A 288358-nucleotide genomic window follows, 5' to 3' on the forward strand; every position below is an offset into this window, starting at 1 on the left:
AGCACTGATGGTGAGAGAGGTGGACATGGAAGAGGAAGAGGAGACCGGACTGGAAACCCTATCTAAGACTGCTACTCCTGTGCTGGCACATCTTGCACCAGAGCAAGCTGCACAGCTCCTCCAGGTTTTCCAGGAGGCTCGTTCCCTCTTTGCTGCCAGCCCAGGACAAACCACCCTCGTTGAGCATGTGGTTCGTCTAAAGGATGGACGACCAATCCGCCAACGTCCCTACCGTATCCCACAACAGCTGGTGGACAAGCTGCGGCAGGAGGTGGAGGAGATGTTGAAGCTCGGAGTGATTGAGCCTTCCAACTCAGAGTGGTGCAGTCCAGTGGTCATCGTCTTCAAGAAAGATGGTTCTCTCCGGATATGCATTGACTTCAGGAAGCTTAATGCCATCTCAGAGTTTGATGCCTACCCCATGCCAAGAATCGATGACTTATTGGAGAAGATCAGAGTACATCACCACCCTTGATCTATGTAAAGGCTACTGGCAGGTGCCACTGGAGAAGTCTTGCCGGCCATACACGGCATTTTGAACACCAGCTGGACTTTTCCAGTTTACTGTGATGCCATTTGGACTGCATGGAGCGCCAGCCACCTTCCAGAGACTGATGGATGGGGTCCTCCAGGGTTGTGACAACTGCAGCGCAGCATACCTTGATGATGTGGTAATCTTCAGCAACACATGGGAGGAGCATGTCCAACACCTATCACTGGTCCTGGGAAGGATCCAGAAGGCTGGGTTGACACTCAACCCCTTCAAGTGTGCAAGTGTGAGTGGGCACAGGAGGAGACACGATACCTGGGTTATCAACTGGGACGAGGAGAGGTGCGTCCTCAAGTGGATAAGGTGGAAGCTATCCAAAACTGCCCTCGACCTCGCACCAAGAAGGAGGTACGGTCCTTCCTGGGATTGGCCGGCTGGTACAGACGGTTTGTACCCCAATTTGCAACGATAGCAGCTCCACTCGCAGCACTGACCTGCAAGGACCAGAGGAACCCGGTGACACCGGATTGCTCCGGTCTCCCCAGTTTATTTGGGGTTGATGTTTTATTAGCCAAACGTGACCTAGTACAATAGGGTACGCCGGAGACTCCACCAAAAAAAAAAAAAGCGCTCCCGGTGCCCCCGAAACGGAATCCGCATCACCACCTGGTCAGTCATCTGACGCACAACCCCGGATCCCAACAGGCGACCGTCCAGCGCCGTGATGGATTGGGGCTGTTGCAAAGACTGAACAAGCAGTCTCTGGTGTTTTGCCCACTGTCGGTTGATAAAATTGTCCACTGCCCCGGAATCAATAAAGGCGTCTGCCCTAGGCCCACCCCCCTTCCACGTCAAGTTGACGGGGAGAAACGTGTGAAAGCTGATACCTCTCACCAGTCCCACTAGTGTCTTTCGCTCCACTAGTGGGACTGCGCTTTTCCCTTCAGGTCGGGGCAGTTTCTAACTAGGTGCCCAGGTCGCCTACAAAAGAAACACAATACCTCTTTCCAGGGACGTTTCTTAGGGCGCACCAGGTTAGCGCTGTCCACCTGCATAGGTTCCTCCCCTGTGTGTGTGTCTTGTCCCCCCATCGTACTGACAGCCTTGCCTGGAGAGGGCGGAATAGGCCAGTTGGACCGGCTTCCCCTGCCCGCTCTCTCCCTCTCCCGTTCTCGAACCCGGTTGTCAATGCGGATAGCCGCGGATATTAGCCTAAACTCCCCGGTGGCTCCATGGTGGCCAGCGCATCCCGGACTGGGTCTGATAACGCACTAGTGAACAAGGTTATGAGTGGGTCGTCCGCCCACCCTGTCTCACCTGCCAGAGCCTGAAACTCAACAGAAAACTCGGCAACACTCCGGGCACCCTGCTTTATCCATGTTAACCGAGACGCCGTGGTCGAATACACGCTTCATCTCCTGCATTAGGAGCTGGGAGTCATTCATGAGGGGAGCCTGACCACGAATCAGCGGGTCTGCCCAGGCTAGAGCCGTCCCCGTCAACAGAGATAAAATGAACGCTACCCGAGCATCCTCCGTGGCGAAACGTGAGGGTTGAGATTTAAAAAAAATTAGGCACTGGGAGAGGAACCCCCTACATTTCCCTGCCTCTCCATCATACCGTAAAGGGAGCTGGAGCTTGGGCTCCCTAACCACCGGTGTGATGGGTTGATAAGTAGGAGTGGTTACTTGGGGGGGAAGGGACGATTGGGAGGTGTCAGAGATGGGTGCAGGTGTTGGAGAAGACCGAAACTCGCTGGCTAATTGCCGGAACGTCTCGGCGAGTCCGAACAGTACCTCCTGCTATTGGTCTAACCTAGTTAATATTTCCTCCTACCGTTGAAATACCCTGGTTTGCTGCTTGGCAGTGGCAGTTTGTTGCGCACGCAACATCAGTAACTCCTGCTCCTGCTTAACTTAGCAGCCTGCTGGGCGGCTACGACCGCCTCCAGAGGAGAATCCCCTCCCACACTAGTCGCTGGCTTTGGTGTTCTGTGAGGTTGAGGAGGTGCGAAGAGCCAGGTGCGACTAAGGGGTAATCCCTTGTAAGCGGACACACAAACGTGCCCGCCACTAAGACCCCGGGGGGTAGAGGAGACAGCTCTGAAACTCGGAGACAACTCCGCACAAATAAAAGGAAGAGCCCCAAATAACGGCTCTGAAAATAAAACTACCCTACAAAACCAGGGCGAAAATCACAAACCAAAAATGAGTGCGTAAAGGCTAGCACTCCTCTCCCGGACCGGGGAAAACCCAAAATAAAAGTACAACCCAGTATAAAAGACAAGCCACAACCCGTACTACCTCCAACCCTGACAGCGCACCTCTCCAGGACAGCATTCACAGCACCATCCCGGCTCCTACAAGGACAGTACATCTTTTGGATCCAGCAATGAATTTGGACTCAGTAAGACAACAAACATTCAGGCATAGCCAGTGTTTAGTCTTAACTGCTATTGTGAATCTGTGTTTCTATATTTGCTTTGTCTTATCATTTGAATATATGCGTATATGTACGTGAATTGATTTGCCGTCTTTCGCGCATATATAGAGAAAACTATGCAAGTATTCTCTTCTCACAGCTAACACTAACAACGCCCACTTTTACACGCGCGTTTGCACCCGCACACACACACACACACATGCCCTACTAACTTCCATATCCTACTAACTTCCCGTTAGTTTATCTGGGAAACAGCGTCAACAGGAAACTGTTTGTTGTCCAACACAAATGTGTCAAACTCTTCTTCTCATTCCCACCATCTGACACATCTTGCCTGAGTGGCACTCAGAGCTGGATGGACAACCACCATCTAAACCTCAACCCAGGTAAGACTGAAATGAACTTCATTCCTGCTCTAACCGCTCCCCATCTGGATCTCTCCATTTCCCTAGGAGATATCTCACTGATGCCATCACCCTGTGCAAGGAACCTCGGTGTGGTGATGGAAAACAGACTGTCCCTCTCCAAGAACATTGCGGCGGTGACCCGGTCATGCAGATTCCTCCTATACTTCCGGAGAATTTGCCCTTTGTCACTTCCTACTCGACCCAGCTCCTGGTCCAAGCAATGGTTCTGATCCGCCTGGACTACTGCAAGTCCTGGCTGGCCTTCCAGCATCCACCATCAGACCCCTCCAACTCATCGAGAATGTAGCAGCTCGTCTGGTCTTCAACCTTCCCAAACACTCTAGTCACTCCTGCTTACTTCCCTCCATTACATTACATTACATTACATTATTGGCATTTGGCAGACGCTCTTATCCAGAGCGACGTACAACAAAGTGCATACCCATAACCAGGGATAAGTTCGCTGAAAGACCCTAGAGGTAAGTACAATTTCAACTGCTACCTGTACAACAAAGATAAGGACAAGGGCCATTTTTTTTTTTTTTTTTTAACAAACAAACACAAACAGAGCAAAAGTCACCAAAGTTAACTATCCAAACACTGCTTACCTAGCCAACTAAAAATACCGATACACAAAGCAAGTCACAGAGACAACAATTAAGGTTCACAGGGAGGTAGGGATGGATGGGGAGAGGTGCTGCTTGAAGAGGTGTGTCTTCAGCTTGCGCTTGAAGGTGGGGAGAGATTCTATAGTTCTGACCTCAACGGGGAGTTCGTTCCACCACCGTGGAGCCAGAACAGACAGTAGTCGTGAGCGTGAGGTGGAGGTTCTGAGAGGGGGAGGTGCCAAGCGGCCTGTGGAGGCTGAACGAAGAGGTCTGGCAGGGGTGTAGGGTCTGATGATTTTTTGCAGATAAGCTGGGGAAGACCCTTTAACTGCTTGGAAGGCTAGCACCAATGTTTTGAATTTGATGCGAGCCATGTAAGCAGGGGGGTGACGTGAGTATTTGGGAAGGTTGAAGACCAGACGAGCTGCTGCATTCTGGATGAGTTGGAGGGGTCTGATGGCGGACGCTGGGAGGCCAGCCAAGAGGGAATTGCAGTAGTCCAGGCGGGACAGAACCATCGCTTGGACCAGGAGCTGGGTCGAGTAGGGGGTGAGAAAGGGGCGGATTCTCCGTATGTTGTATAGGAAGAACCTGCAAGACCGGGTCACCGCCGCAATGTTCTCGGAAAGGGACAGTCTGCTGTCCATCACCACGCCGAGGTTCCTTGCACTGGGTGACGGCGTGAGTGTGGTATCCCCGAGGGAAATGGAGAGATCCAGATGGGGAGAGGTATTAGCAGGGATGAATATCATTTCAGTTTTACCTGGGTTGAGCTTTAGATGGTGGTTGTCCATCCAGCTCTGGATGTCCCTCAGAGATATGGGCAGAAACCTGCGTATCAGACGGCGGGAACGAGACGAAGAGTTGGGTATCGTCCGCATAGCAGTGGTAGGATAGCCCATGTGCAGTGATCACAGGGCCAAGGGAGCGAGTGTAGAGAGAAAAAAGAAGCGGGCCAAGGACTGAGCCCTGGGGAACTCCTGTGGCGAGGGGCCGAGGTGTCGATACCGAACCAGCCCAGGCAACCTGGAAGGAGCGACCAGAGAGGTAGGATTCAATCCAGTCCAGGGCTGTGCCACAAATGCCCGTTGCTGACAGGGCAGACAGGAGGATGGAGTGATCCACAGTGTCGAAGGCAGCAGAGAGATCTAGAAGAATGAGGACAGAGGAGAGGGAGGCTGCTCGTGCGGCATGAAGTGACTCACTGACGGAGAGGAGCGCAGTCTCTGTCGAGTGGCCCGATCTGAAGCCAGACTGATGGGGGTCTAGCAGGTTGTTGTTAGAAAAGAAGGAAGAAAGTTGAGTAGAAGCGGCTCCTTCTATAGTTTTAGAAAGGAAAGGAAGAAGAGATACCGGGCGGTAGTTCTGGATGATGGAGGGATCCAGGGTAGGCTTTTTTAGCAGCGGAGTGATGTGGGCCCTCTTGGAGGATGCCGGAAAACAGCCGGAAGACAGGGAGGAGTTGACAAGGGAGGTGACAAATGGGAGAATGTCAGGTGTGATAGTTTGGAGAAGAGAAGAGGGGATAGGGTCAAGGGCACAGGCTGTAGGGCGGTGGCAGAGCAGGAGTTGAGAAACATCAGAGTCTGTAAGGGGGGAGAAAGTGGAAAAGGAAGGGATGGGCCTAGAGGGGGGGAAGGGCACAGTGAGGGGGGCGGTGGTTGTAAAGGATCTGCGGATGACGGTGACCTTCTCATCGAAGAAATCAGCAAAGTCATCAGCAGCGAAGGAGGACTGAGAAGGAGGAGGCGGTGCATTGAGGAGAGAGGAGAAAATGGAGAAAAGTTTCCGGGGGTTAGAAGCAGAGTTCTGAATTTGTGTTTGATAGTATTTTGCTTTGGCGGCAGTGACATCGGAAGAGAATGCCGCCAGGAGAGACTGGTAAGTCATGAGGTCGGAAGCGTCTCTGGATTTCCCCCACTTCCTCTCCGCTGCGTGGAGGCTGGCCCTGGAGGTACGGAGGGTGTCAGATATCCAAGGACTGGGAGGGGATGTGCGAGGTGGCTTTGAGACAGGGGGACAGAGAGAGTCAAAGGCAGAGAAGAGAGATGAAAGGAGGGTGGCAGATGCAGAGTCAGCGGGGAGTTTGGAGAAGGATTCGAGAGGGGGGAGTGAGGCGGTGACGGTGCTGGCAAAGGAAGAGGGTGAGAGGGAGCGGAGGTTACGGCGGGCTGAGGAAGTGTGGGTGGGAGGAGGGGGAGGAGGATGGGGAGGAAGAGGGAGGGAGAATGAGATGAAGTGGTGATCAGATGTATGCACTGGCTGCCTGTCACAGCTCGCATGAAATTCAAAACATTGGTGCTAGCCTTCCAATCATTAGACCCTACACTTGCCAGACCTCTCCGTTCAGCCATCACAGGACGCCTGACTATTCTGGCTCCACGGTGGTGGAATGATTTCCCCGTGGTCAGAATAGCAGAATCTCTGACCACCTTCAAGCGCAGACTGAAGAATCACCTCTTCAAGCTGCACCTTTCCTGGCCACTCCCTACCTCCCTGTAAACCTTAATTGTTGTCTTTACTTTACTTTATTTGTGTGGTGTGGTATAAAAAATGTCTAAAAATTCAGATGATCAAATAGGTCCTAGTCCTTATCTTTGTTGTACTGGTAGGAGTTGATCAGTACTTCCCTCTCACTTATCCCTGGTTATGGGTATGCACTTTGCACTTTGTTGTACGTCACTCTGGATAAGAGCGTCTGCCAAATACCATTAATGTAATGTAATGTAAAAGTAAATATAGCCTATTTACAAAGATCAACACTGAGTTGAACAGATTCAATCCATTGGTATTGTCTATTGACAATTACAGGCTGTACATTTATTTTATTTTATTTTATTTTATTTCCAACATAGGCCTAGCAAAGACCTCTCTCAGTAGCTCCCTATTTCTTATTTCTGTGAACAAACAAAGATGATTGTTGATTGTTTGAGCTGTCTATTCTGCATTGTGTAGTTATGTGTTTTATATTTTGTCATTGTATGCTAGTATAGCCTATGCTGATGCTTAATAAACAAAGATATTTGGTAAACCATTGAATGCTCAATTATTAGGATTAAACTGCACAAGGTGAATAAATAAAACCATATAAAACGGTTTACAAATACGCAATACGGTCTCATTCCAAAAGTATTGGAACAGCAAGGCCAATTATTTTGTTTTTGCAATACACAGAATACATTTGGGGTTTAGATAAAAGATGAACACGAGACAAGAGACAAGAGATTTTCACAAGACAAGAGATTTTCAGAATTTCAGCTTTTATTCTCTGGTACAAATAAAAGGTCAAACTGTGGAGAAAGAAGATGATCCAAAACATACAAGCTCATCTATGAAGCATGGTAGATGAAGTGTCATGGCTTGGGCTTGCATGGCTGGAGTGGGCTCACTAATCTTTATTAATGATGTAACTCATGATGGTGTGATGAGGATGAATTCAGAAGTCGGCAAAAACAGAGAAATACGTCCAAACTAATTGGGAGGAACTTCATCATGCAGCAAGACAATGACCCAAAACATACTGCCAACACAACAAAGGACTTCATTGGGGAGGAAAGAATGGAAGGTTTTAGACTGCCCAAGTCAATCACCAGACCTTATCCAAATTGAGCATGCATTTCACTCCTGAAGAGCAGGTGGAAGGGAAAACCCCTGAAACAATCACAAATGAAAGAGGCTGCAGTAAAAGCCTGTAAAAGCACCACAAAAGAAGAATGACACACAGGTGTGGTATATATGCGAACAAATTTTATGATAATTGTGAACAAATTGTGTTTGAATCCCGGCCTGGGATTTTCTGTGTGGAGTTTCATGTTCTCCCTGTGTCTGTGCGGGTTTCCTCCGGGTACTCCGGTTTCCTCCCACCATACAAAGACATGCACGTTAGTCTGCTTGGGGGCATTAACAGGGTGATAATGCAAAAGAGCATGAGTGCCCAGTCAACTTACCCTGTATAAATAAAGGTTAAGAAATATTAAGTGTTATTTATTTTAATTTACTTAAATACTCTCTGTTCCAATACTTTTGCTCACCTAAAAATTGGGTGGCCTGATATCAAAGGTTATGTTCTAAGTAGTTTAACAAATCTAGGTGTAAATACATACCAGGAAATAAAAGCTTTGAATTTTATTTTTTCTCAACCCCAAATGTATTCAGTCTATTGCAAAAACACAGGAATTGGCCTTGCTCTTCCAGTACTTTTGTAGCGGACTGCATATCAAAACTGTGCAATGTCTTAGTCACTAAAAGAGACTAAAAGAGTTAGATTTGGCCCCGCTCTCCCCTACTGGCCTGTTGTGAGAAGCCGGTATACGCGCTGTTGACCCATGGTTCTGAAAGAACAGCTCCGGTTTTACTAAATCGTTGTGGAACAGGCTGTAGCCATCTCCGTTTGTTCTCATGTGACTTGTATAGCGCATGCTACAGGTAGCCTAGTCCAGAGCAGTTCTATTTATACGGAAAGAAAATTGTTGCAAATTAGGCTTGTTTTTGTTTTGTTTTTAACTCACTGCATCATGTTTTATCTGTCAGCTTTTCCAAACCCAAATTTTAGATTAAATTCGACTGGAATGCCATAAAGTAGGCTGGTTAGCAATTTATATATATAATTAATAAGTTCCAGCGGGTGCGGACTTAACGCTGACTGTTTCTTTGGTGACATCAGCTTGCAGAAAGTGAAATTATTTTGAAGAATAATGAAGAAATATGACAATTATCAATATTCATGTTTACTATCAAATAAATATAATAAAAATTTCGTCTAGGCTATAATTAATATATAATATATAATTTAATAACATCGCAAGTACCTACACTGAAAAAGGCAAACATACAAGCCAAAAGCTGTGATGAATCACCTCATTTCGTTCTTTAACCGCCCCTTCAGTTTTCTCTTCTTTTCTGTCCGTTTCACGTTCGTGGTCCTAAAGAATATGATCCTTGTTTATTTCAAGAAGACACATAATACGCATTATGAATCATTATGCTATAGAACTCATCTCGCGGCGAGGGAAGGCTGCCTTAATGTCTGCGTCATTAAAACTACTAATACAAACCATTCTAGCCTCTATCCATACGGCACATGCCGAACAACCGAAATCCTGCAACATAAATAGCCTAAATAAATAAATAAATAAATAAATAAATCGTTATCTGCCCACGCAAGACTTCGAGTAGGCTACCGAAAATGAATACATACATAGATATCAGACGGACTTCGTTAGACTTTCCTCCATGTCGTGTCATGGCAAGTTAGCCCACAGACGAACACGGCCACATTGCATTGCCACGTGTTGTTTCGATAACAGCAAATAAATAAATAAATAAATAAATAAATAAATAAATAAAAAGCCAAAAAAAAAATGATCTTGATATTCACTAAATGGGTGACAACCGACACTGGGTGATTGTGTTTCACAGCTACATTAAATTATCGTTTTTGCCGAGTGCACCGAAAGCCAGTTGCTTCTGTATTTACAAGCAACATAGTAGTTTAAACTAGCAGAATAGATGGCATTATAATAGATGCTTCATTCGCTGGATTTGGATTGGTCCTCGTCTCACTACAGTCCGTCGTGATGATTATATTTATATATGATTATTAACTGACTTTTCGTGGTTGCGGCTGATAGAACGGTAGCAAGTGACGGTCTATTGTTTCAAATTACAAATACAAGAGGACAATAGCCTACATTGAGTCCAGATAGGGGAATTCTCAAGTGATTTATGTTGATTGGTGTATACTACTACACTAGCTTTAGGACCCGGTGTAGGTCTTTGCCTTTTTTCTTTGTAGTTTTGTCTCGCTGGCTTGAGCAACGTATAATTCGGAGTGTGAGTGGGAGACATGACCTAAAATCCCGGGGTGTCTGTGGAAAGAGCCGATTGAAAGACACTACAGTGTTCCAAAACTGTCCGTGTGTGATTTCCCGGCGCTTGGAATTTATACAGGCTCGCTCTCGTCTTCGCGCGCTCCCTCGTTCTTATCCAAACCCCACTGAAGACAATCTTATTGCTGCAGCGTGCTTTTGGGAACAACTTTCGCCTCTTATTCATATTTCTCTGGACCAAGATAAGGAAAGAAATTCATCTTTCCAGGTAGGCTTGCTCTTTTGTATACCCGCTACGCACCAAAGGCAGTTTCTTCAAGCACATTTTGATGCGAGATTTCCTTGGGCACTGCCTGTAGTGGGTGCAGTCCGTACAATCCCTGAATTCTTCTACACATTTTACAAATTCCCAAACAAGTGGGAGGCAATACCAAAAGGAGGAACACATGTGCACGTATGCTTCCACAACATCAGTTCGGAATGTGATTTTTCATGAAAAGTTTTCTCATGGAATCATCCGTGATCATGAGGGGCAGGAGAAATGATCGCCAAATACGGACGTGATACGTTTTAATTTATGCTAATTGTGTTTTCTTACTAAGCAGTGCCACACATGTAGAGCTACATCAATATGTTATGATCAGCTATCTTCTGCACAGTAGTGGATTTTTTTTTTTACCTTGTATTCTGGAAGAAAATTTAGAAACAGGTGTCGAATATTAGGAAATTAGTTTGCAGAAAGAACATCTTCTCTGTTCTTTTTAATCGTGCATTGGTTTTATTCTCTCCATGTTTCTTCTCTCTTTTGTGTAGGCGTAAATATCAGCTATGAGGGAAAGGGAGCGCTGTATTCGCTACTCATTTTTCACATTGTCTTTGGTGGTGTTTTGGCAGACAAGGTAAGTGTTATTCTTGTATTATTTTTTAATTAATGGCATATGCAACTGCATGCCACGAGAATACACGCGACCGACAGACGGCCTCTCCTGCCAGATTCAGTTCCTTCCTCCCTGGACTGCATTAAACGGTCACTCAAAGCGATTGAGTTTACATTAAATTAGTTCTGAGCCAGGAAGAACAACAAATAGACAACACAGCAGTCTTTTGTAGAGGAGGATATGCGTAGGATGTGCCCGTTGGTATTACCGAGCGATGCGGAGATTTGGACTGGATTCCTCTAGGTGGAGATCGTATACAATCTCACAGAGTTGGAAAGGGGAAACGGTGTTCATGGTTAAGTATGTGCATGTCAGGATAACCAGTTCATACTAAATGGTTTCCATCGCTAGTCACCCAGCTCCTGTCTGTCACCTGAGACGTAAGTGGGAAATGTAGCATTTTTGTTTGTTTAGTCGTATAGTTACTTTAAATGAATACATAATTTGAGTTGTCATTTATTCATTTATTTGCATTTACAGTCCTCAGCTGAAACAATTAATTTGTTGTGACGTGATTTGATTTTGAAACGCACATAACTCACTTAGGCTCCAGCTATTTAGATAGGCTTCTTAGATGTGACAGTGATAAAGTCATTTTTAAAAAATCATGTCACACAGCCCTATCATGGGAAGGAAAGTTTTAAATTTCCTCTTGTTCTCCATTTTCTGGGAACCGATTTGAGGAAATTTCTGAGAGTGATAAACTGAAATCTATGCTTGATAAGACATTAAAATAGCACATGCACCTATGTGCTCAGTGACCACATCATTAGGTTACACCTTTCTAATACTGGTAGAAACTCCCTTTGACAGCCTAAATTATGTATGGCATAGAATTAACAAGGTGGTGGAAACATTCCTTAGATATTCTGGTCCATCTTGACATGATAGCATCATGCAGTTGCTGCAGATTTGTTGGCTGCACATTCATGCTGCAAATCTGCTGCTCCACCATGTCCCAAATGTGCTCTATTGGATTGAGATCTGGTGACTATGGAGGACATTGGAGTATACTGAACGCATTGTCATGTTCCTAGAACCAGCTTCATATGATGTGTGCTTTGTGAAATGGCGAGTTATCCTGCTGGAACTAGCTATCAGAAGATGGCTGTGGCAGTAAACAGATGCACATGCTCAGCAACAATACTGACACAGGTTGTGGCATTTAAATTATGCAGAATTTGTAGTAAGAGGCCTAATGTCTGCCAGCAAAACATTCCCCATGCCATGACACCACCACCAGCCTGAACGGTTGACACAAAGCAGGATTCGGCATAAATTGAAATTTGTCAGGCCAGGCAACAACTTCCAACTTCAGCTGTCCAGTTTCGGTGAACCATTGCCAACTGTGGCCTCAATTTGCCATTCTTAGCTCACAAGAGTAGAACCAAGTATGGTCTCATGCTACCGCAACCCAAGTACGTCAAGTTTCAATGTGTAGTGTTTTTAGACTGTTGTTACATGTGGTTATTTGAGTACGGTCACCTTCCTATCAGCTTGAACCAGTCTGACTATTCTCCTTTGACTCTCATTAACAAAGTGTTTTCACCCACAGAACTGCCACTCACTAGATGTTTTTGTTTTGCACCATTCTCTGTAAACTCTAGATACTGTTGTGTTCAAAAGATCAGCAGTTTCTGCGATACTCAAACCACCCCCTTCTGGTGCCAACAATCATTCCACGGTCAAAGTCAATTATATCGGCACATTTCTGCCCCATTCTGATGTTTGGTCTGAACAACAACTGAATCTCTTGACAATGTATGCATGCTTTTATCTATTTCTACATGAGTTGTTGCCACAATGGCTGGTTAGATATTTGCATTAATGAGCTGGTGTACAGGTTGAGCTAATAAAGTCGGAACTGACTGTATTTATATTTACATTCACCGAGCACTTTAGTAGGTATTTATTTTTAAGACTTCTACTGCTGTAGCCTATCCACTTAGAGTTATGATGCATTGTGTTTTCAGAGATGCTCTTCTGCATACCACTGTTGTAATGTGTGGTTATTTGCGTTACTGTCAGCTACTGTCAGCTTTGACCAGTCTGGCCATTTTCCTCTGATGTCTCTCATTAACAAGGCATTTCTGTCTGCAAAACTGCTGCTCACTGGATTTTTTTTGTTGTTTTTTTGCATCATTCTTTGCAAACTATAGAGACTAGTGTGCGTGAAAATCCCTGTAGATCAGCAGTTTCTGAGATATTCAAACCACCCTGTCTGCCACCAACAATCATTCCATTCTGATAGTTGATGTGAACATTAACTGAAGCTCCTGACCCATACCTCCATGATTGTATGCATTGCTCTGCTGCGACACAGTTGGCTGATTAGATAATTGCATGCATAAGTAGGTGTGATAAAGTAAAAATGTTCCTAATAAAGTGCTCGGTGAGTGTATATACAGTCTCTCAAAAAGTATTGGAACAGCGAGGCCAATAACTTTGTTTTTGCAATATACTGTATACAGTTGGGGTTCTGATAAGACAAGAGTTCAGCATCTTATTTCCTGGTATTTACACCTAGATGTGTTTAACTACTTAGAATATAGGACCTTTGGTAACAGACCATCCAATTTCTAGGTGAGCAAAATATTGGAAAAGAGAGTATTTAAGTAAATTAAAGTACATTATCAGGCTCTCAGAACAGGGGATCCAAAAGCGAGACCAGAACGTTAGTTCTTTAGTAAACAAAGTCTTTATTTTCTTATTGCAGGTTGAACAAGCGAGGGTCAAAAGCCAGCAAATAGATGCAACCGGGATCAGGCAGTTCGTTAACAAAAGTTCAGGCAGTAAGTCGCAATTCCAGTGAATGGGGGTATCAAAGGCAATCCAGAGAATAGTCGTGGTCACAGGCAGAGGGTCAAAACAAATGGGCTAATCAGACAAATACAGAAACCGAAAACAAAAGTTGAGGTACAGAAAAGGGTTGAAAAGCTATGCATCAATCAGATGAATGGAATAAGCAAAAGTCAGAGGTTGGGGGCGAAACAAGTCATAACAGATATCAAGCCGAAAATGCTGGAAGGTATGGACTAAACACATAGCAATCTGGCGTCGAACAAGCCTAACAAAGGGGTTTCTATACAAAGAGGCAAATAACAATCAGGTGTGGGGAAACAATCAGGAAGTGAAAACATAAATAGCACTTAATATTTGGTAGCATATCCCTTGCTTGCAATGACTGCATCAAGCCTGGCACCCACTGACATCACCAAACTGTTGCATTCTTCTTTTTTGATGCCTTTCCAGGCTTTTTTGCAGCCTTTTTCAGTTCTTGTTTGTTTCGGGATTTCTCAATCTCCTCTTCAGGTGGTGAAATGCATGCTCAATTGGGTTAAGGTCTGGTGATTGACTTGGCCAGTCTAAAACCTTCCACTTTTCCCCCCAAATTAAGTCCTTTGTGTTGGCAGTGCATTTTGGGGCATTGTCTTGGTGCATGATTAAGTTCCTCCCAATTAGTTTGGACTAATTTGTCTGAGTTAGCAAACAATGTTTTTGTAGACTTCAGAATTCATCCTGCTGCTACCATCATGAGTTACATCATCAATAAAGATTAGTGAGCCCACTCCAGAAGCAGCCAGGCAGGCCCAAGCCCATCCACCATGCTTCACTGATAAGCTTGTATGTTTTGGATCATGAGCAGATCCCTTCTTTCTCCACAGTTTGACCTTTCCATCACTTTGGTAGAGGTTGATCTTGGTCTCATCAGTTCATAAAACCTTGTTGCAGAACTTTTGTGGCTCATCTCTGTACTTCTGTACTTCTATATAATCTTGCCATCCCATTCTTACTAATGCTGAGTGGTTTGCATATATATATTGCTATATTGCTGCTCCAAGATTTATTCAAACGGTTGATTGAGATACCTTCACCCCTGCCCTGTGGAGATTGTTTGTCATGAGTGATATATATTTTTTTTTTTCACAGCTCTCACAATGTTTCTGTCATCAACTGCTGTTATTTTCATTGGTCGACGTGTTCAATGTCTGTTGCTCAGTACGCCAGCAGTTTCTTTCTTTTTCAGGACATTCCAAGTTGTTGTACAAGCCATCCCCAATGCTTGTGCAATGGCTCTGGGCAGCGTTTCCCGATAACTGTGTCTCTTACCGTTTTATGAAGACTTGAAAGGTATACCTTACTCAAGTTGTTTATATTTCTAGGCATGTTTCCGGAACTATCCCGTAGGAGGTTGCTTAAGGGATAACTTCTATGTGCAATGATACTTGGCCCTGTCCATAGCAATGGTGCTGAATTGGTTAACATCGATGGCTGCAGGATCGATTATTCAGTCCATGCAGTGACTGCTTGACTGCGTTATGAGAGAAAGTGGTGCTCTTTGTGAACAAAACACTGCAGTAACACTTAAAAATATTGCATTCATCATGACTGGAGGGAACATATTCATAGAATTCAAAACAACCTGAATTATCCAACCATTTCTATAATTTTTGCCAAATGGGTGGAAGACGGCACCTCAGATTGTGGTATCACAATCACAAAACCCGCTATGCACCTGGCAATACGCCGTATTTGGATATTGCATATTTTAATATCTTAGTGCCTTAAATGACTTTGCAAACAGGGTTGATTTACCCCATTACTGGTGTAATTCACTACGCACCAACATGCAAAACGCACCAACATGAAAACAACATAAGTTATGGCAGAATAAAAACAAAGAAGGAAGCGGTCCCCGCTTCACAGCAAACAAAATGGAGATATTGTTAGAGGAGGTGGCGCTGAATAAAGAAACATTATTTTCCTGTTTTAGGACTACAGTGTCCAACAAAACAAAGAAGAACTGTGGTGTAACATCTCCAGGAAGATGGCAGTGTCCTGCTCCAGCCCACAGTGAGAGTGGGAAATCGTCAGGAAGAAGTGGCATGAATTTGGCTGAATGGCTCTGCTGATGGCACCGTCTTTGAGCACAATTATAGTGTATGTTGAATTGCTGCCGTAGTTTGGCCTTATTCATCACCATAATAACTCCTATATATTGACTAGGGATGGGACGATACACTCAGCTCACGATACGATGCACTTCTTGATACAGGGTTCACAATACGATAGTCACGTTACGATATCATAAATAAAACAAGATGAAAAGGTGTGACTGAGTAAACAATAATACTTATTTATTCCTTAAAATAAAATGAAGTGTTCAGGACAATGTTTTTCCAATGGCTTGTTACAGTGCAAGCTAAAAGTTTGGCTGGACAATTCTAAACAGATTAACATGAACAGGGACACTGCTTTCCTTCACTATTTCCATCTCTAGCCTGGCCTAGGATATGGAAATGTTTTTCGGAAGGAAAATCAATATATCAACATTTTCTGGTAGTAGCTGTGATCTTTGAGCACTAACAATGTATCCTGCATTTGAAAAGACACGCTCACTGGGGACTGAGGTTGCTGGAATGCAGAGGTAGGCCTTGACTAGAGAGGCACGCGTGGGATAAGCATATGCATTCTCTTTCCACCAAATGAGTGGACTGCTGCTGGGATAGGGGCCACACTCCTGTCCGAGAGCATCTCTCTTACAACCCTCTGTTGGACTGCAGTGGCTCAACAGCAGTGAACAAGTCTCCAAGGAGATCCTCCAGCGCTGTTTTCTTGGGTGGAGGAGATTTGCCATCATTGCTCTTTGATTATGTCAAGTCCTGCATCAGCCCTGCTCCCTATGCTGTCTCTGCCAGGTCCAGCTCTGCTTCTCCTTGTGTTGAAGCACTTGCTCCCCTTTCATCTCTTTCCTTCTCAGTGGCACTGGTCTGAAAAAATTGAAGTAAAAAAACTATTTCTATTACAATGGTAAATGGTTGGCATTTATATAGCACCTTTATCCAAAGCACTGTACAATTGATGCTTCTCATTCACCTATTCATACACACACTCACACACCAACGGCGATTGGCAAGGAGGCAACCTACACGGGTTACCTGCAAGCCTCGCTGGGTAGCTAGATTTAGAGTGTACGCTAAACACTTGATATGGGGTCGGAGACCGCTTTCACTCACCGCAATGTCCATATTACATTTGTTGTTGGTAACAACAGTAATGGTGTTAATGGTGAAGGAGATGCAGTCGGCATTCTTCAGAGTCTCTGTCACATTTTGCTTTGTTTCTTTGTAGAGATCGGGTATGACATTGCACAAAAAGTGTGCACGGGATGGCATATTATATTTGGGCTCCAGTGTGTTGATCATTTTCTGAAATCCTTTGTTCTCCACAACAGAAAATGGCCTTAGGTCGTGAGCCATGTACTTGCCAATGGATTTAAACATCAAACAAAAAGTTCAGAAATTTGTGTTTGGTAGATTATTTCTCTGTTGTACCAATGCTTCTTGGCAATACATTTTATACCGTTGGAAAGCCTGTTTATTTCCCTTTTAAATGATGCCCCATTTGTAAGGAACATGCATTTGTGTGATGAGCAGCGCAGCTGAGTATGTGGGTTGCGCTCATTAAATTAGCCAAATCTTCTCTTCCAATGCCAAAACTGTAACACCTTTCGGTGGTGGCAGTGTGATGGTGTGGTGCGGCATCGCCATCACTGGAAAAATTAGGCTTGTCATCATTGGAGGCAATCTCAATGCAGAGAGATATCAAGATCAGATTCTGCAACCAGTGGCAATCCCATATCTCCACAGTCTGGGACCAAACTCCATCCTCCAAGATGACAACACTCGCCCCACAGAGCAGGGTTTATCAGAGACTACCTTCAGAATTTGGGAGTAGAGAGAATGGAATGGCCTGCCAACAGTCCTGACTTCAACCCAATTGAACACTTGTGGGATCAGCTGGGGCGTGCTGTTCATGCTAGAGTGACCAACACAACCACATTGGCTGACTAATCCTGGTTGAGGAGTGGAATGCCATCCCACAGCATTGTGTGACCAGGCTGGTGACCAACATGAGGAGGAGGTGCCAGGCTGTTGTGGCTGTGTATGGTTCTTCCACACGCTACTGAGGCCCCTGACTGTTTGTTCAATGAATAAATTGTAAAATTGCCAATATGTCTTGTTTCTTCCTTGATACTGATAGACTTCAATCATCCAATCCACCAAACAACACCAAACAAGAGTCAATAGCAACAGCAGAATAAGCTGTTTGGCATTGGCAGAGAAGATTTGGCAAATTTTACCTGAGCGCTATCCACATACTCAGCTGTGCTGCTCATCCCACAAATGCATGCTCCTTACAAATGGGGCACCATTTAAAAGGGAAATAAACAGGCTTTCCAGTGGTATAAAAAGTATTGCCAAGAAGCAGTATTCAACAGAGAAATAATCTACCAAACACAAATTTCCTAACTTTTTGTTCGATATTTAGTTATCTCTTTTGATCGCACACTTGATGGGGGTAGAGACAATATTTGTGGTGTTGGACATGGTGTATCGGATTATGGCTTTGCATAGCTTACATAACTATTTGCATAACTAGTTGCATTTTTGTATCGCAAAATTTACGATGATATTTCGTCCCATTCCGTAATACTGGCTCCTACCCATTTAGCCCCTAATTGTTTGCCAGCTGATATTATTTTGGGAAATATCATTAAAAAGGCAATTAGGCTACATGTTCAATAAAGTGCAGCATGCATCCATCGTAATGTATTATTTCTTTGTTTACAAGATTTTTCAAATGGAGATTTGGTGAAAAACAATCAATTGGAACAGTCTGCTTTCGGATTGTTTACAGCCTCACAGCAGTACCATAATAAGATGAAGTTTCCAACATCATTAACACAATTATAACTTATCATTGTGGGCTTAAAACCCACTTTATCGGAAAGATTGATGTCTCTTAAGGACATTTAATGAAAATTTTGACGTTTATTATTTTCTCTAGCACAAATGCAGTCTTCACAGGCAAACCCAAGGCTAAAACCAAGAGTAGACATTCAGAACTATTTATTGTTTAACCAATCAATCTAACAGGACACATGTGGGAAACAAGAAACGTCTGTCAGTCAGTTCCAATACTTCTAAACATTGGTGTTCTGATACAAAAGGTGATAAGTTCCAAGTTGTTGAACAAATCTCAATAAAAATACCAGGAAATAAAAGCTGAAATTCGGATTTGTCATCTTTTTAAAGATGACAGATGTCTATGTTAAAAGATGTCTATGTTAAAACATTGTTAAATTACCATTGTAAATCCCTTCCTATCATTGAAAATGGTTCACTGACATCTTGACTCACCCTCTGCCTGTGTTTACTGTGCTTAAATTCAGGTTTCAAAATATACAGTTGACGGACTGACACTCTTTACAAAACATTATACAGCTGTACAATAATTCATGCTCATTGGTTGAAAATTGGTTATAATTGCCACATCCAATGGCGTGGCGGGGAGTGGGCTTATTCTGAAATATGTATGAGCATAAACCTTGCCCATTGCAAATGGTGGAGTCTACCAGCAAGCGATCCTTAGATCCTACATCTTCTGTGGTTAAACCAAAGAAAATAAAACGAATATGTGATGTGAGTAGCGATAAATCTCGGTTGGTGGTTAAACCTATTACTGTAAGTTGCAGTTGCATCGTATGCGGTTGAGTATCATATCTTAGTTATATAACCAGCTGTTCATGTTTTTGACTCTTACATTTCAATGTTTTGTTAATAAATCTTGTTAAATTGGGAAACCACACTTGTTAATGGTGATTTTGGCAAGAGTAATTTCAGGCCTTCTAGTGGACATAGCCAGCACAAGGCCAAATATGTGTGATGAGTGGTCATTTTTGAAGGTTATAATTATCATAAAATAAAATTATATATATATATGGCACGGATGGTGCAGTGGGTAGCACTGCCGCCTCACAGCAAGGAAGTCCTGGGTTGTGTGTATTCCTGCCTTTCGCCCAATGTATGCTGGGATAGGCTCCAGCCCCCCTGCGCCGCTGTTCAGGATAAGCAGGTTAGGATAATGAATGAATGAAGATATACAGTACTGTGCAAACATTTTAGGCAGGTGTGAAAAAAAGCTGTAAAGTAAGAATCCTTTCAAAAATAGAAATGTTAATAGTTTCTTTTTATCAATTAACAAAATGCAAAGTGAGTGAACAGAAGAAAAATCTAAATCAATATTTGGTGTGACCACCCTTTGCCTTCAAACCAGCATCAATTCTTCTAGGTACACAGAATCAGGGATTTTGTAGGCATATAGTCAGGTGTGTGATGAACCAATTATACCAAACAGGAGCTAAGGATCATCAATTTAATATGTAGGTTGAAGCAGAATCATTCACTGAAAGAGAAACAGGGTGGCCTGTAACGTAGTGGTTAAGGTACATGACTGGGACATGCAAGGTCGGTGATTCAATCCATGGTGTAGCCACAATAAGATTCACACAGCCTTTGGGCCCTTGAGCAAGGCCCTTAACGCTGCATTGCTCCAGGGGATGCTTACTTCCCTTTGCAATCGGAAGATGTCCAGGAGTGCAATCAGCTCAGAATTGGCAGAAACCAGTGGGACACAGGTATACCCATCTACTGTGCGGAGAAGTCTGGTCATAAGCGGAGCCATACCTCCGACGTGGAAACAAGGCCAAGCATGAAAACACAGGAACTGGGGTGCAGAAAAATGGCAGCAGGTTCTCTGGACTGATGAGTAAAAATGTGAAATATTTGGCTGTAGCAGAAGGCAGTTTGTTCGCCGAAGGGCTGGAGAATGGTACAAGAATGAGTGTCTGCAGGCAACAGTGAAGCATGGTGGAGGTTCCTTGCAAGTTTGGGGCTGCTTTTCTGCAAAAGGAGTTGGGGATTTGGTCAGAATTAATGGTCTCCTCAATGCTGAGAAGTACAGGCAGATACTTATCCATCATGCAATACCATCAGAGAGGCATCTGATTGGCCCCAAATTTATTCTGCAGCAGGACAACAATCCCAAACATACAGCCAATGTCATTAAAACTTGAAACTTCTTATCGGTTACCCGGTTTCATGATCCCGTGTAGGAATAAGGCTGTATTGAAAACTTGTATGGTGGAATGCATCAGCGTGTTGTTCGCTGTGACTTAAACTTGGCTATTCTGTCAACAGCAAAGTGACATTCCTGGGCTGCAAATAGGCTATTTTTTCTACCGTGGGTATTTCGTGAGCTCATTTGTGTCTAGCTGATAGCCATGCAAGGCTGGCGGGAAGCCTGAGATGGCAGTCGAGACCAGTGGCTGTATAGCCTAGCCTAGTTCCAATTCCATCGATGCACAAAATTTGTCTCTGGACAAGCTCCCTAACCCCATCGAAGTATGACAGATGAGACTGTTAACCCGTCCATTAGGTGTGATTCGAATAGGTTCAGTGTTATTAAATAGCCAACTTTACCATTTGAAATTAGCGCCATAGTGCTGATCTAAATGAGGGGAGGGTTCCTGTACAACATTGCCAAAACATCCTGAATACATTGCACAGTGTTTAGGAAAACTTGATTTTACAATTAGCTACACAGTGTGTCCCTTCAACTTTTTTCAGCATAATAGACTGAAAGTAGACATTTCGGTTGACTAATCTGATTTCTGATGTAGAACATAATTAGTCTTTTAACGCAAGCAACGCTGGCAAGCCATTTGCCATGTCTTTGGCTTGCTGTCTCTCCCTCTTTCGTACTTTCCCTTCTGCATTATAAAAAAAAAGAAAAACACTTCAGCTCCTGATCTCTTTTAATGGATTCTGTCTCCACTGCGGTTTTAGAAACCATCTCTGCAATTCCTGTAAATTTGAAGAAAAGAAAATGGTTGCAATTCACCTGGCAGAAATGACTGTCAACACAGCGGCCCAGACATTTCTTGAAATTAATCACTAGGATCTTAAAACAAGCCTGGCCTGAGGACATTATGGAATTGTAACATCTACACAGGGATAACAGACATCAGGCAAGTATTTGTTTAATCATGGAAGTCAATTGGACCTATCACTTTACTCCAAGTACTACATTGACATGTTTTTCTTTCTTTTGTGGGCGTTTACCAGGCAGGCTATGTCCTGGCATTCTGCAATAGCGAAAGTCGTAGTAGCCTACTGTACTTTAGGTTATAACGTGTTTCAAACAACTCATGTTGTCATGTTGTCATTTCGCTAGCTCCCGATAATACATTAGCCTATATCTATCTTGATAAACCTGATAATATTAGATGAAAGTGAATTAAGATCTCAGAACAAGCCCAATTGATAAAATGGGTGAAAGGGGTATGGTCTTATGATGATGAAAAGGCAGTTGATGTAAGTTGCATTTGTTAGTTAAAAAGAAAAGGAACCAGGCGCATGAGCTCGAAGGCCATTTGCACATTAAAAGAAAAGATTGGAGTCTAATACATTTAATAAAGAAAATTACTGAGCATGCGATTATTAATTGTGTTTACTCTATGCAGCATTTTTTCTTCTTTTTTTATAAAGAGTGCCAGTAATTCTGGAGCTGACTGTTTTGGCCTGACCTTCCTTTCATTTTTTTGCAATTTTTGTCATTTTTATTTTGAATAGCATGGCCCCTGGATGGACTACAGAAATTACAGACAATTCTTTGTAAAGGTGAAACTCGTAAGTGACCATACAAGGCGTTGGGACTCATTAAACAGCTTTAAAACAGGTTAAACCCCACCCACTTCAGGGTCAAGTCATGCCCACTTATGAGTACGGATACAGATTCAGATAATATACATAGTTGGTTTAACAGATACAGATAATGCAGTACTCGCTTACCCCTACTGACCATGATTACGTTTAATCATTATTATATTTTTGCTCAAAATATTTGGTACAATTTAGGCTATTGGTTGTGTACTATCAAGAATGGGTAGCCTGAAGATGCGTTAACACAGTCAAAAAAAAAACAATGAAAGGACAGCACATTTTCTATTACATTTAACAGTCTTTGCTAAAGTCTCCATTTGTAATACTGTACATAAAAGTAGGCTATAACTGGCATAGCTGTCACGCCGGGAGGTGCAGAGGAACCAATAGCACTGGGATTTTGAAAAAATGACAGGTTTAATAAAGGCAGATAAAGGGGCAAAGTTCTAAAACCGGGAGGTCAGTCCAAACAAGGTGTGATCCAAAGAGAAGAGACAAAAGAGCAGGCAGGGGTCATAAGGCGCCGGGCGCCTTGGGATCACGGTTAAGGCCCGGACACACCAAACCGACGGTCGGCCGCGGAGCGCTGACAAAGATCGCCTCGCGTCGATATGCGTTGTTAATGTTGGCTGTGCCGAACACACCGCAACGACGGTCCGCCGACGGCCGAGTTGCACGTACGTTCTGCGCCTGCGTGAGAGGTAATAACTCTCCTCACCAGCAGGTGGCAGTAGTCTGTATTTGTCTTTCAAAAAATGGAAACCGGAAGACCGAGGAATGCGTTTGCATTGCGTTGGACCTAGAAGCAGCCATTGTCTCGCTCACAACAAACAGTTTGCAGCAATTTCCTTGTTCTCTCGCTATTTAGTAATACTAATCGAAAATTATGTCTGGTAGTGATAGTAACTTTGGAACCTTTTTGTCTGTGTCCTCTTGACTTCCTCGTTTGCTTGCTTTCGTCGCTTCCGTTTCTCTTCTCGTGCACTGATTCGCTAGCTGGACAGCCAATCAGAGAGCTCTCTCTCATTGACGGCTCCGGGGGCTTCAACATGTTGAATCGGCGTCGGAGCCCTCCAAAACACGCCGACGGAGTGTCGGCGTGCGGGACACACCGGAAAGACTCGGCCGACAGGGCGCCACCGACGTCCGACGTCCGACGGCCGACCGTCGGTTTGGTGTGTCCGGGCCTATAAACAAGAAATCCAGAAAACAAAGACCAACAAGAAAAACCAGGACAGAATGCCACAAGGGCAAAGCCTCGGGAACCAGGAGGCTAGAACAAAGCGGAAGGAATTCAAGGGCTTGGGACTCAAAAACAGGACAAGACAAACTAGCAAGGTGCAGCTGAGAAGGACAGGTATAAATGAACAGGGGAATGAGACAACCTAGGCGGGGCATGGGGGGGCGGTCTAACAAATAAACATCAGGTGAGAAACACGAATGGGCAATAATACAGTAACGAGGGGGAAACGAAAACGCGGACTGGATTCACAAAGACATACCTAATACAAATGGCTCCAGACTAGGGAGTAGACAATTGCATAGAGTTAGGACCTGTAGTGATAGCGAGAGACAGGTGCAAACACATTGCTGAAACTAAGCAAGTAATCAGTGATAGAATAGGGAGGCGGAGTTACAGAACAGAATTTAAACTAAGTTAGTTACGTGGTTAAATTACAAATACCCAAAACTAGTGAATGTTAGTTTGTTAGTTAGACGAACATATTAGTGTGTTAATATAATTAGTACTGTAAAAATTCTATGTTAGTTGGGATTAGTATATTCCTGCTATCTACAAACATGAAATGGAGAGAAAGCATGAAGTAAGAACAGTGAGACAGAAGGAATCGTGGGAAACCGGAAAATTTTTAAACCACCAGAATAGTGAAGCACGCAGACAGGGGAGTGACTGGGGATCAGTTGGAGTGGCGGATGGTGGTAGCGGAGTGTGCATTTTCCGACTAATGGGATGCACCCAGCCTCTCTCATTCAAAATCATGAGAGAACACAGAATGTTGATTGCCTGGCTACTGCCAATTGCTGTCCACTGCCACCTAGTGACCGGGGTCTGACATTAAATAAAATGAAAGTAGTTGCATTTGCAGTTTCATTAAATTCGACTAGTTGCTGAAATCTTTAGGAACAGAAAGGAAAAATGTCAATCCACCATGTTGACTTTTGGCCACGTTGTACATGGCCAAACAGTATATTAATATTTCCTGTTTTTCAAAGGGAAGTTCAACATTATAACTTTCGTTTTGGGGTAAATGTCATTACATGTAAAACATTCTTGGTTATGTCACATTTGGTATAACATATTGCATGAGAAGGTGTGTCTTCCTTTATGAAGTATGACATTTGCTTACACATGGTTTATGAAGCTGAGGAAGGCTTTACATACATCAGTCATGAAGCTTTTATAAGCAACAAAGTGTGACCAAATTTTTAATTCCATAAACTAAACTACTTTTTACTATTGTCCTTACAGTGCAATAGTTTTCACATGCCATTTATTTTTTAAAAGCAGGCCTGCGGTTTATTTATTAGCTTACTGAATAATAATATTTTGAAAATGTATTTAGATGCTCGCCAATATAAAATATAGGATTCAAGGGAATTTTCACTGTCTTCCTTGGAAATATTCAATCAGACGAGCGATTTCTTCCATGGCATCCAAAGGCAGAGTCTTCTATTTAGACTTAGGTATACATTTTTATGCATAACGTTTCAATGTTTTTGCCATTCTGTAATGGTCCCAGCATGCATACTAAAAAGGTTACAATTTGTTTACACATGTTTGCAAATTTGTGTTACTTTATGTAAACCTAACAAAAACTATACACCATTGCAAACTTCATTAGCTAAAATGCTTTTTTATAAAGTAATTACATTTTTTCTGAAAAAACGTAGAAAATTATTGGCACCCCTAACAATTACTGTAAGACCTCGAATATCTGTGTTTATAGAATGCATTATATTTATTTTCCAGTGTTTTGGCTCTGTATGAAAAAGGCAGAATTCTGCATTAATGCCTGCTCTGCACACACACAAACACACCATTTATATTAAGATGGACAGAAATGGATTGTAGCAAGAAATCTCACAACATGGAATCAGCGTCAGTGCTAAATATGCAACCTGTCCACTGTACAAAACAAAAATGTCTGTAAAACTACTCTTTATCATTGTTAACGATATTTCTTGACGACAATGCTATTATATCATTGATGTACAGCAAAGTAATAAATCCCCCTCCCCCATTGTTCCACAACTTATACAAAGACCCACGCAATCCCAAGTAATTGTAAGAAACATTCCCAAAGGCACCTATTGTATAGTACAAAACAGTGCCACAGTCTGCATAAGTTATGCAGACCTTAAGTGCAGAACAATTTAGCCTCTATATTGCAACTCATTCTACTGTTACTCTCTGGCTTAACTGGTGACACAGCCAGGGACACTTGAGAGTGGAAGATTTATGGCACAGTTGTGCCTGTAACACAAAGTTGGTTGTGTCAGTCCCTGCCTGTGGTACTAGATGTGGCTGATATTCGCTTTATGCCTGACCCATCATAATTGTATGCACAATGTGATTTTATGGATATGATTCATTTTGAGATGTATATTTAGGTCAGGCTTCTCAAATGGCGGAAGAATTAGCATTAATGTGTGTGACTCATATTTACTCTGCACTTAACTAATCTTGTATTTTCCATCCATTTCATTGATTGCGCTTCGTTATTCTGTTCTGGCAAATGCTGGGGTGATGTAAAAGATAAACATTTTTTTTATTAATTTCATCTGTATCACCCCACAGAAAAATATTACACATAAACCAAAAATATATGTTCAAACAAAATGTGTAGATTTATACATTTGATATCTGATATCACTCATTGCCATGTGACTATGTGACATTGCTACATCTGTAATGCTTTGGTAAATATTCTGTTCTCTGAATGCATGTGTGCTGCCCGGTATAAGAAAACCATTTAAGCAATACAAGAATAGTGCTGGAGTGCATTCATGATTTTTTAAATTTACGTGCCTTTTCACTTGTTTACACTCTGTAGAGTTGTCCGCTATTCAACAATTAAGGGTCAAGACAAAAGTGGAACAGACATTTATTTTAATAAATATAAATACATACATAATCGTGGGTGATAGAAATAGTAATGCATGTGCTCACCAAAGTGTGTTTTGCTTTAAGGTCAGGAATAGCTGACTCCACGACAGACGCCTTCAAAAACAACATCACTCTCTTCACCAGAATCCTGGACAGACTGCTGGATGGCTATGATAATCGGCTCAGACCTGGGCTTGGAGGTAAGAAAGCAATCTACCAATGCTAACAAATGCTACGAAAGATGTTTTGTAGCTTATTGCTACACTAGAACTACACTTGGTTTTGGTGGATAAGTCAGTTCTTACTTCAATTTATTAAACCTATATTTTTTTTATGTTAGAATCATTAGAATATTTTTAGGTTCATTTGAAATAACTTGTAACATTTTCTACTGAGAAAACCTGGACAATATAGGTACTGCTGCTCTTACTACCATCACTATGACTACTGCTGCTATGGGTACTGTTGCTACTGCTGTGACCGCTTCGGATACTACTACATTTGCTAAACTCAATCATCTAATTAGCTCATTCATCTAGTAGTTTCATCAACAGGGATGTGATTCTTCCGTCTTAAGATGGAAATCCGTAGACCCAGATCAATGACCCATGGGAATCGTGGAGTAAATTTATTTTGCCATGTATTAACTTCTCACTCAAGTAACAATATTCACGTTGTCACTCAGTGGCATAACATATTATTTCTGAACCAACATTATTTTTCTTTTTTTATCATGCAGCGGAGACTTGCCACTCTGAAATATATTGAAATGAATGACAATAAAAGCACAGTTGCGTTTGAAAATCACACATACATTTTGATCAAGACAGTCAGTTCCTTTGTTTTTGCCATACAGAATACAACTTGGGTTGAGATGAAACGATGAACAAGAGACATTAAGAACTATTTATTGTTTAACCAATCTATCTAACAGGAGAAACACCTGTCAGTCATGTTCCAATACTTTTGCAAACCTAAAATCAAGACCAGAAAATATAAGATGAAATTCAGAACATGTACATCTTTTGAGCTCAGACTCAATTGTCTTTAGTGTATAGCAAAAACAATGGAATTGACCTCGCTGTTCCAATACTTTTTGAAGGGACTCTGATGATGTTTCAGGAAGTAAAAGTGCTCTTTCTGCAGATGAGGATTTCTATTTCCATACTGGACTACGTGAATGCAACAAGAATATCACGATTCAAATAGATTACATTTGTTTTTACTGTTTATGTAATAAAATATGAACGTTACATCTTATTTATATATTATATATCCGCTATATCTGCCATTATAACTATTGGAATATATGCAATGCCACCAATTTCCACCTGTAACTCTGCTGATATCTTTTATTTACAGTGCTATGTTAATGTGCAATTATTTATAACATGTATTGAATGTGCCCATTGTAACATGGCTGCATTAAAAAAATCCAATACCTAGGGATATGGTTTGTGTTAACATTGTAACAATTAGGTACAGTGTGATAATGAGTAATTACAATATTTGTGACATTATGTTTACATTGGAATCAGAGCACTATAATATAAAGTGTTACCTGACTCTTTTACCCTACTTCATACTTTGTGTAATTACACAAAGTTGCAAGGATACTACTAATATACCCATCCGCTTGATATTTTCAGAATATCAAAATTCACCCAATGGCAAAAGTGATTATTACTATGTAACTGTGTTTACCTACATACAAATACAAAGTTATGGATGCCAGTACTAAATTTATTGATCTCAAATTGGAAACAAAATGCAAACAGTGCTCACGTATTTTGGGTTAGTGTAGCATAGTAGTGGTGTGTGAAACTTAGACCAAACAAAACACCCTATCACTTCAACATAGCATTGACTCACACCTTGTATGAATTCAAATGACAATGTAGTGCTCAAAACTCTCTTACAAATATTATATTTTCCATATAGAAATTCCATAGAATTGTGGGAGTGTTAGTTTAAAGTGTCAATAATTTCTGGGAAGGACTCCCAGGCCTCTTGTCTTATTATGACCCCCCCTTCCCCGCCCCCCTATCTGGTGCCCATCTTTCTTTCTTCTATCTTGGATCACATCTCTGCATCAAGTCCACCCTGTTTTCAAAAATACTGTACCTATTAATGTTGTTTTCACCTATACTTTCGCATGTGCATTGTTTTCACCATTTGCTGAACGATTTGCTGAAGCAGTACCTTGTGTGAAGCCGAAAATGTAGAAGCCTGTGGGCTGACTTGGTACATCTGATATTCAGGGCTGCTATCATGCCTCCTACACCGCAGCTCCCTCTCTTCAGACACCAGCAAGATCCCTGCTGGGAAGCTGGGGCCTGCTGTTTGTCGGTGGATCTTTGGGACCACAAACGCGAAGCTCAGTGGGTGGTGACAGCAAAAGCACGCTTTGGGATTTGGATCATAAACCTCATTAACCTGCCCCCAATCCTAAATCCCTAAAAAAATTGCAAAACCTGAACAAAACAAAAAATGTCTGCCAATGTTTATTTTTGTTTTTGTGTGTGTGTGGATTTCTTTCTATTATTCATAAAGCAGTGTCTATGTCCAGAATATTACAAGATTAAGATCTTTCCAGAAGGTTTACATTTATTTCTGCAAACAATATAACAATATGTGGTGATCAAGCCTTTTTTATGCACAATTTTGGGTCCTTCATTAGTCGATGAAATGACTTCAACAGCATGTTTGTTAATCTCCTTTGAAGGAAATAAAACATTTTATTTTCATTTTTTAATTCTTGTTGGCCTTGAGGTGGATTGGTGTGGAGAATGGACCGGTGACCTGGGTTTGTCTGTTTGTCCAGCAAGTGTAGGAAGAGTATGCCTGCTCAAAGTTTCAAACAGCACCCACTCACATCAAGAGCTAGATTTCCTAGAGAAAATGCAGCAAATTGGTGGAATATTGCTACTACTATCACAGGCTTCCATGAGCACACACATAATTTGCATAAATTGTGTGGATTGGCTCAACTGCAGAATGTCTAGAGTGAGACTCAATTAAAATCCTCATGATTTAAGTACCACCCAATAGCTATTAAGATTGTGAGAATCAGTAAAAAAATGCTCAACATTTCAATGTATAAGTATGTAGTCTCAGAATTGAGAGAGTAATGGCAAAATTTAAACTCCAACTCCACCACTCTAGAAACTGAACATTACGCCATTCATTCCTTTTTTTTCCCTGTTTTCCCTGGAAAACCTTAGATATCTCCGAAAGTAATGGGGATATCAAACTATGAACAAGCACACCATTCTGAACCAAGCCAGACATTTTCCAGTTGGTTTGGTGTCTATATCTCGAAAACCATGGGTGGAGTAGGCCATCACAAAACTTGAATTTGAATTTAGAAAAGTAAAGTTCCAGGAGAAACTGCATGTGCTAGCTGAATGCTAGATTAGCAGTAGTAATGATAGCATTCTTAATTTGATAATGGATTACTGAGGTGTTACTAGATGTTTGCTAGGGTGATGCTTGTGGTTGCGAGGGTGTTAGTGGGTGGTTGCTAGGGTATTACTAGGTTGTTGCTATGGCTGTTGAAAAGTGGTTGATAAGGTTGTTGTAGATTGTTACTCTGTGGTTTTAGGGTACTACTAGTCAGTTGATAGGTGGTTGCTAGGTATTCCCAATAGCCAATCAGGAGAGGTGCTATTACATCATAAAAGGCAATTGGCCTAATAGAACTATTTGGAGCATATAATCATTTTATATATATATATATATATATATATATATATATATATATATATATATATATATATGTGTGTGTGTGTGGGTGTGTGTGTGTGTGTGAATTAGAGTAGTTACTATGATAGGTATTCAAAACAGGAAAGATTCTATTGCATCATATAATGCAATTAGTTCATTTAAGTTTGTTCATTCATGTATCATTTAAGGCATTCCTTATTCAGATGATCGATACCAGCAATATATGGTAAAACATTTTGCCCAGCCATTTGACAAAAATGGGCCCTTTGAACCCCTCCTGGTAGTCATGGTGGTAGTAATATACCTTCAAAAGAAAAAAAGTTCAATTTGATGGCAAATTTAAGAGTATATGGTCTCCAAAAATATAATATTATGCTTCATAATACTTTTTATTTAGTGTGGTATATTATATTTCAAATAATTATCTTTGAGTGGACTATAACTTTAAAAAAACAAGTACTTTCAGATAATGTAGTATGAAGTAGGGGACTTGTTACAATAGTGTTAATGATAATCAGAGGTTCATAGCCAAAAACGTAAAGGTATTGTTACTTCAAAAAATCATGATGACTCAAAAGGAAGAATAGTCATCAAAATAACTACTCTTTAAGCTTTGTAAAATGAGACTTAGGGGGATTTGATTGAGACTTAAATTGAGACTTAAATAAAGGGATTAACAAAGTGAAGTACAAGTGATTCTTCAGGGTGTCTGAACAGCAACGAACCTTCCACTTTTCATTTCAATAGCAGGACAATCTGAATAAAAACTTAAATAATTCAAGTATAAAATATATCAACACACCATTCCTAAGGAAGCTGAATAGTTTAAAGGTTGAACAAAGTTTCTAGGCGAAATTATGCAGTGTCAAAAAACTGGGGAGAATAAAGAAACGAGTGAAGATAACATAAGTGGGCTAGCTTACAGCCACTAATAACAGTAGTGTGTTGCTTTGCAATCACACTAATTAGCTCACTGAGATAAAGATCAATGGTTCCGAGTTAAAGGGGAGCACAGGCACTAATGTGGCTAGGCACAATGTATTCCAATTGCTAGATGGCTGACTTAGAATGAGCTCATTGATAAATTGTGAGTAAAGAAACAAAACAAAAAAAACGCAGAAGAGGGTCCTTTTGAATTGCCCCGGGATGCTGAAACTGCCTCTGATGGGGCAGCATGTAGCTTAGTGGCTAATGTGCATCACTGGATCAAGCCCCAGTGTAGCCATGATAAGATACGTGCAGCTGTAACCCTGTTTAGTCTAATCAACTGTAAGTTTTTGGAGAGAGCTAAATAACTGTAATGTAATATAATGATGAGACCACAGCTACTGCGCTGCTTGCCGGCTGCTCTGTTGTGGCAGAGTCCACCTGTGGGGCAGGGAGATGGGTCTACAGTGACAAAAGAAGGTGATTTGTTCTATCGGAGGATCAGACGAGGATACTGCATATGATGGCATGGATGGTGGGTCCCATTAGGAAAGTCTGTATTTCACGTACCCAGCTTCTGACTCAGCTACGGGCTACGAGTGCTAGAATATGAAACAGGTCCATTAAACTTAACGTCAGTGAACAGTATACAGAGCATTTCCTGACACCTCATTAGAACAAATGTGCTTTCATAGCAGCAGGTATGTGAAAGGATAGAAGAGGGGAGTTTTTTCATGGCGTTACCATTCCCCATGGTGACAATGTTCACATGCTCACTTGGACAGCCCACTTTTTTTTTTTGATGGAAGCCTTCCTCTTAATGCAGGTTTATTATTCCTATACTCCTCTTCAATTTTGTCTTAGACTATCAGTCCCAAGAGATCTGGGAACAAACAATTTGTCCAGGGACAAAACAATTTGTAAATGTTGTTGGCACTGCTCTTATTCTAGCTGGATTGAAGTGTCTCGTGAATTTTAGGTGCTGAAGGTTGCAAACTGGTTAAGGTATATAACGGGGACCTGCAAGTTCGGTGGTTCGATCCCCGGTGTAGCCATGATAAAAAAATCTGTACAGCTGTTGGGCCCTTAACCCCACATTGCTCCAGGGATGTCTAATCAACTGTAAGTCGCTTTGGATAAAAGTGTCTGCCACATAATGTAATGTAATGTAACACGTAAATACCATGAAACAAAAGCTGATTGTCTGGACTTTTGTCTCATATTCATCTTTTGATCACAAATCAAAAGGTCTTAAATATGTACAAAAAACTACAAATTTCACTCCATACCACACCATACTTTTGGAGGGTACTGTATTGGCATGTATAGTTGTCAATGTAATTATAATTATTTGTGATGGCTGTATAGGGGAAAATGGCTACTTTTTTGGCCTGAATGTGAGTTACAACCTGTGTGAGAGGTGAAGGTCTGGTCAGCGCTGAAAGACTTACTTGGAACTCCTGATCTAACAGGGTTTTGCTATGAGTACTGACCTCAACTGAACCTGTGGCAGAACATCTTGGAATGCTGGGAAAGATGTGAGGAATCCAGGCCAGCTGTTCTAAGCAACCCAGTGCCGGTAAGAAACTCTAATGGAGTGGAGTGCACCCATCAGGATGTTCACTCTCCATTCTAGCATCTAATGCATCTGTCAAGACGCTGGCCATCTGTATTATAATCAATGACAATGCGGTTTAGTCCAGACAAAAGCCTATTTTACCTTGGAGTGAAGTGTGCCTCATCCTCATCATTTATTCAGAGCCGCTTGTGCTGACTTTGTTTGTGAGAAGCAAGCGTGTCTCTGCTTCTTGTAATGGAAATAATTTGCGAGTTCTTGCAAGCGGGTTGTTGAATGGTTATCTGTGGTTGACAGCTATGTGAAGGCTTTCATAATATACATGGTGTGTTCTTGTCTTCCTCATAAATATTACAATAATGGAAATGCAATTTTGTGTTTGAGCTCAGGCTAGCCATTTCTTTCAGAGGATGTTGTTGTGAACTGAGTAAGCATTGCTGATGTTTTTCCTTGTGACTGAATTGAGCCCATCTAAATATAGTGACAATCACAATGAATATGCATGAATGCATAGATACACTCTTTTTAATAATACAGATGTTTGTGTGTGTGTGTGTGTGTGTGTGTGTGTGTGTGTGTGTGTGTGTGTGTGCATGTGCGTTTGTGTGTGTATACTCACACATGCACACTTGCCAATACAAGGCAGATGTACATTACAATTCAACAATGTGACACTGTTGCATAATAGGTAAGATACTGGGCTTTTAAACGTAAAGGTTGCAGGTTTAGTACACTTGAACAAGATACTTAGCCTAAATTGCTTCAGTATGTATACTGCTGTATAAATGGATGCTATTTAAAAATGCAAGCTGCTGTGGATGAGTGTGCTGCTAAATGGCAGTAATGTAATGTAGTAATGTAATGTAAAAGCTTTCGACAACCAGATATGACACATCAGAGGACAAGGGAGACTTGTTTCCCTTCATTTGGAAGGGTGAGTGAAGATACATGGTGATCTTGTTCATTTTGCTGGTAGGGGAGGGGGAGAGCGGGGAAATAAGTAACAGTTTTCGTAATTGGAAATAATATTCTGAAAATATTCTGAAAATATTACCAGAGCTAGATTAATCATTTTTTAATGCGTACAGCATTCAACCCTTGCCTACATACCATAATGACATTTCTGGGACATACCACTTGCTAGCAGAGGATGTCATTATCTTTGGGTGGACATTTTGATTATTTTGGTGGGAAACAATAAAAATGTAGAGAATTTCGATTTTATCATGAGCATTTGTATGATGAACGAGAGAAGAAAACTGACTTCCAGTTATACAATATAATAGAATGCACTTAGGATAAGTACAAAAAATTGGCTGGGATGGGCTATCCATATTTAAGTCAGGAGCGGACACGGCAGGGCTGGAGGATGGTGTGTCTGGATTTTGTGGAAAACGGAAGTTTGCTGCCGCCGACACCAAGGCAGTAATGCCTTGCTCGGGGTTGGTAGATGTGCTGGGCTCAGTGGAGACAGCATGCACTGGAGTTGAGGGTGCCTGTTTTTTAATGAGCCACCTATCCACGCTGAAAGATTTGTTGGCTAGCTAGCTGGCTAATCATTAAACCCATGGCCACTAAGTAAACTGGTAACTTAAACAAAACACACAGCTTGCAAAATGTCTAAACTCAACTGTGAAACTATACAAGACTACGCATATAACTTATAAGAACCAGAGAGAATGAACAAGAATGAAAGGTATTAATTGGTTTTAATTGGATTGCTTAGAGCAGCTAGCTACAAACAGGTTTTCCAGTTCACTTAATCATGTGTGAAGAAGTGTTGTGGTTTGGTGATAATGCAAAGGTGGAACACTGACTAAGCACACCCACACCTTCAAAATAGGCAATAGAAAGCGGTGCATTTTCTAATTTCATTTTCTAATTCGATACAAGGATATAAACACAGTTTTTTATGTATGTAATGCGTTTGTAATGTATGTAAGTTGTATGTATGTAATGTTTTTATTGCCTACCTATATCAGTGAAAATCTACATTAAGACTACAAGACTGTAGCCTACGTTATTATCCAGTTCTTGGTCAATGTCACCATGTAACGATAGGCTAAGCTATTTTTCATTGATGTTTAATCAAGGTACATATTGGCTATTTGTGAAGATCAGGTCTGAGTTGAACAGATCCAATCCATTGGTATTGTCTATTGACAACTCATAGTATTACGATAACGTCACTTAATAGCTGGGCGCCATATTGTATGGATAGGCTAATCGCTCACTAACACGAAACCACCCGCCAGAGTAGAGTAGAATGAGACATTATTAGAACATGTAAAATAATATTTTTTCCTGTTCACCTTTTTTTGAACGTGTGTAATATATCGTCATAACAAATCTGATGGTGACAAGAGTCGCATTTTTATAGAATCCCAGTGATGGGAGAGAATAAGGGAGAGGATACAGGAGTCTAAGCCAAGCCAGGAGGAACTTTTGGAGTGTGTTATGATCACTTAAATCAAGGTAGAATCAAGCCAGATCAGATTCACATTAGTAAAGCAGGGTAACATTAGCTGGGAAGTTAGCTGGCTGGTTAACGTTAGCTAATCTTAGCTAGCATTCGCCAATTGATGTTAACATTAGCAGAGCAAGATCCTTATCTTAAATGATCACACTGGCCACTCTGCTCGTAATCTTGACACAGGCTAAACAGCTCTGTGGCTGTAATAAATGTGTTGTCAGATTAATCAGCCGTTACTTGAAATATATTTTTCTTTTTATTTCCAACATGGGCCTATGAAAGACCTCTCTGGATAGTTCCTTATTTCCTTATATCTATTCTGCATTGTGTCGTTATGTGTTTAGTTACAAAGATAGAAACCATTGCATTTATTAGGCTTAAACCACACAAGGCTAATACACAAAACTGTACATAACAGTTTAAAAATATGCAATATAAGCTGTTCTACATCATCTGATGCAGGCATCTGACATTCAGTAATTGCTCAGACGGCTATTTATCTGCCTTGTACAGCTTAAGCCTAATAAATCTGGTTCCTATTCTTCAGCATTCAACAGTTTTTCCTGTTCTTTGTTTTATTGATTTTCTGTTCAGGAAATATTGGCTTTACCCCACTTTGGAGTATGGTACATTCTAGCTTACACCTATTGTCAAGTAGCAGCAGATTTCTAATTCTGCATGTTTAAGCTGAAATACGTTTCTCAAGCTCAAATGCAACAATCTGTGTTACATTTTGCCCCATGCCCCATTTAGCCCCGCTCTCCCCTATGCATGTATTACCATACTCTTACTTTTGCAAGTATACTCCCTTCCTCCATTCATCTGTACAATCTTTCAAGATCATTTATATTTTTCAGTCTGACAGCCTTCTTACATTAATACCACACATTTTAGACTAGTAACCATTGTAAAAGAGCAATTATGTGGTCAGTTAATCATTTTGTGGTTGATTTTGAGGCATGCTTAGGGTCATTGTCTTACTGAAAGATTTCCCAAAAGGTCAGGGAAGTTTTGGAAAATATTTTTGTTTCCTTTTTCTTAGCCTGATAATGGCTTCCTTGACTGCCATTAGCACAACTCCGGTCTTCATGTTGACAAAAGCCTAGAATCAGGGCAAAATAGTGGAAACTTTCTTTCTGCACTAAGGAAGTGATTTAATTGCGCTGACTAATCATATTAAGAGCTGAGAAACCAACTGTCTAATTCCTTTTGGTCCCCTAAAATGGAGGGACTTGGCATAAAAATGTAATTCCTACATGAATCACCCAATATGGGTGTAATTAACCTGAAATTAAAGGTTACAGTCTGTGCTTTAACTAGGGTTGGGTGGTATCCAATTTTTGAAACTGTTAAAGAAGTTCCCAAAGTTTACCACGGTACACGGTTTCACTGCTTAAAAATTTAAGTGGCCCTAATGTGGCCCGTGGACATGGCTGTTTTACTAAAATACAGTTTGAGGCTGCTATATAGTCTCCCACCAGAAGGTGGCTGCATTCCTGTGTGATAAAATCAAATGTCATTCATAATATTATATAATAAGAAATATTAGGCCTAGGGTGTTTACTGTTGCCATTATCATTATTATTAGGCCTATTTAAGAAAATCTAAATATACATCTGTATAGGCTATCAAACAAAATGTGTCAATTTGCTATATCTATGTTCATCTATAGTGGGTGATATCATTCGAACGACCCAGAGCAGTGACAATTAAAGGCAATTTAACCTAGCTACACCTTGCTACATTGTAAAACATCATAATCTGTTCCTTTTTTGACCGGTATGGGCCATTAGAACAGAATGATGAAATATGGGAGTTTTGAACGTAACATGCGGCAACTGTGGCATAATTCAGTGACAGTATTGACGTGGAAGCCATCAAGATTTTATAAGAACGCAAGATAACATAACCCTGTGAAACCACCCAACCCTAGCTTTAACCTTATATTAAAGGAACAGTAGGTAAGATTTTTGGCCACCGATGAGTGGTATGGTATTGAAGTAACAACTGAGGAGCATTTTGGCTAACGACACTACATGTTCAATGGTTTAGTTTGTTAGGCTTTCATAAAACAACACAGCATTGTTTTGGCCGCATAATGAATCAGTAGCATTTTCAATACGCACACTGAGACTGTTACACTGTTACAAAAACATTTCTGAAATTTTATGGCCAAAAAGGTTGACATTTTATGAGACATTTGTGATGCCCATGTCTAAATAGAGGACTTCCAAGGAATCTCGTCTCTCCCCTCAAGTATTCTCAAGTGAATATTTCTGAGGAAGACAGACCAAACACTATTGGCTCCACAAATGGGCTCCACAAAACTTTCATCATCGTGACCCCATTTTATATCAGTGATCATAAAAATATTGTATTGTTATTCAGTATGCTGATAAATAAGGAGGAAGCATGCGGAATTGTGGAATGTGTTTGACTTGTTGATGTGGGTTGGGTATTTGAAAAAAATGTCAATCAATGGACAATGGATGTTGTTATTGTGATTATTGTACAAATTGTTTTACAATCTTCTTGACCTGTTGCTATCTAAGGAGAGCACAAGGGGAGTGAGAGGTAGAGGGAGGGTGACAGACAGAGAGAAGTAGAAACACTTTTCTTATGCCTCCATGCCGGTGACAGTCGTTCGTTTTCCATTCATCCCATTCTTGTGAATACGATAACTCAGTAACGCCTTGAGGGAATGTTTTCAAATTTGGCACAAATGTCCAATTGGACCCCAAAAAGGTGAAAGGTCAAGGTCGCTGCGAACTCACAAAAGAAGAATTAATACGCTAATTATGACAAATTCACATAAATGTCTAAAATATTAAGTGATGACATTTTATATCCAAAAGGTCAAAGGTCAACTTAACTGCGACATTGATTGGTGATGTAATCATTAGTTGATATTTTAGAGTTAGTATCAAACACTTTGTTTGAATATTCTAAACTTGGCTGGTTGACACAGGCATACAACTGCAAGGTAGTTATTTCACTCTAGTTTTCAGAATTAAAAAAAAGTGTTGTATACTTCAGTAAGCAAAATACAGTATTTTACATACGACCAATAATATCATTTTGTATCCTTGTGTCTTTTCAGAGTCTCCAAATGGCCATTTAAAAAACTGCCTAAACATACAGTACTGTGCAAAACTTTTAGGCAGGTGTTAAAAAAATGCTGTAAAATAGAAATGTGAATAGTTCATTTTTATCAATTAACAAAATGCATGAACAGAAGAAGTGAATGAACAGAAGGAAAATCTAAATCAAATCAATATTTGGTGTGACCCTTTGCCTTCAAAACAGCATCAATTCTTCTAGGTATACTTGCACACAGTTTTTGAAGGAACTCGGCAGGTAGGTTGTTCCAAACACCTTGGAGAACTAGCCACAGTTCTTCTGAGGATTTAGGCACCCTCAAATGCTTCTGTCTCTTCATGTAATCCCAGACAGACTTGATGATGTTGAGATCAGGGCTCTGTGGGGGCCATAAAATCACTTCTTTATGCTGAAGATAGTTCTTAATGACAATGGGGTTGTTGTCCTGCTGCAGAATACATTTTGGGCCAATCAGATGCCTCCCTGATGGTATTGCATGATGGATAAGTATCTGCTGGTACTTCTTTGATGAGTCCATTAATTCTGACCAAATCCCCAGCTCTATTTGAAGAAATGCAGCCCCAAACTTGCAAGGAACCTCCACCATGCTTCACTGTTACCTGCAGACACTCATTCTTGTACTGCTCTCCAGCCCTTCGGTAAACAAACTGCCTTCTGCTACAGCCAAATATTTAAAAATCAGTCCAGAGAACCTGCTGCCATTTTTCTGCACCCCAGTTCCTGTGTTTTCATGCATATTTGAGTCGCTTGGCCTTGTTTCCAGGTCGGAGGTATGGATTTTTGGCCGCAATTCTTCCATGAACACCACTTATGACCTGACTTCTCCGCACAGTAGATGGTTATACCTGGGTCCCACTGGTTTCTGCCAATTCTGAGCTGATGGCACTGCTGGATGTCTTCCGATTGCGAAGGGAAGTACGTTTCCTTGGCCGACCACTGCATCTACGGTCCTCAACGTTTCTTTGTGCTTCTTCAACAGAGCTTGTGTCGCTGTGCTCAGTCTTGCCATAGTGTATGACTTCTGACATTAAACTGTCTTCCGCAACCTCACCTTGGAAGCAGAGTTTAATTGTTCCTCACACAGTTTAAACCCTCCTACACAGCTGTTTCTGTTTCAGTTAATGATTGTGCTTCAACCTACATATTAAATTGATCATTAGGTCCTGTTTGGTATAATTGGTTAATCACACACCTAACTATATGCCTATAAAATCCCTGACTTTGTGCAAGTGTACCTCAAAGAATTGATGCTGGTTTGAAGGCAAAGGGTGGTCACACCAAATTGATTTGATTTGATTTTATTGATTGATTTGATTTAGATTTTCCTTCTATTCACTCACTTTGCATTTTGTTAATTGATAAAAATAAACTATTAACATTTCTATTTTTGAAAGCACTCTTACTTTACAGCATTTTTTCATACCTGCTTAAAACTTTTGCACAGTAATGTAGATTAGAAAAAACAATGCAGGATCCCAATTTTTGGTGATATTGTCTTCAAATTTGAAATTGAATTTGTCCTGTGTTGTGACTTGGCTCCATTGTGTTCCTAAACGCACCAGCCACAGCAACAGTTATCTGTATCCAGATAAAAACAGAAAGTATTTTCAGTGAGAAAAAAGCTTCCACCTTCGCTGTGTTTGAGCTTCTGTAACTGCTGTAACCAGGTTTGTGCATTTATTTTGGGTTTGCCATTTTTAAGCTGTTAAGAAAGTGATGTTTAAGGGGATAAATGCAGAGCCAAGAGAACAGACTGTCCAAATACTGCTCTTACCAACTGCACTGCACATTACCATCCAATTACTATAGAAAGGAATGCATTCGATTTAGCCTAGTGTATCGCACTACATTAGCACCCTCGTAGTTTAAAGGCATATATGCAGCACTATTTTATTCATTTTGAAGGTATGCATACATTAACATCTCTTTACTCTTTAGAAGGTTATACAGTGCAAAGGCACATTAGTTAAAATAAGAAATTCCTCTTGATAAAGACTTTAGTCTTTCATTATGTTACAGTAAGAAAATGCATATTTGTGGCTTGCAATTTCTGTTCAATTTGCTTTGTACAAAGTATTTTTCAAAATACGGAAATCAAAATGTGATTAATATATCAGCTAAACATGATATGTAAATTAACATATTGTGAACAATAATAGCTTGGTAACATAAATACAGATACATTTCATAAAAATACATTTAAAAAAAGTTGCTTGTGAGGTAATAATATGTACACACAAGCTATGGTTGGCAGAGCTGAAACTGCTACCTTGCAGGCTTCACTGTGGAGAGGAAAGTGTCAAATGTGAAACCATTCTTTTTACCTGTTGCATAGTGCGTGTCACTTGAGAAAGAGTTTACAACAGCTAGGTTATATTGCCCACCTTTAGTTTTCCACAGCTCTGACAATTCACTGCTTACACTCGGAAAATAAAATACACCGATCAGCCAACCACCTGATTAAACCAGTTTTTCATGATAAAAAATGCTTTAACTGTATACACTTGTCTATAAACGCTTAATATTTCATTATATGATATGCATGCTTATATAAGTAGATTAGCAAATTCAGTATTACATTTATACAGTTTAAAGCATTTTTAATCATGAAAAAACTGGTTTAAGAAGGTGGTTTTAATGTTATGGCTGATATGCTTATGCTTTGTATGTTTTTGGCTTGTTGTACTTCCATTAACAAAACTTCAATTTCTGCTTCAGAGAAGCTTTTCTTTTTTAGACTATCTCTTTAAAAAGCTGAAATTCCATATATGGTGTTTTATGGGTGTGAATTTATGCTAATCACAAATTTTGTGCACACGCCTTTCATTTATGATTACTTGGTATTTATGAACATAAATATGATACGAAAAAAGGCTGTGTCTACGCGTCTTTCATGAATCTGGAGAACCTTGTTAGTTCATTTCAGATCACACATACATTTGCACACTGATTTCTGAAAATATTGATAAATGAGACCCAATGTGTAAGAAAACTATAATTCAATATTCACTGAATTATGACTTATTATCTGATGATATGCAAATTACTCAGATCAAAAATCTGTGCTTTTGTACTTGAGATATTTGAGTATTTCACATGGTACTTCCTGTTTCCTATCTGCTGGGGTTGATGGGTCAATCCGTAACTCTGAGCTTCATATTTCGGAGGTTGTATGGCACTCACTATTTTGAACTAATGTACAGAAATGTTATTTTTATTATTCAGTTCAAACTTCCATATGATATATTTTATTGTATGTGTGTTTAACATTGTGTGAAATTGAAAGAAAATAGGGAACCCCCAGGTTTTCAAGAGCTTTCCTGTAATTTTCCAAAAAATGACTAAAGACTATTTCAGTTCACCTGAGGCTGTCAGTCAAAGTAGAGGCTTTCAATGGACTCTACTGTGAAATCAGTCTGCAGATTCATGAGGATGGAAACTCTCAGTAGTAATTAACCGCACGAAAAGTACAAAATGAGTATTCAAAAACATACACACTGTATCTGTATATTTGTTGATTAATTTTCTGTTATGTCCGTTCAAAGACCCAAGTGCAGACCAAGGGATAATCAGGAATCTGAGTTTTATTCAGGCCAAGTGTCAAAACCAGGTAATCCAATAAATACAGTGCCAAATCGAGTTGCAAAAAAGAATGGTAAATAATCAGTCCAAAGTAAAAAAATCCAGGAGGGCAGAAAGGTAAAAGTACCAAGGGGCAAGGCAAGAGAGAACGCTTTCTGAGTTTTTGATTTTGTAAAACTCAGAAAGGCGTCAAATAAAAAGGGCAAAGGCAAACTCGGGGAATCGGGGAAAGGTGTGTCTCAGGAATCTCAATCAATAACAGGCTTACACAAAATCGGCACTGAAATGATGATCAATGTTTCTAGCAGAGACTGCGGTTTAAATATATGTAGTGAAGTGACATACTAGGCGGGGCACAGGAGGAGGGCTTAACAAATAAACAACAGGTGAGGAACATAATTGGGTAGTAATACAATAACAAGAGGGAAATAAAAAACGCAGACTGGATACACATAGACCCACATGTAATACAAACGGCTCAGGATTAGGGAGTGGACAACTGCAGAGAGTTAGGAGACGTAGTGATAGCGGGAGGCAGGTGCAAACACTTTGCTGAAGCAAAGCAAGTAATTAATGATAGAATAGAGAGGCCGAGTTAACGTTAGTATGTTAGTTAAGTGATTAAATCTAATCTACCCAAAACTAGTGACCATTAGTTCATTAGTTAGACAGACACTTAGTGCGTGGATATAATTAGTACAATATCTATGTTAGTTGTTATTAGTAAGTTAGTGCGATCTACAACATGAACTAGCAAAAAAGCAGGAAGTCAGAAAAAGCGAGGTTGAGAAGGAATCGTTGAAACCACCCAAACAGTGCAGCAAGCAGACCGGGGAGTGACTTGGGCTCAGAAACATACAGACAGACATCACAGGGGAGATGGATGCAGTTCTGTGAATGAATAACCTGATATGAAATAATAATAAAAAAGAAATTATAAGAATAACGAAAATAACTAACAGATAGAATAACAGGAACATTACATTTTCTTAGATTCCCATACCCACACCAGCATGCACAGCTTACGTTTTTGGCTCAACCTTTTCCGCAACAAATTTTAAATAATCTGTTAGTAAGAGAGCATTGTAACAGCTGCGATGGTGAAACAGTAGGACAGCTAAACTGGCTTTAAATTAGAGTCCAATTGTTCCTTTTTTCTGGAGAGTGGCATTGTCTTGGAAATTTATTGTAACACTTTGCTATTTCTCCTCTTTTGCAAGAGTAAGCAAGTGTAATAGTCTCCAGATCTGTGCAATAGCAGCCAACATATTCTCTCTGTCTCACCACTAAAGAGTCTGGCCAATTTACAGGGAGTAAAGGGCTGATTTGTCAATGAAGACATGGCTTTGGGTCGGGCAGGAATCTGCTCTTTGGAATGTAATGGTCAATATCCCCCTGAGACAGCAGCCAGCAACATCCCTATCAGCGATCACTTTGAAGATTCTCCAGGTTTTGCAGCTCTCGCTTATCTCCCATTAGCCAATTCTCTGCATTTAACCTGTGCCACTCTCTTACTGTGGGCAGTCCCTTGAGTAGCCTTGCATGTTTTAAAGGGATTCAGTTCATACCATTTAGAGCCATTGTACATGTATCTCAATGCAAGTACTACTGTTTTTGTTTATAACTGTTCTACATGCATGTTTTTAGCTATTACTGGATTTGATGCTCTAATTTATGTTCTTGTAAATCGCTTTGGAATAATGGTGATTTGATATTGATTTTCTGGTTGTGCTGGTACATCAAACATGGGTTGTTTGTGTTCTTAGTGGCTGGTTTGTTGATTTGCATATGTGTATGTGTGTGTGTGTGTGCCTGTCTGTTGGGAGATGGCCTGGGTGGGATCTTGCCTGTGTATTTGTCCAATATGTCTGTCATCATGCTGTGTATGCATGTGTGTTTAGTCTACATTTGCATTTTTTATCCTTCTGGGTAATTTACTTTTGTGTTGTGCAAAGCAAATCCACACCAAAGCCGTTCTGCTATAAAAACAAATCTAGCTCATATAACTACATAGAAAGTGTGAACATGGGATATATATATATATATATATATATATATATATATATATATATATATATATGGTCCCCTAAAATGGGGGACTATGTATAAAAAGGGAAGTGGTTCACTCAATATAGTTGAACGACCCTCAAATTAAAGGTGACAGTCTCCACTTGCTGGAATGCAGAGCCTAGAATGCAAATTGGGGCAGCTGTGTAAGTGAATTTGTTGTTCAATTTCTGTATTTGTGTTGGTGGAACTTAACAAGTAATCAATCTCAATTTGTTAAATTGATTACCATATACATTTGTTCAAAGGGCAAACATGAACAAACATAACCCAGGGGGTACATTTACCTGTACAAGCATGAAACAACACATTTATTTCCCAATTTGCACCCTGTCCGACACCTTTTTGCAGACTATCAGAACAAATAAAGGACGAACTGACCACTTGCAAACTTCCTCTGACTCTGGACGGTATGATAGGTCTGGCTATCTGCATGTGCTCCTGGTTATATGAGCAACGAACAAAAAGACATTCACAGAGGAGAGCTGCCAGCTTCGCTCCAGTCTTCACCCTTCGTCCCGGTGAACAACCCCTGGTCACCCCTTCGACTCCAGAACCGGAATGCAAGTGGATTGCACTTGCCTGTCTATACGGGAGCAACAGTGCCAAATTTCTGAGCAGCTCTGCCTCTACTGCACCGGTGAAAGGAAACACCAGTCAGTAAATGAGAAGGTTCCGACTGGTGCTTCCTTGGATTCTACCTCCTTTCCCTCCTCTAATTTAATAGCAGGCGTGGGTTTTGATTGACTCCGGGGCTAATGCAAAGTTCATGTGCCCTACTCTGGTCAGCAGCTTGAAAGTGCCTACTTCCCATCTGAGGACTGCTCTTTGGACTGGCTCCCCCCAGGCGAAGGTCAACTGCGTCACTGCTCCTGAGAATCTTGGTTTCCGGAAACCATTGTGAGGAAGCTGCTTTCTACATCCTGAAGTCCCCTCCAGTTCCTGTAGTGTTGTTCCTGTAGTATACTCCCTGTCAGCACCTCAATCCACATCCATGGAGAAATACATTGGTCAGTCCCTGGCCACCGGTCTCATCCACCCCTCTTCATCGTCCACTGGAGCAGGGTTTTTCTTCATGGAGAAGAAAGACAAATCACTCCATCCCTGCATAGACTATCGAGGACTAAACAAAATCACTGTTAAGGATCGTTCTCCCCTGCCATTACTTTCCTCAGCATTTTCTATTCTTCGAAAGAGCCAGTTCTTCACCAAACTCGACCTTCGAAATGCCTACCACCTGATCACAATCAGAGAAGAGGATGAGTGGAAGATGGCCTTTAACACCCCCAGTGGCCCTATGAGTACCTCGTCACACCTTTTGGGCTGACCAAAGGACAACATTCTGGACAACATTCTGATCTTCTCCCCTTCCCTTGAGGAACATGTGAATCATGTATGAAAATTTCTCCAACGTCTGCTGGAAAATCAACTTTTCCTGAAGTTTGAATTTCATCTAACTACTGTACAGTTTTCATGGTCTCTATTGGTTAGCTCGAGATAGTGATAGTGGTGGACTGCGCTGAACCTGCCTGTTACAAGGAGCTGCAGTAGTTCCTTGGTTTCGCCAATTTCTACCGGAAGTTCATTTGCAGATACAGCTCTGTCGCCACTCCACTCTCACACAGCTCTCATCTGGTGTCAAATCGGTTCTCTCCCAAAACTGTTCTCTCCCATGTGAGTTCTTTTCTAGTCGCCTTTCTCCAATAGAAAGAAATGAAAACATCGACAACCAGGAGCTTTTAGCAGTGAAGTTACCATTTAAGGAGTGGCATCACTGGCTTGAGGGCTCCTCCATTCCATTCCTAGTGTGGACTGATCATCGAAAGTTGGAGTACCTCCGCTCGGCTAAGAGACTTAATCCTCGCCATGCCCATGGTCCCTGTGTTCAATCGGTTCCACTTCACCCTCACCTACCCACCTGGAACGAAGAATGTCAAATATGACGTGCTCTCCCGGATACAGTCACTTGCCAATCCTGAAGAGTGTCCTGTCTCCATCCATCCCCCCAGTACTCTGGCTGCTGCTACCCTGCTGAAAATTGTCAGAACAGTGAAAGAAGTGTTGAGAATCGATGCTGCTCCTGACGATGTCCCTCCTAATCAACTCTTCATTCCCAACCCAGTTCAACCACAAGTACTCACATGGGCCCATGGTTCTCCTTTTGCGTGTCACAATAGGGTCGTCCATATAATGGCCCTGTCTCATTGATTCTGGTGGAACACCATGCGGCAGGACACTGCCAAATTCGTCACTGCCTGCTCTGCTTGTGCTCAGGGAAAGACAAGTAATCAATGCCCTCATGACCTGCTGCAACCCCTCTCCATCCCGCGCCATCCTTGGTTGCACGTTGCCCTGGATTTTGTCACTGGTCTCCTCATCTCCAGAGCAGCCATTGTGGACCAGTTCTCCAAGTATGTGTACTTTGTTGGCCTACCAAAACTTCCCTCTGCCAATTAAACTGTCAGAATGTTTTTGTCTCCACAGTCTCCATCTGGAAATTATGTCAGACAGGGCCCCCCAGTTTTCTAACTGTTTCTGGATGGCTTTTTGCTCCCGAATTGGAGCCAAGGCCAGCCTGTCCTCCGGGTTTCACTCTCAGTCAAATGGACAAACAGAAATCATGAACCAAGAAGTAGAAAAGGGCCTACACTGCCTGGTTGAGAAGTAACATGCTCCGTTGCTCCTTATTACACTGTGGGTCAAAAGGTCTGGCTATCCTCCCAGGACATTCCTCTTTGTGTGGTCTGCCGCAAGCTCTCTCCACGATTCATTGGTCCCTATGCCATCACCAAGGTCATCAGTCCCTCTGCTGTTCACCTGCACTTCCCTCCTCCCCTTCGCTGCAATCATCCATGTTCCACATGTCATGAGTCAAACCATACATTGTGTCCCGTCTCAACCCTCCGGCCCCACCTCCCCTCGGACAATGCCTCCTGAACATTCGGTCGGAGCCGCCAGTTCCTGGTGGATTGAAAGGGGTATGGACCAGAATGGATTCGTGCGTGTATCATCCTGGACCCCTCCCTCATCCATAATTGCTTCCGCTAGCACTCCGACTAGACGTCTAAGGCACCGATTGTTGCAATTGGGGGGGGGGATATACCTTGCCGCAACTCCAAAGCCGTCTTATTCACACAAGGTATCATGTGTATTTGAAATACACTTGCAGGAAAAAAAATGGAAAAAACGTTATGCTAACATAGAAACTGAGCCAGTGAATGCACAAAAATGAAAATGAAATCGAACATCTCGTCTAAGTCTGGATAAGTGAGAAAAAAGGTATATTTCCCAAAATGTTGGAGTATTCCTGTAAGCCTGAACTATTTAATAAAAACACCTTCTCTGCCAAGAACTGGGTTGCGATTGGTTCCACTGTCCCTGTGCCTGACAGAAAAAAGAGATTGACAGAGAGGAAGAAGAGAATGGGGAGGGCAGAGCTGGGAGAGCCGTTACCGATCCGTTGTTTTCGCCAGCTTTTGCCTCTTCCGCAACAGGAGGGATGTCCATACTTAATGCACTCTACTGAGCACTGCAAAGCCCTCTGGCATCCCGACAAGAAAGAAGCGCCTGCTTGTCCCAGTTCTGTGGCACATTTACACTTCTGTTCTGTCCCTGCAAAAGTAAAAAGTGTGAGTTTCTGACTCGCAAGCTTACGATCTCAAATCTCTGTGCGGGCCCTATTGAGTGCTAGTACCCATGAAACGGTCATACAGCATGTCAAATTTTCAGGCATTCAGGTCCATGTTGAGTCTGTAGTGTAAACTGTTCAGAGGTGATTCACTTGTCTAGCCACATTCTCATGTCTCACATTTAAACAAATCCACACGTTTTGGAGTCTCTGGGCCGAATGAAAAACTTTGCTAAATGTCACGCTTGCTCCAGTTCCTTGCTCAACATATATATTTGTAGTAGTTTCACTCTGGGCCTAGGCGTGAGAAGTAAGATACTGTAAGTATGGTCATTAGAGAACTAGAACTGTGCAATACATTTCTGTGTGAACTGTGTCAGCGGAAGAATTGTGTGGATTATATGAGGTGTCGTTTTCATCACTAGTTGACACCAGGCCTGCTGCCATGGAAACCCATCCTCACCTGCTCCCTCTGCGCCGAGGCCTGTATCAATGTCACAGGGGTCTACCTCTTTCTAATTCGCCCCCCTCACCTCTGTCTCCTTAGCCTTCTCTCAGATTAGGAGCATTAAATGCAGCACTACCCACATCTGTTAGCCCTGGACCCCCATCATGAATATGCAATTGTCGGTTCTGGAAAGAGTGACAATTTATGGTGACACTGGTGTAAACTACAGAGTAGTCCATAAGTATTTGGTGAGTGGTACAATTTCTGTTCTTTTAGCGTTGTACTCCAGCACATTGCATTTGAAATTGAACAATGAATATGAAGTTAAAGCACACTATCACCTTTAATTTGAGGGTATTTACATCCTTATTTGGTGATACATGTAGGAATTGCATCCCATTTTAAACATAGTCCCCCCATTTTAGGGGACCAAATTGGATAGTGAGATTCTAAACTGTTTCTTATTAGTCAGGTATATCCAACCACTTCCTCAGTGCAGGTATAAGAGCTATCAGTATCTAGTCTTGATTCTAGGCTTTGATAGACCTTGGGGTTTATTTGTTAATATATGTGTTAATTATATGATTTGTATTTAACACATAAGAATCTTGCTAGATTTTTGAAGGACTTTTCGATAATAGCCCTTCCACCCCAAGACTTTTGCAGTCTTATAAACTCAACAACTGCATCTGCTCTTTAGCCTGATATTCATTTTTTTATTTCATGTTTCATGTACTGGAGTACAAAGCCAAAAGAACAGAAATTGTACCACTGTCTAAATACTTACAGACTGCAATGCAGTCCCTATGTTATTTAGACAGTGCTTTTTTTTGCTTGTTTTGGCCCTGTATTCCAGTACGTTGGATAAAATGGAGGGACTATGTTGAAAAAAGGAAAAAGGACTGGAATTCCTGCAAAAATATAATATATAAATACGTTGGAATTAAAGTAGAGTGTGTACTTTAACCTCATAGTCATGGTTTCATTTCAAATCCAATGTGCTTGAGTAAAAAAAAGTTTTAAAAAAGTGTGTCACTGTCTAAACATCCATCCAGTTGCTCATGGAACAGTTTATGTAAGTGTGTGTGTGTGTGTGTGTGTGTGTGGGGGGGGGGGGGGGGTAAAGTTTGCGATGAGCTAATTTCATTTAATTGTCTCTCATGTTGTAAATCGTGAGTTTCCATGCCAGCAGCACATTGTTTTTTTTTTTGATGATAGGCAAAATGGTAAATGCATACAGAGCATAAAATCTGAAGTTTCAGCACCTGGGCTGTAGAGTTGCGAGCAATTACATCGATCAGCCTGCTGTTATGACTACCTGACGTATATGATATCAGTTCCAAGGCAGTCTCAACAAAGAGGCTTTGATTCCTTTCTTGTGGGAGCATTCAAAGTCTTCCTTCAGGAAAGTGAGAATTAATTAACAATACTGAAAAGCTATTGCAGAACATACTGGCCTCTCATTAGTTAAACAAGTAAAAAAAAAGTTTACAGTTACAGAATGACTGTCAGAATGCAGTCAGATATAGTCCAGAGATGGAAGAATTTGGACGTCTGGGGAACTTAGCTCTGCAATCCTTTGCAACAGATGCAGAGGGGTGAAAGCGCCAAATTTCTTAATTGACTATTATGAGAAAATAGACATGCTCAAGAGATGTTATGTGGATAGTTTCAATACTGAAGGAAAAATGTTTAATGTGCCTTTTTATATGAAAGCAAGTGAGGCTACAGTATTGGTAACAAGAGGCAATTCACAGAGCATGATGCAGATTGCATCCCAGTGCCATGGTCAAAGCAGTTAAAGGGAAATTCCAAAGGGAAAAAAAAACATTTGGCTCATTTCACAGATCAAGTAACTGATGTACAGAGATATCAGCAGTGAAATTGCACATTTTGGTAGAGGTATACATCATAATGATGTAAACCTCTACCTTTCCAAATTTTTTAATTATAACAGTGGATGGGTAATTTGAATTGGAGACGCTGCCAACATAGACGAAGGGGGGGTTGACCAAACTCAGAGAGAGAGAGAGATTCAGGATAGCTTCTGTTCCAAACTGTAAACATTAGCTTGAAATATAGCTAGTGTAGTGGATTTACCTGTTCTTCTGGGGGATATTTCACCAAGCAGGATTTCTGAGTTAGCTGGGGAACTGTGCTGAGTAAAACCCGGAACAGTTCTTTATACTTCAGTCCATGTTCCAGATTTGGGAGGCTTCCGGTATCCATAATGGGATAGCCTATAGCCGAGTGGTTAAATTGCTTGACTAGGACCCAGAAGGTTTGTGGTTCAAAGCCCAGTGTAACCACAATAAGATATGTGATGCTGTGGGCCATTGAATAAGGCCCTAAACGCCACATTGGCCCCAGCTTAGTTAAATCAACTGTAAGTCACTTTGGACAGTTAAATAACTGTAACTGTCTTGTAATGGGTTTGCAATTTGCCTAACTGATTTTCCTCCTGGGTGGGATTTGAACATTGGAGGAACAACGTAATTTGATTAAAAAGTTGATTGGAGAAGTGCAGCAAATTATAAGATGCTCAGCTAAAATGATCTCAAATGCTTTAAAATGGCAACAAAAAAAAACACTGAATAACCAGATTACCACTCACAGCACAAGCAATAACCCCAGATAAAAAAACAGCCTCATATACCCAGGCAAATACTAAGGATACTTAAACAGAAATGGTAAATGGTAAATGGTAAATGGTTGGAATTTATATAGCGCCTTCATCCAAAGCGCTGTACAATTGATGTGTCTAATTCACTCATTCATACACACACTCACACACTAACTCTGATTGGCTGCCATCCAAGGCAAGAAATTACTAAATAAATCAATACATACACACATACACAAACAAACATACATAACCTCAACAGCCCTGTTCAGTTATGTTGCTCACATAGTACAGCATGTAGTACATACTAAAGTAGCGAAGACCACGCCTACTGGTAATAGGCATGCACCAGGACTACGCTCCAAATTTGTCCAGGCTGTTAAATGTGTGCTCTTTTTCGCTGGCTTCGGTGGCTGAGCTGCAGGAGAGCAGAGTGCCGTACGGAAGCTATATGCAATCAAAGCTGAAAAGCTTGGTTTACTTTGCATTTATTATTTTAGCTCGTTATTTTTACTCTGATCTCATGAGGGTGAGGGGTGAATACTTTTGTTTTGTTGAGAAGCAACGTCCTCTCTAGCTTTCAGTCTCCTCCCTGGTCCTGTGAATATTTTTTTCTAAAAGCCAGTGCAATCCGGAATTTCCAAATCACCCTGTGTTAGCTACTCTATCCTTTCAAGGGTGTGTCACGGCATGTGACACCCTTATTTTCATGAAATGTGGCATGTATGTAAAATAGATAATACAAAAAGCTACTTTTTATTTTATTCATTTGTTTGTTTATTTTTACATAACCAGTCAAGTTTATAGTATCGCTAGGGCAGTTAGTGGAAATATTTCAAGTATTTTACCTGACAGATATGATTCCTAATGCATTTATAATTGGGGCTCCAAATAAACATTCTATTTCTCTGATTAAAAATATGAAGTAAAAGGAGCTTCTTGAGTGATTAATTTTGTGGTTAGTCAAACACAAGCCAAAGGAATAGTGCTTACACGACAGGTTTACAAATTCTTAGTATCCCTGACCAAATACAGGTTCCTGGATTTTAATATTCTTGTAAAGTTGCTGTGACCTTACCCCGAGTACGAAATATTTACTGTTGGAACCTCACATAATAAAGAAAAATACACGTTACTGTCCTGGTATCATGTGTGTGCATTTCACACATTTATATGGGTTTTTTATATAGTTAATATGTCCATTGGACCTTGCCATGTAGTCCTGAACAGAAACATAAAACCGATAAAGATCGAGTTCTGGTCTTATTTGATCTTTCCTGTTTCCTTTGTCTCAAAATGTATTTTTTACAATACTTTGAAATTAATCAGATGGCTCAGTCTAATTAATTTTTTTATCTTCTATAACATTGTATCCATTACACAAAATTGAGAAATATGCCAATGTGTCATATACATGCTTATGTGGATAGTATGATACTTGGAATGACCTTATGGAATAAATATTCTAAGTGAATGCCAACCAAGGTGCAGTCAGAACATCACTTAACAAATCAAGAGGTGTTGTGCCATCCTTTAAAAGTAGAAAGCACCCATTCACAAAGCAAAGGGGAGAGAGGTAATAAGTAGCTAGTTACTGTTTTTTAGTATTAAATGGCCAAAGAATGGGTGAATCGGAAAGATGTGGATTGAACCCCAGAAATCAAACACATATTTGACAACTATGGAAAGTGTCATTTCCGCTCAATGCAGAACCATTCTCAAGCCATTTTGCATCCTGTTAAAAGCTGGTTCTCATTTTCAGTGGCTGCTATAGTGCAGATTTGTAAAATGATGCCAGGCAGATGACTAGAGAACCAATGTATGTATAGTTGCTGGCTGAAAATGTCAGGCTGAATATTTTGTTCTTGCACAACATGGAGTGCTTCTGTGATTATCATCTGAACAAATAGTTCGAGTACATGTGTCCGCTAATGTGTCCTGCATGTGTCCTCTGAAATTACCTGTGATGGTATTCAACTAGAAAAAATGCTGAATGCTTAGGTGTTTTATTGGCTGTTCATTTCAGTATGTGGCTCATGGTGCCCTTGCTTTGGCCCTTAGCCATTTGCAGCAGCTTGAGGTAATATTATTTTCAAAAGGCTTTTGTTTGCTTCCAACGACAATCGATCAATTACAAAAAAGCAATTACGCTTTCAGTAAACAAACTACAATCTGTTTGTATGGAAGTTATAGAACAAAGCTGTTATTTTTGTTGTGCCTGAAGGCATTGAACTGGAGTCAACTGAAGTTGCATAAATCTTTTATTTTTATGTTTTGCTTTGAAAAACATAAACAAATTGGCAAACATTATTGTGTTCTATATCAATTTTTGCTTTCCACGTTTCCTGTTCTTTGACCAAACTGTGTACAAGAACAGAGAAGAATTTAATCTTCAAACCTCCAAACTCATATTTTGTTGAACATCAACGAACATCCCTCAAAATCAGATGCTCTATATAATAATAATGAATAGCCCTTCCCAGACATTTACTGCTTAATACACTCACCGAGCACTTTATTAGAAATATTTTTTACTTTATTACACCTACTTATTCCTGCGATTATCTAATCAGCCAATTGTGTAGCAGCAGTGCAGTGCATACAATCATGTAAATACGGGTCAGAAGCTTCAGTTAATGTTCACATTAACCATCAGAATGTGGAAAAAATGTGATCTAAGTGACTTTGACCATGGAATGATTGTTGGTGGCAGACAGGGTGGTTTGAGTATCTGAGAAACTGCTGATCTCCTGAGGTTTTCACACACACACTAGTCTCTAGAGTTTGCAAATAATGGTGCAAAAAAAATAAAATAAATAAATCCAGTGAGCAGCAGTTCTGCAGACAGAAATGCCTTGTTAATGAGACGTCAGAGGAGAATGGCAAGACTGGTGAAAGCTGACAGGAAAGTGACAGTAAAGCAAATAACCACGCATTACAACAGTGGTATGCAGAAGAGCATCTCTGAACACTTAATAAGTCTAAAAGATAGGTCTAATAAATACCAAAAAAAGGTCTCACTGTATGTATACTATGACAATTCATAAATGAACAGGTAAAAGCCTGTTTCTCTGAGTTCTGATGTTTTATCTTGAGGAGCTCCCAAGCTTGTTTGCTCTCTGCTCAGAAGAGCACCGTGTTCACACCAAACAGACATGCTGCTAAAAAATGTAGGTCAATTTGTAGCGAGTGACTGCGTGTGGGAGGGGAGGGAACAAAGGGAAAACGTTGAGAGCTCACGGGTTTAGCCCAGCTCGCGGGGGTGCAAACCTTCATTTGAGACATTTTCATTAAATAAAAATATGACAAATGAAACCTGTGGATGCCCTGCATGCAGGTGCATTAATGCCACTATCTCTTACAGTTTGTTCCACAAGCAAGAGAGAGTGAGAGAGAAAGAGAGAGCAGGGAGCCAGATGGATGTCCATGACTTAAAAGGCTTTCTTATGAAAATGATATTACCATGGCAGCACAGTGTCATATAGCCTTAATGTTAGGGATAACCATTGCAGGCAGTAGGAGGGCTTATGAAGGCTTAATTTTCCAGCTGGCTGCTCAACCAAAGTTATTACAGTTTTTTTATTTATTTACATACTTTATGGATTTAACAGCTTCGTAGCTGCACATCTCATTCCTTTAACCAATGTGGGTTATTTATTTTAGTGTTCTTACTGCATTGTTGGCATCATCATTAATGCTAATATTGATGTTGTGTGTTTTACAGACCGTGTAACAGAAGTGAAGACGAATATCTATGTTACCAGCTTTGGTCCAGTTTCAGACACAGACATGGTAAGATATGCTTTAAAATATCTTAGCTCTGGAAGGAAAACATGTATCAGTGAAACCCTCATTAAGTCTAAGGAAGAGCTCCATAATGTCCAACTGTCTAAAGGATACCATCCGTATATGGAAATATCCGTCAGTCTAAAAAAAACAACTGTCAGTCTATGGAAAACGTCCGTCATTCCAAAGAAAACATCTGACAGTTTAAGTAATTAATTATCACCCATTTTCTTAACATAAGCTTGAAAATTACTTACCCAAAATAAAGATTTCTATTCTTGAACCCTTTTGACTACAGGCATAATCCTGAGATCCATAAGATGTTTTTCTCACTGAAAAGATTTTCGGTTTCTGAGAGAATACAGATTGTTGTGGCAGTGCCCGGCATGCTTAGAAGCGTAATGGAGCCATAGCTAAAACAGTGGACAAATCCCCTTTCAAATTTGAAGACAATATCACCAAACATGAGCATTCTGCATTGTTATTTCTAAGCTATGTTGAGGCAGTCCTCCAAAAGGATCCTGAAAAAAAGTTTGCACTTCCCCCGCCCACTGGTCACCCTCCCCCTACCCCTCCCTCTCCTTGTGCTCTCCTCAGACAGCCACAGGTCAGGAAGATTGTAAAAAATAAGTACAATAATCACATTAATAACATCATGTATACTCATGTATTCATTGAGGTTCATTGATTGACATTTTTGTGAAATAACAGACATTTTCTGAGACTCATGCAGACCAGGGGCTTGTTTCATGAAAGTTGCGACATTTGAGCTGAGATCTGTGGGATGCGACAGATTTCTTCTGCTCTCCCGGTCTTTTTGGAGCGTTTAATGTAGAAATTGCAATTGCAAGCCTCAAACGCATGTAGCAAGCACATCCATGTAGGCAATCAGGTGTGCTGGCCATGGGTGTTCAAATGATATCCAAAGGGTGAAAAAATGAATCTTGCAGTCAAATTTAAAAAATATTTAGCTACGTTGTAAAATAGTTATTTTAATGGTTTGTTTTATTTGAACTATTATGTCTACCTGGTACACCTAATATGATAGCCTACACTTGTGGTGTTTTGTTATTTGTAAAATGTAAATAAAACATAACACTGTCAGCTAGACGCCATCCATTAACATCACCTGTGACGAAATGGGGGCCAAAATCACAGTTGCTTCAAATGTAACTGTTGTGTGTGCTCCAGGTTAATTTAACCGCAGCATCTAATAGCATACTCTGTAAGTGTTGATGCCAAGTTTTATTGAGTGGTAGCCTACCCATTTCTGCACACAAACATGAGTAGAAAAAAACACATCTGACTTGAAATTTGCTGCAAATGAAAATATAACCATCTATTCTAAATAGATTTTTGCAGTGGCGAATAATAGTGCAATGGAATTCTGTCTTTATATTTCACGGAGCTGGCCTCACAAGCTTGTTAAGCTTCTAACCCAGTTTTGTGGGTTTTTTCAGAAGGGTACTCTGGGTGCTCAGCAGATCTTCCTTTCTCACACCTTCAAGGAGGTCCTTTTATAGAGGCTTGAGCGACTTTGAAACACAGCTTCAGAGCATGTTCCCATTCCTCCCTGGAGACCTAGGGTGCATCCCATTATTTTTCACTCCGCCTTCCTTTACTCCACTCCCCCACAACCACTCCTCAACTCCAGTGAAAGAATGTAGAGCGAAGGAGTTCACCGTCATCAAAGTCCTGTGTTGACAAAATAGCCCTGTCATAATAATTTTTTTTTGCGGAGCCCACACATATTCCCATAGCCAATTACAGATCTTACACATTGTCAGCCCATTTCACGCTACAGAATAACGTGTACATTTTAAGTTGCATAGTAGGATACAGTAGCCTGTAAAAACACGAAACTGACATTGCGGTTCACCTCAAGACACTAATTAATATGTAGCCAGCAACAATAGATCAAAGTAAAAATCCATACAAGAATAACTATTTACTGTAATCCCAGAAGACCAATGCATCCGATGTGAAGACATTGTACTGTAACTGTAACAGTTTATGTTCTTGGCTTTTGTAAGTTGCATATCACATAGGCTAATTTGGAAACATTTCTACTGAAATGTAGCCTCGCCAATATGGCAGTTCATGTGTGAGTTTGTGGTCAGTGAAATAACGGCAGCTGTGGTGCTTATTTAGTCATGCTGGTTTTTGTAAACAGATATATAAAGCCATATTTGTTTGTAGAATATGAGGCACAAAAACAAACTGAAATTTCCCAATCGAGGTAGGATGATATTACATTATATTACATTAATATAATTTGGCAGACGCTCTTATCCAGAGCGACGTACAGTTGATTAGACTAAGCAGGAGACAATCCCCTCCTGGAGCAATGCAGGGTTAAGGGCCTTGCTCAAGGGCCCAACAGCTGTGCGGATCTTATTGTGGCTACACCGGGGATTGAACCACCGACCTTGCGTGTCCCAGTCCTGTACCTTAAACACTATACTACGTGTGATAATAACACTTTCAGATCTGGACAGTGCCAGATTTTTGTGGATTTGGTTTTCATAGGATGTGGGTGTGAGCTTCATGAAGTCACCCAGAAACGTGAAACATATATCGTTGTACACTATGGCAGGAGAGAGGAACAATTTGAAAATGGAGCAGTGGAGGGAGTCCACAAAGATCGGTTTCCAGAGCATGGAGTGGAGGATGGTGGTAGTGGCGTTAAGGAGTATGCACTTTCCAGCTAATGGGACACACCCCTAGATTTGATCTCCCTCCATTTATCTCCCTCCCCCTTTCCTTTCTTCCTCCACACATGAAAGAAGGACGATCCCCACTCCTGCCACGTGCAACACTGACGAAGAGTGAATTGGCTTCAGGTTCCCTCTGTAGTTCTCCTGAGGGATATAATTAAACCTGGGGTTATTGATTGAATACGGCAGCGGCTCCGCTTGAGGGGGGTAATCAGCGGCACCATTTTGCCGTCGGTCACCCTGGTGTGCTGTCCGCCACGTGGCCCTAGTGTGATGTGAAGGTACTTATCTCCCAGTGGAGCAAGGCACATCAAACTCTCGCTGTCGGTTAAAAGCAATAAATTACAGCATGTTTTCCTTCCCGTTCATTTACCATGCCTTGTTGCTCGCAGTTTCTTCTTTTTTGACACTTTCGTAATTTGATTGGCCATCCAGGCGAGAGGAAATGTACAGAAAGACATTATGCGGGAGCATGGGCTGAGAGGGAAGAGACTGAAATGGAACAGACATTTGCATCATACATGGCTATGTTTGAATACATTTCAATTATCACTGAGTGTAACTTCATGAACCTATGATGTGCTTGTTATTGTTGAAAAATCAAATCAACTGCTTTTTTGGTGAAAAACTTTTTTACAAGCTCCAAGAATTATTAATATGTACACAAAGGCTTATAATGGTGTATTTTCATTATTTCTGACTTTATTTCAACATTTTTAATTAAAGCTGATACAGATTAGACAGACAGAGCCTAGGACCGCAATGCAAGCCTGAACCAGCTTTTGTCTTCACAATCACAATTCACAATGTATGTATGAATTAGCGAGTGAATGGAGTCTGTGCCCTGCAATAGAGAGTGTATTCCCGCCTCCTGCCAAATGCATGCTGGGATAAGGTCTGCCTCCCCACAAACCTGACCAGGAATATGCGGATATGATCATGCATTGATGGATAGACTATTGTTCTGCACTGTACTGATCAAATGTGTGTGCACATGCGTGCATGAGTGTGTACATGCGTTTCATCCTTCTACAGTCTTATTTTGTAGTTTTCAAGACAAAAAAGAAGAAAAACTGTTGAGAAAACCGTTGTCTCTCAGCTGTCAGAAATGGAATCTCCTTTACTCAGCCTTTTTAAGCTTGTTGGGAAATCAAACCCGTCCCACTCCACAATGGTGGACATCCAATGCTTCACATCCAACCTTCAAATCACCCTCTCTGCAAAACAAGCAAATTCAGAGACAGCAACCCAAATCCCCAGTGTGTTTCCTTTCTCAGTTCCTGTTCAGAAAAAGCACCTTGGAGGAAGGTGGTAGATTATTTTATTTAATTTATTTAGGTTTTGTGTATCCAACACTTTGAGGAACTGTCTACAGTTTTTTCAGCACAGAAACACACATTTAATATATCGTCCTTCATGTGTCTTATTATTCCTGCCTTTTGGAAGGCTTATCATTTACTGTTCATGTTCCAGTGAGATGCTAAAGACAGGAAATTGCAGGTTGAACTTGGCATAATATGGCCCTAAATTGTGTAGAAAGGCTGCTTTCTTCTTCCTAGACCACTTTAGCGTTCTGGGTTTGTGTGGTGTATTTCAGAAAAAACTCTGTATAACACGATGATGCTGGCATCTTCAGATAACGGCTTGCCAGCCAGTGTTCAAAGGCCCCTGCTTCAGTCCGAAGCAAGGGACCTCTTCTCTCCTGACAATTTCTTTCTTCCATTCTTGGAGACTGTTACCTGCTTGCTTTTTATAGACCTTTTTTCAGGCCTGTGGGACTCCACACTGGCGTAACAAATGCTCCTGGAGTCAATGTGTGTAACCAGTTAGTTTTGCACTTGAATATTCAGAGGGTTGGGGAGGGTGGAGGAGGATAGGAGGGGTAGGGAGAGAGAATGTTCAAATCAGATACAGTATCTTCAGAAGAAAAAGATAGGGCACATGTATAATTTATTCCATTTGTGTGCTTTCTCCATGTATTCGTCCTGGATAATCTCTCTCGTTCTTTCTCGCTCTCACTGTCTTTCTGATAATGTGTTTCACGGCAGAAACTGATACCCTTTGATATATTTTTCATTGCATTTTCAAAGTCAGACTTGTTCCCTTTTTTCCCTCTTCCCAAGTTCCCAGGAGCTGATCTGCCTGCATCTTTTTTGCATTTTCTACATTTATCTCTCTCTCGCTACCTCCTTCTCACTTTATTTTTCTCTCATTCAACAAGTATGACTACCTTCTTTTTAAAGTTACTCTCATGAATTGGAATCTCTTATGCCTTGTGATGTCAGATGGAAGAGTTCTTATTTTAAAACTGTTGGTTTTGGCAACCAAATTATTTAAATGTTGCTTCGGTCACTTGAAGCTTTCCTGATTTATCTTGGACTTGATTACACAGAGGCTATAAACTGGCTTCAGTGACCTGTTTAAAAAAAAATCCAGTTCATCTGGTAGCGGATAGTACCCATCCTTCCTACAAATGCCTATGAACATATGTTATAAATCTAAAAGAAACATTGAAGCTGTCTAAGTAATGGCTTAGGCTTCTGTCTAGTTAATAAAATAGGTAGGCATAAATTAGGCATGATGGTTAATGTTTCATGAGTGCAGCATGTCCTGAGATATATGGCACTTGTCCCAGATTTTAAAGCATGGTGTATTATCATAATATGAGCCACGTGAGAGTGGATGCTAAAATACCCAGTAGTATTTGGACTACTCCCTGTAGCTACAGGAATGATGAAAGCCTTCTGTACATGTCTTTATTGTACACAGTCTTATCCTTTGGTTTCCCAAGCTCCTGCTGCTGAAAGATAAAGTGCAGATCTACCACCACAGAATCTGCACGTCTGTAAAATTCTGATTTGGAACAATGGTGTGTGTGTGCCTGTGTATGTGTGTGCGTTTGCCTGTGCGCATGCGTGTGCATGTGTGTATGTCTATGGGTGTGCCTGTTTGTCTGTATGTGTGAGTGTGTGTGTGTCTGTCACCCCCAGGCATGACAGGATCTGTTCAGCTGACTCTCATGTAGTCCTAGTTGTGTGAAATCCCATTTTTCATTGCGGCAAGATGTTATGTCTGGCAGAGGGTGTGCAGTCAATTTGTTTGGTGACTGGCTGCTAAAAAAACATATGTCGGGCAAAGAGGACACATTTTTGTGACAGTTGTACAATTTTGGTCCTGGACTCTACTGAGACCTCATGGGTTGGGCAGAGAACTGCTCGCTTGACTATGTACCCTGGATTCACTTGTACGCACTTAGCTACCTTAGGGTATATGCATTACATTACATTACATTATTGGCATTTGGCAGACGCTCTTATCCAGAGCGACGTACAACAAAGTGCATACCCATAACCAGGGCTAAGTGCGCTGAAAGACCCTAGAGGGAAGTACAATTTCAATTGCTACCCGTACAACAAAGATAAGGACCAGGGCCTATATATATATATATATATATATATTATTTTTTTAAACAACAAAGCAAAAGTGACCAAACTTAACTATCCAAATACTGCTTACCTAGCCAACTAAAAATACCGAAACACTACGTAAATCACAAAGACAACAATTAAGGATCACAGGGAGGTAGGGAGGGATGGGGAGAGGTGCTGCTTGAAGATTCAATAATAGAAGATGTCTTGCCTTGTGTCTTGCCTTTATCACTCAGTCAATCAACTCGATGTTCATCAGTGTCTGGCTTATGCTCAGCCTAATGGTCAACCTAATTACTTACTAGGACTTAAAATTCCACATACTGTTAAAACAGTAGCTGTATATGGGACTTTGTGAGTGCAAGTGAGCCTTTATCAAAATATTTACTGTCACCAATGCTGAAATGACATTAATAAAATATAGCCTATTCAAAGAAATAGGTAAAAAGTGGAATACCATTATACATGTTTATTCAGTATTAGGGATAAAACAATTAACTAACATTGTATGTAATAATAAATAATCTGGCTATAGGCACTGGTACTGAAATGTTCAGCAATGCAGCACATTTGTTTGCCTCAAGAACCCCAATTTGTTTGTTAGATAAGCACACGTTATGCTATGGCTTGGTCACCATACTAATAAAGAAGTAACATCTTTGTTTTACATAGTATGGTTTGTTAGCCGTTTTTTGTATTGCATGGAAGCAACACAATATAATGAACTTGGACCAGCTTACACTGTATGAAATGAAAATGAAATGATCATCATTTTCTATGCATTTGTGTTCTCCAGCATCGTCTCAAGGATTAGCTAAGTATCGCTTGTTTGTGCTGATTTAGTAGTCTAAAGTGACTGTTTAGTAGTCACTGTAGTGTGATTCTGCTGTTTGTTTGTTTGCTTGTTTGTTAGTGCAACTAGTGTTTATTAAGACTGCAGTAAAACCGGGTCATGTGTTTATTTTTCTCAGGTGAGGTAGGCTATAGAGGTAGGCTATTGTCTGCAATTGGCTGGCAGGCCACAACAATTGTTGCAGGAGGGCCTTAAGTGGACCAAAGTGGACTAAAACTACTCTTGACCCATGATATTCTGCTCTCATCGCTGACTGGGATGGGTGTCACAGGATCTGCACTCGCATGTTTTTCTTCCTACCTCTCTGGTCATTCCTAACAGGTGACTTGGAGGGCCTCAGTCTCTGACCCACACCTCCTACACACTGGAGTCCTGCAGGGCTCAGTTCCTGGTCCTCTCCTTTTCTCTCTATACACCATGTCCCTTGGTTCTGTTATCTCTTCCGACGGCTTTTCTTACCATTCTTATGCCGATGATACTCAACTCTTTCTTTCCTTCCGTCCCAATACCGCGGTCACCACACAGATCTCTACCTGCTTGGCTGATATCTCTGCGTGGATGATTTCCCACCACCTGAAGCTTAACCTTGGCAAGACTGAGCTTCTCTACATCCCTGCTAAGTCCTCTCCGACAATCGATCTCTTACTGATTGTCGAGGACTTTGTAGTATCCTCTTCCCATATGGCCAAGAATCTAGGGGTGACTCTCCCTCCTGGCCCCTCCAGCTGGTCCAGAATGCTGTAGCCTGCCTGATCACCAGTCAGCCCAGGTCGGCTCATGTCACTCCACTCCTAGTGAACTTCAAGGCGCTAGTGTTAGCATTCCAGGCTGCTAAGGGGACTGCCCCACTTTACATGCAATCTTTAATTGCTCCCTACACCTCAGAAAGACCACTCCGGTCTGCCAGCTCTGGTCGCCTTGTGGTTCCCTCACTATGAGCACCAGGTGGTCGAGCTGCATGTCCACGCCTGTTTTCCGTTTTGGTTCCTCAGTGGTGGAATGACTTGCCTACCACTGTCAGGACAGTAGAATCCCTCCCCATATTTCGACGCAGACTATACTTAGTCCTCCCTCTTGACTTCCTCCCCCCCTTCCGATATCCCTCTTGTCTAACGAAAAAAAAAAGATGACTATTGTATTTTTGTTTAGAGCAGCTCTTCCTGGATGTTTTACTAGCTTTTAACCTGTGGAAGAACCTGTGAACTTGTAAGTCGCTTTGTCAGCCAAATGACAAAAAAGTAAATGTTCAAGAAGGGGTACTTTGGAAGATATATAACCTTGACATATATAATCTTGGCCAATTGCATATGGAATTATTGATCAAAATGTCTACTTGCATTACCTATATAGCTACAGTGCAATTTCTATTCGTTTGGCAACTGTACTCTGGCACATTTGATTTGAAATTAAATAATGATTATGAGGTTAATGTGCAGACTCTTACATCCATATCGGGTGATCCATGTAGGAATTACATCCATTTTTATACACAGTCCCCCTATTTCAGGGACCTAAAAGAAATTGGACAATTGGCTGCTCAGCTGTTTCTGATTAGTCACAATTGCTTCCTTGGTGCAGGTATAAGAAAGCTTCCAGTATCTAGTTTTGACTACAGGCTTTTAATTGCCTTTGGTGTCAGTTATTGGTTGTCTTGAAGTAAAAAGAGCTGTTCCGGGTTTTACGCAGTGTCGTTGTACAGATAACTCACGAATCCTGCTTTGTTTCACAAATAAGAACCATTTTATTTTGGGTATGTCATTTTCAGCCTTGTGTTAAAGGGAGCACTATATAATGGGTTAATTAATAATTAAATTTGACAATATGTAGTGGGAGGCATTAAAATGTGAAGATAACATTAACACAGCCAATGGAGGGAAGATGATCAACATAAAATTTAACAGTAGGTACACAATTTAAAAACAGAACCTTAACATAAACCTGCTTAAATAAACTGCAACTTTTAATGAAAATGCAATAAATATTACCTTAATTTACATTTGCTACATGTCTTTGCACTCGCTATACAGTGGGTTTACAATATGCTACACATTATACAATTGTATTTTTCATCAGTCATGACAAACACATAATTTCTGTTTGCAAACTCTAGAAGAAGTCATGTATTCATGATTTACCTTGCTTAAATATCAATATTTTAAGCAATATTGCTTTCATTGTTATTATTATGTACATCACAAAATTAATTCCAAAATTACTTCCTTGTCCTCAGCTTATTATCTGTTCCTTCAACATCTTGCAAGCATTGCTCTTGTTTATTTGGGTGTTACAACTATCCTGAGACATCAGAGAACAGACTTTTTATTCATACATTTTCATTTTAAAAATGAATGTAAAATTTGTCAATCTGTCATGCACACAGATAATACTCATCAGGAAATTTTGGGAAGGAAGTGTGTGCTATATGTAGCATACTTCACATCTGATGTAATTCTGGATTTACACAATAGCACACTGTTTTCAAATGCCATGTAGTAGTTGACATATTGTAGCTGGTAACCATATTCATGAAAATTGTCTGTTTTGGGAATTAAAGATTCCAAAGTGCATTTCATCATGCGGTGCAGCTGCTTCTAATCATAGTCCTGAATTAGTCCCGTCTTGCATTCCATTGATTTAGAAAAAGTTAATAAATAAAACTGCATTGCACACAGTCAAGATTATGTTTCACATTTTCATTTGCGATTTATGCATTCTCTGAACATTTACAGCATTATTGACCCAGATAAAATAATTTTTCAACATGTCTCTTGGACCATTCATATGTAATTATATTTTATGGCTGTCTGCTGTTCTTTAGTGTTTACCATCCATTCAACTTTTATGGAATGTTTTACTGATAGAATAAATTCCCATCTAGGCTATTTAAAACGTTTTTGCCCTTATAGTTCACGTTGAAGATTTCATATGTGACGTGTGGTTCAGATATTAGGGTTACCCAAAATGCTAGTGATTAAACCTGTTGTCCATTGTGGATAAACAAATTCACAAAGCCTCAGGACCTGCATCTGTCACCAGAAAGGGTAACCAAGATGGCCTGTAATACGTTCCTCTCTCAACAGGAGTACACGATAGATGTTTTCTTCCGTCAGAGCTGGAAAGATGAGCGATTAAAGTTCAATGGACCAATGAACATCCTACGTCTGAACAACCTGATGGCCAGCAAGATATGGACACCAGACACCTTCTTCCACAATGGGAAGAAGTCAGTGGCTCACAACATGACTATGCCAAACAAGCTGCTGAGGATTCAGGAGGATGGGACTTTGCTCTACACTATGAGGTAAAACCTGAGATACTACTAACAGGGGTTGAAATAGGGCTTGGCTTCACAGAGTCAAACTCCTCTTGGTCATGGTTATTATACGTTCTTTGTAGAATAGTCTGTGATCATGATAATTTAAGACTGTGTATCTGTTCTACAGAATACATGTTATATTATATAAACTATCAAATGAAATAACTTGTGGCAGGCTAATTAATTTGGTGTTGGTATTATTTTCTAATAGGCAAAGACTGCTGCCAGGAAATATGTTTGCTGTTTCCCAATGTGAAGTGTCTTCAGCATGCGTTGACAGCTATTCTAATGCATAAAATATTGAGCACCATTTAGCAGCCTGGTTTAAAAAATAATCAGGAGGAAAAGGTGGCAAAGCTATCTAAACTGGATGGCTTTAAAAAAAATAATCGCTCACCCATGGACACCCCCCATTCCCAGTAGCAGCTGCCCATCGCAATCGCTGCACCCAGCGGTGGTAAAACCTTGCAGGTAGGATAGCAAGCTAGATATAGCCTACTGTACTTTTGGCTGAAAATGAAAGTTTTCTAGCAACTAGGACATATCCCTACTATATTCAACCCTGAGCTGTATTGGGATTAACCTCGTCCGTCAAAACGTCTCTCAACCACCCCCTCTTTCTAGACATAGATCTAGATTCCAATTTTGCTCATTGGGTTGTTGCCGAAAATGAAAAAAATGTTGCAATGTTAATGTTAGCTAAGTAACTTCATTCTTACATTGCTCAGTCTTGCAATGATGAACATTAGTCAAGTCCGTAATTTAACATTTAACATTAAAGTCTGTGAATGTAGTTCACTGACACTGCATTCAAATTAGCCAAGGAAGGAAGTTGCGTGGTTATGTCAATAAGTTATGTCAATAATAAGAATAAACCTCCCTGCAATAAATAGAAATATACTGTAATATACTTTTTAGATAATAATTATAAAGACAAGTTGAAAGATAAAACTAAAGCTAGAAAATTAACTGATTTTCATCCATTAATGAATCTTTTATTGTAAAAAATGCATTCAGTGAATTAGGCATAAGAACAGTGAACAGTGAATTTAACAGTGAACAGTGAATTTATTGTGTTGTGCTTTTCCTCTGATACTGACACAAGTAGCCTATATGCCTAAGCTTTAGTTATGTAAACATCCCAACTATAGTTAGTTGATTGGTTGACTTGTAGATTTGATATGACCATCTACGTTAGTCCATGGTTCTGACTTGATTTATACTGCTAAAGTATCGCAAATGATGTGCCTGTCCCAATCATCACAGTACCCCATGATCCAAATTAAATCCTATGCATAGTCTGTAAAATATCTGTCTAATGCTGCAGTGTGTGCGTGCGTGTGCGCGTGCCTACGTAGGTTATATGTGTTGGCATGCACATGCCTGCAGATGAGGAAGGGCCCACAAAAAAATTCACCGGGACCCATCCAAACTAGCTGCTGCCACTGAGTATGGCCCAACTGGTTGACAATTGAAAAAGTTACATCACACCATATTCAGCAGTCAAGGTCATAGAGGTTGCTATAGCACAGATGAGAATGAGGACGAAGGTGCACCCGTGACAGCCAGGATTGAGGTAGTTGGTGATTGTAGAATTGTCGACAGATACCATTTAACATACAGTACTGTGCAAACGTTTTAGGCAGGTGTGGAAAAAATGCTGTAAAAAAAATGCTGTAAAATAAGAATGCTTTCAAAAATAGAAATGTTAATAGTTTATTTTCATCAATTACCAAAACGCATGAATAGAAGAAAAATCTAAATCAAATCAATATTTGGTGTAACCACCCTTTGCCTTCAAAATAACATCAGTTCTTCTAGGTATATTTGCACACAGTTTTTGAAGGAACTCGGCAGGTAGGTTGTTCCAAACATCTTGGACAACTAGCCACAGTTCTTCTGTGGATTTAGGCAGCCTCAAATGCTTCTGTCTCTTCATGTAATCCCAGATAGACTCGATGATGTTGAGATCAGGGCTCTGTGGGGGCCATACAATCACTTCCAGAACTCCTTGTTCTTCTTTACGCTGAATGACATAATGACATTGGCTGTATGTTTGGGGTCATTGTCCTGCTGCAGCAATTTGGGGCCAATCAGATGCCTCCCTGATGGTATTGTATGAGGGCTAAGTATCTGCCTGTACTTCTCAGCATTGTACCATTAATTCTGGCCAAATCCTCAACTCCATTTGCAGAAATTCTGCCCCAAACTTGCAAGGAACCTCCACCATGATTCACTGTTGCCTGCTGACACTCATTCTTCTCCCGCTCTCCAGCCCTTCGGCAAACAAACTGCCTTCTGCTACAGCCAAATATTTCACAGTTTGACTCATCAGTCCAGAGAGCCTGCTGCCATTTTTATTCACCCCAGTTCCTGTGTTTTAATGCATAGTCGCTTGGCCTTGTTTCCATGTCCGAGGTATGGCTTTTTGGCCGAATTTCTTCGATGAAGACCACTTCTGACCAGACTTCTCCGCACAGTACATGGGTGTACTTGGGTCCCACTGGTTTCCAATTCTGAGCTGATGGCACTGCTGGACATCTTCCAATTGTGAAGGGAAGTATGCATGATGTGTCTTTCATCTGCTGCAAGTTTAATTGGCCAACCACTGCGTTTACGGTCCTCAACGTTGCTCGTTTCTTTGTGCACCTTCAACAGAGCTGTCTGCCTTGAAATTTCTGCCTGGGAGAGACCTTGCTGATGCAGTGTTACTACCATCTGTCTTGTTGCTGTGCTCAGTCTTGCCATGGTGAATGACTTCTGACATTAAACTGTCTTCGGCAACCTCACCTTTTTGGCAGTTTCACACACCTGACGATATGCCTACAAAATCCTAGAAGATTGATGCTGGCAGGCAAAGGGTGGCCCACCAAATATTGATTTGATTTATATTTCTTCTGTTCACTCACTTTGCATTTTGTTCATTGATACTCATAAACTATTAACATTTCTATTTTTGCATGGATGGTGCAGTGGGTAGCACTGTTGCCTCACAGCTAGGAGGTCCTGGGTTCGAATCCCGGTCGTCCGGGGCCTCTCTGTGTGGAGTTTTCATGTTCTCCCCGTGTTTGCGTGGGTTTCCTCCGGGTACTCCGGTTTCCTCCCACAGTCCAAAGACATGCAGGTTAGGTTGATTGGAGAGAGTGTTTGAGTGAATGGTGTGTGTGCCCTGTGATTGACTGGCGACCTGTCCTGGGCGTACTCCTGCCTTTCGCCCAGTGTATGCTGGGATAGGCTCCAGGCTCCCTGCGACCCTGTTCAGGATAAGCGGGTTTAGATAATGGATGGATTTCTATTTTTGAAAGCATTCTTACTTTACAGAATTTTTTCACACCTGCCTAAGACTTTTGCACAGTACTGTATGTGTGGGACCAAACACACATATTTTCACTATTCAATCCAGTGTGAATATAAATAATCTAAATTATTAATAGACATATAGATGGCTAGGCAGTTAGTCAGACGTATTATTTCTACCGACTTTCACAGGTGTTCAGACCTGACATCCAGTGCACTGGAATGAAATAAAATAAATAAAGGCTTGAGCCTTTTTGCTTGTTTTTGCTTGAGCCTCATGTAACATGAGTAAGAAAGAATTATTTAAAACCAAATCAATTGAGCACTGAATGTAACTAATAGATATCACCATGAGACTTCCCCAGTTGATTACTTATATAAAGAATTATTTTTGTATTGCAAGTTTTCTGAAATGTTATGTTTAAATATGCAAATGAGGCAATATCTAATTAATTATGCTACATTTGCATATAGTTAAAAACCAAAGATCTACATACTGGATAAAGCCAGACTTAAAATATTTATTTCATTTTGACAACAAATTAGAGACAAAAGATTTAACAGAACAGACTTTGGATACATACTTTTTTCATTTTATAAATCTGAAAATACTACGTACAGGTACAAAAAATGTGTTTTGGCCATGTTCTTAAGAACAAAATGAATAAAAAATCAGACAATTAGCAACATATAAACAAATCCTTATGTAATAATTTTCAAAATAGTCCTAATAATGAATATGTAATGTTTAGGTCATGTAAGTGCTTTACAAGTTGAGATTTTTGGTTCAGAGTATTGAAAACAACTCATTTTGAGAAAATGGCCGTTAATAAATTTTGTGAATTCTTATAGTAATCACTGTTTATAGCAACAATAACCCATACATTCCCCAATGCCATATTACACTGCTGAACATATCTATACTGTATACATGTTTGAGCACACACTCATTTAAACGTGATACATGCATTATAAGCCACTGGTGTGTGGCTGATCTGTCATATTGATCCACTGGCGCTTTCCCCCGTGGATAAAATCTCCCATGTTTTGTGCTCTGAGGCACTGACAGCTGGTGACTCTCTGGCATGATCGTAAACTGTAGGATCACTGTCACGCTTATTTTTCCCATTAGATCTTCTCCTTCTGGCAGTAGCTAATTGGTCACATCTCTTGAGAGTAGCTTTTACACAGAATTTTTGGCGTTTTGACCATTTTATTTCTAGGTTTCGAACTACCCGCGGCATGCTAACGAGAAAGTGCTGAACACATCACGTGATGCGCTTTAGTGAATCACATCATCAGAAAACTTCATTAGACAATGAGATTTCGTTCTTGGCATAAAACCCCCTTTGTACTTTCACGATTGGTTGCTGATACAAAGGAAATGACCATATTTGGATCCGATAACATTGTGCAGAAGAAAGAGAGCTTTCCAAGGATACCAGTGACAACATGATGCAGACAACGGTTGCGGTACTGTATGTTGCTTAAGTATGCTAACTTTTGTATAGCAAATTTCAAAAAGCTTTGTGTGCAAGCTTCTGCTGCCCCAAAGGATTGAGGAGCTGGCACAGACAGATTGCAGGCGCCCAATCCTCAAGAGGGGCGATATTGCGGAGATGGTGGTACTCTGTTGATTGAAGCCCTTCGTCCCTGAGCAATGCCATCTTTCAATATACAGCAACCCACAGGAGCCCCTGACATGGTCTAGAGTCTATCCAGGCTGTAGGCTGCATCATCACATAAATTCAGTTGGCAACAGGAGGCACAGTGGCAAATATGTTAGGAAATTTTGCCATCAGGAAATCAATGAAGTGGAAATTTATACAATAGGACTTAAATCTAGTAATATATTAAAATCATTGCAAATTTCAAAAAGCTGTTCTGTTGCTTAATGCACAGATTAAAAAACCCTGATTTGCACCTTTATGTATTACCAAGAATCCCATAGGTAGCAACAGTTAATGAATGGCTCTCACCCACAAAATGGCATTGTTAACATTGCTTCTGCAATTGAATGTTCAAACAGTTCAGTTATGGTCAGCTAGTTAATATTGATCTACTTACTGTTCATGGTCATGGATCATAATTTAGTTGATGTGGTTCCTTACTGGGGAATTCAATAAGATAAAATATGTCCGATAATAGCTGAGGCAAACTCTGTGAGTTTGATCATTTGTACACTCTGTGACTGTATAAGGACAGCACTCAAGTCCTATTCAGTTTATTTTGCGCTTTACCAAATTGATCTATGGGTGTTTTAGCTGAGTACTCAACCCAGGAGACTACATTTAAACTATTGCTTCCAGAGAAAAAATGCATATATCTTGCTAAACATACTGCAGTGAAACATTAACGTGTCTGCCCTGGCACACATTAGCTTGCATCATTACGCTTCCTCTTTTTGACAAATTAAACAGCTGTTGTGAAAAGAAGAGAGATTGTGCAAGGTTGTGGAAACTTGTTTTGTCTGCTTCTTGTGAATAATTCTGCCCAGTGCTCCACAGACCACTTGATCATTGTTAGCAGACCACTGTTAACCAGGGCAGGACACTGAATCTAGGAACCCAGTATTGCACTTTGTGTATCTTCCTTTTGTTTACCAATTCCCATCAATTTTTTTTTGTCATGCCCCTCAATAATGATATGATTTACTGCACATGTTGGCCCAGAACCCTTTGCGTCAGTTCACTGATGAGATCGTTATAATGACAAGCGAGTGCCCGCTGACTGATAGAAGCGTCATGCAAGATGAAGTGGTTTAGGAGAAGAAAAAGGGCTTTGTAAATACTGCTGCTGTCGTGTTTGAAGAGTCTACCTGCTCTGCTTGTTCGTCATCTCAGATCATGCTCTCACAGAGCGCAGCTTATGACAGATGTGTGTCATATATAGGGTCCAGAGAAATACTGCAATTGGGTTGCTATTTTGAATGTTTCTGGTCTCCACCACCAAAGGGTCGAAAGAAGATTCTTATTTCAAGATTAACATTTCTGTTAATTGCAGCTACTGTACCATATCATCTCAATTAATCACAAGATTTGTACTTTACCAGGCGTGTGAGAAGAATGACGGCACAATATTTACGCCTGCTGACTCTCACAAATCAGCTATGAAAATATAAGTTTATCAAATTGGTCCCCTGTCAGTCAAAGCCCTTGGGACCACCCCACCCCATTACAGTATCCCTGACTATGAGCAATGCGCTGATGTCAAAATATTGTGGTGCATAAACAAAACAAGCTAATCAAAGCAGGAGCAAATGAAAACTAGGGCAGCTGTGAATGTCATATATTTACTTAAAGAGAAATGGACATCGCTCAAAATTCTGAAGTTAAATGTAATCCTTGTCAGTTGGTTTACGGTCGCTTTTTCTTCACTTTGACATGTGAAAACCTGCACAAAAGCAAATATAGGCTTACTTCTCTCATCAGCTTTGGAATTAGTAGCAACTGACAAGTACAGTTTGGCTGCCTGCATTAATTTGCCTGCATTAATCCGTGTTCTAGAACTGACATAAAGGCATTTGTACGTTTTCTTCAATGTGCTTTTTCATTTTGAAGTTAAGTCTGATCATATTGGATAGAATCAACTAGAAGTTTTACTGCATTACAGTCAAAAACCCTGACAGCCTTCAGAAATTTGTGAAAGAGTTATCTTTTCTTTATCAATTGTTCAGGCTGGTGCATTATTTAATGTTTAATACAGTTGGAGGTTATTGTTGTGCTGCCAGTAGTCTATTCATTAGCTGCTCAATTTGATGTTTTCTGAACTCTGATATTCCGGCAATTGCAATGTTGCACAAGAGGTGAATAGCTACCTGTGTAAAATTAATGAAATACTCCTTTTTCTGATGTACCATTTTCTCCACACCTTTCCATAACATTGTCAGTTTATTGTTTTGAACAGATGAACACCAATAAATAGTCCAAATTGCACAATTAGTTATGTGCTGCCAAATTCCTTCTGAAATCGAAGTGCATTCAGCTACAAATTTAGAATAATGGCTGAAATTCAGGGTGACCTGAATGTCACATGCTCCATTATTTATCTTGAGCGTGGGCATATACACTCAGTGAGCACTTTATTAGGTATTTATTAGACATATTTTGCTGCTGCTGTATCGACTATCGACTTGGAGGTTTGATGCATTGTGTGTTCAGATATGCTCTTCTGTATACTGTTGTAATGCATGGTTATTTGCGTTACTCCCACCTTCCTGTAAATTTCGAACAGCCAGGCTTTTCTCCTCTGACCACTCTCATTAACAACGTGTTTCTTCCTGCTGCTCACTGGATGTTTTTTTGTTTTTCACACCATTCTCTGCAGACTCTAGAGACTGTTGTGTGTGAAAATCCCAGGATATCCTGTCTGAGATACTGTATGATCTCTCTATGTTGAATGTGCAAAATGAATCACTATTGGCTCTGTACTACTATGGAACCCTTGTTTTGGGGTATAGCGCTGCTTATAGGTTTTCATTCCAGGCACGTACTTTGCTTGATTGAACCAACTGCGGACTTAATTGAACCAATTCAGCTTCCCTCCCAGTTTCTCGCTGTTTTACCTGCTACATTGCAGCACTCTAGTTTTGTTGCTGGCACTTTACAGCTGAGGCAGTTTCTTCCCTTGATTGTCCACCATCTTTCAGCCTTAGAATTGCCCTCAGAAATGTCTCACATGGCAGGCACACAACCACACTTTTAACAATGGTAAAAAAATTTGAAATTACAACATGAACAAAATAATAGGCTGGATGTACAATAGAAGTTTAATATGGAATATATAATATGGAAGTATAATAATGTATTTTATATTCCCAGTGATAACAATGACAGTAATCATAAGTTAAATTAAGGTTATGACTAAGTAGCAGGCTACAATGAATACAATGGAACCTGCTTATTCTTATTGCCCATCAACATCTTTCTTACTGTTGATTGCCTCTTCATGATTTATGCTGTCTAGGGATAAAAGCTGTAAAATGCATTCATCTGGCATAGATTTTTGTTAAACTTTCAAAAATAGGAATGTTAATAGTTTATTTTTTATCAATGAACAAAATACATGAACAGAAGAATTGAATGAAAAATCTAAATCAAATCAATATTTGGTGTGACCACCCTTTGCCTTCAAAACAGCATCAATTCTTCTACGTATACTTGCACGCAGTTTTTGAAGGAACTCGGCAGGTAGGTTGTTCCAAACAACTTGGAGAACTGGCCACAGTTCTTCTGTGGATTTAGGCAGCCTCAAATGCTTCAATCTCTTCATGTAATCCCAGACAGACTTGATGATGTTGAGATCAGTATCTGCCTGTGCTTCTCAGCATTGAGGAGACCATTCATTCTGACCAAATCCCCTACTCCATTTGCAGAAATTCAGCCCCAAACTCGCAAGGAACCTCCACCATATGCTTCACTGGTGCTTGCAGACACTCATTCTTGTACCACTCTCCAGCCCTTCAGCAAACAAACTGCCTTCTGCTACAGCCAGCTAAACAGTCCAACCTGCTGCCATTTCTCTGCACCCCAGTTCCTGTGTTTTTGTGCATAGTTGAGTCGCTTGGCCTTGTTCCCACGTCGGAGGTATGGCTTTTTGGCCGCAATTCTTCCATGAAGACCACTTCTGACCAGACACACAGCAGACTGGTGTACCTGGGTCCCACTGGTTTCTGGTAATTCAGAGCTGATGGCACTGCTGGACATCTTCCGATTGCGAAGGGAAGTAAGCATGATGTGTCTTTCAAGTTTCCTTGGCCGATCACGGTGTCTACGGTCCTCAACGTTGCTTGTTTCTTTGTGCTTCTTCAACAGAGCTTGGACAGCACATCTGGAAATCCCCGTCTGCCTTGAAATTTCTGCCTGTGAGAGAAATTTCTGCCTATACTTACTGATAAAGTATAACTACCTTGTGTCTTGTTGCTGTGCTCAGTCTTGCCATGGTCCATGACTCCCGACATTAAACTGTCTTCAGCAACCTCACCTTGGAAACAGTTTGGCTGTTCCAGTTTTAACCCTCCTACACAGCTGTTTCTGTTTCAGTTAATGATTGTGTTTCAATCTACATATTAAATTGATGATCATTAGCTTCTGTTTGGTATAATTAGTTAATCACACACCTGACTAAAATCTCTGAATTTGTGCAAGTGTACCTAGAAGAATTGATGCTGGTTTGAATGCTGGTTTGAGGGTGGTCACACCAAATATTGATTTGATTTAGATTTTTCTTCTGTTCACTCGCTTTGCATTTTGTTAATTGATGAAAATAAACAATTAACAGTTCTATTTTTGAATGCATTCTTACTTTACAGCATTTTTTCCACACCTGCCTAAAACTTTTGCACAGTACTGTACCTGTAGATGTTTTGCAGCACTGGTGGAGTTTATCATTCATCATGTCCATTTTCCAAGATGGGATTGCAGTTGCTATGCAACATATGACAATTAGTGCTCACTATGTTTTTGCATTTTATGGATACTGACAGAGTGAGTAGGTTATTATTTAGCTCTGAAACACAGGTTTATTTAGAGGAGAAACTATTGTTGCAAGAAGGGCTTACATGTATTTTACCTCCATTGAATTTCTTCAGAAAGTGCCAACTAATATTTTATGGTGTGCACAGTGCATGAAGGTACAGTATGTGGTACACAAATAACCATGAGCAGCATTAGCTGAGTAATTTTAACATTTCTGTTTTTTTTTGTGACTGTCAATGCTTGTGTGTGTGTGTGTGTGTGTGTGTGTGTGTGCACTGTGTGTCTGCGGTTGCTTGCATGCATGTGCGCATGTGTGTGCTTGTCCTTAGGTTGACAGTCCAGGCAGAGTGTCCCATGCATCTGGAGGACTTCCCTATGGACTCTCACTCCTGCCCCCTGAAGTTTGGCAGCTGTAAGTACCACAGCACACAGTGATAGCACAGCACACATGCTGATCAAAACTGAGGCTCCGCACTTTTACACTTTTTACCAAAATCAAGGTTCCAGAATTATTGGCACCCCTGGTTTAGTACTTGGTGCAACCAACCCTGCCAAGGATAATAACATGGAGCATTTTCCTGTAATGCTTCCATTCCTCTATGCAGATCCTTGCAAGAGCCTTCACATTATTGTGTTTGTGCATAACAACTGCCCTCTTCAGTTCAGCCCACAGGGTTTCATTTGGATTGAGATCTGGTGCCTGAGATAGTAATTGCAGCAGTGGTGGCTGGTGGCCATTTACCTGGGTGGGGTACCATACACACGCACACACAAGCAGACACACACTAGTACTCACCTCCAACTTCTATACTTACAAAGGAAAGACAAAGCAATGGCAATATTAAAATAAATGTCTTTTTTTAACAACAATCTTAACCTTTGAGGCTTATTACACTATATAGGGTTAATAGAACAATACAAAACAAGAAAATAGTAAACATGTTGTCCCAATTAGCCTACTTCACGGCTGATGTTGGTCTTGGGAGTATTCATTTTTTTCTTCGACAAAGTAAAAAGATCAATTCATTAAAATTAATGGGGGAGAGGCAGGGGCGTCACCAAGGTTTGAATACATTTGGGGCTCAGCCAAAGTAATTTGGGGCATTCCATGCATTTTACTATTACCGGTTAAATTGCTGTTTATCAGTGTGTATGTATAAACATAATAAACAATGAGCCTGTAGACGGTAGATTGGATTTAATGACTTATTTATATACCAATTTAAGCAGTAGGTCTTTTGTTCATCTCACTTTTCTCCAAATTATGTTACCAACTCAAAAAGATAGGAAATTCACAGAAGCACCAAGAACATTATCTTGACTTATGCACTGACAAGGCTTCCAAGACACAATGCATTACTACCTGCTATGGGTATACTGTAACTATGGTGGTCTACTTCAGATAACATGTACCACTGGGCAGGCTGCTGAGGATTCAATCAAATATTCCAAATATTTGATATGCAAGTAGATTATTTTCAGAGGAACAATTAGGTAAGTATTTTGTTGCTAAAATGTACCAATTATGTGTCTTGTTATTTTCTAGTCATTAATGCTCTGAAGAAAAAATATATAAGTCACATTTTAGGTATGACGATGAAAATAATGGTCATAGAGGAATATTAACATCAATTTTTTTCAGTCAGTATATATCTCAATATCTTCATTTGAAATATACAAATGTATTTGTAAATGTTAAACTGTTCAATTTTGTCTCGTCTTGAATAGCACATATGTAGGCTTTATTGATAAAGTGAAGTCGTTTCTCTATCATTACGGGTACTCATTAAATAAAGTAAATTCATATTTCACCCCAAAATGAAAATGTCTTATTTTGACAATTGCCTAATGGCTAAATTAATCCATATTGCCTAGTAGATTCTGTACTGGTCTAAATATCAAAATCAACAAGCTAATTTCAGCCCAAACGCTTTCCTATCTTTACCATTCATTTGTGATTAAGCAAAGTAATGTACGAATGGAAAATCCTTTTGAATGTCAATTCATTTTGCCATTAGACTATTTTTGAGATAGGAAATCAGCTGATAATTGTTTGGTGAACTATTGCTTAAAGGCTCCATCTTCAAAATATACATGTAGGTGCAGGTCTGGGTGAATTTATTTAATAACTGATTTAGAATTGATGTGTAATGTCTATGTGAGCTCACACAAAATATTAATGTGGGTTGCACTGCTAAATAATATCCTTGTATAATAATCTTAATGATGATAGACTCAATTCTGATTATTTTTATTTATTCTTTATTTACACAGAGAGGACTGATTGAGATGTGCGTCTCATTTCCATTTCCAAGAGGTCCCTGTTAACAAAAATGTAAGCAGTACAATACAACAGGAAATACTTTTAAAATAGAACTATACATTTTAAAATAGAAACTAATACAATTTAAAAGTAAAATCAATCTAATTAAAGAGAAATTATGTTCTCTGTTGTGATCTGAACATCGATTTTCATGGCTGTTACCATTAGTTAATTCATACACTATGTACTTATGTAATTTGGCAGTGATGACCTCTTTTAGTTTCTTTTACAGAGCATTAATCACTAGAAAGTAACAAGACACATAATTGGTACATTTTAAGTACATATAGCAACAAAATACTTACCTAATTGAGTCCTGTGTTCCTCAGAAAATAATCTATTTAGTTCATTAAAAACGAGAATATTTCATTGAATCCTCAGCAGTCTGCCCAGTGGTACATTGTTTGAAGTAGACCACCATAGTTACAATACCTGTAGCAGGTACTAATGCATTGTGTGTTGAAAGCCTTGTCAGTGCATAGGTCAAGATAACGTTCTCGGTACTTCTGTGAATATCCTGTCTTTTTCAGCTTTTGCCCATCATTATCTCTTCTTTAAAACATAGTTTTTGGGTTGATTTTCCTGTCTCTTTCTGCTTCTGCCTAGCATTATGACATTATCTCTCACTTTAAACATAGTTTTTGTGTTGACTTTTTTTACTGGAAGGTATTGTAATCATATCTATAGATACAGTGGTTGCCCTGACCGATGATATCTTGTGTCTTCAGATAATAAACCATTTAAAAATCTGCGTTTTACAATATTCCACTTGTGTTCTGAATAAACTCTGCTAATTGTATTTAACCTTTTTTTTTTAAAGAGAACCATGAGTAGTTTAAGATAGTTACCTATCAAATACATAATGGCCCTTACACATGAACGTCACAGCAGCAAGTGGTTCAATGAAGTAACCAGCAAGCCTTGAACCCCTTGAACCACATTCTTTTCCACCTTTTCCGGACCGAGTCAAAAATGAAATTGAGTTAAGGTAATTGTCCAGAAGCATTGTGATAGCTGATTTTGCGAAAGTTTTAGCTACCATTTGGCTTCTGCCATTGCAAGTGGATTTTTTTACGTTTGTTTTAAACTAACTAGTTAGCTAGGTCACTAAGCTAGCGCAAAAAGAGAAGAGATGAAAGGGATGCATGCGCTTTACTTTCTTTAACTTGCTATACAGGACCATGTAAATATTATGATACTAATTACAACACCTGCTAGATGCCGAAAGCTGATCGGCTTAGAAAGATTTCAGTTATTTCCACAGGGTCAGTCTTTGTGTGTGCTTGTGTGTGTGGCAGCAATTATTTCCACAGGTTCAGTCGCAGTTGCTGTAGCTTCTCAAATCAATCAAATTTAATACAACAAAGTTAACCTCCAAATATCTGCTTGTTTGGAACGCAAGAGAAATTTTAATCTGCATGTTTTTTTCTGCGTATATAATAATAAGAATACTGCATTAGTGTGACCACTGATATAAAGATGTCTGTAATCAGTAAATATAGTGTGTTACATACACCAATCAGCCACAACATTAAACCCACCTGCTTAAACGAGATTTTTCATGATTAAAAATGCTTTAAACTGTATAAACTCTATAATATTCTTAATAAAAGTTAATATTTTATTATATGATATGTGTACTTATATAAGTAGATAATCGTAAGTGAATTGCATTCAAAAGTGTAATTTTTAAAGGAAAACAGAAATCTTGTAAGCTCTTTGGGCCGGGGGTACATTGTTTTGTTATTTAAATATCTTGGCACGTACTGGTGTTCATAATCACGTCCTAATAGGTGCTTCAGGACATGTAGAATTAAAAAAAATAAAGACCACTGCCATATTTAAAAATGCATCCATTTAATCCTACATCAGTTTCACTCTCTTTCCCTCCATTGGATCCCTTACATGGCACTGCATGTGGTGAAACCTCTGTAGGGTTGTGTGAGCATATTACGTTTTTTTTCTTTCCAGCTTGCTGTAGAAACATAGCCCGAAGTAAAAAAAAAAAACAAGGATGAAAAGAAAGTCAGACTTATTTTCATTGTGATCGAGGGTCTGTTTGTTTTTTTCATTTACTTAGCCTCAGGTTAGGATTTGGGAAGGGAAATCTGGTCTGAGATCCTATGGGGAAATTCACCGGAGAGCGCAACAACAGAAAAAAAACATGACAGCTCCATCACAAGATCATTTAAATAGCTGCTGACTACACAGGTTAGCTAAATATATGTTTGCTAGCTAGCTACGTGACCAACCAACCATAGGAGATGAAGTGTGGCCAACTTTACTGTTTAAATTAGCTAACATTACAGCATGATCAAAGCCAGTTACAAGCTAGCTCTGCCCATTTTGATAGCTATGATAGCTAGCCATGTAATTAATGTTGCGGTGGGCAATGAGAATGAACAGAGAAGATGTCATATCAGGATGTGCTAGCTGTTGATATCTGTAGGAAATGTTAAGGCAATGTTGTTTTCTAAGCTTGGCGGTGACAACTAGTCTACTGCTGTTGTTGGTTTAATGTATATGCTTTACAGAACTTACAATAGGTATTAGGATAACATAGCTAATTAGCTAGAAGTTGCTAGCTAGCTAGCTATTGCAATTAGCTTGTAATGTTAACGTTACTTTACCACCAAGCCGATATAGACTAGCTAGCTAAGCATCGAACTAGCTAGCTATCCCAACAAGACACGCCGGTAGAAATTTGATGGCTAGAATAGCAACAGACTAACCAGAGATGTTAAAGTATGGGTATGTAAAGACATTGTGTTACTTAGTTATTTTGGGAAATCATATCCTAGAGCAGCAGGGCAACTTAAGCCTGAAGTATAGATAGATAACGAGCTAGGTAAGTAACACATTAGTTGGGGTAACACATACATATTTATTTAAGTTGAATAGCTTCATTATAGCTTTGTACTGTTGTATTTCTAGCTACTAGAAACTAACAAGCTAGCTATCTATCAGTAGCTAATGTTAGCTAAGCTAACTGCCATCTTGAAAGAGGTTAGATATAGCCTGTCATGACAACGGATGCATCCCATTAGCCGGAAAGTGCATACTCCTTAAATCACTACCACCCTCCTCCATGCTGTGCCCCGGAAACCGATCTTTGTGGACTCCCTCCCTCCACTATCTAATTTCTCGAAGTGAAGGAACAAAACGGCTAAAACCAGGGGAGCCAATAATTATGGAGCTTGACTTTGGTAAAAAACGATCTTCTACAAAATGAATGTTTGATTTTCGTTGGTTCAATTGAAACATTCATATAGTACATAATTTTTCACATGTTGACATTTTTGAGTTTCTCAATAATTATATTGTTTATATTTTGTGCATTGCCAGTGAGGGCTGCCAATAATTCTGTAGCCCACTATGTGCCCATGAAGTTGGGTAAACACCATATTAAGTGGGACAAGAATCCTAAAGAATTTGCAGAAGCCTGGGGTTGGGGGAGGTGGTTATACCCACGTGTGGTGGTGGTGCTAATTTGTTTTCCACGTTAATTAATCTTTATCTTCTTTCTAGCTGATTACACTACCAGTAGAACTATTCATTCTTTTTTTTCTTTCTTTTTTTTTGACTGAGGTACATTGGTGTAGCCTTTCTGCCTCTTAGATCTCTGTACATGACCCCACAAAAGGGGGAAGGGGAATAATTTGTTCAATGCAAATATATTATTCTACCCATTTATTCCCCTGAAATGCCCAGAGACCCCACATGGTCAGACCTCCTCAGTAAACAAACTTGCTAATGCAAATGTATTAGTCTCCAAGCTCTCAAGATTAATTGGTTTCTCATGTATTAGCCTGCAGACATCTCACTAAAACCTATAAAGGACAGACACGGCATTAGGAATAAGACCAAAATGTGTCACATTATTAATGAGCGCTTAGTTTATTATGAATTTTAACGTGCCAATTAAATTTTTCTCAAAAAGAGAGTTTAGCTGGTGTGGAGTTTCCCTGTAAATTGTGCTGGTTCCGCCACTTTTATTTGACCACTGTGAACCATGAAAGGCTCATTGTACAGAGTAATGAAATCATAGATGAATATCAATTGTTAAGACCAATTGATAATTTATACAAATGTATTTTTGTTCGAGCCTAGTCTGTTGTAGTATCAATATCAATATCAATATCATGTTAAAAAAAATTTCAGCACCTGAAGCACAACTACTACAGTTTTGCACTCAGAGATTTAATCGAGATTCGCCTGCATAACTGATTTATCTGGTGAATTTGAACATGAATTAAAAACTGATACCGTCTATATAAAACGATGTGTGTACATGCATGAACAATTTTACAAGGAACACTTTTGGCTGAGCTGTATTAGCCTGCCCGGTTCATAGTCTCTCGTTAGCAACAGTGTCCTCACCACACAGTCACAGGGGAGCACCATTACCACTGAAATGGAAGGAATTAGACTTCACACATACAAAAGCCAAAGCTGATCTGGAAGTAATTTCTTATTTATTTGTCATGAAAGTTGCACTGTTCAGAACATTGTGAGCTAACCATTGAGTTAAACCATTAAATATGTTACATTTACTATAAGTTAACACGACGATGCATTGTATTGGACAATGCTCACTTCAGACACAAATACCTTCTGTTCTAATGTTAGCTACAAGCCAACTAGTTCAAAGCCATTGCCAGCTAAGTCTTAGTAGCAACATTTCTGCTAACCGGAAAATGTAGAAATATAACATTACCTTTCCAATGGTCAGAAATATCTTGTCATCCTTTCATTTTACCCTGCCCGCACAAAAAAAACAGTCATTAGAAATGGTGCCAGAATGAGTGGTGCTGCTGGTGATATAGCACCACCTGGCAACAAGTTAGTGGTGCTATCACCGCCCAAAGCACCTCCTAGAATTTCTTACAAAATCACAAACTCTACTAGTCCTGAAATAAGGCTTATCACTACTCTTACTTAGACAACTGCAAGTTCAACACAATCACTAAACACAAAAACAACGTAATGTAACTGGCCAGAGACTGATAGATGCAACAAACCTTGGTGGTTTCCCCATTTTGCCCCTTGTTCAGAATATGAGCGACTTGGTTTACAGGTCGCCCAAGTGTACTAGGCTGTGGGAGGGGCAAGAGCTTCCCATTGTTTCCACTTTGTAATCTCGCGCAGCTACACACGTTCTGTTGAAGTGAAGAACAGTAATACACAATATAACATTTACAATATAAATTATTGTTTAGGTTCCTGTGGTTGTCCAGTGAGACTGATAATTATTAATTGCTTTCGCTAGTCAGCAATATCTTTCTCCATTGCTATCTTTCCAGCTACTGATCATCTCTCAATTAATAGATCACTGGCAATAGCCACCCAGTGCTGTATAAAATACAGCAGTATAGTATTGGGGTCGATGTGGCAAAGTTTGGCAGAGCAAAATGCATATATTTGCTATAACCGACCCTTGTGTTATGAGACTGATAAGTATCGAATGGCAATATGTAATTATCATGTAACATTTGTGCTGCTAAGCCTGGTAATGCTGTTATTTTTTCAACCTATGGGCAATTAATAACAAGATATTAAACTTGGCCATGGTCAATGCATTACAACAGACCTGGGGACTTGAGACTTGGACTCGAGTTGGACTCGAGTCACAAACATTGGACTAACTGCTTTGAGACTTGACTCGATTTGAGACTTTCCCTGAATGACTTTAGACTTGACCCTCGATTTGAGACTTTGCCTGAATGACTTTAGACTTGACTTGGACTTAAGTCAAAAGACTTAAAAACAGAAGACAAGACTCTCAAACAATATTAATAATTTAACACAAATGTTTACCCACAACAGTTACATGAGTTAACGACTTAGCGCACGGCCTTCTGCGGCTCTTCATTAATGGCATTTGGCAGACGCTCTTTTCCAGAGCAAGGTCCAGTCATTTAGACTACGCAGGAGACAATCCTCCCCTGGAGCATTACACGTACAACATGCCTAGAATTTCTTAATCACAATGATTAGTGTTCAGGTGTGCTTCCACAAGGTACAGGTGATGATGTTGTTACAAAATAAACTGATGAGTAGATGTAAGCTCATGGGGGGGGGGGGTGCATTGTTTTGTTATTTAAATATCTTGGTACGTACTGGTGTTCATGATCACGTCTATCTTAAAAGGTGCTCCATGACCTGTAGAATATTTTTTGAAAAATAAAGACCGGCCGGCGTATTTCAAAATGCATATATTGGTACAGCCTGCCGTATCCATAGCCACTTAAATAAATAAATAAACATATGGGTGTGTGCATGTGTGTGCATGTGTCTACCTAAGAGTTGAAAGACTGTGCATAGACTGGACCACCTACACCACAAAATAATTCTTGATACTTCATTTGTGCCTTGATCTGAAAGACTTGAGACGACCTGTTGAACTCAATGCTTTTGTCCTAAAACGATTGTAAATGACGTAATCAACGTAATGACATCACTCCATGGTGACGTATATTAAGGCGTGGTCACGCAACCACACAGTCACCAGTAAGATTTGGGTTGTTTCAGCACCTATAGTCATGGGCTATTGCAATGGCGAGCGTGCATCTTTTCGGACATTTAAAAGTCCAGGCTGATGGCGGTGGTGAATGGTGTGGGGAATCTTTTCTTGGTGCACTTTGAGCCCGTTAATACTAATCAATCATTGCTTGAATGCTACATATGTTATAATACTTGATAGTATGATAATGCACCATGTCACAAAGCAAAGGTCATCTCAATCTGGTTTCATGAACATGAAAACTAGTTCAATGTTCATCAGTGGCCTTCCCAGTCACCGGATCCAATAGAAGACCTTTGGGATATGGTTGAACGGGAGATTCACAGGATGAATGTGCAGCAGAGAAATCTGCATAAATTGTGATATCAACATGGAACGGAATCTCAAAAGAATGTTTTCAACATCTTGTGGAATCCATGCCACAAAGAATTGAGTGAAAGTGGAAGTTTTTTTTCACACTGAAAATATTTTCTTTTTGAGTGGATGCAGATCATTGTGGCTTTGGCTGGTGTGCTGAGAGTGCAAATCCCCTTTCATATTTGATGACAATATCACAAAAAATAATGATTCTGCATTGTTTTTCCTAAGCTATGTCTCGGAGGTTTTCCAAAAAGAACATTTGGACATTCCAAAAGTACCCATGGAAACTAAATTATATTACGGGTCATATGACTGCATTTTGCTTATGAAAGTATTGCTTGTATAATACTCCCCCCCAACCTGTCACCCTCCCCCTACCTTTCTGTCTCAACCTCCCTCTCCTTGCATTCTTTCCTCAGACAGCAACAGGTTGAGAAGATCATGAAAATACAATAATCACATTAATGAAATCTTGTATACCAATACACTCAGTGAGCACTTTATTAGGTATTTATTAAATTAATTGGCCTTATTGGCCTCCTGCTGCTGCAGGCTATCCACTTAGAGGGTTGACAGGTTGTGTATTCAGAAATGCTCTTCTGCATACCACTATTGTGTAATGCATGTATATTTGCTTTACTGTCACCAGCTTCGACCGGTCTGGCCCTTCTCCTCTGACCTGTCTTTTTAACACCATGTTTTTGCAGCAGAACTGCTGCTCACTGGATGTTTTTTGTTTTTCGCACAATTCTCTGCAAACTCTAGAGAGTGCATGAAAATCCCAGGAGATCCTTTGTCTGATGTACTGTATGCTCTCTCTATGTTGAATGTGCAAAATGTCAAAGTCACTTAGATAAGATTTCTTCCTCATTCTGACATTTGGTCTGAAAAACAGCTGAACCTCTTGACCATGTCTGTATGATTTTATGCATTTAGTTGCTGCCATATGATTGGCTGATTAAATATTTGGATTAACCAAGTTGGTGTGCTGGTGCACAGGTCTACCTACTAGAGTAGTCACTGAGTGTATATTCATTGAGGTCCATGGATTGAGGTTTTTAAACAACAAGTCAAACACATTTCACAATTTCACATGCTATTTATTATTAAAAAGCAGACTGGCTCCTTATTTATACGCATAGTGACTGTATTATGGGCGGCCTGTAGCGTAGTGGTTAAGGTACATGACTGGGACACGCAAGGTCAGTGGTTCGATCCGTGGTGTAGCTGCAATAAGATACGCACAGCTGTTGGGCCCTTAACCCTGCATTGGAGGATTATCTCCTGCTTAGTCGAATCAACTGTACGTCGCTCTGGGTAAGAGCGCCTGCCAATTGCCATTAATGTAATGTGGATTTAGATGTGGGTAACGGCAAATATATTTTTAGCTGTAAAATGTCAACCTTTTGGGCATACAATCGCTAGAACTGTTTTTGCCGCATCGCAACGGTATCAGTGTGCATATTGAAAATGCTACGGTTTTCTTACGCAGGCAAAAAATGCTGTGTTATTTTATCCAAGTCTAACAAAAAATGCACTATTGGAAATTTAATGTAATTTGCTAGAATGCTTCTAAGTCATCACTTCAATAACATGCCTGTGGTTGGTTCTTTGCTGAGCAGAAGTGGACCTCTGAAATCACACATTTATATCTTTATATATAAGGCCATCCTTGAGGAGATCCCCTATACCTTTGTAACCTACTTTGCTTTACCTCTAGTAGCTACCATACTAGGTCCACTACTGTAGACAGCTACTTCTAAAAATTCCCGGAGTACTCACTGAATTAGGAAAGACAGCTTTCTCTCACTTTGCACCTCTGGCATGGAATGGATTAACAGACCTTACCGACTGGTACCCTGGTTTCGCTTGCCAAATTTACATTTTTGTCACAGAACCCCTTGCAGGAACAGTGTTGTTTTCTGTAAATTGGGTCCCCACTGAAAAACAGTCAGGCATGCACTTTTATTATCATGTAGTCTATGTTTTTTGTATTTTTGTGTTATATACTGTATATTTTATTGCTGCTGTTGTCTTGGCCAGGTCTCCATTGTAAAAGAGATCTTGAATCTCAATGGGACTTCCTTAATAAAAAATAAATAAAAAGTTATGCTGTATTTTCTTACACACGGATGGGGTAACGCATATAGTATGCAACTGCATTACCAATACTGGTCAGAAAAGCTCATACATGGCCTTATCGTGTTCCAGAGAGCCTATACAAAATGTAGATAATAGCATTCTTATGTACAATTGCTTTTGTAGATGTATGCATTGCCAAGAGGGACAGCAATTATAATTCCTCCAGAGAAATTCTAAGTAAACAATGGGCATTCTATCGACATTTCTTCGAGTTAGTTTTGAATTAAAAAACGTGCTATTATGCATTTGGTTCTGCTGGACCCTTGCCATGAAAAGGACACTGGCATTATCTTATTTTCTATAGTATATGGATTTCCAAAATACAGAGAAGGCGAGGTCCTAGCACCCACATGTTACAAAATAAAGAACTGTTGTCGGAATAAATGAAAAAAAAAACCTCACCGTCCCAGCCCTTAAGGGGTTAATTAAGTTAATTCCCTGTTTGTTATGTTTTGTTGTTACATTTAAATTGTCAAATCTTTCTCACTGTCTTCTGGCGGCTGTATAACAGAGCTGCTATCGATGATCACTAGAGTATGAGTCTGTTGTTCTCACAGCTACTGTGGGAGCAATGCAGTGTAGTTAATCTGCAGTCACGGTTTATCTCTACATAAAACATTTCATTCCTATTACACCTTCTACTCACTGTCCCCTTACAAACCCCCTCACTGGCCCCTACCGCATTTAATTCCCCTTACACCCCCTATCCATCTTTTTACTGTGCCCTCACAACCCCCCTTACTAGGCCACCAAGCCATGGTTGAGCTGCAAAAAACACCCCTGTAAATAACCTTGCCAAAAAGCTTCAACTCAGATTATTTAGACCCCTTCACCTCTGACAACACCCTGCCACTTTCAACACTGCACCGGGACCAAGAGATGGGGAAAATGTATGCCATCCGAAAGCTCTGATTGCCACCTTTAAGCCAACTTACAGGCTTTCAGTGAAGTATAGATTCAGCGCACTGAACCAGCTACATGATATCCCCTGTTTTATCCAGGGTTGCATTCACGATACAGCTTTCATAGCTGCAGCCTCTTCTTTTAGTGGTAATTTTTCTTAAGATTTATACTGTATATGCCACATTAAAGTCTTGGAGCAAGGATACAGGATCCAGGGTCAGCTTGTCTGCTTTTTTCCAGTCTGCTGGTAAACCAAATAATCCATCTCATCTTTGTCTCTATTTGACCATTTTAACTATCCTCGCCAGTCCTTGGGTTTGAAGAGTGCTAGAAAATTTCTAAGGTCAGAATTTAGTGGCCCTGACTTGTAGGTCCAATCTTCGAAATGGTTCAGTACACCTTCTGCATGAGTGCAATCATGGTCCTTTTGAATTAGTACAGGTTGGGGGAGGGGGGTGACATTTTTTTTTATAAAGAAAAGAAAGGATTCTGACAGCCAAGCTCTACCACTAACAGAAACAGCATATGGCAGCTACATAGTTCTACAAATTCAGGCTATTTCAAGTGGCATACAGTCCCGTCCAAAACTATTGGAACAGTAAGGTTAATTCCTTTGTTTTTGCTATACACTGAAGACAATTGAGTTTGAAGTCAAAATAAGAGATGACAGATCTGAATTTCAGCTTTTTTTTTTTCTGGCATTTTTATCTCAATTTGTTAAACAACATATCACCTTTCATATCAGACCACTCAATTTTTAGGTGAGGTTTTAGCCTTGGCTTTTGCCTGTAAAGACTGCATATATGTTAGAAAAGATAAACCAACATGAAGACCAGAGAGCTGTCTTTTGGAGAAAAGCAATCCTTTTTGAAGCTCATCCATTGTCCAAACTTTGGGTATAGCTTGTACAAGAACTTGGAATGTACTGAAAAAGAAAGTTTTTTGTTGTCTTGTCTTCCCCACAAAGGAAGTAGAGAATTCCTCCATCAATTATTCGTTGATTTCCTATCAGGATACTTTATTCTGTATTTTTTTGTTTTCCGATATAGGAAGAAGAAGAAAAAATAATGTGTTGTTTACTACCCAATTTTTGCCCAGGGAGAAAATGTCACCCTTTTCGCCCAAGTGGAACAAACATCTCGCCCTCGGCCTATTTCAATCCCACTGTCTCCATCGTGAGGCAGATGGACAGACTGGGCTCATTCCAATATTTTTGGAGATCAGTCAATCAACATCAATCATCATTAATCATTCCAACCCATTCAATATTCCTTCTTAGGAAGTGGAAGTTAGGAACTAACAATCTTGCATTTGAGCAAGGAAACATGAGTGAATCCTTTGCGGAAGTATTTTTTGGAAACTGTGACATATAAATGATGGACCTGTAAATCCACCTCTCCCCATCAGCCACGCATCTGCCAACTGACGTGGCTTCGAGCTGACTTTTACAGTTCACGTTCCCTCAATTTCCCTATCTTCACTTCCTTTTCTAACCTCTTTTTCTAGCCTCTCCTGATGGAGCAAGGAAAATAAAAAAGAGGACAAAAATAAACGACTGAACCCACGAGAAATGTAGGACGAGAAATGTGAAGCTGAATCCGTTATACGTATCTGGGTGCAGCACTGAGAAACGGCACAGTGATGCTGCCGGCTGTCTTGGTTAGACGCCATCCCTCGGGGTACCCCTAGCCATCCGGTCCAAAAACAGAGGGAAAGCAAAAAGGCTGGGGTGAATGAGAGGCTGGGGGGTGGAGCTATATCCGATCGTTAGCTCCCCCTCCTCCTCCTCCTCCCATCCCCGTGAGGCCTGTTTGGGAATACACTCACAGATTTGATCAGCCTTCCCAGACAGAACTGAAAGAGCGGGGGGGTGGTTCCTTAACAACATATAGCCACCACAGGCTTCAGCTGGGAAGCTGAGAAGCTATCTAAGCGCTGCCATTAGTGTTCTTTTTTCTGTCATCACACATTTTGGAGATTGAATTATAGCCTATTTTTGTAGCCGACAGTATCCTTCAACTTAATTATAAGTACATTACATTATCTTAAATGCCATAGTGCACATTTTATGTAATGTGAAACTCTTCCATGTTTGAGAGGGAATTGCATTCTGTTACATCGGGTAACACAGATGTGATTCTAGTCCTTTGTTGACCGGGAGTTCCCTTCACTTGAAGAGCATGATGAAGCTGTATTAGCCTCATAAATCTTTGTTGTGTGCAGGTCATATTTCCAGCTCACAGGATATTGTGAAATGTATTTTAATTTATATTTGAGGCAGTGCAGTGTTTTTTTTTTAAACATTGCCTGTGTGGGCGTTGGTAGGTTTGGGATGTCAAATAAGATTTTTTTTTTTTTTACATAAAAATGTGCTTGTTCACATTTGAATCCAATTTTCACCATATCAGAAGAAAGTGGATCCCAGATGAAATCAGGACTTCAAATAACGTTCAGTCCATAGCCAAAGACAGAATATGAATCTGTTTTTCAATCACCCTGCTAATACAGACTTTATGCAAAATGCACATTCTGTTCAACCCCCTCTGCCAATATCTTATTGTAAAAATACGATTAAATCCCTCAAAAAAAGCTGCACAATGATAATCCTGCCCAGTCACAAGTGTTAAAAGGTACAAGGCACAAGTGCACCTGGTACAAAGGAGCACATAGTATATCCCAATATAGAGAACACATTCGGTAGTTTCTTTACACCAGCTTCTTTTTTTTAATTATTATTATTTTTTTAATATATTCCTATATTCCAGTGGTAAATTTCAGAGAGAGAGAGAGAGAGGGGGAGGGAGAGGGAGAGAGCGAAGGAAGAAAACTTGTTGGAGCTTGAATGGATAGTATGGAAAAAGGGAGAGAAGAGGAGAAAAAGTAATAGTAATAAAAGTAAAGATGAGGAAAAAATAAAATAAAATAAAAATGGATGGATTAGGATATGGCATTGCACCATTTACACCAGCTTCTTAATGTAAATATTTTATCAGCCAATAGTCTTTTGGCAGCAACTAAATGCACAAAAGCATGCAGACAAGAGATCAAGTGGTTCAGCTGTTTTTCAGACCAAATGTCAGAATGGGGAAGAAATGTGATCTAAGTGACTTTGACCTTGGAATGATTGTTGGTGCCAGACAGAGTGGTTTGATCTCAGAAACTGCTGATCTTCTGGTATTTCCACACACAACAGTCTCTAGAGTTTGCAGAGATGGTGAAAAAAAAAAACATCCCGTGAGCAGCAGTTCTGCGGGCAGAAACACCTTGTTAAAGAGAGAGGTCAGTGGAGAAGGGTCAAAGCTGACAGGGAGGTGACAGTAACACAAATAACCACACATTACAACAGTGGTTGTTATATACGGTTCCGAAGACCCAAACACAGACATGGGGATATTCCAAAAATGTATTTATTAGTCCAAATCCAAAGCCAAGAGATCACAAGACAACAATGCCAAAATGAGATGCAAAAGAAAAGTCGAAAAAACAAGCAGGGGTTAAAATCCAGAAGATCAGAAGGCAGAGGTACAGAAGGGCTAAATATCATTGACATATCTCTATTAGTAGTTGTTAGTAAGTATACAACATTAACTTGTGAGAGAAGCAGGAAGTAAGGAACGCGAGACTGGGAAGGAATGTTGAAACCCAGAAATCTCCGAAACCAAATAGTGCAGCACACAGACAGGGGAGTGACTCGGGCATCAGACATCACAGGGGATGACGAATTCAATGGACTGTAATGGCAAACAATAAATCAGATATGAATGATAATAAATAACAAGAATAACACTAAACAAACAGACAAAACTCAAGAACATTACAGTGGTATGCAGAACAGCATCTCTGAACACACAACGCGTCAAACCTCTTAAATTGATAGGTTACAGCAACCAAAGAAAATATAAGTCTAATAAAGTGCTCAATGAGTGTATATGTATGTAAATAAATAAATGTACCCTTCAATCATGGCCATGGTTTATTAACATAATGGCTGTGAGCAAATTCATGATTCTTTCTAAGATATGTTTAATTAAATTTCATACTTGCATGTGCAGTAAACAAACTTTAATGTAAATTTTTTTGGAAGAATTTCTATTGCAGAAACCAAAATATGATGCTGCCTCTGGCCTGTGGTGAATGCATCATCCACATCATCAGCACTGTGTAGCATGAATGTGGTGTATCTTATTTCAGCTTCAGTTGTTATTGTGTTATTGTGCCAGAATTCCTATTCATTCCATATACATGTCAACAAAATCATTTTATAAATGTGTAAGAGAGGTTGTGTTTAGATTATGGCCTTTGAGGGAGGATCAGTGCAAGGCCCCTATGTCATTATTTTGTTTACAGTAATGCTGCTGCCCTCAAACATCAAAGTCACAGATACTCTAATCCAAGCTTGCAATCTTTGGGCCTGACCTCCTGCAGTTTGTCACTGAAGAGACACCAGAATACATCGTTATTTATGGAGTTTATGGAGTTATTTAAGTTTGAATGTAATTATTAATCTTTTCAACTGTCTGCTTCTTAATTAATTCATACTGATCTGATGGAGATAGTTTGTTTTGACTTATTGGTTGATTCCACCAGTTTAATGTAGACTGGCATATCAAAGAATTTAGTGATTGAATTGATAATTGTCATTCGCAATAATTCTTATTAATTTAAATCACGTAAAATATATTTTATATGTAGGTTAAGTGAGGGGTTCTACCACTTATGTTCAGTATTCAGAGTGCTTAACATCTTAACTAGGGCATTGATTATTTGAATCTCTTTACATATTTATTTTAATATGTTTCCCCAACATATGGCAGGTTATAAGCATTTAAACCCCAAGCCAGTGGGTTATGTGGCATCTAATTTTCAGATGCTATGAAGCATTTCATCAGATATTTATTGCGCAAAAGATATTTGGACTTTAAAACACTTTTAGTTTCCCCTGCTTTCTAACCTGTCCGGTTTTATTCCCTGCTGCTGTAGATGCCTACACAATGGCAGAGGTGACGTATTCGTGGACCCACAACGCCTCAAAGTCAGTCGTGGTTGCAGAGGACGGGTCACGGTTAAACCAGTACGATCTGCTCGGACAGACGGTTGGGAAGGAAACCATTAAATCAAGCACAGGTAAGCAGGGTGCATACACATCTAAAGCAGGAAAGTGTAGAACTCCCACAGGTCAATCACGTTATAAGGTCCGTAGAACAAGCGACCCAGATGCGAGACTAAGGTGTAGAGTTTATAATAAAAGTCTTTATTATTAAGATGCAGGTCAGACAGGCAAGGGTCAATAGCCAGCAAACAGCAAACTGAGGGGTATAAATAAGACAGGTAACAAGAAGGAATGGCAATCAGGTGTGGGAAGTGCAGGAAGTGAACCACAGGTCAAATGAATAAATGAAGTGAACAAACTGACAGGGTGGCTACAGTGTGCACAGAGGTAACAAAAACACGGAAACAACTTAGAATACAATAAAGTGAAAACACGAAACCTAACACACGTCTGTGTTACCAACTGTAAAAAAACCCAAAGCCAGACTACAGGTCTGACACAGATTAAAATTTATCAAGCCAACGTCACCAACTGTGAGAGTGGTAGCCTACCCATTTCTACACACAACCATGTGTGCGTTCTCAGTCAGTGCATTGATGGGACTTTGTAAACTACCAATTGCACGAAGGTGATGGGCTCGGATAACTGAATAAAGTTTTTACACGTTGACGCTTTATGGACGTATCTGGGCAGATGTGCTTACTCCATTGCCTGAAAACCCCAAGAAAGTGGTTGCTCGGAGCCGTCAACCCATACAAAAAAGATGTTTAGAAAAATATGCCTAAAGTACTTTTTCTGAACAAAGTCCCAGGGAGTAGAGGTTACTTAAAATACACTTGCATTGTACTTTCCAGAAGTAAATCGTTTAAAATAATTAAAGTGTAACCTACCACTTTAGGATGCTGATCTAAGAATACATTGTATTCTTTCTGGAGCTTGTCTATGCAGCCTATCTGCATTATCAGAGGAAAATGCTTACTTGCGAGGGAGAAAATTGGTTTTGTGAGAGGTATGTAGTCGTCACAAGTTTATGTGCGATTTGCTAGTGATTGATTTTCGTGAAACGTGTTTGGATAAGATATTGCGATCTACGAGTGAAAATCCTTGCATCGCTTTCGGGCTCCATCTAATTTCCAAGTTGTGTTTTCCTCTCAAGCCCAAGTTCTTGAGCAGCACCCTGCTCGTAATCTCCAAGCACTGAAATCCAACTCTCTGGTCATAATCCTTCTTGTTTATCTGGTGCCTTTTGTCTGCAGCCTCAGAGGCAAGCTTGTAGGCCTACATAGCGGGAATAACAACCATCCTCTATGCTATCTGGAGAGGTTCCGAAACACAAGTCAGCTGGGAAGCAGGCTTCTCAATACTATTGTATTACACATTACGCATCTAGTGGCATTTTTCGCTTGGCCCAGACTCCCAAGCATAGAGAGTAAGGTTTGGTTGAACCTCTCTGACTGAGGGGCTCCCTGCGGATGATTTGCAAATCCCCATCAAGGACAGGAGTTTTCAGATTAACCGGCACTCAAAATCTCTTCCTTGATCCAAATCCAAAATGTACAAAATACTTCTCAACCAGGACCTTCGCAACAACTTGAGCTTTCTAGCTTATTGTTGGAAAGGACTGAGCATAGCATGTAAAATGGTTGGTGACCACTAACTACTTCCTTATGGATTCCATGGGACCTTGGCTCAAAATATGGTGCAATGGAGCAGCTCGGTGAGGAAGAGATTTATGAGTGACGTACTCTCCACAGTTTTTGATGTACTGTTCTACCTGTACTGACATCTTTGGCCAGAAGAATCTACTCCTCAGCTAGTCAATTGTTCTTTCTACCCCAAGGTGTCCTAGGTTGTTGTGCATGGACACCAGCACCATCTCTCGGAACTCCCTTGGTAGGACAAGCTGCCAATTTCCATATTTAACTGCCGAGATAGCAGCTCCTATAGCTACATCATCTTCCTGAGCTCTTTTTAGTTCCTGCTTGGACATCTGTCTCAAGCAATTCTAAGTGGGTTGGACAAGCATAGATGTCTGGGACACACTGAGGAGCGACTCCGAACTGATCTCCATACCTCAGCGGACAGTTAGAAGACTCAGGGCTGCATACTCACTGGCAGTTGGCCTTCCCACGAGACTGGGGTAAAGGGGAATGTGAAGCACAGGTTATCACCAGACTCCGCAGTCACAAAAGCATGTTCAAGCACTTCCAAACACCTTTCAGGACTAATATCTGTATAAGAACAGGATACGATCTCTATACAGATCTATCTTGGTAGACCCGGATGTGCCTTTGTTGTGTATCTTGTGACAACACTAGTGTACAAGCGATTGACTATGTGATGCACATATCCTGAGTTCTATGTCAATGTTAGTGAGTCAAAGAGGATGCATGTTAAAACAAATGCAATTTGTTGTCCAAAATGTTCAATAATAGCAATATGCAATGGTGCACTGCAAAATGTGTGTAAAGAAGGGCTATAAACAAATGGCACACAGGAGGTTGTATTAGCCAGTCTCCCAGAATCAGTCCACAATTTCTCTTATATACCAAAGGATCAAAGGAAAACAATACATCATCATGACATCAAATGACAACAAATGACAGACAATGATCCTGCTTGCTTTATCTCTGTATTACCTATTGTTCCTTTTTAAATGGTATTCCAAGATCTTTATTCAGTGCCCACTGTACCACACCACAAAGGTCACCAACCTGTTCCACATTACATCAGCTTTCCAGTGACACTGAACATGATTATATTGTTGGCGATATGGAAAATCTAAGGTATCTAACTAACTAGTTCTAGGAGCATTCCGCTTAGGTGGCAGAATTACTACAAAGGTAATTGTAACAAGCATGATTTGATAACAAGAGACTGTGTGTAAATTAGTGGAGCAGATTTTTTGGGATGTCAACGTACCTGTATTGATGTGACTACAGTGGGCGAAAAAGAATGGACACCCACCTCCAGTATACCATGTACATTCAGATGTGGAAGAGTCACTGTTCTTGGATGTCTGGGTCTTCAGCAGGAGACAAAATGTACTTGGAAATACAGTCCCTTCCAAAAGTATTGGAACAGCAAGGTCAATTCCTTTGTTTTTGCGATACACTGAAGACAATCGAGTTTGAGGTCAAAAGAGCTACGCAAGATGACAGATCGGAATATCAGCTTTTATTACCTGTTTTTTTTTTTTTTTCAGTTCAAACAACTTAGAACATATCACGTGTATCAGACCACCCAATTTTAGGTGAGAGAATGTACTGGAACATGGGACTGTTAGACTGATTGGTTAAATAATAAATAGTTCTGAATGTCTACTCTTGGGCTTTGCCTGTGGAGACTGCATTTGTGTTAGGAAAGATAAACCAACATGAAGATCAGAGAGCAGTTTTTTGGAGAAAAGCAAGCTATTTTGAAGTTTAGAAAAGGGAAATTGATCAGAGCCATTGCACAAGCATTGGGGATAGCTTGTACAACAACTTGGAATGTCCTGAAAAAGAAAGAAACCGCTGGCATACTGAGCAACAGATATCGAACAGGTCGACCAAGTAAAACAACAGCAGTTGATAATAGAACCATTGTGAGAACTGTGAAGAAAAACCCCAAAACAGCAGTCAGTGACATCACAAACAATCTCCACAGAACAGGGGTGAAGTTATCTCAATCAGCCGTTCAAAGAAGACTTAGAGAGCGGCAATTTAGAGGGTATACCACAAGATGCAAAACACTCATCAGTAGTAAGAATCGAAAGGCAAGATTTGCAAAGAAGTACATAGATGAGCCATGGACTGATGAGACCAAGATTAACTTCTACCAAAGTGATGGAAAGGCCAAAGTGTGGAGAAAGAAGGGATCTGCTCATGACCAAAACATATGTAGTCAGTGTATTGCAAAAACAAAGGAAATTGGCCCTGCTGTTCCAACACTTTTGGAAGGGACTGTATATAAGGAGGAGCGAAGAACCCCTGAAGAGACAGTTTTCCAAACTTTGACTCATTTCATATAAATATGTGGTATAAAATGAACCCACTGCAGCATGTTGGTGGAAGTGTGACCCTTACAAGATTTTCCGCCAATGTGGGATTGCTCAGATGAACCAGTGCAGACAGACACTTAAATACAAAGGCCCTGTAGAGAGGGTTGCGGTGAAGCGTCTCGGTGGATTCTGCTGGAAAATTCCACCACTCTGGCTGAGGCTGGCTTAGGGGAACGGCTATGGGCCCGTGCTACACTTGGGAGGGTCTGTATTCTGGGCTTGAATGATTTTGTTTTGTCTGAGAGCATTGTTGTTTTCGGCCGGCTGCATTCGGCCGGCTGCATTCTAATTGAGCATTACTGTATTTACATTGTTGTTCCGCTGTCTAGAGAGGATATTAATATATTAATTTTCTTTTATTGTTTTCACCTGTCTATCAAGCAATAACAGAACTTGACAGTAAATGTTTTGTGTTGAATTGGACATTACACAGAAAGTACGTTTGTTTCTTTAAGAAGCTCTCTTTTTCTAGTTTTATTTATTTACAGATCACAGTGTCTATGCAACTTCGTTGAACTCAGAAGACCAGGTCAATAGTCAATTTACCAGACTTGATTATTCTGTAGTCGCATATCAGAGATATCTGGTACAACAGCATGTATTTAGCAGGAACAGCCAGGTTGCATGCTGCTCACAGTTCAAGACCTTGTCAGCTCAGGTATTGGATTTCTTGAGACACTACAGGGACAGGGTTTGAAAAAACTGGGGTTGCCGACTGCTCTGGCCTAAACCGTAGTCGTGCGTGTGATACACATGTAACATAATTAAACTGCCATGCCCACAGTATTTTAAACACAACAGACAGGAGTTCAAGCATTTTGCCAGAGCTTGTGAACAACATGAGTCTAACCCTCAGGGAGTCTCACAGTCCAATGGGCAATCACTGAATCAGAAAAGCCTACTTCCTTAATGTATTCTCCCCTCTCTCATTGATGGAGACAGGGAATCTGTAGCAGCCAGATCGAGTAGTACCTTAGAAATATTACCACTGCATGTATGGGGGTTGGTCGGTGAGGTCAAAATACATTGATTTAAATATCTGAAGCCTTTACAAGAATGGTTACTAAAAATAATCTAGCATTATATAACTAGCTACTCTAATTTTAATATGAAGTTTAAATAATACAAACATGTTAGGGTAAGGAAAACATATTATGATACGATTATATGAAAATCGTAAAAAGGCCACGGAGACTTTCATTGCATTGGTGTATTTACACATTATGAATACAATGACGACCTGTATGTGTGCATGTAAAATTCTAATATTCAAATCAGTATGCTCAAAAGACAGGTTAATCTACTTATGTCATATAGCCTGGTACCATTTAAACATGGGCCATTAAGAGAAAATATGAATATGAAAAGTCCATTACAACATCTTCTGATTCCAAAAGAACAACTGATGTACCACAACGCTCAATTCTAACCTCACCTGATGGTAAAATCCTGTTCTAGTGAACTTTGATGGAACTTTGACTGGAGTCACATTATAGCACTTTATATCACGATATACCATGAAGTCCACGATAAATTAATATTGTTGTTTTGTGGGACTGGCTTAAAGAAAAAGACATGCCAGCTGATTCTATGCTTCAGTCTAAAATGGGAAGGGCTCCATTCAGTTGTATGGCAAGTCTGGAATACAGTGTCAAATTTCAATTAATTGCTTACTATTATTTTGCGAGCTAATATTAGTTAATATGGTATGCTAGTGAACCTTTCTTTGGGGATGATGCAGTCGGCTTTTAGTTGCAGCAGGAAATGTAAGGCTGCATGAAGATTTATTTTCTCAGCAACAGGGACGATTCTCCTGTTCGCATAGCATTTCATTTTACAAATTTGTTTCAAAGCTAAAAAATAAATTGTCCATCCCTACATTACGTTGGCATGGTAGCCATATGGCTTGAGCAAAAAGAGTGCTACTCCATCAGACAAAAATCTATTACTGTACATGCAAATGGTAACCAGAAAGGTTGTCATGTTTGTTGCAGAAACTTAAGCAGCTAACACTGAAAGAGAGAACTCTGTCTCACCTGTTATGTTCCATGTACTCCTTATTACCTTTATGTAGCATGTAGCTTGTTAAATTGGAAATCAGACAGAAGCACAATTTCAGAAAGTGTTAGAAAATAGTCATTACACCCCCTTCCTGCATACACACACTCACCCACACACACAAATTAGAGAACCCAGAGACTTTCTGTGCTGTGTGAGGGAGCTACAGTAGTCTTGTCTAATTGGATCGTGTGTGCTTTGCTTTGGGCTTAATCAAAGGAACAGAGTATGTGGGAAAAGAATGTGGTGCTTTGATGTAGAGTGTATCACTAATATCAGGCTTGGATTCATGTAACATTTACATCTCAAGTGAGGTTGAGACAGGGTCACCTACACAGCACAGGAGTTGTTAATGAGGGCACATCTCCCATGTCTTCATTAGCAATAAGACCAAATTTGTCAGGGTGCTCCCAAGTGGCAAGAACATTTCTTAATTAGTCAACCAAGTCAGAGCTATTGTTCCTCTGCAATGTGTAACAATAGGACAGTATGTATTATTATTAGTTCGAGATTATGTATGTTGTGTGAACTTTGAATTAATAAATGCAATTTAAAATATTATTTCATTCCATGATTTTTTAAGGCCAAAGCCAAAAATGTAATTTCCACAGGTTACTATTAATGCATTAGGTATATGCTAATGTATTCACTACACCTAATGCTACAGACCCATGAAGAACATGCTGATCATTTGTTTTTGTCTTTTTATGGGTTGATCATAAAACATTTTGAGTTTTTTGGGTTGTGTATCCTCATTTTGGAGAGCAGTGGGACTGAACTAATTTCCTAAAACTGGCTAATTGCGTATAATTTCAACTTGTTTGCGAGCTAAGAAATAATAAGAAATAATGTAACTAACACCCCACCCCCCAGGTAACAACTTTCTTCTTCTTTCATGTAAAGTGGTAATTTAGAAGATAAATTACCCTTGCTAGATAAATCACATAAAACTAAAAAAGCTGTTATGTCGCAGGCTCCTGTCCCAAGGGTCTTCAAAGAGTTTGATGAGATAATCTATAAACCACTGACTTACATGTTTAGAAAGTTTACAGAAACTGGAGAAATCCCGGGTAAACTGGAAGCAAGTTAATACAATACCAAAGTATAAGAAAGGGGACCATACTAATCCAGGAAAAACAACAGGCTTGTCAGTTTAACTTGCATCATATGTAAAATACTGGAATCTATAGTTAGAAGCAAAGACATCAATTATAAATTAAATTGCCAAATTATCTGACAGGCAGAGCAACCTGTTGGATAAACTCACATGCAAATTAAAATGAATAAATGTTACATTACATTATTGGCATTTGGCAGACGCTCTTATCCAGAGCGACGTACAGTTGATTAGACTAAGCAGGAGACAATCCTCCCCAGGAGCAATGCAGGATTAAGGGCCTTGCTCAAGGGCCCAACGGCTGTGTGAATCTTATTGTGGCTACACTGACCGGGATTAGAACCACTGACCTTGCGTGTCCCAGTCATTTACCTTAACCACTATGCTACAGGCCGCCCCTATGTATTAAGTTTATTGTATTAACACAGATTCACGTCAAATCTATATACGGGTTCAACTACCTTAAACAAAGAAGTAACAAAGGCGAGTACCAGTCACAAAAGAAAATAAATGAAAGAAAGTGCCAAACCCCAGTGTGTGTCTCCCAAAACAGTCCCACCACATTGAGACGAAAGTTCCAAAGACCAGAAAAAATTTGAAAAAACTGCCACAGCAGCTGGAAGGCAGAATCCAAGACTCAGCAGCAGCATCAACCCTCCAAACTCCACTAGCTCGACTCCCTGTAAGTGTTGATGTGAAAAGCCATCCAAGTCAAGCGTTTTATCTGCTTAAAACAAAAGGAGGGGAGAACCTTGCCCTCAGCGGGGAACAGCTGGAAACTGGAACCTGGGAGAGGCAGAACTGACTAAGCTTAATTTAAAGTTCCCTTGTATTGCTAGAAGCAGGACTAAGCAGTATGACATTGTCATCAAAAGATTCATGATTGTAGTCTCTTTCTAAGGAGACCAAACATGAATATTATAAGAGGTGCACAAGCTCAGTTTTTTGTATACCACTGTAATGTGTGGTTATTTGCGTTACTGTCACCTTCCTGTGAGATATGGCCAATCTGGCCATTCTCCTCTGACATCTCTCATTAACAAGGCATTTCTGTCAGAACTGCTGCTCACTGGATTATTATTTTTTTTGCACCATTCTTTGCAAATATTAGAGACTAGTGTGTGTGAAAATCCCAGGAGATCAGCAGTTTCTGAGATGCTCAAACCACCAGCAATCATTGATCCAAGTCACTTAGATCACATTTGTTCGCCATTCTGATGGTTGATGGGAACTTTAACTGAAACTCCAGACCTGTATCTAAATGATTGTATGCATTGCACTGCTGCCACACAATTGGCTGATTATATTTGTCACGCCGGGGAGGACAGAGGAACCAGAAGCAGACACAGGGGTGTGGAAAAAATGGAAGGTTTAATGCAAGAGCAGGGGCAGACAGAGCGGAGTCAAAAAAACAAGTCAAGGTCAAAATCCAGGGGGTCAGTCCAAAAAGGCAGAGGTACAAATATCCAAAAAGCAAAGAAGAGTCCAGGGAAGCAGGCAGGGGTCAAAACCAGAAAACCAGATAAACAAGGGCAAGGACTCAGGAACAACGGCAAGGGCAAGGGCAAGGACAAGGAAACAAGGAGGCTAGAACTGGGGGAAGGAATCAAGGGCTCAGGACAAGAAAACAGGACAAGACGAACTAGCAGCGTGCAACTGAAAAGGACAGGTATAAATACACTGGGGAATGAGACAAACTAGGGGCATGGGAGTGAGGGCGGTCTAACAAATAAACATCAGGTGAGACACATGAAAGGGTAATCGGACATTACATTACATTATTGGCATTTGGCAGACGCTCTTATCCAGAGCGACGTACAACAAAGTGCATACCGTTAACCAGGGGTAAGTGCGCTGAAAGACCCTCAAGGGAAGTACAATTTCAATTGCTACCCGTACAACAAAGATAAGGATCAGGGCCTATTTATTTATTTTTATTTTTATTTTTTTCAACAAATAAACAAACAAACAACAAAGCCAAAGTGACCAAACTTAACTATCCATATACTGCTTACCTAGCCAACTAAAAATACCGAAACACTACGTAAATCACAAAGACAACAATTAAGGTTCACAGGGAGGTAGGGAGGGATGGGGAGAGGTGCTGCTTGAAGAGGTGCGTCTTCAGTTCGCGCTTGAAGGTGGGGAGAGATTCTACAGTTCTGACCTCAACGGGGAGTACGTTCCACCACCGTGGGGCCAGAACAGACAGTAGCCGTGAGTGTGAGGTGGAGGTTCGGAGAGGGGGAGGTGCCAAGCGGCCTGTGGAGGCTGAACGAATAGGTCTGGCAGGGGTGTAGGGTCTGATGATTTTTTGTAGGTAAGCTGGTAAGCTTAACTGCTTGGAAGGCTAGCACCAATGTTTTGAATTTGATGCGAGCTATGACAGGCAGCCAGTGGAGGGAAGTAAGCAGGGGGGTGACGTGTGAGTATTTGGGAAGGTTGAAGACCAGACGAGCTGCTGCATTCTGGATAAGTTTGAGGGGTCTGATGGCGGACGCTGGGAGGCCAGCCAAGAGGGAATTGCAGTAGTCCAGGCGGGACAGAACCATCGCTTGGACCAGGAGCTGGGTCGAGTAAGGGTTGAGAAAGGGGCGGATTCTCTGTATGTTGTATAGGAAGAACCTGCATGACCGGGTCACCGCCGCAATGTTCTCGGAAAGGGACAGTCTGCTGTCCATCACCACACCGAGGTTCCTTGCACTGGGTGATGGCGTGAGTGTGGTATCCCTGAGGGAAATGGAGAGATCCAGGTGGGGAGAGGTATTAGCAGGGATGAATATCATTTCAGTCTTGCCTGGGTTGAGCTTTAGATAGTGGTTGTCCATCCAGCTCTGGATGTCACTCAGGCAAGCAGAGATACGGGCAGAAACCTGTGTATCAGATGGTGGGAACGAGATGAAGAGTTGGGTATCATCCGCATAGCAGTGGTAGGATAGCCCATGTGCAGTGATCACAGGGCCAAGGGAACGAGTGTAAAGAGAAAAAAGAAGCGGGCCTAGGACTGAGCCCTGGGGAACTCCTATGGCAAGGGGCCGAGGTGTCGATACCGTACCAGCCCAGGCAACCTGGAAGGAGCGACCAAAGAGGTAGGACTCAATCCAGTCCAGGGCTGTGCCACAGATGCCCGTTGCTGACCGGGCAGACAGGAGGATGGAGTGATCCAGAGTGTCAAAGGCAGCAGAGAGATCTAGAAGAATGAGGACAGAGGACAGAGGACAGAGGACAGGGAGGCTGCTCGTGCGGCATGGAGCGACTCACTGACGGAGAGGAGCGCGGTCTCAGTCGAGTTGCCCGATCTGAAGCCAGGCTGATGGGGGTCTAGCAGGTTGTTGTTAGAAAAGAAAGAAGAAAGTTGAGTAGAAGCAGCTCGTTCTATGGTTTTAGAAAGAAAAGGAAGAAGACATACCGGGCGGTAGTTCTGGATGATGGGTAGGCTTTTTTAGCAACGGAGTGATATAGGCCCCCTTGAAGGATGCTGGAAAACAGCCGGAAGACAGGGAGGAGTTGACAAGGGAGGTGACACACCAGAGAATGTCTGGTGTGATAGTCTGGAGAAGAGAAGAGGGGATAGGGTCAAGGGCACAGGTTGTAGGCCGGTGGGAGAGCAGGATTTGAGAAATATCCGAGTCTGTAAGGGGGGTGAAAGTGGAAAAGGAAGGGATGGGCCTAGAGGGGGGGAAGGGCACAGTAAGGGGGGGGGGGGGGGGGAGGAGGATGGGGAGGAAGAGGGAGGGAGAATGAGATGAAGTAACCGTGAAATCGGAGCATGAGCAGTTCCTCACAAAGACAAGGTCTAGGACATTGCCCGCCTTGTGGGTTGGAGGAGAGTGTTGCAGGGAGAGGCCGAAGGAATGGATTAGCGGTAGGAGGGCAGCAGCCTGGGAGGCTTCAAGGTGGATGTTGAAGTCTCCAACGAGAATCAGTGGGGTGCCATCCTCAGGGAAGGAGCTGAGAAGGGTGTCTAGCTCATCAAGGAAGTTTCCCAGGGGCCCTGGAGGACGGTAGATAACTGCAATGAAAAGGTTAGTTGGGTAGGATACTGCAACAGAATGGAATTCAAAAGTGGATATGGACAGGTCAGAGAGGGGGAGAACAGAGAGAGGACAATAACGAGGGGGGAAACGAAAACGTGGACTGGAGTCACAATGACACACGTCATACAAACGGCTCCGGACTAGAGAGTAGACAATTGCAGAGAATCAGGAGATGCAGAGATAGAGAGAGACAGGTGCGAATACTTCGCTGAAACTAAGCAAGTAATCAGTGATAGAATAGGGAGGTGGAGTTACAGAACAGAATTGAAACTGGAGATGCGTTAGTAAGTTAGTTAAGTTTTTAAAATTACAAATTCCCAAAACTAGTGAATGTTAGTTTGTTAGTTTGACAAACATATTAGTGTGTTAGTGTAATTAGTACTGTACAAATTCTATGTTAGTTGGGATTAGTATATTAGTGCTTTGTACAAACATGAAATGGAGAGAAAGCAGGAAGTAAGGAATGCAAGATTGGAAGGAAGATTGAACCCTGGAACTAGGGAGTGACTGGACTAGTAAACATTCAGACTCAGACATCACAGGGGAAGACGAGTGCAAAGACTAATGAATGTAAGCAGAACACCAGACATGAATATGAAAAATAATAAATTCCAAGACTAAAGACAATAAACAATGATAAACTAACACACAGAACACAGGAACATAACAATATTATCGCATGAATATGTAGGTGTAATGAAGTACAAAAGGTTCTTAATAAATTGCTTGGTGAGTGTATATGGACTCATTATCCGACAGAGACTATCTCTCCAGCTGCAGGCCACTCGGAGACAGGGCGATCAAATGTTCAGTGATACCACGCCAACTCCGGTGCTTTATATAGCACTAATCATGGCATGGCCAGCACAGCTGGTGTGTTTTCAAGATTATCCACAATGTCTGCAATAGATTCTTCAGGTTGAGTTCTGTCAGTAGAACCAGGAGGCATGAATGGAAATGGTGAGCACTAGGTACTGCTATGAAAATGGCAAGCATTGTTGGGCTGAATGGCCTTGTAGGAACTACAACTCCCACAATTTCGCGACGTCCACCCCGCATGACATCTAGCTTGGTTCAGCCAATCCCGTAATGGCGGGAGCAATAAACTTTCCCGTTTAAGAGCAAGACATGTTCTCGGGATCTTTCTCTTTTTCTCTTTCTCCTCTTCTGCTCTTTTTTGACGCACTCTTTTTGGCCATTCGCTTCAGCTCATCTGCTCCGAGACTCGGAGACTGAATGCAGCACAGCACACTACCAGGCCTACGGACACACCTAGTTACCTCGCGGTAACTTTGTGGTCTATAGCGAGTGGAAACTGGTGTACGCGGAACGCTACATCAGTTTACCCCTGCAAAGCTCACCAACAGCAACAAACTTTTCCACCCGGAAAAAGGACCAGCGAACATCCTTCCAGCAACCAAGCGGACCAGACGACAACGCGCGGCTAAGACGGGAACACCCCAGCCTGCGCATCTCTCCAGTACACACACACACACACACGCTCACGTACCCAACTAACTTCCCTTACTAACCTCCCGTTAGTTTATCTGTTCTGTGTTTGTACGTTTGTTTAATAAATATATTTTATTAAACCCGGTGTCTGTTTTGGCGTCACATAGACATGAGAGCCGAGTTAAAGCAGTCTTTCGAAGAACTTCCAACCTTCAGGTTATCGGTATGTTTAATCATTGATAATGGTTATTTTAATTATTAATTATTAAGTCTCTGTTTTAATTATTAATTAAAATACTAAATTTGTGGTTAGATATTTCTGATAATAGTAATTTTATGAGACTGATTACTTTTTACAGTTATACTGCTACATAACATTAATTGGCGCCCCGGTTTCATAGAGAGTAAAATCCCTACGTTATTTGGCGGCCCGTGAAAGGATCCTACATTAATTTGGTGCCCTGTGCGAAGGACCCTACAGCCTGTTTTCTTACTGTTCTTTTCTTACTTCTGTCATTTCTTACATTTAGATTTCTGGCATATACTGTAAATCCACAAGATTTTTTTTCTTCATATTATTAAACAAGAAAGTTTACAGCATGTGACACAAAATTAAAGAATACCTTTGCCTTTACCCTACCACAGAGGCAACTGTGGAAATCAGAGCATTATGGTATTGAGGAAGAATCTGCCAATCTTAACCTGGCAGATCACAACAAGGGTTAAGCAGTTAAAATTCAATTTCAAAGAGTGGACTTTTAGTTACAATTTTAGTTTAGTGACTCACAGAAACACCTAAAGAGTTTTGAGTGTTAATTATTCCCTGGTTAAACTGGTGAAGAATGGAATAAGAAAAGCTATCCATGAGCTAAACATATAGATTAGTGAATAAAATTAATCTGAAAGACAGTACAAATATAAAATATTTTCTCTGAAATCTAGTTCTACATGGATAGCTATGCATACGGTGAAAGCCACTTCCAAGGTTTCAACAGAATAATCCATTTGGCAATATCTTCCCACCATGTTGCCGTTTCATTCAGGTATATGTGCATCCATCCAAATCGAAATATGAGTTTTGATTCTGGTTTTGGCCTTTCCATACTGTTACCCGCTTAAAGCTCTCTGATGATCTTGGAAGCGAGTCGGCAATTGTCCACATAGATAACAGTGCGTCATTTGAGGTTCGGCAGCTGCAATGCTTCAGGGTAAACTCTGGAACAGCTAAACCGTGGAATGTGAAACAGGATTGTTCAAGTGACACTTAAGAGTCCCCCTTTCTGTTTGAAGAAATGAAGAGTTTGCTGTGGCTTTCACGGATGCTGTAGTGTAGCCCAGTGTCAGGCTTCTTTCTATAGGATGCCATTCTGCAAACATCGCTGATAGAATCAGGATTGTCTTATGATATTCGTTCCAGCTGTTGTAAGATAGAGAACCCCCCCCCCCACACATACACACACACACACTCGCACTCAAAACAAAAGGGACAGAAAGTGTGTGTGTGCATGTGCTAAGGCGGGTAGGGGTAGTGGGGGCAGGTCTGGTCAGGGGTGACAGGCAAGAAAATTCAATTACAGGGAGATAAGGGCTCTTTAGGGTATACAAAGTGCACAAGATTTCCAAGAGTCAGGCGGCATATAAGGGTTAATGGAAAGAGAGAAGAGAACACAGGGAAAGAGGGAGATTGCAACCCACAAACAAGGAGAGACATTTCTAAATCAGGTGGGATGAGGCAGAAAATTGTTCAGCTCAATCTACAGAGGGGGTGCTTCCTCTGCTAGCCGAATGAGTGATGGCACCCAGTGCCAAAAATAAATAAGCCATGAATCTCCAGCATGTTAGCAGGGGAAGTCCACTATTTGTGTTGTGTTTCCACCAGGGAGAGAGTAAAGCATGCTGCATATGAATGATCTGCCTCAATTTTCTCAGCATGATTAAGTCAAATTGCATAAAATGTAATTCTATTTTTAATTTATTATAAAAAATGTATTTATTATTATTATTATTTTTGCATGACATGAGTTATATTTGGACTACAAGCAATGATGGCATGAGCCTTGATTATAGAGGATACCATCTGGCTGATTAATATTCAGGATTTCAGATGGTCATATGGGAACATTTCCCTGCAATACCCACCCCCCAGCTTTTCACTGAGAGGACCCTAATGTCCCAAAAACAAACATATGCTCAGAATCTTTACTGTAATTCCAGGGGTGGAAAAATCATTTACATATGAATAAATGGTGTGCATGCTACATCACTATTAAGCCTCAAGAGTCATTATTGAGCATCTTCTATTAACAATACAAAATCTTCATTGCGATAAATCTGACTAGTACAATCATACCGCTAACTTGTATCATTGATATATTAGGTACTGTACAGTGTGTGTGTAATGTGCAGTGTACATTCATTTTGGTATTTTTGTTCAAATCCAGTGTGCTGGAGTACGGAGCCAAAAGAACAGAAATTAAATTGTACCACTCTACAAATACTTATGTTCTGCACTATATATTGGCTTTTCCCTGTTTCTTACACTGGTGCACAAAGGCCCTCATTCCCCTTGTTTTCCCTGGAGTACCTTCCACTAAATCCTAATTTCATTCTAAAAATCCTAAAGTCATTTTAAACCTGTAATGTAGCAGTTCAGCAGAGCTCAGCTGGGTCACTGCTTCATATTCCAGATACAGTGGCTTCAGAAAGTATTCAGACCCCCTTTTGCATACTTTATTGTGTTGTAGATTTAATTTTAAGTGGATGAAATTGCTGCCAATCAACCTACACTGAATAACCCATAATGACAAAGTGAAAACATGTTTTTAGAAATGTATAAACAATCTGAAATCTCTCAAGTATTCTGACCATTAACTCAGTAAGTAAGTAAGTCTAAAATTAAATCTACGACACAATAAAGTGTGCAATAGGTGAAGGAATCTGAATACCTTCTGAAACCACTGTATATAATAAGTTGACATCATTATCAATCTGGCACACTGATGAAGTAGTTCTTTCGAATGAAAGATCCAGATCCTGGATGAATTTCTATTCAAAAATAATAGCGGGGAGACCATCCTGTATTAATCAAGCAGAGTTATGGAGAATGAAATAACTTTTTATTCACTTATGAAGGCAATGCACACTGGATAAAGGTGCACACCGAGTAAACATGATGCCCTGTGCTGCCTGGCTTTTCATGCAGCTTCTGCCTTCTCTCTCCAGGGGAATACACGGTCATGACAGCCCAGTTCCACTTGAAGCGCAAGATTGGCTATTTTGTGATCCAAACATACCTGCCTTGCATCATGACAGTCATCTTGTCCCAGGTGTCCTTCTGGCTGAATAGGGAGTCTGTCCCAGCCAGGACTGTCTTTGGTGAGTAAAGAGTACCCCTCACACTAGTCCATGTCAATACATGTTCTGTCACATATCAATAAAAAATATTCTTGTTAACAGAAAAGTAGTTAATATTAGTTTGGATTGAAATCTTATTGATGTTGCAAATGTTACTCACCTTGCCAGAGATTTCGTTTGCAAGAGAGGATGGCCTATGGCTGCTGCAGTAGTTGATTGTGACATCAGATAACATCTGACACATGTGTTAGAATATTGATAAAACCTTCATAATCAGAATCTATCTAATCAATGGGCAATTTTATGTAAAATCTGAACTATCAGAAACACATTTTTTGGAGCTATTGGCAGAAAGAACAAGGAACACGATACCATTCTAGCTGTAGCTACTGGCCAAATTTGGTTGGTGGAGAAGGAGGATTTGGCAGAGAAGCATACAGAAAATTGATGGGGTAAGAAACAAGACCAGTAAGTGCTTTTTCAAGTGAATATAATCGTAGTTTGAACTAAATCTGAACCATGGTTAAAGCCTTCAGTTGGCTGTACAAAGCATGGACTAAAATAAATGATCTCCATATAATGCAGGGGGAGAACCACCACCTTCCATGTTTGACTATCTGCTTTTTATACACTGAACACTGTATATAAAGTGAATATATCTCAGAACACTGGTCAAATTCCATTCAACATAAACATAAACATGACAAACAAAGCAATGACGTGAACAGGTAAGGTGGTTGAAATAGCCCCTCCCATTAAGACATAAGCAGGGTTGTCTCCCAAACTACTGTAGCTCCGCAGGCTTCGCAACATTTGCTGAATGCAACAGATAATATATTATAGTAAACAAATACAGAAAATATAAGACAGCAACAATTCTGGCTCTTAGACAGTACTTAACACCTTTTTTGGCAATAATCACAGTTTCAAATCGTTTGTTGTACCCAGCATTCTTTATTTTTATATCTTTCTTGCAGAACCCTTCTACTTGCAAAATATGCTTGGGTCTAGCATGCACTGAATGTTTGAGATCTCCACACAGATTTTCAGTAAGATTCAAGTCTGGGGATTTTGAGGGCCATTCCAAAACCTTAATCTTTCATTACTTTAAGTACAGTGAGTTCCAGACTTATTGGCATAAATATGCACAAAAAGCATAATAAAGCATAATAGTTACAGTGGCTTCAGAAAGTATTCAGATGTTCACGTTTTGCACTCATTATTCTGTCAATAACCCATGTTGACAAACTGAAACCATTTAAATCTCTCATTGGCATAAGTATTCAGGCTCTTTGCTATGGCTACACCACAATAAATTGTGAAAAACTGTGAAGGGGTTCTGAACCACTGTATTGGCATAAGCTTTATTTTCCAACAAAATAATAATTTCTTGTTTTTATACACCGGTTTTCTCACCAGCCAGTGATTCAAATGCTTTACAGTGATGAGGGGGAAACTCAACACCAACAACCACAACCAATGTGTTGCACTTACCTGGGTGATTCAACAGCAGCCATTTTGCAGCAGAATGGTCACAACACATCAACTGAGGTGGAGAAAACAGGTTTCACAACAGGTTTTCACAACCCCTGGCCAAGATCAAAGCCATGAGTCCTTTCCTGTAATTTGTGAGGTTAGAGAACATATTTGGAGGGATTATTGAGCATTCATCTACCTATGACCAAGTCTTCCTAGCAGTGACAACCATATTTTCTACCAAAATGTCCTGGTTCTTTGTCATCATGCTATTGATCTTAAATAGTGCCTCTGGAACACTGGCAGCAAAATATCGCCAAAACATCAATGACCCACTTCCATATTTAGGGTATGAGGTGCTTCTCCTTGTATGTATTCCTCTTTTGCTGCTGAAAGCTTTCAATTTTAGTCTCATCTGACCATACCACTTTCTTCCAGTCATAATTCCAATCCAATACGTTTGTTTGGTCAGATGCTTGGGTGGACGACGCACGCATCTTGAGTTGTCTCTGTGAACTCGGTTGGAGTGAAAACCTAGGAAGGTAGATCTCCAGGAACAGGGTTGGTGACCACTGCTCAAGTGAAATGGGAAGCGATTGAATGACAAATATAGTTCATTTAAATGGTAAATGATCTGCATTTATATAAATGTGCCTATATCCAAAGCGCTGTACAATTAATGCTTCTCATTTACCCATTCACACACCAATGGTGATTGGCTGCCATGCAAGGTACCAACCAGCTTGTTGGCAGCAATTGGGGGTTAGGTTTCTTGCTCAGGGACACTTCGACACACCCAGGACTGAATCAACCAGCAACCCTCCAACTGCCAGACAGCCGCTCTTATCGCCTGAGTTAATGTCGCCCCAATGCTCCATTTAGACTAACAAAATTAGGTACACTTTAATTGAAAATTTCACTTGGTCTGATTTTATTTAGGGGTGGCAATAACTTTGACAGCTATACTTTTGAGAAAAAAATATATTACTTAATGAAAAAAACATGACTGGAAGTGTATTTAAATACATGAATATAGTTTTCCAAAATGTTTAAACATTGTTTATTATATGCAGCCTTCTTTCTCCCAATTATAGAGTAGAAGGCCCACAATTATTCATCCCCACTTACACTCTTCATCTTAATCAAATTAATAATTAGTATTGTTTCATTTTATGTGCAAAATGAGTTTTAAAGTCACTGGCCTTTCTACTGTTAAACCAACAGTCAGGCCTCTCCAGTATTCCTCATGGTCTGTGCTGCTCTTTGTATATTTCACTTTCTGCTCAAAGAATTGCACTCACCCTCCACTACCCCAGCCTGCAGCTATTGTTTGGAACTGCTTTTCGTTACTGGGGGTTTTTTGATATTGCTCCCATTTATTTGGGGAAATGTATCATCCCCCTGTTTGATAGGTTAGACATGCTGGTGCATGCACAGCATTACCAAAAGCAGGATCCATTCTGTGCTAGAGTACAATAATGACATTGCATATTCATTAATATATTGAATCTAAATACATGAGTTCTCATGACTGAAATATCAAGTGTGCCATGACATTTGCAGAAATATGTCATGTTTAAGTTTGTACCCTGCAGAAGTTTTGTTAACTTATTTTCACTTAGAGATTAAAACACACACACACACGCACACGCAAACATATTATCATTCAAATTCATTACCGTCAGATTGTTAATGATGTTGATACTTCCATACTTATCACTGCTACCAATCAAGATGGCAATCTCTGACAGCTCATCATCTTCTAACTTTCTGACCTATTTTCATGATTCACTTGGCAGTTGACAACATCATGAGTAATTCATGAGAAGTTAACCACTTCACCCAGTGAAAAAAAAGTCTTTTTGTGAGAATGATGAAATTCTTATGATGAAAATCTACCATTCATTTTATTCAAAAAATATATGGAAAATTATATTCATTTAAAAATATATGGAGGAATTCAATGAAATGATGCTGTCAATGTGAAGTCTTGATCTGCTGATGCATGCTACTACAGGGATAGCAAACTTCTGCAGCCTTTGAGGGCTGCAGCATCTGCTGGTTTCCGGTTTCTGGTGTGCTTCAGCACGTGTGATTAATGTACGTCAATGACTGGCTAGAGTTTCTACACACGCCTTGTTCTCAAGGCATTAACTGGCTGCTGATTTAAAGAATTACCTACCGGCTTTGTGACCATCCAACCAGACCTTGGTCAAATACATATTTATTTTGCATTTAAATACTTTTCTGTACTTTTCAATACTCTCAGAATGTGTAAACCCCACCTTCTAGTCCTCTTGGCAAGCTTTAATGCACCAGGCAAGGCACAAAAATATATGTGAATTCAAAATATTTTATAAGTTTGACCCAGGTCTGCCTTCAACATTGGAGTTTGACATCCATGTCCAATTGTGTTGTTTTTGGTGAGAGATGGCACACTTTCTACTTTTTTTCCTACTTCTCAATGTAACTGTCCAGCCTGGCATAACTTGGTTGGCAGGAATAGTTCTCATGACCCGTATGTCCACCAAACCTCTTCCCTTGTGTGTAGACACACCAAATGGAGATAAGGGGGTAGCCTGTAGTGTAGTAGCTAAGGTACATGACTGGGAGCCGCAAGGTCGGTGTTTCGAATCCTGGTCTAGCCACAATAAATGATCCGCACAGCCGTTGGACCCTTGAGCAAGGCCCTTAACCCCACATTGCTCCCTGGGCCCTCCTAATGACTAGGATGGGTCAAATGCATCATGGACAAATTACCCCACGGGGGTCAATAAAGGTATATTATTATTATTATTATTAAGCAGAGCATGTGGCCTCTTTCTGTCTTCCAAGGATTATTTATGGCATCAACCATAGCCTCAGCTACATCCATGTACAGCAAAGGTTGATTGATAATCAGGCAGGTGGTTGCTAGCTGTCCTCATCGATAAAACCACTGTGGACCTATACACTGCTCAACAACCATAAATTTCCTTTACTCAGACATGATGGCTGCCTTGACATATATGGGAATTGTATTCTCTGAGAAAGAACTCAGTTACCCTCCAATGAAGATCGAAAAAGGTTGGATTGCTCCAGGAGCGAATAGCCACATAGCACCCAGCTGAGTTGGCATGTTATTGCTGGGATTTGTGGAAAGCAATAGTGCTAGGCAGCTGCGCCTGTGAATCATGGTAGAGCTGTGCTCAAAGGTGCGCATACTGTCCTGAAGGGACCCTTGTATCACACATTCAATATGGCACCCCATGTTCTGCAGGACTCATTTTTGGAGAGCTATCCTCGGCACAGCTCACCATCTACTCCACTCATAGGTAGTGAGTGCGTGCGTGTGTGTGCATGCATGCATGCATGCATATGTGTGTGTGAATATTATGTCACAGACAAAATGACAGTGTGTGTAAAACTGTGTAAAACGTAATATTCCTCTGCGTAGATCAAGCATTTAGGAATTGCGTGACTCTGCCCCATGTAATTTTTCATCTGGTTTATAATTCATTTTCCTAATACTGGAACTGCAGTCAAGGCCAATTACTCTTGAGAAACAAATGCATCAGGTCCGCACTGAGTCTGTTTACTCTGCAAGGGAGGGTGGGTGGTGGGGGGGGGGGGGGTGAAATGAGCTAAATGGTGTGTTGCTCTGGGAGTTATTATGTGCAATGCATTTCCTGATGCTGAGAGACAAAGATGAGGTTCTAGCCTGAAGTGGCCTGTTGTCTCAGAGCTGTCACCACAGCACAACATTCCTTCAGTGACATGGATGAAAACAGGCTATGGCTTGCATCAGGAAGTCAATCAAAAACAGAGAAAACAAAAGCCATTATCCATTATGTGTGGTGATACTGATGATTGTTTGCACCTGGTTCTGATTGAGTATGTGAGTTACCATTTAGCCTAGCAGCTGCAAACCTGCTTGCGTACCTTAATTAAGCAGAACCACTTTGCTAAGCCATATTATTTTTTAATACATTTCTGTCATTAAGATTTAATCTCGGGTTGGCAGCCCCGGCATGTCAAGTGGACAAACTCAATGTGCAAACTCATCAGTGCACTGTTACATTGTATGTAAATGCCTATACTACATGAGTTTAGAAAGAAATGACTATGGAAAATGCAGTAAAAACAGACATTGATGAGAGCAAAATATTTGCAGGGATGATGAGACAGTGAGGTGACAAGAGACAGAGGAAGACAAACAGAGAATGAGCAAGAAACTAGAGAGTGATAAAGAATGGGGAAGATAGGAATGGGGAGAAAAGGAGTGAACAGGAAGCAATGGAGAAAAAGAGTCAGCTCGATTCTGTAGATGGTGGCGAGAGTGAGGAGGACAGGAAAGGAGGACAGGAAAGAATGAGAGCGGTAACAGGGCCAAAAGAGAGAGAAACCCCTTTTTAAGGAATAAAAAGACAACCAAAGTTCCGTCTGTCACTGCCAGCCCTGCCAGAAATCCCCACAAAGATGCCAAGGAACAGCGGGACATTCTTTAGGCTTATTTTGTGTCACCAGCAGGGTCAGTGTCTTGGCATGAAAATATGTTGTAAATACCGCAGTTGTAGACCATGAAATGACGTAGGAAACACTACGTGTACAGGAAGTAATCTTATTCAATCAACATTGAATAATTGAATAATTGTTTGACAATGTGTACTGTATTGGCAGTTACCTAGATATATTGTAAATATGGGCAGTATATAAATTTACTACATGCTTTTTTATTTCAATGTGTTCATCATTATCAGTCATTATTGGTCTTTAACAAGCTCTGTCCATGTACATATGTAACATAGGCCAATCGGTAAGTCTCTTAATGTTTATCTATAAATCTTTAAACTTTCACTTATGACACAATATCCAGTATTACGGTTTGTCCATGTCTTCTTTTTTTGACAAAATAAATACAAGGAAATTAGAAAATGTCTGATTTTTTAAAATTAAACAGGATACATATTACAGGTAAATTCATAGAATACAATGAAATAAATATAAAAAAACTGATCTGGCCTGCTACAAGGAACATGAGGGCACAACATGTAAAAACACTCTCAAAATGCCTTGAACTTTAAAGATAAGCAACACTGGGTGCACTTATATTGCTCACTTGTCATGACTATCCACTTCTCTCTGGATATCATATGGTCCGGTGAGCATTTGTGTGAAGCTTGAGAGAGGGAAGCAATGGGGTAGGGTGAGGGTAAGGTGCTGGCTGAAAGAAAGGGTGTGGTGCGGCACGCTCTCCAAAGGGGCTATGCATGGGCTGTGTGGATGGAGCTGCAGGATAAAGCATTTTCTTTGAGTGTTTTAACATGGATCTGTCTTGGGCTTGTAGAATAGAATCTTAGTAATAGTTCTCCTCACGTGTATTTTCTCTGTAGGATTTGTAATAAGACGCATCTCGGTGGCTACTACTTTGCCAAAAATGTTCTTCATTGCTCATGAAGGCTTCTGCTGGCTACTTTTTGGCGACTTATGTGCAGCTTCACCTGTTTTCGTGGTGTAGCTTCTGATTGTAATTGAGGCATTGCTGCATAGGAGGTCAGAAGTGTCTGGTCATTTGGTCAGAATCCAGGTGATTCAAGATCCTCTAGGTCCTCATTCTCCAGTTCCACATCATTGGTACTGTCAGTGGCAACATTTACTGATTTCTAAATGCAGGAATAATAGAAAACATTTCAAGTCAAAGATTTACTATCCAACATAATGGTGTGTACAAACTGTTAATATGTACACTACAGTTCATTCAAATGATTGAGCTGATATAACACGTGAACAGTTTTTTAAGAAACTGTGCTGCAGGGACTTTTAACCGTGTAGGGGGGTCCAAGGGCATGCCCCACCTGACATACTGCCTATCACAGTCAGGAGGTTTGACAACTGGATGCTGGAAATAGTAGAGTAACTAGAGTAGCCTATACAATGGCAGACCATTGCAACCCCTTTGTTCATATCAACAGGAATGTAGCGAGTAGATGTAGCCTGTAGCCACTACTGTATCAAACTTGGTCAGCCGCTAATAATTCACAACACGGAGCCAATATCGACAGCATCATTCACATAATCGACTTAACAAAAGGCTTCACAATCAGGATACAGACAGGTTTACAAACTTGATGCTGGAAATAATGTTTAAACCATTGTAACCACATTCAAGACGATGTAGCCAGAGTCAGTGTTGACAGCCCACTCATCTTGTGCCCGTAAAGCAAAGGATGAGCACACATTGAAAGGATGAGCACACATTGCACATGACAGCCACTGCACACCGGTTGGAAAACACTGTTCTATATAATTACCCCCCCCTCCCTTGAGTGGTTTGCTCGACTAAAATTACCTTGGTTTCTAAAAGATAGACTATCAAATTGTGTGTATGTGTGTGTACGTTAGCTTATTAACAACATTATGCTTAGTAATATTACTTATTAATTCTGCAGTTTATCAGCTATTTCTCGCCAAGCCGCCTCCTTTTTGACCTTGTCATGATAAGAGAGGAGACATTATACAGGCATTCCTTTGTCTGCCACAACTCCCATATGCCCATTCTTTTAAGCATTTTGACCAGCCTAGCTGGAAACGTAAATGCAGCAGCTATGACCCACATTGCAGTTTTAAGAGCGCAGCAGCCTTTTCTCACAGGATTTATATCACAGGGCCTGTGTAGAGTATTTAACCCAAAATAGTAGTACTTTTATTGAAATAATCGGGGAAGTTTTACCGAAAACAAATGTTAGTGGGCCAATGACATTTTGGGTATTTTAAAATGGGGGTTGTCCCTCATTGTTATGATGAATCTGTACGAGAGTAGACGGTGGGGGATTTGGGAATTTTACGGGGGAATTCATTTAAACATTTGGCGACATTTCACATAGCTGGCCAAGATGGAGAGAAATCTGAAGTGGGAGTCCTGCTTAGATTTGTGTCCAGATGTAAATTTTATTCCCTCGCTTTGCTTAATAATATTATGTTATATTATGTTACTGACAACAATGTACGGCTATTTATACAGGATGCAAGAGTACATGCAAGTAACGTTTTAGTATCGGTGACACTTAAATAGTGACTGAATGTATGGTAAACCAATGTGTTCACAGTTCTTGTTGCTGTGATTGAATTAAATAGAGTGCTATATGTGTCATTTATGTCATGTATTTATACGTCCATTGTCTGTGGTCGTAGCAGATGTCACATTGCGCGATTTTGGGCTGAAATATCTGACACTGTCAGTCTTTTGTCGGAGGCTAAGATTCACTAAATCGGCCATCTGTGAGTATCTCACATTGAGAGATCCAGGACAGATTCTTCTGCAAATTTTGTCTGCAGAATCGTGACAAAATCGTACAGTGTTTACCAAGCATTAGCCTATGTTATGAAATGGTTTGTTAATCAATTTTTACAACTTTAATTTTATCAGTTAAATAATTGCTTTACCTCTTTTTATGTATTTGTTTGCAATGTAGCATCGCAAGCATAAGATGAAGATCCAGCATATCGAGGTTGGAAACCACTGGTCTGTATGGCACTCTGCATGATCTGACTAACTTCACTTTGTCCCTCCCACAAGTTTACAAGACTATAAACCCACTGCCAAAAATGGTAAATGTAAATTTGCATTGAAGAATGCATTTTTTTTAACCTGTATTCTTAAGAGCTAGATTATGTTGCACTGAAGATGAATCTTTGGTCTTCCCAATCATTTCAGAGGTAAATACTTGAATTATCATGAGGTTTGGACTTGAAAAGATAAATTCAGACAAAATATGTAAATTCACTGATTTGCATACTTTATTGAAGATGGTGGAAATTACCAATTTTTTGTAGCACTTTATAAACTGAATCAAGTTAGATATTAAGAATTAAGATATTGAAGCCTTTTTAAAAAAAATCACCAGTACCCAATAGTCATTTTTCTAGACATTTTCGATTTTTCAAAAAATTATGAAAGTTCAGGATCTAACAATGCGATGTGTGAAAAGCTTATAACAAGAAAACAGTTGGCTCAAAACACTCTCCTGGATATGGAGTAAAGGTTTGCAAAGTTTAATGATGATAGTGTAATATCATGTCCTGCAATATCATCCAATGTCAGGTTTTGCCATAGAAATGGTAAATAATTATACAAATTTCACCATTCACATGGCATAATCATTCAAAAGGTGGTATTATCCTGCAACTTGAATAGTTCAGCGATAATTTGCGGCAGTAAATAGCAAAAAAGGTTAATTTGACTGAAAATATTACTTTTTCAGTGGAAAAGAACATTAGCAAGATGTTACTGGTATATTTCCGTAATTGGGTCAGTGCAGAATGCAGAGAGTTGAAGTGATCATACACTCTCCACATTGTTTGCTTCTTGTGTCATGGACCTGGAATGCTTGGTTGTAGACCTACGACTCCAAATGTTTGATGATTTTGTAAATCTGTGCGCAAAACACATAGTTAACAATCTAGTCCCATTATAGGTTAGCTTCTGTGCTACTGTGTATAAATTGGCAATAATTTCACTGAAAACAAGATATTTCAAGAACAGAAATGGTAGGCCTGGGCAAATTTCATCCCTCACACTGACAAGGGTGGGCTCACAACAGCTGTGAAGTAGAGCGCTGACATTTTCCACCTGGTGGAAACCAACTACTATGGATTATGGGCAATCTTGCTAATGACTGCTCCTCCTGTTACAGGCCGAAATCCAAAGCGACAGCCTCCTGTTGGAACCTTGCAAGTATTTTTTCTCAACCGGCAGCATTCTTGCCGCAGAAGCAAACCTAATGAAACATGAAACCACTGTATGTTCTAGCAAGTTCCCGATAGGAGCTTGTGTGACTTGTGAGTAAAAACCTTGGCTGCCCACTGGCCTTGCAGTATGGTAATTATATGTGTGCTTGTGATAAACAAGTGGCTGAGCAATGCAGTTGGTGCTAACGGGCACTGGGTATGTCAGAAATGTTGCACCAATGGGTCTTGGATTTATTGCATTGCGAGCAGATCTGGCTCCAGGCCCCACAAACTTGTTAAAGGACCATGGGCCCCCAACAGTCTAATTATAGCCTTTGATAAAATGTGCATTTCTATATGTAAATATGAAAAGTTTTTTAAAATCTGACATATCAGGCAAAGCTCATTTTTTTAGATGCAAGAAGAACATTTTTTACTGGAAACTCCCTGGGGTCTGTTTTTCTTGTCACCTTGTGCCTTTTAAATTGTTGGAAAATTTTAGTGAAAAAATCAGTCTGAAAGGGACCAACCTGCAACATGTATCTACCTAACATTACACTGCAAATTACACTACAGAGCAGAGGGGAATTATGATTCTCATCCATCTGTCTCGGCGGCACAGATGGTGCAGTGGGTAGCACTGCCGCCTCACAGCAAGGAGGTCCTGGGTTCGAATCCCCGTCGGCCAGGGCCTCTCTGTGCGGAGTTTGCATGTTCTCCCCGTGTCTGCATGGGTTTCCTCCGGGTCCTCCGGGTCCTCCAGTTTCCTCCCACAGTCCAAAGACATGCAGGTTAGGCTGATTGGAGAGTCTAAATTGCCCGTAGGTATGAGTGTGTGAGTGTGTGAGTGTGTAAGTGAATGGTGTGTGTGCCCTGTGATGGACTGGCGACCTGTCCAGGGTGTATTCCTGCCTTTTGCCCATTGTACACTGGGATAGGCTCCAGCCCCCCCTGCGACCCTGTTCAGGATAAGCGGGTTAAGATAATGGATGGATGGGATCCATCCATCACAGCAGAACCTCTGGAGGATCTTCTGCAGGTGGATCATATCATTAGAGCCTCTGCCCTGGTTACAGGATACACAGGCAGGGGAGGGATATGGCCTCCAGGCTGATTCATACAAAATGGCAGACTCTGATCCAGCTCTGCACCGACAGCCTTTATTGTTGTCGGGCCTGAATTTTTTATCTTTATAATGATAATAATAATTAGTTATTTAGCTGATGCTTTTATCCCAAGGTACTTACAGTCAATAATGCCCCTGGAGCATTGTGGGGTTAAGGGCCTTGCTCAAGGGTTCAACAGCTGTGCAGATTATATAGTGGCTACATTGGGTGTTGAACCACAAACCTTCTGGGTCCCAGTCACATACCCATACATACATGCTACAGGCTGCCCTGTTGGTAGAAAAAGGTAAGCACACAATACAGGATCAGACTCAAATCCAAAGCTTGTTTGAATTGAATAAATAAAAACATTGAATAAAATCATATAGATATTTTGGATGAAATTGCATCCCCTTCCTATCATTCTGATTATTGTCTTTGTACAAGTATGTTATACAGAGTATGTGTGCTTCATACATGCATCACACATGCGTCTCCTTTCTTTCTTTCTTTCTTTCTTTCTTTCTTTCTTTCTTTCTTTCTACACATGTAATGCAATATGTATTGCATTATAATATCAAGTGTTGCCATGTTTTAAAACTCCATCATGGAGACTCAGGAGTAGAGATGTGGAAACCTTTATATGCATTCTTTTTTTAAATTTATTCTGATATGGCAGCTCAGTACTTTTTAGTGATGATGCACAACATAATTAGCCAATCCTCTGTTAAGCTTAGGTCTTTTGGGAGCCAGGTTGTGGCTGCTAAGCTTGGGAATCTCATTGGAAGGGCTATTTACCCATAAGGAAAATCTAGCAAGATTCTTATATGGCAGCAAACATACACAGGATGGTCTGACAAATATGTCATAGCAAATATATACGCCACAGATAAGGACTAACGTATACAGTATGTGGTGAGAAATGTGTGAGACCACTGTATATGTGGTCATACAAAATTCAGCATGTGTAAGTCTTTACCAAAATAGTTTGTACAGTGATGTCCATGAGATTATTATTTTTTTCAATGGGTGAAAATCAGTTTGTAATAATGTAAATTTCAAAATCATAAACATTATCCTTTCTTTCAAACATAGGCTTTGTTAATGGAACTGCACATTTAATAACGTTTGCATAGTGACATACAAGAAATAGGCCTAACACTGCCATAAAAAGGATGAAGTCATTTTAATACAAAATACTTAGGAATCTTGTTTAATCCCTTAACTACATGGCCAGAGTGTGTTTATTTCCATTCTATAATTTTTAACAGTGAAAGCAATAAAAATTAAGCGGTTCTACTTATATAAACTATTTTAGCAACAATAGTTCCTTATTTCATAACAAAACAAGCATGGGAGAACCTCAACTTCTATGCATTTTAGAACTTCCAAAAACATTTAAAAAGCGGAAAAAACATCAATAAGAAAATAAAAAATCGGTTTAATCCAACAATGATGAGCCTTGTGTACCTGTATGCAGCATTTTCCTTTATGGATTTAATATATGCCATAAACATGACATGAATAACATAAAAATTATTTCCATATGGGAAGAGTAATTGGACAGTTGGCTTCTCAGCTGTTTCTGATTAGTAAGGTGTATTCAATTGCTTCCTTATTGCACATATAAGAAATCTTTCTGTAAATAGTCTCGATTCTAGACCAGTGGTCTCCAACCCTGGTCCTGGAGAGCTACTGGGTCTGCTAGTTTTTATTTTCACCTTAAAATTAGCACCCTGTTCAGACCCAGGTAGCCAGGTGAGGAAAGGTAACTGTGTAATTGACTGCTCTAATTTATTAATTAAGTGCAGAGTTACAACAAAAACCAGCAGACCCAGTAGCTCTCCAGGACCAAGGTTGGAGACCACTGTTCCAGACTATTCATTGTCTTTCAAGTCTGTTAGTAGCATTTGTCAATAAAACTCTAGGAAGCCATTACAAGGCTGAGAAACAATAAATAAAAAAACAGTCAGTCATATAATATTATAATAATAATATAGCACTTCATTACTTTATTACACCTACTTATTCATATGATTATATCAGCCAATTGTGTGGCAACAGTGCAATGCATACAATCATGTAGATACGGGTCAGGAGCTTCAGTTAATGTTCACATCAAGCATCAGAATGGAGAAACAAATGTATCTAAGTGGCTTTGACCGTGGAATGATTGTTGGTGGCAGGCATGGTGGTTTCAATATCTCAGAAAATGTTGATCTCCTGGGATTTTCACACGCATTATTGTCTAGAGTTTGCCAAGAATGGTGCCAAAAACTTTTCAAAATCCTGTTAATGAGAGATGTCAGAGGAGAATGGCCAGACTGGTCAAAGCTGACAGGAAGGTGACAGTAACGCAAGTAACAACACATTACAACAGTGGTAAGCAGAAGAGCATCTCTGAACACACAACGCATCATAACTTTTAAGTGGATAAGCTACAGCAATAAGTGCCCACTGAGTGTACATCACATAATAAAATATAATAATATAAATAATATAAATGTGACTAAGCAATACAATACAGAACGGAATGAAAGAACCAATGAAAAGGCAAATTAAGTTTTATCATTAGCATTAGTATTAATTATTAGTATTAATTAGTAATTAGTATTAGTTTGAGCAGTTTGTCCGTTGTTCTAATGTTTTTATGGGAGAGTGTTCCAGAGTTTTGGTGCGTAGTAACAGAAGGTACTCTCACCACTTTTTTATGTTTAACCACAGGTACCTTTATTAAGCTGCTGTGTGCCCAAATTAGCACATAAAATGACAGACATCTTGGATATATAAGGTGCCAAACTATTTAAAGCTTCATAGAAAGTAAAAAGACTTTAAATCAATTCTAAAAGAAAGGGGGAGCCAATGTAAAGCAGCAAGGATGGGTGTTATAGTTATGCTCTCTTTTCTTGGTTTTCTTTAAAATTCTAGCAGCAGCGTTCTGAATTATATGGATTTCATCAATATCCTTCTTCAGCTAGAAGATCTGCCCAACGCTTAAAAATGTTGGATAGTGGTTGCACTCAACAAGTAGACTCAAAAAATAAATAGCTAAAAAGCTGCATTCATATGTTGCTTACTGAATTAGCTATTTATCTATGCTAGTTTAGTTAGCAAGCTATTGGCTAGTAATGTCTGGTCGACAGGGACAGTTCTAGAATGCATTGATGGGATTTTTAAATATGAGTTTGGCTTCTTTTCCAAATGTAATGAGCACACTTGCTTTTGATTTCAGCATTGAGTCTTTAACAATGTCCTAGAATGGCTAAGCTAGGGACAGGTTGTGACATCCAGGTAGTAATCACAGAATGGTGGGAAGTTTGGCTATTGGGAACAATCTCCTAAAATGTATTCTTTCCATGAAAAATCCCTGACTTGTTTACATTCTGGACAGATGTGACTGGAAAGCAAATATATTGGTGTTTCCATCACAGCATCACATCACAAGCAATGCTGGAAGCACTGTCCATAAATTGCTCTTTAACGTGAAGAGTGCCTGACCCACCACATGCATTACATCACCATCGTGGCTCAATTCTATTGAGATATCAACTTTGGAAAAAGGCTACTTACCATCTTGAAAAGTGCTTGTGTCCAAAGTGCTTGCCCAATTACCAGTGGATCTATAGCAAGTTCAAATCTGTATATTCTGTTATGCGAACACAGCAATATTTCTAAACTCTCTGTCACCTGAATATGACACATTATAGCTTGTTGGAAAGGGTAGGAAGCCCTGTACAAGGATATTGCTATGTTATACATTATTTCATTACTGAAATGAAGTGGCAATGCATTTACACAACAATAAGTAGTTCAAGACAGCATTTGCTTAGTTATTGTCTCTGCAAAAATATAGTTCTCGAAAATGGCTGAATGGATTACGAAATAAACCTCAACTTTAGTCAGAAAACAGTTGTAACTTCATAACCAGGTGGTATATTTGGTTCCATAAATACTGTATCAAATAATCTGCTGAACAAACTTCCCCCTCGATATCTTTACCATAGTTAGTACACAAGTTCACATCAAGTTTGTGCACAATTATAAAGTAGTTGTGGGTTGGTCCTTGAGATATTCAGTGTTAAACTATAAAAACAAGGTGTTTTTTTACGTGTAACTTTTGTGTACACTGTATGTACACGCTCTGACATAAATGTGTTCTGTCTCAAACTTCGGTATAGTACAAGAGCAGTAAATACTTTTGTGGATACTTTTATAGGGCTAGGACAAAATAGGAAATTGCCCTGGTAATTAATTTAATTCAGCCCTTCATATACAGGTATACTTTGCCAGATATATAAACACTTGTTAGTGACCTAGCTAGCTAACAATATTCCTCTCAGGAATATTGTTAACCATCATTAGCCTACTAACATTAGCTAGTTTGTTAATTGGAACAAATAAAATTATAGCTAGATAGCTAACTTTAGCTATTGAAATGGAAAGCTAGTGTAAAGTTACATTATGTCAACACTGTTAGCTAGCTACGTCACTAACAAGTGTTTATATTTCTAGTTAAATATACCAAAATCATAATTTATATTTCTGTGAATTTTCACACAAAGAAATATTACTATCACTTCTATCATTGAGCTAGCTTGAGTAGTTTAAGATTTATTTAGCTAATTAACATTGCTTACTGCACTTTCAGGCTATTCTGTAATACTTAAGCTGCGCCAAATGAAATGGCTCTCGTAGCTTGCATGATAGCGCTCTCTAGAGTAACTGAACAGTAAGACTAGTTAGTCAACGTCAACTTTATTTTTTTTTTATACAAGCATTGGTACTTCATCTAAAACTAATGTTTTAATTAAATATGAAATAACATGTCATGTTACAGCTACTGAACGTGACCTGTTTTATGCAAATAAAAGAACTGCAAGTAAAACATTGTTTTACGTTATCTCTGTGCTACAATAATGTTTTCAGCAGTTTGATTCAAGATGAAATTGTTTTACTTAATTTGTGTAAATAAATATTGCATTGTCAGAGTAAAATAATGTTGTGACAAACAAATTAGACATCCAGCTTTCAGCCAAGGTTGTGCCGCACCTGAGCCAGACCCACTAAACATGAGAATTGATTGTTATCTGTTGAAAATAATAACAAGATGTTGTTATTGGGGTTGGAACAAAAACCAGCATACATAGGCATCAAAATAAGTCTTATTTTGATGCCTATGTATGCTGGTTTTTGTTCCAACCCCAATTGCAATCATCAAACTTTAAGAAGCTGCTAATTTTTCTTATTTGCCTTCCATGTTCAGAGGGATTATTTACCCTCTTAGGCCATATTTTCTCAGGTATAGCTATGCATGCCATGACGAATAAAACTCCCATGTTTTTATTGGGCTATATTGCAAACAATTACATAAAGAGGTCACATTTTTGATCAAATGTTAGACTGAGGTTAATCAATAGGCTCCTAATTAGGTTGTTTAATTTCTTTCAGAAATGTATCAACACAATGCAGTTTGGCTCATTATCATTTGCTTTATTTTTGAAATCATGGTTAGTTTTAGTGGCCAGGTGTCCACAATTTCAACAATTAGGACCCTATTTATTCACTGTCTTTAGTTTGATTAGTTAAAAATAAAATTTAAAAATTTTACTTTTCAATGCATTTCACTTATGATTATCTGCTTATATAAGTACACATTTCATATAGTGAAAAGTGTTTATAGACAAGTTTGTACAGTTTAAAGCATTTTTTTAATCATAAAAAAATGCTTTAAACATGTGGTTTTAATGTTGTGGCTGATCGGTGTATGTCTGCATTGTCATTACACTTTAGGATAATACCCAACTTAACCCATAATCGCTGCATAAGATAAAGGTATTTTTAAGCCAGAACCTGATGTCATACTCTGATTTGTCAATGTTGTTTATTGGATGGAGCAAAGCAAATTTTCAACATAATCCTAGATTTTGACACTTTTTGGGGCTAGGAATCAAACACTGTCATCCATAAAACCTTGGTACATTCGTGGATATTTCCTTGTTTCATCCATTTCAAATTCTGCTTTCATCGTTTATAATGTTTCCAGTTGTGTCCATGGTGATTTGGCAACAGTTTCCTATCTCTTGTCCAAACAGGTGGACTTCGAGGTTTCTGCAAAAAACACAGATACATAGAGGGTTTTGCAGCAAAACCTAATTGCAATTAAAGTGAAATTAGTGAAACCTAATAAAAACATTTAAAAAATGCTAATCAAACCCAGGGACAAAAGATGTCAGGTGAACTTAGAGGTTTTTGCATCTGAAGTCTTCAGTTCTAAAACTGTTGGAGAAGCAAATCAAGAAATAAATGTCTCTGTCTGAAACATTATAGGGTACTGTATATCATATAAGAATTCACAAAACACAACTTATAATGTTTGGATAGATTGCGAGGTGTGTCCATCTGCTGAATTCAGTAGACAATGATAATTTACTTTAACTGGTTACATAGCTGTTTAATTACAAAAATATGCACACCTAAAACTCAATATAGGCTAGCAATTACTAAATTAAGAATACGGATTTCCACATTGAGATTTTACATTGAGCCCAAGACTGCAAATAGTAGGTCAGCCAGCGGGTTCAGCTCAGCCAATCGCGGATTATGTGTGCATACCTCTTAACAGGCTTCTTGTATTTTTATCAAATCTATCTGTATCTATGTTAATAGTTTGCGGTAGCTAGTTTGCTAATCTGCCGCTGTTAGTGCTCTAGTGCCACTGCCTTCCAGGCATCACAGACCTTGGGCTACAAACTCAATTAAACACTATTGTTTTGAGATGAAAGTCTGATATTTAAATTTTTTGAACTGCAAGATACCTGAAGTTGTGTCGGCTGGGGAAAAATAAACTTCAAATTCAGAAGAAGGATTATGTTACACAACAAATTCACTGGTGTAAAAATCCTGATGCTGAGAGTTTTAGAGACAAAATGCATGATTTGGGTGTAAAATTTCGAACCTGGTCACATGCGTAGCTATGGTACAAAATTTGCATGCCCTCAAAATTCAGTACGGAAGACCGGAAAACATCACGTGACTTTTTAAGACTCCACAAGCGGTGTTGAAATAATACAAGACGGCTGCCATTTTTCTATCACCAGTGAATCAATACAGTTAAGTCATAGTGGATATTGAATTTCAAATGTATTCAAATTTGTATAAAAGCTTTCTTATTTCAGAATTAGATTTGAATATAATATGATGAATTATTCTCTAGCTTTATCATCGCATTTATTATGACATATATCCCAATTTGTTTGTATTAGCTTAAACCAGGCATTACTGGACAATTAATGCGAACGTATATGCTACAGAACTACAATTCCCTGTAATACGTCCAATGGGGCTCAATACGAAAATGACGCTAAATTGTGGTTCGCTGTGATACAACCGCAACTATGCATTCATATGGAAAAAAACGAATTGTGAAAATATTTAAAAACTATTATTTAGTTTTCTAGGGGGTGTGTTTTATCATACTGTCTACTGTTACGCAAACTGTATGACTGATATGACAGTGTTGGATTAATGTTCACATCATCCATCATAGGAACTGGCTAGAGTGTGGCGTCACCAATGCTACTCCATGTATTCCAAATGGCTACTCAAATAACCCTGTTTCTAATAATTGGATAATTAGCTTAGATACTTGTGGACGTTAATACTTTCCAAATCCAGCATGTTGATGCTTACTGTAGTTTGTAGTGATATGTGAACAGCATGCAGGAACCTGTAAATATTTTGAAAAAAAAAATGAAATGGGTGTCAGCTTACTGTAAAAAATTGTTTTACTTTGTTGGCTAAGCTAAGATCTGATATTGTATTGGTAATCATGTTTAAACTATTTTCTATATTGATATTATTCTCATTGTAATGAATACTCATTATGACATCATATGTACAATTTCTAAAACTTGATGACAATTGTATCCATATATAAAAAAACATTATTACTATATAGATACCATAAGGTTTTAAAAGACAAAATAGCCAATATATGTATATATACTGCACACAATGTACTGCAGTATTTGTATGAAAATTGACAGATCACACCAGTCAGATTATTCACAATTAAAATATGTTTTTTATTAAATCACTCAAGAGATATATTGAAATTCAGTGCTTTCTCAAAAAGCTTTTATTTGCTGGACATTTATGTTATCCACTCAAAAGAGGGCCAATCAAGTTACAGAAGTGTATAAGTCAAGACACTTATTTGACAGATGCTTTCATCTACAGGAAATTTCAAAGCAAAAGTACATACATACAGTCAGACACAGAAAACATTGAAAACATTAGACATTATAATCTGAACAAGTCATGAGAACATACCGCAAGAGTGCATACCACAGTGTTACAATGAATAATCAAATCAAAATGTATTTGTATAGCACATTTCTCAAACAATTGTCATGCATGCTTCACAAAAAACACAAAATGGACAAGGAAAACTCCCTGATGAGAGATAGGAAGAAGACTCAAGGGGAGAGCCCATCCTCCTCTGGCCAGCTCATTATGAAATTAATGAAATTAGCTTCAATTATGTGACGGTCCTGAGGTGAGTCAGACGGTGGGTAGGGCCAGGAGGCAATGGTGAGGAGGACCATTACATTACATTACATTACATTACATTAAAGGAATTTAGCAGACGCTCTTGTCCAGAGTGACGTACAATGAAGTGCAAATCAAACCCAGGGACAAGTATGTTTAGGACCCTAGAGGAAAGTATAGTTCTGAGTCCTAGCATGATCACATAGATACAAATTGAACCCTTGAAGAATACATCAACTTACCAGCGAGCATAGCACGGTTGGCAGCTAGAATACCCCAAGCACTACAATAACTATACATAGGTGGTATTATTGGTTTATTGGTTTATTGGGATCCCCATTAGCTGTTACCGAGGTAACAGCTACTCTACCTGGGGTCCACCTTAAAAACATAAAAGTATACTCATGCTTTCACTTATAAGCATACATTAATACATTACAGTAATCATCTTACCCCCCCCCCCACACCCCCAAAAACAAACACAAAACACCTTTACAGTATAACAGAACATTTCAAACACATTTAAATAAAACCATTTATCAATTTATTTTGCAGGCCTGTACCCAAGAATAACCTCTTTAGTTTCTTTTTAAAACTTACTTTACTTGTTGCTTGAGTAATCGAGCATGGCAACCTATTCCAAAGGGAGATAGCTGTATACATACCTGTTTTTTTCATTGCATTGGTTCTAGGTTGAGGCATTGTAAGATGACCCATTCTCGCTTGTCTTGTTTCATGATCATGTCTGTCCTTAGAAAATGTTATTTTTGAGTACAGGCAATAGGGTTGTTTTAAAACACAAATATTTCTGAACAAGACCAGGAGACTGCATGTCAATCTGTGTTCCACCTTCAGCCAGGAAAGATCTGAATGCATTTTATTGACACTTTCTCTCATTGAACAGCTGAGGGCGAGACGTGCTGCTCTATTCTGCACTAACTGGAGCTTGTGCAGCTCTTTGTTGCTGCATTGGACCAGATTGCAGGACAGTAGTCAAGATGAGACAATACCAAGGCCTGTATGACCTGCAGAGTGGTGCTTGGAGTCAGGAAAGAGGAGCATCTTCTTAACATAGATATTCCTCTCCCCATTTTACCAACTATCTTATCTATGTGTTTATGCCACGATAGATGCCCATCAAGAATAACCCCCAGAAGTTTAGCCTCAGTGACCTGTTCTGTAGTAGTGCCCTTGATGTTAATACATAATTTTGTCTTAATGCATGGCTTGAGCCAAAAACAATGGATTTAGTCTTAGGTATATTCAGAACTAGCTTGTTATTGGTTATCCAGTCAAAAATCTAATTCATTTCATTTTCTAAAAGAGCATTTAACTCATCCACACTGTTTGATGACATATGTACTGTGGAGTCATCGGCAAACATAACTAAATTGGCTTTACTCAGAACAAGTGGCATATCATTGGTAAATATAGTGTAGAGCAATGGACCCAAGCAACTTCCTTGGGGAACACCACACTGTACCATCTTTTTGTCAGAAAAACTTCCATTAAAGAAAACCATTTGTGTTCTATGACACAAGTAGCTCCTCATCCAGTTAAGCGTCGTAGTATTAAAACCATAAATAGCCAGTTTCATCAAGAGCATCTCATGATCTATTAAATCAAAAGCAGCACTAAAATCAAGTAGAACAGCACCCACAATCATTTTCTTGTCTATATCACCCAACCACTGATCGGTCAACTGCATCAAAGCTGTGCTCGTGGAGTGACCCTTCTTGTAGGCATGCTGGAATTCAGAATTAAGATTATTACAAGAGAAATAATTTGAAACCTGATCGAAAACAACTCTTTCCATGAGCTTACTTAGCACAGGAAGAATGCTGATAGGGAGACTATTAGCACCTGTAAAAGTGTCCTTCTTGTTTTTGGGTAAAGGAATCACTTTAGCAGCTTTCCAGTTCTGGGGGAAAACACCGTCCGGTAAACTCAGATTAAAAATATGACAAATGGGTAGAGCAATAGGGCCAGAAACCATTCTTAAGAGTTTCCCATCAAGGTGATCTAAACCTGAGGGTTTTTCACCATCCAAGCTACACAGAAGTTAATTTACCTTATTCACTTGGATTGGCTGAAAATCAAATTTACAATCTCTATCTTTCATAAGAAAGTCATTGATTAGTTGTTTTGAGAGTTTGCTATTGGAAACTGTCTTCAGCTTTATTGCCAGACTTAATTGACACTATTTTCACTGTATCCCTCTGAGCCATTAAGGCTTTCAGTTCCTCATCAATCCAAGGTGCTTGTCTTGTTTTAACGGTGAATTTCCTAATGGGGGCATGTTTATCAGCCACCTCAGTAAACATTTTTGTAAATAGATCAAGTGCTGTGTCCTCATTGTTTATTGCACACACTTTTTCCCATTGTACCTTGTTTATGTCTCCAATGAAGTCGTTCTCACAAAAATGTTTTAAAGATCTCTTGAGAATGACTTTAGGTCCAGCTTTTGGAACTTTAGCTTTTCTGACCATTGCCACCAAATTATGATCACTAAAACCAATTGGAATTGATACAGCCTTTGAACACTTTTCTTTAGCATTAGTGAATATGTGGTCAATACAGGTTGCTGAATTCTGTCCCATACAGTTAGTAGTAGGTACATTTATCATCTGAGATAAATCACACACAGTTGCCATATCACTCAGTTTTCTTTTCAAAGCACATGTTTCCGAGAGCCAATCAATATTAAAATCACCTAAAAAATTAATCTCTCTATCAATGTCAGTAGCCTTTTGCAACAATAAACATATTTAATCTAAGTATTGAATGTTTGCACTCGGTGGTCTATAGCAACACCCCAAGAGAAATGGTTTGGTGTGAGGCAAATGTATTTGAACCCATAGGGCCTCAATGGCTGAGGTGAGGTATATGATTTTGTATATATATTGCCACACCACCACCATAACAGTTTCTGTCCTTTCTGAAAACATTATATCCTGACACAGCAATTTCATTTACATCTATTAAAGAATCTAAATGAGTTTCTGAAATGGCAAGTATGTGTAAATTCTCATTTACGAGTAAGGAAGACACCTCATGAACTTTATATTTAAGACTGCATATATTAAGATGTGCAATTTTTAAACCCTTCTTTGGTAAGTTAAAACACATGGTGAACTATTCCTCTAAATCGATCTTCGTTTGATTTAAAAAAAAGAGAATACAATGAAAAATAAAAACATTGAACCCATTAAACAAATTAATGGGCCTCACTCCTTCCATCCCTTCTTGGTTTCACAATGAGGCGATCATAGCTAATAATTGCATAGTCCCCTCGAGCTCTTGCCTCCTTCATTGCTGGTAGCAGTTCAGCACGCTTCTTGCGCAGTTGATCTGAAAAGTCATCATTTATATACACAGAAGTGTTCTTGAGGTTAGCTCTTGCCCTGGCCATGATAAGTTGTTTGTCTTTAAAGCGTAAAAGCTTAACCACTACCGGCCTTGGCTTCCCAGCATCACCCCTGAATTTGCCATTCCTGTGTGCACGCTCAATCTCAATAGTGCCCACATCCAGTTTCAGCTTTGAGGTGAACAGCTCTCTAACCTTGGTTTCAGTCTCAGTCCAATTCTCATCAGCTTTGTCAGCCATGATGCCTTCAATGACTAGATTGTTCCTCCGGGTTTGGTTCTCCAGATAATCCACCCTCTCAGAGTTGTCATTTGAAGGTGATGGCTTAGATTTGATTTCTAGGACCTGTTTTACAAGATCCTTAGCCTCAGCAGAATGCTTGGTCAGATCCTTTTTTATATCATCAATATCTTTTTGAGAGTATTTCAGACTGATCTTAAGGTCTTGAATCTCAGTCAGCATGGAGTCAACTCTCTTATTTGTCGAATCCAGGATCATTTGAGTAAAAGTACTAAAAGACACTTCTTGTCTTTTTAGAAGTTCTTCATAAAAGATTTTCTGTTGTTCCGACATGTCCTTGAGCATATCCATAGTTACAAAATCAGGCTCATCTCCTTGGGTCTTGTTAGAGTTATTAGTGTGCCTCTTCATCTTCAAATCTGTCAGTATTTTCACTCCAAATCAGCAATTACTTTCAGATATAGTTGGAATGAGGTCTTACCTGGATGTACCGTAAACAGGAGTTACTCCAAGATATACAGGATCCAATATCCAATCCGGGGCGGCACGGATGGTGCAGTGGGTAGCACTGCCGCCTCACAGCAAGGAGGTCCTGGGTTCGAATCCCCGTCGGCCGGGGCCTCTCTGTGCGGAGTTTGCATGTTCTCCCCGTGTCTGCGTGGGTTTCATCCAGGTACTCCGGTTTCCTCCCACAGTCCAAAGACATGCATGTTAGGCTGATTAGAGAGTCTAAATTGGCCGTAGGTATGAGTGTATGTGAGTGAATGGTGTATGTGCCCTGTGATGGACTGGCGACCTGTCCAGGGTGTATTCCAGCCTTTCGCCCAATGTTGGACGGACGGACGGACGGACGGACGGACGGACGGACGGACGGACGGACGGACGGACGGACGGACGGACGGACGGACGGACGGACGGACGGACGGACGGACGGACGGACGGACGGACGGACGGACGGACGGACGGACGGACGGACGGACGGACGGACGGACGGACGGACGGACGGACGGACGGACGGACGGACGGACGGACGGACGGACGGACGGACGGACGGACGGACGGACGGACGGACGGACGGACGGACGGACGGACGGACGGACGGACGGACGGACGGACGGACGGACGGACGGACGGACGGACGGACGGACGGACGGACGGACGGACGGACGGACGGACGGACGGACGGACGGACGGACGGACGGACGGACGGACGGACGGACGGACGGACGGACGGACGGACGGACGGACGGACGGACGGACGGACGGACGGACGGACGGACGGACGGACGGACGGACGGACGGACGGACGGACGGACGGACGGACGGACGGACGGACGGACGGACGGACGGACGGACGGACGGACGGACGGACGGACGGACGGACGGACGGACGGACGGACGGACGGACGGACGGACGGACGGACGGACGGACGGACGGACGGACGGACGGACGGACGGACGGACGGACGGACGGACGGACGGACGGACGGACGGACGGACGGACGGACGGACGGACGGACGGACGGACGGACGGACGGACGGACGGACGGACACTGTTGGAGCCTGGGCCTGGAGTAGCTGGAGGCTGGCCTGGTGTAGCTTGAGCCTGGGCCTGGAGTAGCTGGAGGCTGGGCCTGGTGTAGCTGAAGCCTGGGCCTGGAGTAGCTGGAGGCTGGGCCTGGTGTAGCTTGAACCTGGGCCTGGTGTAGCTGAAGCCTGGGCCTGGAGTAGCTGGAGCCTGGGCCTGTTATAGTTGGGCCTGCTGGAGCCTGGGCTGTTGCTAAAGCCAGGGCCTTGCCTAGTGGCTGCAAGAGCAGCTACTTCCTGCTGCTGTACACTGCCTCCACGTTCTCTGAATGAGCCCAGACACCACTCTGCGGTCCCCTAGTGGTAGGTAGTTGCCGTATGCCGTATCACCGAATAGTGGTAATTATAATTATAATTATTATGATTATAATCTATGGCATACACAAGTCTAATAATGGTAGTGAGGTTGGGAGGGAAAGTTGCAGCCTGAAGAGATTAGTCTTCAGTCTCCACTTGAAAATGGTCAAAGACTCTGCTGTTCTGACATCCAGAGGAAGGTCATTCCACCACCGTGGGGCCAGAACAGACAGCAGTCGTGACCAAGAAGTGCAGGTGTAATGAGGGAGAGGTGCCAGGTGTCTCGAAGTAGTGGAACAGAGGGGTCTGGCTGGTGTAAAGGTTCTGATTAGCGATTGAATGTATGCAGGGGCTGATCCCTTAACTGCCTGGTATGCCAGCACCAAGTTTTAAATGTGATGCTTGTGGAGGTCGCTGAGCAGGGGGTTAATGTCTGGGGATATTGAATACCAGACGAGCTGCAGCGTTCTGGATCAATTGTAGGGGTCCGACAGCTGATGCTGGAAGGCCAACCAGAAGAGAATTGCAGAAGTCCAGGCGGGACAGGACCATTGCTTGAACGAGGAGTTGAGTGGAGTAGGTGGTGAGGATGGAGACGGATTCTCTGGATGTTTACAGGAAGAACCTGCATGCCTAGATCACCGCTGCGATGTTCTCGGAGAAGGACAGCCTGTTGTCCATCACCACTCTGAGGTTTCTTGTCCTGGGGGATGAGGTCACTGTGGTATCCCCAAGTGAGATGGAAAATCAGAGAAGGGAGAGGTTAGAGCAGGGATAAAGATTACTTCCCTCTTAGCTGGGTTGAGCTTTAGGTGGTTGTCTATCCAGCTCTGGATTTCTCTCAGTCAGGCAGAGATATGGGTAGAGACCTGTGTGTTGGATGGGGTGAAGGAAAGAAAGAGTTGGGTGTCATCGGCATAACAATGATATGACATGCCATGAGCAGAGATAACAGGGCCAAGAGATCTGGTGTAAATGGAGAGGGGACCGAGGACTGAGCCCTGGGGGACTCTGTAACAAGGGGGTGAGGGGTTCACACTTCTAGCCCAGGTCACCTGGGAGGACCAGTCAGAGAGATAGGATTTAATCCAGTCTAAGTCTGTGCCACAAATCCCTGTTGATGCCAGGGAGGATAGGAGGATGGAGTGCCTGACCACGTGGAAGGCTGCAGAGAGGTGAAGCAGGAAAAAAAAATCCTTTAATAGACAATTATTGTTTTTCTTCTGAAGAGCAGGATATGACTTATCGTGTGGGTCTGTAATTCTGTATCTCTTCTTCTTTAACTTATTGTTAAAATAATTAATGGAATGATTTATTGCTTATTGAAACATTTAACACCAATGTAGTGTTCATCTTGCCACCCATAGTGTTGCTTATGAAAAGCATAAGCATAATTATCGTCCTGCAACACTAGATCAGTGTAAATGTTTAACTCCCAGAGCATTGCAGGCTAATGCAGAACCCAACACCAATATAACATGCAGCAACAATATACCAGTATTGTACATCTAACTTGTAAAATGTTGGACAGGAGATTATTTATCTCTGGTGTAGTGTTTACACCAGGGCAGTGTTCGATTGTAACACTACTTGTGTTTCTTCTGGAGCAACAGCAAACTCTGTATTAGTGTTCCTTATTTATGTTGGTGTTACAAACTTAAACCCTCTGTGTTTAAAAAGAAAAGTTGAAAAGTAGATCTAACAACTGGTGGTTTCCATATACAGCAAATACTGGGAAAGTGTTAAAATTAAGTTTGAGGGTGTTGATTTCTGAATTTCAAATTTGTTGTGTACCACCCTCAACAGTAGTGTTTTTGTATCCATTTTGTTTGCACGATGGTTTATTTGTTTGGACATTTCTGACTATGTCCTCCAATACCGTTATATGTAATGAACATATATATTTTCACAAAATACATTTTATGATAATTTTTTTATATACATATTTAAATATACATATTTAGATACAGTATATCTGTCCTCTCCAGAATGCAGAATTAAAGACCATTAAGATTTTAAATATATATTTTAACACTCTTATAGTTGGGGTCTACACATCTTGGTATGGATGAAATATTAAAATTATTTTTAGTCCTTGCAGCCCAAGACAATCGAGAGGTTTGTCTCTGTCTCCTCTCATATTCTCACCCCAGAATAAACACAGATATTTTAGGAAGGCATGTGCTGGGCATAGAGGAAGTGACATGAGCCATCTTGATTAACCCCTTTGCACATATTCCCAATCTGGCAACTCTAGCCCAATTTTGCAGTGTTGTACTTTGAGGAGAACTCTGCAACTCCAGATCAGTAACTTACAGCCTTAAAATGTACTTTACAAACATTGTGAGTGTCTGTTACAATGTCTGCTAGAATCAGAATATGTAAGGGCGGCCTGTAGTGCAGTGGTTAAGGTAAATGGGACTGGGGCAGGCAAGGTTGGTGGTTCGAATCCCGGTGTAGCCACAATAAGATCTGCACAGCTGTTGGGCCCTTGAGCAAGGACCTTAACCCTGCTTTGCTCCTGGGGAGGATTGTCTCCTGCCAAATGCCAGTAATGTAATTTGAAACATGTATTTGAAAACATACCAATAATATCACAAAGAGGTTTTCAACACGCAAACGGCATTCGCTGACATTGCAGCTGGCTTAGTTATATCATGCAGTTGATCCCCTCGTGCCTGCCACACACCTTAATGTTCTTGTATATTTAGCTATATTGAACTAAATGAATGTCAGATATCCAATGCTGGGGAAATTGAAGATAAAGTGATGTAACAGTATAATTTTTCTGCACGCAGAAAAAAAACGCTGTGTGGCCACTGAAAATATTTCCGAACTTACCCGCAAAAAGGGTTAGTCGCCCAAATTAGTAGCAGCCTTTCAAAGCATTTTTCCGTCAGCCTGTTTCTTTTTGGAATGAGAATAAGATTCTCGAGGCTGAAGAGCCTCTCCACTGGTGAGCTGGATGGAGCTAGGGTGTCTCCTCTGAGTCACTCCATGCCAGTCACAGTTTTCAGATCGTCCATAACCTCCCTGTCCACTGAAGATGTGTCATCATCAGAATCATTTTTATCCAGGAAGGCAAATAAGTCACTCATCATCGGTGGTTGGTGTTGACCTTGGCTGACAGGGTTCATCTTCGCCGCGGAGAGAACGACATTCAGCATTGAGCATGTGTTTGAGTTGATCTCTCGATTCTTGCTCTTTTAGCTTAGCTTGAATATGGGTAGAGTGATGGCCTCTGCTCAATTAAAGGTAGATGCAAAGTGTTTCTTGATCATGTGGATGATAGCATCAGGCATTCCAGCTGTCATTGGGGACAAGTTATCCTTCAATGCCATGGTTTTTGCCATGAGAATTGGAGCATCCCAAAGAAACAGTTGTCTTCTCCTTGCAATATATTCAGAGCAACGGTGACCAGCTTTAAAAGACAATACTCCTTCAGGAACAGATATTCCCGACCATGTAATATCCTGTATTCTGTCTGTTAGTTTTTTTGCTATTTTTTTACAACTTTATTATTATTCATATTCATGCCTGGTTTCCATTTACATTCATTGTTCATTGCACTCGTCTTCCACTGTGATGTCTGTGTCTGTATGTAGTTCTGAGCCCAAGTCACTACCCTGTCTGCGTGATTCACTATTCAGATGTTTTCTGAATTTTCTGGTTTCCCGCAATTCCTTCTCCGTCTCGCTATACTTGCTTCCTGCTTTTTCTCCATTCATGTTTGCACTAATCTACTAATCCTGACTAACATAGAATTTGTGCAGTAGTAATTATATTAACACACTAATACGTTTGTCTTACTAACTAACATTCACTAGTTTTGGGCATTTATATTTTAGTCATGAAACTAACATATTAACATTCACACCTATTTCTGCACTGCTTTGTAGCTCCACCTCCCTGTTCTATCTCTGCTTGCCTGCCTTAATTCTGTGTGTTCACATCTGTTCTCAAACTATCCTTACATCTGTGCAATTGTCTACTCCATAATCCGGAGCCGTTTGTATTACATGTGAGTCTATGTGAATCCAGTCCCGCTTCTTCGTTCCTCCGTAATTATTGTATGATTGCCCTTTCATATGTCTCACCCGATGTCTATTTGTTAGACTGCCTTCACTCTCAGGTTGTCTCATTCCTCTGTGTATTTAAGCCCCTGTCTGATTCTTCACGGTTGTCAGAACTTTGATCATAATTTCAGTGCCAATTGTTTGTAAGCCTGTTATTTTTGAGATTCCTGAGACTCCCTTTGCCTGACTTCGAGTTTGCTTATTCCCTTCTGTCTTGGTTGCCTGTGCTTTTTGGTTTTGATCCTCGCTTTGTTTACGACTCTCCCTGTGCCTACTTCTCTGTACCTCTGCCTTTCTGATCTCCTTGTTTTTGACCTGTGGACTGTTTTTGTGACGTCCCTCTTGCTTCTTTATTTGGCACTGTGTCTATTGGATTACCTGGTTTTGACCCTTGGACTGAATAAAGACAACGTTGTTGGAATACTGTGGTCTGCGTTTAGGTTTCTGGCTGTGAGTGTAACAGACCAGATGTTGGCAGTTGTCAAAATGAATTTCAATTCTTTCTCCATCGCTGCATATTCCTGATCAAGGTACTCTGTGAATGAATTCCTATCGGGTAAGCCTGCTTTGCCAACGGGCACTGGTATCTTGCTTGTTCATTTTTGAAACGCCGGTGATTCCACTGTTGACAGCAGCTGCATGTCCTCAACAACGTGAGCTGCGACAAGCTTCTTCAACTCTTGTGGAGTCACACTCACAGGGACAGGCGAATGAAAATAGACCTTGTAGGCTGACCTTGATTCCATGGAAGCATTCCAAATCTGGTGCCTCTTGGCCCACAGGTCGTGCTATAACAGTCAAACATGTCTAAATGCCAATATCTCTTGAACCATTTGACCAATCATTTACTCCATCTGTTCCAAAGTCCCTAAGGTTCTTTCCATGGAAGAAAATATATCTCAAAAAACATGGCCACCATCACCCAATCAGCAATCAGCTACAATTTCACAGGCTTAGAAATGGCCTATGATGAAAGTTTGTGGGTATATTGTCCTCTAGGACTTTCTATAATTTGGAATCAGTCAGTCACTAGGGGGCGCTTTAGCGAATATGGAGGTTTCAAAGAGTCTATCATTGGCTGTGATAAATGTAAAATGATATGCCATGCAGCATTAGATGTACAGTTGTGTTCGAATAAATAGCAGTGTGTTTAAAAAAAGTGAATAAAGTGCAAATATTTTTTAATAGCTTTTAGTTCAATATTTCAAATGTAGTAGAAACATTACACATTCAATCTGTTAAATTTTTCTCTTCAAACACTCTTCAAATTGTATAAACTGAATACATTTTTCAAGATTTAACTTCACTTTAAATTACTGAACTAATATTTAGTTGCATAACCATTGTTTTTGATAACTGCTGCGAACAATTTTACTCTCAACAGTCCACAGAATGTTACGCCATTTCTCTTTGGGCCAATCGATGTGTTCCATGGCAAATTTTAACCGATTCTGCACATGCCCTTTTTTCAACAATGGTGCTTTACGGGGGCTTCTTGCTGATAGCTGAGTTTCGATTAAACCTCTTCTGACTGTAACAGCATTTACAGGTAATTGTAGATCATCTTTGATCTTTGATCTTTCTGGGGCTGATGAATGGCTGAATCTTTGCCATTCTGATTATTCTTTGATCGGCTTTAACAGTAGTTGCTCGTTTTCTTCCGCTTGTTTTGGGTTTTCCTTGCCATTTTAAAGCAATTGAGATCATTTTACCTGAGCATCCTATAATTTTCTGCCATTTTCCCCTCTCCAATGAACTTTTTAATCAAATTACATTGTTCCTCTGAACAATGTTTGGAACAGCCCATTTTACTTAGCAATTCAGAAGGAAATATATTTTATAACAATGTGTGAAACATTTGCTTCCCTTCTTCCTTAATAAATGACAATTAATGACATCAGTTTTTTCACAGAATGAATTAATTCTCTAATTAGACTCCACATTGCTATTATTTTGAACACGCCCCTTTCAATGAATGAGTCAATTACTCAAACAAGCAGCGTCATGACAGTTGGATCTATTGTTTTTCTATTACACTACTACATCTACAAGTAAAATATTTGCCATGCAGAAATATCAGTACTACTAATTAGTGGTTCATCAGGTTACTGATGATGTACTGCTATTTTCTTGAACACAACTGTACGTCTTCCGGCTTTGAATGAAGAACATTTAGATTTTCCACAATTTTGACTTATTTGCTAAATCTACTTTCATTAACTACTCTCCTGACACTTTCTGTGACCCCCTTGATGATTTTGCCTTTAACTTATTTCTGGGCCATAAGATGGGAAAAGAAGCACAGGTTTGCTCTGGGCCCAGTAGAAAATTGTTGCACCTAAGAACTGACTGATTTATGCCCTAAGAGCACAGCCTCTATAACTGAGAGACAGACAAGCTGGCTGAGGGATGAGAACAGCAGGGAGAAATCATTTTAATCTCTTACCTCACCACAGGTTCTGACACAGAAAGTGTCAGGAAGGCTGTGGGTATGCAGGTTCTCCTTCTAACCACTTAATCTGGGTTATTTATCTGATCGGTTCATTTGGCATGCACACCTACCTGCTAACCTTTGTGTTTCCCAAACGGCACTGCAGTACAAATGACACTGCAGTTTCTGTGAGTAAGGATATTGGAATAGAGTGGAAATTGTACAGAGCAGAAATTGCCTCATGCTAGCAGTTTGTGGGTGGATTGGACGGTTTTACATGGAGTATTGCCTCCTTACACTGGCACTGAGGATTCTTGTACCCTGAGGGCCAGTGAATTGCATTACATATATACTGCTAGTCCCATAATGTTTGGGACAAAGACATTTTTCTTGATTTGGACCTGTACCTCACAATTTTTTGATTTGTGATCACACATGGTCACAAGTCTCAGCTCTTATTTAACCCTTTAAGTATTGCCCCTTTCCTTGAAACAAACTTGAAAATTAAATACCCAATATAAAATGGTTACTATGATCCCTTTTGACTAGAGGCATAATTACCTTCTGAGCCGCAACCCTTTGCAGTTTGTTTTCCAAGAGTCAGAATTACTACAAATATTACTAAAACAAAGTTACAGAAGCTCACACATTGAAAGTGAAAGTGTTTTTTTCTCACTGATTTTTTTTTCTGTTTTTGAGTGGATTACAGATTACTGTGGCTTTGGCTGGTGCACTTAGAGACTAAATTTAGCTACAGCTACAACACTAGACCAATTCATTTTCAAATGTGATGAAAATATATCACCAAATATTTGCATTCTACATTGTATTTTCTAAGCTATGTCAAGGCAGTTTTCCAAAAGACTCCAAAAGGACACATGGAAACTACTTTATATTATCGGTCTTATGATGTGTAAGATACTGCATTTTGCTTTCTAAATTATATAACAATTTGTATCCTGAAAAAAAGTGTTTGCACCCCCCCCCCCCACCTGTCACCCTCCACCAACCTCTCCTTATGCTCTCCTCAGACATCAACAGTCGAGAAGTTCATAAAACATAAGTACAATGGTTATACCATCTTTCATACAAATACACTATGAGCACTTTATTAGGTATTTATTAGGCTTATTTTTTAGACTTCTACTGTAGCCTATCCACTTGTGTTCAGAGATGCTCTTCTGCATACCACTGTTGTAATCTGTGGTTATTTGCATTAATGTCACCTTCCTATCAGCATTGACCAGTCTGGCCTGGTCTCCTCTGACCTCTATCACAAGGTGTTTTTTCCGGCACAACTGCTGCTCACTGGAATTTTTTTCTGCACCATTCTGAGTAAACTGTAATGACTGTTGTGCGTGAAAAAAGTTTTGGAGATACGCAAACCACCCTGTCTGGCACCAACAATCATTCCACGGTCAGTCAGTTGACATACATTTACATTTTACATTTTAGTCATTTGGCAGACGCTTTTAATCCAAAGCGACATAGGTGCATAGGTTCTTCCACAAGTCAAAGCATCACATCCATAACTAGGAAAATACATAGGAAGTGCTGTTTTAAACATATAGTCATCATAAGTGGACAGTTGGGAGCAGTCTTTTTTTTGGGGGGGGGGTTAGACAAGAGGGATAGGGATATCAGAAAGGGGGGCGGGGGAAATCAGGAGGGAGGACTAAGGTAGAGTTTGAAGAGGTGTGTTTTTAGTCTGCGTCGAAATAGGGGGAGGGATTCTGCTGTCCAGCCAGTGGAGGCCAATGAGAAGCGGAGTGACATGAACCTACCTGGGCTGACTGGTGATCAGGTTGGCTGCAGCATTCTGGACCAGCTGGAGGGGCTTGATGGCACACGCTGGGAGACCGGCTAGGAGGGAGTTGCAGTAATCCAGGCAGGAAATGACGAGCGCCTGGACTAGGAGCTGGGTGGCTTTCTCCGTCAGGAGATGACGGATACGGCGTATATTGTACAGAAAGAACCTGCAGGTTCTGGCAGTGGAGGATACTTGTGGAGCCAGGATGAGGCAGTTATCAAGAGTTACCCCAAGATTCTTTGCCGTACGGGAGGAGGAAACTACAAAGTCCTCAACAGTCAGTGAGAGGTCGATTGATGGAGAGGACTTAGCCGGGATGTAGAGAAGCTCAGTTTTGGCAAGGTTAAGCTTCAGGTGGTGGGAAGTCATCCACAAAGAGATATCAGCCAAGCAGGCAGAGATCTGTGTGGTGACCTGGGTATCGGGGGGGAAGGAAATAAAGTGTTGGGTATCATCGGCGTAAGAGTGATAAGAAAAGCCATGGGAAGAGATAACAGAACCAAGAGACATGGTGGATAGCAAGAAGAGGAGAGGACCAAGAACTGAGGGGTGAGGGTCAGAGACTGAGCCCCTCCAAGTCACCTGGTAGGAGCAACCAGAGAGGTAGGAGGAAAACCAAGCGAGTGCAGATCCTGTAACACCCATCCCAGTCAGTGATGAGAGAAGAATTCCATGGTTGACTGTATCGAAGGCAGCCGACAGGTTGAGGAAGATGAGGACAGAGGAGAGGGATTTGGCTTTAGCAGAGTGGAGTGCCTCAGTGACCGCAAGCAGGGCGGTCTCAGTGGAGTGGCCACTCTTGAAGCCAGACTGGTTGGGGTCATGGAGATTGTTGTGAAGAAGATAAGTGGACAGTTGGGAGCAGACCGCCCATTCCAGAGTCTTGGCAAGAAAGGGAAGAAGAGAGACAGGCCAGTAGTTGCTCAGAGCAGAGGGGTCAAGAGTAGGTTTTTTGAGCAGGGGAGTGACTCTGGCCCTCTTCAGGGAAGAGGGCATGGTGCCGGAAGAGAGGGAGGTGTTGATTAGAGAGGAGAGAAAAGGGAGAATGTCATTAGATATAGATTGTAGAAGGGGAGAGGGGATGGGGTCAAGAGGACAGGTGGTCGGGCGGTGGGATGTAAGGAGTTTCAATGTGTAGGAGTCAGAGAGAAAGCCAAGGATTGGGGGGGCTGAACTAATTTGGTGGTGAGGGGACACAGAGAGTCAAAGGAAGATGAGAGGGAGGACATGAGGGTTGTAGCAGCATCAACTGGAGACATTCGAGAGAAAGACTTTGCGGATGGTAGGGAGGAGAGGATTGTAGATGAGAGGGTGGAGGTAGACATAGGTGGCATAGGTTCCGCCGACAGGTGACAGTGGATGGTGGGAGAGATGGAGGGGTGTTAGAGGAGAGTGGAAGAGAAAAGGAGAGGTGTTACAGAGAGGTTGGTTGTTGTGCAGCTCCTTGTGAAGATGAGGTCAACAAGGTTGCCTGCTTTGTGGGTGGGAGGGGAAAATGTGAGGGTAAGGTCAAAAGAAGAAAGGAGGGAGAGAAAGGTAGACTGGGTGGACTCTGAGTTGAGATTGAAGTCACTCAGGAGGATGAGGGGAGTGTCATTAACTGGTGAGGAGCTAAGGAGGATGTCCATCTCATCCAAGAAGCTCCCCAGATGACCCGGGGGGCGATAAACAACAATAATAAACAGTTTGCAAGGCAAAGTAACAGAAACCGCATGAAATTCAAAAGAGGAGAAGGCGAAGGATGAGGAGAAGACACTAGATCTCCATGAGGATGAGATTAGGAGACCTGTGCCACCTCCTCTGCCAGAGGTTCTGGGTGTGTGGGAAAAAGAGAAGGCGGAGGAAAGGGCAGCTGGGGTGGCTGTGTTCTCTGGTGAGAGCCACGTTTCAGTTAAAGCAAGAAAGTCAAGGTTGAGGTGGGAGGCATAGGCTGATATGAAGCCTGCTTTCTGGACGGCGGACTGGCAGTTCCAGAGGCCACCAGCCACACAGAGATCAATACCAGCGGATCTGGGAGGGAAGATGAGGTTTGAGATATTCTGCCCATGTTGGCGGGAAGTGAACCTCCTACCTGACTGGGATCTGGGGAGAGGAGAGAGGACAGGGATGGGAAGGAAACACATGGAGGGAACTAGGGAGTACACAGTGAAAAGAGGGAAGGCAGCAAAAACTAAATCAAACATCAGGCTCTCAGATAGCCTGGATGGACACCTGTAGATAGACACCCTCGACTTTGTACACCTGCGACTTCGTACGCCGAGGCAAGTAGCCGAGGCTGCCGCACCCAGCTGCCGCTGGTGCGCTACACAACTGCTTAAATAACTGACACTGAATACAGAAAATGCTACCAACCCACTGCAGAAGAGTAATGCACACTGAAGTGACTTCAGTGCCAGTGCCAGTAATTATACCCTGAGCAGGGTGCAAACTATTGTGCAAAGTACAAAGTGTATTTGAAATAGCTTCTACTCTCTAGGACTTCGTTCAGAAAAAGTACTTTTGGCATTTTTTTTTGTAAGGGTTGACAGCCCTATTTTCCTGGGGTTTTTGGGCAAAAATCGCGTCTGTAAATCGCCAACGTGTAAAAACTGAACTCATTTATCCAAGCCCAACACAGTAGTCAAGTGAAATTCCTCCCTACTTGCTCTCCCAAAGGGTAGTTTTCAAATTCCCATCAATGCACTGACTGAGAACGCACACGTTTGTGTGTAGAAATGGGTAGGCTACCACTTGGTAAAAATTGCTATCACAAAAGTTGTAGCCTATGTGATGCCACGTACAGAGTATGCTATCACCAGGTAGACGTAATCGTCAACCCCTCAATGTTATTTACAATAGTCTCTGTCGATTTATTCTAAGGTGTCCCTATCAAACTCATCATTGCTCTATGTATGAAACTCTGAACTGGTTACCCCTCAATGCTCGAAGACATTACCATTGGCTTCAATGCATTTTCAAATGCATCCACTTTAACTATCCCTCTTACCTAAAGCATTATCTAGTACCACACATATCCTCATACTCTCTTAGACATATACAGCAACCTTTCTTCTCTGTTCCCAAAACCAAGAAAGAAATTGGCAGACGCGCCTTCAAATTCAAAGCTCCCTCCGACTGGAACAATCTACCCGTCAACATCAGAACAATTATCTCACTAAGTATATTTAAGAACTCATTATTACCCTTTCTTAAAACGTGATGTTGCTGCTTCTAATGCTACTGTCTTCCTGCTCCTTTACCATTGCATCACTGTATTTGCTTGTTGGTTATTTTGTTACTATTATTATTATCATCATTATTACCATTATTATTATTATTACTACTACTATCATTGTCATCGATACATTCTGTTGTACCTACCTCCTACTTATTTTGTGTGGTATTGCGGGTTTATGGGAACGATGTGCGGGCTGGATCGGTAAATGAGAGCCTCTGTGTATGTATGGTGTACGTGACTGTGTTTGTTGTACTGTACTATTGGATTGCATTGTATTGTATGTTCTGTGTTGGACCCCCTCGAAAACGAGATGGCTCATCTCTAGGGGTTATCCATTAATAAATTTGAAATTTTACAACTTGGCTAAATATTTGCAAGATTATTTAGCTACGTTGCAAGATTCATTTTCCACCCTTTGGATACCCTTTATCGGCGTCTGGCACCCATGGCCAGCCCACTTTGCTGAGGAGCGCTAATGCTGTGCGCAAATGACTTTGATAGAAAAGGAAACAGGCAGATGAGAATGATAGCTGATTTACTGATTGCCTACATGTACGCACTTGCAACATGCATTTGAGGCTTGCAATTGCGATTTCCTTGTGGAAATGCTCCAAAAAGTGCAGGAGAAATCTGTTGCATCTAGCAGATCTTAGCTTGCTCATTGCAACTTTCATGAAACAAGCCCCAGTTTCATAGACACAGATTGAAGGGTAATGAAACCCCAGCTTTTTACCAGTCTCCGCCCACTGCACAATTTAAAAAGGTGCAATTTCATACAAGGCAGCGGTGTCAGTCAGGGGGGTTGGCATTTGGTGAATGGAAAAATAAGATTAATTAATCTTATTAAATCCCACGTCAACTACATTATGATCCGTTACCATGAAAAGTACACTGACTAGCTAGACTAACTAACCAGCCTACCTACTTGATCATAATCGTTCAGTTTGACTTTTAACATCACATAGCAGAATCGGTGTTAACGGTAGCGGTTTTATAGGCGATTGCCGTTATCTGTTAGCCACGGGCTTCTTGGCAATAAAATAAAAGTGCAAAACTGGGTTTTAAACCTGTTTTCTGTGCGGTAAGCCACGCAGCAGCTTTCAAGTGTTTTGAATATTGCAATGATTTTAATATACGTATGACTACATTTTGTGCTCGTAACCGACTGCCTGGTTTATTTCCTACGGAAACACTACCAGACATTCCCCCTCAGGGTGTAAGCCTGGTGAGATTATGATGTTGATGATGATGATGATGATGATGTTTTTGTGGGCCAAATGGATCAACAAAAGAGGGGCGGATTTGGGGAGTTAATTTGCTTACGTTTATGCAGGTTTTCTATCGGATTGGGGCACGGCTGAAAAAAAACTTTTCAGTCAGGGTTGCTATTTTTTTTTCACAACATGGAGTAAATTTTTAGTTTAGATTTTTTTTTTAACAATAGGATGAATGTTATCTATGAAACATAAGCAAGACACTCAGGCTTACAACTCAAGAAAAGTGATTTTGGGTTTATTACCCATTATCTTAGGCCTGCACTACATTGAGCTTTGTATGGAGAATCTCCATTCAAAATAGAATTTAATCGAGGACAATGCTTAATCTGTGTCTGAAACTGGGCTAAAATGTATTCTGAGATCTATATTTAAGATTTCTCTTGTTGGGTCCCTGAATGGTTACTTGCATCTATTCATCCCACTTGAGAGAGGCACAGGGCAAAGGCTCCAAAGTGTTTGTCATATTTGTTTGTTGTGTGGATGTACTGTATTTCTTTATTATTTTATCTTCATGTGTTGTCTTTATCATTCTTTGTAATTGGCTTAATTATTATTATTATTATTAATGGGCTAACATTTTTGGAAATATACCTTTTTCTGACTTACCCAGACTTCAGACAATTTTTGTGCATTCACTGTCTCAGTTTCCATGTTAGCATAATGTGTTACCTTATCATAAAGACTTGAAGCATATAGAGGTCAGTAGCTCCTTCAAAGTGAAAAAATACACCTTACAGCAACTCTGAAGCTTTCTTATTTACACAAGGTATCATGCAGTGAAGAAGGTAGTTGCTCTACCTTCAGAAGGTGTGAGGATCACTTTGCTCAAAAAATATGAATCGAATTGGCTTTTTAAATAGTTTGTTGTGTTATCTTTTTCTGTTGTAGCCTGCCCTAAGATTCAATGTTCCCTCTAAACAATAACAACAGCCGCCATGTGCTTAAATTAATTGTCCATCTGCTTTCATCAGATATTAAATGTTGGGCCCAATGAAGTAAACCACAATTTTTAGCATCTCTTAGCTCAAATGCATGTTTTGCATTCTCCTTCAGGCCTATATTAGAAATGCAATCACATATGCATACACATATGTAAAATGAACAAAAAAACAAGCTTGACCACATTTCACCCATTTAACAACATTGAAAGATACTTGCACTATCTTAGTACACAACATACTGTATTTTGCAATTCTACAAGCAGTAAGATCTCTGCCAAGTAAACCTCTAAAAATGTGCCCCATTTGCCAAGATTTGCTTTTGTTTCATTAACTGACATAGACACTCATAGTGAATTAACAAATGTCTGTAATAAATCATGTTTTCCATGAAAACAGAGACAATGTTTGCCTCTGTTCACTCAATATTTGGCAAGTTCTAGAATCACCACAATGGCAAGCTGTGTTTGGGGAAATAAATAAATAAGCCCTAAGAGTCAGTGAATCATAACGGTTACTTGAATGCAGGCCAGCATTTCAGTATTTCATAACAATCATATTTAATGTTTGAAACCGCATATGTAAGGAGGTTGAACCTGATATTTTGGCGGCTGGTGAATAGGGGCGCATAGGGCGTCGCCCCAACAAAAAACATTTTTTTAATTTTTTTAATTAAAATATTTGTAACATCTAACATGGGCTTTTCTCTCCACTAAATCGCCGATGTACCAGACATAAAATTGTGTACATATATAAATACATGATATTAAAGTCTTTTGATAGAAATAGGAATGATAGAAAGAATCCTGTAAGGACTGGATTTGCAAATCCTTCCATCAGCTCACTATTTTAATATTTAGCATTGTAACGTTCCCTAACATAACCTTTATTATGTTGAAAGTGAGTGATTGGGTGAATGTTCTAAATTTGAGTTGCATTTTTTTGGTTTGGAATTGGCAGACTGCCAGTCATTGGTTTAGAGTTGGGGGTGTTCAATTCTAAAGCGTTTATCTCCATCATGGATGTAGCAAGCAAGTATAGTAAGTATTTATTGAATGTTTAAATATTTATTTTGTTCCAAAACTTTGGATTTAATTTGTTGGTACTAAGAGGGTTTTTAACAGCATTTGCAACAGTCAGCAAGTGCAGTAAAATGAGATGATTCCTAAAATGGTAAAGCTCCTAACCAGTTTATGGAAGCTATGGAAGCTTGTCGATACAACCCAGAAAATGTGTAATGCTACTACATTTATTTTGAATCAAAACAAATTATTTCGATGTAAATGAAACTGTCCTGAGCCAGTAAATGTTTGTACACATGCTAAAAAATGTGTAGTTGATAATGAGTATTTTTTCAACACTGTATTATTATTATTATTATTATTTGTATTAATTCAATAGTAATGAATTATTATTATTATTATTATTATTATTATTATTATTATTATTATTATCATTATCATTATCATTATCATTATTATTATTATTGTGATTAGTATCATTATCATTACTAACATGACCAATAATTATTATTATTATTATGATTACTACTACAAATCAAGATGACGGACTTGATATGGAACATGGACTGAAGCAAAAAGAGCAACCCAGTGCAGTTATTCAGTTATATCCTGATCCTGCTTTGTGGTGCTGGCCCCTGTGAATTGCATGTCGTCTCCTGATTGATATTAATGGTCATGTCTCTGTTAGATAATATCTGAACCACACTTGCATTCAAAACGCCAGCCTCATCGTTTTGCTGTTCTGGGACCAATATACATGAAAAATAACAAACACTATTCAAATTAATAGTAGTTTTTATAAAAAAAGATGAGTGAAAATATTAGCATTTTCGTAAGAGTTTTTTTGTGCTCTTCTACAAACTTTTTAAAGTGTTTCTCACCCAATTAGAACACATCCTACTTTTAAACGGACTAGTGGCTACTGATTTTCATGTGCTACAGTTGTTATTAAAATTGATATTCTTCAGAACGAGGTCCCAGTGAAATGAATGGTGATAAGTTTGCTCGTCTGTTAGCCAGTGATATAAGGCATGGTGCAATCCCAGAATTCCAATATGTCCAATCTGAACACCGTGTACTGGAACAGTTTTATGTTCTTGGCTATTGTTAGTTGCATCTCACAAATGTAGCATGTGCAATATGGCACTTCATGTGTCAGTTATCGTGACTGATCGCATTGATAAACAATTATTTCCCACTGTAGCATCTGTAACAAATGTATTGGTAATAAATATGCCATTTGGAAATGGTTGGTTGAATAAATTCATCCATTTTTACATAGCCCACTTAAATAACTGTAGCTGCCCTGCTTGTTAACAGTCATGCTGTTTTACTGGATTACTGAGATTACTGATCATTAATGCTGGGTGCTATATTTCAAATTTCAAATTTATTAATGGATAACCCCTAGAGATGAGCCATCTCGTTTTCGAGGGGGTCCAACACAGAACATACAATACAATACAATACAATAGTACAGTACAACAAACACAGTCACGTACACCATACATACACAGAGGCTCTCATTTACCGATCCAGCCCGCATATCGTTCCCATAAACCCGCAATACCACACAAAATAAGTAGGAGGTAGGTACAACAGAATGTGTCGATGACAATGATAGTAGTAGTAATAATAATAATAATGGTAATAATGATGATAATAATAATAGTAACAAAATAACCAACAAGCAAATACAGTGATGCAATGGTAAAGGAGCAGGAAGACAGTAGCATTAAAAGCAGCAACATGACGTTTTAAGAAAGGGTAATAATGAGTTTTTAAATATACTTAGTGAGATAATTGTTCTGATGTTGACGGGTAGATTGTTCCAGTCGGAGGGAGCTTTGAATTTGAAGGCGCGTCTGCCAATTTCTTTCTTGGTTTTGGGAACAGATAAGAAAGGTTGCTGTATATGTCTAAGAGAGTATGAGGATATGTGTGGTACTAGATAATGCTTTAGGTAAGAGGGATAGTTAAAGTGGATGCATTTGAAAATGCATTGAAGCCAATGGTAATGTCTTCGAGATTGAGGGGTAACCAGTTCAGAGTTTCATACATAGAGCAATGATGAGTTTGATAGGGACACCTTAGAATAAATCGACAGAGACTATTGTAAATAACATTGAGGGATTGAAGATGTGTTTCGAAGGTGTTCTGATAAACAATGTCAGCATAATCCAATATTGGCAATAACAACTGTGTAACGATTCTGTTTCTCATCTGAAAAGTAAAGCAATTTATGGAGCGATACAGTATGCGACTTAGTTTGTTAGTGATAGTCTCAAGATGTTGTTTAAAGAAAGCACTGGGTCGATCCAAAGTCCAAGGTATTTATAAGAAGTCACATGTTCAAGAGGTGATCCATCATTAAAAGAAATAGTCAGGTCTGGGGCATCACTCAGACCGTGTCTGGTGCCAAGCAACATACTACATGACTTCCTTTTGTTGAGCAGTAGTTTGTTGAGTGAGAACCACTTCTGAACAGAGGCAAACTCACGTTGCAAGGATCTCTCAATTGCAGATCTGTTAGTGCTAGATGTGTAAATTGCAGTGTCGTCGGCATATAGTTGTACTTGACAGTCAGAGCAAATTTTAGGAAGGTCATTAATAAAAATGGAGAAAAGGAGTGGACCTAATGATGAGCCTTGTGGTACTCCCTTCTCGACAATTAAGTAATCGGATTGACTTCCATTGAAACTGACGCACTGGCGTCTATTGTGAAGATATGAGTTAAACCATAGTAGAGCAGTCTGAGAGACACCAATGGAATACAGTTTATCAAGAAGTAAATAGTGATCAACAATGTCGAATGCCTTGGTTAAGTCAAGAAAAATTACACCAGTGAGTTTTCCATTCTCAGAAGCAGTAAACACGTCGTTGGTAAATTTTAAGAGAGCTGTTGTTGTTGAGAAGTTAGGCCTGAAACCAGACTGGCATGGGGACAAGATGTTCAGATCAGTAACATAGCGTGATAATTGATTGAAGATAGTTTCTCAAAGATTTTGGCTATAGAATTTATGATAGAAATAGGACGGTAGTTATTAATGTCATGGGGGTCACCTCCCTTATGAAGTGGAGTAACTATGGCACATTTCCAGGTGGAAGGGAGGGCACAGGTTGATAATGAGAGGTTAAATAAGTCACAGAGTGGATACATCAAGATATGAGCCGCTAACTTGATAAATTTAGTCTCAATGCCATCTGGTCCAGTTCCACAGTCATCTTTTAGTGCATTGATTGCACATTGGACTTCGACAGGTAGAATCTTTCGAAAGGAAAATTAACTTGTACAGGTAGAGCTTCTAGAAGAATCACATGCCATGGGTGGGTCAAATACACAAGAGCTACCTATAGAGGAAAAATGCTGATTAAAAACATTTGAGATAGTGGAGGGATCGTGGATAATGTTGTTGTTGAATCGAATCAGGGTGCTGGTATTTTTGTTTGATTTATTGAGAATATTGTTCATAGTTTTCCAGAACCGTTTAGGATTATGCATATCATCAGATAGTTGTTTTTTGTAGAAGTCTGATTTAGCATTGCGTGTTTTTGTTGTACATATGTTCCTTAGAGATCTATATTTGTCCCAGTCAGCAGGATCCTTGGTTTCTCTGGAGATCCTCCAAGCTTTATCCCGTTGTTTAAAGAGACTAATCAGGTCAGAGCTGATCCAGGGTAAGTGTTTACCCTTGACCCTGATTTCCCTCCAGGGGGCATGTTTATCAATGACTCTAGCGAGTTCAGAATGTAAATATATATAGCAGAAAATACTTGCTGAAGTGGCGGAGTAGTCACACAAAGGAATCTATTATTTATTTATTTTTTAGATGCTTAATACAACTGTACAAAGCTATAATTAGGCTTGTCAGCTTAAATAAATATATATGTTACGCCAACTAATGTGTTACTTACCTAGCAAGCTATCTATCTATCTATACTTCAGGCTTAAGTTGCCTTGCTGCTCTAAGATCTGATTTCTCAAAATAACAAAGGAATATTATGTCTGACCCTGGATCAATGGGTAACTTACTTTACACCACAAAAAACAGCATCTCTGGTTAGTCTGTTGCTATTCTAGCCATCAAATGTCTGTCGGTGTGTCTTGTTGGGATAGCTAGCTAGTCCAATGCTTCTATGCTTAGCTAGCTAGTCTACATTGGCTTGGTGGTGAAGTAACATTAATATTACTAGCTATTTGCGTCAGCTAGCTGGCTATGTAATGTTGCTACGATGGTTACTTCTAGCTAGCTAGCTATGTTATCAAGTCCTGCAAAGCACATTAAACCAACAACAGCAGACTAGTTGTCACCACCAAGCTTACAAAACGACATTGCCTTAATGTAACGTTATCTCCAGATCAACAGCTAGCATGAGGCATGACATCTTCTCTGCTCATTCTCTTTCACTGCCTGCCACTACATTAGTTACATGGATAGTTATCATAGCTAGCAATATAGGCAGAGCTAGCTTGTAACCGGCTTTGATCATGCTGTAACGTTAGCTTGTTTGAACAGTAAAGTTAGCCAAACTTTGTCACCTATGGTTGGGTGGTCACGTAGCTAGCTAGCAAACATATATTTAGCTAACCTGTGTAGTCAGCAGCTATTGAAATGATCTTGTGATGGAGTGCCCCAAATCTGTAGCGTAGTGGTTAAGGTACATGACTGGCACCCGCAAGATCGGTGGTTCGATCCCCGGTGTAACCACAATATGATCTGCACAGCCGTTGGGCCCTTCAGCAAGGCCCTTAACCCTGCATTGCTCCAGGGGAGGATTAGTCTAATCAACTGTATGTCGCTCTGGATAAGTGCATCTGCCAAATGCCATTAATGTAATGTAATGTAATAAAAAAAAACAACAGACCCTCGATCACAATGAAAATATATATTTTTTTACAAATATATATAGCGATGTTGCTACGGCAAGCTGGAAAGAAAAAGTTTCCAATGTAATTCCAATGGAGGGAAGACGGGTGAAACGTATGTAGGATTAGATGGATGCATTTTTAAATATTTGTTATTTATGTCCTGGAGGACTTGTTAAGACGTGATCATGAACACCACTACTTACCAAGATATTAAAATTACAAAACGATGTACCTCCGGCCCAATGAGCTTACAAGATTTCCATTTTCATTTTAAAATTTTACTTTTGAATGCAATATGAAGTGTCAATAGACAGTTTAAAGCATTTGTTTCAGCAGGTGGATTTAATGCTGTGGCTGATTGGTGTATGTAACACACTATATTTACTGATTACAGACATCTTTATATCAGTGGTCACACTAGTGCAGTATTCTGCATTATATACACAGGGAAATAATAAAAAATGCAGATTCAAATTAATCTTGCATTCCAAAGAAGCAGATATTTTGAGGATAACTTTGTCATATTAAATGGTGCTGATTTGAGAAGTTACACCAACTGCGACTGACCCTGTGGAAAGAATTGCAGCCACACACACAGCATGTATTATAGTTAGTATCATAATAGTTACATGGTCCTGGGTAGCAAGTTATAGTTTTGCACTTGCTTAGTGACCCAGCTTACTAGTTAGTTTAAAACAACCTACCAAATCAGCCATCGCAGTGCTTCCAGACAATTACCGTAACTTCAACTATTACCTCTTTTAGTTTATAGAGCATTAATTACTAGAAAATAACAAGACACATAATTGGTACATTTTACGTACACAGCAACAAAATACTTATCTAATTGATTTCTAGAAATTAATCAACTCCTTCATTCCTCTGAAAATAATCTATTTGGTTGTTGATTCAAAGAGAATATTTGATTGAATCCTCAGCAGTCTGCCCAGTGGTACATGTTGTTTGAAGTAGACCACCATAGTTACAGTACCCATAGCAGGTATTAATGCATTGTGTGTTGGAAGCCTTGTCAGTGCATAGGTCAAGATAATGTTCTCAGTGCTTCTGTGAATTTATTGGCTTTTTTGGCTTTTGCCAACCATTATTATTATTATCTTTCACTTTAAACATTTTTGGGTTGAATTGATATGTTCTCACATTGTATTAGCATGAAAACACTACTTATTTCCATGGCTATGTTTAGGCCTATATCTGAGACAAAAAACAGCCATATGCTTGCAACACTTCACTTGCCGCAACAAAGCTGAGATCTGGTTGTTGGAAATGGTCTGAACCTTGAAAGTAGGTATAATAAGCTCCATAAATTACTCCCACTGCCGAATCTGAGCCTGGATTTTTATTGTTTCCTAAAAAGGCGATTAACCACAGAGTAATTATGTGTGACTAATGATAATTATAGGCCAGAGTAAAAATAGGACCAAAATATCCTGAATTTCTGAATTTGAGGCCAATGCCTGAATTGTCCTTGGCTTTAACATGCATTAACTATTAGTCCTATTTGAGTGAAAATAAGCAATAAATAAGTAAACTTGTCAACCCTCTTTTCTTTGTTCAACAATGAATTGAACAGCTAATATTACATTTCAGGGAAATATCTGTATTACTATTTTTTATGGGAACAGAGGAGACAGCATTTTCAATGACTAAACAACATACTATCTCACAAATAATAATAACGTGTGTGTGTTCCACAAATGAGTTATCAGTGAGCCAATCAAAATAAGTTTCTTATTTCGCCTGAAATAAGAAACTTCTCATATTAGATAGTCTGGCCTTGATGCATCTACATATTGAACTTGGGAGCATTCTGATACAACAGTTTTTTTTCCTTAATCAAAAATTGTGAAAGTAAAGCCTGAATTGAGCTGCTCTACCGTAATCTGAAGAGAATCCATTAAGCAATGGCATTGATGAATTATTCTTTCTGTCGGTGTATGGACAAAGCATTAATGGGTGCTAATAAAGCCTTGTCAAGCTGTTCAGCAAATGACCAAATGATTCATGTCGTTTCTGAACAAAAGGCATCTAGTTCCTGTTTGAAAAATGTATTATGCATTGCGAGTACTGAGTATATGTCATTTCATTTAAAACCACTGAGCATAATTTTGAAAATGCTGGGATCTACTTCCAGAACAGACTATCGCATATGGCAGGCTATATCTGCCAGTCATAATGAATGTCAATGTGAATTTATATCTGCAGTATACATGCTTTAATTAGCTTCATCTGCTCCGTTTTATATATCTAATCAACGGAGGCTCTCAATTGTAGTTGTAATCCAGAATTGGAACAATATCTGACAGGGACTCCTAGGAGGGACAGAAGAACTGGACCAAGGGAGATATGGGAATGCCAGCTTTGGCTGGCGTTTATTTACCAAGAATAGCACCAGAGCGACAGCTCATAAAATTTTTTAAGAAATAACTAAACAAAAAGGCTTTACCCACCTGGGTGAAAATAACAAACTAAAATTACTGACAAATTAACCCAAAACTTCTAGCCGGTCACTTAGTGCTCTCTTTCAAGCTGTTTTCCCCAGTCTCGGACGTCTACTGTGGAAAAAGGCACACTGAATCCTGGACTGAGTCATAATGCCATCCAGGTGTGTGCCTAGTTAACCGATGAAAACCGAGCCCAAATGCCACACTTGTTGACTTACTCACTTACTTCCATACTGTACTTACATACTTACTTACTTTTGAAGCATGTAGCTTACTGAAAATCTGTTTAGAACCAAAATAAAAAAGGATGTTTAAAACCATGTGCTATCACCGATTGTGTTGAAGGTATTCCTGTCAATATGGGATGCCACCAAAGATTTTGGGCCCCATGATAAGATCTCACACTGGGCCCCAACACCACTTACGTACAATTACAGCACCATTTGATAGGCCCTATCAGTCAGGGAATCGTCTCATTTTCCCCTGCACCCCCCACCCCCCATAAGGTGCCCCTGGCTGTCGTGACCACCGACATTCTACAAGCCATTGATATGATCAATATGAACACAGCATGTTCAGGATCCCAGACACTTAATCATTGGTTTATGCATTCCTTTAACCACACTTCTTAAACATCAAACATATGTTTATTTCAACAGTGATTATTGCCATTGGGAAACAATGGACTGTAGGGACTGCTTGATAGAGTAATTTCAGTAATCCTGCAAGACTGGGGTTGAGCCGTATCAAGATCATTTTGTCTTTCATTTTGCTGACGAAATCAGTTTTTTATGGTGCTCCCAATCAGTCATGCTATGCCATCACTGTCATTCCCCTGCCTTTTTTATTCAGTGATAGCATGGGGGCACACACTTAAACATGTGAAAATGTAATAGGTCCATGGTGATTTATTCATCTCCAAGTATGAATAGCCTTTTTTATTCTTATGAACAAACAATGTAATGATGTAATAAATTGAGTGGGAATTAGATATGCCTGGTGTATTCTGAATACTGGGTTCGAATCCCCGTCGGCCGGGCCTCTCTGTGTGGAGTTTGCATGTTCTCCCCGTGTCTGCGTGGGTTTCCTCCGGGTACTCCAGTTTCCTCCCACAGTCCAAAGACATGCAGGTTAGGCTGATTGGAGAGTCTTAATTGCCCATGTGTGTGTGTACCCTGCGATGGACTGGCAACCTGTCCAGGGTGTATTTCTGCCTTTCACCCAATGTATGCCTGTTCAGGATAAGCAGGTTAGGATAATGAATGAATGTATGTGAGGCTGCTGGGAATGTTGACAGTTAGTGGATTTTTGTGTCCGTTGTGTGTGTTTTGAAAGAGAGCATGCTCCTGGTGAAAAGGCTGTCGTACAAGGGAGTTAATGCAATAAAAGAAGCAAACACCGAAGGACTCCTCGTTTCTGCAGTAGAAACTAGCTGTTTCTGGAGCACCTGTTAAAATAAATGGGATCATGAACACTAGTACATACCAAGATATTTAAATAACAAATAACAATGCACTATTAAGTTTTTATAGACAAGCTTATACAGTTTAAAGCATTTTTAATCGTGAAAAACTGATTTAAGTGGGTAGTTTTAATGTTGTGGCTGATCAGTGTATGTTTTTGGCTTGTTGTACTGAGAGCATCAATTGAGCTGCAGTGGCGCAACAGGCTAAGATGCAGCAGACTTGCGGTTGCAGTTGCACACTGGGGACCGACCGGGGTTTGATTCTCGGTCCTGCCAAAAGCCAAGTTTGGCCGGCTCACGTGGAGCAGCAATAATTGGCTCACTGCTCCAGAGGGAGGGACTTGGCAGGGTCAGTAGATCGCCGCACAAACAAGCACCTCGAGCCTCAGAATCACGGTCATGACTTGTGAGATGAGACGGCTTGAAGAAGGTGTGTCGCTCTCCTGTCGGCCGCCGAGGGACGGGGTGTGGCGGTGTATCTAATACTAGCTCTAATTGAATCAGACGGGGTCCAATTGGCTACCAAATTGGGAGAAAAAGGGAAAAAATCGAGAAAAAAAAGAGAGCATCGATCTCCGCTTCAGAGAAGCTTTTTTCTTTTTTTGACTATCTCTTTAAAAAGCCAAAATTCCATATATGGTGTTTTAGGGGCGTCAATTCATGCCAATCACAAATTTTGTGGACGCACCTTTGATGTATGATTACTTAGTATTCATCAATGCGTGTATTTATGTCGACATGTGTTTCATAAATCTGGCGGAAGTTGGTAGTTTGTTTCCAATCACAGAGACATTTGCACACGGATTTCTGAATATATTGATAAATGAGGCCCAATGTATGCAATTCAATCCACATGCCTCTATCAATACATTTTAGCCTACTGGTAAATACTTGTTCCAAGCATAGGCACAAGGAATATTTTCATCACGGACCGGGTGGTTATGCTATTGGGAGAGTAGAAAAGAAAAATATCTCAAAGTGGAAATCCATATTCTCGGTTTTGTAATTGCCAGCCTCCATTGAGTTTTGTAATGGACATGAAATTAAATGGCTAACATAGTTTGTACAGTACAGTATGTAGCCAGTTAAAGTAGTCCAAGCAAGAAATTATCGTGCTTTCATAGGCGTCATTTACACGATGTCCTCTGCAATATTTGACCCCTATATTGAAACTGGGCCAGATGAGTCCCCCTTGTGGTAACATGTAGGCTAGTTTTCTACTTCTCTCTTTTCGCAATAAAGCACTTTAAGAACAATGCACAAGAAAATGGAATATCAGTGCATTATTTACATGTCATGGTGGGAGGTAGTACCCGGTGAGTCCACCAGAGGGCCGAGGATCATCAGTTCCACCTGTTCCTCATTAACTCCTGGGGAATTGCCTTCCCCACGAGTATTTAAAGCCAGTGCTGACTCCCTTCAGTGCTTTTGTGTTCAACGTTTGCACTTGCACAAAGCCGGTAACACACCAGGTAGACGCTGTTCTGGTAGAGTCAGGTACTGTCATGGTGGGAGGTAATTCTCACTGGTGCCACTAGATGGCCGAGGATAATTGTTTCCACCTGTTCCTCGTTTACTCCAGGGGAATTACCTCCCGGGAGAGTATTTAAGACCAGCATGGACCAGTTTTCAGTGCTTTTGTGTTCAACCGTTCGCCCTTGGCACAAAGCCGGTAAAGCGCCCGGTAGACTCTAAACCTATACGAGTCAGGTACGGTGCTGGTGGATAATTCTCTCATTGCTAAAGAAAGAGAAATATCTAAAAGGTAAGGAAGGCGTACAGCTGGAAGTGTTGTGTGTGCTGGCACCTTCCTCAAGGGTTTTGTTTTTTCTTTTGGACTCGTGTGAGTCGATGGTAGAGGGACGTTGTCCCCGGTGTTGTATTTTGGTTTGCATTTTTGTCCCGAGCTGCGCCTCGAGGTTTTTATTTTCGTGCCTAGCTTTTCTCGCTAGGTTGTATTTCTTTTGGTTTTCACTCAGTGCCCAGCTATTTGGCACGGTACCAAAGTTATTGGTTCGCCCTGGTTATTTAAGGGTTGTTTTACGTTCTCTAGCCGTTTTTGAGCTACTTTTCTGTTTGCGATTTCGAAATTTGGTTTGTTTAATTTCTATTCCTCCCATTGTTCCGGGAGAAGTCCTGTTCCTAGCTGGGTATCCCTATTTCGGTTCTCCCTGGGATTTAGTGACTAACACGTTCGCGTGTTGGTTAAAAAAGGTTCTACCTTTGGTCGCCCCTGGCTCTCCGCTTAGCTTCCCACGCTACAGGTACGGTGTTGGTTCATTCATTAGTACTCTCTGAGACTGCCAAAAAATAGGTAAGGAAGACGCTCGGTTGTGGTGTTTGTTCACCGACGCCTTCCTTGAAGGGTTTTCATTTATTCCTTTTTGTTTGGGGCTCGTGTGAGCCGGTGGTAGAGGGACGTTGTCCCCGGTATTGTATATTATTTTGTGTTTTTCTTCCTGAGCTGTGCCTCATGGGTTTTTGTTTTGTGCCTAGCAGTTTTTGCTAGGTTGTACTTTTATTTGGGAAATTCACTATTATTACTCAGTGCTCACTTCCTAGCACTATTTTTGGTCTGTGTATTCGCCCTGTTTTCGGAGGGTTGTTTTTATTTTCTACAGCCGTTTTTTGGGCTTAATTTCTGTTCGTTCCTATTACCGCCTACGGGTTAGTTTCTGTTCCTCTCTGTGTCCCGAGAGGAGGTCTTATTGTTGTATACCACCTGTATTGTGAGTTCACCTTCAAGGGTCTAACCTCAGTCGCTACTGGCCCTCCACCCTGCCCCTACCCTACATTACAGTGCTTTGTCTATTATATACCATCAATTCCACCAACATATCAACTTCATTTTTGCTCACTTAAATGACATTAGCTTCTAACCATGTCAAATGTGCTGAGAATATAGGTTAGATATTGCAAACACTATTAATTTACGTTATCTTTGGTAGTCTCTTTTAAAACCCTATTGTCTAATTTTCTGATAATATACAAGGATTGCCTGGAAATATGCTGGTGTATTTTTTGTGATGATGCGAGTGAGCTAGGTACAGCAAAGAGAAAATAGAGACAGAGACAAAGGTTGATATATAGATAAAATGGACATGTAGAAAAGCAAGCTAAGTTCTCAGTTTTTAAAGCAATCGCAACCCACGTCTCGCAACCACCATGTGCATGGCAAAAATTAATTGAAGTCTCCCATGATAAGAGTCTCTCACCTCCCTGACAAGCTTGTTTTACATTTGAGAGCTTTCTATTCACAGTATTGTCTGAGGCTGGCGGTTGGTAACACACGCCACTGTTAAGACTCTTCTTCCCCTGTTATTGTTCCCCAATGAGCTTAATCCAGATCTCCTCACTTGGCATGAGTTGGTCAATTTCTGGAATCTCCTGGACATTAACATTTTCTCTTACATAAACACACCTGTCTTACTGGATTGTCCTTCCTAATAAGTTTATACCCCTCTATATTATATTCATCCCCATCATCATCCCCAAGCCATGTCTCTGTAATCCCTGCATTGTCATAGCCCCCATTAATATTAACAGCCTCAAATTCCAATAACTTATTTTTTATACTTCTAGCATTCAAACAAAGACATTTCAGTCTGTTGCTTCTACATATCCTCTCCCGTTCCCTCACTCCCTCCTGTTCCAAGCCACCATTACTCAAATTTTGCCTGAGTGCTCTCATCATTACATGTTGCCCTTACCATTTCTGTCTGGGCAGTGTGTGCCTCCCTGCCCATTTCACTCTCTATCCTCACTGCCCCCCAAGTCCCTAGTTTAAAAAATCCTGTGTTACCCTAAGCATACGCTGACCCTGTGCAAAAGTTCCTCAAATATGGCATTGGTCCCTACATGGACCATGACCACTGGATCCCTTCCTGCTCTGCCCAGGAGCTTGACTGCACACTCCAGGATATTAAATAACAAATTAATTAATTATACAGGGACCTATCATATGTTATGCATGTAAATGGATGTCAAACCATATCACCAGTTGTTCATGGAAATTACTACTACATACTAATACCTACTAAGTAGCTCAATGAGATCTGAAGCTGTTAAATGAGGTGTGGCTTTGAAGTGAAAACCTACAGGACGGTAGATCTCCAGGAACAGGTTTGGGCAGCCCTGGTGTAGGCATTCTTTAAATCACCATCAGTGTAACCTGAAAAAAGTGTGACAGTGCTCCTTTAAGAGCTAGACATGAGCACAGTTACAAGTAATGTTACTGGTATATTTCCATTTTTAGGTCAGTGCAGAATACGGACAGTTCAAATGGTTAAACACTTGCAAAATTATTTGCTTTTTGTTTAGTGCACCTGGAATGCTTGCATAGTCAAACAAAGAGATGTAATGTATATAATATGCGCTTGCAGTAAAACAATAAAACGTTTTCTGTTGTTCTGATCTTTGTTAAGTCATTAAATCATTTACTAAAAATTACCGTTAGCCTATTAAACAGACTGAACTTTTAAAACAGCTGACATGGACGACTGCGCCTCCTGGTTTTCTTGTCAATGATCGCAGGTCATTGCTGGAATACATTTTTTCAGTATCACCCACAGACCTGCAGAATCCTGCACTCATTTTAATTGACTGCATCTGTAGGGTTAATTTATCTTGTTGGTTAGATATCTGTTTCTTCCCCATGGCTGAGCACTGTATGTTTTTGTCTTTCCTTCTCCAGGTGTGACAACTGTGCTGACTATGACCACCCTGAGCATTAGCGCCCGCAATTCCTTGCCCAAGGTGGCCTATGCCACTGCCATGGACTGGTTCATCGCTGTCTGCTACGCCTTCGTCTTTTCAGCCCTCATTGAGTTTGCCACTGTCAACTACTTCACCAAGCGTGGGTGGGCGTGGGATGGAAAAAGCATCGTGAATGATAAGGTAAGGCTGCCCTTTCATGACTTCCTGGAGGTAGTGAGGTGGAGTGAGCATTGGCTCTGGAGGTTCCCATATAAGTGCCATTTCATGTCTTGGTATTTGTTGCTGTAATGCTGATGGTTTTTGAAAAGAGCGTACAGGATATAGTGCAGACTACATATGTGGATTATTGCACTATGTATAGCCGTTTATTGGTTGGCGCTTTGATTCTTTATTAAAATGAGTGAGCAGCATTATGTTGTCAGGAATTGTAGCAAAGGGTGGTAGTCAACTGTCACCATAGGACCCCTTTGACCAGGCTGTTGGATAGATGCCAAAAGTGTATTCCAATGCTGCACAACAAAACCATAAGTCAGTCTCAAGTATTTTTTCATATAATTTGTGTGATTGCGAAGCAAAAAAAGTCCCATATTGAGAATTCCATTGTGACATCACAATGCCCTCTTGTCTGGCACTTCCACACACTTACATGGCCTCAACTGACCTATCCTAACCCCCGCCCCTTTGTCATAGAAGGTCCCATCACATTAGAATAAATTGAATGATAGAGATATACAAATAGATTTGTATCGTTCAAAATGGTAGAAAGATGTGCTTTCAACACCTTAGCAACCACCTAGCAACAACCTCGTAATCACCTAGCAACACTTAAGCAGCCACCTAGCAAGACCCTAGTACCCACATTCTGTATTATCAGTCTAGGTTTTCAGTCTCAACACAAACCTAACACACTTGTTAATACAGGCTTTTTTGTAGTGTTTTCTCTGTAAATCCAGGCAGGCCATGTGGTGGCAAAAGAATCGGCATTCAGACATAAGCCTGAAATGGGTTGATGTGACGAAAATATGTACAACCACACAAAACAGATCCCCATCTATTTGCAGAGGTGGAAAATACAGGTTCATTAAATGAGTATTGTGCTCAATAAACTGGATTTGCGAATTACCACAATGAATCAGTCAGGAGGTAAAAATCAGCTGGTTTATGAGTTCATGAGTGGGAGAAAGACAAGGCAGGACTTTCGACCTCTGTCTATTGGCCTACACCAACAAAGAGAAAAAAGCCATACACTGAATCTCCACTGCCAGATTCCAGAGACGGCCATGAAACCGTTATGGGAATCTCTTGATTTATTTTCCCTCCCACTATGGCTGGAGTCAAAATGAGTATCTTACAAAAAACATGTTGGGTATTTAACAGGAGGAAGATAAAAGAGAGTGGTGGCAGGGAAAGAGAACTGACTACAGATTCCTCTTCCAAGATAAATCAGACACATTTTTTTTCTTTCTTTAGCTTGTCAAGTGTATTCCCACCAAAATATGAAATAACCGACTGCTTTTTCATAATCCTATATAATTTATAATATGTAATTTGGTTTGAGATAATGGAACCCTATTAATGTCAGGAGGCTCACTATACTACTAAAAATGGACTGAACCAGAGCTGTGTAGAAACTGTTAACTAGCCAAAATTGTGTTGTGTTTGGGACTGTAATGCCAAATATAATCTGGCACACAGTGGATTTAGTTTTTTCCAATTCTTAAAAGGGAGGATAAACCAGATGCTACAGTCTGTTTATAGGGCGGCCGCAGGTGCTTGGCAGCTAACGTTAGCTAATAAACGCCAGACACTCATCGGTGTTTATTAGCTTAGGGGGGCTAAGCTAATCAAGATGACATCTAACATTAACGTTACATTAGCAAGCATCATATAAATCATATAAATAAAAAATCTTCGGCACTTGTATAACATTCTGTTAAGATTTTTTTTTTAATAATTCAATGAAAGGTCCTAAATAAACATGATACATTTTACATTACATTTGAGTAATTTGGCAGAATAGTTAAAAACTGAATCAAATCAATATTTTGTGACCACCCCCTTCAGCATTAAAACTGCATCACTTCTCTGAGATAGCCAACGCTGTCCTGCAGTTCTATAAGACAATCAGCAGGGAGGTTGTTCCAAGCATGTTGGAGAACTTGCAACAGTTCTTCTGCAGACATTGGTTGGCTCCTTTCTTCTGAACTCAGACAGCCTTGATCAAGTTTTTATGTAAAAAGTAGTCAACTGCTTACAGTAATATGTTACTTTTTAAAATTAAATCCAAAAATGTCTCTGTAAAAAAATATATTTTGGAAAATGAATATTTGGAAATCTCAAATGTGTTCTTTTATACTAACACATGAAAAAATAAACATGCAATAAAGTCTAGGGTGCCTAAGACTTCTGCACTGTACTGTATATTCCAACATTGACTTTACTTGTTCAGCCCTTGGTTATATGACACAGAAACACTGCCTTATTCCTTATTCCTCAACCTTATCCACCCGAAACGAAATTCTGCTGTTGCCACGTCATGGTGACTTCATAGAAACTCAGTTCAGTTTATTATGTTGCACTGAAATTGCAACACCTGGATACTGATATAAAACCTGCCATCAGCCACAAATGATGAAACCGAGTTAAATAAATTGAACAGTCACCCATAAAAGTGCACTGACCCTCAGATGAATCAAGGTAAGGAATTTATTTTCTTTCTTTTTTTTAAGTGTTGTTCTCTTTCAGGTTTTATTTCAGGTCTATTATGGTTTATGAATTTAGGTGACATTAGAAAATTTTAGGACAAGCATGTTACCACAGTTAGGCAGCACGGATGGTGCAGTGGGTAGCACTGCCGCCTCACAGCAAGGAGGTCCTGGGTTCGAATCACTGTCGGCCAGGGCCTCTCTGTGCGGAGTTTGCATGTTCTCCCCGTGTCTGCGTGGGTTTCCTCCGGGTACTCCGGTTTCCTCCCACAGTCCAAAGACATGCAGGTTAGGCTGATTGGAGAGTCTAAATTGCCCATAGGTATGAGTGTGTGAGTGAATGTTGTGTGTGCCCTGCGATGGACTGGCGACCTGTCCAGGGTGTATTCCTGCCTTTCGCCCAATGTATGCTGGGATAGGCTCCAGCCCCCCTGCGACCCTGTTCAGGATAAGCGGGTTAAGATAATGGATGGATGGATGGATGGATGGATGTTACCACAGTTGATGATGTCAGAATATGTCAGCAATGCTGTTAAAATTGCTATCAGAACAAAAAGAAAAAAATGCAGCAATGAGTGTAGTTCAATGACATGAGATCTGGCACATTCAGTCCGTGTGCTAAACTAATGCTGCCCATACAAATTTCTATAGGGTATACTAAAAATCTAAATTATGTTTCAAGTTTTGAGCCCTCAAAGTTTTTTTGTTTTTTTTAGTCTCACATCAGACTCCTCAAACAAATACCAGAGGCACATTACTTGAGACGAGTGTGTGGGGGGTTGGACCCAAAATGCACAACTCAGAAACAGGGGTGTAAAAGTCCCATCAGGGCTTTATTCAGGGAATGTCCAGTGAGCGTAGTCAAAAAACAAGCAATGTTCATAGACGTAAAATCCAGCCAAAACCAAAGTACAGTACCGAGGGAGAAGGCAGTCTCATAATCAGTACACCATGCAAAAAGTCCAGTAGCCAGGAAAGCTGTCAGTGGGGCAGAAGTACAGGTGGACGGAAGGCAGGCTCAGGGTCAATGACGGCGCAAGAGTCAAGACCGAAGTCTGCTCCGCGGGGCAAAAGCACAAAGACCGCAGGCAAAGTCGTGGTACAGGCAGGCAATGGCCAACGAAACAGAAGTCAATGATCTTTGGTCAATAAACAGGCTTGGATCATAACGGGTAGCCAATGGCTTGACAAAACCGCTCAAAAGGTGCACTGACGAACAGGAGGCAACAATTTTGCAAAGACATGACATGAAACTGAGCTATATATGCAGGTGTAGACAGGTGCAGACGATTAGCTTGAGGGCAGCATGCGAATAGAAATCAGGTGTGGAGGATTGACAAGTTAACGAGATAATTAGTAATCATTAGTAATAAACCTATCCTGCCCTAGCGTTAGTAAATTAGTAAATGACATGCACAAGAAACGTAAGGTAACACAAACACATGGTTAGAATGTTAGTATTACCCAATCCTGATCTAGCGTTAGTTGTGGACAAGGGAAATTGAAACAATTAGGGAAGCGTGAGTGACAGAAAGGGAGAGAGAGAAAAAGCATGAATGCAAGGTTTGCAGAAAGACATGAAAAGTGTACGCTAATCAATGAACAGAACATAACATGAAACAAACTTAAATCATGATAGAACAAGTTAGCAAAACTATGACAATAAACTATATTACGTGACATGACAAGACTAACAATTAAATGTAACAAGAAATAAAGCATAACAACATGGCGAAACAAGACTAACACAATACGTGACATGACAATAACGTAACTAAGACAATGACTAAACATGAAACATGACGTGACAAACATGAAACGTGACATTAGTGTCATTTTAGTGAATAATGAGAGAAATTGCCCATTTGTTGCATTCCATTCCAAATCTTTTGATGCGGACTGAAAACACAAATGCATAGGGCACCCCCCCACACATGATCGGTTAATGCAGAAAATAATATATATTTTTTACATTATAAAAATAGAACATCTAACATTGGCTTTTCTGTCTGAAAAATTGCCGATTTACCAGACATGAAATCGTGTACATACGTAAATACAAATTGAAGTCAGTTTTCTTCTTTTCTCTCATTTGTGTCAGTCTTGGCACGCCTCTTGCTTCCAGCTGTGGGGTGCAGTGCAGTATGGGTGTTCAATTGGAGTGTTTTCTCGTTTGGGTGACGTATTTGTGCCACACTGATTGGCTGCTGCCAGAAACCAGGCAGGGTGCACATTGTAGCGCCCCTGGCCAATAGACATTCTATTCACACCCATTGGCGTTGCTGGAGCAGTGACCATTGGCAGCGACTCCTAGCACTCATCTTTAACCTCTTTTCCTGTCCCGTCTTCCATATACTTCCTGCCAGGTAGGAGATGAAGAAAGAACAAAATAATAATGTAAGGTCTGGATTCCCAAGTCTTTCCAAGAGCACACTATTTTCATATTTAGCATTGTAACGTTCCCTTATGTAACCTTTACTATTAGGGAGGACAAAGTGGAGCTTTAGAGCTGCAAGTGAGCTCGCCAATTCATTTCTCACAGAAAACTAAATTTTTCCACTTGTTTACCTCACAGTAGTGGTGATAAAACTTATAAGAAGTAAGTGTGAGTGAGTATGTTCTAAGCTGTTACTGGTCCCTGTATGAGGTAAGTATGATGTAGTTAGCATAAGCGAATAGCACAAACCCATACAATTTGCTTTTTAACAGCACATGGTCATTCAAACTATGTAAATGAAAGCATTTGATTACGGTCAACCGCACTGAACATTTTTGTTACACCATCCATAAATGGCAAAAGTCCCACCATAGGGACATTCAAATCTTTAAATGTTATACATTTTCTGAATCGTCATTAATTTCTCTTGGCCGCTATCAGTGATCAGAGAGTTCCGTTGCTATGTAAATTATGTTACAAGGATACAACAGTTATTTGCTACCTAAACTTGGCCGCATGCTCGAAAGCATTAACATAATTGACATGACATGTCTATTATCAAAATCCATTTAAACAATTCAAAAGTGACCAGGGACTTTGGATTTATAAAGCGGAACAGACCAAGTGTCCAGCAAAAATATTGACCTGGGAATCTTTCAGAATTTTGACAGGTCAAACTGCCACCAACTGTCATATGAGTGCATGAAGTCATGAAGTTACGTTGCCATTGTCATGTCTCCATTTTCAAACCCAAAAAATGTAAACAATTGAATTTTCAGTTGCCTGTTTTTCGGTGCCGTAGAGGTCCACCATTTAATATTGACAGAATGCTGGTAAAATGAGTGCTTAAAAGGCACAAAAACTGTCATTTTATCACATAAAAATTCCACATAAGCATAATTACCAGGGTTAGGGTTATTTTAAATGTTTTTCTGATTATAATCTAATTAGATGTTAGCAGGGGGATACACCGGCCACACCCAGTCCCTCGGCAGCCTGAAGGAGAGCAACACGCCTTCTTTAAGCCGTCTCGTCTCACCCTCGTGACCGTGATTGGGGTGCTGGTGTGTGTGCCGATCCGCTCACCCTGCCAAGTCCCTCCCTCTGTAGCAGCGAGCTAATTATGCTGCTCCACAAGAGCTGGCCAAACTTGGATTTTGGCAGGACTGGGAATTGAACCCCGGTCCGCAGCGTGCAACTGCAACAAACTGCAACCGCTACATCTTAGCCTGTTGCGCCACCGCGGCTCAAAGTTAACCTATTCTTTTGGTTTTGAATCAGCAGATATTTTGATGTTGTGCAGAAACCCAGAGAGCCTTTGTTACAGCGAGACTGCCTGTTGTTGGTTTACAGTTGCAGGTGTTCGATTCTAAAGCTAAATCACAGATGTAGCGAGCAAGTCCGGTAAGACCTTTATTTATTTTGTTTAGCCATTCTGAAATGGCTGGAATTTGTCTGTTTTCAACTTTGGCCTATAGAGCATAATGTACGTAGCTACAGCAACTTAACTGGCTAACTGGTTTATAAAAGTAAGATGCCAGCTACTGTGCACTGCTGATATTGCGATGCTGCATGCTAAATTAAATTAGCTAGCATATCCTTTAACCTTAAACCTATACTCTCTGTTCCGAACGCCAAATTAGCTCACAATGTTCCGAGCAGTGCAACTTTCATGATGAATAAATAAGAAATTACTTAAAGATTAGCTTTGGCTTTTATGTGTGTGTAAAGTATAATTTCAATTAATGTTAATATTAACCAAATAAACATTTTATAGAGATGTGCCTGCATAACAGAGTCCAAACTGTTGTTATGTACGCCGCTGAGGACTCAGACGCAGACCAACGGATAATCCAAAATAGTTTTAGTCCGTAATCGTAGCCAGGAGATCCAATACAAAGACAAAAACAGAAGGCAAAAGAATAGTCGAAAAAACAGGCAAGAAGGTCAAAAATCCAGAAAACCTAAAGGCGAAAGTACAAAAGGGCGTGGGCAAAAATCGTAGTCAGTAAACAAAGCAGAATATCAAAAACCAGAAAATCAGAATGGCAAACAAAACAAGAGGGTAAGGCAGGTACGGAAGTCAAAGGCGAAGGGGTGTCTTTCTGGAATCTCAAGAATTAGGCTTAAGAGGAATTTGGCACTAAAACTGATCAACGTTCTGACACTGGTTCAAACAGAGACCGAGGTTTAAATACATGAGGGAAGGTGACAATCTAGGCGGGGCTGGGAAAAAGGTGGGCTAAACAAATAGACAACAGGTGGGGAAACATAATAGGGTAATAACATAATAACTGGAGGGAGACGAAAACGCGGACTGGATGCACATAACAAAACATGTAAAACATGCGGCTCCGGATTAGGGAGTAGACATTTGCATAGATTGAAGACGTAGTGATAGTCAGAGACAGGTGCGAACACTTCGCTGAAACTAAGCGAGTAATTATGGATAGCATGGGGAGGCGGAGTTATAGAATAGTGCAGAAAAACTAAGAGATTGCGTTCGTGAATTAGTTACGGGAATATTTCTAACTACTAATAAAAGTGATTGTTAGTTAGTTAGTTAGACAGACAGTAAGTGTATTAATCGGATTAGTACTGTACAATACCTAGATTAGTAGTAGTTAGTAAGAATCGTGCTTTACAACATTTAACTACCAAGAAAAAGCAGGAAGTAAGAATCGCGAATTTGGAAGGAATTTTTGAAAACCCGAAACTACCGTAAACACCCGAATAGTGGAACACGCAGACAGGGGATAGAGTAGGCTGGTAGACATTCAGACGCAGACATAACAGGGGATGACAAATGAGAACTGTAATGGAAAACAAAAACCAACGATGTAGGAAAAATGGATAAATAACAAGAATAAACATAAATACGCACAGGACGAATACAGAAACATTACAACTGTCGTAGGCAAGCTGTGCTTCAGGTGCTGTTCGGAAAATTGTGAATGGGTGTTCAGTAGGTGCTCAAATGCTAATTTCCTCATTTAAGGAAATGGGTCTTGCTGTGTCTCGTCTTTGTAATCACAATTTGCGATGTTTTGTGATTCCTTGGTCAGTTTATTTACATGCATCTATTTTTGTTGTATAATATATTACATCTGCTGATCAGAGTTATGCTTTTATTTAAGACCATTGTTTGCTCTGTGAAGGAAATCCATTTGGTTTAAAGGGAGTTGCAGGTTTTTTGTTAGTCTTTTTTGTTGCTACATTATAAAGGGGAGCTAAATGTATTCATCCCTTTGTGTATGTTACAACCCTTCATATCTGCTCTCTCAAGCCTCTCCCCATCTTGGGTAATTTTAATTAATTGATCTTTTTACTTTGCCCAAGACACAAATTCATGCTCCCAAGACCAACGTCAGTTGTCAAGTAGACTACTATTTTCTTGTTTTGTCTTGTTCTGTTAATGTAGTGTATTAAGCCTACAAGGTTAAGGGGATTGTTGAACTCATGTCGGAAACAATAAATAAACAAACAACAATGATTCAACAACATTCATACATACATAGCCCCGCTTTTTTTTCTCAGACACCAAAGTGTTTTTTTTTTTTCAGGCACATCGTCCCAGCATTTACCCGTGCTCTGCCAGCGCTTTTCTGCCAGAAAAGAAGCGTAGTAGACACAAGACCCTTAATTGAAATGCACTATAATGTTGAGGGAGCAGACAGGCATATTGTTGTTACTAAGCATTATAGGATCCCAGTGATGGAGCCACAGTGTGTGGGTGGAGCAGACCAGTGGCGCCGGCAGGATTCTATTTCATAGTATGCACAAGAATCTGCTTGTAGGCTACCTTTAACTTCTAGGTTCTCATGCGTGCAGTCTACTCAGTGAGCGAGAGAGCAAGCGAGAGAGAGAGAGAGAGAGAAAGATTCATGTTTCAACAGTTCACATAGGGAAAACTTGGCATCCTTGCATTCGCAGAGAATTTTGTCTTGAATCGGTTTTCCACATGTCTCAAAGTGCTACACTCATCCATGTGGCCCCGAATGGGTATGTTTTGCTGTGTGCAAACAGCAATTAGATCGATGACTGCTTTGACTCCATATGTATTGCGCTCTATTGCTTTTTGGTGTGAGCAATCTAACTTGGAATAGATAGACTTGCTCTTTCCCAAGGCAACATTAAGAAATTCAGCTGCGCACAGCTGTGCACTCGTGTGAGCTGGTGGCCCTTGTAGTTAGGTATGTGGACTGTTCTGGCAACTACTCAGTGCGAGATGATTTTTTTCTACAGCTGACACTACAGGCAAGACCTTAACCCAACGTTTCGTTTGCTCATTTCTAGGCTACTTATTTGCTTGCTAACACACAAGATACCGGTAAGCTAAATCCAACATTGCCAACATCATGATTAAGCGCCAGAAATGTAGATCCTGCAATAGCCTATGACGTTAACACCAATCATCGGCCTTCAAATGTATTTGCATCGAACGGCTTGAGTGTTTGTTGGCTCAGGGTAACGTTAGAGAGTGGATGCAGCCAAAAATGCATCTCAAGCACATTATTCAATAAAAAAGAATCCAAAGACAGGATCTGCTGCTGTACGCACAGTGCGTACAGGATTACGGCTGCCGTAGACCATCTGCTGTCTGCATTTTTCAGTTATATTGCCTTGGTAGCTTTTTCCTCAGTGCTATTAAATATTATTGGTTACTGGACTATGATGCATATTTGAGGTTTGGAGGTTTACTACCACATGAAGTAGGATTGAAAGCAGAGTTGATGTGCAACATGGCAGCAATTCATATTTTTGTTATTACAACCAAAAAATTGCTAACTATTGTCAAGGTTTATCACCCAGTCCTACTCTCAGTCACATTTGTCAATAGCAACTCCAATGAATGACGACAAAACTTGTTGTTTCATGATAAAATGTACTTTTCCTCCCCACAGAAAAAGGAGAAGGCCTCGGTGATGAAGAAGAATAATGCGTATGCTGTGGCAGTGGCCAACTACGCACCCAATATCACCAAGGACTCAGTCCTGCCTACCATCTCCAAGGGTGGTGTCGCCACTGACCCAAACAAGGCCAAACCTGAAGCTAAACCTGTGGAGAACAAGAAGACCTTCAACAGTGTGAGCAAAATCGACCGCATGTCCCGGATTATGTTCCCCGTTCTCTTTGGAAGCTTCAACCTGGTTTACTGGGCCACATACCTAAACAGAGAACCCGTTATCAAGGATATGGTGCCCTCAAAGTAAAGCGGGGAGAGGGGGTCCGTCATGGTGCAGTGTATCTTCTATACAGGACTGAAGACATGCCAAATACAACCAGTAACTGTTGATCTGTGTGCTTTTGGTATAGGATGGGGCCAAACACTGCAACTTTTTTTACTTTTTTTTTTGGTTGTTTTTATTTTATTCCACAAGTTACATTTGAGCAGTGATATTCGGATGACATGTGGCTGACTGTAAATATGTATGTAATTATTTTCATATGTACTGTTATTTATTTATTGGGAGGGTTGACATGGTAATATACAGTGAACTCGGACAAAGACATTTATTTCTTGATTTCGTGCTGTACTCCACAATGTTAGATTTTTTATCATTTCACATGTGAATAAAGTGCAGTCTTTTTTACATTTTGTTTCACCATTTTGAAATGACAGGACTTTTTATACATAGTCCCCCCATTTCAGAGTGCCATCATATTTACGACAAATGGCATCACATGTGTTTCTGATTAGTCAGGTGTGCTCAGCCACTTCCTTGCAGGTATCTAGTCTTGATTCTATGCTTTTGATTACATTAATTCTGCTGCTGCAATCAGCAGTTACATTACTGTATCAATGATGACAAGTGAGCCAGCACCTGTGGTAGCCATGCATGTCCAAACTATAACACCCACTCACAGATGAGTAGGAATGTTTTCGATCTTGGGTGGTTCCTTTTGGCCTCCATACTTTGCTCTTGCCAGAAGTCTGAAGGGACTTCTTAGCAAATTGTAACCTGGCCATCCTGCAGCCTACTAAATGTAGCACAAGTCTTCTGCAGACAGTTGCCACTGACACATCCAAGCCAGCCCCCTTGAGAGTGATTCTGATCTCTCAGACTGGTGTTTGGGTTTTTTTCTTCATTAATTCTTCGATCATGAACTGTAGAGGTCTTCGTTGGCCTACCAGGCCCTCTTTCTCCTTCATGATGTTCCACTTTATTTTGGTAAGCCTCTTGTTTGGCTATGTGTCAAGACATCTGGTCTTGACAGATGACAATTGCCAATTACAGACTCCAAGAATAGATACAAAAAGCTGTTTTATACTTGCGATTGGAAACACTAAACAGAAACAACTATGAATTATGAATTACAATTTGTCCAAAATCACGGATGGTGCAGTGGCTAGCACTGCCCCCTCACAGCAAGGAGGTCCTGGGTTTGAATCCCGGTCGGCCAGGGCCTCTCTGTGTGGAGTTTGCATGTTCCTGTGAGTTTCTTCCGGGTTCTCTGGTTTCCCCCCACAGTCCAAAGACATGCAGGTTAGGCTGATTGGAGAGTCTAAATTGAGTAAATAGAGTGTGTGTGTGTGAATGGTGTGTGTGTCCTGCGATGGACTGGCGACCTGCCCAGGGTGTATTCCTGCCTTTCGCCAAATTTATGCTGGGATAGGCTCCAGCCCCCCTGCGACCCGGTTCAGGATAAGCCGGATAAGAGAATGGATGGATGGATGGAGTTTGTCCAAAATATTGACAAGTAAAAAAGAATTCTACATGGTGAAACCAAATTAATCTATAAAAATATTCTTTCATAAAAACTGAAAATACTTTTACCACATGTAAATTGTACAGACTTGTGGAGTACACAGTGAAATCATATGTCTTTGTCCCAAGACTTATAGAGCTCACCGAATATACACTCTGAGCACTTTATTAGGTATGTATTAGACTTATTTTTTTGATTTATTGGTATTCTGCTGCTGTAGTGTCAGCTTCAGAGGTTTGACACCTTGTGTGTTCAGATATGCTCTTCTGCATACCACTGTTTGTGTTACTGTCACCTTCCTGCCAGCTTTGACTAGTCTGGCCCTTCTCCACTGCCTTTTCTTAATATAGCGTTTCTGCCCGCATAATTGCTGCTGTGCGTGAAAATCCCAGGAGATCAGCAGTTTCTGAGATTTTGAAACCACACCAACAATCATTCCATGATCAAATTTACTTAGATCACATTCCTTCCCTATTCTTTTTTCAGACATTTTGACCATATCTGCATGCTTTTATGCATTTAGTTGCTGCTATATGATTGGCTGATTAAATATTTGCATTAACAAGCTGGTGTTCAGGTTTGCATAATAAAGTGCTCAGTGAGTGTATATGTTTTGTAATTTTTTTATGTAGTTTATTGTCATTGATTATTCCCAACTTTTGAAAAGCTAGAAATGGTAGACGTGCTAGAAAAGCTAGAAATGGAAGACCAAAATATTTTTGTTCAATATTTTGGAATGTAAGATATTGATGTAGGTCAAGGAAAAATCCCTGTACTGTATGCAGTTATGCTTCTCAATTGATTGATTGATTGATTGATTTCCAATTTTGCTCCACTTACCAATGTTTGTTCTTCTTAGAAGACATCTACAGTGTTTCTAAATGAACATAAAAATTAGGGAAATATTCTGTTGGACACAGCAAGCATTTGAAAGTCAGTCAGTCAGGCTATTTACTTGGTGCGTGCTGGGAATGCCCAAATAAATTGTGCCCCAGCAATTTATTTTTGGATACATACTCAAATTGTCCATTTACGAATCCCAAATGAGTTGTGCATCATATGCGTAATGATTACTGCAAAGTAAATATCTTTAATAATTTGATTGAAAAACAAATGCCTGTAGGTGCCCTAACTCTTGGAGGCCATACTTTTAAGGCTTAGACTTGGGTTCTGTTAGTGAACTCTTAAAGGACCAAAACACCTATAAGTGCTTCACATAAAGATAATTCACACTAATATCTTAAGCAGTATTTATATTTATATTTTCATTTTTAGTAATGTAAATGGATGTTTTTGAATGTGCAAACATATATTTTTTGATGTATGTGTATTTATTTTCAATATTTTACAGTTTAATGTAGATGACGTTAAAATATTTGTTTTTCTCCAATTATACATGCAGTTCAGTATATTGGGAATATGTGTTTCTTAAATATTTTATTAAGATACATTTGTTACCTTGAATTTGTATCGAATTTACTATTTACATTGCTAACTTACACAAATAGACAATTTGTGTATTAATTCAGTATTTCTCATACTTTGCTGTAATACCAACTCATTATACAACTATTGTCTAAAATATGATGGTTCCAAAAAGTGTATACATTCTTGTTGCATCTACAGAGCCAAACTAACATTGCAGGGAACATTTTTGTGTATTTTTATTTGTACAGTTTGCCAGGTGACTATTTTACTAGGATAATGATGGATCTCTGAGAATAAGCCCTGTCATGCTTATTTTGTAATTATATATCTATAAGGTAAGCTCTCATGAAGTATCTATAATGATATGTGTTTTCAAACAGAAGGTTAATGTTAGCATTCATTTTTATTGGTTGAACTGAACATGAAAGAAAATCTTTGTTATGAACATTTCTATTGTAAGTAAATATGTAGTTTAGTGGGAATTGTTACAGTTGTGTACAGTAATTTAATACATTTAAAGGTGTGGCACACAACATGGCAACTCAGTACACCGTTTACATAACTAAAACAAAACAAGTCATCTGATTTTTAAATCAGCGAAACCAAATTTGATATGCGAACCAGAAAGATTTGTTCAGTGTTTTGGAAGTCAATGGATTTTGTGAATTAATCTAGTGCTTTGCATGATGATATTGGTGTCAAAATCACAGCAATGATATTTTTAATAAGAAATGATAAAACCTGAACACCACACATTTCTTTATTCAGGCCCCCAGTTCAAACTGAAATTGAAATTTAAAATAGTGTGTGTTGGAGTAGAATATTACTGGCGGTACCAATTAGCTGTTTAAATGGGGGGTGGGGGGAGGGTGGGTTGACGGGGAAAACATTTCTCTGCTTGCTGTACATATTCTTTTTCTTCCAGTTATCTGAAAGGATTGCACAGTTTGTGGGGATTATGCAGTGTTTGTTTAAGCAATAAAAACACATTTGGTTAGAATTGTATATGTTGCTTGTTGGAATGGTACATGCGAGGAATGTAACGACGCTTTGTGAAATAAGAATTTCCAGGAAAATTATTCTCGTATAGAAGTAAAATAACAAAACATCCTGTAATATTCTCTGCTGTGAAATGCCATTATTATTATTATTATTATTATTATTATTATTATTATTATTATATTTTTTTCCCTATTCTTTTCTATTTAAATCATGGTCTTTGGAATAATTAGTGAAACTCAGCACATATTTGTTTCTTTTTTCCTTGTTTTTTTCCTTTTTCATATTTTTTATAATTTTCTGTATTTATTATTTCTATAAAAGAATAATTGCAAACCCCTCCTTCCTGCAGAATTATCCATTAACTGCCTGCCAATTTTGGTCTGAAAACCACAGCTGAGTCCGCCTACACAGATTTATTTGTTTATTCTTTTATTTTTTTAGCAACCCAGATAATTGTTTACTAACTGGAATGCGGGTGTCTAAAATGAATCCACCTGATGTCTTATCCCTGCTTGGTCAGGTTCAATTTTATAAGCATTGTTACTTGCTCTCTTTTTTTTTGTTTGAAAAGCTTCAGGCCGAATGGCTAGACAACTGATCTTAATAAAGTATTAAACTGAATCAAGATTCTTCTCTTTTGTTAGTCCACCTCAAGACCAACCCAACCCTTGCAGCCACTGAAACTTGAAAATGTACATCAGCATTCATATAATTTGCATATATGTGCAATGGTGTTGGACAATAAATAAAATGTATTCACTTCAGTGGCAGATCAAGGGTCTCCTATCAAAGGCCACCAACTTATTTCACCTTCTTAAGCCTTATGACATCAATTTGTTTTACTCTATATGAAAGAGTTGAAGACTATCTTGGGAGTTCAGCTGGTCTCAATATTATTGACAAATGTGTGTAACATGATCCACAAATAAGACTGGCTTTACAAATGTGTTTTACTAAATACACATCTCTCAACTTCTGTCTTACATATACAAAGTATATGTATTCATATACAAAGTATGCGATTTTAGGTTACAAAACTACAATACTTTTACCTCATTACCTCATTGTCTTGATGTTGAGTGAAATGGCTCTGCAGTACTTCAGCAAGTGGCCTGCTTTTCTGCTGTTGATCATGTCCTAAAGTATACTGTAAAATACACCTGAATGTTCAATTTCTTGAAAAAATGGTTGGATAGATAGATAAGTGAGCTCCATAATGTTTGGGACAAATATTTTTTTAATTTGCACTGTACTCCACAATTTTAGATTTGTAATCAAACAATTCACAGGTGATTAAATTCCTCATTCTCAGCTTTTAAGTATATCTTTATACATTTGTTTTCACAAATTACAGCACTGTTTATACATAATTCCCCATTTCAGTGTAATGTTGGGGACAAATGGCCTCACGTGTTTCTGATTAGTCAGGTGCGTTCAATTGCTTGTAAAAGAGAATTTTCAGTATCGAGTTTTGTTTCTAGGCTTTTTATTGCCTTTTGAGTCTGTTATTGGCGTATGTCTACAAGAGGAACAGAGTAGAGCCAATGAAAATCAAGAAAAGCAGTCCAAGACTTAAGCCAAATATTAATGCTTAGCAAAATCAGCTGTTTAGAACATCATTGCGCAAGTCACCTAGTGGTACGGAGGTAAAGTCTTCACTTTCTCCTCATTAGGTTCAATTTAAGGTGGGAGTTGGCTGGATGTAGATGACGGAAATAGTCTTGTAGAGTCTTGAATACCGGGTAACCATTTATTAACCACAGGAAGCTCACAGGAAGTACGTTCACCTACACAGAGGATTCAGGAGTTCCCCAAACAAAGACAGATGAACATCTATATAGTTTCATATCTTCTCCTCCTCCTTACTAACAAGCCAATAAACCATGGTGACACCCTTCTGCTTATGCCGTCTTATGGTCATGAAACAGTTCCAGCAAAATTACACAGTTCCTATCACATATGCTAGAGGGCACACGTAGACTGCTTATAATAAATTTACACCGTTTTTTCCCCCATTGTCTGCTAACCACTGAATGACTATATCCTGTTGTTCACCTTCCTAGCTCCTTTCTGGGTTGTTATGACCTGTTCCCATCCTATGTGATGGGAACGTCCTTCAACTTGGCCTGGGAAGCAGTCCTCATTTCCCTGTTCACATATTTGTAGGCTTTCAGTATCACACAGCTGCAGTTTTCTGCATATGGGGTTGTAGGCCTCAAACCTAATCCTGTCCTTACTTCCACAGTGGCTATGGCACTGGCGTTCTGAGACTGCTCGACTCAGACATTCATTGCTCCTGCAAACAAACTATGAGCGGAAGCAACAAAGCTTTTGTTTCAGATTCATTTCTAAGCGAAACCAAATAACAAAAGGACAAATTGAACAATACTGTATATCTGGGAGCATCAACTGAAGCATACATATGAACTTTTCACCACCAAAGATTTGTAGCAACAGGATAAAGCCAAAAATATAGCCTGAAGGCTATTATACAGTGGTGAAAAACACTGCTTACTGGATAGCGAAATAAAGAAGAGGAATTATTGTGTAATTACACCATGTTAGGGGGCACTGTTGCACACAGACAATTTGTTTGTGCTCTGTGAGAGGGTGACAAATTCACAAATGTTTTATGTTTTTATAAGTTGTGAATAAGCAACCGCCTATAACCTAAGTCTAGGTCTGCAGGGTCAGGGTCGGGGCTATGTATGCGTTATCTTAATTGGGGAGATGCTTTACACTCGAGATGGGAGTTTGAGATTATACTGTATGTCTGTTGTTATGTTTAGGTGTTGTTATGGAGCCTTGTTTACTTTATAATCTTTTTCTCTTTTTTCCCTTTTGTGTACAGCTTGCATATGATCTATTCTCTGTCACAGGGGAGATATCCTTTACCTCAGTATCAATAGCATTATTTTTAAGCATACAGTTCCCTCAAAAAGTATTGGATCGGCAAGGTCAACTCCTTTCTTTTTTGCTATAGACTGAAGACAATTGAGTTTAGGTCCAAAGATGTACATGGGATGACATCCGAATTTCAGCTTTTATTTTGTGGTATTTTTGCCTAGATTTGTTAAACTTACAAAAGGTGATGTTATATCAGACCACCCAATTTGTAGGTGAGAAAAAGTATTGGAACATGTGACTGACAGGTGTTTCTTGTTGCCCAGCTGTGTCCTGTTAGAACTATTTATTGTTTAAACAATCAATCTGTCTACTCTTGGTTTTAGCCTTGGGTTTTGCCTTTGGAGACTACATTTATGTTAGAAACGATAAACCAACATGAAGACCAGACAGCTGTCTTTGGAAGAAAAGCCTGCCATTTTGAAGCTTAAAAAAGAGATCAGAGCTATTGCACAAGCATAGGGGATAGCTTGTACAACAACTTTGAATGTCCTGAAAAAGAAAGAAACTGCTGGCATACTGAGCAACAGACATCGAACAGGTTGACCAAGGAAAATGACAGCAGAAGTTGTGAAGAAAAACCCCAAAACATCAGTCAGTAACATCAGAAACAATCTCCACAGGGCAGGGGTGAAGGTATCGCAATCAATCGTTTAGAGAGCAGCAATATATTGACTATTCCACAAGTAGGGAGGGCATAGAATGTAGACTGCTGTGTGTGCATGTGAGCTCGCCAATACACTTCTCACAGAAAACGTAATTTGTCCACTTTTGTAATTCACAGTAGTGGTGCTCAAACTTACCAGAACAAAGTGCTAGTGTGTTCTACACCTTTATTGGTCCCTGTATGAGGTTAGTATGATGTAGCTAGCATAAACGAATAGCACAAACCCATACAATTAGCTTTTTAACAGCACTTGGTCGTTCAAACGATATTAATTAAAGCATTTTATTATGGTCAACGGCACCGAAAGTTCCCTTGGCACTGTCCATATATGACAAAAGTCCCACTATAGGATCGATTTAAATATTTAAAAGTTATATATTTTCTCTTGGGATCTGGATGTGCAGTTGTTATGTAAATAACGTCAGAAGGATACAGTATGGTTATTTGTTACCTAAATTTAGCACTATCACTCAAAATTCACACAACTGTAGCCTGACATGTCTATAATCAAAATTCATTTAAACTATTCACCAATCAGCAAGTTTTAAGGCGGGATATGAGGAGTATCCAGTGAAAATATTGACCTGGCTACAGTCAGAATTCTCAGTGTTCAAACTGCCACCAACTGCCATGTATGAGCGTGTGAAGTCAACCAGCTATTGTCATGTCACCATTTTCGAGCTCCGTAAATGTAAACAATGGAATATTCAGTGAAATCTGCCTGTTTTTCGGTTCCGTTGAGGGCCAGCATTTAAAATTGATGAAATGCTGGTAAAAGCCACAAAAATAGTCATTTTATCACATTAAAATTCCACATTATCAGAATTATTGTCCACAACACGTTAATTTATGGCTAAACTTATCTTAATCATAATATTCATGTTAATTTCAGGAAATACATTTTTCGGTTGTCCTCCCTACCACATGATGCAAACCACTCATCCGTAGTGAGAATCGGTAGAGAGGTGGTCTGGTACTCATCTTTTCATCTCAACACCAAATGTATTCAGTGTATTGCAAAAACTGAAGCAAGAATTGGCCTTGCTGTTCCAATACTTTGGAGGGGACTGTACGTCTCAGCCTACAGAGCTGGAACTGCAAAGGAATTAATAAAAGGGTCAAGCAAAGTAAGGTGATGCATCATCTCCATTGCTTGGACATAGATATTATCTATCTCCAAGAGACCCATTTAAAAGTATCAGACCACACCAAGCTTCAGAAAAAATGGATCAGCCAGATGTATCACTCACAGTTCCAGGCTAGAGCAAGATGGGCAGCAATACTAATTCATAAATCGGTCCCCTTTGTCTCCTCAGGAGTCATATCTGACCCCAATGGGAGGTATGTTATTGTTGTAGGGAGCTTCTATAATACCCCCATAATTCTTGCCAATGTTTATGGTCCCAGTTGGGACAACAAGGTTTTTTTCCGATTGTTCTTCAAAATTCCTGACATGACCATTCATTTTTTTTCAACAAGACAGCGTTTATTAATATCCCTGTTGCTGGCTGTGATGTAAATCAAAATAAATCAATGGGCTCCAGAATAAAAAAACTGAGAGAAAAGGCTGCATATAATAACCTATTTGGATTGTGATTTATATTTTATGTTCAAACATACAAGAAAACTGTATCATTCTTGTTTCAATGTTTTTTATTTCGTAATCACATTTTTTCTGAAAACTACAGGTGCCAAAATCATTGGCACCTCCAACGATTATTGTAAATAAAATCAAACAAAGTTAAATTGGCAATACAATTTTATGTTAATTTTGTAAACCTGTCTAAAGGAACTATATTATGTCATTCCATCCTGTTCCTATAAAATGTAGGAAACAAGCATGCAAAATCATCAGCATGGGAAAAGCCATGTATATATTAGATTTTATATACATATATGTATATAAAAGGTTAAACATACCACTTAGTACTGAAAGTGCAATAACAAGAAGGCATAAAACCTGGAATGGTTGCAAACTTGCCAGAAAGAGGAAGCAAGTGCATTATCCCCACGGATGGTAAGGAAAATGGTGAGGAGGCGATCAGTAACCCAAAGATCACAGTTGGTTGTGTCTTGGGGTCACCAAGTCTAAAAAACACCTCTGTACCAGAAAACGCTTTGGAAGAGAGTGCTATGGTCATGGTGGTTAGATGTTTTGCTGCCATTGGTCTAGGGGCACCATTTAAGATCAATGTTCCAATGAATAAAACATAGTCTATATTGTAAGTGGCTGATTATGTATGCCGTTGAATTGTGCCTGGAATTTCTCCGCCGCTATAGAACAGGCGTAAACTGAGACACAAGATAGACACAGATTTAGGCTTCGAAGATGCACTGAAATAATATTTGCAACAAGAATCCCAAAAGTTAAAAGTGGTCCTGTTCACACATGTACGTACATCATTTTATAGTTTCAGTTTTTCTGTTTTTAATTAATGTTAAGATTAACCAGATAAAGATTTAATAGAGATTTACCCGTATAACAGAGTGCAAAACTAGTAGTTGTGCTTCAGGTGAAAGTCTTGTTTTCAATGTACTGCAAATCACAATGTAGTATGGAGGACTGTTTAAACACACCACTTCGTGTACGAGTAGCCTACAGATACGGATAATTTAATTGGTTATGGATACAGATACGAATACTCACACACACCTAATCAGTAGAGCTTCAATATAAGCACATGACTGTATATTCACTCAATGCTATCCATGTATCCAGTAAAGGGGAGTAATTTATTTGCATTGTAATATTGTACACATTCTATCAACATTATGTAATAATTTTTGCTCTCTTGCTGTCAGCAACAACAACATGGAAATAACATTAATAGAGCTGTGTATATGTAGTAGCATCAGAAAGCATTAACTTTTTGCAAAATCAATATACACTCTACACTCTACAATATACTCTGTAATATAGGATCTATCAATTAATCACACAAGTTGATTGTATTGTAATTGTATGTTACGTACCAACACAGTTTGTGGCCAAGCTATGTAAAAAGAGTGATACAAGATTTTCTGTCTTTCAGCTAATGCAAACATTTCACTAAACACATGTGATTGTGATTGTGATTATTTTCTGTATTGTTAAGCAATTCGAGACCTCAGAATTATAAGGTTCTAATTGACATTTTCTACAAAAATGAGTTAGTGGAGTACACAGGCAATGTTTTCCATGGCCAAGCAGTGGGGAAAGTATCTCCTGGCATGATACATCCAACTCTGGAATGCTTCTATCGGAATATCACCACATGGCTCCTTGTGTGTGGATTCCATCACCATGTAGAGAACATTTTTTCAGTTGGATTCAGAGATGGTGAACTGGAGTCCCGTAGGGCTCAGTTCTTGGTCCTCTCCTTTTCTCTCTATACACCATGTCTCTTGGTTCTGTTATCTCTTCCCAGGGCTATTCTTACCATTCTTACACCGATGACACCCAACTATTTCTTTCCTTCCCCCCCCAATACCCAGGTCACCACACAGATCTCTGCCTGCTTGGCTGATATCTCTGTGCGGATGACTTCCCACCACCTGAAGCTTAACCTTGCCAAGACTGAGCTTCTCTACATCCCTGCTAAGTCCTCTCCGACAATCGACCTCTCACTGATTGTTGAAGACTTTGTAGTACCCTCCACCCATACGGCCAAGAATCTTGGGGTGACATTTGATAACCACCTCACCCTGGCTCCACATGTATCCTCCACTGCCAGAACCTGCAGGTTCTTCCTCGACAATATACGCCATATCAGTCATCTCCTGACGGAGAAAGCCACCCAGCTCCGAGTTCCTGTCTGGATTACTGCAACTCCCTCCAAGCCGGTCTCCCAGCTTGTACCATCAAGCCCCTCCAGCTGCAGCCCGCCTGATCACCAGTCAGCCCAGGTCAGCTCATGTCACCCCACTCCTCATTGGCCTCCACTGGCTTCCTATTGCCGCACGTATCCGCTTCAAGGCCGTACTTGTCACGTTTCATGTTTGTCATGTCATGTTTTATGTTTAGTCATTGTCTTAGGTACGTTATTGTCATGTCACATATTATGTTAGTCTATCCTCGCCACGTTTTTATGTTTTATTTCTTGTTACGTTTCATTGTCATGTCATGTTATGTTTCATGTTTAGTTCTTGTTACCATTTATTTCTTAGTCTTGCCATGTCATGTTATATACATACATGGGCTGTTGGGGTTTGGAACACAATTGGTGATTGTGCTTCAAGTCCCTGGGTCTCATTCATGAAACGTGAGCTCCGATCTTTTCGTAGCTACTAACAAAATCTACACCTGCTGCTGACCACGCATAGTGCTTGTGTAAATTCAAGAATGCACATAAATAATGCTTGTCACTATTGGAAATTGACATTTTACTTCATATTGCGCTCTGTTATGTAAACAATACGCAGATGCCTTTGAAACACGTGATATGAACATGACAAACAATTAAAAATATAACACATTTAGTTAAATTAGTTGGAAATTAGCAGGTTTAAGATCCAGATTAGGTTCATGATTGTGAATTATCTATGTAAATCGACTCAATAGATTACACATTCTTTCTACATGTTGAATGATAATAAATAAAATAAAAAATAAATATATATATATATATATATTATATAAAGAATATAGGCCAATAATAGGCTAAAATCACAAAAAGGATGTAAACAATTACCATATCTGGGTCACTCAGGTGGTGTCAATTCTAATTAAACTTCCCACAATGAAGGCCTTTTATAGTCTTCGTTAATGGTAACAATGGCTGACCTTGCGCTCTTGCATGATTTGGTGCAATTAAGACGCTGGAGAGAGAGGTATTTCAGGGATCGAGCAGATATGTTGGCTGAGAGTGATGAATGGTTGATTAGTCGTTTCCGACTACCAAGACCAATTCTGTTGCATTTATGCAACATTTTGGAGCCTAATCTGACAAGGCCAACAAGACGCAGCCATGCCATCCCTGCACATCTACAGGTACTATCTGTGCTTGGCTTTCTAGCCACAGGGACCTTCCAGCGTGAGATAGGTGACACGTCCGGCATTTCGCAACCAACTATGAGCCGCATCCTCCCTGCTGTGCTCAATGGTATTTTAAAACTAGTGGCAGAGTACATCAAATTTCCCTATGACGCACAACGGCAGGTAGAAGTGATGCAGGGATTCAGTGCAATTGCAAACATGCCAGGTATCATCGGTGCCATAGACTGCACACACGTACGCATCAAGGCTCCATCTGGTGATGCATTTGCTTACATAAACCGGAAAAACTTTCATTCCGTTAATGTGCAACTGATCTGTGATGCAAAGTGTGTGCTGTTAAACGTTGCGGCACGGTGGCCTGGTGGGACGCATGATGCATTTATCCTGCGTAACAGCGCAGTTGGCATGTGTTTGGAGGATGGAGCTGTCAGGAATGGCTGGCTCATTGGTAAGAATATAGCCTGCCTATACAATTGCACTCGCCAGCTAGAAATATGAGACGTTTGTTTTTTTTCCGTTTTAAGTGTGGCTCTTTTTCTTTTGAAAGAAACCTTTAATAAATCTTATTCGAAAAATGTTTAATTTACGTTGGCTGCAGACTGACTTATTTGGAGCTCTACAGTATAAAACAGAGCTTTAGGCTATTAAGATTCAAATAATTTGAAGACGATGCATACAAAACTGCAGTGGGCTATATGTTATCCATATCCTTTCTTGAAATGAATGTTAAATAGCTCTACATTCCGACACTGATATCCATTACGCACCATTACGCACAATATAACATTACTGGTTTCCCGTTTCCACTTCATTCAATCCGAAGAGAAACCCCCACAAATGTTCTGTTTGTTTGGTGGGACTGTACGACCTAGGTTAAACTATACTAACCACTAAGCTATCAGTGATGGTTTTCAGAATGTATTATGATACAACAATTATCACCTTACCATCTGGGTTTGATGTTGTCTCCAGTGGAGGCATGTCGGTGTCTCCATCATGTATAATTCCTGACAGAGAGGTCTTCCCAATAATGCCAGTGATGCGCTCGTCAGCAGGTGATATTTGTGCCTGTGAGCCTCCTCCTCCTGTGGCTGATGCATGTTTTTTGTGTGCGCTTATACGTTTCTTTGCCTCCAGTTTCATGTCAAACCATTTACGTTTCACCTCGGATATGGTTCTATTGTCTACAGAGGCAACATTAACAGCATCTGTCACCTCCTTCCAGGCCTTTGCTTTCCCTGTCCCTGTCACAACATCATTACTGATAGACGAAAAGAAAATATTTTTTCTTGACTCCACTTTCTTTCTCTCTCTTTGTTTGCGCCATGATGACTGACTGGATGCGTCTACACCTCCTTATATGGTAATCATTGTCTATTCATGGGCGGGGATTTATGCTAATTGCTGATTACCGGGAGCGCGCTTTCACTTTACGATGGATTGGCATTCATGATCATACACACGAGTTTACGATCAGATCTGAGTTTCCCGCGGTGTTCATGAATCCGGAGTAGGTTTTTAGTAGCGTGGACGTTTATGTGCAAATCTGAAAATAGTTTTACTAACGTTTCATGAATGAGACCCCCTGTGTATGAAAAAAACCAACCATGCCTACCATTTTCTTTTTCCCACTACCCTGTTCCTCTTAGCTTCCCTAACATGACTTGAAACTGCTTCTATAAACATACAGAGCTTCGTAAAGGCTCTCAATATAGTTCCTCGCCCTGTTATTATTGTGCTTGTCCCAACAACCAGCAATCGTGGTTTGTCCATGTCTTTATGGAAAACAAACTTAAATTCTCTATCTTTCACTTTGATGTGGGTGAGAACTTCAAGGCCTCATCATATTAGAATTCAGCCGACCAACATAAATTGGAAATTTATTCATAAAGCATATATTACTCCACTTTGTTGATTCCAGATTAAGCTCTCTGATGACAAATATAGCAAGCTATGTCTCCTTGGTGCTGCAAGGACATGTTTGCATATATTTTCAGATGGGCCAACAATCCAGGATTCATGGAAATGTCAGCTTATTCTTTATTGATCGATTAATAAATTTGGAAAATGCCTCTTTCCTGCTCCACTGCTTTTAGGAGATGACTCACTACTACAATTTTCAGGTAAACTATGAGGCAGGTTTAAATGAAAGTAAAAAAAACAAAAAACATATCCTTAGGGGGTGGTTTGAATCTGGAATACATTTAAAAGCAACATGGCTGATGTTGACGTTTTTGAATGTGTTGATTCTGCAGTAATCCATAGCAAAGACCCATGGGGGTCAGATCACTAACTATAATTAACTGGTGTAGGTCCAGCTACGATGTGAAATTATTAATTACTATGTTTTACACATACAGGGGGGCAAAAAAGTATTTAGTCAGCCACCAATTGTGCAAGTTCTCCCACTTAAAAAGATGAGAGAGGACTGTCTTTTTCATCATAGGTACACTTCAACTATGAGAGACAGAATGGGGGGAAAGAATCCAGGAAATCACATTGTAGGATTTTTAATGAATTAATTGGTAAATTCCTCGGTAAAATAAGTATTTGGTCACCTACAAACAAGCAAGATTTCTGGCTCTCACAGACCTGTAACTTCTTCTTGAAAAGGCTCCCCTGTCCTCCACTCGTTACCTGTATTAATGCCACCTGTTTGAACTCGTTATCAGAATAAAAGACACCTGTCCACAACCTCAGTCACACTCCAAACTCCACTATGGCCAAGACCAAAGAGCTGTCAAAGGACACCAGAAACAAAATTGTAGACCTGCACCAGGCTGGGAAGCCTGAATCTGCAATAGGTAAGCAGCTTGGTGTGAAGAAATCAACTGTGGGAGCAATTATTAGAAAATGGAAGACATACAAGACCACTGATAATCTCCCTCGATCTGGGGCTCCACGCAAGATCTCACCCCGTGGGGTCAAAATGATCACAAGAACGGTGAGCAAAAATCCCAGAACCACACGGGGGGACCTAGTGAATGACCTGCAGAGAGCTGGGACCAAAGTAACAAAGGCTACCATCAGTAACACACTACGCCGCAAGGGACTCAAATCCTGCAGTGCCAGACGTGTCCCTCTGCTAAAGCCAGTACATGTCCAGGCCCGTCTGAAGTTTGCTAGAGAGCATTTGGATGATCCAGAAGAGGATTGGGAGAATGTCATATGGTCAGATGAAACCAAAATAGAACTTTTTGGTAAAAACTCAACTTGTTGTGTTTGGAGGAGAAAGAATGCTGAGTTGCATCCAAAGAACACCATACCTACTGTGAAGCATGGGGGTGGAAACATCATGCTTTGGGGCTGTTTTTCTGCAAAGGGACCAGGACGACTGATCCGTGTAAAGGAAAGAATGAATGGGGCCATGTATCGTGAGATTTTGAGTGAAAACCTCCTTCCATCAGCAAGGGCATTGAAGATGAAACGTGGCTGGGTCTTTCAGAATGACAATGATCCCAAACACACCACCCGGGCAACGAAGGAGTGGCTTCGTAAGAAGCATTTCAAGGTCCTGGAGTGGCCTAGCCAGTCTCCAGATCTCAACCCCATAGAAAATCTTTGGAGGGAGTTGAAAGTCTGTGTTGCCCAGCGACAGCCCCAAAACATCACTGCTCTAGAGGAGATCTGCATGGAGGAATGGGCCAAAATACCAGCAACAGTGTGTGAAAACCTTGTGAAGACTTACAGAAAACGTTTGACCTCTGTCATTGCCAACAAAGGGTATATAACAAAGTATTGAGATGAACTTCTGTTATTGACCAAATACTTATTTTCCACCATAATTTGCAAATAAATTCTTTAAAAATCAGACAATGTGATTTTCTGGATTTTTTTTTCTCATTTTGTCTCTCATAGTTGACCTATGATGAAAATTACAGGCCTCTCATCTTTTTAAGTGGGAGAACTTGCACAATTGGTGGCTGACTAAATACTTTTTTGCCCCACTGTACATTACACTGTCAATATATGAACATAATAAGAGACATGACTGGATCTGCTGCATTCAGGCTGAGCTGACTGAAAACAAGAAATTGGTAATAGTAAACAGTAAATGGACAATGGTATCAGAAGCCAATGGTATCATCCTGGTATACCCTGGTAATTAGCATCTCTCTGAATTTTATTTAGTATGAAAGGAGTCAACAACCACTATTCAGCTAGCATCAGTCTGCTTGTGAGGTGGCGCGGATGGTGCAGTGGGTAGCACTGCCGCCTCACAGCAAAGAGGTCCTGGGTTTGAATCGCAGTTGGCCGGGGCCTCTCTCTGTGGAGTTTGTATGGTCTCCCCGTGTCTTGTGGGTTTTCATGCAGGTTAGGCTGAGTCTAAATTGCCTGTGGGTATGAGTGTGTGTGTGAATGGTGTTTGTGCCCTGTGATGGACTGACAACCTGTCCAGGGTGTATTCCTGCCTTTCGCCCAATGTGTGCTTGGTTAGGCTCCAGCCCCCCAGCGACCCTGTTCAGGATAAGCGGGTTAAGCTAATGGATGGATGGATAAGTGAATTTGACTGTGGAATGAGTATTGCCGCCAGATGGGGTGGTTTGGGTATCTCAGAACCTGCTGATCTTGTGATTTTCATGCACAACAGTCTTTTAAAGGGAATGGTGAAAAAAACTAAAAACATCCAGAGGAGAGGAGAATGAGCAGAGGAGAATGAGCAGACTTGTTCAAGCTAACAGAAAGGCCACAGATGCTCAGATAACAGCTGCTTATAACAGTAGAGCATGCCCAGTTCCACTCCTGTCAGCTAAGAACAGGAAGATGAGGCTACAAAGGCCACATGATTAGCAAACCTGCTAATCCTGAAGTTGTGATAAAATGTTGCCTGGTCTGACAATCTTGATTTCTGATGTGAAATGCAGATGGTAGGGTCATAATTTGGCATAAACAGAATTAATCTATGGACTGCCTTGTGCCAATGGTGCAGGATGGAGGTAGTAGTGTAATGGTGTGGGGAACATTTTTTTCTTGGCACACATTCCAATTGAGCACCATGTTAATGCCACAGCATACTTAAGCATTATTGCTGATGACTGTATCTGCATCCCTTTTTTGGACATAGTTCCCCTTTTCAAATGGATACTTCCAGTAGGGGAAATTTGAAGCAGGTTCCACAAACATGACAGGGAATTCAGTTTACTCTCAATCCAATAAAGTACTTTTGGGCGTCCGCCATCAGACCCCTCCAACTTATCCAGAATGCAGCAGCTCGTCTGGTCTTCAACCTTCCCAAATACTCACACGTCACCCCCCTGCTTACTTCCCTCCACTGGCTGCCTGTCATGGCTTGCATCAAATTCAAAACATTGGTGCTAGCCTTCCAAGCAGTTAAGGGGTCTTCCCCAGCTTACCTACAAAAAATCATCAGACCCTACACCCCTGCCAGACCTCTTCGTTCAGCCTCCACAGGTTGCTTGGCACCTCCCCCTCTCCGAACCTCCACCTCACGCTCACGACTACTGTCTGTTCTGGCTCCACGGTGGTGGAATGAACTCCCCGTTGAGGTCAGAACTGTAGAATCTCTCCCCTCCTTCAAGCGCAAACTGAAGACTCATCTCTTCAAGCAGCACCTCTCCCCATCCCTCCCTACCTCCCTGTGAACCTTAATTGTTGTCTTTGTGATTTACGTAGTGTTTCGGTATTTTTATTTGGCTAGGTAAGCAGTATTTGGATAGTTAAGTTTGGTCACTTTGGCTTTGTTGTTTGTTTGTTTATTTGTTGATTAAAAAAAAAAATAGGCCCTGGTCCTTATCTTTGTTGTACGGGTAGCAATTGAAATTGTACTTCCCTCTAGGGTCTTTCAGCGCACTTACCCCTGGTTATGGGTATGCACTTTGTTGTACGTCGCTCTGGATAAGAGCGTCTGCCAAATGCCAATAATGTAATGTAATGTAATGAAATCAGTCTTCTGAGCTTTCTATACAGGAAAACAACGCACAAGCAGGTTTCATGCACCAGCTTTGTGCAGTTTGCTTCTTATGCTGTACCACGTAATGGGCAGGGCAGCTGTGCTGATTCATCAAACAAGACAGGTGGAAAGGGAGGGGAGCTGAGCTGCAGGGGACATTCTTCCCTTTGTCCTCAAGACAGGGTAAATGGGATCATCGCTGTCCATGGTGCCAATGGTGCCAATGGTTTTTCCTGTGCAATTAGGAGGAATTATTCAAATTATTAGTTTAATCTGGGCTAGGAAATAATAATTCTCATAGTCATAAGAAATTCTAGTCTATGGCAAATGTCTCTTTGTCCATGTTCACATTTTTTCTTTTCAGTCAGTTAACAGTAGATTTTACATGATTATATTAGTTCCATAATAAATTTTCTCTCTTATGAATCCATTTGACTTGTATTATTTGATTCATATTCTTGACCGCCTGCCACCAATGAATCATCAATCCAGTCAAATCACTGTTATACCAAAGATACACACCCCTATTTTATGAATGGCATTTCCAAACCTTTTGTATCAGATCACCCAATTTTTACTCGAGAAAAAGTATTGGAGCATGTGACTTAAACAATAAATAGTTCTGAATGTCTGCTCTTGGTTTTAGCCTTGGGTTTTGCCTGTGAAGATTGCATTTGTGTTAGAAAAGATAAACCAACATGAAGGCCAGAGACCTTTCTTTGGGAGAAAAGCAAGCCATTTTGAAGCTTAGAAAAGGAGAAATTGACTAGAGCCATTACATAAGCATTTGGGATAGCTTGTACAACAAGTCGGAATTTCCTGAAAAAGAAAGAAACCACTGGCATACAGGTCAACCAAGGAAAACAACAGCAGTTGATGACAGAAACAGTGTGAGAAGAAAACAGTCAGTGAAGTATCTCAATCAACCGTTTGAAGAAGACTTAGAGAACAGAAATATAGAGGTTAAACCACTAGACCACTCATCAGTAGTAAGAATCAGAGGGACAAGATTACATATACAAGAAGTACAGATGAGCCACGTTCTGGTACAAAGTTTTATGGACTGATGAGACCAAAATTAACCTCTACTAAAGTGATGGAAAGGCCAAAGTGTGGAGAATAAGGGATCGGCTCGTGATCCAAAACATATAAGCTCATCCGTGAAACATGGTAGAGGAAGTATCATGGCTTGGGCTTGCATGGCTGCTTCTGGAGTGGGCTCACTAATCTTTATTGATGATGTAACTCATGATGGTAGCAGCAGGATGAATTCAGAAGTCAAGAAAAACATTGTGTGTCCTAACTTACGGAGAAATGTGTCCAAACTAATTGGGAAGAACTTCGTCATGCAGCAAGACAATGGCCGAAAACACACTGGCAACACAACAAAGGACTACATTGGGAGAAAAAATGGAAGGTTTCAACTGGCCAAGTCAATAAACAGATCTTAACCCTTTGCCGTCGCCTGGGTTGGCGTCGGGGAAAAAAGCACTCCTCCAAATCAAACGTTAATAAAAACAGACATTTCTTAACGCATTTTCAATCTGAAAAATGTGTGTGAAAACTAAGATTCTCACCAAGCCAACAATAGCATTTCCGCATGACTCCTCCTCTTCTTCTAAAAGATGCACTCCATTCTTTGGTCAGTAACTTTCGTAACTCACAACACAGCATAAAAGTTTGGAGAGTTTCATAGAAAAACTGAGTTTTCTCTGAGAAATGTGGTGACGGCGCCGGGCAATAACACACCAGTAAAACGTTCTGTTCTAATTTGGTATTATAATGTTTTAGCTTGACGACTGCTTTAAGCAAGATCTTTATTTTTATTTTATTAGTCAGGGTACAGCTGAGCCCTTTGGCCAGGGTTAACGGCCAGCCCCACCCCTAGCTGTTCAACGAGGCCCATAGTCGAAGCAAAAGGGTAGGAGTAATTTAATAAGCCGCCTTGGCCTGCGTATTGTGTGAGTATCAAGTGGCATCTCTTATAATAATATTTTTTTTTTGTATCTTCACTTAACTGATTGCCTGGACCTTGTACTGTTGTTTGCATCTCTCTATTGTTATAAAAGAAGCGGTGCGTTACAGTACTATTGCGCGTCTATACGTAGTTACGCTAGTTGTAGTTTAATACTTGGCCCAGTTTCATTTTACAATTTCTGCTTATAATTATACGAATGTAAATTATAAATATAAGACTGTTTCATGGTTTGCTCGGCAGACTAAAGTTATGAATTAAAAACTAAGTGGGGGATCAGCTGAAATATCCGTAGACCCCTGACGGTTAACCCAACTGAGCATGGGGACTTTTTCTATAGACCGAGGGATGTTTTCCTTCAACTTCGGGCCGTGAGCAGCAGTTAACGTTGTTAATGAGAGGTCAGAGGATAAGAGCCAGACTGACTGAAACTGTCAGGAAGGTGACGCAATAACTATGCATTACAACAGTGGTATGTGGAAGAGCATCTCTGAGCACACAACGCATCAAACCTCTAAGTGGATAGGCTACAGCAGCAGGGGACTTAATAAATATAAAAAATAAGTCTAATAAATACCGAATGAAGTGCTCACTGAGTGTAATTGATCAAGTAGGGGGGTAACTGGAAAATAAAAAATAAACCAAAAGAATTGAGATTGCATGTCAGACATAAGAATATGTATACGAAATGTTTATACAAGGAAGTTTAGGCTACATTTATGGAAATGGAAAACAAAGTTGATTCAGTCAATGGCAAGTGCTGAAGTCCCTTTGTGAAAGGTTCCACTAGCTGACTCTAGCCGACCAGTCTGGAATGCAAATGGCGATCTCCATGGTTACATCTTATTCAAGTATTCCGTTTATTTCCCCCCTGGCCTCAATCCTATGTGCCTCTGAATAACAATTACCTCTTATTATTATTCTGCCTTTTCTGATATTCCGGAGGTCTGAATTACCCTTAACGCATTAGATTTTCCCATGTGTAACAAGGAGCATTTTTTTCTTATACGTCAATATATAGGATAAATGTCGGAATCATTGACCCTTGTGATGTATGGTTTTGTTTCTTTCTGGAATTTTAGGGACAGCGCTCGACGTGTTGCGTCCGGTCGCGTCTGCAAGCAACAGGAACCTTTGGAGTAGCAAGACTGTCCCGACACCGATACACGCTTTTTCGCAATATTGGAGCGTGATACTGGAAAGAATAGTATATGCAACGGTCAAGTGCACTGATTGGTACACTGCTCGATCAATTTCCAGTTCTTCACAGACCGTCTGTGCTTTGCACACAATAACGCCGAAACACTTAACGAAGTAGAAAAGGAATTGGATTTCATCCAATCTTTGTCTTTTTATCGCCTCATATTTCCAGTAATTAGGTTGAACATGGACATAAGTCGCTCATCTGTGTCCAAGCCGCTTCATGTCGGAGGGAGGGTGATGTTTATTTGGATAGTAATAACGTGCCACGGAGTCTGGTAAGTTTGTGCTGGGTTCATTGAAAATTAATGAATAAGATACATAATTTGATAGCCTATTGCAGCAACTGAATACGATTGCAGGGACTTTGTCATCGACAACGATTATATTCATTATAATAAGATGTCAATGTATGTAATGTATGTACCATATATTTGTATGTGAGGATTTAAGGGATAGGCTCGAACGCACGATACATGATGCAAGGAGTTTCCTGGTTAACCCCGTATTGACGCGACTTGTAAAACAATGTATTTCAGCATCTACAAGGACAGTTACAGATGCAAGATCAAGTTGAAATCGTGTACGTGTGTGAGTCATTTTATCAATACACTGTTTGCTTTCTGCATCACTGTACTGTAATGTCCCCGGAAGAACACGTTTGGAAATTGCAGTGTATTTAAAGTCCTGTAAATTGCTGTGTCATTATTCATGTTGGCTACTAATTTAGGTGAGTTTGGGTACAATAGAAACGTTTGTAAATGAATGGACACAGTTTCTCCAAATGAATCGTTCTCATTATTGTGACATTCATACGTATGTTTATGCTAACCACAGCATAAACAAAAGCACCGCCTGCACACACGTGCGCACTGAAACAGTAACCGGTGCGGCTTTTGAGTCGCTGCAGAGTTCGAGTCTTAACATGTCTTTGTTTCCGTTTTGTTTCTGTCCCACTCTTGATTGTTGAAGCTCCTAGTATCTGTATGGCACTGCCCAAAATGAACGAATGAATGAATGGAAAATACAACATATGAGCAAGTAAAATTTCCTTTTTAAGGTGCTGCACTATTTAAAATACTGTTTTATCAGACTATTTCCCAGGTGTTGCACAAGTGGGAGGACCCTTGCTCCCACACAGAAAATAAATAAAATGCGCTTGTCCTATACGTTGCTCAGACATTTATTTGAGGCAGTTTTATTTGGAGAATCCTAGTCTCCTTGTCCCATTGGGGGCAACTGGTTGGCTTCCATGTTCCCAAATCAATTTGTCTTCCAAAAGCAACTTTTTTTCTAAGGTTGTCTCCAATCCTATTCTTACGCAAGCACATATCCACTTAATCTTAGTAGGAGCAGGGTGCACGGTGAGTGTAATCTCAGTATGAGCAGGGTGCATGGTATATTAACAGCCTCTAAGGGCAGTGCAACAGTTCTACTGTATATATATCCTCTTTATGACCAGAGACCTACCAATTCAGTATCTGGTCCTAATCTCAAGAAATTTACAAAACATTCAATAAATATAACATAATATTATGTTAGTGTTACTAGGTTTGAGACGGGTGCGTGGGGGTTGGACCCAAAATGCACGACTCAGAAACAATAGTAATATAAAGACCCCTCAGGGCTTTATTCGGGACGAATCCCAGGAGAGTAGTCAACACAAGCAAAGTCCATACACGTAGATCCAGCCAAACAAAAGGTAAACAAACAAAAAGCACGGTGCCGAGGGAAGAGGCAAACTCGTAGTCGGTAGACGTGCAGGGAGGTCCGGTAGCAGGAGAGCTGTCAGCGGGGCAGATGAACAGACGGACGGCAGGCAGAGGCGTAGTCGTGGATGAAGCGGGAGTCGAAACCATGAAACAATCAGCGGAGCAAAAGTACAAAAACGGTAGGCAAGGACGAAGTCAAAAAACAAACGATGGTCACAAAACAGAAATCAATAAACAATGGTCGGTAAACAGGCGTGGATCGTAACGTGTAATCAAACAGTAAATAATGCTCAAGAGTTGCGTGGTAAACAGAGGCAGGCAATTTCGCAGTGAACAGTTGCGCGACTGGGCTATAAATGCAGGTGTAGACAGGTGTAGACAATTAGTTAGAGCGTAGCAAGGAAATGGAAAACAGGTGCGATGGATGACAAGTTTAACAAGGAGATTAGTAATCGTTAGTAATAAACCTATCCTGCCCTAGCATTAGTAAATTAGTAAATGACATGCACGAGAAACGTAAGGTAACATGAACACATGATTAGTCTTGTTAGTTTCTACCCAATCCTGATCTAGCGTTAGTAGTTTTAGTAAATAGACAAATAGAAACATTAGGGGAGTGAAGGACAGAACGAGAGAGAGAGAGAGAGAGAAAAGGCGGAACGCAAGGTTTGCGGAAAAACATGTAAAAGTGTATGCATAACAACGACCAGTTAACGTAACAATAGACATAAATCGAAACATAACACAAAGCGAAACTAAGACGATAATCACTCAACATAACCAGGTAATATAATCGTAACGAAACATAACTAGACATGACGAGAAAATAAATCGTAACAAGAAATAACCTAAACAACATGACGAACCTAGACTAACATAATACATGATAAGACACTACGTGACTAAGACAACATGAAAAAACATAAATCAACATAAAACATGGTGAGACAGACCTGAAACGTGACAAGGTTGTCATCTTCAGGTGGTCATTTAGATTATTTGGCCAGGCAACAACGAAAATGTTGTAAAATGTTCGTAAACAAGGGTGTAGTTTAATTTTGAGAACGGGAGGGAGGGTTGGAATACAATTACAGCATCCAATTCTTGTAGGGTGGACCAGGGCCATTACCCTGTGAAAAAAAACAATAACTTAAAAATTTAGATTTAGATTTTATTATGAGAATTTGTATGATGAACTAGAGAGAATCTTCAGTAGGCTACAGTAGAATAGAATGCACAGGGTCAGGCAGCAGTGCCAGTTATGCCTAGGATAGAACTGTCTAGGCCCAATATGATTAGCAGGTGCAATGAAACATCCCATACATTTTTCATTTTTATATATTTTTTGTTACTATTGTTCTTTAGTACATTTCCTGTTCGTTGACTTTCTTTATTTGTGTGCAGAATATGATATGATTTTACCTCTTAATACTGCTTTTCCCGTTTCCCAAAGTAGTGATGGTGCTATTTCCGGTGAATCATTTATTTCAAGGAAGGATGCCCACTGTCTTTTAATATAATTATCAAAGTCGGCGTCATCAAGTAAGGATGTATTAAATCGGCATCTGTAAGATGGTTTGCGAGAATGGTTAATATTTCAAGTGAGGGAGACGGGAGCATGATCACTAATGGTAATGGGGCGTATTAGTATGTCTGAGATTTGGGAAATAATTGAGTTACTGGTTAAAAAGAAGTCAATACGAGAGAAAGAGTAATGAAGCAATAAAAATTCTCTAGCGGTCGGGTGTTTTAATCGCCAACCATCGCCAGGACCAAAATCTATTCTATTATTTCTGTGGATTGGCAGTTACATGTCCTGTTTGAATTGTTAGACCTGTCTAATGATTGGTTCATGACTGGATTGAAATCTCAATATTTTATTAAACTGTGGTGTATATATCGTAGTCAGATTCTGATATATTATTATATTCTATATCTGCTTGCAACTTGTTTATGTGATTAAAGGTACAGTAGGTAAGATTTTTGTGTTCAAACATTGTTACAAGACCATTGGTACATTTCGAGTTTTCACTGTATTGTATTCTGTCTAAATTGTTAGTGTTTCTGTGTGTTTGTTACCTCTGTGCATTACTTGATTGATTTCTATTATGACCTGTTTCATCCCCAACTTCCACGTTTAGATTCTCCTGTCTGTTTTATTTTGACCCGCAGTGTATCGACCTGTTTTTGTATATCGACTTTCGTTTCTGGATACTGGTTTTTATCTGTTTAGCCCGCCTGTTATCGACCCTTCGCCTGTGACCATGATTACGTTTTGGATTATCCCTGATATACCTGTTAGCTGGAGTTTTGACCCATACCTGGACTTTGTACTATGAACTGCCTTATCCCTGCTGATTCTGTTTGCTGGCTATTGATACTCACCTGTCTGACCTGCATCTTTATAATAAAGACTTTTATTAAAAACTCTACACCTTGGTCTCGCATCTGGGTCACTTGTTCTACGGACCTGATAACCATTGTAAATCCCTTCCTATTGTTGAAAAAGGCTCACTGACATGTTGACTCACCCTCTGCCTGTGTTTATAGTCCTTCAATTCTGGTTTCAAAATATACAGTTGACGGGCCGTCACTCTGTGCCAAAACATTGTACAGCTGTACAATAAGTCAAGCTCATTGGTTGAAAATTGGCTCTAATTGCCACAGCCAATGGCATGGGGGCTTATTCTGACTGTTTGCTTGTAGCTGCCCAAATTGCACTCCAGACAAGCTATCACTGAAGCTTATTATCCAAGCGAAGTCTTTTGCCTGTCCATCATTCCATGAATGTCCCAAGTTATGAACTTAAGTGAATTCATGGTAGATATGGGAGTCTTTAGTTTGAATGGTTTTTGTTTTTTGTACGCGTGTGTGTGTATGTATGGGCATATGCACATATGTGTCTGGCTATTTTTGTGTGTAGATGGGTCGGCACCATCGGTGTGGACCATGAGTGGAATGTTTGTGTATATTTGTGTGTGTGTGTGTGTGTGTGTGTGTGTATAGAGAAGTGTGAGAACAGTAGCAGCAGTGTGTGTGTATGTGTGTGTGTTTGTGCATGTACATGTGCTTGTGCATAAGAGAATTGGTGGATATGTTGTCGAGGACCCAGCCCTAGGCCCCCCTGATGAGAGATTGACAGGGATGGGTTAGGCAGGAATGCATTGTTAACCCCTCGCACACGCCATTGAGGTGGTAGCAAGAACGCCCATAAGAGGAAAAATATGCGGTTCAGAGCTAATGAGCAGCCCTAATTGTCAGCAGAGGAGTCTGAAGTCAGGGGACTTAGATTTAGAGTACTAAGGAGCAAGGTTAAAGGTCTGACTGAGGCCATGCATAGAATGAGTTCCAGCATGACCTTGGAGGAGATTCAACATGCTGAGCGAGCAGTCGGGGGAATACCCCAACCCTACAGTGGAGGAGCATAAGGCCTGGTTAAAGCAAAAAATGAGGAAAACAATATCGCAATTTATACAATTTATTGGATAGATTCAAAGGACTGACTGTAGAGGAGTTGGGTGATGAATTACACTCGGCTATTAATTGGATGTCCTTTGTAGATTTCTTAAGGCGCCACAAGAAAGTGCACCTGAAGAATGTATTGAGATGGTGGAAACTCCCTATTGGAGGGGTATATGACGTCAAAGTTTGGAGAGAGTCCAAGGAGAGATTATGACAGGGAGACAAATAACAGTGATGAATAGGCTCATTAAAAAAGTTGCATAAGAGCTAGTGTGTTCCCATTCGTACTTCTGTACAAGTTTCAGGATATATAAGGAGTGAGCTTTTAGACGTTAGAAAGCAGAAAGAAGAAAAAGAAGCAAAGAAGCCTCTTAGAATTTCGCTTCACAAGATATCTATGGGCTGTTGAAGAAAGAGCAACACAGGACAGCTATAATCAAGCTGCAGTGGCGCACTCCCTCTGCGCGCCACTCCAGGATCTGGATATTTACATTTTACATTTACATTATTGGCATTTGGCAGACGCTCTTATCCAGAGCGACGTACAACAAAGTGCATACCCATAACCAGGGATAAGTTCGCTGAAAGACCCTAGAGGTAAGTACAATTTCAACTGCTACCTGTACAACAAAGATAAGGACAAGGGCCATTTTTTTTTGAACAAACAAACAAACAGAGCAAAAGTCACCAAAGTTAACTATCCAAACACTGCTTACCTAGCCAACTAAAATACTGATACACAAGTCACAGAGACAACAATTAAGGTTCACAGGGAGGTAGGGAGGGATGGGGAGAGGTGCTGTTTGAAGAGGTGTGTCTTCAGCTTGCGCTTGAAGGTGGGGAGGGATTCTATAGTTCTGACCTCAACGGGGAGTTCGTTCCACCACCGTGGAGCCAGAACAGACAGTAGTCGTGAGCGTGAGGTGGAGGTTCTGAGAGGGGGAGGTGCCAAGCGGCCTGTGGAGGCTGAACGAAGAGGTCTGGCAGGGGTGTAGGGTCTGATGATTTTTTGCAGATAAGCTGGGGAAGACCCTTTAACTGCTTGGAAGGCTAGCACCAATGTTTTGAATTTGATGCGAGCCATGACAGGCAGCCAGTGGAGGGAAGTAAGCAGGGGGGTGACGTGTGAGTATTTGGGAAGGTTGAAGACCAGACGAGCTGCTGCATTCTGGATGAGTTGGAGGGGTCTGATGGCAGACGCTGGGAGGCCAGCCAAGAGGGAATTGCAGTAGTCCAGGCGGGACAGAACCATCGCTTGGACCAGGAGCTGGGTCGAGTAGGGGGTGAGAAAGGGGCGGATTCTCCGTATGTTGTATAGGAAGAACCTGCAAGACCGGGTCACCGCCGCAATGTTCTCGGAAAGGGACAGTCTGCTGTCCATCACCACGCCGAGGTTCCTTGCACTGGGTGACGGCGTGAGTGTGGTATCCCCGAGGGAAATGGAGAGATCCAGATGGGGAGAGGTATTAGCAGGGATGAATATCATTTCAGTTTTACCTGGGTTGAGCTTTAGATGGTGGTTGTCCATCCAGCTCTGGATGTCCCTCAGGCAAGCAGAGATACGGGCTGAAACCTGCGTATCAGACGGCGGGAACGAGACGAAGAGTTGGGTATCGTCCGCATAGCAGTGGTAGGATAGCCCATGTGCAGTGATCACAGGGCCAAGGGAGCGAGTGTAGAGAGAAAAAAGAAGCGGGCCAAGGACTGAGCCCTGGGGAACTCCTGTGGCGAGGGGCCGAGGTGTCGATACCGAACCAGCCCAGGCAACCTGGAAGGAGCGACCAGAGAGGTAGGACTCAATCCAGTCCAGGGCTGTGCCACAGATGCCCGTTGCTGACAGGGCAGACAGGAGGATGGAGTGATCCACAGTGTCGAAGGCAGGAAAGAGATCTAGAAGAATGAGGACAGAGGAGAGGGAGGCTGCTCGTGCGGCATGAAGTGACTCACTGACGGAGAGGAGCGCAGTCTCTGTCGAGTGGCCCGATCTGAAGCCAGACTGATGGGGGTCTAGCAGGTTGTTGTTAGAAAAGAAGGAAGAAAGTTGAGTAGAAGCGGCTCGTTCTATAGTTTTAGAAAGGAAAGGAAGAAGAGATACCGGGCGGTAGTTCTGGATGATGGAGGGGTCCAGGGTAGGCTTTTTTAGCAGCGGAGTGATGTGGGCCCTCTTGGAGGATGCCGGAAAACAGCCGGAAGACAGGGAGGAGTTGACAAGGGAGGTGACAAATGGGAGAATGTCAGGTGTGATAGTTTGGAGAAGAGAAGAGGGGATAGGGTCAAGGGCACAGGTTGTAGGGCGGTGGCAGAGCAGGAGTTGAGAAACATCAGAGTCTGTAAGGGGGGAGAAAGTGGAAAAGGAAGGGATGGGCCTAGAGGGGGGGAAGGGCACAGTGAGGGGGGCGGCGGTTGTAAAGGATCTGCGGATGACTGCGACCTTCTCATCGAAGAAATCAGCAAAGTCATCAGCAGCGAAGGAGGACTGAGGAGGAGGAGGCGGTGCGTTGAGGAGAGAGGAGAAAATGGAGAACAGTTTCCGGGGGTTAGAAGCAGAGTTCTGAATTTGCGTTTGATAGTATTTTGCTTTGGGGAACGGAGTGATGTACAAGGTGCGGACTCAGCCCAAGAGTTGTGGCGGCGGGACTGATGGCGAAGAGGTGTTCATGCGCATCCCTCATCGTACAGAAAACATGGTGAAAGAGTTAAAGTGCTTTTATGACATGCTTGGAGCCGTGAACTGCACCTGGCGGCCAACAGACGGGACACGGGGTCCCTCCACGCTACAGAACACCTTCCTGCTGGACCCACGCAGGAACCTGAAGCCTCCCCCCCCCTAACCTCAGTGTCAGTGAGGAGAGACGCATGCTGCGGCTGCACTGCAAACCCCCCGACGTGTTCGAAGACATATCAGTGAACATCCCATACAGCAGGCAGTCGCGGTACGAAGTGCAGGTGAAGGCTGTCACCAAGGACATCTACGGCATTGGAGCCAGTGACTGGAGCAAAGTCACGTCTTTCGAAAGTCTGGGTCCTGATCCTGCCCCTGATTCCCAAACCAATGCAGCTGTTCAAAGAGCTCATCAACAGCAAGGAGGAGTGATCAAATCCCGTGGAAAACGAGATGGCTATATTTAGGGCATGGGTGGTAATTATAATCTATATTACTTGTAAAAGTAGGAAAAGTAGTACATAGAAATTTAAAAGTTATAAGTTTCCTTTCATTTTTATGTCTTTTATTTTTCAGTAAGATACTATATAAGGTAGAAATAAAGTAGAAAAGTTTAGTGGTGTTAGTACCCATTGTATTAATGGAAGTTCAGTAGCTTTTATCTCCGTGAAGGGGGAGCCATAGGATAAGGTAAAGGCCAAAGAGGATGGATATTTGAGGGGTGTACCTTGAATTTAACATCTGGTGGAAAAGTGAATTAGAAAGAGCAAAAGGGGTTATATGAACCTTCAATGTATGTGATTAGCAAACTGAAAGATGATATTTAACCTGTCAGCTGTATAACTCTATTCTTTTGATTCTTTTGATTATAATAAAGTATATCTGACTATAATCGTATGTGAGAAAGGTTATTTTAGAGGAATACAGTGAATACAGGAAATCATATACCAGATTTGCATCACACCCCTTCACTTCGAGACTGGGCTGGAAATTCAGTAGAACTTACCAGGGCTCCAGGACGTTCAGAGTACTTAAAAGAAAAGAGAATTCGTCCCCGAGACACCTCCTCGTGGGGTACTGCTCGTGGGAACGTGAGGTCTGAGCTCGGCAAGGGGTCCGTAGCTCACGACAATGTGTCCTGGATATGTGATGGGGGTTTTGGAGGAGGGGGGCTGGTATGAAAAAACAAACAAACATACAAAAACAGAGTTGACATAAAACAGAAAAGACATAAAATATAACAGTATAAACTTGAATTAAAGTCCTCGGGAAACCAAAATGCATTTTTATTAGCCCACTCCAGAAGCAGCGATGCAAAGAGGGTGGTCAAGGGGTTGAGAGAGAAAGAGATTATCTTGGGAGGATGGGAAGAGAGGGGGACTAGAATAGGCAGGGGGTTATTTTTTTTGTCACGGCTTTTCTTCCTTCTTGGATGTTTTGTTTTCTGATTGGGAGTAGTATTTTGCGTCTTAACATGTATGTTCAAATTTTGCCACAATGGCTCATGGCCGTTTGTTTGTGGGGTTTTAGGTCCAATGCGGTGTACTCGGTGGAATGTAATGTCCTTTACGGTGTTTTTGAGGTGAGTGGACATAAAGTCCTTTATCAACAGTCCTGGGTTGTCGTCCTGAGATCGCTCTGGGATGCCGAAGAAAACGTGATTGTAGATCGAATATGGTTCCTTTCATGTCCTTTAGCAACGGAGGAGAGTTGGGTTATTAGGAGGTTAACATTGTGTTGGAGGGATTTGTTTTCTTTAGATATTGTGGCTAACTGTTCCTGGCTGAACTCTAGGCTTTCATGTAGCTGCTGGAATTCCCAGTGAAGCACTTCGACAAGAGCTATTCTTGCATCTAGTCTAGAGAGTTTATTGTCAATGGAAAGTAAAATGTCACTGACCTCAGTACAGCATGATTTGTCTGAAGAGTTGTGAATGGAGTCGGATTGTCGGCATCTCTTGCTGGTTGGTGTAGAAGTAAAGTCGTCCTTGTTGCCTTTTTTCGTGTCACTCATGGTGCAGAGTCAGTCAAAGCACGTTGTTTATGAGTACGTTCGTTCATGAGCACTCCAAGTGCTCTCTGGTCGTCAGGAAATTCAGAGCGCTGGACACTCACAATAATAATGATAATTATTAATAATGAAACCCAGTCAAAATCTTTGAGGATGATGCAGTTTGTATTAGTTTTAATTGACCAAGAGGGCTGTCGTAAAAATATGTGACCGACAGGATTGGAAGTAAAATAGGTGGCTTATACGATTGAGAAATCAACATCACATTGTATTGAACGGCAAGATACCGCTCATTTTGCTCCCACAAAAGTAGTCAGCCTTTACCAGTGCAGTAGTCGGATATATATAGCCGGCGCCCGGCTCTTGTGGAACTGCACGTGTGTACCACGTGTGTGAAGCAGTGTCTATGAACGCCCCAAAAAAAGCTATAACGGTTATTTTTTTCAAAGTTTTCATTGGATGGGCAGATGATTCCTCTGGGTGGGCAAGGCTTATCTCTGGGTGGGCAATGCCTACCCCAGCCCACCCGTAGACTCACCCCTTATTTGACATGAGACATTTACTTACTTCGAAATACTTTCATTTATTTTCTGCTGGGTCTCAAGGGGACATAGGCAAAGCAGCTTCTCATTGTATGGCCATTGATCTACGTTTGGGGTTCAGATAAAAAGATCAGATAAGATAATCGAATACGGGACAAGAGTTAAGCATTTCACCTTTTCATTCCTGTTATTTACACCTAGATGTGTTAGAACTACTTAGAACATAGCACCTTTGGACCACCCAATTTTTAGATGAGCAAACGTATTGGAACAGAGAGTATTTAAGTAAATTAAGTAAATAACACTTAATATTTTTTAGCATATCCCTTGCTTGCAATAACTGTATCAAGCCAGCAACCCGTTGACATCACCAAACTGTAGCATTCTTATTTTGTGATGCTTTCCAGGATTTTACTGCAGCCTTTTTGAGTTGTTATTTGTTTTGGGGGGTTTTTCCCTTCAATCTTCTCGTCAGGAGGTAAAATGCATGCTCAATTGGGTTAAGGTGATTGACCTGGCCAGACCTGGCCAGTCTAAAACCTTCCACATTTTCTCCCTAATGAAGTCCTTTATTGTGTTGCTCCCAAATAGTTTGGACGCATTTCTCCGTAAATTGGTGACAGAATGTTTTTGTAGACTTCTGAATTCATCCTGCTGCTACCATCATGAGTTACATGATCAATAAAGATTTGTGAGCCCACTCCAGAAGCAGCCATGCAAGCTCAAGCCATGACACTTCCTCCACGGGCTTTACAGATGAGCTCATATGTTTTGGATCATGAGCAGATCCCTTCTTTCTCCATATTTTGGCCTTTCCATCACTTTTTGGCCTTTGTAATCTCACCTTCCGATTCTTACGACTGATGAGTGGTTTGCATCTTGCGGTATAGCCTCTATATTGCTGCTCTCTAAATGTTCTTTGAATGGTTGATTGAGATACCTTCACCTCTGCCGTGTGGAGATTGTTTGTGATGTCACTGACTGATGTTTTGGGGGTTTTCTTCACAGCTCTCACAATGATTCTGTCATCAACTGCTGTTGTTTTCCTCGGTCAACCTGTTTAACCCTCTGGGGTCGGCGGTGTTGCTAGGGACAAGATCAGATCAATTTTTCTTTCTATTTGGATGATTCACTGTGTGAGATTTTACCATACAGATGCAACAAAGATATTGACAGAAATCTATTGACACATAATATTACTCGTTTTAAATTTGATGAATAAGACCACTGCAATTTCTTAAATCTTTACTTAATTATTAAATATTATTAAATATTATTAATATGTGAATTTCCTGCAATAATTATTCTCTGGCAGGGGAGGGGCGATGCCATGCGCTAGAACGCCAACTGTAAAGTTGTTACGGCGGGGAGGACAGAGGAACCAGAAGCAGACACAGGGGTGTGGAAAATGGCAAGTTTACTCACAGGTGATGGGGCAGACAGAGCATAGTCACAAAAACAAGCCAAGGTCAAAATCCAGGGGGTCAGTCCAAACAGGCAGAGGTACAGAATTCTACAAAACACAAAGAATAGTCCAGGGAAGCAGGCAGGGGTCAAAACAGGAAAACCAGATAAGCAGATAACCAAGGGCAAGGACTCAAGGGCAAGGGCAAGGGCAACGGCAAGGGCAGTGATAGTTAAGAGACAGGTGCGAACACTTCGCTGAAACTAAACGAGTAATCAGGGATAGCATAGGAAGGCGGAGTTATAGAACAGCGCAGAAATGCTAAGAGATGCGTTAGTGAGTTAGTAACATGAATATTTCTAAACTACCCAATAAAAGTGATTGTTAGTTAGTTAGACAGACAGTAAGTGTATTAATCGGATTAATACTGTACAAAACCTAGATTAGTAGTAGTTAGTAAGAATCGTGCTTTACAACATTTAACTATCAAGAAAAAGCAGGAAGTAAGAATCGCGAGTTTGGAAAAAATGTTGAACCCCGAAAACTACCGTAACCACCCGAATAGTGGGGCACGCAGACAGGGGAGTGACTAGACTGATAAACATTCAGACGTAGACATAACAGGGGAGGACGAGTGCAAAGACTAATGAAAATAAACAGAACCAGACATGAAATATGAAAAATAATAAATTACAAGAATAAATAATACTAAACAATGATACACTAACACACAGAACACAGGAACATAACAAAAGTACAATACAATGACATACAGAAACATAGGCTATCATTTATTTAAAAAAGATTTCATCACGGAACACGTTTCATTACAGAAAATGGCGCGGATGATTGGACGTCATGAGTAAGTGCATTTCTTCTGTGTTTACTGTAACTTCTCCAGCTTCATTTCAATATTCAGCAATATGCGCGTTTGTGAATTCCCACACTCTAACCATTGCATCTCAAAATAATACATCCGTGATATGTCGTGGCGTAGCCAGGATTCTAAAACTGGGTGTCCTCGCACAATCAATATTAGCACACTGTATCTACGTAAGAGGAACAGACCAACTCCAAGAGCACTTTATTACAATCATATAGGTAAATACGTGTGCTGTATTGCAACTTCTCTCTTTGTTCGTCTGAATATTCAGTAATGCGCGTTTGTAAAAACAGAACACTCTGTGGGGCAAAAGAGTTTGATGCTGCCCCCTGTGCTTGCAGAGCACAGAAATGTAACTATGCATCGCGGCAACGTGGACCGTAAGAACTGTGATTGGTCTGCTTGGTAGCATTGCCTTGTGCATTGCCTAAAGTGGTTACGTGATGCATAATTACAAGCAATTTAGCTGGCTAGCTCACGGAGGCTTAAACATTACATACATTATTTCAGTGTGTTAAGCAATTAAAATGTTGTTTATAAAGTATAACTAAAACAAAATGTCGACTTGTTGTGTACTTGCACTTGTGGACAAGCTCTTTTACAGTTCTTTGTGAACTCCGCCGCTGTTTTCAACTGCCATTAATTTAACGGAAGTAAGGTCTATACAATTAATCGCAAATGATTATGGGATATAATAACGAAGAAATCTAGCGTTTTGGCGGTGTAATTGCAGGGCAACACACCCCAACACACAATTATAAATGCTCTTAACGGCATAGTATAAATTAGGCTTTACCTGGCAGGACTGCATACCACATAAATATTCATTGAAGAAAGGCCATTAGCCCTCCCATTGTCAACTGATGCTGAAAAATAGTAGTGAAAACACTATAATTAATTTATTTTATATTTCTAATTGCTACAATATTTTGTCATCTTTTGATACCCAAGACCTAGATTAACAAATTTCAGTGATCCAAAAATCTAGTTACAATAGGTTAGTATTTGTTTTTACATCATTCTTGTACGTGTTCAAAACTACTATTTACAATTTGTGTGATTCTAGAGCAATTTACAACCAACATATGATTCTGACCTACTTACTGTTGCCATATTATTGTAGCTGAGTTTGCACTGAAAACAAAGAAATGAAACACTTTGGAATCACTGTACAAAAAGTTGATTAAAATGACACAAATGTCAGAGCATGGCACAGTCACCAGTTTTCCTCATTTTGCCCCAGAGGGTTATTGTCTGTTGCTCAGTACGCCAGTGGTTTATTTCTTTTTCATGACATTCCAAGTTGTTGTACAAGCTATTTTCTAAGATTTAAAAAGGGTTGCTTTTATCCCAAAGACAGCTCTCTGGTCTTCATGTTGGTTTATCATTTCTAACACAAATGCAGTCTTCACAGGCAAAACCCAAGGCTAAAACCAAGAGTAGAAATTCAGAACTATTTATTGTTTAACCAATCAATCAACCAGGACACATCTGGGCAACAAGAAACACCTGTCAGTCACATGTTCCAATACTTTTTCTCACCTAACAATTGGGTGGTCTGATACAAATGTCACATATTCAAAGTTGTTTCAAAAATCTAGACAAAAATACCAAGAAATAAAAGCTAAAAAATGTGGATCTGTCATCTCATGTTTTGACCTCAAACTCAATTGTCTTCAGTGTATAGGAATTGACCTTGCTGTTCCAATATTTTTGGAGGGGACAGTGCAGTTAATCTGAGGGTCCAGTTTATCTACAGTATGTAAGAGTAGTGCAATACATCTCACTGGAATACAGAAGACCAATGTAAGGACAATGCATGCGTCTGTTGTAGTAGAGTAGATCTATGTAAGGGCAATGCCTTTCTTTGCAGTGTTGTGCTGTAGATCCACTGTAAACAAGAGCAAAGCAATTCAGTCTGAGTTTTATCCCAAAGGGACTGATTGATGTTCCTTGCATGACTTGGGATCGTGCCAAAATATGTCTGCTTCAGAGCATGACACAAAACCAATTCCCCTGAGGAATAATGTGACCTTTGCGTGTGCTGTCTGAGTGCTGGCCTTTCACTGCGTCTTCTCCCAAGTCACACAAGATGGAGGTGCCAGTCTACGACAGTCACTAACTGCCTCTGTGATGGTGACCCTGTGGCACCCTCAGAGACCTACCGGGTCAGCGCCGGGCAATAATGCACTCATAATACTCCACAAATATTTATAAAACTTTTGTCTCTTAACATATTTTTAATCTGTAACATGCATGTAAAAGCAAAAATTATTGTGGACCCGATGGCCAATCGTGTTTTTTAATTCTAAAGCAAGCTACGCATGTAAATGGGGGGTGGTGTTTAACCAATTCAAAGTAGAGCTGCATCAATCTATAACTTCGATGGACAACACTGTAGAGTCATACAGAGCGTTCAGTTGAAAATGTAATCCTCATAGCTTTCCGTAGACACTAAGCACGGTTCTAAACCAACCATTATTTTACACGTATGTGTGAATAGTTGTAAGTAGTTTAATGCTTGCCACAGTTTTGTTTTCCCATTTTTACTTATAATTATATTAATATTTTATGCGTTCTGTGATGTGTGATATTGTTTTATTATGTTATTATGTTTTATAGTATTATGCTTATCCCTCCTGTAAACCATGTAGTTTCATTGTGTGCAGCCATTTTTACCTATATGAAGTTTGAATCCACATACTAATATCTAAAAAGACTGCCATGGGGAAGTGAGACAATTCTTCAAGTGCATGAAGATAAATTAAGAAACATAATTTAGATGTCATTTCCGTTTCTTTTAAATAAGTTCATTCACATTCAAGTAAAAATGAACAGTCAAGAAAGAAAGGAAATAAAATGTTTCTTATGAACATTAATTAAAATGGAAATCTCTTTGTCTCTTGTGTTGCAATTTTTGGATCACTCCTCCTCAATATCCTTATTCAGGTTTGGGCATTGATATGCTAGCGGCAGAGTGTTGGGCCCCGTACATTGATTCTGTTTTCTATTTGTTCTCTTCTGTCTCCTGAACCAAATCCAATCATGTCCTTAAAATGTATTAAAGGCATACTATGCAGGATTTCAACCTTGTTTCACTCATATTTCTACAATCAAAAACATCTCCTCCTCCATTCTCAACCCTGCCTACACCCCCACCCCCAACATTGCATTGCATAAAAACAGGTTACACCAAGAAACATGCATAAGAATAACAAATTACAGGCATAATAACAAATAATAACAAATACAGAATAATAATAATAATAATAATAATAATAATAATAATAATAATAATAATAATAATAATATTTTTTGAATAATAAATGCAGGCAGATGAGCAAGGACTGGGCAGAACTGAACACAGACACAGATTGCCAGTGCATCATAATAATGACGGAGCATGGTTGTTTTTTAATATTTTGAAGGTGAAAATCCTGTATAGTAAGCCTTCAATGCTTCTGTTACATTGTTTTCTTGCAATAAATGCTCTCTGTGCCTTGGTGTTACCCATATCCCATCACTTGTCAAATTATCTGAGTGTGTTTTCCTCTTTTTTTTATTGCTCTGAAGTTTGGCGTTTGGCCCCAACAAACTAGAAGATGAGGACTATGAGGATGTCGCCATCAATAAGACATGGGTTCTATCACCAAAGGTCTATGAGGGCGATGTCACCTTCATCCTAAACAAATTGCTACTGGGCTATGACAACAAACTCCGCCCTGACATTGGAGGTAAGTGACTTTGTGCATGTCATTGTGCTGTCTTGTAGAATTTTCATGTGTTTATGCAAGGGCTTGGGACTAAAGAACTGTACTGTACGTGATGTGGGCTATGCAGGCATTGAAAGTGTGAAAAACTAGATATGTAAAGTCAGTACTTGCTATAGGGTGTTTGTATCAGATTTTTCTATTACTGCTTATGTCAACTGTTGCCAGAGCCAAGTGGTTTTATGCAATTGATCACTTAATTGAAACACAGCCAGATGGTTATTGAATAAGTTATTGTGCTGTAAGTGTGAAGGCTTATGTTCATTACCTTCTTACAATCAGTGCAGGCCATGAATAAATATATTAAATACAGTTATAACTTGGTTGCTAATCCATTGTTTTGAATAGTTTAGAATGCAGGAGAGAACTGATACAAATGCTAGTTTTCCTGCCAATAGTTTGAAATTAAACACAAGCTTTGTGATCCATTGTATCAGCTGATTTTTCATCCAGGTGGTAATCTCTTACAGTTAGACCAACAGTCATTGAGACTGCAGTGTATGTGAACAGCATTGGACCGGTTGATCCCATCCACATGGTGAGTGCATGTTTTCTCTTGTAGAGGAAACATAATAGAAATGGAGAGTGAAGACAGATGGTATGTGGTATACTGTAAGACTGTTGGCATGTTGTAAAGCAGAGCAAATCATCACATCTGATTTCTGGTGGCAGTGTACTGTACAGAATGTTAAAGATTAGATCTTTAGCCTAACAACCTACATTATACGCCATTAGAAATATAATTGCATTTGCTAAAATGCTTCCCAATCTTCACTATAATAGCTTGCCATTGCCTGGCTAAATACAGAGCAAAACTGGAAGGTCACCATTTTTTTTTAAAGTGCTGGGTCATTGCAGCAGCACTGCATCAAGATTCTCCAATTTCCAGCTGCAATATACTGTTCATCCCAAACCTAGCCAGACCCATTTGGTACAAGATCACTTGTAAGTAGATATAATATCCTGTATAAAATCCTATACTGGGCATTGTCATTGAGCAAAGCACTACAGTAGGTGAATGATTTAATTATGAATGTCCTGTTGTATAAAAACAAATGCATGTATTTTAAATGTATATATTGCAATTTATAATAACATTTTCCAATGGCATTTAGTGAATACAAATAAATAAATAAATAAATAAATAAAGATTTCTGTTGCTGACAAGGGAAAAACATTTTTTGAACCACTAACTTGTTTATACGAGATACAAAGTTGTTTTATGAGTTATCTTGTTTATACAAAATAGTTTTGCTTTCGAGAAAAAAAAAAAAAACTATTCCTAGATTTTGTACTTCCTGTGTGACGACCATGGGGGGAGACACTTCATTGTTAACTATGCGTTCTGTATTGAATGATTGATGCATGGATTATGGAGCTACTATTAATTGGTAATCGGTGGTTGTATTTATTGTACATATTCATAATCTGAAAATTCACATATTATACAATATTGTACAAGGTGTGCTTATTCTGGTATACATAGCACCTTTGGTATCAAATCACACAATTTTTAGGTGAGCAAAAGTATTGGAACAGAGAGCATTTAAGTAAATGAAAATAAATAACACTTGATATTTAGTAGCATATCCCTTGCTTGCAATAACTGCATCAAGCCAGCAACCCTTTGACATCACCAAACTGTAGCAGTCTTCTTTTGTGATGCTTTTCCAGGCTTTTACTGCAGCCTTTTTGAGTTTTTGTTTGATCTCATCTGCAGCAAAAACAAAGAAATTGCCGTTCCAAAACTTTTGGTGGGGACTGTATAACTAAATAAGATATTAATTAATTGGAATTGCTTCATGATCGGATGATAAAGAGATGGGGATGCTGTAATTGTGGGTGTAGTTATAGAAATGATATAGTTGATGCAGGGCTATAGTAACACCTCCGACATATGTTCAGTTTTTCTGTCAAACTGAGGCTGATTTCTGGGAGACATCAGCCCACTCCTGGGTCTCTCCAGGGTGGACAGACAACCCTTTGTTTAAAAAAAGCGATCTTCAGTTACACATTAGCTCCACAATTCATGCCTCAATCATCCAATACAGAACAATACAGACAAATTCATAGCCTACAAAGCACTTAACATTTATGTTGTTCATACAATATAATAGGCTATCATGACCTATGCTAACGAGCATTTCCTCAAACATTGTCATTTATCATTTCTCATCTGATTTTCTTCTTTCGTAAGATCAAAATCTATTTTATTTGGAAGCACTCATGAAGGCATGATGTTTCAAGCAAAGGCATTGTATGTAGTTCCAGACCTCATATTAACAACAAATGTTTATCAGTACAATTATTCTATTAATAATATATAAATATTAAATAAGCTATGTATTTTAAATACATTTAACTTATCTGAATAAACTCACAAGCTTTTGATTTCAGTCTCAGCTTAATTTTGTTTTGTTATAAGTTTTATTTTCAGTTTACAATATATTTTAATTCGATGAGAACTTTTTTGGCTATGCAATTCATGTACATAACGTTAATCCCACATTTTTCTAATATTTTTTATTAAGAACAAAAGTAAGAATTTTAGAAAGGTTTTGTGGATGAGACTAACTGTTTTGTTATTCCACCTTTTTCCAATGTGTATACAATTTACAGTATGCATTACATACAATCAATATTACATTTATTTATCTTATCTGATGAATTATATTTCCCTCTGCGATACAAATTGCAACAATAAAATATCACACCATGCCGGGGGCCAAACAGATACAAATTCCTGTCCCAGTAAACAGGAAATAAGCATCTGTAGTGTCTGCACAGCATGACAAAGACCAGTCAGTTTCAAAAGCAGCCAATTTGCAGCACATGTCAGATACATATGGTTTGATAATCAGTACTCTGACATGAGTTCCAAAAAAGCCAAATAGTCAGTGGCCAAATTGCAGCAGTCACAAAAATTGCTAACTGATTTAACATGGTAAGGAGAAGTGTCATGAATTATGACAAGATATGCCAAGCATGAACGAACTACACTGACAAAGAGGAGCATTGGTTCCATGTCAAAGGCACTCAGAACGGGGAATCCACAAGCGAGACCACAACGTAAGTTCTTTAGTTAGCAAAGTCTTTATTATCTCAATGCAGGTTGAACAAGTGAAGGTCAGAAGCCGGTAAACAGATACAGCAGGGATAAGGAGGTTCGTAATGGATAGTCCAGGCAATGGGTCAGATTTCCAGCAAACAGAAATATCAATAGTAATCCAAAGAGTACTAGTGGTCACAGGCGATGGGTCGAGAACAAATGGGCTAATCTGACAAAGACACAATCTGGATACAAAAGTCGAAAAACAGAAACGGGTCGAAAAACTACGGGTCAGAATCAGACAGGTGGAATAAGCTAAACAGGTGAAACAAATTAATGAAGTGACAGGGATACTACAGTGTGCACGAAGGTAACAAAAATATAGAAATGCTAATGACATGAACAGAATACAATGCATACAAAAAACACGAAACCTAACAATTCCTGGGCAAGACACCTAACCCCCAATTGCTCCTGACAAGCTGGTTGGTGCCTTGCAGGCAGCCAATTGCCATTAGTGTGTGTGTGAGAGTGTGTGTATGAATGGGTGAATGAGATGCATCAATTGTACAGCATTAAGGGATAAGGGCTCTATATAAATTCCAACCATTTACCATTTACTTCAATCAAGTGAAGTGTGATGTAATGTCGAATTCTGGAACAGACAGAAAAAAAACTCACATTGTGCAGCCGTTGGAGTTATTTTAGAACTTACATGTGAGGGTTAATGGAGATTTACCTGCATAACAGAGTGTAGCAGTTGTGCTTCACGTGAAAGTCTTGGCTTTACAATGTACTTCACTGCAAATCGCAATGTGGTACAGGGGACTGTTTAACTGACACCACTTCTGAGTTATGTCATGCCCACGTCCGGGTTATGTCACACCCACTTCTGAGTATGAGTACAGATATGGATACGGATAATTTAGTTGGTTGAATGGATACGGATAATGCCATACTTGCTCACCTCTAACCACAAGTTATTAAGGGGCAAGTTATCAAAAATAGACAAAGGACATTTATAGTGCTATTGCTATTGAAATTATGGCAATTTTAGGAGAAAACTGTGGGAACTGAGAAGAAAACCAACAAAACCAACATGGGACCCCTTGCGTCTCTAACACCATCTCAGAGAGACTGGTATTAGCACTCAAGTTATTCCCATGTGATGAGATGATTCAGGGTGTTCTGATCTACTTGCAGGAGTACACCATTGACATATTCTTCGCCCAGACTTGGTACGACAGCAGGTTGAAATTCAACAGCTCCATGAAAGTCTTGATGCTCAACAGCAATATGGTGGGAAAGATCTGGATCCCAGACACCTTCTTCCGCAACTCCAGGAAGTCCGATGCCCACTGGATCACCACACCGAATCGACTACTGAGGCTGTGGAACAATGGGCGGGTGATGTACACACTGAGGTAAGGGCTGTTTAACTACTTATGATTGTTGCCAAAACAGCTTCTTCATTAGGGGCCCAAGCATGAAGTGCTGGATCTCTATTGTTTTTAGTTCTGTTTATTATTATTATTATATTTGATACTTTTTTCAAATATTGAAACTTGGAAGGCATGTAAGGGATGTGAGAAATCTATTAGAATATGGCACCAATTGGCCTAGTGGTGGTGCGATAGAGAACATCTGAAAATTTCTACTTTGACAAGCCATAACTTTTGAACCATTTGTCCTGGATATATGGGAGTAATACTGTTAGATTCCCCTGCGATAAAATGCTTCTGTCCGATTTTGCGCAATTTAGAATTTTCGGAAAACACAAAAAAATCTTCTCATGTAGCTTCATAAGTGGTTGAGCCTTCTTTGGCCTTCTCCAGCATTGCACAGCATGCTTGTATGCTGTGAATCGCTGCTGTGCAACTATATTTTGTATTATTTCTTTTCAAAAGAGAAAAAAAAAAACATTTGAATGTGGCACAAAATTCCTCAAAGCTTAATAAAAAACAATCAAGGCAAAAGAAACTTACCGAACATTAATAATGAAATCAGATTTCCTGGGCTCTTGTTGTTTACATTTTACATTTTAGTCATTTGGCAGACGCTTTTAATCCAAAGCGACTTACAAGTGCATAGGTTCTACCACAAGTCAAAGCATCACATCCAGAACTAGAAAAATACACCTGGACTGCTGTTCTAAACATATAGTCGTCATCATAAGTGCAATTTTTTTTTTTTTTTGGGGGGGGGGGGGGGGGGGTTAGACAGGGATAGGGGTATCAGAAGGGGGGGGCGGGGTAAATCAGGAGGGGGGACTAAGGTAGAGTTTGAACAGGTGTGTTTTGAGTCTGCGTCGAAATAGGGGGAGGGATTCTGCTGTCCTGACAGTGGTAGGCAAGTCATTCCACCACTGAGGAACCAGAACGGAAAACAGGCGTGAACGTGCAGCTCGACCGCCAGGTGCCCGTAGAGAGGGAATCGTAAGGCGACCAGAGCTGGCAGACCGGAGTGGTCTAGCTGGGGAGTAGGGAGTGATCAGGGATTGTATGTAATGTGGGGCAGTCCCCTTAGCAGCCTGAAATGCCAACACTAGGGCCTTGAATCGGATGCGTGCGGCAATAGGAAGCCAGTGGAGGCCAATGAGAAGCGGGGTGACATGAGCTGACCTGGGCTGACTGGTGATCAAGCGGGCTGCAGCATTCTGGACCAGCTGGAGGGGCTTGATGGCGCACGCTGGGAGACCGGCTAGGAGGGAGTTGCAGTAATCCAGGTGGGAAATGACGAGCGCCTGGACTAGGAGCTGGGTGGCTTTCTCCGTCAGGAGATGACGGATGCGGCGTATATTAAACAGAAAGAACCTGCAGGTTCTGGCAGTGGAGGATACTTGTGGAGCCAGGGAGAGGCAGTTATCAAGAGTCACCCCAAGATTCTTTGCCGTACGGGAGGAGGAAACTACAAAGTCCTCCACAGTCAGTGAGAGGTCGATTGACGGAGAGGACTTAGCAGGGATGTAGAGAAGCTCAGTTTTGGCAAGGTTGAGCTTCAGGTGATGGGAAGTCATCCATGCAGAGATATCAGCCAAGCAGGCAGAGATCTGTGTGGTGATTTGGGTGTCAGGGGGGAAGGAAATTAAGAGTTGGGTGTCATCAGCGTAGGAGTGATAAGAGAAGCCGTGGGAAGAGATAACAGAACCAAGAGACATGGTGTATAGCGAGAAGAGGAGAGGCCCAAGAACCGAGCCCTGCGGGACTCCAGTTCGTAGGGGTTGAGGGTCGGAGAGTGCGCCCCTCCAAGTCACCTGGTAGGAGCGACCAGAGAGGTAGGAGGAAAACCAAGCGAGTGCAGAACCTGTGACACCCATCCCAGCCAGCGATGAGAGCAGAATCTCATGGTTGACTGTATCGAAGGCGGCCGACAGGTCGAGGAAGATGAGGACAGAGGAGAGGGATTTTGCTTTAGCAGAGTGGAGTGCCTCAGTGACCGCGAGCAGGGCGGTTTCAGTGGAGTGGCCACTCTTGAAGCCAGACTGGTTGGGGTCATGGAGATTGTTGTGGAGAAGATGGGTGGACAGTTGGGAGCAGACCGCCCGTTCCAGGGTTTTAGCGAGAAAGGGAAGAAGAGAGACAGGCCGGTAGTTGTTCAGGGCAGAGGGATCGAGAGTAGGTTTTTTGAGGAGGGGAGTGACTCTGGCCCTCTTCAGGGAAGAGGGCATGGTGCCGGAAGAGAGGGAGGTGTTGATTAGAGAGGAGAGAAAAGGGAGAATGTCCTCAGATATAGATTGTAGGAGGGGAGAGGGGATGGGGTCAAGAGGACAGGTGGTTGGGCGGTGGGAAGTAAGGAGTTTCAGCGTGTCGGCGTCAGAGAGGGGAGAAAAGGAGGTTAGGGAGTTGGGGAGGGTAGGAGGGTCAGCAGGGGTGGAGGGTTGGGAGAAGGAATTGCGAATAGCATCGACCTTCTTTTCAAAGAAGGAGACAAAGTCATCAGGTGTGAGTGATGAGGGGGGTGGGGGGGGAGGGGGGGCCAGAAGAGAGGAGAAAGTTGAAAACAGTTTGCGGGGATTAGAGGCGGCTGCGTTAATTTTCGAGTGAAAGAAGGAAGATTTAGCTAGAGAGACAGAGGAATGGAAAGATGATAAGAGGGCATGGAAGGAAGCCATATCACTGGGGAGACAGGACCTTTTCCATTTTCTCTCCGCCGCCCGCAGTTCGGTTCGGACAGCTCGTAGAGCATCAGAAAGCCAGGGACTGGGGGGGGAGGCCCGAGCTAGTTTGGTGGTGAGGGGACACAGAGAGTCAAAGGAAGATGAGAGGGAGGACATGAGAGTTGTAGCCGCATCATCGGTAGACAGTCGAGAGAAAGACTCCGCAGATGGTAGGGAGGAGAGGATTGTAGATGAGAGGGTGGAGGAAGACAGGTGGCGTAGGTTCCGTCGACAGGTGACAGTGGATGGTGGGAGAGATGGATGGGTGTTAGAGGAGAGTGGAAGAGAGAAAAAGATGAAGGAGTGGTCAGATATATGGAGTGGTGTTACAGAGAGGTTGGTTGTTGTGCAGCTCCTTGTGAAGATGAGGTCAAGAAGGTTGCCTGCTTTGTGGGTGGGAGGGGAAAGAGTGAGGGTAAGGTCAAAAGAAGAGAGGAGGGAGAGAAAGGTAGACTGGGTGGACTGAGTTGAGGTTGAAGTCACCCAGGAGGATCAGGGGGGTGTCATTGACAGGTGAGGAGCTGAGGAGGATGTCCATCTCATCCAAAAAGTTCCCCAGAGGACCCGGGGGGCGATAAACAACAATGATAAACAGTTTGCACGGCAGAGTAACAGAAACCGCATGAAATTCAAAAGAGGAGAAGGAGAGGGATGAGGAGAAGACACTAGATCTCCATGAGGATGAGATTAGGAGACCTGTGCCACCTCCTCTGCCAGAGGATCTGGGTGTGTGGGAAAAAGAGAAGGCAGAGGAAAGGGCAGCCGGGGTGGCCGTGTTCTCTGGTGAGAGCCACGTTTCAGTTAAAGCAAGAAAGTCAAGGTTGAGGTGGGAGGCATAGGCAGATATGAAGTCTGCTTTCTGGACGGCGGACTGGCAGTTCCAGAGGCCACCAGCCACACAGAGATCAATACCAGGGGATCTGGGAGGGAAGATGAGGTTAGAGATATTCTGCCCATGTTGGCGGGAGGCGAACCTCCTACCTGACTGGGACCTGGGGAGAGGAGAGAGGACAGGGATGGGAAGGAAACACATGGAGGGAACTAGGGAGGACAAGGGGAATACTACACAGTGGAATGAGGGCAGGCAGCAAAAACAAAATCAAACATCAGGCTCTCGGACAGCCTGGATGGACACCCGTAGATAGACACCCCCGACTTTGTACACCTGCGACTTCGTACGCCGAGGCTGCCGCACACAGCTGCCGCTGGTGCGCTACACAACAGCTTAAATAACACTGACGCTGAATACAGAAAATGCAACCAACCCACTGCAGAACACTAATGCACACTGAAGTGAGTTCAGGTGTGCCAGTAATTATACCCTGAGCAGGGTGCAAAGTATTGGCTCCTCCTACAACAAAAGCTGTGGCCTGCCAGCCAGTAAAACAATAGCCTAACTTAATAGCCTAGCTTACCTGAGAGAAACAAACACCTAACCCAGTTTCACTGAATCTAAATAAACACCACTTGTAATAGCTAACAAACAAACAAGTACACAACAGAACACTATAATGACAACTAAACTGAATTTAGAATCAGCAAGCAAACAAATAATACTTAACTAATCCAGGAGAAAATGCAACCAACCCACTGCAGAACACTAATGCACACTGAAGTGAGTTCAGGTGTGCCAGTAATTATACCCTGAGCAGGGTGCAAAGTATTGGCTCCTCCTACAACAAAAGCTGTGGCCTGCCAGCCAGTAAAACAATAGCCTAACTTAATAGCCTAGCTTACCTGAGAGAAACAAACACCTAACCCAGTTTCACTGAATCTAAATAAACACCACTTGTAATAGCTAACAAACAAACAAGTACACAACAGAACACTATAATGACAACTAAACTGAATTTAGAATCAGCAAGCAAACAAATAATACTTAACTAATCCAGGAGAAAATGCAACCAACCCACTGTAGAACACTAATGCACACTGTTGTCAGTTGTTTTTGTCAATGGAAATACTGGATCTTGTCAATAATTTAATATGAATATCATACCATATTGTAAATATACATAGTCTTACGCTTGGGGTATGATTTCTCTTTCCCATGAATTTTTTTTTTATCTTTTGAGGAATATTGTGTACTCTGATACTGAGTATTGTGCTGTTTTCTCATTGTCAGGTTGACCATAAATGCTGAGTGCTACCTTAAGCTGCATAACTTTCCTATGGACGAGCACTCCTGTCCCCTCGAATTCTCGAGCTGTAGGTGTTACTCTGTTACTTGTACTTCTGCTTTCCCTTCACGACTGCCATGTCAACACCCCATTGAAAAACCCTTTAGCAAATATCTGGAAAGGCGCATCATCGGTGCATCATCTCAGATTCTGTATTTTGTAAAGCAGAAATCCCAGACTTTGGGATTTCTGTTTTACAAAATGATTCTGGGCCATATGTGGTTTTCATATGACAAACTCATCAAGGAGTGGGGCGAATGGTCCATAAACACAGCAAAAGATGAAGTCTGTGTCACAAACCCATCATTCAGCAAGAGTCATGCTATGTCCGTGTCATATTTCACTGGCATGAACCTCAGCATCCAGCTTAACCATGTTCTCCATCATCTTGCCAGGCTATTATGGAGGCACAGGCTGTGATATGGCCTGCCTGGCTATGCATTGTGCATTTGCTTCATAAATGCTCTGTTTTAGCACTCAGAGACATGCATCATCAGTGTGCCGCCATTGCTCCATGTCTGAGGATCATGTGCAGTCTGTGTGTCATGAAATGAAACAGGTTAAAAAGGCTTCCTTTAACCATGCTCCTCTAGATGGCTATCCTAAAAATGAAATTCTCTACCGCTGGCAGAGGAGGTCAGTGGAGGTGGCCGACCAGCGGTACTGGAGGCTTTACCAGTTTGCGTTTGTGGGGTTGCGCAACTCCTCCGAAGTGGCACGCACACAGTCAGGTACAAGAGATTGTTTTTAGCATGTGTATTTGCCTTGCTAGGAAAATAATGAAAGCTGTGGCCACTTTTGCAGTGGCTAATATGTGGTACCAAATGCATTTGCTAATAGTGATGGGAAAATCAGAGTTGTGAGAGGCAGCATGGCCATAACAAAATCATTGTTTTTTGTTCAATTTATCTCTCACATTTTAGCACCTCTGCGTTAGAGCACATGACATCTATAATAGGTTTGAATCATGCCCTCACAAAAGAGAGTGCATTTGAATTTCTATTAGAATTTTTTTTTTTTTTTCAAATAGGGAAGTCAGATATCACATGTGCAATGAAACTATCCCAGGTCAGAATTTTATTTAACTGGAACATTTTATTCTTCACTGGTTGCTTTTCCCCCACCCTTAGACATGGGTATGGAATATTCCGGTACAGTATCTAGACGTGGGTTCAGCCATGCTTTTTCTCTTTCCAGGAGAATACGTGGTCATGTCAGTGTTTTTTGACCTGAGCCGGCGAATGGGTTATTTTACCATTCAGACATACATTCCCTGCAGTATGATTGTTGTGCTCTCCTGGGTTTCCTTCTGGATCAACAAAGACGCTGTGCCAGCGAGGACATCCCTGGGTAAGCCTTCGCCTGTCACAGAACATCAAAACCATTCCAATCAAATTCTTATCTTATCTGGGCATGGCAAAACTAGAGTATGATGCCTTTTTAATTTCAAATCCCCTGTTCACAAATGTCAAGAACAAGGAAGTACTTAATTTGTCATGCTTTGCTTCAAGATAATGGCTACTGGGGAACCAAAGTTACTGCAGCAAAAATAATTGAAAAGGGGATTACCTCAATTACATGTGGATTTCTTGATGAATGTGGATTTCATTCATTCAGAATTATTATTTTTCTTGTTTTCTTATTAATTAGTGAATTAATAACTGGTATGTGTCAGGTTCTGTGTTTTTGTGACTTTAGTATTTTTCATATTCATGTCTGGTATCCGTTTTCATTCATTGATCATTGCACTCGTCTTCCCCTGTAATGTCTGTGTCTTTATGTAGTTCTGAGCCCGAGTCACTTCCCTGTCTGCGTGAACCATTATTTTGGTGTTTTCGGAATTTTCCGGTTTCCTACGATTCCTTCTCAGTATCGCTTTTCTTACTTCCTGCTTTTTCTCCATTGCCCGTCCTAGGTGGTATCATTCCTCTGTGTATTTATACCTGTCCTTTTCAGTTTCTCTTTGCTAGTTTGTCTCTCTGTGTTCCTGAGTTCTGCCCTTGTGTTCCCTACCCCAGTTCTAGCCTCCTTATCCCCATGCCATCATCCCTGGATATTCTGTTCTATCCTGGTCTGTTACACTCTGTTTTGGATTTCTGGATTTCTGTTTTATGACTCCTGCCTGGCTCTTTGGACGTTTCTGTACCTCCTCTCCATTTGGACTGACTACCCGGTTTTTTAACTTTGCATGATCATTGGATTATGCTCTGTCTGCCCCATCTGCCTACTTCATTAAACCTGCCTTTTTCCTCATAACCCCTGAGTCTGCGCTTGGTTCCTCTGTCCCCCAAACCTGACAGTGTGATGATCAGTTGAGCACATGTTTCAGCAATAATTAATTCATAAAGGAACAAATACTAACACAGCAAATCACATTATGGAATAACACTGATTTCTGTTGCTCAGGAAGCAAGTTGTCACACTACTCTTATTTGAAATTAAATGCTTTTCAACTTGCAATGCAGAAAGTAGACTTAATTTATCCCTGCTGTATTGCCTTCTGCATCTTAACCAAAATTTAAGACATGAAGATTGTACTCCATTGATCCTTACACAAATTGGCTGCTATCTACCATACCAATGCATATGTCACCCAATTATTTATTTCCCAATATGATCACTGGACTAGGGGGCAGCCTGTATCTAAGACCCAGAATGCTGGTGGTTCAAGCCCAGGAGTAGACGTGATAAGATAAACACAGCTAATTATTATTATTATTACTAGCTGACTAGCAAGCATTGTTATAGCCAAAAACTTATGAGCAGGCTAAATTAATAATCATCTTAGAATTCATATAGGATTGGTTGTAAGGGCATGAACATACAGTCAGGTCCAGAATTATTGGCACCTTTGATGAAAATGAACAAAAAGGCTGTATAAAATAAACACAGATAATGAGCTATATGTTATGTCCAAACATGGGAAAACTATACACTTTTATCCTAATACAATTATTCAAAATTTTCTTTTCTTTTTATTGAGTAATACTATTTTTATTAAAAATATATAAAGATAATTTGAAATAAAACCAAACAAAGTTAAATCTGCAGTAAAATTCTACTTTAAGTTAATCTCAGTCTTAAGGAACTGTATTGTGGCCTTCCATCACTTCCCTAGGGTATAAAAATGAGAAATCCCTTTGTCATCCATCACCATGGGGAAAGTCAAAGAACTGTCAAATCAAAAGAGACAGATGGTTGTTGACCTACACAAGTCAGGTAATGGGTACAAAAAAATACGTAAACGGTGAAACATACCACTAACCACTGTTAGGGCAATAATCAAAAAGTTTCAAACATCTGGAACGGTTGCAAACTTGCCAGGAAGAGGACGCAAGTGCATGTTGCCCCCATGCACAGTGAGGAAGATGGTGAGGGAGGCAAAGAAGAACCCAAGGACCACAGTTCTTGAACAGCAGACTTTAGTTACGTCTTGGGGTCACAAAGTCTCAAAATCAACCATAAGACTCTATACCAACAGGCTCTTTGGAAGGGTTGCATGAAGGAAGCCCTTACCAACCAACAAATTCAAGCATCTGGAGTTTGCGAAACGTCATTGGGACTATGACTGGAACAGGGCCTATGGTCAGATTACTTTTTCGCCATGTACACCGTCGGCATGTTTGGCGTCAAAAAATGGATACATACAACAAAAAGCCGTCAAATATGGTGGTGGATCATTGATGCTTTGGGGCTGTTTTGCTGCCAGTGGTCCAGGGGCTCTTGTTAAGATCAATGGCATAATTAATTCCACCAAGTACCAGGACATTTTAGTCAAAAACCTGGTCGCCTCTGCCAGGAAGCTGAGACTTAGCTGTAGATGGACCTTCCAGAAAATGACCCCAAACATACTTCAAAATCAAGAAATGGTTCCGTGAAAACAAAATCAATGTTTTGCAATGGCCATCTCAGTCTCTGGACTTAAACCCTATCGAAAACATGTGGTCTGAATTGAAGAGGGCAGTCCATAAGCCTAAGGATATGAAGGTTCTACAAGGAAGAATGGTCCAGGATCCCTCGAAATGTGTTCTTCAACCTTATTAAACATTATGGAAATAGGCTCAGTGCTGTTATCCTTGCCAGGGGAGGCTGCACCAAGGACTAAAAACAGGGGTGCCAGTAATTGTGAAACATTTATTTTTGGAAAGAAATGTATCATTTGAAAAATTTGTCATTTTGGTCAAGTCCATTGAATCATTAATAAAGTAAAATATTTTCCACATGTTGGAAAATTACAATATATCTGAGTAATGGTATTATTTGTTTTCTACAGTCTTTTTTTGCTCATTTTCATCAAGGGTGGCAATAATTCTGGACCTGACTGTATGTCCAGTGCCCAAGTTTTCCATAGTCAGTCATTTTCCAAATTTCCAAATTTCTGGTGGTTTAACTTTTTGAAACAGTGCATCTATCTTTACATTATCCTTAATAAAGGTTGATTGGACAGGGTTTATTGTTAGCATGTAAAACACAATTGTTCACACCCGCAGCAGCAGATCCTCCCCAGAAAATCCCTGCTACTCGAATGACATCCTTGCGCAATGCACTACCAATTCATATTCGCTTTTGTGTTTCATTGATATGTTTCACTGTATCTCACTCCTTTGGCCTCTTTCTTTGGTCATAAGTTATGGATCCCAACCATATAGACTGTAGAAATCCCAGCTAGCAGACATTCACATTTCACAGCCAAAACCGTTAGTTACAGCATTCTGCATCATCATATTATTAAAAAAGAAACACGACATGCCCAAGTTTCACAGCAGTCTTTGCATATCAGGAAAAAATAAATAAAAAATGGGCTACTGCTTTCAAAGAAAGTATAAATCAGAATTTAATTAATAGTGTTTGGAATACATACTCTGCACTGTTTGTGATGTTCGGAGGCTGCTGTAATTTTCTTTTCTAAGTGAGCAACCCATCCATCCATCCATTACCTTAACCCGCTTATCCTGAACAGGGTTGCAGGGGGGCTGGAGCCTATCCCAGCATACATTTGGCGAAAGGCAGGAATACACCCTGGACAGGTCGCCAGTCCATTGCAGGGCACAGACATCATTCACTCACACACTCATACCCATGGGCAATTTAGACTTAAGTGAGTTACCATGAAGCTGATGTTTGTTGAATTGGCAGGTAATGGTTTGATGCTGGATAATGTGTTCACGTTTAGCTGTTGGAATTAGTTTGCCTTTGACTTCTATGGCCTATATTGGGGAGAAGGAACACGAGACACTGCGCATCTGACTGAGTTTGAATATGGGCGGAATATTGCGGGGGACAGATAAGGCTTTTTCAGATGTTGGGGGGGACGCGCCTCCCGTTTTCTCTCTGTAAATGATGCCTATGGTCAGTAGTACATTAAAAGTCAGTGGTTGAGTAGGTTTGAACTGCCACTTTAACATAGCTCAACCTACATGATATCATTATTCAAGAGGAAGAGTAACTTACCATTAGTTTATTAGCAGGGCTCATTCCCTAAATTATATTACCTATTATCGAGTAGAGCACCAAATTGGTCAGGTTCATAGACCCATAATGTTGTTAGCCTTACAAGTGAGCCTAATCTATATTCATATTATGCATTTTAATGTGTGCAAAAGCATGATTAATTATGTTCAGAAAAGTATCTAAAAATAATACAAAACTTGACAATGTTTGAAGTGTTGACATGTTCGGATGTTCTGACAGACAGATGATGGTGTGTCATCCCACAGGGATCACCACAGTGCTCACCATGACAACTCTCAGCACCATATCCCGGAAGTCCCTCCCCAAGGTGTCCTATGTAACAGCCATGGATCTTTTTGTGTCTGTCTGCTTCATCTTCACCTTTGCTGCACTGATAGAGTACGGAACCCTGCACTATTTCACCAGCAACAAGTCCAAGGATCCCAAAGCCAGCAAGACTGAGGTGAGGGCTTCAGTAGTCTTCCCTCTACTCTTTACTATCAGCCTACTTGACACATACTGTGGCTAAACTGCATATAACTTTATATTTAAACCTGCAAGCAGGGTTGAGGGGACCAAGCAGTCCAGCAGAGCATGGTCGTGATGGCAACTTGATTGGATCATGTTAGAAGTAAGGCTGTAAGCACTGATAGCAAGTTTTATGTCAATTGAACAAAGATTGGGTGTAACTGAGATATGAGCTCACGTCCTGTTTATGTAATTCACCTTTGATTTGGCTGTAATGGATAAATGCATGCATGAGGGTTGGTCTGAAGATGATGTGTGCCATGTTTGGTGAAGATTGGACAAAATATGTTGAAATGTTTATAAATATTTTGATCTAGTCCAATATGGCAACCACATCAATTAAGTTGAGATAACAGGTTGTCATGTCTCAGGGATTTACCAAGGTATCAGCATATATACGTTTTCTTAAGCGAAATGCATCAACAGTTATTAGCAGAGACTATTTTTTTTGCCACTGTCACAACAAATTATATCCCCCTTACAAAACGTATCCCCTCCGGGGTCAGGTTTCCGGTTAAGTTCCCCTCATGCGTAAGTTAGCTTCATGAGTTAGTATCAAGTCAACAGCGTGGTTGCCAAGCTTTATCTGTTGGTTGCTATGATGCGATCTATAAGATACATTCTCCTGATGCATACAGTAGCGTCAACTGGCTAGTGTGTCTTTTTGTGAACGGCATACACTTAGTCATTACTCTGTCAATAAGCATTTATTTAGTCCGGTGTATGTAAGTTAGCAAAACATATAAAATGCCAATTTCCCTACAGTTTAAGATAGCGATAGAGATAGCTAGTGCTCATCTCTCGGTGGACTAATATCAGTACCGCTTGCTAGTTAGTGAAATGGACAGCAAACCATTCAGCAATAAATATATGTAGAGAAGTAGATAAGCATGACATAGGTAGATATATTTAAGTTAACTCAAATGTAAGAAATATCTAGCTAGCGAGACAGCCAGACAGATAGATCGCTCGCTAACTAGGAAGATAAGCCATAGTTATTTTTTATTCCTAGCTGGCTAGGGATGTAGCCTATAACGTGGTTTAATGTATATAAATAATCGAGATATTACATATGAAGCACTACATATTCCCAAAAGTATCGCTGTCTTGCCGATGCAGAGCCTATTACACACAGCAGTAAACAAATATTATTGACGTCATTGCAGAGGCGGAACCGGAAACGTGCCCCCGGAGGGGATAAGTTTTGTAAGGGGGATAGAATTTGTTGTGACACCTCCTATATTTTCCACATCCTCAAGAAGTAGTCCTGAGTCCGTAGACCAAGTTGGCATCAACAGATCAAAGTGTTGCTGAGATATACCCTCACTTCCCATTTGCCCGCTGATTTTGATTGGCTATATTGAAAAAATGTTGTGAAAATCATGTGAGGCTTGTGCCCGAAGATCATCAGTGCGGTGAAGATGGGGTAAACTTTGTGACCTGTGAAAAATGTTTAAACCTTTTGATAAAATCCAATATGGCGGCCGCATCAATTAGGTTGCCATGTCTCGGGGTCCCGAGCCCATGTACCAAGTTTGGTTTTGATACATCAAAGCATTGCTGAGTTATGACCTCATTTCTTGTTTGGCGACTTTGCCACCATTTTTGATTGACTGTAATGGATTATTTATTTTGTCTTTGGCTTGGGATCTCCCAAGATACAACCACACACAGTAATTACTTTTTTTAAGGCAAACACATCAACATTTATTACTCATTGTGACATCCTCCAGTGGTCAAATGACTATTGGCGTTCGATTGGCTGTGACGGACAAATACTTTTGAAAATTACAAATCCTTTGGTCTGAATATAACCTGTGCCGAATTTGGTGAATATTGAACAAAATTTGTGTAAATTGTGTAAACCTTTTCAGGAAAAAATCCAATATGTCAATGCGTTGAACTTGGCTTGAACCAAGGAATCCAATGGTACCTAATTTTTCTAAATCGGGCATACGGGTCAAAGCATCAACGCACCTCCAACTTTGACCCATTGGTAGCGCTAGAGCACTCGGGGTGGAGACATGAATCTTGGTGATAATAATCATGGAACTTTCCCCAATCAGTGTGCCAAATTTCAAAACCTTTTACTATACGGTTCTAGGGACTACCATCGACACCCTAGCCAGAGGAAAAAGATGAATAATAATAATAAGAAGAAGAGGAAAAGGTTGAAACATACTGTGTGTCTACGCAGGTTTGCTGCTTGGCACCCAAATAAATGTGGAGCTCCTCCTAACTGATTCTCATCACAATTTAGACAGTCAGCAGCTTGAAGGGCTACTCTCTGATTGAAAATGTGACGTTTTGACTTTTGTGTTTTGTTCCATTGTTGTAAAAAAGTATGGTAATGCAAATTTGTCACACTGAATGGTTTCAGATCTTTAAGCAAAATGTAATACTAGATAAAGAGAACCTGAATAAACACAAAACACATTACCATACTGTTTATTTAATGAAAAGAGTTGCCAAATGCCCAAAAATGTTGTGAAAATCATGTGAGGCTTGTGCCCGAAGATCATCAGTGCGGTGAAGATGGGGTAAACTTTGTGACCTGTGAAAAATGTTTAAACCTTTTGATAAAATCCAATATGGCGGCCGCATCAATTAGGTTGCCATGTCTCGGGGTCCCGAGCCCATGTACCAAGTTTGGTTTTGATACATCAAAGCATTGCTGAGTTATGACCTCATTTCTTGTTTGGCGACTTTGCCACCATTTTTGATTGACTGTAATGGATTATTTATTTTGTCTTTGGCTTGGGATCTCCCAAGATACAACCACACACAGTAATTACTTTTTTTAAGGCAAACACATCAACATTTATTACTCATTGTGACATCCTCCAGTGGTCAAATGACTATTGGCGTTCGATTGGCTGTGACGGACAAATACTTTTGAAAATTACAAATCCTTTGGTCTGAATATAACCTGTGCCGAATTTGGTGAATATTGAACAAAATTTGTGTAAATTGTGTAAACCTTTTCAGGAAAAAATCCAATATGTCAATGCGTTGAACTTGGCTTGAACCAAGGAATCCAATGGTACCTCATTTTTCTAAATCGGGCATACGGGTCAAAGCATCAACGCACCTCCAACTTTGACCCATTGGTAGCGCTAGAGCACTCGGGGTGGAGACATGAATCTTGGTGATAATAATCATGGAACTTTCCCCAATCAGTGTGCCAAATTTCAAAACCTTTTACTATACGGTTCTAGGGACTACCATCGACACCCTAGCCAGAGGAAAAAGATGAATAATAATAATAAGAAGAAGAGGAAAAGGTTGAAACATACTGTGTGTCTACGCAGGTTTGCTGCTTGGCACCCAAATAAATGTGGAGCTCCTCCTAACTGATTCTCATCACAATTTAGACAGTCAGCAGCTTGAAGGGCTACTCTCTGATTGAAAATGTGACGTTTTGACTTTTGTGTTTTGTTCCATTGTTGTAAAAAAGTATGGTAATGCAAATTTGTCACACTGAATGGTTTCAGATCTTTAAGCAAAATGTAATACTAGATAAAGAGAACCTGAATAAACACAAAACACATTACCATACTGTTTATTTAATGAAAAGAGTTGCCAAATGCCCAAAATCACCCCTGCAAAATGAATTGTCCCCTTAAACATGATAACTGCCCACGCCACTTCTAGCATCAATAACCAAACCTTTCATATAATTTGATATCAGTCTTCACATTGCTGTGGAAGAATTTTAGGCCACTCTTTTTTGTGTAACTGCTTTAATTCAGAAGCTCTTCGAGCATGAACTGCTTGTTTCAGGTCCTGCCACTGCATCTATTGTGTGTGTGTGTGTGTGTGTGTGTGTGTGTGTGTGCGCACATGCGTGTTTTTCCAAATAGTTAATTGTAGGGCTGACAATCTGGATAATGGAAACTTTTCTTTCGGGGTGCACTGATCGATCGGCCATAGATTGGAACCAGCCGGTTTTCATTCATAATATGCCATGGGGAAGCGAGGATTAAGTAAAATGTGTATAAAACAGCAATTCATGAATCCAGCAGTTTTAACTGTCAACACCCTTGTTTCACAGTTCGGCACTCTGAATTCCGAACACAAGTGTGTCAACAGTTAAAACACCTCACTTAACCAACATATATATGAACCAAAATATATTGATGAGATTTTATTTGGCGGCCTGTAGTGGTTAAGGTACATGACTGGGACCCGCAAGGTCGGCGGTTCAATCCCCGGTGAAGCCACAATCCTGCTGTTGGGCCCTTGAGCAAGGCCTTTAACCCTGCATTTCTCCAGGGGAGGATTGTCTCCTGCTTAGTCTAATCAACTGTATGTCTCTGGATAAGAGCATCTGCCAAATGCCATTAATGTAATGTAATGTAATTGGTGTTTTTTGATAGGCAGAGCAAACCGTTGGATCAAAATGCATAACTTGCAACCAGGTGAAAATCAAGAGATGTGTTTAGGTACAAAAGATATGCACGTCTAATCTTCAGATGTGGTTAATCTACCTTAAATCAATGAATGTTACAGACAGACAACGGTCACAAAGGAAATTGATGGAATACAATAACAAACCCCAGCTTGTTTCCTCCCAAAATCTTCAAGAAACCTGAAGCTTTATTAGGTATTTAATAGTCCTATTTTTTAGAATTATTGGTCTTCTGCTGCTGTAGCCTATCCAGAGGTTTGACGCATTGTGTGTTCAGAGATACTGTTCCACTGTGTGTTCAGCATACCACTGTTGTAAAGTGTGGTTAATTGTGTTATTGTTACCTTCCTGTCAGCTTTGACCAGTCTGGCCCTTCTCCTCCGACTTCTGTCATTAACAAGGCATTTTTGTCCGCAGAACTGCTGCTCACTGGATGTTTTTTGTTTTTCACACCATTCTCTGCAAACAAGACTGTTGTGAGTGAGAATCATTCCATGGTCTGTTGCAAGGTTTCGGGTGATAATGCAAGATGTCAGCATGAGGTCTGCTACGCCACCCCCATTGAGACAGACACACAAATGCACACAGGCACACACCCCCAAGTTCCTGCTCTTTATCTATCTGCGGACCACTGTGAGCTGGCCCTGTTGAATTTCCTAATTAGTTCCCTTACAACGGTGGGCAGGTTTATTTATTTCTTTTGGCTGATCCTGAAAATGCTAGTTAATGCCCGCCAACTGCACTGATTTAGATGATTACGCTGTCTGGAAATATTACAAAGTGTGTGCAGAGGACATTCAGATTGCAATTTGTAATGTCTACGAAGACAAAGTTATAGTAGTGTGCAGAAATGTGGGCATCACTGGCCAAAAATCCTTTCATAATTAATATCTAAGTGAACCTGCAAGCAAACCTGACCTCTAAACGGTGCAACGTTACACTAATTTCAAAGCAAGATTACTTTTTATTTACATTTTTTTACAGTTTTTTGTTTTTACAGTACATTGTAACTCCTCCTCGGGCAACTATAACAGCTTGTAAAGGAGCCAGCTAAGAGTCTTTCAGTTCTCGCTTTTGGAATTTTTCCCCCTTTTTCCCTGCCAGAACACCTCTAGCTCAGAAATATTCTTCTGCCTCCTTGCCTGTACAGCATGTTTGAAACCTCTCCACATATTATCAATACTATTCATTATGGGGACTGTGGTGGCCATTCCAAAAAAAAATCTTTCCTGAGGTACTTCATGGCTGATTTCGAGGTATGCTTTGGATCATTGTCTTGCTGGAATACCCAAACTCTCTTCAACTTCAATGTTTAGACTGACCTTTGAACATTAGCTTCTAGAATTTCTTGATATTTGGTGGAATCCATTCTTCCTTCCACTCGTACAATATTTCCTGTGCCCCCAGCTGCCACACAACCCCAAAGCATAATAGATCCACCTCCATGCTTCACAGTTGGCAAGGTGTTCTTCTCTACAAAGGCTTCACCCTTTTTTCTCCAAACATACCTTCTTTGGTGGTGGCCAAAAAGTTCATAAAGAGAAGTTCATAAAGTGGTTTTGTCAGCCCAAAGCTGTTCCAAAAGGCTTCAGGCTTCTCAATGTTTTCTTTTGCATTCTTCAGACTCTTAATTTTGTATTGAGGCCATTCTTTCTGGCAACTCTACCATGTAGGTCTTTTTTGATTAAAGTATGTTGTATTGTTGTCCTGTGAAGAGCTAGACCTGTGTTTGCTACTCTTTTTTGCCGCTCTTTTGCAGTGATTTGTGGGTTTTTCTGAGCATTTCTCACCAGGTCTTGGGCCATTCTATCTCAAATCTTTCTTGGTCTCCCAGACCTTGCCTTGACTTCAACTGTTTTCTAATAATGTTTCTGACAGTGGAAATAGGTAGTTTGAAACATTGAGAGAGTTTTTGTAGCCTTCTCCTTCTAGGTAGAAATGAATCATCTTAATTCTGAAATCCCTGGACAGCAGTTTATAGAAACCCATGGTTGTTAACACCAGACAGAACAGCACTGCAGTTAGATACTTCAGAAGGCATGGAGTTACTTCAGAATAAAAAGTTGGAATTATGCCCATCTGCTTCATTGAATCATCTGGCTCTGGGCCTTTGTAACCATATTTTTAAAAAGCAACAAAGAATAATCCAAAAGGGCTCACAAACTTTTACACAGGGTGCTTTTCCTTTTTGTTAAAAAAAATTATAAACTGTAAAAAATATTGCTTTAAAATGAGCAGAAAGGTCTCATGTTTAAGTCTCTACTATTTAGAGTTCAGGTTTGCTTTCGATCACATACAGATTCATTGTAACATAAATTTAAACCTGGGTTGGCCACATTTTTGCACCCCACAGAAATCGAGGGGGAATGACACCAAAGACGTTCGGCACAGCAAATCAGATTCAACACTTAAAGGTGCATCACCCAAAAGAACATGATGAATATCTGAAATACACAGAACATGGTAAAAAGACAAAAACCTCACTGCACACTCAACCATTGGTTCAGGCAATATTTCAGAAAACACAGAGCTACAGTTGTGATAGTCAAAAAATAAATGCATTTCAAAGAAAGTTATGGAACCCATTGTGTTCTGTGTTTTTGCAGTCTAATGGTGCACATTGATCCTCCCTACATATTGCAAAACAGAGGCTTCCTTTCAGATGTGGATCTCCCCGAAATATACCATACTGTGTCATCACAAATCCAAAATCTCCTTAAAAATAAGTGAGCCCAATATCGATGCTGAGTCTCCCTGCCCAGTGGATTTGAATTCCACAATTAATTTTAAGATTAACCAGATAAAGATTTAATAGAGATTTTGTTGCATAACAGAGTGCAAATGTGCTTCAGGTGCTGTTCGGAACATTACATTGCAGGCATTTAGCAGACGCTCTTATCCAGAGTGACATACAATGAAGTGCAGATTGAACACAGAGACAAGTGTGATGAGGACCCTAGAGGATAGTACAGTGTCCTAGCGTGACCATATAGATAGTGAGGTAGGGAGATGAGTCTTCAGTCTGCGCTTGAATGTGGTCAGGGACTCTGCTGTTCTGACATCCACACCACCGTGGGGCCAGAACAGACACCAGTCGTGACTGGGAAGTGCAGGTGCGACGAGAGGGAGGTGCTAGGCGTCCTGAAATAGCGGAAAAGAGGGTTCTTCCTGGTGTATATGTTCTGATAAGTGATTGAATATATGCTGGGGCTGATCTCTGCCTGGTATGCAAGCACCAAATATTTTAATTTAAACAGGCAGCTAGCGGAGGTCGCTGAGAATGGGGGTGACATGTCAATGTCTGGGGACATTAAATACCTGACGGGCTGAGGCATTCTGGATCAGATCAGTTATAGGGGTCTGATGGCGGATACTGGAAGGCCAGCCAGCAGAGAATTGCAGTAGTCCAGGCAGGACAGGACCATTGCTTGTACAAGGAGCTGAGTGGAGAAGGTGGTGAGGAAGGGACGGATTCTCCAGATGTTGTACAGGAAGAACCTGCATTCCCGGGTCACCCTAGCGATGTTCTCGGAGAAGGGGTGGTGCATATGACCACATGATTGTATCTAATTTCACAAGGCTACAGGTCACTTTTTAAAATATTAAATCATACTTACAATTTAATTAAAAATAGAAACAACTACTGTAGCATCTTTATGTTTAACTCATGTGTTAAATATCCTCAAATAAAAAAATTTGTGTTGAAGAGCAAATGATTTACCTTTTTTTTGTTTGACTGTTGCTTTAAAAAAAACTTTTAAAAACCGGAATCGGCCTTAGAAATTAATGATCCGTGCACCCCTACTTTTCTTTCATGTGGTGTTAACTGCACCTGTATGTTTTATATCCACTGATATAGTCAACAACACCCTGTCAGTTATGTTTCATCAGTCTCTGATTATTTTTTGGTTGTGATATTCTAATTCTGGTGTTGATACACCACCCCATCCTCTTTGCCCACATTTGCACAGCGTAAAGAAATGAAAAGCTAGAATAGGAAACAATTTCCTTTCCCTTCATCACCAAAGTGGAGAAAGTCTTAATGAAGTCTTTTTTATTTTTATTATAGGGGGATGTTCACTAGAAAAATGATAAAATCTTGCATCACTGTAAAATTGTTTAATTGGCTTTCATTGATTGGCTGCGGTTTGTGCAGTGATTGCCAAAACCAGTGTCTATAGCAAGAAGGACCTGGTTGCAGAAAGTACAGATGCAGGTCTCTGTTTTTCTGAGCCACCTGCTGAGATTTGTTGGAATAGACTAATTAAGAACAATTTGCATGTAAATAGCATGATTCCTGCAGTGCATAATCTTATTTGCACAACTGCTGCAGAAGTTAAATTTGTTTCATTTCAAAAAGCACATTAAGCATTGCAGATAAGTTACTTATCCAGCATCACAAAACTGATGTACCGTATTAATCTCATATACATACACATGAAACATGAAGGCAAACCCCACCTTCTGGTCCTCTTGGTTGGCTCAATTGCAAGATCAATTGAGCACAGAAAAGTATTTGAATCCGAACAATTGCGTATTTGACCCATGTATTTCGGAAGACGTCTTTAGGACATCTTTAGATGGAGTATCCTTAATGACTATTTTACAAATTCTACAAATTTGTGTTCCACAGGTTAAAGCCTTTATATATGCTCCACATCCTCTTTCCCTATTCATCCCTATTCCTCCCCCCCAACCATCTTAATCCTGAAATTTAACATCCCTCTCTGATGACAGAAATGCAGAGAAGTCAGAACATCACTGCTTCAGATAAACAACATCGACCCCTATCATGTAGAAGATCACAGTGACGAGTGTCTGGACGGTAAGGACTGCACTGACTTCTTCTGCTGCTTCAAGGACTGTCGATCAGGGACATGGCGTGACAACAGGATGCACGTCCACGTCTCCAAGATTGATTCCTATTCCAGAATATTCTTCCCCACTGCATTTGGCCTATTCAACCTTGTCTACTGGGTGGGTTACCTTTATTTGTGAAAAAAATAAAATAATAAATGAAACAAATAATTATCAGAAGAGGGGAATGGTGAAATGACCTGGAACATTTTTTTTACAGTGTGTGTCCTTACATGTACATGTAATCAATGCTCCCTTCACTTGTTCATATGACTGAGTAAGAAAAAGAGTTTGTACATTGGTTAGACAACATAATTGTAATGCAATAGTTTTGCGGAGACTCATTTGTCTTTGTTTTTGTAAGCGTCGCCTTTTTTAATATGCTATACTAATGCATTTCTTGAAAGAAAAATGAGCAAATGTATTCTTCAAGGTTTGATTTGACTTGACCAGTTGCAACCCTCTTTTGCCTCACATTTCAGTTTGTAGAAGATATTTAACTTTCAAAAAGATTAAACTATCAAAAAGTTGAACATGTTGCAGTTTGCTGCAGTTGCACACCGGGGACCGGGGTTCGATTCTCGGTCCTGCCAAAAAGCCAAGTTTGGCCGGCTCACGTGGGGCAGCAATAATTGGCTCGCTGCTCCAGAGGGAGGGACTTGGCAGGGTTATTAGATCGCCGCACAATAAGCACCTCGGGCGCCTCGGAATCACGGCAACGGGCACGAGACGAGACGGCTTGAAGAAGGCGTGTCACTCTCATTCGGGCCGCCGAGGGACGGGGTACGGGCGGTACATCTAATACGACTACCTCCAATTGAATCAGACGAGGTACAATTGGCTACCAAATTGGGAGAAAAAGGGAAAAATCTGGAAAAAAAAAAAAAGAAAAAAAGTTGAACATGTTTAGGCATACACGTACCTAAAACAGCAACAACATTAAAGCAGCCAAGCAGTTAATGAAGCATTTAAATTAATTTACTAAACAGGAAGAAAGCTTTCATAGTCATTAACACACTGATATGTTCCAAGGGTGATTTTATTGTCAAAAGCTCAATTGGTCAACAAGACACACAAAGACTCTCTTCAGAACTGAGTGATAGCCTCAGTTTTGCAAAATGTGCACTCAGTTTGCCAATCCATACCCTCAATTTTGCAATCCGTGCGTTCAGTTCACCTTTGCAAAACTGGATGGATTGGCAGACAGAATGCACAAATTACAAAACTAAGAGTATGGATTTCCGCATTTGCTTGTAATGATTTTTTTTTACCTAGGGTGTCTAGGTTGGCCCCATTCCCATCTATTTGTATTCCATGATAATAAATACATTTAAAGTGGAGTACGACAAACAAATTACTACATTATGTTAATCTGGAAAACATTAAAATAATGTGTAAACTAGTAACTAAACCACCTTATGAAAATACAGTACGACATATATAATTGTGCATTTCAAAAAAAAAATTCTCATCTATATTGGCAATGTAATATAATAATATATTTATTTGAAAGTAAATATTAGGGGTGAGCTTGAAACGGGTGCATGGGGGGTTGGACCCAAAATGCACGACTCAGACAACAGGGATGTAATAAAGGTCCGACAGGGCTTTATTCAGGTAACGTCCAGTGAGCGTAGTCAAAAAAAAACAAGCAAAGTTCATACACGTGAAATCCAGCCAAAACCAAAGTACAGTACCGAGGGAGAAGGCAGTCTCGAAATTGGTAAACCATGCAAAAAGTCCAGTAACCAGGAAAGCCGTCAGCGGGGCAGTAGTACAGACGGACGGTAGGCTGGCTCGGGGTCGATGACGGTGCAAGAGTCAAGACCGAAGTCCGCTCCACGGGGTAAAAGCACAAAGACTGCAGGCAAAGTTGTGGTACAGGCAAGCAATGGTCAACAAAACAGAAGTCAATAATCTTTGGTCAATAAACAGGCTTGGATCGTAACAGGTAGACAATGGCTTGACAAAACCGCCCAAAAGTGCACTGACAAACTGACAAAAATTTCACAAAGACATGACATGGAACTAAGCTTTTATGCAGGTGTAGACAGGTGCAGACAATTAGCTTGAGAGCAGCATGTGAATGGAAATCAGGTGTGGAGGATTGACAAGTTAACAAGATAATTAGTAATCATTAGTAATAAACCCATCCTGCCCTAGCGTAAGAAAATTAGTAAATGACATGTACAAGAAATGGTAAACATGAACACATGGTTAGAATGTTAGTATTACCCAATCCTGATCTAAAGTAAGTAGATTAGTAAGAAGACAAGGGAAATTGAAACAATTAGGGAAGTGTGAGTGACAGAAAGGGAGAGAGAGAAAAAGCATGAATGCAAGGTTTGCAGAAAGACACAAAAAAGTGTATGCTAATCAATGAACAGAACAACATAACATGAAACAAACATAAATCGTGACATAACAAGTTTCCAAAACAGTGACATGAATAAACTATATAATGTGACATAAGACTAGAAAATACATTGTAAGAACTAAACATGAAACGTAACATGACAATGAAACGAAACAAGAAATAAAACATAAAAACGTGGTGAGACTAGACTAACATAATACGTGACATGACAATAATGCAACTAAGACAATAACTAAACATAAAACATGACGTGACAAACATGAAACGTGACAGAGCTGAGTATTCATTTCAGATGAGTACTCATAACGAGTATTGACTTTTGGCAGTAGGCTACACAAACCTGTTAGCCTACCACAGCTTGAGCCTTGCATAGTATTCGCAAAACTCGGAAGTAGTTAACATGAAAAATGTGTACTGACTTAGCCACAGTCATTGAATGGCAATTGCACAGTCAAGAAAATTAAAAGCAAATATAACTGGGACATTAAAGAAAATACTAACTTACTGGTGGTGTTGACCCCTATGCTGTGGATAAATCAATATTTAGCAAAGATGAACACCTACATTAAACACTGCAAAATTAGAATGGCTTCAGTGAACTTATCTTGGTGGACCCTGTTGGCTTATTGCTATTGTTGCAACATGCATGTATAATATTTTAGCTACAGTATCTGCTGTAGCTAGCTAGCAATCTGAACTGGTGGTATTTCACGAAGCAGGATTACTGCTCTGAATGAACCCATAATGCCCCAAACATGCTGCATTCTCAGGTCGGGGTTGTTAAAGAAGTAGCTGAATTGAAATAAGCCTGTTTATTGTAACCTTAGTGGTTGGTAGCCTCACTGGCTACTTTAGGCTGACTATACTGTAGTGTGGGTGATGGATAGACGGTATGGGTAGGGGTGCCCGGGATTGTTCTCTTTTTTGAGTGACTGCCCCGGAAAATGACTATTCTTTCCTGGGACACAAATTGTCCCAGTTTTTTGTACCTATAAATGTCAGAGCCAAAATAAAACCTGATTCTTCTGCTGCCATTCTGTTTTTTCCTCTTCACGTTTATACATCAAATCCTGTGTCTGTAAACAGGTAAAAATCTGTAAAACACAGCGACGATTGGCCATATGCCTAGACTTCTTTTTAATTGGTTGCAGAAATACGAAAGTTTACCTTATCACCTAGCAACTGCTGCACGGGCTGGGCTGTCAGTCTGGCGCGTGCATTCACTTCAATGACCCCACCGTGGGAAAGTTCAGCTAGCTACTAGCCTAGAGGTAATCGCCTAATACTTCTGATTTTTTATTTTTTTATTTTGTCGGTTTTATAAAATGGGGGGAGACACGGACGAGGAGGATGAGAGAACAAAATCAGACAAGCATCCAGCAGCAAAAAAAAAACAAAAAACGATATATAACGTACAACTCAGACTGGCCAAAAGGAGAGCACTTTTCTGAATGGATAAGGCCGACCCAAGGAGACCCATTCAGGGTCAGGGTCAGATAAGGAACCCGGTGGGGCTGGTGACTGCGCATAGGCGCCTTAATACCCTCACAAGAGGGGATTTGAGCCTTACTTTTGGTTTGAGCCTCCTTTTTGTGAATAAACGCACCCTTGAGTGCTTAAAACTGCAACGGTCTTGTGTCTCACTCTAAATTATATGCACATCTCCCTGATTCCCCCTCTGGTTGCCACAGAGTGCATCTACGTCAGGACAAATAGAGGTAAGGGAGGCAATAGGGAGTCCTACAACTGTCAACATAGTATATTTGCAAATATGGTTTAACGCCAATCAAATATGGCAACCCTAGGTATGGTGCAGTTGTGTTCCGACGTTACTTATTTTGAAACGTACCAATAATCCATGTGAGCCCAGTGTATTGAATGAGGTGTATTGCCTCCATTGCCTCTGCCATGAGAGTAAGCGGTCCGGGGATCTGGAGTGTGGTCGCTGGTCACATAAGTGTTTGTGATTTATGGTATTTTATTTGAGTGATTTTTATCTGCATTACTGTTTATGTAACAAACATTTAAGTGATGCATGTGTTGCTTAAGAGTATAGTGCTTTATGAAAACGTGGGTGTGTGTTTAAAGAGGCAAATGTGATGGCATTGCGGAAAGTGGTTCTGATATGAACAGGCAAAAAAACAGGTGGCTCAGCCAAAAGTGTTCTTTGTAAAATTGTTCACGCATATACACACATCGTTTTATATAGATGGTTTCGGTTTTTTAATGTTAAGATTAACCCAATAAAGATTTAATAGATATTTACCTGCATAACAGAGTGAAAAACTGTAGTAGTTGTGCTTCTTTGTTTCAATGTACTGCAAATCGCGATGTAGTACAGGGGACTGTTTAAACGACACCATTTCCAGATTATGTCACACCCACTTCCAAGTACGAGTAACAAGTAACGGACAGTTGATTTGCTTTAGTGGGTACCCCTACTAAACAAGTTGTGTATAATAGATACAAATGATATACAGTACTTAGTCTTTGGCACCCTAGACTTTTTTTTAATGTGTGTTAGTATAAAAGAACACATTTGAGATTTCTAAATATTCATTTTCCAAAAGATTTAATTTTACAGAGACATTTTTGTATTTCATTTTTAAAAGTAACATATTACTGGAAGCAACTGACTACTTTTTACATAAAAACTTGATCAAGGCTGTCTGAGATCAGAAGCAAGGAGCCAAGTCTGCAGAAGAACTGTGGCGAGTTCTCCAACATGCTTGGAACAACCTGCCTGCTGATTGTCTTATAGAACTGCAGGACAGCGTTGGCTATCTCAGAGAAGTTATGCAGTTTTAACGCCGAAGGGTGGTCACAAAAAATATTGATTTGATTCAGTTTTTAACTATTCTGCCAAATGACTAAAATGTAATGTAAAATGTATAGTCCGTTTATTTTTTTTGAAAGAATCTTATCAGTACAGAATGTTATACAGGAGCCTAAAACTTTTGCACAGTACTGTATGTATTCAAATTTTCTTGGCAATAACACTTGAGGATCTTTTTCAAAAATCAGTGGCTGCATTCTACCTGCAACAAATAAATACCAAAAAGAACTGCAAATTATAGTGCCATTAAAGTGCCATTTGCACAACCAATTAAATACACCAGGTCTGAAATTTCAAATAACAATAATCGTCAGAAATTAGGCAACCAAACTAAATATCTCAGCCAGAGAAAAATTACAACCTAAAAATGAATTCTACCCCTGGAGGCAGTCACTGAGACAGACTGTTTGTTTAGATTTTCTGGAGATACAGTAAAGCAGCCCTCTTTTTGGACAATATGGCCTTACAGTGAGAACCAATCACAGGGAAGGGTGGATGCAGGTGATGACAGGTACTTGTGAGCAATGGGTGCTGGTCTGGCATATGCTCCTTTCCTTTGCAGTGGACATGTTGGTTTTGGCTTCTGATTTCCAATGGTCCACACACATTTTAATGTACTCCTTCTCTTCTGTATCTGATTCTTTATCAGCGGATCCAAGCAAAAGGGGAGCCTCCTTTTATTTGGTGCATCTGCTTGTTGTTGTTGTTGTTGTGTTGGCCTCTTCTTTGGTTGCTGTCGCTGGAATATCTTTTAGTGAAGCCCACACATCTTTCTTTTCATTTCTGGGGATGGATTTCCAGTCCTTAAACCTGGGATGAAGAGCAGTAGAGATCTTCAGCCATTTTAGGTTGCTGCTGGTAATTTTGTTTGTCTGTTTAGTCTGTTGTAAAGGCTGTATTGAATTTGAGAACATAGACGGAGACGGGTGGCACAGTGCAGGGAACACCACTGGACAGTAGACATACAGTACGTCTCTCCCCCCAGTAATGTACCTGCAGTGGAAGGAGAAATAAATGAAGTGAGGGACGCTTATCTACACCTTTTTGTCACACACACAGACAAAGAGAGACACAGAGAACACAAACACAAAGTCACACCCACAGATAAAAGAGGCAAGAGAGCGGCTATGATGAGAAATAGCTTAGCTCAAGCAGCTCTTCCAACTGTTTTACTCAACATAGCAACTCGCTATTTTTCTGAGCAAGGGTGGAGGCCAGTGGCGTTTTATTTTGTTGGATGTGCTGAATCATCTCTAGGGTGGAATTCTATCAGGTTGAACAAGTTTTTCTTCCTTCAGTGCTTTTTCCTGTGCATTTGAAGGGCTGCACTTGAAATGCCCCATAGGCTTGCAACATTTGTGCACCAGGCATGGCAGGTGTTCAAATGGAACATATCATGGCTGCAACCATCTTTCATGCACTATTGGTGCAAAATGTTGTTAGTTTGTCAACAATGTTCCACTCTCAGGCAACATCCGAAAAGTGTTCAACATATGCCTTGGCACAACGTCATTCTGTAGTTGTAACCACAGTGAGGGCAAAATAGTTCAGAATCCATGCATGATCAGTTAGACTGGGCATTTGTCAACATGAGTTGTGTCGATGAAATCAAAGAAGCCATTATGAGGAGAAATAAAAAAATTTAAACGTGGGCCAAATAGTACATTTTGTGTTCACAAAGAAAATATTTGTTGCTGATACCATATTTCTTGTTTATTTTTATTCAATCTTATCACATTCAGTAAATACACTCAGTGATCACTTTATTAGGTAGTGCTGTATATCGTATTGTTAATGCAAATAATTAATCAGCCAATTATGTGGCAGCAACTTAATGCATAAAAAAAAGAAAGAAATGCTAAAAATAAATTCATCTATTCTGGCAGGAAAAAAATCTCCAGCCTTATGGAGTTGACCCTCACCCAGTGAGAAGTATTTAAATAGCAGACATGTAAATAACTGCATGGTGGGGTGAAAGGGGAAAGGGCAGCTGATGCCACTTGACAGGGCCAATAAGAGTCATAGAGTCAGAACAGGGGTGTCATACTTTAGTATGATTGGTTATCTGTGTTAGAAATGTTCTTAATTTATGTGTGCCATACAATGTTCATTAAATTATCCAAAATAATAACAGTGCTACTGATGTCATCTGAAGTGGGCTTTCATTTGTTTTCTTTGAACCCAAGTGGAAAGTCCTTTGCTTTCATTAAGCTGTGTCTAACCATGGTGTATGGAAGTTACCACTTTGTTAATTCATGGTTTTCTTTTGTATCTCTGTAATGGTCTTTCCCCTACATTATATGTCTGTGTTTTTGTAAAGGTGTGCAAATTATAATACACTGTGAAACAAATAAAACTGTCTCTGTAAGTGTCTGCATGTCTCCTCAGTTGTCTTCATTAGTTTGAGGGAAAAAAGGAAACGTTTTTAAATCCTTAATCAAAAGTGTATGAACAAGCATTTGCAATTGCAATTACATGGCTATATAAAGTACTAATAAAGCCACTACTCAGCCTTTCTCATCGTGGGCCAGTAGGGGATGACTAAATGGACAAACTAATATATATTAAGAGAAAATGGCCCAGTGAGAAATTAAACTTAAACTGTGACTGTGGTCATTAAAGATCATAAGCTACTATAAGGACTTTCCTGATGCAAAGAATCCCAACATGTCTCTCTCAAATTGGTTTTCTAATCATACCTCAGTTTAATTGTCTCGACTATGGCGATTGCATGATGAGTGTTCTGATATAAAATGGCTGACATGCAGTAGTCAAATGGGACTCAGCAAAACTGCTGTTGTAAATACTGAACCTGGCTGATGGGTAGGAGTGTCTGACCATGCTCTACTATGCTTCAAATCATGTATTTCATATGTGCTATGAAACAGTGTTGCATACTGAATTCAAATTGATCAGCTGACTGGGAAGCCACTGGGGAATTTGGGCCAGTAAAACATTGTTTTGACAGACATATGTCATCATACTGTCATTTAAGGAGATGCCACAGGCACACATTGACGCATATAAATATGAGCAATCAATACGCAAATACGGGATTAAATTCACAAGCCCAGTGAGCTAGTGCTCTCTTTTCGGAACTCTATACCACTAAACCACTGTCTAAACCACTCGCTTCAGGTGAGCGGGTGAGCTTAATTTCCAGCCTTGGGTCTATGTAAAAAGTAATGTTGTGGTTCCCCAGAGACGACAACAGTCAGTCCAAATTGGTCTGTCTAACATTCAGGAGTCTTGCAGCAAAGTGGAGGATAATAGGCTTTTATTCCATTTGATATAATCCAGTCACAAAAGCCGTGGTGTCCACGGAACAACCCAACGATCCACCAGGCACACTCTCTTTATATATGCTTGTGATGGCCCTCCACTCCTTCCTTCTGGGCATGGTCTCATCCTATCCAGGTGCACCACAGTTGTTTACTTGCTTCTGATTGGTCTCTGGTCTCCTACCCTTCTGCTGTGATTGGCTTATACGTTCTTATATGTTCACCACTCCCCCTAATGCTTTAACCTTAAGGAAATATTGGTGGTTACGGTGCTCAGTGATGATATAAAAAATATTACAATACAGTGCAAATGTAGTACTTCAGTATAGTACATACATTGCCGTAATGTAATGTTACCTACAGATATCAATAGCTAGCACATCCTGGCATGAGGCATGACATCTCTGTTTTCTTTCACTGCCTGGCACTACATTAATTACATGGATAGCTATCATAGCTAGCAATATAGGCAGTGCTAGCTAGTAACTAGCTTTGATCATGCTGTAATGTTAGCTAGTTTGAACATTAAAGTTAGCCAAACTTTGTCTCCTATGGTTGGTTGGTCACGTAGCTAGCTTGTAAACATATATTTAGTGAACCTGTGTAGTCAGCAGCTATTGAAATGATCTTGTGATGTAGCTGTCATGTTTAGTTTTTTTCTGTTTGCTCTGGGGTGAAGTTGCCCCATAGGATCTTTCACCACATGCAGTGCCATGTAATTCCATAATGAGGGAAGAAGATGGATGCATTTTTAAATATGGCGGGTGGTCTTTATTTATTTATTTATTCTACATGTCATGGAGCACCTGTTAAGAAAAATTAAACTTTTCAAAGCAAGTCATTTATGATTATCTGCTTATATAAGTAAACATGTCATATAATTAAATATTAAGTGTTAATAGACAAGTTTATACAGTTTAAAGCATTTTTATACTATGTTTATAAATGAAAAAAATGGTTGGCTGGTGGGTTTAACGTTGTGGCTGACTGGAGTATCACACTATATTTACTGATTACAGACATCTTTATATCAGTGGTCATACTAATGCAGTATTCTGCAATATATACACAGGAAAAAATAAAAAATGCAGATTAAAAATTCTCTTGCATACAAAACAATGTTTGAGGTTAACTTAGGTCGTATGAAAAGGTGCTGATTTGAGAAGCTACGGCAACTGCGACTGATCCTGTGGAAAACATTGTTGCCACAAACGAATACATACACACACACACACACACACACACACACACACACACACACACACACAGACTGAACCTGTGGAAATAACTGAATGTGTTTCAAGCTGATCAGCTTGCGGCATCTAGAATATGTTGTAGTTAGTAATATTTACATGGTCCTCAGTAGCAAGTTATAGAAAGTAAAGTGCATGAATCTCTTTCATCTCTTCTCTTTTTGTGCTAGCTCAGTGACCTAGCTAACTAGTTAGTTTTAAATAAATCTTGCAAAACGGTACACTTACAATGGTACAAGCCAAACGGTAGCTGAAAGTATAGCACAATCAGTTATCGCAATGCTTCCGGACAATTACATTACTTCAACTATTTCTTTTTTGACTCAGTCTGGAAATGGTGGAAAAGAATGTGGTTCAAGGGGTTCAAGGCACTTACACAGACTTAGATGAGACGTTCGATTTCATTTCAGTTTTTGTGCATTCACGGGCTCAATTTCCATGTTAGCATAACGTGTTAGCTTAGCATGAAGACTTTAAGCCTATCAGAGTCAGTAGCCCACCTCCTTCAAAGTGAAGAAATGCACCTGACAGGAACTCCAAATCTGTCTTATTTACAAGATGTATATTTGAAATACATGTGCGGGAGAATTTTTTTATACGATAGACATTATTTTCTGAGAAGTTAGACGGTTGGAACTATAACCGCTGAACGCACATGTATCCTCTTCTGTCTTCTGTTGGTTGAGCGCAATGATCTGTGCACCTTCGGAAGGTAGTTTTGAAAGGTGACAATGACTCTTGGTTTTACAATTTTCTTCCCGCACATATATTTCAAATATACAATACCTCATGTAAATAACACAACTTCAGAGTTGTTGTAAGGTGTATTTATTCACTTTGAATTAGGTATGTCATGGTATGGGACAGAAAAACCAAGCGCAACCCAGAAGTAGAAGAAACAGGAGTTTTATTTCGTTGTCCAGACAGGCAGAGTTCAATCACTGGCAGACAGTTACAACGAGGGTTAGCAAAGGGATGGTCATGGTCACAAGCAAAGTTCGTAATCGCCGGCAGACATTTGCAACGAGGGTAAGCAAAGGGATGGTCATGGTCACAAGCAAAGTTCGTAAGCCAGAAGTAATCGAATGGAGCAGAAGTACAAAAACGGAGTTCAGAAATCAATAGCCATAATAAACAGAAACAGGTCGATACATGGAGCAGATGAGGAAGATAACACTGGAAGGTAAGTCAAAAAAACATTACAATCTAGCAAACTAAAAGACATAGACATACCGGTATATATACACAAGACAAATGAGATAAACAGATAATGCGGAAATAGAACACAGGCGAAAACAATGAATTCATGTGAGGCAGCTATGGAGCGGGAGTGCAGACAAAAACATTAACATGAAAAAACAGAATAACAAACACCAAAGACAGAGAGCAAACACAGGATGGCTACTGACTCCTATCAGCTTCAAGTCTTTATGCTAAGCTAACATTATGGTAACATGGAAATTGAGCCAGTGAATGGACAAAAATGAAATCGAAATCTCGTCTAAGTCTGGGTAAGTCAGACAAATTGGATATTATATGGTTTTCCTTTAATAATGAATCAGACATTACACATGATTCTGAAAGACACATTAAGTTGAACAGATGTGGGAAATACACAGGATGAAAGTATATCAAGTGCCATGTGTGCATATTGGGAAGAAAGGGGTCTGACCAAATAACTCATTTCCTGAAAAATATACTCAGGTAGCCTGGGAGCTATGAAGTCGATTATGTGGCAGACTGTATTGCAATCCTCCATTTCTTGTGCTTGTTTATTTCGCATGGGACCATAAAACTCAGTAAGGAGCAAGACAACTCTACACTACACAGAGAGTTGCAGGATAAAAAGTGTTTCAGAAGGATCTAAAACTGCTAAAGTGCTTGCTCATCACAAGCTGAACAATCCTAGGGCATGTGTGCACTTTAATGTGCTCTGTGCAAACCCCAGATTATATTAGTGCTCGGTGGAGGGACACAAATCAGGTACAGGACTGATTGCATGCATATTCCATTTCACCCAATCCATTTATTTATTTATGCTTTATTTTTGCTCCTTGAAGCATTTTATCAAAATGATTTATCTGTCTGCTGCTAGGCTTGGCATTGAGAAAGTGGAACTAAAAAATAAAATGAAAATTACTAGAAGAAACAATCAGAATTTCCAGGTTAGTGCCACTTACACATTATTGATGCTGTCCATACAAACTGTTTTTTGGATCCAAGCAGAACTTCATCAAGGCAGTCTGGTTGACTGAGAATGAGTGAGCATTAATTAGCTTGTGTGAATGACAGTCCTGGTGCAGGTGAGGCTTAAGTAGCAAAATGTGTGGATGAAATCTAAACTAAACTAAAAATGCTTTTATGTGTACTTAGGTAGGCAACTGAATTATATTCAACAGTTATTGATATTCTAACAGCATTATGAGTTCAGTAGTGAACTGTTGTATCCAGGTAAAAATGAATTCCTCAGTTCCTCATTTTTGTTGATCTTCACCATGGTAGGATTACGTTATGTTCAAACAAATGAAAGACAATCACAACCACAATCAAATCCAATAACAGACAAGACAAACACACTTTTGGCCCTTTCCCCTGTGCATCCCCCGAGTGGGACGACACTATGATTGTGGGAATATGTATAACCAAACTCTGTTAATTCCAAGCAACAACCACAATCAAATCAAATAACAGACTAGACAAAAACTTTGGGGCCTTCGCCGTTGCATCCCCCAAGTGGGACGACACTATGGTTGTGAGAATATATATAACCAAACACTGTGAATTCCAAAAAAACAACAACCACAATCAACAAACAACAAAAACACAAAGCAAGTTCATAAAAAGCCTGCATCAGGAAAGTCATAGCTAGTTAAAGGCCAATTTTATTTTGGCTGTTGCTGGGAACCTCCAATAAACCAGCAGTGATGATTGCAGTGTTCTTGAGGGCAAATAGTTTACAAGGGAGTTAGCAATGTAGCTTGGTCCTAGCCCATTAAGGGCTTTGTATATAAGGAGAAGGACCTTAAAGTAAATTCTAAATGTTACAGGTAGCAGCTGATTTATAAATTGTCATACTTTAGCTGTTTCTGAGGTGGAAAAATTATGTTTTCGTTTAATGTAAGACCTGAAGCTTAGATCTGAAAGACTTGTAACCTCAGATCTTATCCACGGAGTTAATTTACCCAGGTTATTAAACAGCATTTCTCTCTTTGTTTCAGGGCCGACTAATAGGATTTCAGTTTTGTCCTCGTTTAACTTTAGGAAATTATTGCTCATCCATTTATGTATTGCCAAGAGACAGGTAGTAATGGAGTTTATAGCTGTAGCATCATTGGGTAGAGCAGAGATGTCCAGTTGCCTAACTTGTGCTCTGTAATGATGTCACCAAGTGGGAATAATAAAGGACCGATGCAGCTCCTTTGTGCAACCCCAAAGCAGTTGTCATGTTTCTCAGACACCTGATCTCCAAGTCTAAAAAGATAAGAATTGAGACCTTATTTTTTTTCATCAGAGTTTAGTCTGTGAGGTCGCTGATTATTTTGGTAAGAGCAGTTTCAATGCTGTGGTATGTTCTAAAGCCTGACTAAAATTCCTCCAGGATATTGATTTTGCACTGAAACTATATTTTCAAGTATTTTACTAATGAATGGAAGGTTGGATATCAGCCTATAATAAATCAGTTCATTACCATCTAGGTTGGGTTTCTTTAGTAAGGGTTTAACAACAGTTGTTCTTAATGCATCTGGGAAGATGCCTGTTTGAAGACATGTATTTATAATGCTCAGGACATGACTTGAAAAACTGTTGAATACCTGCTTAAAAATGCTGGGTCAATACACTTAATTTAAAGGGCAATCATAACTGTACGGCAGAGACATAGGTAAGGTAAGAGACATGACAGAATGATAGGAAGGAAATACATCAAGGAGTGGGCGGCGGAGACACTTAATAGGGAGAGAACAGGTGAAAGGAACGAATAGCAGAACAGACTAACAAGACCACAGAGAGTGAAAGGGAACAAAACACGAAACGCAAAGAAAATAGAAAAAACGCAGAAACTGGGGAGCACAGAGTAAAAAAAAAAAAAAAATGGACTTAATCTTGTTTAAAAAAATTAAAACAAACTGTCAGGAGTTGTCAACACTTTCATTTTTCTTGTGCGACAAAGTATATATCAGGCTTTAGCCTGGAAGTTAAAGACTGCACCAGATGATCCTAGAGTCCCAATCACATGACTAAAGGACAGGGTGCCTGCAAAGAGCTGTGCGGGGGTGGGTGCATGGCTGCTAATTGTCTCCATCTCCCCTATCCCCCAGCCCACATTCCTTTGCCGTCCTATCTTTCTATTTTAGAATTGTGTGCTACTAACTTTGAATTAAAAAAAAAATTGCTAGATACAAATTGTACAAAGTACAAATTACTAGATTTCAAACGGACTACTGCATGTGCTGCACTCTTCATCTACATAATTTATTATTATTCTTTATTATTAGTCTTTATTATTATCTTATTTTTCGTGATGGTTTAATATTTTGTGGAGGTTAGATTTAAAAATTTAGCTTTTTTAATTTAAATGGGCACATGACCTTTTAAGTGTGACACAGGTGCAGATGATCACTGCATCCTTTTTATGAACATTCTGTTTTTACAGCTTTTACTCAGCAAAGGGACACTGACAGCAAAGCAAGGGGTATCTGGACATGCACTACCCCAACACAAATACAGCTGCTATCCACTGGAATATGAACAATTCAATACAAGGTGTTCACGTGTGAAACAATGTGCTGGGACTGACAGAGAGAAACCGCTTTTTGTATGTTGCAATTAGTCCACATGGCTGCACAAGATAATTGGATGGATTAATTCAATGGCAAACAGAATGGAGACACTTTTAATAGCCAAACATGTCTCGGCTGAATATTAATGGCCATTGTTGGTATGTTGCTTGTGTTTTGGTTTTATCTTGCACTTAATTAACATTTTGCCATTTGTACAGGCAGCTAATTTATGGTGTGACAGTCCTCTATTCGAAGTGTGAGTGGCAGTGCTTTATAGGGTCAAACGATGTGGTGGTGTTGTAATTTAGTAATAACATTATTTGTACAAACCCTTTGTATTATTCAGCACTAAAACTGCTGTAAATCCAGGTATTCAAAGTCTCTCGTTTATGAACTGTGGTGATATTCAATTTGTATTTCCAATTATTATTTCAAATAAAAGGCTGTAGTACATTACAAAACAAACTGACTTCATGTAAGATTGGATTGTAAACATTCAAGAACCCCTTTGAGTATTTTCCACATTTATTTTCTTGATATGCCAGTTAAAGTGGCAATCTACATTTAATTCACAGAATCACAAGAAATCACTTTGCGTTTGTTGATTTAAGAGAGTTGCTGCTTTGTTTTAAGCAGCATCCTCCAGCTCCTGTGTTACACACCTGTGCCCTCTCTTGCCCACTTTATCTGTATTCCCCCTTATCTCTACTAGGCATGGATGTAATTTAAGGGCGGTATTTGTTCACCTCCACCTCCTCTACCCCTATTCAGAAACACAGATGCTTTATGAAAACACCAAGCACTGCAGCTCAGAGCCTCTCCCGTCGAAAGACCAAGCATCACGTGTCCTCCTGGTCCATGGCGTAAATGCAGCAGTGCCTGGAGGCTGGAACATTATGTGGGTAGGACTCTTCTTGTTTGCTGGGGTACATTGGACTGAAGCGGTACTGCCATTGCAGCTCTACATCATGCAGCATGGGGGGCCTTGCATTCCCAGTCATCAGCATGGCCTACAGTGGTAATGGGTAACCTTTAAGCAACAATGGGATCTCCAGAGGAGGAAAGCAACTATCCCATATGACACTGGCATGAAAACTCTATCCAGCCATTTAGGGCTACAACCGTCCCTGTGCCATGCAATTCTAGTTTGAAGGGTACCTATACCCAAAATTAGCATACGACTAGATCTGTTCAATATATGATTAAAAAAACAAAATAAATAAATAAATCTTGTCAGCTAAATAAGTTACACATAACATATTTATATTTATATAAGCATCACTTGACAGGAGATTCAAAATGGTGTAGGCACTGTGATGTCAACTTGTTGCTCAAACAGGAAGCTGCTAAATCCAATGTAAACACAGTGGAGTATATAAGCAAAATCATGCAGATAATTTGCAGTTTTTTTCTATCTAGGCATCATTATGAGAGGTAAAAATTATTCAGAAACTTCAACTGGTTACTTGTACGAACCACTGCAGAGGGATTGTCCCCATTTATTATGCTCAGGTGGAGAAAGCGATGACGATGACATTTTGGGACCTCCAGCACAATCGCTAGCTCGCAAGGATCACATAAAACAGGGGGTTCAATTGAAGTAAGTAAGTTTTGACATTGATTGTTACCTTTTTCTTATCCCGTCTGGCAGCACATTCATCGTGGCTTGTATCAACCGTCTTCTTTTTTTTGTGTACAAATATCGTTGGTACAGCGTCAGACTTTAGGTTTGTTCTCTCATCCTGTAAGTTCAGCTTTTAGGTTTTGTTCTAAGCATTTCTAAGTCTGCTCACTGACGTGTTACATGACCAATGTAGTCCAATAAATTAAATTAACTATGTTGTTATGCGTAACTTGTTTAGCTTACTCGAATAGGAAAAGTTATTTTTATGATATATTGAACAGGGCTGCATTTCTCGAAGCCTTCTTAAAGCTACGTCGTTCGTACATTGTACCTTAAGCTCTACCTTAACGTTTCAGCGTGTTTCCCAAGATGTTCTTAGCTAAGTATACCTTCTGTACATCGTACTTTTGTAAGGTTGGTCTGGACCACTCTTACCTATACCTTATCTATGTTGTCAGCTCACTCCGCTAGTGGCCACCACTGTTACGACCGCAAGCCTCTGAAATCAGCTGTTGCTCTTAGTTACATCTGTTGAGCAATATTTACACTAATAATTCTACAGTTGTAGTTAGCTAATAATATTGCTAAAATACTGCACTGTTTTCATGCCAATAATAAAATTGCAAATTATGAAGGATGCATGTTGCACTTTATTGAACATGTTGCCTAATTGCCTTTTAAATGATATTCATAAACGGACAATTTCCCACTCTCTCTGTGTGCTGGAGGGATGTTTAACCAGAGTTATTTTGTTGGACACCGTAGTCACACCTTTATTCAGTGCCATGTCTAACAATATCTCCATTTCGTTTGCTGTGAAGCTGTGGGCCGCTTATTTCTTTGTTTTTTTCCGCCTTATGAAAAAAAAAATATATATATATATGTTTTCATGTTGGTGCGTTTTGCTTGTTGGTGCACTTTTGAAAACGTCAGTTAATCAGAGAAAATAGGGAATTACAACAGTAATGTGATGGTGCTTCTGTGTTACGACCTAAGGCTCGATTTGGCCGTAACATAAAATGGACAGCAACAACAAGGTGAAGGAATTTACAAATATTTATTAAAGACCTTCTTTTAGGAAGACTTATGCAAGCCTTTTAAACAAGTGTCAAAGCACACAACCAAATACAGGCCTTTTGGACAAGTGTAAAAGCCAACAACCAAACACAGGCCAACTTAACAAGTGTCCAAGCCAACAACCAAACACAAAACACAATGCCAGCACGAGGAAGGCGCATTCGCCGTGCAGCCATGCGCTAACGTGAGCTGCCTCCATAATGGTGAAGCTGTGCTTTTAAACCCCCAGCTTCCAGGTGCATCAAATCCAACAATCAGCGCTGGCTCAGTTCTCCTAGCTCCGCCCACCTTTCCGTTCCTGCAATCAGAGAATACGGGCAGAGAGAAAAACCCAGAGCGGATCGCGAACCTGGGTCGTAACACCTCCCCCACAAAGACGGAGCCTCCGTGGTCCGTCAAAACCATTTAACACCAGATTTATATATACACAATATTTACACACAAAAACCAATAACAAAGATACTTCCCTTTTAATTCCCGCTTACTTAACCCACGCCACTTTTGTCCCAAAGTTTCTCCAACCGCCAGCTCAAACTCCATCCTTCTCCCGGTATTTGGATTTCAGCCTCACTCATCACAGGAGAAAATGGAGATTTCACAACACTGCAGACTGGAGACACCAGAACAACTGTGGACTCAGACTTGGCACACACAGGAATATCGGGGGGTACAGCAGGTTCAGGACTTCGGGCACAGTACGGTTTTAAAAGATTTATATGGCACAACTGAACTTTCTTTCGGCAATCCGGGGTACAGATAAGATAATTGACCTCAGGAAGTTGTTTGTCGAGGACATATGGACCCATAAATTCGGCTTGCAGCGGGCTATGGTCGAGCGGCAACAAAGCCAAAACTTGATCCCCTAGTTTAAAGCTTCGGTGTTTAGTTCTGCGGTTAAACAATTTTTTCATTTTCGACTATGCCTTTTCAAGCGCTCGCTGTGCGGCAGCACAAGCCCGATACAATCGGACCCGGAAACCATCCGTTCCGTTCCTCGCCACTCCTCTGCAACCACGGCCACCGGACCCCGAACTTCATGTTCAAACACCAGTTCGTTTGGTGAAAAACCAGTGCTTTCCTGAGCCACTTCACGAATGGCCAACAATAGCCACGGGAGACCCTCCTCCCAGTCACGACCCAACTCAACACAATAAGAGCGTAAAAGAGATTTCAGAGTTTGATGAAACCTTTCTAATACTCCCTGACTCTGTGGATGGTAGGCGCCAGAAACGCTGTGACGCACTTTGAGTTGCTTTATGACAGTCGCGAACTGCCGTGACATGAAATTCGAACCTTGGTCCGACTGAATGACTTTGGGGATCCCAAACCGACATAAAAGCAGTTAACGCTTTTAATATAGATTTGGTGGTAATTGAACGCAAGGGGTAAGCTTCCGGATAACGCGTGAATTGGCACATAACCGTCAACAAATAACAACGCCCGCTGGACGAGCGTGGTAAAGGACCAACACAATCCACAACCAGGTACTCAAATGGTTTTGAAACAGCCGGTATGGGGTAGAGTGGGGCTACGGGAATAGTCTGATTAGGTTTACCAGCGATTTGACAGGTGTGACACGTTTTAATATATTCCACTACTTCCCTTTTTATTTTTGGCCAGAAAAAGTTTCGGAGTAGACGGTCACAGGTTTTCCTAACTCCAGAGTGGCCAGCTGTGCCATCGTGAGAGAGCTACAACAATGCCTCCCTATATACGGAAGGAACCACCACCTGGGTGACTTGTTTTTCCCCAACAGACCCCACCTGAGGCACCCACCTCCTACACAACACACTGTCCCTCAGGAAATAACCTGATTGGGTCTCACACTTACCCTTTGTAACTTCCTGATCACGCAGGCTTTGGAGGGAATCATCAGCCAACTGCTGTTTTATTAAAGTTTCTTTTGAAACACCAAACAGAGCAACGTCGTTTTTCCCCCTTTCGGGAACATTACCAGGGACATTTTCTCGTTTTACAACGAAGTCAGCACAATCAACTGACGTATTTTCCCTACCCACATTTCCCGTTTCCTGCACCACTGCCTCCTTTGTTTCCTCAACACCTTCGGCGTTAAACCTGGGTGAAGCGAGGCACCTTCGTCTACACCAGGGCTCTCCAACCCTGGTCCTGGAGAGCTACTGGGTCTGCGGTTTTTTGTTTTCACCTTAAAATCAGCACCCTGCTGAGACCCAGGTAACCAGGTGAGGTGAGTTAATTAATCAATTAGAGCAGTTGATTACAGTTAAGTGCAGAGTAACAATGAAAACCAGCAGACCCTGTAGCTCTCCAGGACCAGGGTTGGAGACCCCTGGTCTACACTGTGATCACATTTGGCTTTGTCTTTATTAGACCGAGTCATTGACCGGGTAAAAACACACGAGGGAAATACTTCGGGGAACTGACGACCAAGCTCGTCCTCCTCCCCACAGGCGACAGGATTCTCCACCACCAGGAGGGGCCCCGATACCTGATCACCCGCCAAATAATTTCCCAAAATAAGGGAAACACCGTCTACTGGGAATTCGTCACAGACCCACAGGACAACATCCCCAGACACCAACCCTGAGGAAAGGGAAACATAATGCAGAGGCACGGTTGAATGGCCAGTAACACTCCGAATAATCACACTGTGTCCAGTGTACGAATCGGGAGTGAACGGTAAAACATTAGATAAAACCAGGGACTGCGAAGCCCCAGTGTCACGCAATATTTTTACACACCGCTTGGGCCCTATTCCCAGAGACACAAACCCCTCCGAAACAAACAGAGAATAATCGGCGCTTTTACTACACCTCGGATTAACTGATTTGTTTTCTGCAGTATCCACCGTGGGCACACGGAAAGGACGAGGAAAACGATTGATAGAGACCACACCTACTGGTTTTGACGTGAAGCCCGACCTATAAGCCTTGGGGCTTTTGGGACCAGGGCACTCATTCCGCCAGTGCCCCCGGTTATGACACACGTGACATATTCTAGTGGGAACGAACTTTCCATCAGTCCCTGTAACATCTTTGACTTTGTACACTGTTCTTGGTTGCCAGATTGACCAGGGAACAGTTTAGAAGGGCGAGAGCCATCACGCTGAGAAAGACCTCGTCGGTAGTTCCCCCCTCCATCCTTACGGATCAGCATGAACTCAGCAGCTAACATAGCAGCTTCGGAAGCGGTTTGGGCTTTCCGCTCCGTTACGTACGTGGCGACCGAGTCAGACACAGAACTTCTAAACTGCTCGAGGGCAATTCAATCCCAGAGTTTGGCGTACGTATCTGCACCAGCTGCTGCACACCACCGTGTCAGCTGTAGTAGCATCTCCCGAACGAACTCAACATGCGATTGCTTTTCCCGGCGTTTCCAGGTCCGAAACCTTTGTTGATACGCTTCGGGAACAAGCTCATAGGCTTTCAACACTGCTTCCTTGATCGTACTAAAAGAACGAGCTTGTTCAAGCGTTAATGCCGCATACGCTTCCTGCGCTTTCCTGACCAGCACTGACTGCAACATAATAACCTGTTCCTCCTCAGGCCAGTTCTGCGAGTCTGCAATTCGCTCCAACAACACGAAGAACGTGTCAGGATCTTTTTCTGAGAATTTTGGGATTAGCCGCAAGTTATGCACCAATGAGTTAATGCCCGGCACTCGGGAAACCTCAGCATCCGACAACACTGAAGAATCCAGCTTACCGTCCGCAACCATGCTCAAACGTTGTTCCCGGTACGATTCTTCACTTTTAAATTTCTCCTCGGCTAACGCTAGTTCTTTTTCTTTGATAGCCTCATTTGATTTGATTTTAGCGAGTTCAATTTTTTCCTTGCTTTCTAACTCAGCAAGCTTGAATTTAAACTCCAATTCGCTTAATTGAGACATTTGATCAGTTTTAAAAAGGCCGCGTTCTATTGCCAATGTAGTTAAATAAGCGCGGAGTTCGCCAACCCTTTTATCTGCGACCTCGCTGACTTCACCCCAATAACAGGCCAACAGCAGCAACTCGTCTTTAACGAAATTCCCCAACAAAGACTCAGACGGCCTAATTAAGAATTCGTTAACTCGTGGATTCTAGTGTAATTGTACGAGACCCTTTTTACGAGTTGTACACATTCAAAATTCCAGTTATGACAAAACACTACCGCGCATCACCGTAAGTAAAATACTTTGAACACAGGACTGACGACGGAAAACGAATGGAGCAAGCGATTGAAGGCCAGACAACCAGACCTATCTCACCCTGCACCATTTAAACTAGCGCCCAGCAGTAGGTAGATTATGCGCGAGCCCTTACACCAGGGTGAAGGTAATTCGTTCACCAGTAGGTAGCGCCCCCTGGCCGCCTCCTCTGGCCACCCTATCCTACTTCCTAATATACGCCAAACAACCTTTGATCGCCTGACTCCTACCGCTGCCAGCCAAACGCCCAGAACATCAACTTACACGAAACTGACGCAACGGATCCCGGACAAGCCCCCATATGTTACGACCTAAGGCTCGATTTGGCCGTAACATAAAATGGACGGCAACAACAAGGTGAAGGAATTTACAAATATTTATTAAAGACCTTCTTTTATGAACTCACAAGTGTAAAAGCCAACAACCAAACACAGGCCAACTTAACAAGTGTCCAAGTGTCCAAGCCAACAACCAAACACAAAACACAAAACACAAAACACAAAACACAAAACACAAAACACAAAACACAAAACACAAAACACAATGCCAGCACGAGGCAGGCGCATTCGCCGTGCAGCCATGAGCTAACATGAGCTGCCTCCACAATGGTGAAGCTGTGATTTTAAACCCCCAGCTTCCAGGTGCGTCAAATCCAACAATCAGCGCTGGCTCAGTTCTCCAAGCTCCGCCCACCTTTCCTTTCCTGCAATCAGAGAATACGGGCAGAGAGAAAAACCCAGAGCGGATCGCGAACCTGGGTCGTAACATCTGCCAAATCAACCCTGATTGCAAAGTCATTTAAGGCACTATGACAAAGATATTAAAATAATATAAATAAAACATGACGAAAGAAACACAGCTTCACATCAAACGAAATGGAGGACATGGCATGGAAATTATTTTCCAGTTTTAGGACTATGGTGTCCAACAAAGCAAAGAAATAACTATGGTTATACATCGCTCCAGCCCACAGAGAGAGTGGGAAATTGTAAGTTTATGAATATAATTTCAAAGTGCAACATGCATCCTTCATGATGTGCACTTCTATTCACTTTTATAAACTTTTAGCAATATGTACATATTGCTTAACAGACTGAGATGTAACTAAGAGCAACAGCTGATTTCAGATGCAACAGTGGTGGCCACTAGCGATTGAGGTCTCCATACAAAGGAAATAACAGCCTGACAAGTTATTTCCTCATAACTGACTTGAACTGACTGTTCATAGGGTATTATCCTGCTTATACCACAGCTAACTTGTCAAAGCAATGTAGCTATGGATAATTTATTTTTAGTTCAGAAAGTACAATTAGACCCTGTGGATATCCTCTTATGAAAATATGCATGTGGAAATCACGTGTGAACACTCAACGTTAAAAGTATGCATGCAAATTCATGAATTGTTTCAAAATAGTCTCTGTTGCTGAGTAAAAGCCTAAAATTGCCTGCTGTGACTAAAAGCTAACTGCATCATTGCCGAAGAAAAGTTCACTAGCTCACCATCTGCGAAAGCAAATAGAACGTTAGGCTATTAACTAATATTAGCTCATGAAATAATGGCAAGCAATTTATAGAAATTTTACACTGTAGAAATTCAGACTTCAGTGCCCTGCAACTGAACTGAATATGGCTGGCCCTGGTCCCATTTTGAGCATAGATATACCTCAGTATTCTGTTGAGCTGTACAGCGTACATTTTACTGTGTAGTCTTTACTATCCAATGTTTACAAAATTGCAAGCAATGTAAATATCAGTGATATTGCAGTAATCATCACATGTGGGTGTTTGCATGATAAATAATTACATGTAGAAAATACATGTGAAAATCAACACAAAAAGTACTGTATGCATTTCACATGTATTGTCACGTGTTCACGTGTCCAAAAACAACATGTATTTGCATGTGTACGCTCAACGTCGAGTGTTCATACATGATTTTCACATGCATTTTTTCATAAGAGGATATCCACAGGGTCTAATCTGAGGCATTTGCTGTTGCTTAGAAAAGATTTAAGCCCTCTAAATGCATTATTCCATAAACACAGTGTTGACAAATGAAAAGTGATTACAACATGGCTTTAATCAATAGCACTGTCTAGTGTCTACAGAGTTTTCAGGGCAAAATGTCAATACAATTATTCTCCATCTGAGAGGTGAATAGACAGAATGCTTGGTGGCTAAGTGTTTTATTTGCAGGGTATAAATACACTACACAGATGTGTATTCTTTTTGGAGATGGATTCATGATTCTTAGGAATTTGTATGTCACCTCTCCCTTTCTCTCACCCAATCGCTTTCTCTCCTCTCTTATTCATTGGCATACAATGTAGAGCTATTCAAGCTGTGCTTTCAATAGAGGACCACTGTGGTGGGAATTTTAATTTATTCCTGTAAGAAAACACTCAGAGACAGAGACAGTAAATAAAATCCAATCTTTACTATGCGCATAGGGTCCAAATTACATGAAAAAACAAGGACAAAGGTTCCAGGACCTTTGTCTGGATATATGTAGGCACAGAGCGCAACAAATGTACGCCCTTCATTAGTATTCATTCATATTTCTGATAATCAATATTCAAAGACAATCCACCGCTCTTCTCCTTACTGTAGATTGTTTATTCATATCTCCCCCTTCAAGGTACGTCATGCAGATGCATGTTCTCAAAACATTCCAGCATGACGTATATGCAGGGGCCTGTGCATTTAACTTGCGCGTCTGAGAATAATCTCTTATCTTGTTTTAACTCCCTGTTTCTAGGAAGATAATCCCCATGGTAGCTTCCGTCATGAGGTATTATGTTTTTGGTTCTGCAGGCTCTTAGGCACCAAGACAAGATAATCCAGAACACACAGTTAATGGCCGTGGCCTTGGAGGCCCATGGTACAGACAGGGAGAGACATCTCCACTCACACAGTTACAGAATATAATATTGAGTAGCACAAGGCAAGTTATGATACTTTAATAAGTGTGTATACTCTGGATCATTCCAGCATAAGCAACCAATAATAGTATAAGAAATTAGTAAAGGATAAGCAATTAATAATATGATAAGTAATTAATAATGAAATAATCACATGAATATATAATTTCAACAACAACCACCACACAAGCACGCTTTAATTCTCAAAAATGCAAACTGGCACTGCTCCGTCCACTGGACCGGATCTGAGTGCGATCAGTCAAGGGACTAGCAAGACTTGAAGAATCTGTAATGAACTGGCGATAGTAATTTGCTAGCCCCAGGAATGACGTCGCTTTTTTTTTGGACTTCGGTTGGGGACATGGCTGTGGTTTTATTGGCTGCTCAGCTGTTCCATGGCTAGGTGTGTGTTATTATCTCATTTACAAGGAGCAGATAAAAGGTCTAGAGTTAATTTCAAGTGTGCTATTTGCATTTGGAATCTGTTGCTGTCAACTCTCAATATGAGATCCAAAGAGCTGTCACTATCAGTGAAGCAAGCCATCATTAGGCTGAAAAATCTAAACAAACCCATCAGAGAGATAGCAAAAACATTAGGTGTGGCCAAATCAACTGTTTGGAACATTCTTAAAAAGAAAGAACGCACCGGTGAGCTCAGCAACACCAAAAGACCCGGAAGACCACGGAAAACAACTGTGGTGGATGACAGAAGAATTATTTCCCTGGTAAAGAAAAACCCCTTCACAACAGTTGGCCAGATCAAGAATACTCTCCAGGAGGTAGGTGTATGTGTGTCAAAGTCAACAATCAAGAGAAGACTTCACCAGAGTGAATATAGAGGGTTCACCACAAGATGTAAACCATTGGTGAGCCTCAAAAACAGGAAGACCAGATTAGAGTTTGCCAAACAACATCTAAAAAAGCCTTTACAGTTCTGGGACAACATCTTATGGACAGATAAGATCAACTTGTACAAGAATGATGGGAAGAGAAGAGTATGGAGAAGGAAAGGAACTGCTCATGATCCAAAACATACCACCTCATCAGTGAAGCATGGTGGTGGTAGTGTCATGGCGTGGGCATGTATGGCTGCCAATGGAACTGGTTCCCTTGTATTTATTGATGATGTGATGAATTCTGAAGTGTTTTGGGCAATATTATCTGCTCATATTCAGCCAAATGCTTCAGAACTCATTGGACGGCGCTTCACAGTGCAGATGGACAATGACCGGAAGCATTCTGCGAAAGCAACCAAAGAGATTTTTAAGGCAAAGAAGTGGAATGTTATGCAATGGCCAAGTCAATCACCTGACCTGAATCCGATTGAACATGCATTTCACTTGCTGAAGACAAAACTGAAGGGAAAATGCCCCAAGAACAAGCAGGAACTGAAGACAGTTGCAGTAGAGGCCTGGCAGAGCATCACCAGGGATGAAACCCAGCGTCTGGTGATGTCTATGCGTTCCAGACTTCAGGCTGCAATTGACTGCATAGGATTTGCAACCAAATATTAAAAAGTGAAAGTTTGATTTATGATTGTTAGTTTGTCCCATTACTTTTGGTCCCTTAAAAAGTGGGAGGCACATATACAAACTGTTGTAATTACTACACCGTTCACCTGATTTGGATGTACATACCCTCAAATTAAAGCTGAAAGTCTGCAGTTAAAGCACATCTTCTTCGTTTCATTTCAAATCCATTGTGGTGGTGTACAGAGCCAAAAAGAGGAGAATTGTGTTGGTGTCCCAATATTTATGGACCTGACTGTATATATATAATGTATATATAATTAATTCTGATTGTTATCCTAAAAACAATCTCCATCTCTTCCCCATCTGAATATTGCCATGTAAAATGAATATTTCCATTTTAAACTATGCATTCCATTTAAACTTCATTCACAAACAGCCGAGACTTAAGTGGACTAGTTCGAGACACACTGTTGCATCTTCTTCATTACCTGAAATATTTCTGAAAGGCGCAGGGTCTCTGTCGGAATCGGACACTGATTTGTCAAAATAGCATTATTATGCCCATGCAGGTAGAGAGAGGAATGCAGTAGAAAAACAAAAGGCGTTATTGATGTTGACAGAGTGCATGGAACAAACATTAACCGTGGCTTTAGCAATGTTTGTGTGCTTTCATTTGGAACAAGCATTGTCCAAATCCACAATTGACAATCGCAATGCATCATTGGTCATGCACTAACACATTGACATCCCATATTGCTGAGATAGCCAACAGGGCCCCGTTTTTGTTTGTTTGACAGATAGTACTCCATACTAATGGAGCGCTAGGTTCATCTCAGTGACCATTCATTTTTGGGTCGCAGTGTAACACAGACTCATATTTCAGTTTCATTTCTTATCCAGTTTTTCTAGTTTTTGTTTCTCTTGAATACAGAGGAGGGATTACTCCAATAGATGTCTGTGGAGCCTCAAAGGAGTTGATCAATATTTTAGAAGTTTGAGGGGTTTTAAATATGCATCACAGGCAGACATGAGGAGTGGAGTGGAGTGGGATTGGGGGGGGGGGTGCAAAGTAGAACAGGCACTAATTTCTAGTTCATTCGTTAAGTCTCTCTGTTTTCATTAACAATGAGTCACGCCATGCTTGATGAGATTAGAGACTGGGAACGACAGCCGATTTCCATTCAAATGTAACAAATCGCTGCGTCATATCTGTGTCATGAGTGGGGGAAAAAGTGTTTGGGGAGTTAGTGGTCTGGCACTTCAGACTCATGCATGGACACCAAAATCCTAGAGTATGTACTTCCATCATATTTTGGTGGCTATCCTTTCCCTGATGTGTGTAATTATGATTATGTCACAGGCCCTTTTCACACATGCCACCCGCAACATTGCTAGGTTCAATTACTCGGGTCAAGCAGTTGTTTTCCAGGTTTTCCCCTTTACAGAAAAATTCACACATGACATGACCATTCTGCCTAGATTAGAGGTAATGGGCCTTGTTTATCAATATTTTCCTCACTCAAAAATATTTTTGAGGTGCCTTAAGACCTTGTCTGAGGTGATTAGTTGTTTAGCGGTCTGAAATGCTCGTTCACAGTCCTTAGACCACTTCCATTTCTTCCCGGACTGCAGCAAACAGTGTAAAGGGTGTAAAACCGTGGACAGGTTCAGAAGAAATTTGTGGTAATAATTGACCAGGCCTAAAAACGAGCGTAGCTGGCTCACATTCTCTGGCTTTGGTGCTCTCAGAACAGATCCATTTTGTCCTGAGACTTATGGAGGCCATGTCTGTCAATGGTGTGACCACAAAACTCAATGGAGTCTTTGAAGAACTCACATTTTTCCTTGTTGGCTCTCAGTCCGTACTCCTCCAATCTGGACAGCACTGCTCTCACGTTCGCCAGATGTGTCTCATCATCCACTCCAGTGACGATGATGTCGTCTAGATAGCATTGGGAGCCTGGTATCCCTTGGAGTACTTGGTCCATGGCACGTTGCCATTTTGCCGGGGCACTCGATATACAGACCCAGTATCTAACTCCATCCTCAATTTCACTCCCTCCACCTCAGGTGTCACCCATATTATTTTGCGCTCTGTCTCTTTAAGAGAGTGCAGTTCGAGACACGCCAATTCTGTATTTGAGTCACTTTCACTTGAATCAGTCTCACTTACTTGATGCACATTTTGATCTCTCTTCCCTGTTTTCCTGTCTGATTTCTTATCAGTTGACTTTGATTTGCACATTTTCTGTATATGTCCTCTTTTATTACATTGTCTACAGTCCTTATCTTTGAACCAGCAATCTGATGGGTCATGCAACGTTTTCCTGCATCTATAGCACGTCGGTGTCTTTCCCTTTCTTTTTGTGTACACCTTATTCAAAGAGCATTCCCCCACATTTTTCTTTTGCAGTTCGACTGTATCTTTTGCGATCTTTCGCACGCGACCTCTAGCGTAAGATCTTTCTTTGTCAAGAGCCGTTTCTGTGTGTTCTCGTTGTGCAGCCGGCAGACGAGTCTATCCCTGAGCGCATCCGATAACCCCGCTCCGAATTCACAATGTTCAGCCAGCCTGCGTAGCTCTGCAATATACTCCGCAATAGACTCATTCTTGTGCTGATCTCTTTTATGAAATCGGAAACGATCGGCAATCACAAGCGGTTTCGGATTCAAATGCCCCTTTAGTAACTCTACATTCTGCGTGAAAGTCATTTCTGATGGCTTTGCCGGAGCTGTAAGGCTACGGAGCAAATTATACGTTTTAGCCCCCTTACACTTAAAAGCACAGCGACTTTCTTTTCAGCCGTTACATCATCGGCTACACAGTATTGCTCAAGTCTCTCAATGTAAGTAGACCAATCCTCTACAGTACTGTCAAAACAGTCCATTTGTCCTAGACGTCCAGCCATTTCCACACTTTTAATGTTATCACTTTATTCAGTTTCCAACTTAACTCACATGCTCCTTCCTCCAGCCGTAGCTAGCTTTTCCAATCCGTGGCGTAACGTTAGGCTAGCTAACTAGTCTCCTGCTGTAGCTAGCTAGCACCGATGCGGGGTGGACAACAACGTGATTTTCAGGAGATAACACTATACGTTTCTCCTATCATAAGTGATATTGCACTGTCGGGGCACGTTACTAATCTCGTCGGCAGTTCTGTTGTGTTCTGCCAACACTACAACAGTTATATGTTAAAATAAAAACACACAGGAACCATGGACATCACTTTAACCATTTACTAGGCACTGTGGCAGACTTGTTCAAGGGCAACAGCACACATACATATCAATGCGCATGTACAGCATATCTTGCATGGCGGATCATGCTACTAACATAAAATAGTGCCGTGTATCATTATACACATACATAACAATACCATTGCTTATTATCCAAGCAAAGACTACATATCTAGTTATAAAACAATACCAGTTTGCTTTCGGTAGCAATGGATAGCCTATTTGTAAATTTGTTAAGCTAACTAATAGCTAGCTAATTTGCTTGTTGCTCCCGATAACAGTCTTAGCATTTTACGAAGACTCGAAAGGTATACCTTACTAAAGTTGTTTACTGCTTGACTACGTTATGAGAGAAAGTTGTGAATAAAACAATGCAGGAATACTTTCTAATATTGCATATATCACGACTGGTGGAAACTTGTTAATAGAATTTAAAACTTACAAACTAAATTATCCAACCGTAGGCCTATACAGGATTTTCGCCAAATTATATATTTTGTGGTACGGTGTGTGCCTACGCCACCTAACAATACGCTTTATTTAGCATGTCATGTTTTTTTTACATTATTTTTATATCTTTGTCACGGTACCTTAAATGACTTTGCAATCAGGGTCGATTTGCCAGAAGCACTGTCACATTACTGGTGTAATTCACTATTTTCTCTGATTAGCTGATGTTTTTGTAAACACCAAAACAACATAAGCTATGGCTTATAAAAATAACAAAGAAAGAAGCGGTTCCACAGCTTCACAGCAAACAAAATGGAGATATTGCTAGAGGACGTGGCGCTGAGTAAAGAAACATTGTTTCCAGGTTTAGGACAACAAAACAAAGAAAGAACTATGGTTAAACATCGCTCTGGCCCACAGAGAAAGTAGGAAATCATCAGTTTATAAATATAATTTAAAAGGCAATTAGGCAAGGTGTTCAATAAAGTGCAACATGCATCCCTCGTAATGTACAATTTTATTCTTTGCATGAAAACAGTCCTATTAATGTGGTATTTTAGTAATGTTATTAGGCAACTACAACTGTAGAATTATTAATGTACATATTGCTTTACAGATTGAAATGTAACTACGTTCAACAGCTGATTTCAGAGGCTTGTGGTCGGAACAGTGGTGGCCACCAGCGGAGTGAGCTGACAACATCGATAAGTGTGGTCCAGACCAACCTTACGAAAGTACGACGTAAGGAAGGTATAGTTCGCTAAGAATGTTTCGGGAAACATGCTGAAATGTTAAGGTACAGCGTAACGTACAATTTACGAACAAAGTAGTGTTACGTAGGCTTCGGGAAACGCAGCCCTGGTATCATTCCTTTTTATCTCTTTGCATCTTCAATCATGTGTGTTTAGCTAAACCTTCATTTGTCTCAAACTGTAAGTTACAGTGGCATCGTTCGTGGGAGACTGTCATATTCTTAGTTATATAGCCAGCTAGTTACATTGCCAAGTTGTTTGCTCATAATGTAATTGGTTAGCTAAAGTTAGAGCCAAAACTCTTTTTGTCCAGTAAGTGGCACTATTTGTAAGTTAAAGCTAAAACGGTCTCTCCTTATAGTTGGCATTAACATTATTTGTTATGAAGGATTCACAGTCCGTCCAGTCTTATCGACTAAAGACTTGTTGCTACTGATAGCGAACTGGAATTGTTTTATAACTAGATATGTCTTCACTTGGATAATAAGCAATAGTATACAGAGTTTCAGTGATAGCTTGTCTGGAGTGCAATTTGGGCAGCTACACTACACATCAGAATAAGCCCCCATGCCATTGGCTGTGGCAATTTGAACCATTTTTCAATCAATGAGCTTGAATTACTGTACAGCTGTGCAATGTTTTGGTACAGAGTGACCGCCCGTCAACTGTATATTTTGAAACCAGAATTTAAGGACTATAAACACACGCAGAGGGTAAGTCAACATGTCAGTGAGTCTTTTTCAACAATAAGAAGGTATTTACAATGGTCTTGTAACAATTTTAACACAAAAATCTTACCTATTGTCCCTTAAATCATGTAGGCTAGGAAAATCTGTTTTGTGTATGAATGGATGTTAGATGTCATCCATGTAATTAATTAGCTGGCCATGACAAGTTATCTCTAAAAGTTATCTTCACTGCACAAAAATTATTTTCGAAAATACCAAAAAACATTCAGTGGTCTACCACAAATATTGAATTTTGCAGATTTAGCGAGACATATTATACTCAAAGAGCTAGGCGGGAGCACTGTTAAAAGTAATGTTACTGGTCTCTTTCTGTGGTTGTGTCAGTACAGAATGTGGACAGATCAAGTGGTTATAGCTCCGCTTGCCAAATTGTTTGCTTTTTGTGTCATGCATCTTGAATGCTTGAAGCTCAGAAGTTGGCATTTTCAACAGGGAAATTCCAACCTCTGACTTTGAATGGAACGCAGCTCTCTTGTGTAGTTTTTTTAAAAACTATTTTGTAAATCTGTACGTAAAACATCCCTCGTCACATTGTAGGTTAGCTACTGTACTACTGTGTATAAATTCACTATAATTTCACTGAAACCAAGACACACATTTGCCAACTGGTAGTAGTTGTGTGACAACATACCCTAAACCACAATGGATTATGGGTAATCTTGCTACAAATCACTGCTCCGCCTGTTACAGGCTGAAATGCAACGTGGCTGCGGCTGCCCCCTACTGTCGGAACCTCACAAGTATTATTTCCTTGCTGGCAGCATTCTTGCCGCGGAGGCAAACCACCAAATGAAACCACTGTATAGTACAAAACAAGGACATTCATGATTTGCCTTGTAATGCTCAGTGAATTTATATGATCTTGGTTCATCCAAAAAACAGACTGGGTTTATTTTCAAACGCGAAGCAAATGGCCAGATTTCAGCGAAGCACCAGTAGATACAAAATGAAAACCGGAATATTATACAACCAATTCAAAAAAATATTTAACAGATTAGTCTAAAACTTCATGTCACAATTCCGTCATTGTAACCTGGATCATGCAAAAGTCACAGTCACTGACAGACCTGAAATATTGTAGCAATAGTGTCTCATGACTACTCAGAATGCTGGAATTTGATCCCTCTTGCTTCATGACATTTACCTCCAAACACAACATGTCACCTTTCGAGCTTTGGATTTTGTTGAGTGCCAGTCAGAGGGGAAATCTATGCAATGGACAGGAACAATAAAGCCACTGCTAGAATAAGGAAACTTCCAGTAGCATAAGTGAATTAATGCCCGTCTCTGATCTCTGGAGGGCATGAGGATTATTACATCTTCTTTATGGGTACGATTAAGAGAGAGGAAAACAGACTGGCCATTTGACAGGCAGACTCCCGCCTCTTCATTTCAGAAATACAGTGAGTGTTCATATTTTTATTTATTAACCTTTATTTAACCAGGCAAGATCCTTGAGGTTAAAGACCTCTTTTGTGAGAGAATAGTGAAGCAAAGTGGAATCTGCAATTAACAGTTAACAATGAGTACAGTAAAGTAAACATGAAAATAATCACAACCAACGTGCTTTTTTTCCCCATACTTCATTGCATAAAAGATCCCAACACCTTCTCTTTTCTTTCAGCAGAAACCAGTCATAGTGTGCTGCTATTAAAAAAACAAAAAACAGAAACTTCAAAGCAGGGGAACCGAGTTAAAAATGATCCAATTGTTAACTACTTCTAAAAGAGGTCAATGTAGTGTCTAACCAAGGCTGCCATGAAAATTGCATCTAGTAGCGACGTCCTCACAATGAATGTGGGCCTTCATTATGAATGCTGCATTCCTACATGTTCAGAATATGATAAAATGTAGTATGTCTCGTCTCCAGGGGCATGCTGATATTAAGCTTCTTCCACTTTGGTTGGTTTACATCAAACATCAAAGCCCCTGCCACATCTTATTTCTGCCCCGTTTCCTTGGCAACGGGAAACAGTCCTTGTTGCAGAGGTGTCGTCAAGCGGATGAGATCCACATCTCTGGCAATCCAGCGTGTACAAAATGCAATAAATGTGTGTCAGCCATTCCTGGACCAGGATAATATTGAGCCCCCTCCTTTGGCTCCCCCAGAGCATGCAACAGTAAAACCTAGGTGGATTCATTTAATTTTGCATGCACATACTGTTATGGTCTTTGTATGTGTGACAGCATTTTCTGAGCCTAACTTCATTGAGTACAATTCTATGGATCCACGCTGAATCAGCCAGAACTTGTTTGTAAATAATTGGGAAGTCTTAGGGTTGCTCCCTGCTGCCAGATGCAATTAAAACATATTGAGGGTCCCACTTCACTCAGACCGGAAGGCATTTTTTAATTAAATACAGAGGGGAGACATTAAATTCTGTTCTGCACACAGAAAGGGAATTGATTCTTGATAAGGCACAGAGAGCTAGGCAATGTCAACTGAGCATTAGAGAAGGGAAATGGAAAGAGGGAAAAAGAAAATGGCAAAAACAGGAAGAAAAGGTGGCAGAGAAATAAACGAAAGAGAGATAGGGAAACACTGAGCAATACGTTTTTCAAAATGAGGGAAGTAGGGAGATATTGGGGAAAGAGGTGGCATGGGAAAAGGGAAATTAAATGTATTCATTTGGCTAACCCCATTATCCAGATTTAACTTGTGCATAAATCTGGCAAGATGAACAGCAGCATTTTATAAACACTGTATAAATAACACAAACAATAAATAGTCATCGAAAACCATGCTATAATAAAAATACTGCCATGTATAAGTGACTTAATTGAGGGGCTAATGCATTTGCACAAGCCAAGAGTAAACATGCTATTATATCAATTGCAAAGGGCAGCTACAAATTGGCTGGAGTTCTATGAATATCTGAAAGGCAAGACATTCACTGGACTCGAAACGAAAGATGTAAGTCTTTGTTGATGGAACTTTGAAGAGAGCCTGTGAGTTTCAGTGTAAGAAGATGAAGGGCTTGCCATTTTTCATTCAGTTCATCATCTTAATGAGAAGCTGGGACTGAAAAAGGCACGTGCAGGTGAAACTCTGCACAAATCACAAAATGTGTGTGTGTGGGGGGGGGGATTATTTTCTAAATAGATGATGAAATACAGTGACAATTTTGCATTTATAGAATTGCCATTTTGCACATCAATCTGCCCATAATGACAAGGTGAAAACATGTTTTAAGAAATGTATTAAAAATGAAAAAATGAAATAAGTATTCAAAAACCCTTTGCCATGGCACTCCAAATTGTGGTCAGGTGCATCCTGTTTGCTTTAATTATCCTTGAGATGTGTCTAGAACCTGACTGGAGAATTGATTGGACATAGTCTAGAAAGGCACACACTCTCTGTGTGACCTCCGTGATAAAATTGTGGCAAGGCATAGATCAAGGCATGGGTAGAAAATAATTTCTGAAGCTTTGAGTGTTCCCAGGAGCACAGTGGCCTCAATAATTGTGAAATGGAAGAAGTTTTAAGGACTATTCCTAGAGTTGGCCACCCGGCCAAACTGAGTAACTGGACAAGAAGGGCGGTGAGGTGACCAAGAACCCAATGGTCACTTTCACAGAGATGGGAGAACCTGTCAGCAGCACTCCATCAATCAGACGTTTATGGTAGAGTGGCAAGACAGAAGCCAATATTGAGTAAAAGGCATATGACAGCCCGTTTGGAGTTTGCCTTGTGCAAAATATTCTCTGGTCTGATGAGACTGGTCGGGCACCAGGCAATGCTCAACACCTGACTAATACCATCCCTATGGTGAAGCATGGTAGTGGCAGCATCATGCTATGGGGGGTGTGCTTCTCTGCAGCAGGGACATGGAGAGTTGTGACAATTGAGGGAAAAATGAATGCAGCCAAATAGAGAGAGGTCCTTGAAGAAAACCTGATCCAGAGTGCACTCGCAACCTCAGAGGGGGGTGACGGTTCACCTTTTAGCATGACAATGACCCGAAGCATACAGCCAAGACAGTGCTGCAGTGTCCTTGAGTGGCCCAGCCAAAGCCCAGACTTAAAACCAATCGAACATCTGTGGAGAGAACTGAAGATGGCTGTTCACAGATGCTTCCCATCTAATCTGAAGCAGCTTCAGAGGATCTGCCAGGAAGAATGGGATAAACTGGTCAAATGAGATGTACAAATGCTACTTGGACTCTTGGTAGTGTTGTACAAGATGCAAATGTGTACCCACATTTGTGAATGTATGTAATTGAGAATGTCAGTAGTGTTTTTACAACTGTGTATCCTAGCGATGCATATAGTGCAAATTAAAATAGGAGATGAACGGCACTGTATTGTGATAAAATCTGCATTACAAGTACAACAACAGATGACTTGAAGGCATCGTACTGGAATCATATTTGCACTTTTACATTAAGATCCAATTGTTAGATCTGAGTCAGGAATCACTAAGTGGCTTAGCTAGCGCAGTAGTACGATCTCAAAACAATTGCCATTTATCAGCCATTTCAACTTCTGAAATCACAAGTTGATATTGATTTCTTCTACTATAATGAATATGCTGGCAGGGTTTAGTACACACCTCTGTGATGTTGTTCAGTAGCCCTGTTAAACACCAGAAACCCATTGTGACAACATCTAGTGAGCTTTCCAATGAGATTTCCACTTATTTTGATCTCCAGGATTAGTTAAGTATCATTTGTTTGTGCTGTTTCTAATTAAGTTTAGTTGTCACTATAGTGTGATTCTGCTGTTTATTGGTTTGTTTGTTAGTTAGTACAAGTGGTGTTTATTTAGATTGAAGTGAAACTGGGTTGTGCGTTTATTTCTCTCAGGTGAGCTAGGCTATTGAGTTAGGCTATTGTTTTCACTGGCTGGCAGGCCACAGCTTCAGTATCAGCTAGTTATTTAAGCAGTTGTGTAGCGCACCAGCGGCAGCTGGGTGCGGCAGCCTCGGCTACTTGCCTCGGCGTACAAAGTCGCAGACGTACAAAGTCGAGGGTGTCCATCGAGGCTATCTGAGAGCCTGATGATTGATTTTGTTTTTGCTGCCTGCCCTCACTTCACTGCATAGGATTCCTTTTGTCTACCCTAGTTCCCTCCATGTGTTTCCTTCCCATTCCTATCCTCTCTCCTCTCCCCAGGTCCCAGTCAGGTAAGAGGTTTGCTTCCCGGCAACATGGCCGGAATATCTCTAACCTCATCTTCCCTCCCAGATCCGCTGGTGTTGATCTCTTTGTGGCTGGTGGCCTCTGGAACTGCCAGTCCGCCGTCCAGAAAGCCGACTTCATATCAGCCTATGCCTCCCACCTCAACCATGATTTTCTTGCCTTAACTGAAACGTGGCTCTCACCAGAGAACACACCCAGAACCTCTGGCAGAGGAGGTGGCACAGGTCTCCTAATCTCATCCTCATGGAGATCTAGTGTCTTCTCCTCATCCTTCTCCTTATCCTCTTTTGAATTTCATGCGGTTTCTGTTACTTTCCCATACAAACTCTTTATTATTGTTGTTTATCGCCCGGGTCCTCTGGGGAGCTTCTTGGATGAGATGGATATCCTCCTTAGCTCCTCACCAGTCAATGGCACTCCCCTGATCCTCCTGGGTGACTTCAACCTGAACTCAGAGTCCACCCAGTCTACCTTTCGCTCCCTCCTTTCTTCTTTTGACCATACCCTCACACTTTCCCCTCCCACCCACAAAGCAGGCAACCTTCTTGACCTGATCTTCACAAGGAGCTGCACAACAAACAACCTCTCTGTAACACCACTCCATATATCTGACAACTCCTTCATCTCCTTTTCTCTTCCACTCTCCTCTAACACCCATCCATCTCTCCCACCATCCGCTGTCACCTGTCAGCAGAACCTACGCCACCTGTCTACCTCCACCCTCTCGTCTACAGTCCTCTCCTCCCTACCATCTGGGGAATCTTTCTCTCGACTGTCTCCCGACGATGCTGCTACAACCGTCATGTCCTCCCTCTCATCTTCCTTTGACTCTCTGTGTCCCCTCACCACCAAATTAGCCTGGGCCTCCCTCCCCCAGTCCTTGGCTTTCTGATGCTCTACGAGCTGTCCGAACCAGACTGCGGGCAGCGGAGAGAAAATAGAAAAGGTCTTGTCTCCCCAGTGATATAGCTTCCTTCCATGCCGTCCTACTATCTTTCTATTCCTCTGTCTCTCGAGCTAAATCTTCCTTCTTTCACTCTAAAATTAACACAGCTGCATCTAATCCCCGCAAACTGTTTTCAACCTTCTCTTCTGGCCCCGCCTCCCCCCCACCTCCCTCATCACTCACACCTGATGACTTTGGCATCGACCTTCGTTTCAAAGACATTCGCAATTCCTTCTCCCCACCCTCTCCCCCTGCTGACCCTCCTACCTTCCCCAACTCCCTATCCTCCTTTTCTCCCCTTTCTGACTCTGACACTTATACGGCAAAGAATCTTGGGGTGACTCTTGATAACCGCCTCACCCTGGCTCCACATGTATCCTCCACTGCCAGAACCTGCAGGTTCTTCCTCTACAATATACGCTGTATCCGTCATCTCCTGACGGAGAAAGCCACCCAGCTCCTAGTCCAGGCGCTCGTCATTTCCCGCCTGGATTACTGCAACTCCCTCCTAGCCGGTCTCCCAGTTTGTGCCATCAAGCCCCTCCAACTGGTCCAGAATGCTGCAGCCCACCTGATCACCAGTCAGCCCAGGTCGGCTCATGTCACCCCACTCCTCATTGGCCTCCACTGGCTTCCTATTGCCGCACGCATCCGATTCAAGGGCCTAGTGTTGGCATTTCAGGCTGCTAAGGGGACTGTCCCACCTTACATCCAATCCTTAATCACTCCCAGCTCCCCAGCTAGACCACTCCGGTCTGCCAGCTCTGGTCGCCTTATGGTTCCCTCACTACGAGCACCTGGCGGTCAAGCTGCATGTTCACGCCTGTTTTCCATTCTGGTTCCTCAGTGGTGGAATGACTTGCCTACCACTGTCAGGACAGCAGAATCCATCCCCCTATTTCAACGCAGACTAAAAACACACCTTTTCCAACTGTAGCTTAGTCCTACCTCCTGATTTCCCCCCCCCCCCCTTTCCAATATCGCTATCCCTCGTCTAACCCAAAAAAAAAAAGAAAATTGAATTGAATTGCACTGATGACTGCATGTTTAGAACAGCACTTCATGTGTATTTTACTAGTTATGGATGTGTTGCTTTAACTTGTGGAAGAACCTATGCACTTGTAAATCGCTTTGGATTAAGCGTCTGCCAAATGACTAAAATGTAAATGTAAATGTACGTCGGGCCAGTTCTGAGGTGATCACGTGATGGTTGGTGCAAAAGGGCAGAAAGTGAAGGGGTCTGAATACTTTCTGAAACCACTGTACATTAGAAATGATGCATTACTGTTTTAGGTTTCTCTAAAATATTGCAAAAGCTGTAGCATGACCAAGTATCAGTCGTGTAATCCAAAAGACTTGGGGTGGGGAAATGAGAAGAACAATGGTGATAATTTATTGATATTGTGATGTTTCCAAGGGTAAAACTGTCATAAAACAGGAAACTAAGAACTGTCAACAAATGATTCGGCAATGCATCCCTTTCTCATTTCATGTAGCAATATTACATGCAGAAAAAAAAAAAATGTTGCATTTAGAATTAGACAGGAGACAAAGCTGTCATAGCAACAATCTAGCTGTAATAATAATGGTCACATCATTTATGACTCAATGAAATAGACTCTAGCAAAATAAATTGGCCATCCACATAAATGTCACATTGTTAATGAAGTTTATGAGAAAGAAACATACAGCAGCAGGATAGCAATTTCACAGTCACAGTGGTCCCATCGAGGAGAGCGTTAAATGAAGACAGAAACTTCCTTGAAATATGTCAAGTGAAACATAGCATTTGAGGATCAAAGTTGAGGTCAAAATGTTCGCAAAAGTACGTATAAGTTGCAGTTAGAAATAAGTTATTCTTTCACTAAAGCAGGCACCTCTATCAACTGTGTCACAAATAACAAATAGGTTCTCAAATGCTAAATTACTGCACAATATTTATGTCACAATAATACTTTTGTAAGTATATTATGACTTTTGTCACACCCCATGCTCCTGTCTCCTAGCGTTTCCTTTACATTACCTTTGTTATGTGTTCTGTGTTCTACCATTACTCACCTGTGTCGTGTTATCTGTTTCTCGTTGTTTATCGTTTCAGTTCATTTGTCTGTGTATTTAAGCCTGATTGTTTGTTCAGTTTGCCAGATTGTTAAATTTCCTGCTGCCTGTTTTGTAATCTATCCTGATTTGTGTACCCCGACTTCTCCTTATGAATTTATCCTTTTATTATTATTTGGATTACATGCTATTAGACCTTGTTTGAATTCCTGGATTATGGTGTTTGGATTGAGTTTTGTACTGTTGTTTATTTGGCCTGCCTTCCTGTGTTTGACCCACTGCCTGCCTCTTTGACGACAAGGGTTGCTTATCTGCATTGTTTCTGTTTGGCCTGACCAACCTGGCCAACCCTGTATCGGAAGTATTCAGCAAATGCTGAGCCAGATCCCTACCACCTCACCATTCCTACGACTGCCCCATCGACCTGCTCCCAGGTACCATGACAAGATCGACTCTACTCCTTGTCAGCACCTGAATCTGCCACAATAGAGAAATACAATAGTGAATCCCTGCCCACCAGTCTCATCCACCCCTCTTCATCAACTCTGTCCTTGCATTGACTATCATGGACTAAACAAAATCACCGTTAAAAATCATTATCCTCTGCCATTGATTTCCTCTACCTTCTCCACCCTTCAGAAAACCAGTTCTTCCCCAATCTGGACCATGGAAATGCCTACCATCTGGTCAAAATCAAAGAAGTGAACGAGTGGAAGACAGCCTTTAACACCCCCAGTGGTCACTACGAGTATCTCGCCATGACTTTCGGGCTGACTAACACCCCGACCGTATTTCAGACCATAGTCAATGACATGCTGTGGGACATGATCTCCAGATTCGTGTTTGTTTATCTGGACAATATTCTGATCTTCTGCCATTCCCTCCAAGAACATGTCAATCATGTATGATGTGCTTCTCTCGTCGCCTCATCCTTACAGAGAAGAATTACAACATTTCAGACTGAGACCTATTCACAGTAATGTTGGCATTCGAGGAGTGGCGTCACTGGCTGGAGGGCTCCTCCATACCATTCCTTGTGTAGCTGGATCACAGAAACTTTAAATATCTCCACTCGACCAAGAGGCTTAATCCACGCCAGGCCTGGTGGTCCATTTCACCCTGACCTGCCTACCCGGTACCAAGAATGTTCAGCCTGATGCACTCTCCCAGATATACTCACCTGCCACTCCCGAAGTGGGTCTGCTCTCCATCCTTCCTCCCGGAGCACTGGTCACAGCTACCCAGCTAGACATTGTCAGAACAGTGGAACAAACATTAAGAGTCTACCCTGCTCCCGAAGATGCTCCTCCGAATCGATGCATCCCCACTCACCTGTCATCCGGTTCTGGAGGAATACCACGCAACAAGATACAGTTGAATTCGTAGCCACCTGTTCTGCCAGTGCTCAGGGTAGACTCATTCCTCGCTGCTAGTGGTCGCACGTCACCCTGGATTTCGTCACCAGTCTACCCATCCCCAAGGTATGACAGTGGTCTTGACCATCGTAGACTGGTTCCCCAAATACTTACCAAAGCTTCCATCAGCCAGTGAAACTGCTGAGCTCCTCTGTCAGCATGTTTTTGTCCTCCATGGTCTCTCTCTGGAAGTAACATTGGACAGGGGTCCCTAGTTTTCCAGCTATTTCTGGACGGTGTTTTGCTCCTTAATTGGCCAGGCCTGCCTGTTCCCGGGGTTCTAATGGACAGATGAGGATGAATCAAGAACTGAAAAAAGCCTACGTTGCCTGGTTGAAAAGTCTCCTACATCCACAATTTCATGTGTCATGTGTCAACCCCTACATTGTGTCCGGGCTCAACCCTCCGGTCGGACCCCCACCTCCCCCCCGGCTCATCGATGGCGGTCCAGCTTACACCATACACCACTTTCTGAATGTTCGATGCCAAGGACAGGGTCACCAGTCCCTTGTGGATTGGGTGGGCTATGGACCAGAAGAGCATGCCTGTTTCCCCAAGCATCAAATCTTGGAACCCTCCCTCATCCGTGATTTCCTTTGCCAGCACCCTGACTGGGTGTCGCCCATAAGCACGGGGGAGGTCTGTCACACCCTGTGCTCCTGTCTTTTAGCATTTCCCTTTACATTACCTGCTTTGGCAAGAACTGGGTTGTGATTGGTTCCTCTGTCCATATCCGTGACAACATACTCAACATGCAAACAGGATATTTTAATGAATCATTATCACAGCTTTCTGTGCAGGTTACAGTAGGTATAAAATGCTGCAAAGGTTGTTTCCCAGCCAAAAGAAATTGCTTGTCTTTATGCAGGCATTTACAGAGCAACTGTTTCTAAAAAGAAGTGTATTTGGGTTGCAGAAGTTAGTATTATTAGTTGCAGTGTACTATAGGTACATGACTGTTTAGAATAGACATTGGTGATATTTACTCTAGCCATTAGTCACCTCACATCAAAATTAACCATGTGCCAGTACCAAGTTCATATGTTGCCTAGCTAGTTCATACAGTACCGTGAAAAAAAATACTCCCATTGTGATTTCCTTCATTATTGCATATTTGTCACACTGACAGGTGTGACAGGTCTCTTTAGACAAAATGTAATATTATACAAAAACTAAACTGAGTAAACACAATACGCATTTTTTAAATTATAATTTCATTTATTTAAAGAAAAAAAGTGACCATGTGAAAAAGTAATTACCCCTTTACTAATTTGTAATGTTCCTGATTTCTGTCTGTCAGTTTTGTAAATTTATTATTTTCAATATTCATGTCTGGTTTTCTGTTTACATTCATTATTCATTGCACTCGTCTTCCCCTGTGTCTGTGTCTTTATGTACCTCTGAGCCCACAATTTTTTAGTCTTTTTCCACGATTCCTTCTTAGTTCTTATTCCTTTTTTTTTTTACTTCCTGCTTTTTCTCCATTCATGTTTGTAGATAGCACTAATCTACTAATACCAACTAAGATAGATATTGTACAGTACAAATTATATTAACACTAATTTGTCTAACTAACTAACAGTCACTAGTTTTGGGTAATTATAATTGAATCACGTAAACTAACAGATTAATGTTATCCCTATTTCTACACTTCTCTATAGCTCTGCCTCCCAGTTCTACCTTTAAATTGCCCGCCTTAATTCAGCGAAGTGTTTGCACCTGCTCTCTACTATCACTACGTTCCTTAACTCGGTGCAATTGTCTACTCCCTAATCCGGAGCTGTTTGCATTACATCTGTGTCTTTGTGAATCCAGTCAGCGTCTTCGTGCATCCCTTGTTATTGTATGATTGCCCTTCCATGTATCTCACCTGATATCTATTTGTTAGATCATCCTCACTCCCATGCTCCGCCTAGTCTTATCCCTCAGTGTATTTAAACTGAGTATGCACACTTGTCAGAATCACTTGTTGATCATAGTTTCAGAGCCATATTCTTTATAAGCCTGTAATTCACGAGATTCTTGAGACACCCTTATTTTAGCCTTATTTTTTAGTTTGCCTTGCGCCTTTGCTTTTGTTTGCAATTTCATTTTTGGTTTTTGATCTACATTCTGTTTCTTCAACTACTCTCTGCCTTTGCCCTTTTGTACCTTTGCCTTTCTGCTCGTTTGGATTTTTGACCCTGGACTGTACCCTTACTATTCTTCCGCAACTCGATTTGGCACTGTGTTCTCTGAATATCTAGCTTTTGACATTGGACTGAATAAACTATGATTTTTGGAAATTCCCTGGTTTGCGTTTGGTTCTCCGGAACTGTACATTACATAATTAGATTCAGCTAATTGCACACAGTGAGGCTTGATTGCAGCTAGCCTTGTTGAATCTAAATTCTAATAAAGAGGAATACAAAAAAGACCACATCATGTCAATATGTGATTTAAATCACTGTATGTTCTTTACTTTCTTAACCACCCACAGCTGATAATGAGAAAATCTCACCCTAAGGAGTGCCTGTTTTGCACATTTCCACAGCACCAGCACCACATGATGGAAGACTGAGAGACTTGCCTACATGAACTGTCATGTACTTCTGTTGGCCCATTATCCTCTAGTAATTGGCTGTGCTGGTGGGACTGATACTGACAAACTGAAATGTGCAGGCATTCCATTAAAGGGAAGCCTAAAACAATTTTCAGAAGAAAGGGATGACAGTGATGGCAGCAGCAAAATAAATAAAGCCATTATTAACCACCGTTTGATATGTCCGCTGCTTGGTCATCCCTACAAATGTCAGTCATGGTTGGTAATGTCTTTTTAAGTACGTCCCACTTTTTATTCTGTTTGAGCCAGAAGCCACATGCCAGACATTAAACACAGCATGACAGTGCATGGCTAGGCACTCGGCATCATTCCCTGACAGGTCAAAGCCACAGTAATTACCCTCTGTTTATAGAGCCATCCCATGTTTCTGCTGTTGTGATTTTTTTTCTTGCAAGATAGACATGGTGTAAAATGTAAGAAAAACATGCCCAGGTCTCATGTTACACCGTGAAATTCTGAAATATTCACAGTATAACTGTACTGTGCTCTATTTGCAAATAAAGCGCCTGTTGTCTTCAAAACCATCATTGTAACAAAACAATGGATGGGATTGAGATCAAAATCCGTGTGTGATTTGGAAATAAGTGTAAAGGCATATGCAGAACTGTTTTATTATTCATCATTTCAAGTAATTACAGACTTCATGTACACTCAGTGAACAATTAATTAGGTAGACCTGTACACCAGCTTGTTAATGCAAATATTTAATTAGCCAATCATTTAGCAGCAACTAAATGCATAAAAGCATGCAGACGTGGTAATTTATTTGTATTGCTGTTTTTCAGACCAATGTCAGAATGGGGAAGAAATGTGATCTAAGTGACCGTAGAATGATTGTTGGTGCTAGACAGGATGGTTTGAGTGTCTCAGAAACTGGTCAAAGCTGATGGGACGGTGACAGTACTGCAAATAACCATGCATTACAATAACAGTGGTATGCAGAAGAGCATCTTTGAGCACACAACACATCAAACCTGGATACACATCAAGTGGATAGGCTACAGCAGCAGCAGAACACTGACTTAATAATTCTAAAAGATAGGTCTAATAAATGATTATAAACATCATATATTCATATTACATATGCTATTGATTTGAACATTAACTAATCTAAATAAGCTTCTTTTTTCCCCCCAATTTGGTAGCCAATTGTACCCGTCTTATTCAATTAGAGCTAGTATTAGATACACCGCCCACACCCCGTCCCTCGGTAGCCCGAAGGAGAACAACACGCCTTCTTCAAGCTGTCTCGTCTCATGCTCGCACCCGAGGTGCTTTATTGTGCGGCGATCTACTAACCCTGCCAAGTCCCTCCCTCTGGAACAGCGAGCCAATTATGCTGCTCCACGTGAGCCGGCCAAACTTGGCTTTGGGCAGGACCGAGTATCGAACCCCAGCCCCGGTGTGCAACTGCAGCAAGCTGCAACCGCAAGTCTGCTGCGTCTTAGCCTGTTGCGCCACCGCAGCCCCCCCCCCCTTTTTTTTTTTACCAGATTTTGATTTCAATTTCTATTTAACTTTAGTTCTTAGGTTCTAAAAGCAGGTTTGGTGGTTTTAGTTAATTTTGTTTTTACTATATATTTTTTTACATAACCTTGTTTTTATTTCCTGGTTTAACACGTGAGAAATATTTGTACACCCTTTCTTTTGTGCAACCTATGACAATTGTAAGTCTTCCAATCAACAGACAAGGTAGTGCTGTCTCCTAACAAAATGTATTACCAAAAGTGTGAATGACATTATGTTAGAGCCCTTTGCTTTCAAGAAACATTAAAAGAAACAAGTACCCAACACACCTTAGTTGTCTTAGATTTATTCATGTGAATCTAATAGGGCTAAAGCACATGTTTATTATGAGATTGGATATGATAATTCAACTGCATAAGGAATGTGAAAGTCAAAGGAAAAGAACTAAAAAAGATGAAAAGAAAAAAGGCTAGCAACAGTGCACAAACAGTTAGACCACCGAAACTAACACCATCACAAAGACAGATTAAGATCCCCTCTTGCTTCAAATCTGAAGATATATACAGGTGTTTATCAATCTTTCCACAGTGAGAATATATGCTATGGCTCTGAAAGGATGTGTATCTGTCAAAAAAGGCACTTCTGAGAAAACTATTTTTTTAAAGATTTGCAGTAGTACACCAAAACTAGACATCTGAGATGTGGAGTAAGGTTTTATGTGAGTGAGTCAAAATTTTAGACTTTTGGAAGGAAGAGGAGACTGTTTGTATGGCTCCACGGCAATGGCAGACTCTCAGTCATGTGGTATTTCTTTCAAATGCTGTGGGACAAAGTGAAGGATTAAGAAAGTCAACCAAAAACTGCAAACTGGTGGAACTCTAGAGTGATCTCCTGGGGACTAATTTATAAAACTAGAAATGCGGAAATGTACATCCAAAAAAAAAAGAAATCCTGCTAGTACCTCCTTTTAAACATCCCAAAACAACTTGAATTGTCCGCACGTGCACAAGCCCAACACACCACCTAGTTCATTTACCCATGAATGGTTAAAGAAACTCCCTTAATTAATATTGATAACCATATAAATGTCCTTGATAATCTCTCTGTAGGCAATGTCTGTATAAAACTAGAGCTTTTTTTCAGAGCGCAAAGCTAAAAAGAGAAATTTCTCAGACCATGAGATTGAGACACTTTTGGGGGAGATTGAGGCCAGAAAAAAGTTTTGTAGCCATAGCGCTGCCATTACAAACAAAAATACATTTGTTAAGTGGTAACATGTTGTAGCAGCTGTCAATGCTGCCAGCTCTGAGAGCCGAATCATGTTGGAGGCGAAGAAGTGGTCCGACCTCAAAGCAGTGCCAAAAAGCGCATTGCTCTGCATAGGCAGAGCGTAAGTGCCACTGGTGGGGGCATGGGGACACTGGACCTCTCTCCCTATGATGAGCACATGGCATGAATTATCGGGGAAGCCTCAGTTGCCGGTGTGGTAACTGAGACGGAGAGAGACACAGACATGGCTGAAGATGAGACTGCAGGTGAACCAGGTAAACAACCCAAGGTTTTGTGTGTAGTGAAACAATGCAGATGTTAGTTTTCACACTAAAATGCAGTGAAGGTATACAATATCATGCTATCATCAAAACACTTGGTAGCTTCCTCAAAGAATACCAAAAGGTTTGTCAGGCATGACCTTGCCTTTCGAAAACCATGCTGGCTATCCCTTAGAATGCTATTATTTTCAATAAATAATTCAAATTTGGTGGGCAGCACGGATGGCGCAGTGGGTAGCACTGCCGCCTCACAGCAAGGAGGTCCTGGGTTGGAATCCCGGTCGGTCAGGGCCTCTCTGTGTGGAATTTGCATGTTCTCCCCGTGTTGGCGTGGGTTTCCTCCGGGTACTCCGGTTTCCTCTCACGTCCAAAGGTTAGGAGAGTCTAAATTGCCCGTGGGTATGAGTGTGTGAGTGAATGGTGTGTGTGCCCTGCGATGGACTGGCGACCTGTCCTGGGTGTATTCCTGCCTTTCGCCCAATGTATGCTGGGATAGGCTCCAGCCCCCCTGCGACCCTGTTCAGGATAAGCAGGTTATGATAATGGAGGGATGGATGGATGGAATTCCAGTTTGTCCCTAATGATAGATTCCAGAATTTTACATGTGGTAAAATGGCCTGTAGTTTCCTAGATCGGTACAGTCCCCTTTCTTATATATTGGTATATATTAGTCATCTGGTATTTCTCCAGTTTCTAAAGGCTGTCTAAAAACACTTGCCAGTGGTTTAAAAATGATAAAATGATACTCTCATTTAACTCTTTGAGTACCCTTGGGAATATGCCACATCCCTGTCCAAACAGGAGTCCCAATGCCCCATAAACCCGTACCCCTCTCTCCTACAAAAATGTCATAGCCACATGTTAAACTTCCAGATTTCATGTGACACAGGTAGAATTCTGGAGAAGACTACCAACTGGATCCCTCCCTGCTCTGGCCAGGAGCTGGTCTGTGTGCTCCAGGATATCTCTTACCTGGGCACCAGGCAGGAAACACACCCTGCAAGATTCCTTTTCGCGAGCACAGACTATGCTGGCTACACCTCTAATAATTCAGTCCCCCACTATCACTAACCTTTTCCTGGAGGATGTGGCCATTGGGGTGCCCTGAGCCTCATCAATCCTCCCAATCTCAGAGACAGGGGCCGGGTCCAATTCTTGAAAGAGCTGGAATCGGTTGGACACCACCACCCCTGTGTATGGTGTGCATGCCCTTTCCTTTGCTTGCGCCCTACTGTCACCAAACTCTCTCGTCCTGCCTGGTCTGAAGTCTGCCCCCTCCCAGCTGTGGTGTGCCCACTACTTCTCTAAAGGAGGTACTATGTAGTTCCTGGAACTCGGATACAATTATAGCAGTCGCCAACGTCACTGTGCAATAGAGAGAAATAAGAACAGTATTGTCTGAAATCAAATAAAAATAAAAATGTTATACCATGCAAGGTAGCTTACTCATTATTTCACATCACAGTTGCAGAGCAGCAGCATTTGGTTGATAGTCTGGTGGGTGAGGGTCAGGGTCAATTTGAAGGGTGGATGGGGGAGTCCATTTCTCTGCGCAATGTTGTGCAGTACAGCCGAGTGGTACAAAAGCCTGCTGCCAGTCGCATCCAGGCATCGCCCTTTCACCAGCCCGATGGCGCGCTCCATGGTGGAATGCTCCTCTCCTCTGTGCTCTGTGGGTTTGGGAATGGGGTGAGGAGCCAGCGCTTCAGTAGATAGCTGCTGTTGCCTGCAGGAATGTTAAGTTGGTTAATCAATCAACATAGACTCCTCTAAGCTTTATCTTAGCAAGCAGCCAAACATCGGGCACAGCTGCAGCTTCAAGTATGAGCCCTGCTTTGCTGTGTCTCACAGATAATTTGGACATTGATGGAAAGCAAATTCGTCTTATTGCAATATGAGTGCAGTCGACCGCACCGATTACATTTGGGAAAGTGGACGTAGCTGCAAATTGCACTTTGATGTTGGCCCAATTCAGTACACAATTCCAAGAGAATTGCTCTTGGTAATCAAAATCGGTTCATAACCCAGTCATCATCATCATGGGCCAGAAAATCCTTCTACATGTATCGCCATTCTTCAGTTGGCCAATGTAAGCAACTGCCACAGATGCCCAGCTAACCATTTTTATTATTATTATTTTCAGGTCATAAATATTACACAAGCACTCAAACATTTGAATGTTATGTCAAATACTTAGCTAAGATGCTGAGATTCCATAGCTAAATATGTTCCTTTTATTTGCTTGCTACATTGCTAGTGAGCAATCCAGTTACCATTTTAATCTTTTGTTTCATAATACGTAATTATTCGGAGTCAGGTTGCCTACAGTATTACTTAATGCATCCTGTTATTAACGTTAGTCAAAAGCAATGTTGTGCCTGTGTCCTGAAGTGAAGTGAGTTTGAGTATCCACATGGAAATGTCTCTGTTTCTTAGTAATTTCTGGGTTTCCCATTTCTAGGCATTTTCTCCGTGTTCCGTTACGTTTGGAGTTTGCCCTGTACCACGCCCCCCGCACCTGAATTGCGTTTCCTCATGTGTCATTCCACTCACCTGATCCTCATTGTCTCCTCATTAGCCTTGTATTGAAGCCTGACAGATTGTCTTGCTCCTTGCCCTCGTGTTAGTGTCTTGCTCTCTCGTGTTTGATTTCCCAGTTCCTGTTCCCATGTTAACATGTCCCACTTCCAAGCCCACTCCAAGCTCCTTTGTCCTGCTCCAGTCCCTTCACCCAGCCCATGGTCCTCCGCCCCTTTCCTCCTCCTAGCCATATGTCCATTCCTGCCTTCCCCCTCAGATTGATCTCTTGGTTAAGACCCTCACCTTTGTTTGACTTCATCTCACCTGCTCTCCATTGCCCTGTCTGCCCGGATTCTGACCTTGACATTCACTACAAACTTTATCCTGTGTTGCTCCCGTTTGCTGGCTAATGAACCTGGACTGTCTGACTTTGAGAATAAAGAACCCTTTTCTACCAGTTCTTGGTTTCAGATATTCTGTATGTGACAGAACAATCTGGCCAGCAATGGAACCAGCTGACTCACAGCCCAACCCAGACGTTCTCCGGTATCAGGGCATTTGTCTGGGGCAACATGAGTCAGAGCTTTGCTTATTGCAGCAGGCAGTACGTCTACTCACCAACCAGATGTCATCCCTGACTGTCCTGGCTTGAGCCTCCTTTGCTGTTGCCCAGACCGCCATTTCTGCCATCAAAAGGGATTCCAGAAACCTTGGCCGCCTCCACCAGAGCGCTATTCAGGAGAGCCAGGATCCTATTGCAAGTTCTTTGCCATGTGCTCCCATGTTTTCCAACTGCAGCGCTCTTCTTTTCCTACTGAGAGAGCTTTTGCCCTTCTGTCTGGCAAAGTGTGATCCTGGGGAACAGCATTCTGGGAGTTTGGAGACTCAGCGACCACTTTGTTCGAGACTTTTGCTGTGAGATGAAAAAAGTTTTTGACCGGCCATCTGTGGTACTCCGTCACCTACTTCCATCCTAATCAGCCCAGTGCTCCTGTGTCCACTCTAGCACCCATGATTGAACCAATGCACATTGACTGTGCCCGCCTCAGCTGCCAGGAACCTCAGTGCCGCATAACCAAGCACCTGTGTCTGAATTGAGGGGGTCCTGGACACTTCCTTTCTAAATGCCCATTAAAAGGACAACGCCTATCAGTGAGAGAGGAGGTCCTGGTGGGTGCTTTACTGACACCTCCACTTCCCAATCCACCCTGTACATCCTGCTTACCTGGAAGGGTGCTCAGTTCCCTGTCTAAGCCCTCATTGACTCCGGAGCTGATGCCAGTTTTGTCTGTCCGTCCTTGGTCCAGCACATGGGGGTTCCGAAATCCCAGCTGAGCATACCCCTGTACACCAGCGTGCTCACTGGCAATCCCCTTGGCCAACATCCACAGAGTAACCTGCCCCATAGAAGTGTGAATTTCACCAGCGTACAGTTACTAGGTTTCATGATCTCCGAATGAAGATTGAAAATGGACCCTCAGAAGGTAAAAAGCAGTTCAGGAGTTGGAAGGACCTACCTGTGGAAAACAGTTGCAGCATTCCCTGGGGTTTCCTAATTTCTACAGAAGATTCATAAGAAGTTACCTCCACTAAGATCACCTTCTGCTGGTGTTCTACTTCCAGTTTAGCAGTCAGTGGTGATTCACTTCTGCATTCCTGTACTCACCTTGCCTGACCCTGAGAAACATGGTGGAGTTGGATGCCTCAGGTGTTGGAGCCAGTGCAGTGTCGTCCCAGCGAGCAGTCGATAACAAGAGCCACACTTGTGTCTTTTTCTCTCAATGTCTATCAGCAGCTAAGAGGAATTGCAGCATTGGGATTTGGAGATGCTAGTCATCAAGCTGGTGTTTGAAAAGTGGCACCACTCGCTGGAGGGGATAGCAGTTCCATTTGTTGTTTGGATGGATCACGGCAACCTGAAGTAACTCAGTTCGACCGACAGACTCAATCCTCACCAGGCTCGGTGGTCTCTCTACTTCAATCAATTCTACTTCACCTTGACATATCGCCCAGGGTCTAAGAACACAAGGCCTAATACCCTGTCCCACCTGTACTCCTAGGAGGAAGGGAGCCCAGATACTGTTCTGCCCTCCTGCTGCCTGGATGTGGTTAGGACCATGGAGGAAGCCCTTCTGGTAAGCCCAGGCCCCACCTAATACACCTATATGTCCCTGAGATGGTCCATTCCTAGGTCCTGTCATGGGCTCATGATTCACCCCTGGCCTGCCATGCTGGAATTGTCCACACGATGGTGTTACTCCCCGTCGGTTCTGGTGGCCCACCATTAAAGAGGATACCAAGCTGTACATGGCTACATGTGTCAACCAATGCCCCAGCGATCTTCTCCAGCCCCTGCCTATACCCCAACGTCCTTAGTCTCACATAGCATTACAGGACTGCCTGCCTCTGATGGGAATACAGTTTTTCTTATTATTTAAAAATATATACTGTATATATTTCAGATTTTTCCCTTTTTCTCCCAATTTGGTAGCCAACTGTACCCTATCTAATCCAATTAGTGTTAGCTGGAGGATGCACTGCAAACTCCCCATCCCTCGGTGACCCAAAGGGATCTGGCGATCTGGCGATCTGAGAATAACACACCTTCTTCAAGCCGCCTCATTTCATGCTCGTGACCGTGATTCTGAGGCGCCCGGGGTACTGTTGTACGTGGCGATCCGCTAACCCTGCCAAGTCCCTCCCTCTGGAGCAGCGAGCCAATTATGCCGCTCCATGAGAGCCTGCCAAACTTGGCTTTTGGCAGGACCGGGAATCAAACCATCAGCGCAACGGTGTGCAACAAACTGCAACCACAAGTCCGAGCCTGTTGCGCCACCACGGCTCGCCTAAGTTTTTCTGATTGTCGCAACCGATTCTTGGAGTCTGTTCACTTCATTGCCCTGCCTAAGTGACCCTCCGCCCCTTGGGAGACTGTGGAGCTCCTGATTACCCATGGTTTCCAGCCTAACCCAGGAGGTGGTTTCAGACCATGGCTCTCAGTTCACTAGTAGGTTCTGGAGGGCCTTATGTAACCTCATCGGAGCCTGCCCGAGCCTCTTCTTTGGGGTTCCACCCAGAGAATAACAACCAGACAGAGTGCCAGAACCAAGATTTGGGGAAGGGTCTGCACTGTCTGGCTGAAAGAACCCCTGCTTCCAGGTCCCGTGTGCTCCCATAGGTGGAGTACACCTACAAGGTAGAGGTTCCTGCTGCTCAGTTCCTGGTTAACCAGGCATGCCGCACCTGGAAAGCTGCCCAGGCCACCCTTCTACGTCATCTGTCCAGGATGAAGAGCTAGACCAACTGCCGGAGACTCCCTGCCTATTGGTCCTCACTACATGGTTGACCAGAAGCCTCATGTCGTTTCCACGCCTCCCCCAGGGTAATCCCCCCAAGGTCGCCAATTCCTGGTGGACTGGGAGGGGTATGATCTGGAAGAGCAGTGCTGGGTTGTTGAACGCAACATCCTTGACCCCATCCTGATCCAGGAATTCCTGCACCAGCATCCGCATCAGGCTGATGGGCCGCCATTAACTATTCAAACCATATTTATGGTGTAAAAAACTATTGACTTTATTTTTACAAAGAGAATATCGGCCTCTTTTTAGGCTTTCACCATTGACTTACAATGGGGAAGGTGGGGTTTAAAGTTATTTTTGCAACCAGGCATTGCAGTTCACTCTGTAGCCACTTGGGGATAGGTCTTCACTTTCAGAGGCTTGTTGTTGGCGCTTGTATTAGACAGACTTATTTGCTCTGAGGTTGAAGCTCATTTTATCTCATCCACAGCAAAGCCTGGGTAGCACAATTCTTTTCTGTTTCTGTGTTCCTTTATAAACATTAAGGTACAGTATCTCCTTGTGGGCATAAGGTTTGTTTTTTTGGATTTCAGAAAACTTAAGTCTTATTTAATTGAATTGTATTTGCCTGTAAAGTTGCAAAATGCACTTCATTGAATGTGAGGGTGCATTTATCATAGAGTTAAAATCCTTTATCTTCAACAAACAAAAGAATGCCAGCAATCAGGAGGAGATGAAAACATTCTCTTCATATATATAATGCAAAAATCAAGGCACTAACACACTGAGCTCTGCACCTATACTATGAGAAACTAATACTCTCCCTTTTATGGAACGACAGTGAGTGTTGCGATTATGACAGATGCCAAATAGCTCTGTGCTTACTGTTCGGTGAACATGCTAATCTTCATTGGTTGCTCTGTTCTTCATGGGGTTTTGTCCAACATGTTTTGACACCTGTCTCTAGAGCGTACTGTGTGCGTCGGTGAGTCACTTTCCCTGGCATACTTTCAAACCTAATTTCTGACCTCACAGATTCCATCGCTGAAACTGCAAGGTGGGCAGCATTTTTTTTTGCTTCCCGGCCAAATCATGCATGAAAAAAACAGTCCTGAAGCCCCTTGATCCTTGGGCGCAGGACGAGCTGCAACTGCATTTACTGGTTCCACTGAGGCGGTGAATGGGGTGGTGACAGAACAGCCACATGTAGCTGAGTGAAATGCGTCTGCTGCCCTAGCCAGGGCTGACCTAACATGCTCTGGCAGCTGGCTGAAAAACAGCTCTCTAAAAATAAAACAAGGCTTATGGTTGCCTAAAAGCGGCAGCATATGGTCCATCAGTTCGGATGGCTTCGACTCACCCAGACCCGGAAGAGCAGGAGCTGTTTGACGCGCTCCGACTCAGTAAGTCCGTCTAAGAAGCGAGCCTTTAATGCACCGTATTTATCGTCAGGGTCAATTCAATTCAAATTTTATTTGTCACATGCACAATATACAGGTACAATGTGCAGTGAAATGCTTAGTGCACCCGTCCGGTGTTTAAAAGACAAAAATTAAAAGACACAGACAACAAGCAATTAAAAGATGAATTACTCATGTGTGAGTGCAGGATAAAAAGTGCAAAGTGCAAGTACAAGTGCAAAGTGCAGTGGCAGTCCATTTTTGCTGATATGTAGGTGTGTGTGTGTATGTGCTAAGCACAGTCCTCATTCAGCAGGCGGATGGCCTGAGGGAAGAAGCTCTTCCTCATCCTCTCTGTTTTTACCCTCAGGCAGCGATAACGCCTCCCTGAGGGCAACAGAGAGAAGAGTCTGTTGCTGGGGTGGTTGGGCTCCCTGAGGATTTTGTTGGCCTTGGACCTGCACCGTTGGGTATAGGTGTCCTGCAGGTTGGGGAGAGTGGTTCTAATGGTTCGCTCGGCTGAGCGGACCACCCTCCTGAGGGCCAAGTAGTCCTTTTTGGTGCTGCTGCCCAT

The 288358-nt window shown here is 40.8% G+C and overlaps 2 protein-coding genes across 3 annotated transcripts; both read left to right on the plus strand.

Moving 5' to 3' along the window:
- Nucleotides 1-9908: 9908 nt before the first annotated feature.
- Nucleotides 9909-171831, plus strand: LOC133135837 (gamma-aminobutyric acid receptor subunit alpha-2-like). Its single transcript, XM_061253131.1, has 10 exons — nucleotides 9909-10043; nucleotides 10589-10674; nucleotides 26491-26606; nucleotides 54301-54368; nucleotides 64441-64661; nucleotides 74779-74861; nucleotides 91681-91824; nucleotides 107679-107831; nucleotides 161401-161603; nucleotides 171470-171831. Exons 2-10 carry the CDS (start codon nucleotides 10604-10606, stop codon nucleotides 171776-171778), a joined length of 1368 nt encoding a protein of 455 aa, XP_061109115.1. The 5' UTR covers nucleotides 9909-10043; nucleotides 10589-10603; the 3' UTR covers nucleotides 171779-171831.
- A 21365-nt stretch (nucleotides 171832-193196) lies between these two features.
- On the plus strand, nucleotides 193197-234816 carry LOC133135836 (gamma-aminobutyric acid receptor subunit gamma-1-like). 2 transcript variants are annotated; one of them, XM_061253130.1, is made up of 10 exons: nucleotides 193608-193616; nucleotides 193878-193921; nucleotides 209588-209748; nucleotides 210255-210322; nucleotides 214037-214257; nucleotides 219115-219197; nucleotides 219763-219900; nucleotides 220367-220519; nucleotides 224887-225083; nucleotides 234297-234816. In XM_061253130.1, exons 2-10 carry the CDS (start codon nucleotides 193899-193901, stop codon nucleotides 234555-234557), a joined length of 1305 nt encoding a protein of 434 aa, XP_061109114.1. In that variant the 5' UTR covers nucleotides 193608-193616; nucleotides 193878-193898; the 3' UTR covers nucleotides 234558-234816. The 2 variants fall into 2 exon arrangements, with proteins under 2 accessions (XP_061109113.1, XP_061109114.1); XM_061253129.1 differs by lacking the exon at nucleotides 193878-193921 and having other exon boundaries at nucleotides 193197-193616.
- Nucleotides 234817-288358: the final 53542 nt, after the last annotated feature.

The sequence above is a fragment of the Conger conger genome, chromosome 8 (genome assembly GCF_963514075.1).
Source record: "Conger conger chromosome 8, fConCon1.1, whole genome shotgun sequence".
Lineage (NCBI taxonomy): Eukaryota > Metazoa > Chordata > Actinopteri > Anguilliformes > Congridae > Conger > Conger conger.

Excerpts from the sequence above, each read along its gene's own strand:
- LOC133135836 (XM_061253129.1), top strand. The coding sequence starts at position 193,525 with ATGGACATAAGTCGCTCATCTGTGTCCAAGCCGCTTCATGTCGGAGGG. Across the intron at positions 214,258-219,114 it reads CGGGTGATGTACACACTGAG|GTTGACCATAAATGCTGAGT; the intron begins GTAAGGGCTGTT and ends TCTCATTGTCAG. Across the intron at positions 219,198-219,762 it reads TCCCCTCGAATTCTCGAGCT|ATGGCTATCCTAAAAATGAA; the intron begins GTAGGTGTTACT and ends ATGCTCCTCTAG.
- LOC133135837 (XM_061253131.1), top strand. The coding sequence starts at position 10,604 with ATGAGGGAAAGGGAGCGCTGTATTCGCTACTCATTTTTCACATTGTCT. Across the intron at positions 26,607-54,300 it reads GCTCAGACCTGGGCTTGGAG|ACCGTGTAACAGAAGTGAAG; the intron begins GTAAGAAAGCAA and ends TGTGTTTTACAG. Across the intron at positions 107,832-161,400 it reads CCCAGCCAGGACTGTCTTTG|GTGTGACAACTGTGCTGACT; the intron begins GTGAGTAAAGAG and ends TTCCTTCTCCAG.